The 288,358-nt window shown below is 41.4% G+C and overlaps 1 protein-coding gene and 1 long non-coding RNA gene across 22 annotated transcripts; both read left to right on the top strand.

The window, feature by feature from the left end:
- The first annotated feature begins 99,642 nt into the window (after positions 1–99,642).
- On the top strand, positions 99,643–107,985 carry LOC115653105. The gene is made up of 3 exons (XR_004000845.1): positions 99,643–99,685; positions 105,234–105,299; positions 107,754–107,985. It is a non-coding gene; the product is annotated as an uncharacterized LOC115653105 (long non-coding RNA).
- A 14,342-nt stretch (positions 107,986–122,327) lies between these two features.
- MPDZ (multiple PDZ domain crumbs cell polarity complex component) lies at positions 122,328–259,112 on the top strand. 21 transcript variants are annotated; one of them, XM_030566726.1, is made up of 49 exons: positions 122,328–122,457; positions 134,382–134,453; positions 135,142–135,308; positions 141,661–141,888; positions 143,283–143,422; positions 145,558–145,771; positions 148,714–148,842; positions 150,348–150,551; positions 153,745–153,859; positions 159,008–159,096; positions 160,645–160,840; positions 162,239–162,328; positions 165,035–165,114; positions 167,263–167,409; positions 169,155–169,319; positions 172,087–172,275; positions 174,613–174,822; positions 176,711–176,827; positions 185,247–185,408; positions 192,178–192,462; positions 193,834–193,960; positions 200,475–200,673; positions 203,963–204,004; positions 208,724–208,828; positions 210,247–210,342; positions 210,944–211,121; positions 214,964–215,074; positions 215,612–215,695; positions 218,690–218,782; positions 228,239–228,401; positions 233,741–233,937; positions 238,579–238,670; positions 238,984–239,074; positions 239,400–239,480; positions 240,888–240,980; positions 241,082–241,156; positions 242,894–243,083; positions 245,707–245,852; positions 246,271–246,354; positions 246,448–246,641; positions 247,094–247,241; positions 247,840–247,926; positions 250,152–250,248; positions 250,999–251,042; positions 253,306–253,428; positions 255,026–255,130; positions 255,475–255,587; positions 256,984–257,107; positions 258,003–259,112. In XM_030566726.1, exons 2-49 carry the CDS (start codon positions 134,438–134,440, stop codon positions 258,147–258,149), a joined length of 6,372 nt encoding a protein of 2,123 aa, XP_030422586.1. In that variant the 5' UTR covers positions 122,328–122,457; positions 134,382–134,437; the 3' UTR covers positions 258,150–259,112. The 21 variants fall into 21 exon arrangements, with proteins under 21 accessions (XP_030422586.1, XP_030422588.1, XP_030422589.1 ...); XM_030566728.1 differs by lacking the exon at positions 122,328–122,457 and adding an exon at positions 122,801–122,821; XM_030566729.1 differs by lacking the exon at positions 122,328–122,457 and adding an exon at positions 122,840–122,974 and having other exon boundaries at positions 210,250–210,342.
- Positions 259,113–288,358: the final 29,246 nt, after the last annotated feature.

Raw genomic sequence — 288,358 nt, 5'->3', positions numbered from 1 at the left:
AAGAAAGGGTAAATATCAACAGAGGGAAAATTGTTTTTTGTAGTGACTCATCCATTCCCAGTCTTCATTCAGGCCTAATTTGATGGTGTGAAGTTTGCAAATTAATTCCAGTTCTGCAGTTTCTCACTGGAGTCTGTTTTTGAAGTTTTTGTTGTTGTTGTTGAAGAATGGCCACTTTTAAGTCTGTTGTTCAGTGTCCAGGGAGATTGAAGTGCTCTCCTACTAGTTTTTGAATGTTACAATTCTTGATGTCTGATTTGTGTCCATTTATTCTTTTGTGTAGAGGTTGTGCAGTTTGTCCAATGTACATGGCAGAGGGGCATTGTTGGCACATATCACATTGGTAGATGTGCAGGTAAATGAGCCCCTCTGGTGTGGCTGATCTGGTTAGGTCCTATGAATAGATATGCAGACAGAGTTGGCAATGGGGGTTTGTTGTAGGGATTTCTGGGTTAGTGTTTCTGTTGCGTGGTTTGTAGTTGCTAGTGAGTATTTGCTTCCAGTTGGGGGCTGTATGTAAGCGAGGATTGGCCTGTCTCCCAAGGTCTGTGAGAGTGATGGATTGTCCTTCAGGATAGGTTGTAGATCCTAGATAATGCGCTGGAGAGGTTTTAGCTGGGGCCTATGTTATAACCTTATTCCCAGATTTGGACCTTAGCGTCCAAAATATGGGGGTTAGCATGAAAACCTCCAAGCTTAGTTACCAGCTTGGACCTGGTACTTGCTGCCACCACCCAAAAAATTAGAGTGTTTTGGGGCACTCTGGTCCCCCTGAAAAAACCTTCCCTGGGGACCCCAAGACCCAAATCCCTTGAGTCTCACAACAAAGGGAAATAATCCCTTTTCCCTTCCCCCCTCCAGATGCTCCTGGAGAGATACACAGACACAAGCTCTGTGAATCCAAACAGAGTAACTTGCCCTCTCCGTTTCCAATCCTGGAAACAAAAAGTACTTTCCTATTTCCCCAGAGGGAATGCAAAATCAGGCTAGCCAATACAACCCACACACAGCTCTCCCCCCTGATTTCTTCCTCCCACCAATTCCCTGGTGAGTACAGACTCAATTTCCCTGAAGTAAAGAAAAACTCCAACAGGTCTTAAAAGAAAGCTTTATATAAAAAAAGAAAGAAAAATACATACAAATGTTCTCTCTGTATTAAGATGATACAACACAGGGTCAATTGCTTAAAAGAATATTGAATAAACAGCCTTATTCAAAAAGAATACAAATTAAAGCACTCCAGCACTTATATTCATGTAAATACCAAAGAAAAGAAACCATATAACTTACTATCTGATCTCTTTGTCCTTACACTTAGAAACAGAAGATTAGAAAACAGAACTACTTCTCCAAAGCTCAGAGACAGCAGGCAGACAGACAAAAGACTCAGACACACAATTCCCTCCACTCAAAGTTGAAAAAATCCGGTTTCCTGATTGGTTCTCTGGTCAGGTGTTTCAGGTGAAAGAGACATTAACCCTTAGCTATCTGTTTATGACACGCCCCCCAAATTGCAGACAGTGGGGAAGCTCACTGGCGGCAATTTCCTTCTAGAACTTGAAATAACCAGGGTAATACAACACATGCACCTTTACATATACCACTAAGTATATAACTAACAGACTTCTACATTTTAAGAACACTTTTTAACTACTGGAATCTGGGAAACTCTCATGGGAGAGAGCATCAGCAACTTTGTTAGAAGCTCCTGTGATGTGTTGAATTTCAAAATCAAAATCTTGGAGAGCTAAACTCCAACGAAGAAGTTTCTTGTTGTTCCCCTTGGCAGTATGAAGCCACTTTAGTGCAGCATGGTCAGTTTGTAGTTTGAACCGCCGTCCCCAAACATATGGGCGTAGCTTTTCCAGGGCGTACACAATGGCATAGCATTCCTTTTCACTGACTGACCAGTGACTTTCCCTCTCAGACAGTTTCTTGCTGAGAAACACGACAGGATGGAAGTTGTGATCTGTTGCTTCCTGCATGAGCACTGCTCCTATACCACGCTCAGATGCATCCGTGGTTACTAGGAATGGCTTGTCAAAGTCCGGGGCCCTGAGCACAGGGTCAGACATGAGCGTTGCCTTAAGCTGGGTAAAGGCTTTTTGACACTCATCAGTCCACTTAACGGCATTTGGCTGGGTGTTTTTGGTCAGGTCGGTCAATGGGGCAGCGATTTGGCTGTAGTGTGGTACAAATCGCCTGTAGTATCCGGCCAAGCCTAAGAAGGATTGGACCTGCTTCTTTGACTTTGGGACAGGCCACTTTTGGATAGCATCCACCTTGGCCTGTAGGGGGTTTATGGTTCCTCAACCCACCTGGTGCCCCAGGTAAGTCACTCTGTTTTGGCCTATTTGACACTTTTTGGCCTTAACAGTTAGTCCTGCCTGCCTGATGCGCTCAAAGACCTTTTCCAGGTGGAGTAGGTGTTCGGGCCAGGAGTCGGAAAAAATGGCCACATCATCGAGGTAGGCAACTGCAAATTCTCCCAGTCCAGCTAGTAGACCATCTACCAGCCTCTGGAAGGTGGCGGGTGCATTTCGAAGGCCGAAAGGAAGGACATTGAATTCATACACCCCCGCATGGGTGACGAATGCTGACCTCTCCTTGGCAGGTTCATCTAGCGGTACTTGCCAGTACCCCTTGGTTAAGTCTATTGTAGAGATGAACTGGGCACGTCCCAACTTCTCCAATAGCTCATCGGTGCGTGGCATTGGATAGTTATCCGGACGAGTTACCGCATTTAGCTTACGGTAGTCCACGCAAAAGCGTATTTCCCCATCTGGTTTGGGTACCAGAACCACTGGAGATGCCCATGCACTGGTCGATGGGCAGATTATACCCATCTGTAGCATGTTTTGGATCTCCCGTTCTATAGCAGCTTGGGCATGAGGAGACACTCGGTAGGGTGGGGTTCTGATTGGGTGAGCATTACCTGTATCAATGGAGTGGTATGCCCGTTCAGTCCGTCCTGGGGTGGCTGAGAACAATGGGGCGAAGCTAGTGCACAGCTCTTTAATTTGTTGCCGCTGCAGACGTTCCAGGGTGGTTGAGAGGTTCACCTCTTCCACGCCACCGTCTTTTTTTCCGTCGTAGTAGACACCGTCAGGCCACTCAGCATCATCTCCCTGGACTGTAAACTGACAAACCTGTAAGTCTCTGGAATAGAAAGGCTTGAGAGAATTAACATGGTACACTTTAGGCTTTAGTGAGGAATTGGGAAATGCTATGAGGTAGTTTACAGCTCCCAGGCGCTCTTGGACCGTGAATGGCCCTTCCCATGATGCTTCCATCTTATGGGCCTGTTGCGCCTTCAAGACCATAACCTGGTCTCCTACCTTGAAGGAACGTTCTCTGGCATGTCTGTCATACCAGGCCTTTTGCTCTTCTTGAGCATCCTTTAGGTTCTCTCTAGCAAGGGCTAAAGAGCGTTGGAGGGTGCTTTGTAGGTTGCTTACAAAGTCCAGAATGTTAGTTCCTGGAGAAGGCGTAAACCCCTCCCATTGCTGCTTCACCAACTGTAATGGCCCCTTAACCTCGTGACCATACACAAGTTCAAATGGTGAAAACCCTAAACTGGGATGTGGTACAGCCCTGTAGGCAAACAGCAACTGCTGCAACACTAGATCCCAATTATTGGAGAATTCGTTGATGAATTTTCGTATCATGGCCCCCAAAGTTCCATTGAACCTTTCCACCAGGCCATTGGTTTGATGGTGGTACGGGGTGGCAACCAAGTGGTTCACCCCATGAGTTTCCCACAGTTTTTCCATGGTCCCTGCCAGGAAATTAGACCCTGAATCTGTAAGGATGTCAGAGGGCCAACCTACCCTGGCAAAGATGTCTGTTAGGGCCAGGCACACAGTGTTAGCCCTGGTGTTGCCTAGAGCTACTGCTTCTGGCCATCGGGTAGCAAAGTCCACTAAAGTCAGTACGTACTGCTTTCCTCTGGGCGTCTTTTTCGGGAAAGGGCCCAGAATATCCACAGCTACTCGCTGAAATGGGACCTCAATTATGGGGAGTGGCTGGAGAGGGGCCTTGACCTGGTCTTGAGGCTTACCCACTCTTTGGCATACCTCACAAGACCGGACATACTTGGCAACATCCTTGCCCATCCCCTCCCAGTGGAAGGACTTCCCCAACCGGTCCTTGGTTCTGTTCACCCCAGCATGGCCACTGGGATGATCATGGGCTAAGCTTAAGAGCTTCCCCCGGTACTTAGTTGGAACCACCAACTGTTTTTGCGGCTGCCATTCTTCCCGGTGTCCACCAGAAAGAATTTCCTTGTATAAAAGTCCTTGGTCTATAACAAACCGGGATCGATTAGAAGAGCTGAGAGGCGGTGGGGCGCTCCGTGCCGCCGCCCAAGCTTTCTGAAGGCTGTCATCTGCTTCCTGCTCAGTCTGGAACTGTTCCCTTGAGGCTGGGGTCACCAGTTCTTTCTCAGACTGTGGACTTGGGCTTGGTCCCTCTGGAAGCGATGTAGGTGATGGGGTTGTTTCCATTGCTGGTGAACCACTCTCCACTGGTGCACCTGAGGGTATTTCAGGCTCTGGCTGAGCCTTTTGGGTATGGCTGTATGTTGTTTCTGCCAGTTCTGGCTCACTGGCGCCCACTGGCGTTGAGTTTGAAGATGTGGTTGCACTTGCTGGTGCTGGTTGCTGTTCCAGTTTCGGGCCTGGGACTGGAGATGCTGTGGCTGTTTCAGTGGTAGGCATGGAATCCGGGTCCACTACCTCTGTCTGGGTCTCTGGTAACACAGACGGGGCCTCTGTGGATGGCTCAGGAACAGGAATGGATCTGGAAGCTTGCCTGGTTTGGCTACGGGTAACCATTCCCACTCTCTTGGCCCGCCTCACCTGGTTGGCCAAGTCTTCCCCCAGTAGCATGGGGATAGGATAATTGTCATATACGGCAAAAGTCCACATTCCTGACCAGCCTTTGTACTGGACAGGCAGTTGAGCAGTAGGCAAGTCTACAGCTTGTGACATGAAGGGGTAAATTGTAACTTTGGCCTTTGGGTTGATGAATTTGGGGTCAACGAAGGATTGGTGGATAGCTGACACTTGTGCCCCCGTGTCTCTCCACGCCGTAACCTTCTTTCTGCCCACTCTCAAATTTTCCCTTCGCTCCAAGGGTATTTGAGAGGCATCCAGGCCTGGGGATCTTTGGGGTGATGGTGGTGTAATGAATTGCACTCGCATGGTGTTCTTGGGACAGTTGGCCTTGATATGTCCCGGTTTATTACACTTAAAGCATCTTCCATCTGATGGGTCACTGGGCCGAGGTGAGTTACTGGAGACTGGTGAGGTGGAAGAGTAGGGTATCTGTGGCTTTACTTGGGTGGTATGTGGGGTCTTTGGCTGTCCTCGGTTGTAGGGTTTATGGTCTGTGTGCCCCCTGTGGTAATCGTTCCCCTTGACAGTAGCTTTCTTGCTTTCTGCCAGTTCCATCCATTTGGCTCCAATCTCCCCCGCCTCAGCGATATCTTTGGGATTTTTATCTTGTATGTACCGTGTGATGTCTTCAGGAACACCATCCAAGAACTGCTCCATTTGTATGAGGAGGTTCAGTTCTTCCAGGGTTTGAATGTTGTTTCCTGTTAACCAGGCCTCATAGTTTTTTGCAATGTAGTAGGCGTGTTTGGGAAATGACACCTCTGGTTTCCACTTTTGGGTTCTGAAACGCCGACGGGCATGATCTGGGGTTATCCCCATCCTGTATCTGGCCTTGGTTTGAAAAAGTTTATAGTCATTCATTTGCCGCTTAGGCATTTCAGCTGCCACCTCTGCTAATGGTCCACTGAGGTGTGGCCTTAATTCTACCATGTACTGGTCTTCGGGGATGCTGTACCCAAGACAGGCTCTTTCAAAATTTTCCAAGAAGGCCTCGGTGTCATCACCTGCCTTGTAGGTGGGAAATTTCCTGTGCTGTGGAGCAATAATTGGCGCCGGGTTGTTAGGGTTGGCTGGCACATGCAGCCCAGCTTTTGCCAAGTCCAGTTCATGTTTTCTCTGTTTTTCCTTTTCTTCATTCTCTTTTTGTTGTTTTTCCATTTCTTTTTGTTGTTTTTCCATTTCTTTTTGGTGTTTTTTCATTTCTTTTTGGTGTTTTTCCATGTCTCGGCGGTGGGCCGCCTCGTCTTCTGCTTGTTTCCTTCGGTAGGCCAACTCTTCTTCTTCTAGTTTTCTTTTGTGTGCTGCCTCTTGGGCTGCCTGTTCTCTTTGGAAGGCTGCCAGTTTCATGTTTTCTTCCTTTTCTTTTATCTCCATCTCTTTTTGTTTTATTTCTAGTTCCTGTTTGTGTTTTTCGATCTGTCGCCTGTGTTCAGCTTCTTTGAATTGGTCTTCGGCCTCCATTTTTGTCCTGGTAGACATGGTTCCTGTTTTCTTGTGTTGGGGTGCCCTCCGGTGTTTCTCTTTTGAACTGCAGGCTCTGTTGCCTCCTGAAGTCTGCCTAGCAACAGTGCCTTTAGCTAATCTTCAATGTTAAGTAAACCTGAAAAACCACTTTATTTGCATGCATATAAGTGCTGGTACTTGCCTCCTAATGGGAGGGCTATTGCATGACAAAAGACTGGTGATAGCCCTTAACGACTTCTTGCTTAACATGCAAGGCACACACTGCCAGAGAGAGCAGAAAAAAAAAATTCTCTCTGGTTCCCTTTTAAAACCAAACTGTTTCTCTCTGCTAAAAAGCCCTTAGCAGAGAAAAGAAAAATATAATATTCCTACTGGCTTCTGGATTCTGTCTATATCCCACCGCTAACACCATGTTATAACCTTATTCCCAGATTTGGACCTTAGCGTCCAAAATATGGGGGTTAGCATGAAAACCTCCAAGCTTAGTTACCAGCTTGGACCTGGTACTTGCTGCCACCACCCAAAAAATTAGAGTGTTTTGGGGCACTCTGGTCCCCCTGAAAAAACCTTCCCTGGGGACCCCAAGACCCAAATCCCTTGAGTCTCACAACAAAGGGAAATAATCCCTTTTCCCTTCCCCCCTCCAGATGCTCCTGGAGAGATACACAGACACAAGCTCTGTGAATCCAAACAGAGTAACTTGCCCTCTCCGTTTCCAATCCTGGAAACAAAAAGTACTTTCCTATTTCCCCAGAGGGAATGCAAAATCAGGCTAGCCAATACAACCCACACACAGCTCTCCCCCCTGATTTCTTCCTCCCACCAATTCCCTGGTGAGTACAGACTCAATTTCCCTGAAGTAAAGAAAAACTCCAACAGGTCTTAAAAGAAAGCTTTATATAAAAAAAGAAAGAAAAATACATACAAATGTTCTCTCTGTATTAAGATGATACAACACAGGGTCAATTGCTTAAAAGAATATTGAATAAACAGCCTTATTCAAAAAGAATACAAATTAAAGCACTCCAGCACTTATATTCATGTAAATACCAAAGAAAAGAAACCATATAACTTACTATCTGATCTCTTTGTCCTTACACTTAAAAACAGATTAGAAAACAGAACTACTTCTCCAAAGCTCAGAGACAGCAGGCAGACAGACAAAAGACTCAGATACACAATTCCCTCCACCCAAAGTTGAAAAAATCCGGTTTCCTGATTGGTTCTCTGGTCAGGTGTTTCAGGTGAAAGAGACATTAACCCTTAGCTATCTGTTTATGACAGCCTGTAGGTGATGATGGCTAGTGGCGTTCTGTTACTTTCTTTGTTGGGCCTGTCCTGTAGTAGGTGACTTCTGGGTACCCTTCTGGTTCTGTCAATCTTTCTTCACTTCCCCAGATGGGTGTTGCAGTTTTAAAAAAGCTTGCTAGAGATCCTGTATGTTTTTGTCTCTGTCTGAGGGATTGGAGCAAATGCGGTTGTGTCTTAAGGCCTGGCTGTAGACAATGGATTGTGTGATGTGGTCTGGATGAAAGCTGGAGGCATGAAGGTAAGTATAGTGGTCAGTAGGTTTCTGGTATAGGGTGGTGTTTATGTGACCATGGCTTATTTGCACTGTAGTGTCCAGGAATTGGATCTCAGGACTGTGGGTAAATACCACCATTTAGTTTCAATAACTACCTTTGGTCAGGAGTTTTCTAGGCATATATAGTATGGTGTATGTGCCAAAGTACTCATTTTCCACTATGTAAAATTATCTCTTTGGTTGCTTCAAGTCTAGTGCTCTTAAATTGTCTAAATGCATAGTTACATGATGCCAGGTGCCATGCTGAATGAGTCACTATTATTTATCAGATTAGACACATTTGTTGAAATTTCTAATGCATGTTTTAAGTGACAAGACATTAACAGCTCCATGGGAGCATTTTGCTTCATTGTGGTTCAAAAGATATACTTTTCTGACAGTTTTTCCCCTCTTGCTTTGCTGTTAAATTTTTTAAAAAATGAAGTCATTGTCATGTGACACAGGTAAATAATCCTGGGAGTCACTTTCTTCTAACATTGAACAAGAAATTTTATCTGAGAAAGGAAAGCAGTGTCATCCCCGAGGCTGCTTTTTCTTTGCTTCACTGTAGAGCTTCTGCCTAAGCCTTTCCTTGCCGCTGCCTGCCTGGCTTCCTGCTAGTTTTTAAAGAAACAGTACAAAGATCCTCACACCTCTCCTTCAGTTTTCCTCTACAAATAGGTTTTAGTGGAAATTAATATTTAAATTTAATATTTAAAACTTGCATTATCAAATTCTAAAACTGTGGACCACTGTTTAAAAGCTTTAGGACTCTGCTCAACAGGATTTTCTCCTTTCACAAAGGCTGTGGTGTGAGTACCATTGCTGCCAGTGTCATTTTTCTTCACTCAGGCCTGGCAGGTAATTCTTTGTGTTGTATCCTTGGGGGCAGCCGTTTTAGGAAGAAATCATTTGAGGCCAGACAGCAGACAGCTAACAAAACTACCATTTTATTTACAGACACAGAGCTCACCCAACTGGCCAAAGCTGGTTGGGCTATCCCCTAATAATCGAACTCAGTTGCCATAGGAACAAAAACATGACAACCAAATACACAACATATTCCTCCCCCCTAATAAGAACATCCCCTAAATAAAACACACACTAGACTAGAGAAGGAGGGTAGACTGCCTCCATTCCCGGCTAAACCCTGGGGATTATTTTGCCCCATAACCGTGGGTTCGCCCTAGCTTAAGATCCAGCCGATGAGGAGGCCTTCTGTCTCTAGGTGGATTATGGTGAACTTCTGGTGTTGTTGCACCCGAAAGTACCGTGGGCTCAGGGTCCGCAGCACAAACAGGTGAGGAGGTGGTGTCAGCTCGTGCTGGGCAAAGGGGTATCTCAGCTTGACATAACCTTATTCCCAGATTCTGGACCTTAGCGTCCAAAATATGGGGGTTAGCATGAAAACCTCCAAGCTTAGTTACCAGCTTGGACCTGGTACTGCTGCCACCACCCAAAAAATCAGAGTGTTTTGGGGCACTCTGGTCCCACTGAAAAACCTTCCCTGGGGACCCAAGACCCAAATCCCTTGAGTCTCACAACAAAGGGAAATAATCCTTTTTCCCTTCCCCCCTCCAGATGCTCCTGGAGAGATACCCAGACACAAGCTCTGTGAAACTACGCAGAGTGATTCCCCCTCTCCGTTCCCAATCCTGGAACAAAAGCACTTTCCTCTTCACCCAGAGGAAATGCCAAATCAGGCTAGCAATTTAACACACAGCTCTCCCCTTGATTTCTTCCTCCCACCAATTCCCTGGTGAGTACAGACTTAATTTCCCTGAAGTAAAGAAAAACTCCAACAGGTCTTAAAAGAAAACTTTATATAAAAAAGAAAGAAAAAATACAAATGTTCTCTCTGTATTAAGATGATACAACACAGGGTCAATTGCTTAAAAGAATATTGAATAAACAGCCTTATTCAAAAAGAATACAAATTAAAGCATTCCAGCACTTATATTCATGCAAATACCAAAGAAAAGAAACCATATAACTTACTATCTGATCTCTTTGTCCTTACTCTTAGAAACAGAAGACTAGAAAGTAGAAAGTACTTCTCCAAAGCTCAGAGAAGCAGGCAGGCAGACAAAAGACTCAGAGACACACTTCCCTCCACCCAAGGTTGAAAAAATCCGGTTTCCTGATTGGTTCTCTGGTCAGGTGTTTCAGGTGAAAGAGACATTAACCCTTAGCTATCTGTTTATGACACAGCTGCTGGCAGTAATGGAGGAGAACAGTCAGGAACAGGTGATTCGTGATTCGGTGTCTCACCAGAAGAGGTGAAGTCAGACCACTCAACTGCAGATGTGGCCTGAGGACTGGCATGTCCTGGCAACAGCTGATCTACATGTCGTCGCCAGGTAAGATTCTCTGAAGTCCGGACTGTGTAGGAAATAGGTCCTGTTTGAGTGATGAGTGTGGCAGGGACCCATTTAGCTCTGGAAGTATAATTCCATGCCAAAACTGGCTGTCCTGGGCTAAAGGTTCGGTCTTTTGCTCTGGGTGCCCATCTGATGACTTGATATTGCTGCTGATGTTGCACAGTTTGTCGGGGTTCAGAAGGTTTCAGCAGATCAAAGCAAGTGCACAGCTGTCAGCCCATCATTAGAAAGGCTGGGGATGCCTGGGTCGTACCATGAGGTGTGTTTCTGTAGGAAAGTAAGAAGGTATCCAGACGCTTTTGAATGGAGTGTTGTCCCCTTGCTGATTTCAAAGTGTGTTTCATTGTCTGCACAAATCTTTCAGCTAATCTGTTGGTGGATGGATGATAGGGTGCTGACGTGATGTGGTGTATCTCATTTGCCTTCATAAAATTTTGAAACTCCTGAGAGACAAACTGCGGTCCGTTGTCGCTCACAAGTTGTTCAGGCAGACCAAAACGACTAAAGAGTCCTCGTAGTTTTTGGATAGTACTCTCTGCAGTAGTGGACTGCAATATAGAGACTTCTGGCCATTTAGAATAGGCATCAACTGTCACCAAGAACATGCTTCCTTCAAGGGGGCCAGCGAAATCAATGTGAATACGTTGCTATGAGTTTTCAGGCCAGTCCCATGGGTGTAGGGGTGCCTACTGGGGTGCATTCCTCACACCCTGACATGACATACAAGCTTTTGCCTTCTCTTCAATAGCACTGTCCAATCCAGGCCACCAAAAATAGCTTTGTGCAATTTCCTTCATGCGCACTATTCCACAGTGACCTGAATGTAGCTGTTCTAACATCTGTGATCTCAGTGGTGGTGGAATAATGACATGTCTCCCCCACAACAAACAACCAGATGGACCGATAACTCCATCCTCCTGGACACGTAGGTAACAAGGTCGGGTGAGACTGGAGAGGGTCGAGATTTTCCATGCATCACCAGGTCCATAACTTGGGACAATACTGAGTCAACGTGAGTTGCCTTCTTTATCTGAGTAGCAGTGATGGGTGTATTCTCTACCTGTTCAAAGTAGAAGATTTCCTTTTGGGCACTATCTTGATGTTTGACAGGCAAAGGCAACCTTGAGAGGCCATCTGCATTGCCGTGCAGAGTGGATTTCCGATATTTGATTTCATATGTGTGTGCTGAAAGTAACAATGCCCAACATTGCATACGACTAGCAGCTAATGGGGGAATGCCTGTGTAGGGTCCAAAAATTGACGTTAGAGGTCGATGGTCTGTGAGAAGAGTAAACTTTCACCCAAACAGGTACTGATGAAACTTCCGAATTCCAAAAACAATTCCTAATGCCTCACGTTCGATTTGGGCGTAGTTAGTTTCTGCTTTGCTTAGAGTGCGTGAAGCAAAAGCAATAGGTCTCTCTTCTCCCGAAGGCATAATGTGTGACACAACTGCTCCCACTCCATAAGGGGAGGCATCGCAGGCCAGTTGTAGGGGTAAGGATGGATCAAAGTACATTAGAACTTCAGAATTTAGGAGTGCATCCTTAGCTTTGTTAAATGCAACATCACAGGCTTCAGTCCACTTCCAGGCCTTGTTCTGCCCAAGGAGCTCATGAAGTGGTTTTAGCAGTGTGGCTAACTGTGACATGAACTTTCCATAATAGTTCAGTAGTCCTAGAAACAAGCGCAGCTGGCTTACATTTCAAGGTGGGGGATCATCCACAATACCTTTAACTTTTGCAGGGGCCTTATGAAGACCTGCAGAATCAATGATGTGTCACAAATATTTAACAGAGGGCGTGAAGAATTCACACTTGTCTTTGCGAACTGGTAGGCCATACTCTTCCAGTCTTTGTAGGGTAGCCTCTAAATTCTTTAAGTGATCCTCTTCATTTCTTCCAGTGACCAGGATATCATCCAGATAGCACTGAACTCCTGACAAGCCACACAAGATCTGGTCCGTAGCCCTCTGGAACAGGGCAGGAGCAGATGTTATTCCAAAAGGTAGGCGACAGTATCGCTAAAGCCCCTTATGAGTCAACATCTCTTGGGACTTTTCATCAACGTGCATCTGTAAATATGCTTGACTCAGATCAATCTTACTGAACTTTTGTCCCCCAGCCAGGCCTGTGAAGAGGTCATCGATGCGAGGAAGCAGGTATTGCTCTGCACACAACACTGGGTTGACAATGACTTTAAAATCACAGCAAATCCGGAGAGAGCCATCTTTCTTCACTATTGGAACAATAGGAGTGGCCCATGAGCTATGGATAATTGGTATTAGGACTCCATTGGTGACCAGGCGCTCCAGGTCTGCTTCAACTTTTGGCCTGATGGCATATGGCACAGTTCGGGCTTTCAGATATTTTGGTGGACTGTCAGTTTTAATGTTCAATGTCACAGTGATTCCCTTCATACTTCCCAAATCATCTCCAAAAACAGCAGCATGTTTCCTTAGTATAGGGGTTAGACTGGTTTCTTCTTTAGTCATTCGGTGCACTTCTGCCTAGTTCAGTTGAATCTTCCCAAGCCAAGACCTACCCATTAAGGCTGGGTAGTTACCTCTCACCACAAACAGTGGCAATTTAGCAGCCTATCCATTGAGCTCCACCTTAACATCAATAGTGCCCAACATGGGCACAGCTTCTCCCGTATATGTCTTCAGAACAGTTTTTGTTGCCTTAAGCGGAAGATGCTGTAGCTTTTCTTTATACATAGTCTCGGAGACCAGCGAGATGGCTGCACCGGTGTCCAGTTCCATGCGTATAGGTTTGCCATCCAACAACGGGGTTACCCAGTATTCATGTGAGCCCACTGCCAAAGACAAAACATGCAGTGGCACTTCCTCTTGCGATGAGGTGTCACCTTGATCATCCTGAGTCTGCCCTAGGGTATGCAGGGTTCCTCTTTTTGTCGGCCAGACCACAAGCCTCTTTTCCTTTGGTTTACAGGCACACTCAATGTGTCCCTTTTTGCCACAGTGTCGACACACCAGGTCCTTACACCAGCATTCTGATGCCTGGTGACCCAGCTTACCACAGCAGTAACATTCTTGACTCTGCAGTTTTGTGGGTCGGTTCTTGTGATACTTTTTGCACCCTAGGGGATGCACCGATGTATTGCGCCTCCCTTGTATCCAGTTCCATGGAGACAGCAATATCAACAGCCTTCTGTAATGTAAGCTGAGCCTCTGTCAGTAGGCGCTTCCATATAGCTTCACTGTAGAGGCCACACACTAACCTGTCACGCAGGGCATCATTTAACATCTCTTTAAATTCACAGTGTTCTGCTAGCTTTTTTAAAATTGCTACAAATTGTACAACTGTTACATCTTCCTTTTGGTCTCTTTTGTGGAACCTATATCTTTCAGCAATTACCAGTGGTTTGGGGGAAAAATGGGACCCCAGGATTTCCACAATGTCACTGTAAGATTTAGTCTCAGGCTTAACAGGGTGTAGTAAGCTGCGTAGCAGGGACTAGGTTTTAGCCCTTACAACACTTAAGAATATTGGCATCTTCTTCGCTTCTGTAATGTCATTTGCAATAACAAAAAGCTCAAAACGCTCAGTATACACATGCCACTGCTCTATATTCTCATCAAAAGGTTCCAGTGGCCTGGTCAGAGTAGCCATGATTTTTAGTTTCACCTTCACAGCCAGTGCAAACAAACAGTTTTTTTTTATTTGTTTGTTCTTTACCTTGACTTCTACTTCCTTCTGTTACTGGAGCAGCGCCGGAACCCTATCTGTCGTCGCCACTTGTATCCTTGGGGCAGCCGGTTTAGGAAGAAATTACTTGAGGCCAGAGAGCAGACAGCTAACAAAACTACCATTTTATTTACAGACACAGAGCTCACCTAACCTGCCGAAGCTGGCTGGGCTATCCCCTAATAATCTAACTCAGTTGCCATAGGAACAAAAACCATGACAACCAAATACACAACACTTTGGATCAGTGATTGAAGAAAATCAAAATGAGGAGGAGGAAGCTCAGCAATACTAGTGGTGTATATAGTTATGGGTATTGATGTCATGTGACAAGGTGAAATTGCATCATCTTGTTTGATGGGACAGTACAGAGAATAGAATGGGGATAAGGGAATAAATGTATCTGAGGGGAGTCCGTGTCCACAAGCAGGCTCATAGCCAGATGAGCATGTCTGTACCTATATGCTTGGACACACATACAGATTGTGGCTTAGGAAAACATCCTGTGGACTCCCATCCCCTTCGCTCTGTGCTCTTGGCTTCCCAGAGTGGGGTGCAAGTGGGGGAGGGGGAGGACTGTCAGGGTCACTCTTTCACTCAGATTGTGCTTAAGAGAGAGGAAGCCAATGGTAAGGCCTTGCTTTCCTTGGTGGTGCCAGGGAGGAAGAGCTGGAGGCAGCAGTAAAAGAAGGAACAGATCCACCCCTAGGAAAACAAGGCAGGTAGAGGACTCCCATCTTGAAAAATTCTTAGTCTTCATTTAGATGTGGGTGCTGCTCCACCTACTGGTGGGAAGTCTTGAAGCTCCATAAACTCCTCATCCAGGCACAAACTCCTGCTGCTTGCATTTCACCAAGTTGTGAAGAGGAAGGAAGAGAGGGGGCCGAGGCGATCCCAAGGCCAGAAGAGGGAGGGGAGAGACCTTTTCTTATGCTTTCAGTAGGGCAGGGCTTACACTCTCTTACTCCCCTCCACCCCCCTTGCTTCAGTCCTTGCTCAACATCTCTAGCCTGCTGGGCTAGTGATGAACCAAAGGCTTCTTTGAGGTCACTTGCAGAGCTCTTAGGAAATTACTAGCTTAGCACCTTCATCTTGTTTATCTGGGGTCAATAGGCCTTCAAAGAAGAAAGAGGAGGAGTCGTGGGGCGGGGTGGGGACTTTAGTGGAAGTGCCAGGAATAGGAAAGCAAGAGCTGGGTACTTCCACTTTTATCAATGGGGGGAGGAAAGTCAGGTGTCTGAGGCTGAGAGAGAGAGAATGGGAGACAGATTGGTGACTGGGTTGAGTTGTTTGGAGCTGGATACAGAAGAGGACCCAGGAAAGAGGAGAGGGGAGGAGGGGACTCATAGACTCATAGACTCTAGGACTGGAAGGGACCTCGAGAGGTCATCGAGTCCAGTCCCCTGCCCTCATGGCAGGACCAAATACTGTCTAGACCATCCCTGATAGACATTTATCTAACCTACTCTTAAATATCTCCAGCGATGGAGATTCCACAACTTCCCTAGGCAATCTATTCCAGTGTTTAACTACCCTGACAGTTAGCAGGGACCAGAGATGTGAATGAGGCTGCTAAGTATGGAGCCAGTATGGAGTGGGTAAAGATGTGTTCTGGGTGAGGGGTTGGTCCGTGTTGGGAAAGCAGTCTCCAGAGTCAAGGGGAGACAAAGAATTAATTGGACTTGTGAAAGGGAAAGAGGTGTGTGTGTGTGTGTGTGTAGCAGAAACAGATAAGGGAGGAGGAAAAGGTAGATATGGTGTGTGAAGGGCAGAGAACTTGGAGAAGGGAAGTGGAAGAAGTGAAAAATAAAAGGGGAAGCTGAAGATGGGGTGTTAAATACTTTAGTATCATAATAATTACAGATGGATTAGTACAATTGAGGAACTGATGTCCATTCAGAAAAAGAAGCGTAAGTGCAGGGTAAGTGCTATCTGGAAATGTAGGAAGTGGTGGATCAGAGAATTCTAGATATCTTGTGCAATCTCAGTGGGGGTTTTATTGCAATATCACACCAGTTATACAGGTCTTTCTATTCATATAAAGCACACACTCATAACCACTGCTATTCACAACTGACTTCTTCTTGGAAGATGACAAAGAATTCATTGTAAAGGGCTTTATAAAGCGATTATAACAGGTGAAGAACTTAGGCATTCCTTTTTCATTATGTCTTAGGCACTTCTGGGAATAGGAAAGATGCTGAGCTGCTAACATGCCTGGCCAGTGCCGTGCAATTTTCAGCCTGACAGGCTAGTTGGACTTCAGCTAAGCAATCAAGAATAATGCCTTCATTGTCAAGCTAGAAGGAAAAGCCTGCAGCTGCTATATGTGTACGTAAATACATGGAAAATGGAGATTATATGCACCATGAAAACTGCTAGTTTATGTACCCTACCATTTTTAGTACAGTCACATCAAACTGCACATGGCGTGAAGAAGTGCAGGTTTCAATTTAGGTAATGCATATGCAGTTGGAGTGGAGCAGAGGACTATGACCATGACAATCTATCTCCTGTAGATTAATGTCTGGTGCAGGCAGGTTTGTCATAAACTATGGCTTAATATGGAGAACCTCTCAGTGTTTCCCTCATTTTCACTAATGCATTATGCTTGCGTCTAAGAGATTCACAGTAGATGTAGGGCTATTGCTTTTAAATGTTGCCTCTGACCCAGATAATGTCAAAACGTCTGAATGCATGCGATGCTCTTTTTAAAAAGAGCATCTCTAATGTAATGCAAATGCACATTGTGGGGAAATTCCAGCTGAGAAAATGAAGCCTTATATTTCTAAAACCATATACATGTCAATAGCCCATTATTCTCCAGTTTTAAATGTAATTGCAGCCCAGCTTGGAATGAATTCCTGAAATAATAAAATACACTGAGTAGCAGTTACTAAGTCTTCCAGTTATTTTATGCTCCCAAGAAAAGGAACAGGGATAGTGAGAGGAAACGGAGTGGTGGGAAGGCAGGAGATAAAAGTGAAAGTCATATCCTTTTCTTTAACATGTTATTGGAACACTCTGTGAAAAAAAATGCTGGGCTCCTAACAAGCATTACAACATCAGTGTATCTGAAGCATTTGTATAAACGTATCTCGGTCCAATTTTGTATGACAAATTATTTCCAGACAATTAAGAATATTTATAATTGTTTTCTTTGGTAGGCACTTCTATTTCCAAATTTCTTTTAAAGCTAATGTTTCCTATAAAGCCTGAGCAACTGTCATTTTGAAAGAATCCTTTCTTAATCATGTGAACTGCTGTTTGAAACCACTTTTTTTTGAGGGGGGAATAAATTTAGCGTGTGTGTAGTTCAGCCTTTATCACCAGGACTGGTACATTTTAAGTTATCATTATTTCATTGTGGATTCTTTTTTCCCAACTCATCTGTCTTGGGAGAACTCCAAGAAACAGCTCCCATGATTAAAAACAATGTAGATTAATATGGTGATGGTGCTGAGCTGCAGTATTTCTCTCTCCCCTCCCCCCTTATTTAGTATAAAAATCTGTGCTGCTCAGTAAGTGAAACCTAGATGGTTCGATTTCTGAGTTGTATTGCTAGCATGGAGACTATACAAATGGAGTTTCTGCGAAGGAAAATGTCAGCAGCCATTTAAAAAAGCAGATGGGAAGTTATTCAGTGAATTCCATAGTACAAAAATCTTTTGAATAGAAAACTCACTTTTAAAATAATGCTGTCTGCATACTCTGGGGTTCAGTAATCCATAGGGCTGTAATTTAGCTTTTTCACTGGAGGTGGGTTTTTCTGAGCACTGGATTACTGAAGTAGCAACCAATTTACCCCACTTTCAGCCAATGAAGGAGGTAACTGCTGACGCCATTCAGCATGCCTTGCTTTCCTTTGGTCTTTTTTTGCTTCATTCAAGAGGAAGTGGGGTCTTCCAACCCTACTTACAGAGGTGCTGTTAATTACCCAACCTCTTTTATCTTTATTTATGACCTAGCATAAGCATAAATTCCACCTCTTATCTGTTTCTCATCAAGCTAAATTTCTGTCACTGTTAGTAACCCTGAGGATAGTCAAAACTGTAAAATTAACTCCACTTCAGTCTTTGAAAGAAAACAAAAAAGATAAAAACAGTATCCTCAGGTCTTAAAGCCTGTGGTAGTTGATTAGTCCCTGCAGTAGGGAAAATTAAATTTTGTGGTTGAGACCCAGCATGCTTAGATGGTTTAATAATGCTATGGCCATCATCCAATGGCTCACAACCAAGAACTGAGGTACTTTCTGTTCTTTACTCCCTCATGCAACACCTGAAAATCCTGGGGCGAATCAAACAGCAAATTAAAGCTCAAAAAACCCTCACCTGCAAAACATGTATAAGAAACTCATTTTAATGTCTTCAGGCTGAAATCACTGGGACAAGAGCCCAAAAAGAATGACAAAGGTATCTTGGTAAGTTGTTAAAGCTCCTTTTTCAATTCTTTGTTGCTCCAACTGTGCTTGTATTTTAGTTTGTTTATTTCTGTTTCCAGTCCATATACCAGCCAGGAAAAGCCAAGTAGCTTACTACGAGTAATCAAATCACACAAAGCCAATCTGTGATTATGAATGAAGCCATAAATGAAGGACTGTTGCTGCTCAAATATAATTGTATATGGAGTTTCTTTCTGACAGCTGACCCCTCTCTAGCACTCTACATTGAAACTGGATTAGAGCTATTCTTAAGAATCGAGTACAAATACCGTGGAGATTTGCATTATCTTATATGATGGTGTGAGACAATGCACCAGGTTGTCACTGAGTTACTATTTGTAGCCATTGTTTGCCACGTGAAATATGGCTTTCAGTTACCAAAACCAGACGTGAAAATTGCAGTCTTTCTAAATTGAACTCAATATACTGCCCAGAAGATAATGAACATGACTTCAGTGGAGAGAGATGTTAAGAAAGAAGATTGGCTCTAGGTAGTAGATAGGGTTGTATGCAGGGAAAAAAAGCAACAATTGTTAGGTTTGAAATAGAAATACAGCTGTTAGAGAGGAATTATATTGCCATTCACAGTACTTGTGAGACAAATCTGAAAGTATCATTCGTATGCAGCACACTATCCAAAATCTGTGGTGTCAACAGTTTGACTTTTTAAGAATACCTCTACCGCGATATAACGCTGTCCTTGGGAGCCAAAAAAACTTACTGCGTTAAAGGTGAAATCGTGTTATATCAAACTTGCTTTGATCCGCCAGACTGCACATCCCCACCCCCCTGGAGCGCTGCTTTACCGCGTTATATCCGAATTTGTGTTATATCTGGTCGCGTTATATCAGGGTAGAGGTGTATGCTTTGTTGTCTTGTAAGAACACAGAATCTGGGAGACAAAAAGGAGGATGTTCTCATTCAGGCAGTTTTATAATCCCCTTTCAATATAGGACACTTTAAATGACTGTCCTGTCTTTTCCCTGAAAGCGTTTCCATGCTTTTTTAGAGATGGCACCGAACCCCAAATTTTACTATCCCTGCACTAGGTGGTAGGAATTGAAACCTGAATGCCTAGCTTAATTCTCCAAAATGTCCAACTTCTTATCTTTATAATGGGGCTGAACCATAACTCTGACTCTCCACAGCCCCCACCTTTGAAGTGTTCATAATCCTGGTCTGAATATGCATTTTGTGGCTTTCTATCTATTTGCATGCTTGTATGGCCCCCATCACTGCTCAATGCTTTACTTTCTTCACTGGCTTTAGCCTCACAACACTTTTATGAGGTAGCAGGGTACTATCATGGCAATTATATAGCAGGGAAACTGAGGCATAGGGAGACTAAGTGACTTGCCCAAGGTTGAACAGAAGTCTGTGGCAAAGCTTGGAAAAGGTCTCCTGAATCCCAGTCTGGTACCTTAACTACAAGGCCATCTTTCCTTCCCTTGGTAATGTTTGCATAGTCTTTTCAGTTTAATCTCCTTAGCTTAATATTGAAACCACTATCTAAGCAAGCAGCAAGTTTTCAATCTTCTTGAGGCATGTTTGTCCAGTTTAGGCAATATTCTCTTAATTTACCCAGTATCCTTTTCCTCATCTACTTTTGGACCTGATGAAAACCCTAGTTTTCCTGCCAGCCAGAACAGTTGATGTTAAATACACATTCAAGGGCATTTGTTAGTGCAGTCATTCCTCAAACTCTCAGACCTATTGTAATGTGTTTTCAGAAGGGTGATTTGCATTCAGCCTAGAATGATGTCCAGTACATGCCTGCAACTTAACATGTGCTTGTTATGAATGAAGTATATACAGAGCCTCTTAAAATTCACCCAACATAATTAGATACACTCTGGTTCATCTAAATGTTATCCAAAGGCTAAGTATCTGAAGCTTTAATTGAAAAAGTTCATTAACTTTAAATACAGATAAAGTTGTTGGTAAGATGAGGTTGGAGGGGGAAATCTTGGTGGAAATAGTAGATTGTCCATGAAGACCAAAAATAAATGTTTGAGTCTAAACCTATTAATCTTAAAGTTGACTGCATATTTATGCTACTTCTGAAATGAGTCTGAGTATTTAATTAAAAAAGGGAAACTTGTGCATGCATGTTAACTGAATTCTACTATTTGAGTGCATGTTGAGCAAACATTAAGTATTTAAAAGTAAAGGAGTCCAAAATAAAGCAGTTGTATGATATAAGAACACAGTGGACAGGTCTATGGTCAGGTCTATCTCCTAATTCTGTATGATGACCTGTTCACATATGGTGTAGTAAATAATAGCCCCTGTTGTTGTAGGTCCTACTGACAGATAACATACCATTACGTGAAGGTGCATAATGGATATGAAAGTCGTCATTGTAACCAATGGGAGTCAATATTGGGGGTTAAGTAATGCAGAAGGGCTAGATCCACAAAGAGACTTAGGTGCCTTGCCACCTAGTGAAATCCACAGTTAGGCACTTAGGATCTCTGTATAATATATGAGAAACTTAAGTGCCTAAGAATGGGATCCAAAAAAGCCAACATGTTGAGCGGGGAACTAGCTATGCTAATCAATAGCAGATGAGGCAGCGGAGAAGCGTGTGGCCTAACTCCTGCCCTTCTCAGGAGTTAAGCAACTCCCTCCAGGCTGAATTTAGATCCCAATGTCTGTTTGGGATTCTGAGCTATCAACCCTCACCTAGAGATAAGTGCCCAAACTGTGTTTTGGTTTTTTACAAGAAATTCTTGGTGGGGAGGGAAAGGAGTCCTCTCTGAAACATTTACCTGAATGATAGAGCACCCAGCCAGGAGATAGGAGTCCCAAGATCAATTTTTCCCTCTACCTGATGTGCAGAGGGGATTTGAACTTGGGTGTTCCACCTCTTTGGTGAGGGACTATGGGATCCCTTGAGGTGGAGATCTCTCTCTATCTCTCCTGTTGAATTTGTGCCACTATTATAAATTAAATATGAATTAGTCCACAGTGAGAGAGAGAGACTGACTCTACAGTTCAGTAGTTGGGGCACTTGCCTAAGAGGTGATAAACCTACATTGAAATCCCCTCTTAACATCAGGCATCTGAGGGTGGGAATTGAACCCAAGTGTCCCCAGCCTGGGGGAGTTCTGTAAGCACTAGGCTAAAGATTATAAAGGAAGGCTATTGTGTCCTCCCTGGCTGTTTTGTTTGAGTTCAGGTGTGCTCAGAACATGCCTACCGAATCAGGCCAGCAGGCAGGATAGATGGGGCAACACCTAGTTTGAAGATCATGCTGGCACTTAAGCATCAGACGCCTAGATTGAAATGGCTGCTCGCATACTCACTGGCAGAAACGTAAGCACCTAGGGAAATTTAATAGTAGAAACTTGGGTACCTAAGGATTTTAGCTGCCTACGGGGTTAGGTGGCAGCAGAGCAGGTGGTTTGAGGATCTCAGTGGTGCCTAAACATTGGACTTATGCTCCTCAGACCATTAGTGGACTTAGCCCCTAATTCCTAAAGAGAGACACCAAATACAGGACAACACATAGAGCTACCATATAACTAACTTGTGCTACAGTATGGTTAGTGCTAGCCAGTTCTATTAGCTGACTTTCAGAAATATTACCCCTCTCCACTACAATGAAATGCTTTAAAAAACAAAATATTTTAATACGTTTCTGTGTCTGTGTGTCCATGCGTCTGTGTGTGTTACAGATATAACAAGGAAACAAATGTTTAACTAAATTGTAGTGGAGCACTAGCCCTGCTATAGTTAATGTTCAGACCAGCTTGTACTAAAGTACTAACTGAGTGCTTTTGCTGGAAACTCTTGAGATCGCTCTTCTTTCCCTCCCCTAGTCTGTCAGGGCAAAATGGAGATGAGCATTAACCCACATTTTTACAGAGATGATTGTAGAGAAGGAAGGCAGGCACTCCACCCTAGGACCTCTCTCTCTTCTCAGATTTGTCGAATGCAGTTGAGAAGATAGTCACTCAGTAAGCAACTACTTCTATGTGCCCCACGGGAGTCAGATTGGGAGCACATGCAGTACAGATGAAATGTGGCAAAAATTAAGGAACACGTCTGTGGTTCTACTGAGCATGTGCATATATGGTTTCTATCTCTGCCAAATCTGGATGGGAATTTCACGAGAACAAAAGGTGCCTTTCAGATCTGAAGACTATCCCTCTGCAAACTTCAAATCCCTGAGCCATTTCAGCTGTTCAAAAAATAGTTTATTAACATTGCCAAAATGATCAATTTTTCACTAGTCTCAAATGGCTTCCATGAGTTTTGTGAGAATAGAGACTGTAGAAAAAAGCTGCAGTTCAATAAAATTCTGACTCCTTTAAATATACAGTCACTCTCATTGAAACAAAACAGAACAAATAAAATACCTCCAAAAGCTAGACATCAGAAATAGATTTCAGATACATGCTAGAAGCTGACCTGTAACTGTAATATATTGTACTGATTCTATTACAAAATGAAGGGTAGTTTCTAAGAGGTCCTCAACATTAACCAGCTTTTCTTAACCAAAAAAAAAAAGTTTTTCTTAGTAAATCAAACAAACACTAATTCAAAGCTAATAGAACAACAACATTTCTAGCTGTGACTCTCTGAAGCAACAAATGAAACGTCCTGCTGCTACCTCTTGTCAGTTTACTGCAAGTCTCACAATATTTGACATTTTACTTAAAGATCCAGCTCCTGAAGACAAGTCGATTCCATCAGAATCTCAGCATTTTTTTATTTTTAAACTACATTTCTGGCCCACCTGGTTGCAGAGATAAAACTTGAAAATGTGACATGAGAGCATGCTAAAGTCTCAAAAAAAGAAGTAAAATAATTAGGATTTTTAAGCCATACTTTAAATTCTGAGGTGTTTGGTTTTTTGTTTGTTTATTTTTTTAAATCTCATGATTTTGGAGGGCCCAATTCATGATTTATGAATGTTTAGGGTTGTCCATACTTTTATTCTTAATGTTTCCTTATTGTTATGGACTTCAGTCTCCAAGAAAATATTGTACCTTTTTATAAAGTCATACAATTTATGTATTACAAGTCCACGTCTTTTCAAAAATATTTTTCTGGTGATTCATATTTTGAGATTCTTAACAATTAAGGCTGTGCTAAAATTTAATACATTTTCAGAAGTGCTGACCATTTGTAACTTCCACCTATTTTAGTAGGAATTGCAGGTGGTCAATGCTTGTGCAAATCCAGCAGTTTATTTAAGTACTCAGATACCAAGTTTGGTGCTTAACTTTGGGACCGAAAGTGTTATCTACATGGCCCCACCGTTGAGACTATGGTGGGTGCAAACTGCAGCACTGTGGACAAATTAAATACCTTTAACTTAGTTCTTTTTAAAGAGACCTATGTTGATATGATTATGGTACCTTTTTAGTTTTCACTCACAGAATCCACCTGGGAGTTACAGTGCAGCACACTAGTGCACACTGCATTTTGTACCTCATAGTCCAAACTGCAAGGCCATGTAGACATAGCCTAAGTTTAAACATTTGGATCATGATTTCCAGTAGAGCTTGGGTGAATAGTGGAAAAAATTATTTGTATACACATTTATTAAATCTGACATGTACAAATTTGGTTGCACCAAATCACAATTTTTTTGTTTTTCCATGAATGATTTTTATTCATATGAATGTTTAGAGAAAAGAATAAAATAGGGTGGTGGTGTTTTTTTCATGAAGTCACTTGCTGAGTCTAATCTACATGCGTGCATGAAAATTACTTGGTTGGAATGTGGCAAAAAAACGAGTATTCTTAAATCTGGCATCCATATATGTAGCCAAATAGAGAGCTTTCATGAGCAAAAATGGACTGGAAAATATTTTAAATGTTCTAAAGTTTGCTTAATCTGTTTAAAGTATACTCTCACTTCTTCCTGAGAAATTCAATGCCTCAATACTTTATTCAGCCACAGCTCCTGCTTATGAAGCTTAAGTCCTCCAGTCAGGGATGAGAAACCATAACATGTGACTTAGGTGAACATTTGCACAGACTGAATACTGTATTCCCTATATCAACTACTTGCAGGAATGCTTGCTTTGAACAGATTGTGAATACCTTGAGGCCCAAACATTCATAAAAACACTTTGATCATTATTTGAACAATTACAAAATCATCATAATTGTGATCAATTTCAAGAGAAAAGAGCAAACTCTAACATATTGACACACTGGTTATTTTCAGCTACCTGAAGACTCACTGAAGCAGTGCTTGTCTTAGTAACTTTCCATTCTTTAATCTGTACACAAAGACATCACTTGGAGATAAACATCCAGTCCTCCTCTCTCTTGGAAGATGGTTTATTTCTTCAATTAAGATGCAGGTTGAAAAGGAACAGGGGTGTGATATTTACACCCCTTGAGGCAAATGTAACACAACACTTAGCAGTTTTGCCTAAAGGTAAAAGCTTTACCTAATCAGGCCAGGAATCACTCCACCTCTATCATATACTAGAGGCTTTAAGATCCAGAGTACACATCCTTTAAAAATAAAAAACAAAAAAAACCCCGCTGACTTTGGAAAACTTTCCCTTCAGCCAGTCAGTTATTCTGACAAGCTAGTAATTAGCACTAAAAAGCACATGGTTCTTTCTTTTTTGACAAATCTTTCAATCTTGACTGCTGAAAGCATTGCATGAGAGGGATTGATTTGTATAAATCATCAAAAAGTTATTTTTTGCAAATCACTTACATTTATTAATGCATGTACTTCAGACAGAATATTCCTGTTTTCCAAAGTAGCCTGTGGGAAGGTATTTTTGAAGGGCAGGGGATGGTTTGAAATTGCAAGGCATACTTATTTTACCAATTTTAAAGTGAGCACTGAGAAAATATCTATATACTGGGCCATAATCCATCTTAAAGTATGACTGAAGCACAGTGCTGTGTCTCAGTAGCAGCCCCACTGAGGGTGTAAATTACAAAGGCATTTATTAATGGTGGGTTTAAATTAGGCTAGTTGCAGATCTGTTATAAATCATGATGGCATGTGCTAAATTTGCATACTGTGCTCCACCTAGTTTAACCTCCTACAGGGGGTAATGACAGTGGAAAAGAAAGATGACCAGAGATGGAGGGAAAAGTGAAAGCAGGTTGCTGGCTCTGAGTGATTAAGTGGTATTAGATCTTGCTTGTGACTTCTCTCTATCATGAGTATTGAACAGCAAGGAAGTCGTCTTTGAAATTGTGCCAACGTCCTTTAGTTTAAATAACTTTTTCTCTCCCTAGTGTTTACCACAATAAATTTGGAGAGAGCAATCATACCCATATATGTTTGTTCAACCTAATACCAATAGCTGGTTAAAGAGATCCCTCCAGTAATCAGGATGTCCTAAACTATGCACTAGGGCTGTCAAGCAATTTTAAAAATTGTGCTTAATCACACTGTTAAATAATAGTAGAATATCATTTATTTAAATATTTTGGATGTTTTCTACATTTTTAGTGTATTTCAATTACAATACAAAATACAAAGTGTACAGAGCTCACTCTATATTTTTGCATTCATGCTTCAACCACCATTCCAGAGGACATGTGTCCATGCTGATGATGGGGTCTGCTCGATAACAGTCCAAAGCAGTGCAGGATGACGCATGTTCATTTTCATTATCTAAGTCAGATGCCACCAGCAGAAGGTTGATTTTCTTCTTTGATGGTTCAGGTTCCGTAGTTTCTGCATTGGAGTGTTGCTCTTTTAAGACTTCTGAAAGCATGCTTCGTACCTCTTCCCTCTCAAATTTTGGAAGGCACTTCAGATTCTTAAACCTTGGGTTAATGTTCTGTAGCTATTTTTAGAAATCTCACATTGGTACCTTCTTTGTATTTCGTCAAATCTGCAGTGAAAGTGTTCTTAAAATGAATAACGTGCTGGGTCATCATCTGAGACTGTTATAACATGGAATATGTGGCAGAAGGTGGGTAAAACAGAGCAGGGGACATTCAATTCTCCTCTAAGGAGTTCAGTCACAAATTTAATTAACACTTTTTTTTTAAATGAGTGTTATCAACATGGAAACATGTCATCTGGAATGGTGAACGAAGCATGAAGGGGCATATGAATGTTTAGCATATCTGGCACATAAATACCTTGCAATGCTGGCTACAGAAGTGTCATGCAAAAGCCTGTTCTCACTTTGTGATGACTTGTAAATAAGAAGAGGACAGCATTATCTCCTGTAAAATGTAAACAAACTTGTTTGTTTTAGTGATTGGCTGAACAAGAAGTAGGACTGAGTGGACTTTGTTTTGTTTTTGAGTGCGATCATGCAACCAAAAAAAATCTACTTTTGTAAATTGAACTTTCATGACAAAGAGATTGCACTACAGTATTTGTATGAGGTGAATTGAAATACTGTTTTATTATTTTATAGTGCAAATATTTTTAATAAAAATAATATATACTTCATATTCTGTGTTGTAATTGAAATCAATATATATGAAAATGTAGAAAAACATCCAAAATATTTCATAAATTTCAGTTGGTATTCTATTGTTTAACAGTGCAATTAACTCAACAAAATTAATTGTGGTTTAAAAAATGAATCATAATCGCAGTTGTAATCACGTGAGTTAACTGCGATTAATCGACAGCCCTACTATACATATATAATGATGGGTTCTAAATTAGCAGTTACCACTTGTGACAGAATGCAGGCTCACCTATTCACTCCCTGCATTCTGATCACTTAGATGCTACTTGCTTCCAGAGCAAGCCGAGTGGGGTAATTATCTAATTATGCGAGTGAGCTGGGTGGGATAACAATTCAGTTAGCCCAAGTCTAATAAAGAGGCATGGGAAGGACATGCCCGGGGGAGAGGAACAGGGCTAGCTGAGTCCAGTCACACAGAGGCCTTAGAGGAGGAAGACCTCGGGTCTTGAAGAGAGAGACAAAAGCACTGTATATATTGTAAACAAACTATTGCCTGGGGACTGTAATGATATTAGTGGACGGAACTTGAACTAAAAGGTCTGAGTGCACACCTAGTGGAATCTGTGCCGTTTCTGTGAGGCGTGAAGCCATACCCTGTTACACCACTTAAGAAGATCTTGAAATCCATTGTGAATAGTCTCTGAAAACTTCAGCTCAAAGTGCAGTACTGGTCAACAAAGGCTAACAATGTTAGGAAAGAGATAGAAAATATCATAGCTGTGATAGCGCCTTATCCAAAAGAATATAGTGGTACTGTAAAAGGTACAGAGAAGGGCAACAAAGATGATCAAGGGTATGGAACAGCTTCCATACAAGGAGATACTAAAAAGACTGTTCAGCTTAGAAAAGAGGAGACTAAGTGGGGGAGGGAAGAAATATGATAAAGGTCTGTAAAATGGTTTGGGGGTGAAAAGTGAATAGAAAAGTGTTGTTTACCCTTTCCAACAATGCAAAAAGCAGAGGTCACCCAATGTAATTAATAGGCAGAAGGTTTAATATTAACAAAAGGAAGCACTTTTGCACACAGTGTGCAACAAACCTGTAGAACTCATTGCCACAGGATGGCCAAAAGTATAACTGGATTCAAAGAAGAGCTGGCTAATTTCATGGAGGATAGGTCATTTAATGGCTGTTAGCCAAGATATTCAGGAATGTGACACTGAATCTTTACCAGGACATAGGAGGAGAAGAGAGGTGAATTCCCTGTTCTGTACACTCCCCTGAAGCTCTAATACTGACCACCATCAGAGACAGGATATTGATCTAGACAGACTATTGGGTTGACCTAGTGTGGTAGTTTTCATGTTCTTAAACCTTCCTCAGCAAATACTAATAAAAAGTGGAGGTGCTCTGAAAAGTGATTGTGAAAACAGTGCTGCTTTTTATTTTAGCAAATCCGCTCCATTTGAATTCAGTCACATCTGCCTGCTCACTTCATTGGCAACATAAGAATTTACTACTTTTTAACCTCTCATTAGTTTTCAAGTCAAATTTGTTCAGCTGGCAAGTACAAAAGGATGTTTTGGGGTTTGTTTGTTTGTTTGTTTGTTTTTGTTTAAAAAAGATGCTTTCATTTTTAGCTGTCACCTTTGCAAAATGTGAAAGACAAGCTGGATTCTTTCTGGCTTGCTTTATTCCAGTACCCATAATAAATAAAAGATTCTGCAACTGGTGCTCAGTTAGCAATTATATTGGTAATGAATAATAAGAAAAGAAACCAGTTCATTCTCCCATAGCTAGGTTGGCTCAACTGGAATAAAAGGAGGAAAACTCCTGAGTCATTTATGTCAGAAAACTAAAAATATGTGACTAAGTACAAACAAGGAGCTGTTCTGTGGGCACCATTTTTATAGTTACTTTTCTCACCATAAGTGCTGTTCAAGATGCAAATTAATGAGTGATTTATGGAGCAAAGTGGTAAATTAAACAAAACAAAAAGGACAGATGACCTATTGCTTGTTGAAATCAGTTGAGACTCTAGTCATTGAGCCAAACTATGATCTCTGATGCACATGCACAGGTCTAATAGGCTTCAGTGGGAGTTGCTTGTGTGTATCTGAAGTTAGAATAAGGCCTTCATGCTTCAGGGGTTGATAACAAATATAAACCAAGTGGTGATGAGTTCAACAAGTTGGTTTCAAATCAGTTATTCTTTTTTGCAGCCTGCTGCAGGAGCACATTTTAAAAATAAACCATATCTTTCTCTAATTACTATTTCTGAATGGAAACAGAAACACAGGATATGGGCACCAGAGTAGTAATAATAATAACTGATAGTCTCAGAAGACGAGAGAAAAATGGGAGAATGTAATATTGATCTGAGGGAGAGTGAGTCTGTTATACTTGATAACTTTGGATGGATCAACCTGGTTGGCTTTGAAAAAGAAAGGAAATCATGAGTGAGCCATTTAAGTGCATTGTGCTCCATGGTTCATGGAGAAAGGTAGTTCTGAATTTGTGGAGTCAGACTACTTTTAATGCTTTCTTAATCAAAACCAGCTGTTGGCTACATAGATTTAAATAGGTGAATACATTGCAAAAGTAAAATGTGAAAGGCAGAAATACAGTAGAGGAATTTTCTCTCTCCACTTCATTAGCTGCAGTACACTTTGTTGGCTATTCATACAGTATACAAAATATGATAAGTTGACCCTACAATAAGATGTCACTAGGAATGTTGTAGTAAGAAGCCCTTTTTTGATCCTGGCCATGTGCTCTGTGTATCATGAGCTCCCAGGTTAGTGCTGTTGGCACTCCAAACTCTAGGGTCTACAGACTTCCTAATCTGTGATGGGTTCCCAATAAACACTCACTTAATTAAAAATGATTCTTTATGAGGGTTGGCAGGAGATAAAGAATGCAACTACCCTAGGCACTACACTTGGATGTCAGTATGAATATAAAGAATATCTAAGTGATGCTTCTACAAGGTAGTCCAAAAGTACAAGATAGAACCCTCAGGGGTCTAGGATCCAAGTTCGCTCTTTAAGACATCCCTTTTTAGATAGGAGAGAGAGACACACACACACCAGAGCCTATGTCTGTGGTATTCAAAGTCTCTCCCAGTTATCATACTAGGGGCTTCTTTGTGTCTTCTTCCTACCATCTTGTTGTGCTGTTGGTCCAGCTGCAGTTTGGATTCTGCTCCTATGGACAGTTCCTCATCCTAGCATATTTGTGTAAGGTTCCTCCCACACCTTGTTCCCAGCCAAATATTGTAAACCTACTCAAATTCTCCCTGTCCCTCCAGCTCTCAAAAGAGCACTCACCCTCTCTCCCAAATATTCAAGAAAATTAGCCTTGTACCATGCCTGACAATGGGGATGAAGAATGTTGTAGCTAAGTCACTGGACTTGAACTCTAAAGACCCTGGGTTTTCCAGTTCTGCCATGGCCTATTTTGTGGCTTTTGGCAAGTCATTTAATCTACCTGGTGCTTCACTTTTTGGCATAATGCTTCCCTATTTAATAGCAGTGTTGAGGATAAAAGTAATGCAATGACTGAGGTGCTCAGCTACTGAAGTGATGAGGATTCTATAGGCACACAGACTAGAAACATTTGACTGTTCTACATGCACACATATGACTTCTAGAGTTCTGTGTAAATAGTATTTAGCTTTCCATTCTCCAGGGTATATATCCTGAGTTCTCTTCCTGGCTCTGCCACTGACTCTCACTCTCTGGCCTTGGTTAGGACAGATTTACTATTCTGACTGTTTCCCCAAAAGCATTATGACTTCTATTTTATACACTCCCCTCTTAGGGGTGTTGTGAAGTCCGTGCCATGCTCTGAACACACAAAATGCAATAATGATGCTAAATATTATTCAGTGTGTATGTAAGCAGCATGGCAAAATGTAACAGTATAAACCAGGGAACATTACAAATACTACAAACACAGCTAGAGCTAATAAATATAATCCTTAGGGCCAGATCCTGCATTCACTGAAGTCAGTGAGAAAAAGACTGAGAGAAAATGGCATTTAAATAAAATTGGGAATTACTAGCAATTAGACTGTATTTTCATGTCTATTGGCATTTTTTTTCCTGACTACCTTGCAATAGAAGCATTTTTTACAGACTACTGCTTTGTATCGGTCATCTATGTATGTATATTCAGGTCATTGCAAAAATAAAAAAAAAGTTCAGGCCATTGCATCATACACAATTTACAAAAAAACCAACCTCCTCCCCAACCCACAAGAAAGCCATTTTGCATGTTAGACAAAATTGTGCTGGGCATATGCCATTCCCCTGATCTTGACCACAAACTGAAACAGCAGCATCTATTACAAAAGGACGATTTGAAGGTACCCACCATCCTTCAGGAAGTTATTGGAAGCTGTAACCTTAGTTCAAAACATTCATTTCACTTTCAGTCTCAAACAATGCACTGGGATGAATGTCTCAATAACAATCACAGAAAACACTTATCTGCTTCCAAATACTCATGATCCATTTGGAAATATGAAAGCCACAAAAATTGAGTGTGCGTATTTATTTTGCAGAAGTACATGCTTTGTAATCAAAATATGTTTTTATCTACCTGATGAGATAAAGGGTTTTTTCTTTTCTTTTTTTGTAAAGGCAGCTACTATAGGTTTAAAATAAAATCACATCATAAACTCCATGTTATGTCATCTTCTCTCCTCCTAGAACTTCGGTTTTGTGGAAATAGTTGCAAGATCATTATCATGTCCTGGTTCTGATCTTTCACTAGTGTAAATCAGATGTAACTCCACTGAAGTCAATGGGTAGGGCTAGCTGACAATTTCATATTAACTTTTTTTTTTTTTGGCTGGACAACTGAGGTTATGCAAAAATATTTTGCATAAAGTGCCTTGTTTTTCCCCGTTTAGCTTTCAATTAAAAAATACAAAAAACCAAACTTTTTTGGCTGAAAATTTGTGGCTTCCTGAGGGAAAAAAAATATTTTGGGTGGTGGTGATGGTGGGGTGGGATGGTTGACAGTCAAAATTGTCCACTGAAAATTTTGACAAAAAAGAAAAATTCACATTTTCATCTAACTTTTTTTTTGGGGGGAGGAAAGCATTTTTGGACCAGCTCCATCAATGGAGCTAACAGCAATGGGAATTCAAATGAGGCCCCATATCAGTGTCCTCTTAACTGACATTTCTTATTATGTTAATGACATTGTCCTAGAAAATGGCTACTGACAAACTCTTCTATTCTTCTGGATTCTAGGCTTCTGTGTATTGGCATATAGCTTCAGTCCCATCTCAGAAATGGTGTGCTGAAAACACATGCACTCTCTCACAATTCCAAAGCATATTGGAATACACAGAACACAGCAGCAAACAGTCATACCCGTATCTTTTCAATGTCTTCTGTGGACATGCTGCTGCTATTACTTTGCCTCCAGCATTAGAACTAGTCAGTTATTATGAGCATGGCAGCTGTAGGATCCAGACGTACAGCCTCTGGAATGAATCTCTCCAGTGGTGTCAGTTGGCTATCACTTTCCCTTTCTTAGTTTTCTCAACAGTTCTGATGTGGTGGTGCTGTACATCACACCAGGTTTATCCACTTTCAGACAGTTTTCCTGTAACTGTGGTGAACTGACTCACTGTGACATGTTTTTGATGTGGGAAAGGAACAAATTACACACAAAAAGAGCCTGCTTCTCCTGTTGCTTATGCTTTAACTCTATTGACATGAATAGAGTCAGCCCTGATTTACTCCACTGAGAGCAAAATGTATTATAGCCTTTTAAGCCAGAAAGGCAAAGTGTTTTTTCCTTTGTTTGTGTATATCATTTTAGAATGTTTTAGGTCTAAATCGGCTTGTCAAATTTACTGTAGTTGCCATTGACCTAGATTCTGGTGTACTAGAACTGACTCGGGTGGCTAATAAAGTTTCTAGCCATTGTGTTATATTGTATATTGTGCACTTGTTTATAAAGTCCTCATTGTAGACTGTTTAGACAATGGTCCCATTGTTTGTGGTTTTGACCACAGAGCATCCAGGGTTTTCTATGGCTCCACTATTGAAGTCTTCAATCAACTCAATCAATTCAATCACTTGCAAAATAGGAATCAGTTGCACCAGATTCTGATATGTTTTGAAACAACAAACATAACTTTTAACTGAAATTCAATAGGAAGGTATACAATCTTTAGTTACTTTCAGTTAAAAGCAGAAGTGCTGTGAATGTTGTGAATGTTGTGTGATCTGCTCCGACTAGACGTACAGTTGAATTACTGTGTGAAATTTGACATGAAAGGACATAGCTAATCTTCACTATCTAAGTAGAAAGTCAAAAGTAAAATGAAAAGAGAAATGCAGGTATTGGTGTTTAGCTGTAAATATGTACCAGCTCCTAGATCTACAGGACTGGTTCCTTTCACTATGCACTGGCCAATTCTGCTTCCAAAGCAAGTGGTTTCTCAGTACAGTTGATAACTAAGATGAAAGAATGACTTATTCCTCTTCCATCACCTACTATAAAATGAATCAGATTGAGGATTAACTCAATTTAACAATCCCAAATGCATGGGGATAGTAGTCAGAGGAACTCTATGACAATACTTCAAAATCATGCCAAGGAAACCACACTTCTTACCTTTTGGCTTAAAGGAAAGGGCATCCCAGCACAGCTTGTTAGCCACTCGACATCATGTCCCTAGAATTGTTGCCCAGCTCTTGGAGCAAGGGTGCAATTTTGAACCTGATGTTTGCGGCAGGGATTCCAGCCTGGAACATGAATGTATAAGGCAATATGGATGTTTTATTGCTAGCCTATCTCTTGTCTAGATTAACTTTTTGAGACAAAACCAGAATAAGTTTTGATTCTTAAATCTAGCAAAGTACAGAGTGGAGGCCTATCACCAGGGAGTATACTCTTGCGAATACTTTTAAACATCTGTAAGAAAGATCAGCTGATCCGTCTTGGCACAGGAAGTTTTTATCTATGCAGACAACCCATGCATCACTGACCATGCCAAGATTTTGCCCAGATTGAAGCTATGCTGACATTAGAGCTGTCTAGGCTCTCAGTCCATTACACAAAGAATCAATTGCATGCCAATCCAGCCAAAATGCAAGTGAATCTCTTCCATCTTTGGAATCATGAGGCCAATAGACAACTCAGCATCATCTGGAATGGGATATTAATTACCTACCCCTGGAACCCTGTTTACCTTGGAGTGATTCTAGTCTGCATGCTCTCCTTCAAGGCACATGTGGAGAGGACAAAAGACAAAGCTAGTGCCTGGAACAGCATATTCAGGAAGACTGTAAATTCAAAATGTGGAACTAACCCAGCAACACTAAGAGCCATCACACTTGCACTTTGCTGTTTGACAGCTGAATTCCTGTGACCAGTGTGGGAACGATCAGTTCATGCAAAGAAGCTGACCCTGTGCTGAATGACAGCTGCTGCTACATCACATCGTCTAAAACCAACAAATGTGAAAGGCCTATATACACTTATGGGAATTGCTCCACTGGATATCAGGAGAGCAGTTACAAGTAAAATAGAATTATTATGACAGGTCAAAGATACCTAACATCCACTACATGGCCACACGGCAGCAGTTAGTTGCCTGAAATTTCAGAAAAACTTCCCAGCAGAAACAGAACAGGTTAAAAAAAAATCACTGACTGCTACATGGCTTGACATGTGGCGCCCAGGGCCATGCCTTGAAATACATCGACATTGCCAGATACCGTCACAAGGGTGCAGAGGAGGATTGGTCAATCTGGAGTGCTGTAAATTGCTTCCAACCAAGAACCGGCAGGTCAAAAGTCAATCTGCAGTAGTGGGGCTACCCCAGTGACCTAGACACGTGACTGAGATGGAACACAAACCATGGAATGTTTGTTGGTCAGCCCGCTCCTGAAGGAAACATGCAGAATGGAAGAGCTCGCTGGGGCTACAGTCTGGGACATGTCATGTGCCCGACACCTGAAAAACCTATGGTTGTGGTGCAAGGACATGAGAAGACCATGCTGAGTGTTACTGAGCAAGTCTGTTTTACCCTTTGTTGCCTCCATTTCTCCATCTGTAAAATGGCGGTGATATGTGCTTCCTTTTATTAGCTCTTTGAGATTTACTGATTAGAAGTGCTATGTAAGAGCTAAGTGATGAGATGTGATATATAATATAAAAATTTCCTTAACTGAACCATCCTGTAGCATATTTTAGCTAAAGTACAATGTGTTTAGAAACCTATGGACTGCTGGGAAGATAGTGGGTTCAGAAGATAAGAGCCTCACTTCTGCTCTGGCCTGTGTACACTGCATAAAAGCTCTGGAGTGGCATAAAGGAGTCCTAAAAGCCCTGCATCTGGCCGAGGCAGAATTCTTCCACTGCAGGCATTGTGGAGGCCAGCTGTACTGCAGTCTTCCAAGGGCTCCCTCACAAATCTTGGTGTAGGACGTGTGCTGGGGCATGGCCTCAGCACTCAGCGCTGTGGTCCATAGGACAACCCTGGCAGAATGTTGTAACTTGGGTTCCCAGGGCTGTCTTAATTGTTCTGGGGACCACTCTAGCCTCTGGAGCAGCCCAGAATTGAGGAGGGCACAAAAGTGACTTAAAGTCACCATAGCCCTTCTACTCCTGGTCTGACAGTTTGGCGCAGCACAGAATAATGCCTATGTATGTTGCTTTCTTCTAAAAAGTGCTGTAATAGTTTGCTAATAAAAGGACAGGGAACACTGATGCTTTTCTTTGACTAGGTCATCATTCATGTGACAGTGATAACTGTTCAACTTGACTTTAGGGCAGTGTCTCACTAATTCCCTAGGGCAGTGGTCCCCAACCTTTTCGTCTGGCAGGCGCCAGACAAAGGACAGTGGTGGCGGTCGAGCATCTGCTGAATTTCGGCAGCATTTCGGCAGCGACGCCTCTCAATGATGTCGCTTGTTGTCGGCAAGCGGAGTCATCGAGAGGCATCGCTGCTGAAATGCCACCGAATTTTGACGGATGCTCAACCGCCGGCCAGGACGTGGTCGCATTTAGATGCCCCCACAGGCACCATGGCGCCCGCAGGCACCCCGTTGGGAACCCCTGCCCTAGGGAAATATAACTACTGTTCTCTCCATCTCCTGTTGGTTGTTTTTATTGTTTGTTTGTTTGTTTTTTTTACTTTGTTGATCCAGTGTCTTTTGATTACGACCAAGTCCCCAAACTCAAAATTTGTGGAAAATTGGGAAGCAGATTTTGATGTCGACTTTTCAGGCTGGCAGCCACTTCTGAGTTTCACAGAAAGGTCCTTTTGTAGTCAGTGAAGAGCGCAAACATTACTATAGCTGTTAAGGAATGCATAATAAGAATTCTTTTAATTGTCCAATTATCTCTTGGGTTACAGCCCAACAGAAAGACCTGAGCAGTAAAATCAAATGGTTATGATTGTAGTTTTAAAAAAAATTTAAAAATCCCCATAAAATGTAATCTCCAGGAGTTCTCAATTCGCTGGGCAGGCCCAGAAGATAACAGTGGGTTCCCTTCTACCATACTCATGCCAGCATGCTGGGGGAAAGTTGGCTTTCCACTTGTTTAGAAAGTGAGGTGTGTGGAAGAACCTCACCAAACTTTTCCACTGACATTCCTCCCAAGCTGGTGAATGTGCACTGTTACATGCATTCTGGCAATATTGTATGTTTCAAAGGGAAAATGCACAGAATACAAAAGTAGAAAAAAGGATAATGAGAAATTCTGTTTTTACTTTTTTCCCTCATTAACAACATTTTTTTCTCTCTCTCTCTCTCTCTCTCTCTCCCCCTCTCTCTTTCTCTCTGCATTTTAAAATGACTAAGGGAGAAAATAGAGGTTAGATTTATTTTGCTGAGAATTAACCCTTCACTGCACCACATCCTTTGATAGTGCTCTTTAGCTCAAGATTACTTCCTCCAAAGCTTTTGTCTCTTGTCTTCAACTGCCCCACTTCCTTACTTTCAGGTCCCCAAATCTTTCTGATTCTGGTCCTTCCCTGTCTGTTTTCAAGGTTCTGTCTTCCCTCCTCTGTCTCTCTCTCTCTCAATCTCATTTCGTGTGACTCAGCCAAAGTGTGACACATCTTTGATAGATCCTCCCTCCCGCAGCAAATATTTCCTACCATTTCCACTGTGGAACCTCAGGAAACCTAGTCCTTTCTGCAGGGCCAGCTGCTGTTTTCCAATCTTTAACCCTGGGTAGTCATGAAAGATATAATAAAGAGGAGAGGAAAGGAGACTTCAAGGGGTTCAGATAACTTCAGATTAGTATCTGACATTTTGGGGGCTTATCCAAACTAATTCCAGGCTTTCAACTCTTTGAGTTTCACCAGCACTAATCCTGACTGTTCTTCTACTAGTACTGGATCAACACTTGTGATGCTATCTTCCTGCTCTTTCCTCCCTTTCACATTGCCCCTTGCACAACATGCTACAGCTTGGTTGTCGGGTTGTTCTACTGTTTTTAAGATAAGCCACCATAACCTTAGTTTTATGTCTTTATGAACAATCACATCCAATGGTATGACCATAAAGATCCCATAGCTCTTTGTCTAAGATGAAGGGTGGTATTTCTGGTTTTCTGGACTTGTTTTAATTTGTTTGGTTACTTTCCACCTATCTAAACTCTACATGCTTTTTTCCCATCAGTAATGGCATTCCTCTCGTCTGTGTACTGTACGTTGCTTAATGGTATTGCTGTGGCATTGGAAGCTGCTCTGTTCCATGCCAGCAGCGATTGTTATATGTTCTCCACTTGCCTTATAAAGGGTGGGGGGGAGGAGGGTGGGTAATGAGCCTTAAAAGTTCCTTAGAGGAAAAGTGCTCTAAAAATGCAACATAACTTTTAGATATATAAAGCAGGCTCAAGTCAAACCAGAACGCTCTGGGACACTGTTTTGGAACTTTTCTGGGGAGCCAGAAAGGTATTCCAAATAATGGGATAGTTCCAGAAGTGCATTCCAGCATTTACTTTATTGCAGCATGAGGGTCCTAAAAAGAGGAACTCTCCCGCTTCATTCCCCAGCCCTAGGGACCATAACCAGCTTTGACACCTTAGCTGCTTCAAGCAGCAGAGAGCAGAATTATGGCCAGAGGCCCTCGTCAGTTAATTCTCATAAGTTAAACTTAAGTTAAATTTTTCTGTACAGAGTTCTGCAAGATTAGTTTTCTGTGTCTTTTTAAATCTCTTTTCCCTGTAAAATTTCTACATCTGGAACAAAAGAGCCCCCTAGCTTCATTCTTTCCCTCTGAAAAAGATCATATCATGGTTATGTGTGGGGAAAGGCATGTTTGTAATAAGTGAAGAAAATGGTTGGGGTCAGCGAGGGCTGTCCGAGACAGTCCAGATGAAATTCAAACAGGGAATTGTGGTGGTGATTTTTGAGAAAGTTGGGTGATGGAACTTTCAAAATGAACAGTCTGTAATCTGGGTTTGGCTGAAGCATACCAGAAAGCTTAGGTCAGACCTGCAAGGTTCATTGCTCCTAAATCTATATGATAGGGAATTGTTGCCGGCTCACTCTTTTTTCCTGTTTACTGAAGCACTCTAACTACATGTTGTGGAGGAGACACAAACCTCTTTGGGATACTTCTGATTTTTTGTATATTTAATTCAATAAAAGAAACTATTTTAAAAAATGCATATGGTAGTAATTGTGTAGCAAAATGGTTTATATCTAGAAATAACTGGCAGACAAAGGAGGAAAAACTGGGAACAATCCAGTCTCCAAGAACATTCCCAAAGGACAATCTTTGCAACAATAGGAAGGATAATATAGTAGAATGAAAGGCATAAACCAGAGTTGCACTGTACTCTTTTTTTAAACTCTGTTATCACTTGTCCTAAGATCTAAATTATGTTTGAGATGTGTTTTATTTATAAGCATGAAAACGATTGACAGATTTAAATGAAGGGTAGGTATGTGTCAGATTCTTGGCAAACGGTTGATACTGCAGCTCTTGGGTGGTGTCAGGGAGAGAGAGAACACAGTCCTGAAAGGACCTCAGCACCACAAAAATTCCAACCATAATCTATTACCCCACGCTTGTTTGTTATGTCTATATAGCTCTTTTAAAATAAAAATAATCTACCCACATATACAGCATGCTATAGATTATCTAGCTTCACGTGTCTAGCTAAAAAGAGTTTGTGTGTTCTATTGTCTCTGTCACACAGATTGTGTTAATTATCTCTTTTTGGTGTTACAAGGTTTTTCCTTCCCCCTTTCCCTAAAGGCAGTTTTTTAGTGTTTTATTATTTTGTTTTGTTTTGTTTTAGGATCATGTTGCTGTTAAACTGAGTTAACAAATAAGAATAGTCAGACAAAATTGGTAGTGTGCTTAGGCAAATATTTGTGAGATGCTCGCTCTCAATATTTTTATTGCAAGAGGGGCTCCATTTTAGTTGTTGTAAGAGAGGGCCAGAGAATGGTGAGCGTGTCTGCAGATTTTCAAAAAGGCAGTTCTCTATGGGATACAATACACAGACAGTGAATACGCATGAGCACGCACACACACAACCCCAATGTAGATAAGTTTAAAATAATAATACGAATAATAAAAAAGAGCAAATAGCACTTTGCAGACACCTAACACAGAATAGTTTACCCTGGCATGAACTGTAGTCTAATGATGGAATAATAACATTTGGCACTGGCCAGAAGATACAATTCTGCAACAATGGCTGCACTGTAGCCTGTGTGGTTTATACAATTGCCTAGTGCTTTACTTGGGACAAAGAATTTTAAAACAGAGGCAAAGCAGAAAAAATAAATGAGCAGGTTCAAATTTACTGTAATATAAATATACATACACATTGTTGCAGATGTTATTCATTGGCAAATGCTGCCATATAATTATGCCGTGTGCTTCATAATATTTTAATGAGTTTTTTACTCTAAATAGCAACAAAATGGAACAAGAAGAAGCTATTTAGGAGGAAAAAGGTTCCCCGCCCCACCCTTGGGAAAAGCTCATAACAGGTTATGTAAAATGTCAAGTGAAAAAAAAAAAGTCTGATTCCAATAAAGTGGAATTGATTCTAATATGTGGATAGTTTCTGAAGCAATTTTTTAACCAGTTCATTTGTGCTAAAGGTTACAGCGTAATTCTAGTTGATTTTATTTAATTTTTGTATTCGGGGTGGAGAAGAGAGGGAAAAGCTCTTAAGTGGAATTGTTACGAGGATGCTATTAATATATTGTGCCAATTAAAATCTTGAAATAAATAACAAACTACTTAATATGTAATGTAAATGTCATGCTGATTTAAGCATTGTTATTTACAGATTGTATCTCTTTGGTGGATGGATGCCTAGGCAGTCAGTGGAGAGGTGTTTTGCTGTTTAACTTTGCCAGGATGAATTTCATTGAAAACCAACTGAAGTTGGATAACCACTCAGCGCTCAGAGTTTCATACAAATGGCCTGTGTTGGCATTAGCAGATTTTTTCTTTTAATTTCTCCCATAACTTGGCATATCCCTAGCTACCTGAGCAAAAACCCTAAAGCACGAAAATCCACTTGGATTTCATTCTAACATGCCACTAGTTATGGGTTCTTTACATAAAACCTTCTCTGCTTTCTCTTTAAAAAGATTAAGTATAGAGACTGTACTTTGTTTGGGCCCTGCTCCTGCTCCCATAGCAGCTAGTGGGACTTTTGCCCTACATTACAGTGGAGTAGGATTGGGCCTTTAACACAGATTAGTGAAATCAATTGACGGAAAACAGCAAGGTGTGTTCTTCAGGTCTGTATGTGCCAATTCTCTTGTCTTCTATTGATTTCAATGGTAAAACTCCCACTGATTTCTATAGGAGTAAATCAGGCCCCAAATAAAGTAAATTCTTCATATTTAGAGTTGCTTAGCTGGAAAGTACAGAAGGTTTTGTGCGAAGGACCCATATCTGGTATCATGATAGAATAAAATCCATGTGCATTGTTTTGGTACAAGATTGTGTTCTGGGGTCGAAGACCCTTGATTTTTCCCTTGGGAATCACATGCCCCATCAACAGAGCCACAGATCAGAGAGCTGTAGCATTTACTACATCAGGATCAGTCTGCCAAGTAATTTTTCTCATTTGTTTTTAAAAAGTACATAAAACTTCAGCAGATACTTGACAGATCAATGACATTCAGTCAAACCAAGCTATACAAATTCTACTCTGGTTTATCACTCCCTGAAATCTCATTGAAGTCACTAGAAAGATACACAATGTAGAAGAGGCCAGAATTTGGCCCTTCATCTTTACAAACTTCTATACAGTGGCTAATTAAGGATAAAATCCTGAGTTCTATTCCTTATCCAGAGCTGCACTGGGTGTAGGTACAGTCAGCTGTGTAGAAGTGCAGAGTAGCCATACAATAGCTAGGATACAGGCTGGATTGGCTAGCATTCCTTCTAGGCACATTCCCATTGAAACGTATGAGAGGGTATCCTGAGTGAATAGGAATTGGCTAATATAAGAGCCAAATTTTAAATTCACCTTTTAATCAAAGTAACCAATGAAATGGAGAGAGAGAAGAGGAGAGAAAAGCAAGGATGCAACACAACAGAAAGAACTGTAAAAGTAAGTGAAGAACGGCAATAAAGACTATTTTCAAACATGGTTCTGCCATCTCAGCTTTGTTTTCCCTAACCTATGTTGCTGTGCCACAGCACAATGCAAGGCTGGCCTGATCATGTGAGACTTTGTGTTATAATCTCCTAGTGCAGCATTCAGGTTTGATATCCAATACAAACAATCCAGAAATCAAGAGTCACTGTACTGATTTCAGAAGTCAGAAAGCCTGCAGATCAGTTTACCTTAGAGATATGCAGCCTGCTTCCCAAAAAAGGAAACCTCCTTTGAGTACTTTAAGCCTGTCCATTTAAAAACCATCATTAAAAACACAGGCATGCAGAATACTCCTGGACCAGTCTGCGTTGAGCTTGCAGATTCTTTGCAAACATTCTTTCTCCTTGCCACTATCTTGTGAACACACCAAACTTCTTCAGAAAGGCAATCTATGTGTAGAAAGAGTGATTAGAGGGCTGCAGTCATTTCCTATCCACTGGGACTAATTATTTATAGTGGTAAGTGTTTCAAAGGGCTGATTCCAATTCTACTCCAGTTAACCAGTAAATAAACAAACCAAAAACTTAACACTGTCTGGGTATTCTAATTCAGAATTAGACTTACCTACTTCAATACCTGCAACAGGACAGACTGGGTAGAAAGTACCCAATCAATTTTTCACAGAGCTCCCGTTGGGGGGTGTTCATATGCCATGAGAAGGTCCAGTAAGGATCATGAGCTAAATCCTGGGACACCTTACATGAGCACTCATAAGTAGGGCCCTACCAAGTTCACAGCCATGAAAAATGTGTTGTGGAATGTGAAATCTGGTTTCTCCCCATGAAATCTGGTCTCTTGTGTGCTTTTACCCTATACTATACTGATTTTCATGGTGGGAGACCAGCATTTCTCAAATTGGGGGTCCTGATCCAAAAGGAATTGCAGGGGGTCACAAGGTTATTTTAGGGGGGATTGTGATATTGCCACCCTTACTTCTATGCTGCCTTCACAGCTGGACGTCCGGAGAGCAGCAGCTGTTGACCAAGCACCCAGCTCTGAAGGCAGCACCCCGCCAGCAGCAGCGCAGAAGTAAGGGTAGCAGTACCACTTTGAAATGTTCCAAAACTTCTCAAACTTTGGAAAAGTTAGAGTGGCAAAATTAAAAAATGACATTGTATAATTCTGCCAATCTGGAATTTTTCTGAAGTTGGGAAGTTTTGGAACGTTGGGGGGGGAGGGAAGGAAGAAAGAGGGATGGGGGGGCACCACCTGGGATAGCGTTCCTTGTATTATACTCAGTGGCAAAGGTGGGGGGGGAGAGGTTTTTTGGTTTTTTTTAATTTGTAAAATTTTTGAAAATATATTTACAGCATTATGGAAAAATTTTTCCATTTTGAATCTTCTGAAATGGAAACAGCTTGAAAATTATGAAACTTTTTCCAGTATTTGCTTTTTTTAGCCCAGTTTCAATGCTGATACCAGTGGAGCTGCCTCCAGGGGAGCCCCTATTGACTGTTGTAAGCCTGTTGTTGCTGATAGCAGGGCTGAGTTTTTTGTTCAGTGTTTTCTTTATTTTCAAGTTTTAAGGAATATGAATATTTTTCACTTTTGGAAAGCTCCTATTCTCGCTCTTACATGATGATGCTCTTTACTGGCATATGTTTGAGATAGCGATGTTTATGCCCAGCCCCTTTTCCTATGAATTATACAAATGAGGGCCAACACCACCATTATACCATGCCAAACCTTTCTTTTAATGCAGTGCATTTTACAGAGAAGGATTATTAAGACTATTTAGATCTTAAAATGTTAGTTTTTCTTTTTTTCCATATCCCTCCCTATGGATCTCTGGATTGCCTTAGTGCTTTGAGTCCAACTCTACAGACAGAGTAAATTTTATTATAATTTTTTTGGAATGTCTACAGGCTTTTTGGAATAGCTTCTCATAAATCAGGATGTCACTTTCAGGACTGATATCTCATCAGAATCATTCTAGTGCTAGAAATTAATATTGTGCCAACAATAAAAGATGAATCTCTCAAAAATTATCAAAATCAGCTTTTTCATACCTGCGCCTATCCTGTGTATTATAGACTCATAGATTCATAGACTCTGGGACTAGAAGGGACCTCGAGAGGTCATTAGGTCCAGTCCCCTGCCCTCATGGCAGGACCAAATACTGTCTAGACCATCCCTGATAGACATTTATCTAGTCTGGGCTCTTTGAGAGCTAGCTAGTTAGTGCTGTGTTTCCTACTGGGAATCTGCTCTGTGCAACACTAATAGTGCTCCCATTTCTAGCACCATTGGATCAACAGATACTGGACATTAAACTTGTCACTGGTATGTGTGCATAGCGATTGATATAGAATTATATATCCTTTGCAGTATATTTGTGAAATGATATCCCCACTAAATTCCCTTTGGTGCTGTTTGTCCACTACCCAATGCAGAGCTGCCTGTTCCTCGCTGATATTCTGCTGAAGTAAATGAAATGTTAAGTGGTACCCTCTAGTTACAGTAGCACAGCCAGTGTGTTTTTGCCTTGAAGATTCCAGTGGTTAATAAAAATACATAGCCCTTCTAGCACATAGTTACTACATTATGCTATCAATGAGGGAATTGTCATCTTTCAGAACAAGATCTCCTTCTCAGATCTTGCCAAAAAGGCCTGGATCAAGACACCACAGTGCATTGGGGGAAAGTACAGTGAGAAAACCATTTTCAATCAGTCCTCTCTAGAGCATAGTGTTCCTGCTGTAATGTCTCTTGTGCTGTGATAGTTCTGTTGTGGCTCTGCAGTGGGAGAAAAGCATTATGAGCAGCAAACAATATTTTTCAGAGCAAGGACGATGTCTTTCTTCCTTTGTATTGTGCCCATTAGAATGGGGGCTAGTCTCCCTTAAGGCTTCTGAGTGCTACTGTAATATAAATATTAAACTGTAATAATAGATAAGAAAGGAGACTTTAAAGAAGGCTGGAGTAGAGTGAGGGCAATGGAACTCTACCAATTTTAACTATTTTCACCAGTATCCAGGTATGTCTACGCTGCAATTAAAAACAAAACAAAAACCCATAACACTAATTCTCAGAACCTGGGTCAATTGATTCTGGCTCCCCGGGATCAGGCTGCAGGGCTAAAAAATTGCAGTGCAGATGCTTAAGGTGGAGCCCAATTTCTGAATTCCTCCCCTCCCCTCCCCTGTAGGGTTTCAGAGTCTGGACTCCAGTCTAAACCTGAATGTCTACCCTGCAACTTGTAGCCCCGCAAGCCCAAGCCATCTGACCAGGGTCACCTATGGCCATGCCTCAATCTTTTATTGCAATGTGTAGACATACCCTTTGGTATATGGTATGTCTTTTTTTATTACATATTTCTTCTCATTTTCTGCCTCTAGTTGGCCAACAATTTATCGTGGCCTTTTCAAGGAAAAGTCCCACTCCCTCTTAAAGTGTTCTCCCAGTGTGGTGTTCCATACTCTTCCTCACACATACACGCACGCTTTTTGTTTTGGGTGTCTCTGAGGAGACAGATCGTCCTCCAAGATTCCACTACTATGTTGTCATTGGTTAATGTATGTTGCTCCAGCAGTAATTATACTCTTGGGATGGAGTAGAGGGTTTTTTTTAAAAAGGACTATAAAACCCCCATCAATCAGAAATGGGAAATTCACTGTGCTAGTCTGGGAGGCAAGGGTAGCAGGTGTCCAGCTCTCCCCGGCTTCCTCCATGGGGGACCCAGACCCCCACAAAATGCAGGAGGCACCTCTGGCCCTTGGGCAGACTTGTCTAGAGTCACTCAATCCCCCTCTACCCTGCTGCATCCCCCCAGAACCACCCCAAATCCTCCAGTGGCCACACAGGCAAGGCCTGGCCTGGTAGGCCAGATGCTAGTAGTTGCTGGATGATAGAGTAACTCTTCTTAAGAGTGCTAGAAATTTTCTTCCCTTCTCCTTTTATACTGCAAATCCTTATCTGCTTTAGGAACTGCTACCGCTGTTCTCCTACCCACATGCTCCTGAAAGAGAAAACGGGGGCAAAATCCTAGCTTGCAGGTGCTGTAAGTGATACGGCAGAGTACAGAACTCAGTTATGATGGTGATGTTATTAGAGGCATTGTCCACTTGCCTTCTTGGTTTTCCTCATAGTCTATAAAGATCCAGAATGTCTCCCTTTAGTCCATCTACTAATATCAATACAGGTAAACTGGTGGTGAGACCTTTCTCTGAATCATTTACTGTGAATACAACAATTCTTGGTCTTCTGCCCATTGACAAAGGCTGCATCCTCGTGAGAGAATACCACATACAGCAAAAATGTAAATGCATACACAAACATTGTTTTCCTGAAAACTATATGGGAAAATTTAGAATTCCTAGGGCCAAAATAATCCCTTGTCTAATTACACTTAAGAAAATGCAGAATACAGCAGTCAGTGGAATTACAGATGAATTTGGTCTGTTATTTTCTTACATGCCCATCTACAACATATTATCTGTTCTGTTGTGTCTGAATAGAACCATAGAATATTAGGGTTGGCAGGGACCTCAGGAGGTCATCTAGTCCAACCCCCTGCTCAAAGCAGCATCAATCCCCAACTAAATCATCTTTGCCAGAGCTTTGTCAAGCCTGACCTTAAAAACCTCTAAGGAAGGAGATTCCACCACCTCCCTAGGTAACCCATTCCAGTGCTTCACCACCCTTCTAATGAAAAAGTTTTTCCTAATATCCAACCTAAGCCTCCCTCACTGCAACTTGAGACCATTACTCCTTGTTCTGTCACCTGGTACCACTGAGAACAGTCTAGATCCATCCTCTTTGGAACCTCCTTTCAGGTAGTTGAAAGCAGTTATCAAATCCCCCTTAATTCTTCTCTTCTGCAGACTAAATAATCCCAGTTCCCTCAGCCTCTCAAGTCATGTGCTCCAGCCCCCTAATCATTTTTGTTGCCAAAAATATTCTCCAAATTATTCAGGGAAAGGATCTGTGGAAAGAAAAATATGGCCATGAGCACATAAAGTAATCAGCAGAACCAAGAACATCATAAAAAGTACCTTTAACAGTGTTTTTCTAATGTGGTATGGCAGAACTCTGAGAAACAAAACTGGCAGGTAAGAAATTCATCCTTTGTTTTGGCCTTGGTGTGTGTCTACAAACAATTCATTATAAACAGGCCGTCACTGAGGAAAAGACTCACGTTTGCTGTTCCGGATACAGGTTCAAATGTTAAGAATAAAATAAAAATCAATTAATCACAAATGGTTCCAAACAATGTTAAGCACAGTAATTACAAGATAAGCAATGGAGTAATTTTCACTTGACTGAGTGTGGGTGTGCAGAAGTAAATCTACAGTTTTCTGGCTGATGCAAGAATGGCTTACATCCTAATTAGAGTTTATTGATGCTAATTATTAAAATATATTTTAAAGCTGAAGTTAAAAACATGACCGTACTTGTATGGTATCTTGTAACTGTGTGTTGTGGTAAATTGTTGGGATTTTTTCTCAGAGAGAAAGTGGCTGAGTGAGGGTAAATAGCATGATCAAATTCTACCAAGTAGGTTATTGCTAATAAATCTCCTCAGCACCCTCCACCCAAAAAGTGAACCATTATTGGGCTATGGCACTGTGAACAAAGAGCTGATACAGAAGGGTCAATGTTATGTGAAATTATGAGAACATCCTCTTGAAAATGCTGACCACTCCATACAACAGGAATCCCAGAGCAAGGACACCCCTTGGGACATTCCCGGCCTCTGGGAAACAGAGCTTCGGGTTCATTTCAAAATGCTCATGTCAAGATATCATTCTCTCAAGATTTCACTATCCTAATTTCTGAAATAATTGCTTAACACACCGTTGTATTTAACAGCCTCCTGGAAATTTAACATTAAATCTGTTTCCTTGCCACCATTTTTTAACTCCATCCATGCTTTTTGTTATTACAGTCAGAATATTCCTGAATGTGTGACTGCTCACACTGACTATTTTATTTAAAGGCGGGAAAAATCCCTTTTAATTGTGATTACCGTGTGAGTCAATGCTAAGGTGTTTTGCTTTGTTTGATTTTCCTAAAAGACCATACCTGGATACAATGAATCCAATGGATTAGTACTCATGCAAAAGGTAGAGTAGATATGCAGGTGAGGTTTGCAATTTACCAACCTTGACAGTGTTGATGGCCCAGTCTAATAATACCATAGGTCAAGAACTGAAATCTTAAGAGCCTCCCGGAACTTCTCTGTCCTCAAGCTGGTGGGCAGAACATGCATGTAACACAAAATAAAAGGAGAACTAGTCTTCCATAAGAAGGAGATAGCTGCCTGTACACTAGCAACCTCTACTGGCTTCTACTAGGAGAAAGGTTAAGATCTGAGAGGGGGAGGAGGAGTGGGAGGCAAGTGGGGAGAGAGAGAGAGAAATTGGGATTTAGCCATGTGTAGTGCGTGTGCTCGCTCGTGCTCTCTCTCCCTTTCTCTCTCTGTATTAAAGAATTCCCAGGACTCTGTCACTACTTATGTTCTTTCTGATCATCCAAATGTGCCTACAAATCTGCTACAGCAGAGCAAGATCAACCTCAGTCATTGATGCCTTAACTATTTCTAGTCAAAGTGGGAATTCATTCATAAGCTGTTCATACTTTAATTCCCCACCTTAATGGGAAACTGACAAGAGTCAGACTTCTGCTTTGGGATAAAGAATATTAATAACTAAGTGTGCTCATTGTCCTGAAATGCTACCTATAGTGTGCACCTATACAATCTCTTGAGAGCAAGAAAGAATCCTGTTTTAGCCAAAGATGCAACGGATGAGCTCTTTACATGCTGCTATTTGTTTGCAGGAGCATCAAAATCAGCTTACCCAGTGCAAAATGCATCAGTGTGGGGAACCTGAATAATCATAAACATTACTAATCACTAACAATTGCATTTGTAATGCAGTACATACGTTTCCTTTAACACTTTCTTACTTTACTCCAAAGGTCTCCAAGCACTTCACAAGGATTAATATTACAGATGGACTTGAGCTATAAAATTCAGATTTGCATCTGGATCCAAACTTCATCACAGTTCAGGATGATTTGTATCAGTGGTTTTGATTCAGCCTATTACATGTAAAATACAAAGGTCCACAAGGTTTAGATTTGGACACTACTTCAGCAAAATTCATATTGGTCAGATACAAAGCTTTGGTTTGGGTTAATCTCTAACTGTTACATTTTCAAGACACCTGTATTGCAGGTAACTATCATTACATTTGTTTCCCAAATGCGCAAACAGGCACAAAGAATTTAAATGAATTTACCAAAGTCACACAGTGATTCAGCAGCAGAGATGGGACTAGAACCCAGGAATTCTTACTCCAGGTCCCTTGCTCTAACCACTACACTTTTCACCTTCAGAATATGAAACAATTCATGGTTAACTTAAGTCAGATATTAAAGGTCATTATGCTAGAAGCTGCTCCTTTGATTACCGAGGAAGGTGCATAACTATGCAAAGACGCACTAATTAAAATTTGGCAGTGAGGTGGGGTGGGATGAGGTGGAAAGTGTTGTCCTTGAAGACTTATTTCAAAGTCAGTGGGAAAAAAAATCACTTTCCCCTCCAATGCTTGTTTTCTGGAAAATAACTAAGCACTTATTTTAAAATAATAATAATAATAATAATAATATAACTTGGCTAGGCAGCCTCATAGTATATTAAAAATAATAATAAAAAAAGCTATGCGCATGCATCATCAATATCATCCCAGTGGCATTGCTTTGTGTGGTTAGTATTAAGATGCAAAGCTATTTTACATAAATAGGATGACAGCTTAACACAGTTGGGGGTGTTTTTATTGCCAATTTAACTAGTGTTAAATTAGTGGGTATTTAAGTGTCACTAAAACAATTTAGGGACCAATTCACAAAAGTATCAACTCCAGTAATATTTAAATGCAAATAAAAAATTGCACTTTAGTGTACTGTTCAATTCATCATTGTTTTCTAATCAACAGTGATGCCACTTTGTTAGTAAGCATCCTGGAAAGGATGCCAGTTGCCTCCAATTAAAATACATCACCTCGCTGAGAAGTGTCTTACAAAGTTAAGTAAGCAGTGCATTGCTCTATACATCTTCACAGCGCTGAGCTGCTTCAAGTCTGGTAGCAGTTAATGGAAGTTGAGGATGCTCAGTACCTTACAATGTTGGGTCCTGCTTTTTAAAAGTCTTCTGTGTTTCCAAATGTATATCTCAGATGGCTCACCTGGAGACCTTAAATTTACAATGTCATATTGATCTCCTAAACTTTTTTAATGAACATACTAATCCACTGAAACAGAAGAATTCTAATGCCAAACTGGGCTCTGTTTATAAATACCGCCACACAGTCATCAACCCGCAAAAGTATTGTTTCTTTGTTTTGTCCAACAGCAGGGATGAATTATTCATGAGGTCCAATTTCATATGCCTATTGTGTCTGCTGGTAAAGACACTGAATGCTGCAGCACCAGGAAAGCTCAGCACTTTGCCTGAAGTACAGCGCTGTGTGCCATCCAGGGGCTTAGTGCGTGCTTTCAGGTTAGTGGAGCAAGCACAGGAAGTTAACAGTGGCACCAGCTGTGGATGCAGCTGTTTTGCCCACCCTCTGTACTAGAGGAAATGTGCTGCAGGATCCTCTCCTCCCCCGGCGAATAGGGTGTGAATGAGAAAAAGTGGGAGATCAAAGAAAGATGAATGTTTCACAGTAAGTGCGGCTGTTCTTCTGCCCTTCTTTCCCCCAGCCCTTTGAAAACACACTGCAATCTCCAAACCATTCATGAGTCATTTCAGTCTGGTAATTTATGTATCAAGTTTTTGCTTGTGGAATTCAAAAATGATTTATTCTTTAGTTTATTGCTCTATTTACTTACCTAAAGGATGGATTGATGTGCCAGCATCCCTCAGGCAGCAGAGGCCCCCTGTTTCTGTTTTTTTAAAGGAAGTCAATTGCTAACAGACAGGAGTTTCACAAACACAGTAAATCAGACCTTCCTTATTGTTCTCTGTTTATAATGAGTTCCTTTTGGCCCATGTAAAGTACCTGTCACTGACTACCCATTGAAACAGAATCCTACACCAGACACATGGTTGACTGTGGCAGAAAGCCCTAGAATATAGGCAATAGTTTTAAGCCAAAATAGGCACCCTCTGCAAGCAGTTCTCTTGAACTGTGCTTTCCTGAAAGTAACAGAGCCATTCCACAACAAAGGGAGTTATTACAATTCCATCTGGCATCGTTTATCAGCAGATGAGAGATGTGCAGGCAGAGAAGTCCACAATTTGATTTACTAAAATGGAGATTTCAGTTTATCTGCTGCTTTGTGTGACTGTCCAACCCATTTCACTGGATATTCACTTCCAGAACTGATAGAGGTAATGACTGGGGGGCTAGCAAGGGGAAAGGATTCTCTGTCTTCATTTCTTTACAGTACCTCACTACTTATTCTGTCACTTTGTGGTGAATTATAATGTATGCTGAAGGAGCTCAGTTTGTCAAACCCTGGATAGAAATTTGTATACAAAACTCTTTAATGTGCCAGGGGTTTTGTATATCTACCTCTTGCTTTTCCCCACAAATAACAATAATTGTAGCACTTATGCAGCAGTTCTTAATCTTTAAAGAACTATATAAAGATGAACTAATTAATTCTCACCACTGCCTATAAAGCAGGTAGTTTTAATCTCCATTTTACAGATGGGACAAGTTAGGCACAAAGGTTAAGTGACTTGCCCAAAGCAACAGAAAAGTCAGCATCAGAGCCAGAATTGGCTCCCAGGAGTTCCTGGTTCTCAGATCATCTTTTGATGAACCCTAACCTTAAACAAGGCATCAGTGACCAGCATAGCTGATGGCATATACCAGAAATCCATGTTGTTTGGATTCAGTTCAGAGTCTAAACTAGCTGGTTTCCAGCAAATCAGAAAGGGCATTTGAGGGCTCCCAAAAGAACAACTGTTGTTCTACATCAGTCTCTTTGTTGTTAGTTTGGCACCTTGCAGCAAGGATAGATATCACACAAGTATGGAACTGAATATGCGAATGATGAGGTAATGATACTTCCATAGTAATTATGCCAATAAATGCATTAATATCAAGGCCTTTGATGTCATTATGCACCCTGCTCATGTGGATGCATATTTGAAGATTTCCCCTCCCCCATTAGTTGTTGAATAATTGTGCTCTGGAGGATCAGCTTTCTTTTTTTTTTTTTTAATTGATCCTTGTCTTATGATGGTAAAGAAAAATTTCAAAATCTCAACTGAGTGTATACCCCTGCCGTAATGCCTGCCTGAGTTTGCAGACAGCCCAAAGCAATAGTTTTGAGAGAACTTTGAACTGCCTCCATTATTCTCTTTATAGAGTTTTGATTCAAAAAGCTTAATAATGATGATTTAAATGTCAACACTGTTGATTGTTTCACTGCCTATTTAACAGAAACATTAATCCCACAAGCTAAATCAGTGTGGTTGGCTGTTGTAGCCCAGCAAAGGTTTGTTGTCAAGAGCTGCCGTGTGAGTAATGTGGAATTCAACTTCCGTCTTCCAGATATAGTCAGTTCATTTCCATCCCCCATCAAAAGAGGGCAGTAACTGGAGAAGAATCCCTACTAACAAACTCCACAACTGCCGCTTGAAAACCAAACTCCGTAAGTGCCAAAAGCCTCCTAAAACTCAGAAGTTAAAATCTCCAGCTTCCGTCTGACATTTTCTACCATAGTTTCACATTGCAGTATTAAAAAAATCAAAACTACAGCTACTGACAACTGGAAATGTCTTCTAGTATAAAACGGTCATTAACAAAAAATAAATAACATACGGAATACTGCACTGATTGTACTCTACTGTATTAGGAGGTGCTGTGAGGGGCAGAGGGCTTCCTGGGAAGAAGTGCTGCATAATTCCAGAGTTCCTGCTGCATCATTCTAGGGCTCTTGCCCACTAATTTAGGTCTTGTCTGCATAGGCCAAAAGGCCTCTGAGCATGCCCAGTGTGGACTGTATATTCCAAAGCCTGAAGAGTCTACATTCTGAGTTGTATAGTCATGTGGGTAATAAGTCTTAAGCATACATGGCCTCAGAAATTCTATCAAAACAAAGATGTGAGCATTATCCACTGAAAATTGATGCAGTACCAGCTAATCTCTAAATACGGTTTTAGATGTAGGATTACATTTTGGCAATGAAAGTCAAGTTTTAGATGACTTTAATATATCATTTTGGAGGCTTTAAGTTTAAGCAAATGCTATTTGGTATTAGTTCTGCTCCTGAGGTATTTTAAAGAATAATTTTCCAGATTTCTGAAGGATTACAAAGTGCTAAAGGGTAATGGATGATGTTTTAATTTGGGCTGCAGATCATAAAGAGCAATGAATGACTTCAGAAAGTTTTATATAGGCAGACTCCTATCACAGAAGTTTAAAAAGTCCTGAATTTGGTGAAGCAGCCATTATCTGTACTGGACATAAATTGAACAAAGAATTGGTAATTCAAATGAAGTAAAAACAACTGTTCAAATATCAACTGCACAAGGTAAAGTGGATCTGCACAGATTTATGGGTATAGATCAGTGATATTCAGATCTTAGTGGTTCAGGAGCTAAATTAGCAATCAACATTACCCCAAAGAACCATTGTCCTGAGAATTCATTGATTGTTACTATTTATATATAAATATTATTCCCACAGCAAAATGACCAAGTATTATTAGATTACCAACTACAATTGGTTAATAACATAGTAAGCCTCCTGATTGCTTAATAACTTAGATTGTTTAATATGTTTTAATATGTGCTGCAGAGAGCTGCAGGAGACACATTAAAGAGCCACTTGTGGCTCAGGAGCCTCAGTTTGAGTATCACTGGTATAGATTAAATATTAGGACAAATTCTAAGTATGTTGATAGCCAACAAGCCTGTAGGTAAATTGCTGCATAATTATTTAATAAACTGGCATTCAAACAGGCATCAATCAACCAGTTTTAAAATACTAGATTTAACTAAATTCGTTAGATCATCTTCAGATGCACAAGGAAGGGATAAAGGACAGACCAGCACAGAAGAGATGCTCCCTGAATGAAGCTTGCTGCTTCAGTGGCCCCTATGGACCATGCAGGGCTGTGAATCATGGCTGGCCACATTGCCTTCTGCCCTGACCTCAAATGCCCCCTACAGTTGGAGGTGCTGCCACCAGGGAATCCCCTAGGGTGTTTACACTCTGCTTTAATTGCCTATTTATGCCAGCCCAACAGAGCAGCCTTCACTTGGGCCCAGGTGCATTTCTTAGATAGCAAGTGCAGCCAGTTGTATTTCAGTTAAGATCCCTAAACAAAGCAGAAAGAAACTATGTCCAGATTGAAAGGCATGTTATCAATTGCAGTTGGTTGTCTATAAGTACATTAAGTAAACTGAGGAAGGAAAAATGTATGGTAGAAACTACTTATACATTTTTGAAAGTTTGTAAGGTGGGTTGTTTGTATTATTTTTATCTTTGTCTTTAAAACCCTTGGAATCCTATACAAGATGCTGATGCTGCAAAGATTTGGGGCAGATTTATAATTATTCTGCTGCAAAGGGGCCATAGCACAGATGCGCATCCTCCTCAGTGAATAGCACTTGTTCAAAAGGGAACTCTATGACAACCACAAATAAGGCTCCATCAGCTCTGTACTAGTTCTTAACCCAGGAGTGGGCAAACTTTTTGGCCTGTGGGCCAGAATGGGGTTTCAAAACTGGACGGAGGGCTAGGTAGGGAAGGCTATGCCTCCCCAAACAGCCTGGCCCCTGCCTCCTATCTGTCTCCTCCCACTTCCTGCCCCCTGACTGCCCCCCTCAGAACTCTCAACCCATCTAATCCCCCTGCTCCTTGTCCTCTAACTGCCCCCTCCCAGGACCCCCTGCCCCTAACCGTCCCCTGGGACCTCACCCTCTATCCAACCCCTCTGCTCCCAGTCCCCTGACTGCCCTGACCCCATCCACACCCCTGCCCCCTGACAGGCCCCCTGGGACCCCACGCCTATCCAACCGCTCCTGTTCCCCATCCCCTGACCACCACCCCCAACCTCTGCCTCATTTAACCAACCCCTGCTCCCTGTCCCCTGACTGCCCCCCGAGACCCCCCGTCCCTTATACACCTCCCTCCCCTGGCCCACTTACCAGGCTAAGCAGAGCATGCAGAGCAGCATGTCTGGCTGTCGCACCGGCCAGAGCCAGACACAGAGTGTGCAGCTCCCCTGCCTAGAACACTGCTCACGTGGTGGTGTGGCTCTGTGGGGGAGAGGGAGGACAGCGGAGGAGGGGCTGGGGCTAGCCTTCCCGGCCAGGAGCTCAGGGGCTGGGCAGGATGGTCCTGCGGGCCATAGTTTGCCCACCTCTGTCTTACCCCCTAGCAGGATCATGAGACAATATCAGGGAAGCACTGGAGTGCCTATGGGTTAAGCCTCTAACAATTCCAATGTGAAAGAGATGTTTCCAGAAGCCTGAGCAGCCCCAGCTGCGCTAATTATTCATGCCACTAATTGGTTGGAAAGAAGAAACAGCACCTATCTGCCTTCTGAGTACTTATTAAATGTTGCAATCACTGCTAAACCTGTTCATAGGGAATAGCCTTATCAGAAAGATGAAATTATCAGAGGAAAGATTCAAAGGTAGCACAAGAAGAGCACCATTGTGAATGACAAGTAGAGGATGTTCCAATAGCTTATGAATTTGGCAAAGCCATAGGGTATCCTATGAAGGTCAATTAAACATGCAAGCTTTCCTGTGAACATCATTTTCCATAGACCCATGCCACGCTATGCTCAGAGTAGTCTCCTAATACAAAATATCAATTTGATTTTCCTCAGATTAGCTCTCCTTTTGCAATGCAAATATTTTCAAGTGTACTAAACATGTTCTAGCACCTCAACATAGGCACTAAACTATTCGCATGCAAAATTACCCAGAGTAGGCAGGCTGGCATAAGCTTATGCTAATGCCATATGTGCTGAAGAATTTGAGCCAGAAAACAACTAGAATGTGAACACTATTTACAATTTAAATTTAATTTTGAATAATAATGTAAAAGAGATCTTAAATCTAAAGCTTCAGTTAAAATTAATGCTTTGCATAAAGCTAGTTCCCACCCCGAAGTCATATATTTAAAATTTTTCCTTTCAAAAAATAATTCAATTCAGGAACTCAGTGAACAAACTTCCAGTGCAGCTGTTTCTTTTCTATTCTCCCATGCTGTAGCTGCTTGTTTCTAATATGAAAACCACTATCCCAAAACAACGTGTGTTCCTTCTAAATGTTAGTGTTTGTGTCACTTTGTTATCGCCAACATACTGTGTGATGCAGACTGATCCAGAGGTTTATTAATTCAATATATAAACTGACATCACTCATATCAAACCCAATTTGCATGTATTGATACTGGGTCAAACACTGTTCTTGGTTATACCACTGTAAACTTGGAGTAACTCCATTGATTTTAGCTGAGTTACTCCTGTTTAACATTGGTATAACTGGGAATAGAATTAGGCTAATTTTATACCTCTGTTAAATACCAGCTACTTGTGAGTAGCATAATTCAATTCTGTGTTTCACAAGTATCCAGAAGTACTGCCATATGGCAAAAAGAAATGGTGTCACCTATTATTTAACGTATAAACAGCATGAGCTTGAATGGGTATCCCCATGATTAGGGATATTTAACTATATCTACTCAATTAGGGGGATCTAGTAGTGTCTATATATAGTGTCTGCATAGCGGGAATAGTTGTACTTTTCAGATAATCACTTTTTATGGCAATGGTAACAGGAAGAAATCTTTTGTCCATTCAGCTCTTTTACAGTTGAAAGAAATACATTTTAATTGCCTACCCTTAGATCCTTCAAAAAATTGAGTCCTTCAAATGTAGTTTCCAGCTCTGGAAGCAAAATAATTCCCTGTGTGTGTGTGTCTCCATGATCAACCTTAATTGAGGTTAACTGGCTGGTAAGCAGATCCACAGAGTGGCTGAGAAAGAAGAGTTATCAACACACAGCTTTTCTGCCCCTTCAGGAATAGAACTATGTAGTCTAGGGCTTAGTAGGGTATGTGAGCCTCATTCTGATCTCACTTAACATCAGTGTCAATGAGACACAACTTCATTGACTTCTGTGAAGTTACACCAGTGTAAATCTGGTTTAAGTAAGATTAGAAGCAAGTCCTGTGTGTCCATTTCAGTTTGAGATTTGTAACCAAGTTTAACATTCATTGGTTCTTTTTAAGGAAATAAAAAGAAATAGCATTAATTTTAGCAGTAGCATTATTTAAATTAAAAATTTACAAACTAGAAAACTACTTCCAAAGTCTAGATTTCCAGACAATCACAATAAAAGGTAATAGGTACAAAGAGCCAGATTCTCTGGTGGTATAAATTGGCATTGCTTCTTTTTGACTTCCCTTGAGTTACACTGATTTACATCAGCTGAGGATCTGACCAAAGATTTGTTTTGTTTTGAAAGGTAAATGATGACCAGATATGCTTAATCTTACTACAAGTCGGTCTTTGAATATGCCCTAAATTTTGGCTACTATATCTTAGTATCACCAAAAAAACAAACAAAAACCCCTCTAAATTAGTTGGTGTTTTACATTCTGGACCTAAGTAAAAGCTGCTTTAAGTCAGATCCTTTCTTCCTAAAAAAAAAACTTCTTTGATTTGTGTTCAGTCTTAGAAATGTTGAACCAATTCCTCAGAGCATGAATCCATTTCTGTGAGGGTTTAGTTATAAGAGCCAACATCTCTGCTGCCTGGACTTTCCAAAAAATGTCCCACAAACGTACTAGAAATTTGCGGTTATGTAGAAAGTTTTAATGGAAATTCTCCTCCACGTTTATGTGCCTATCCTTGCATATTAATACGATTACATTTAAAACAGTGGTTTGATTTCAAACATTGAATTAATTAAGCGGCAAAGAACCACGAAGTCAATTGGTATAGCAAAACAAATGCCAACATCTCCCTCTACTGGCTGTGGACGAGAAAAACAATAATTGTGGTTTTGAGAGAGCAAATCTTATCTTCAACCATGAGGCACTTTGAAAATAAAAAAAAATGTCAAAAAAACGGGTTCAAGTTTAGACTAAATTGTGTAGTGGATTCTTTTGACTCCACTAGCACCTAGGGCTATGATACCCTTGCATCTCACAAAGGCCAGGCAGTGCCAGTTGTAGTCTTTGCATTCTCTTGAGTGCAGTGACTGCTTACAGTTAGCACCCTCGGAGACCCTAGCCACTGCAAAGGGGATGGGGAGGATGTGGCACCAGGGTTGTCTCCTACTTAGCAGCCAGTAGAGCTGGTCTGCCGTGGAGGGGAGCATATGCTTCTACCTTTTGAGGGCTACACTGCAAGTGTACTCCACCTATGCTCTGGAAAGCATTGTCTTATAGAGGGACAGTGAGCTTTCCAGGAGTGTGTCTGTCTCAGCATGGGCTTGTGCCTTAAAGGTCATGGGGTTAGTTCACCATGGATATAATCCAAAAAGTTGGTTTCTTCTGTATAATAAAGTGTTCCCTCCTTATCTAAACCTTTTTGGCCTGGAGAACAGGCTTGGAATCTCATGGGCAAATCTATGCAAAGCTCTGACTGCATCACTCACCTCTACTTAGAACTGCTATCCTCAGAGCACTTGAAACAATGTATGACAGCCATATCCAGCCTCACTCATTTGAAGTGAGCTGTCTCCTCTTACATTTGGATTCATTTTCATGCAGCCATAAAGATTCACCGCATATATCAATGGAAAAAGTAATGTAACACTCCAAATTTTTCAAATCTCACTCATTTGAATGAGTGTGACTTGACTAGTCTGATGTGATAAAATAACATGAGGGATTTCAAAGATTTCACTTAAATGCACAATGAAATGAAACCTTTAAACGTTAGGAATGAAGATCTAAAATTGTGCCTCAAACTGAGAGATAATGGAGTTTTTCTTAGTGAATAGTCTGTCACTTTTAACCTCAAGGTAAGTGTATTTTACAGGAACACTTGCTTACATTGGTGGAGTCTTTTTATTTTTAGGGTGGAGGCAGGAGAATATTTGAGCAGGGTAACGTAAGGTTACAGAGACTCTCTCAGAATCTCCTGTTCCTTCTGCATCAGCTCAAGAGAAGAAATTTTCTTTAAATTGAATTCCAAGGGGCCTAATTTCCATTGTCCCCCTGTTGTCACAATAGCAGTTGTGCACAAACTACCTTTCCTTGCACCACTGTGAGAATTTAATCCTTATGAATAAGTAAATTTAGTTGCGACATTGGGAAGCCCTTTAAAGGCAATCTCGGCTAACCTCAGGGTAATCTTGGTTCTTCTAAAAAACATTGTATGACACATCCACTATAAAGATATGATTTACCACACAGGATATATCCCAAGAGTAACACAGAGCCTAAAGTAATGCCTTTAAAGAAGGTTGAATACAATGATCAAACTAGATGCAGCACAGCTGAACATGCTTGGTTACTACTGTACAAATTCAGGGAAGAAGAGAGAGCAGAAGGAAACAGAAGGTTAAAAAAATAAATTCACCCAACTGCTTCAAGAGAAATAAGAAGTAAAATGAAGCCAAGGGCCATTTGTGGATTTGATTTTCAACTCTTTGGTCAGAGACTCTGGTGATTTGAGCATCATTTTAAAAGCCTATTTTAGATGGTTAGGTAGACCAGATGGAAAAATAGTCATGCACATTGTAAAAGGATAGGTTCCCTGGACACTGGCTAATCCTAGTCTTCATTAGTTTTAAAGACAAGACAAAAATTTCAAACCTAGATTCCTAAAATTAGGCTCCTAAATTCATATTTGGATATCTAAATAGAAGTAGTCTGACTTTCAAAAGAGATAAGCAGCCATAAATTCAACTGAGGCCAGTGGTAACTAAAGATGAGCAGCATATTTGAAAATCAGACCTTTTTTTTAAATATGAATTTAGAACCTAAATTTAGGCATCCACATTTAAAAATTTCAGTCATAGGATTTTGAATTATTTAAATAACCCTATGTGACAGACGGGACCATACCTTCCAAAAGAGATTAGCACAATTTGTTGAGGCCACAGATCTAGTATATAGAAGCAATTTTATTGGAGCAGGCACATGTGGATAGGATTAATAATGACAATAGATTATAGCTGCTGTTGGTCACAAACTTTAGAAGGTATAATAGATTCAAAAGCCAATGTTTACAGAGAGGTAGATTTGTGTTAATGTATGTAAGGGAAGTAAGATATCTGTGAAATGCTAACTCTGAAGATATAGCAACTCTGATTCGCTATAATTGTAACATTGCTTTGACAAGTACAACTTTTCAATGACGATATTTAACTCAATGAGAGAAATTTGTGGTCAGCTGCATGTTTCATGTGAGGGAAGAAATTATAATCAGGTAACAAAGTACATGTCTATTACTATAGATTTAAGTTTTAAAGTATATTTTATTGACATGACTATTTAACTACAATGGGCCAACTTCTACTCTTGAATTCACATCATTCACACACTCAGCAGTGGGAACTGAGGACATTCAACACCTTGCAGGAGCGTTTAGCATCGGGCTTACAGTGATCAGTGCTTTATAAAAACTCACATCGATTAGATAGATGCTATGTGCAAATCCCATTGATTTTAGTGAGTGCCCCACACTTATCAGAGGGAAGAAAATAGTCCTGTATCATCATTCCTGGGATTTCTTTTCTTCCTTTTTCTGAAACATCTGTTACTTTGTCATTGTCAGAAACAGGAAATTGGTGTAGGTGGATGGCTGGTCTGATCCAATATGGGGATTTTTGTGTGCCTATATATTTGGGTGTAATATCTACATCAGAGTTGAGCAGTTAACATTATTTCAACACTACATATGGAATACATGTACAGTTGCTATAATCTTATTCATATACAGAACTTGGTGTTCTGGGGTTTGGTGTAGAGGTGGCTGAATGGTAGTTTAGTGTTCTGTGATATACAAGGGGTCAGATTGGCTTCTTCTGGCCTTAAACTCTCTGATCTTTGCTGTTTCTGAAGTATACTCTCTATAAGCAAGAAAATGCCTAAATACACTCATAACATGGACTAATGACTGTTGATTTTTTTTATTTTTATTTTTTTTTAAAAAAGAGAAAAGTTAACACATTTACACAGCTACTTGAAAGCTGGTAAATTATGTAATGCATTTGTTACCTGTATTCTCTTTGGGAAATATGAGTTGAGTGAATAGGCAGAGTAAGAAGGCACTACAGGAGCAGTAGCAACAGACATAAAGGGGTCTTAGGCAAAAACATTGGGCCCACAAATCAGGCTATGTCAACACTGGCTTGCATACTTGGTTACTGGACTGTGTACATTCTTGTGCATGCTCCCCATAATGTACTGAGTGTCCACATAAGCTGTGCAGAACACAGGTAAGATGCTGTGTACATGTGTATACCCATGTCCACGCTGCCACTGTTGTTGTGTGATGTTAGCACTACCATTTTGGACAATATACCAGGGTTCTGTGCATCACAGAGACACAGTGGACCACTTTTCTATGAGGTGTTGGTACTGTCTCCCACCATCACACATTTGCCGATGGTGGTGGTTGTTGGTGATTTCTTATTGTTCTCTGCCAAACTGGATTGAAGTCGTAGAGCAATAGGATGATCTACTGGTTCTACTGATCTGGTTCTACTTCTGCTCCTTGTTGTAGACAAATGTTTATAGAATGGAGTAAGCAACCAACAAGATCCTAGATGGAATTTGAGCAGAACTTTCCGACCCCTCGAAGGTGGTTGACCTTGAGAGTCAATGCCAACTCATTCAGCTCACGTGGTATGGGTATGGTGAATGCTGATATTGCCTGGTCTGACTTTGGGAGGCCATTGCTTCTGGTGCTGGAGAACCAGCACAGTATGATGGGATCACATCATTTTGGAAACCTGGGATGACCCACAGTGGCTCCTGAATGAGGAAACAGACCTTCATGGAGATATGTAAGGATCTTTCACCAAACCTCCAGGGTCAGAACACTCAATTCAAGGAAGCCATACCAATACCAAAGCGGGTGGCTATTGCCCTGTGGACTGCCCTGTGGAACCTGTGCACTGCTATAGATCTGTGCAAACCACTTTGGGGTTGGAAAGTCCACTGTCAGGGTTGTAGTTGTGCAGGTTTGCAAGGCAATTAACACTATCCTCCACCCACATGTGATTGTCCAAAGAAACGTTTCAGAAATAATAGCAGTATTTGAGAAGAGGGTGGTTCTGAACTGTGCAGGGGTCATTTATGGCACCCATATGTCACACTTTGATCACCATAAGGGGCAAGTGTGTATGTGAAGCAAAGAAGGCTACTGTTCACTTGTTCTGCAAGGCTTAATGGATGACGGAGGCAGATTCATGAATACAAATGTGGAAAATGCTGGAAAGATTCATGACACCTGGGTACTGAGGAGATCAGGATTACTTGAAGGGGAGAACTTTGTTCCCCAAAAGTGATATTTTTCTGTATAGTGTCTGTGCTGACTGTTATTTTGGGGGATCCTGCATATCCACTCCCAACTTGACTCCTGAAACTACCCCAGGACATTCCCTGGAAAAAAGGAATTCAATTACAAACTCAGTAGCTGCAGAATGGTTGTGGAATGCGCTTTTAGTAGGCTGAAATCTCGTTGGCAATGCTTATGCATCTGTCTGGATGCCAATGTGATGAATGCTGTTCATATAATCGTTGCCTGCTGCATACTCCATAATGTTTGTGAGGATTGGGGAGTGCTTCCATTCTGAGTGGGCTCAATCTGGCTTACAAACTCTATACAGACAGCCAGATCCCACCCACATACAAACTGATTGCTGGTTTCTAGCAAGCCAAGGAAATCAGGGCCATATGTGCACATCCTGGCATAACAGAGAGGCAGAGGATGACGTCTTCCTGTGTTGAGGGACATCTTCACATGCTGTACAGCTGCTGGAAAAGCACATGACAGAACACAGGCACATACTTGTAGGATTATATAGCTTTATGGGGGAGTTGTTCCCGTTTAGAAGATTGTCATTAGCCATTTGTTTGTGGCACAATTCACACATTAAAGACAATTTATACCAGAGCACTTCCACTGGATTAACTCTTTAGGGCTGGGTTTGTGCTGTGAAGGGTGGAGGTTGAGTTGTGATGAGATTATTGTACAATGTTTTTGTCTTCACTGTTCACACTTGTTTACAGACCTCTTATCTATAGGACTAAGTCTTTCTTAATGACCTTAACAGTTGCGTGAGGGGGCTGCATTTTTTAAAAAATTTATTTGTCTAACTGCCCATAGCAGCTGTTATGGCTAGAAACTGATCAAGGCTGGGGGGGGCATAGGGAGAGGAATGAGGGACCATTTGATCACCAAGCCATGGCAGATGCCTGTATTTTCTGTAAAAGCAGCAAAGAGTCCTGTGGCACCTTGTAGACTAACAGACATTTTGGAGCATGAGCTTTTGTGGATGAATACTCACTTCATCGGATGCATGTAGTGGAAATTTCCAGGGGCAGGTATATATATGCAAGCAAGAAGCAGGCTAGAGATAATGAGGTTAGTTCAATCAGGGAGGATGAGGCCCTCTTCTAGCAGTTGAGGTGTGAAAACCAAGGGAAGAGAAACTGGTTTCGTAGCTGGCAAGCTATTCACAGTCTTTAATCCTGCGCTGATGGTGTCAAATTTGCAGATGAACTGAAGCTCAGCAGTTTTTCTTTGAAGTTTGGTCCTGAAGTTTTTTTGCTGCAAGATGGCCACCTTAAGATCTGCTATTGTGTGGCCAGGGAGGTTGAAGTGTTCTTCTACAGGTTTTTGTATATTGCCATTCCTAATATCGGATTTGTGTCCATTTCTCCTTTTCCGTAGAGGCTGTCCAGTTTGGCCAATGTACATAGCAGAGGGGCATTGCTGGCATATGATAGAGTATATTACATTGGTGGACGTGCAGGTGAATGAACTGGTGATGGTATTTTCTGCATGTGAACTAAGCCATAAAAACATTTATCTACCCATTTTTCTGTGCTGTAGATCTCTAATGCATTGAGAGTGAGACATGCTTTCTGTAAGCATATAACATTAACTACACTTTCCCCATCCTTCCCATGTGTCCTTAGGACTTTGGATATTTCTGAACCTGGGATAAGTGTTGGTGTGGGACAGACAGAAAAGTGCTTTGCAATATGACACCAGCAGACAGTTACCCTATTCCAACTCATGCTGTGAAGCATGGGGCCCATTTCTGAATGTGAAAATCTTATGTTCATCACATCATTAGGAAGGGACGGTCCAGGCACCTCAGGGAAACAATTAAAATATTTTAGGGAAAAAAATGTCCACCAACATTATTTAAAACATGATGGGACTGAATCTGTGAACACTGCCCAAAAGTTAATGTCTCTGCCCAATCTCTTTGCCCTCCCCTGATTATGGGGGAGAGCTGGGAAAATTGGTTCTTGGGGACAACTAGGGCAGCTCCTGTGCAAGGTTTGAGGGGGGCACTTGGTGGAGATCAGGGACTCCTGCATGCTCAGTGTTCCCCTCCTGGGGGCAGGTCTCCCTCTGAGGTATTTTGGGTGCAGATGGAGGGCGTAGTTCCAGCAGTCCTGGTCACTCAGGGGGTTGGGTTGTTTGGCTCAGCAGCACTCTGGGTGGCAGCCAGAGGATGAGAAGGTGGTGGTTCATGGACAGGTGCAGTGGCTGTGGTAGCAGGCAATTCCTGAATTTGTTTGGCACCAGTTCTTTGAACATCTCCATTAGGGAATGCTTCCATTCCCAATGGTGTGCCTCCTGCTCCATGAACCAGTTCTTCAAAGTCTCTTCCTGCTCAAGAACGTGATCCTCCCATGCCCACAGGAATTCAAACTGTTCTTGGTTCTTCCTGCCCATCCCTACAAGCAGTTCTTCCAGGGTTCTTGTTCAACTGCCTCTGCTGTCTCTGGGATGATGTTCCTGCCCTCTTAGCAGAAAAGTTTCATTCCAAGGAGCCAAAGGTTCTGCCACTTCAAAGAGAGGAGTAGCATATATATTTTTTGCTCCTTTGGAAGAAGCTGAGATCTCCCCTGCATACTATAACTTTTCTGTAGAAAGCCACTGTCAATAACCTTAGTCCCAGATTTGGACCTTAGCGTCCAAAATATGGGGGTTAGCATGAAAACCTCCAAGCTTAGTCACCAGCTTGGACCTGGTACTTGCTGCCACCACTCAAAAAATTAGAGTGTTTTGGGGCACTCTGGTCCCCCTGAAAAACCTTCCCTGGGGACCCCAAGACCCAAATCCCTGGAGTCTCACAACAAAGGGAAATAATCCTTTCCCTTCCCCCTCCTCAGGTGCTCCTGGAGAGATACACAGACACAAGCTCTGTGAATCCAAACAGAGGGACTCCCCCTCTCCGTTCCCGGTCCTGGAAACAAAAAGGACTTTCCTATTCCCCCAGAGGGAATGCAAAATCAGGCTAGCCAATTCAACACACACCGATCTCCCCTGATTTCTTCCTCCCACCAATTCCCTGGTGAGTACAGACTCAATTTCCCTGAAGTAAAGAAAAACTCCAACAGGTCTTAAAAGAAAGCTTTATATAAAAAAGAAAGAAAAAATACAAATGGTCTCTCTGTATTAAGATGATACAATACAGGGTCAATTGCTTAAAAGAAATATGAATAAACAGCCTTATTCAAAAAGAATACAAATCAAAGCACTCCAGCACTTATATTCATGCAAATACCAAAGAAAAGAAACCATATAACTTACTATCTGATCTCTTTGTCCTTACACTTAGAAACAAAAGATTAGAAAACAGAACTACTTCTCCAAAGCTCAGAGAAAGCAGGCAGCCAGAAAACAAAGACCTCAGACACACAATTCCCTCCACCCAAAGTTGAAAAAATCCGGTTTCCTGATTGGTCCTCTGGTCAGGTGCTCCAGGTGAAAGAGACATTAACCCTTAGCTATCTGTTTATGACAGCCACAATTTAGCTACTTTTCAGTATTCCAGGAATGTGACTGTTAAGACTATCCTTGGTTCTCAGACAATGTTTGCAACCCATGAGAAAGGAGCAGATAAATATACTAATGTTTTTTAAAAATTATTATTTTCATAGTGTCTCAAGGCAGACTGAAGAGGGAAGGGCAGTTCCTTCCAAGGGCTAAGTTACCAGTTTTCAATTTCTTTTTAAAAGACTGCCCATCATTTGGAGAACATAGCAGTTTTCAAGGTACCGGAATAGAAAAGAGAGGTGGCTTTCCAATCATGTTGAGATCAGGCAGTATATTTCAGACAGATGTCAGCCCTCTACATATTGCTGAATAGAGGAGTTTGGTCAGCTATGAAGTTGAACCAAGCAGATTTGCACTGCTGTTGAACTTCAAGATCCATCTGGAGTTTCTGCTACATGAGGAATTTTCTGAAATGTGCTTATAAGATTGGGAGGCAATTTGACTGAAAATTGTCAATTAGCATACAGCATTTCTGTGCAAAGGAAGTTGAGAACCACAAAAACTACACACCCCAGCATCACCAGAAAGTGCCGGCCTAACAATGCTGAAATGGACCAGGGAAGAAGGAGACATACTACAACTTTATTTGGTTCCCTTACGTTTCAGATCAGCACCAGAGGTCCCTCACCTCTCTACTGCAAAGGGATGCTGTATAGTGTTTATGCAGCTGCCAGACCAAATCCTTCTCCCACCTCCATTTCCCCCCAACTTATGCAGCATGGCTCGGTGCAGGGAATGGCTAGACACCAGGGGACAGGAATTTGTAACAATTTTGCAATTTTCCAAGGGAGAAAAGACTGCTGTGACTAACTTTTCTTCAGACAACCCAACAGTTCCCATCCTTCCTGGACCTAACTGCCCTCCCCTCCACTTCAGCCATCCCCCACATTTTGAACAGCTCCTCTTTGAAAGGAGTTGGTAAGATCAAGAGGGTGGGTAGCAGAAGTGTTGAAACTATGTAATCTTCTAAGGGACAAAAGACAGCTGTCACTAACTTTAGATGAACAGCTCTAAGTTCTCTAAAAGCAGCAAAGAATCCTGTGGCACCTTATAGACTAACAGATGTTTTGGAGCATGAGCTTTCATGGGTGAATACCCACTTCGTCGGATGCATGCTCATGCATGCTCAAAACGTCTGTTAGTCTATAAGGTGCCACAGGATTCTTTGCTGCTTTTACAGATCCAGACTAACACGGCTACCCCTCTGATATCTAAGTTCTCTATTACTGTTCCGTCCCCAACCGGGACCTTTCTAACATGCACTCTCCTGTCCCCTGGGACTATCACTACCTGATTGTGCATTTCTCAGCCAGCAGACACAGACTTACAATGATTGCTCATTAATAATTTATTTTTAAGACATATGTGACAGTGCTTCTCATATTTTTCATAGTAATGTTATGATATGATTGTGTCACAATCGTAATGTATTTTATGCAAGATAGGTCATGTGAGGTATCATTGGAAAGATTATGATTTACTGAATAGGATTATCCTATTTGCATACATGTATCATTTTTGTAACCAAAGTTAGGAATATTGACTATACGTCTGTACTACAAAAGTGACAGAATACAATCAGTTTGGCTGACAAACTGGGAATTAGTCAAGGACCATTAGGGAGAACAATAGATCTTTGAAGATGCTAATCTCCCATCTTCCTGAGAATCTTTCCTGGGATGCTACAAACAGCCTCTGACTCGTGGCTGCTTTGACACTGCAGTGTCATGTGATCAAGTCATCTGGTACTGGACTCCATGATAGACTACCAGTATTTTTCTACTGGGGGTCAGGAAGACACATTGGAAAACAAAGGATTCCCACCACATGTAAAACCTATTTAAGGCAGGGGAGTGACATAATCAGTGTCCATTCTTCACTGAATCCCCAGCTAAGATGATTGCTGTGAACATCTAAAAACCTAAGGGCTTGTCGACATTGGCACTTTACGGTGTTGCAACTTTCTCGCTCAGGGGTGTGAAAAAACACACCCCTGAGTGCTGCAAGTTTCAACGCTGTAACATGACAGTGTAGACAGTTTATGTTGTGTCTTGGTCTGAGACCATTTTGGGGTGGAGTGGAGTAGAGGCAGGAATGCAGCATCAGAGTAAGAAAGGATATTGGCAGGGGAAGGTGGCGGTCCATTATAACTTACCAGCTTCAGGGTTCTCCCGCCACAGCTTGGGATACTCCTCATGTTCATCAGGGTCAGGGGACAGTTCCTCAATTGACTCCTCTGGGCAGAGGTGTAAAATCACATTCACCTCATTCTCCAGGGCATTCTCTACAGTCCTTGCTGCCTTTTGTCAGCAAGGTGCACAACTTTCCCTCCTGGCTTTTCAAGGTTTTATACACCTTGCAATGCTTTTATGGCTTTGGTGAACAAATGGAGTGTTGCCTTGAATTAGTGATGCAGGATTGCAGTCCAAAGGTTACAATTGTTTGTATAGGTTACTTCTATATCTGCCCACAGTGATATGAAGTCTTTTAGAATAATTCCTATTATTAAATAACTATATTGACATTTCACTTTGGCTTTGTCATAAACAGATAGCTAAGGGTTAATGTCTCTTTCACCTGAAGCACCTGACCAGAGGACCAATCAGGAAACCGGATTTTTTTCAACTCTGGGTGGAGGGAAGTTTGTGTCTAAGTCTTTGTCTGTCTGCCTGCTTTCTCTAAGCTTTGGAGACGTAGTTTCTGCTTTCTACTCTTCTGTTTCTAAGTGTAAGGACAAAGAGATCAGATAGTAAGTTATATGGTTTCTTTTCTTTGATATTTGCATGAATATAAGTGCTGGAGTGCTTTGATTTGTATTCTTTTTGAATAAGGCTGTTTATTCATATTTCTTTTAAGCAATTAACCCTGTATTTTGTCACCTTAATACAGAGAGACCATTTGTATGTATTTTTCTTTCTTTTTTATATAAAGCTTTCTTTTAAGACCTGTTGGAGTTTTTCTTTACTTCAGGGAAATTGAGTCTGTACTCACCAGGGAATTGGTGGGAGGAAGAAATCAGGGGGAGATCTGTGTGTGTTGGATTTGCTAGCCTGATTTTGCATTCCCTCTGGGTGAAGAGGAAAGTGCTTTTGTTTCCAGGACTGGAAACGGAGAGTGGGAGTCACTCTGTTTGGATTCACAGAGCTTGTGTCTGTGTATCTCTCCAGGAGCACCTGGAGGGGGGAAGGGAAAAAGGATTATTTCCCTTTGTTGTGAGACTCAAGGGATTTGGGTCTTGGGGTCCCCAGGGAAGGTTTTTCAGGGGGACCAGAGTGCCCCAAAACACTCTAATTTTTTGGGTGGTGGCCGCAAGTACCAGGTCCAAGCTGGTAGCTAAGCTTGGAGGTTTTCATGCTAACCCCCATATTTTGGACGCTAAGGTCCAAATCTGGGACTAAAGTTATGACAGGCTTAACCACTTGTAGCTTTTATTTGTGCACACCTTCCCATAACAGGTGTGTGGAGTTACCCAGGCAGTGCTCTTCTGGAAGTCCAATCCATCTAAGATGGCAGTTCTGACTGTGTAATGAAAGGGGAGGAAAGTGCTTTTCTCTTTGTAGTAGCCTGATATGTAAAATACACCCAGATATTTCAGAGATGGGCACTACAGAAGAAATGCACATGTTTGTAATCATTATAATCTGGAAGTTCTTAAGTAAACAAGTAAGCAAAACTCCCACTGACTTTTGGCTGAGTAACTGAATTGATACTTAGTGGGTCAAATCCTCAATAATAGCTAATGTTAGGAGGCTTTTTTTTATATGTGACAGCCATAAACTTTGCCTACAAATACCAATTTATCAACTTTCAGCCCTACATCAGAGAGTGCTACTCTTTATTTTTAATGTGCCCATCATCATGGTCTGTGAGCACAAATGCAAGACAAATAGGAGCAGAGGAGGAACTACAACCCTATGTGTAACTTATGAGGTGTTGCTCTTTTCATTCTTTTGGACTGTATAAAAATGCAGACTCAGGTTTCAAGTGAGTTTGTTAATATCATTCTCATCCACACTCCATGTGAATAATAGCCTAAAATCACTAAATGGTGCAATTACACTGAGTCAACAATCTGTACTGGGAAGCCACTGAAGGCATCCAGGGAGCCTGAAATAGTGTTTTCATGAGGGAAGAGGAGGGTGTTAAAGATTGTTTAACTTGTCCTTAATTGCTGCTTTGTTTAGTATAAAATTTAATTCTTGAGCACTATCCATCTGTCTGTCACCTGTATGAAAATAATCTAGAAAAATATTGGTTAGGATACACTGTTACAGCTTTGCAGTTTATATGATTCCCACACTTTACAGACTTACTACATAGTGTAGGAAGGTATAAATATTTTGGACTAAAACAGAGCAGAGTGTATTAATACCACTATTAGATACCATTCTTGCCTGGGTAGTATATAATCATTCAAGGCAGATACTCTCAATTTCCTCTCCACCCCTAGAATTGTTTACCAACATTTCTCTACCATGAATAGGGTAAGCCACTTATCGGATCCTGCTCCTTACCTATCTAAGTCATATTGATTTTTATTGCCCTGTCCCTTTGTATTGACTCCCCTACCACAGCTTCCCATTAAGATGAAATTTCATCACATTACTGCATGTTCCTTCCTCAAGGTTATTGCTATAAAAAGCTAAACGAATTCACCCGAATTCTCAGTTTGTAGCCTTTTTTCAGACAGATACCTCTTCTACAACAAGCTGCTTTCACTCACAACTACCATGTGCCTTTGATATGGAAACCAATTATTTTCTTCTCAAGTACTATACTTATTGATCTTGTAGATCAATCTTTTAGGAAATCACCTTTTTAGAAGCTTTCACCAAACAGAGAAATCATACCCATGTGTCCTCCATCAGCTCTTTCTTCTAGTTCCTTAAAACAATAAGGTGTCAAGTATGATCTCTCATTTATCAATCCTTTCTATTCCTCATTTTAAGACGACTGTATCATTTAGGTGTACTTTTACTCTGTCCCACACCAGTTCTTCCACAATGGCCTGTCTTAAAATTTCCCCACCCCATGTAGTTAAAGGTAGATTATGATAATTTGCATTTCTATAGCACCTTCCATCTCAGGATCCCAAAGAATTTTACAGACGTTGAGGAGTTAAGCTGTGCAACCGCCCTGTGAGATAGGTAAGTATAACTATCTCCATAAAGAAAGGACACACTGAGGTACTAAGAGATTTTGTGGAAGCCTGTGGTGAGAAGGGGCTAAAACCCAGATCTTCTGACTCACAGGACTGTGTTTCATGTAGTTAGTTCTATTTTTTTAATTACCCTGATCAGATGCTCTAAGTGTCTTTACAATAATTAAGATCTCAGAGGCTGATTCTGCCTCCCACTCTAGCCCTTGTCTGCTGCTCTGCCAACATATAGAGTTCATACACAATCTGCAAGTGGATAAGGGGGAATTACCCCAGCATGGGAACAAAATAGAGATAATGTAAGCAGCCTGACACTGTTTCCCCTGCAAGCCATAGCGCTGGGGATGGTGTATGGATGGGGCTGTCAGAGGGAGAGATTGTGCCCATAGAGTTGAGGGCAGTGGGGATTCTGGACTACTGAGCAGCCCTGGGGATACTCTAATGTATGCCAGGGATTACTTTGGCCCTGCGGCAGGGCAGAATCCAGAGGACAAAATGTTAGCATCACCTTTGCCCCCATTCCTTTTGCTGCACGTTTCAGGAGGCAAATGGATTTTAAACATGCAAAACAAAGAATAAAAACTTACCTCCTGAGCCTCTAAAAAGACTCTGTTGCGCTAATCTATATTAGCTACATGATTACCCTTCCCGGACTTAGGAGTGGCAGAGTGTGTAGCTCCTCCCCATCCTTTCCCTCATTGTTTTACTGCAATCAGTTGCACAGAGTACTTCGTATATTCTTGTAAAATCAGCTCTGCTGAGAGTCAGTGACTATGTTCTTCTTCTTCTTCTTTTTTTAAATTCCTTCTTTGGTCCACAGTAAAGCCTTTAACTTGAATATTTATGGTCAGAATTGCCTATTTCCCCTGTCCCCCCAACTCTATAGACTAGATGTTATTTTTAAAAGTAAAGCTCAGGTGAGGATAGGGTAATGGCTTAATCCCACAGCTACATTCTTAGGTTTGTTTTTGTTTTGTTTTTTTCTAAAGTGTCCAAACAATTGAATGAGGATAGCATGTCTAGAGACTGGAAAAAATAATTCAAGGTGACTCATTTTGTAAAAGGGTCAGAGGCAGAATTTATTGTTGGAATAAATCTATAGTGGGTATTTACTACCAAGCAGCTGAATGAAAGGAGAAAAATATGAATGACTAAACTAATAGAAATGGGAAAAGTATATGAAAAGAGCCAGCTGAGAATTTGCTCAACAGTGGGTTATTGCACCAGCCATTTCAGACCTGGAGATGGATTCAAATCCTGGTTCCTGCTTACGTGGCTATAAAGAATTCATAAACCTCATGCCACTATGGATAGGAATCGGGGACTAGACCTACCAGTCCTGAGGACTCTTGTGCCCAGTGTCCCATGGAGTGGAGTTTGCCCTCACTCATTTAGTGGGACTGAGGTTGCAGTCCTTGACAACAAATGAACTTTAGTTTTTTTCTTCTTGTGCTCCACAAAACCACCACGTTTCAGCACAGATGGAGGACTCATTAGTGGGGCAATGAGTGAAGAAGTTGGCATATTGCTGGTGTCCTATGGGCAACATGGACAGGTTGCTCTACTATTTCCTTTTCTAGGCTCTGGTATGTTGGAAAAAATGAAGCTCTTAAGCTTTCTTTTAGGAATCTTACTTTCCAGTACAAATCTCCCCTATTGATTCCATATACGCACCCTCTTTCACCTACCTCCACCCACTGTTTTCCTTTATTCTTTTCGGTCCTTTTCACTGATGTCACCATTGCATTCTCAGGTCTGACTTTCCACTCCCTCTCTTCCTTTGCAAGCCCTCCAAAAATCATGCTCAAAGTGAGACTCTGATGCAGTAATCTAATTTGGAATGTGCTATTTGATTTCAGCAGCTCAACAGGATCATCCATTTGCAGAACTACACACTCTCCTGCCAGCTTGGCAGGACAAATGTTAACCTCTTACTTCAAAGCCCAGTCTTTGCTGAATGCTGATTGTTTAACCATAAATCAATCCCTAAATGAAACTAACAGCATAATCCCATATGGAAACTCCTATAGAATATAGCAGGGTGAAATCAATAGACTTCTACTGACAGTTAATAGATATTGTTCTAAAAACCTATAGAATTTAACCAGAGAAAGGGAGTGTGGGCTTCCCTTCCTCTGCTAAAAGTGTAGAGGACCTCCTTTCTCTCCCTGGCTTGGGTAAACAGTACTCTTCCAACTGCTCCCCCTCTTGACCATTGCAGTGAGAACTCCCCTTTCTTGTTCCATCTATTTTAACAACTGCATTTAAGAGAGAACTTTTTTCAGTTATTTTGTAACCATCCTATACCATTCTTTAGCAGAGATATAATTCCTATAGGGTGGCTTTAAAAGGACCAACTGCTATGGGAAGATTATCATCTATTACATTCTACAGGACTTTTTTTCATAAAGGATTTCTGATCATTTATATACTCGCAGTTGTACATGCTTCTCCAACATGCACTGTGTTTTGCAGGACCCCACATCTGTAGTTCAAGTGGAAATACATTGAAAAAAGCTTTACAAATAAATATATGGCCCATAAAAAACAGAACTTGCTCCTACCAAGTCAACTCTTTCAGTTGTACTTATAGTTGATGCCACTTATAAATTGTACTAGCTGCTGTCTGTAGGCTCTCAGATTCCCTGAAAATAGTTTACTCTTAAATATTTTATGACCATTTGTTTCTTTAGGAGATTCAGCTCCCACTCATTCTTTGGGAAAAAGAAAATCTCTCCCAGCATCATTCATATTTAGGCCGCATGGTGTTTAGAAGACTTTTCAATAATCTTCTAAGCTGTATTTGGGGGCCAAGAAGAGATTGCAAAACTTACTGGAGTTCATGAACCATTTTCTCCTGGAACTGACTGAGTGTATGGGTTTTTTTTTTCTTTTTCTTTTTAAGTTAGATTCATTTTTTTTTAAATGATCTGTAGATAACATGCTATGTGCATATTATGGATAAACTAATACTCCAAAACCAAACCTAACTCAGATTTTGTCCTATGTATAGTGGATGCTTATATATAACATGTTTTTTCATTTGATTTTTCTCTCTCTGCTTCTTATCTCACAGTGTCTTTATGTTAGTTTTCACTCTGCTCATCCCTTACTCTATTTTTCATTTCTTTTAAAGGTTGAACTGTTTTCTTTTTTCCGTAATCTCTCCCAGTGGCAGGTAATACCAGCAGGAGCGGCACCAGGGTTTTTGGTGCCCTAGGTGGGGGTCCTTCCGGGCTCCCGGTCATTGGTGGCTATTCTGCGGCCGGGGGGTCCTTCCGTGCTCCTGATCTTTGGGGCACTTCAGCGGTGGGTCCCGTAGCGAGTGAAGGACCCGCCACAGAATTGCCGCTGAAGACCCGGAGCGTGGAAGGACCCCCCACCGCCAAATTGCCGCCAAGGGTGGCAAAATGCTGCCCCCCCAAATCCTGGTGCCCTAGGCGACCGCCTAGGTCACCTAAATGGAAGCGCCGGCCCTGAATACCAGTAATGTTTTACTTGAAGTCCAGCTTTCAAACCTGTGATGTGAAAATGGGTTCAAAATTAGGCAAATGCTCAGTGTATGTGTGACTTAGGAAGATGTTGGCCAGTGAAGCCGTGTTTTAAATATTTTTCTTGAAGTCTTGCCAGTGAAAACAATGTTGAGGTTTTATTTCTGTCTGTTGCTAAAGGAGAAGTGATATTTCTACTGTTCTTACCTTTTGGCCACTCCGGTCACCTTACTTCATTCTTATTAATGGTGCTGTGGTGCAGTTTTGTTGTTGTGAAACTACATGAAGCATAGATGGCTTTTGTCTATCAATTATAGACTAGAGCAGACCCATAAATCATGGTAAAACAAGGATTTTTCTGAAAATTGGCTATATGGACATGCACTAAGGCAACGGTGCGTTAGTATCTAGTATTTTCTGATATTCTACTGTGGACAAATATGATGCATGAAGGATAGTAATTGCTATGTGTAAATCAAGCATATTTCCATGTTAGCATCATAATCATTATTTACATACTTAGAGTGCTGCAGAACCCTGTATGAACTCTGCATTGCACACAATGTTATATGATTTACAAATGGTAAATGTACAGAACAGTAAAACAGCAGTACCTCCAGGCATGATTCCAGTCTCACTCATGCTGGTTTTTACATCATTGCAACCTCATTGTCGTCAATGAATTCCTCCTGATTTACAACAGTAAAGTAACATGATGATGAAATATAGAGCACAAAACCAACCATCATAATTGGGTACTAATTTAACACCTTTGAAGCAGTCTTAACAGAAAAACCAGAGATTGAATGGATCTGGAGTAGGTTTGATGCAAGACAACTTTGCTGCTGCTAACTGTTTTGTATCATGCTGATGGATAAATAAAGGACATCCTTCTTTAAGCCTATGAAATTTGTACCTTTCTTGAATATATAGTTCACTTAAAATCTCTGTCTAAACTTTCTAGCTACTCAAACCACATTCCCCAAACGTTGGAGTTAGATGAACATATTTCTGTTATATAACAGCATTAGGTTAATAATACAAAATGAAATATTACTGTGGGAAGATACAAGTGCAAAACCATGCATATATTTGGGGGTTTGGTGGTGCAAATGCAAAAAGAATCCTGTTACACACTTCATAGGCAACATTTCTACTGACTTTACAAGGTTTCTGATGACCTGGGATCCTAGTTTTCTGTGATTAAAAAAACCCTCAAAATTCTCTGATTTAAAAAAAAAACAATAAAAATCCATGTTTTTTCTGTGATTAAAATGAAAGGCTGAACTTCAGTTTTCCTAGCCACAATATACATAGGTTTCAGTTGAACACATTTTATTGATATATAGTAGAACCCTGTTTATCTGAGTCTCCATTATCTGGCTCCCTGTATGAACTGAATCACCAGCTGTAGGGGGCTCACTGCCCCCAGACCCTGCCACCGTCAGCCCCAGGCAACTGGTGGTTTGGTTAATATGGAGAGCTGGATAATGGATGCTCAGATAAATGTGGTTCTACCGTGCAGGTTTTTTTGTTTTTGTTTTTTTCAAAATGTAAAAATTGAAGTGTCTCTGTAAAAACATGCTACGTTTTTCTGTGGCAAATGGGTTTCTAAGAACCCTGATGATGACATACTCTTTCCAAATACACACTGTATCCAGCATCTTTTGTTTAGCTTAACAGCTACCTTCTTTATCTAGGGCAGACCTCACAGAAGTTTGTGCTCTTCTCCCTTACTCTGAAACCCTTTTTGTTTCTTCTAGAAATCTCCATCATTTGCAGGGCAGCCAATCCTGCTTGTACTGGCTGCTTCTTGTAAATGGATGAAGTAAAGATTTATCATCAGAACATGTGGAAATTAGAAAATGGACTAATGGAAACCATTAATGTCCTCTCAACAATCAGATGAATTGTAGATCAATACAGTATATTAATAGATTGGAAATGATTTAATATGGTATAAACTTCCAGTCTCAGACAGTCAATGAAAAGAGAGAGCAGCTCTCTACTATATATATATATTTGAAAAATACAAACTACTTTCTCATAACAAAGACATGGTTCCCATCTAGTATTTTGATATCTCTTGGAAGGGATAATATGAAAGAACTGTTCAGCATCCTATTATAAAACCCACCTCACTTTGTTTGATATGAAACAATATATCTCCTTATAAACACAAGGTTGCAGTACTATTTTTAACAATGAATAAATCTTTTGTCATGTATTCCACAGGTAAAATAATAATAATAATAAACCCCTTATAGCTTGCAGACAGTAATTGTTACTTTCATTAGTATCAATAGCTTCTTTGTTTGTAGTGCATGCATAACATTGTAAAAAAGAATGATTAAATATGATTGATATAATAGTTGTGGTCCCCACACACACTTTATATAAATCTCAAAGGAAACCTCAAAGAAGTTTTTAAAAAAAAACAACAACCTCCAAAGGAAAATTACTGCAAAAGTACTTTATGCTAAACTGGCATCAGGCATAAAAAAAAAAAAATGTCTGTAAGTGAATGATTCTTAAGCTTAAGGGACTAATTAAGATTTTAATGTGGTCTCATTCCTTGGAAAATATTAGAAGCCTTGTGATTTAAGAAACTTTACTTCACAGATAAGAATTTGTGGAGGTCAGCCAATATATAGCTTCCAGAACTGGGTTTTAATCACAATTCTTCAATTAGGTCCTACTGGATCACATTGTGTCATTACCTGTGGGAGCATTTATGAAAACAGAGAGGATGATTTGAACTACCACAATTCCCATAAATAAGGGATCAAAAGGTTAGACCATGGTAGTTCAGTGAAAAAAAGAGAAAACAAACTATCTCCATCAGGAGGACAGCACGTTCAGCCAGACTTCACAGATTTTATTTTTTCATTGTTGGCAGTCTTCCGACACCCTCTTTCACAGGGCTTGGTTTTAATGCCTTGCTGTATGCTGGGTGGGTCACTCTGATCAGAAAGAGAGTTTGGGACACACACCTACAAATATAACTTTCAAAATATAGCTTGTTAACTGTGGGAGTTCTAACTGATTTTAATAGGTTGCGTATAGTTTTCAATGGTATCCAGCAGAGGAAAATAGGCATGAATCTTGATGGCCTAATTTCTTTAAAGCGTGGGTTTAAAATGTCAGGAGTGGTGATGGAAGGTGGCCTAAATACCCCTTTCCATTAATTTTGACAGCACACACATAAATGAAAAGCAAGAAAAATTACAAAAAGCTGGTTCTTATTATTCAGATAGGAAAAATGAACGGGAGGAGGAGCCTGGCTGAAGGATTTGGTGTCACATCATTATGAATTTACTTCATAGTAATGTGAATTCTGTAAGTGCTCTATTGATGTTCAATTATACTTCAGTATTAGTTAAGTGTACCATTAAAGTCTTGTATTACTGACATAGGCAATATTTATTTAATTTAATTTTATGGCACATATTTCAAACAGGATAAGATGAAATATGGTCCAACATTCTCAGTGATCAGGAGGTTTATTAGCATTGTCAAGCAGACTGAGGACTGACAAACCAGTCCCATTAATGTATCAGAATCAAGTGACATTCTGAGACCTTGCAAATTAAGCAGGGGTGGAAGAACTGCCTGAACAGGCTTAATACTTGCTGTCCTCCAAAATGGTTATATCTGTGATCATGGGAAGGATGGTTTGATGTCAAGGACTGGGGAGGGAGGAGGAGGAAACTAAGGAGCTAAGGTTTCAAAATTGTTTTGATTTTAGGTTGCAGATGAGCATAATTCTGGTTTGAATAGAATGAATGAAATCAGAACTTGGAATAAATTGGTGGCCACACTCCAGCTCTTATCAGGTGTAATCTCACCACGCAGGCAGTCTCATCAGAGAGCTCAAGAAGTGAATGGTCTGAGTAAATGAAGAACACTCCCACCACTAGAGGTGGTCCCACCAATGGAAGGTTGAGACAGATTGGCGGAACCACATGGGAAAACCTGCACTGCTGCCTGTGCTTATAACTGTTCTGTGGAGAAACAGAGGACTGCAGTTTCCCAGGCTGTCAATCTGCTAACTTTGGCAGCAGTTAAAAAAGAAAATGCAAGGCAGATCATTGGATACAATCCTAGAGGTGGGAAGCTGAAGTTGTTTTGGCATCAGAGAGGGCACTAAGTGAGACCAAGCTGGGAATACTGCTGCGTGCAGTTTGATCACTGGTGAGACTGCAAATGTTCATCAGAAGACAAACAGAATGTTAGGATCCAGGCTGCATGATGTTCATATAACAGTATTACTTGTGACTGCAAGGCAGAATCACATTCTTCCTGTCAAACACAGATGTATGGATATGTTTTATGTATGCTTATTTAAAAAAAATGCAATATATATTTAATTAAAAAAATGAAGCAAGATTAGCCAGCCTTGGCTTCAATACGATAGGCAAAAATGAGACATGAAGGAATATTATTAAGGTAAATGAGATCCAGAATGGAAAAATATAAATTAATGCCAGTAAGTCTCATTTTATAGGAACCAATTTAAAATGTGGAGGTTAAAAAGGACCAGTCTACTGGCAACTCAGTCAGCATTTATTTTATACTAGAGTAAGTTGTGGGCTTAGTATTCAAATTCAGCTCTTTGAAAGGCAATCCAAGTCCTATATTTGGAAGCCCAAACAGTATCATAACTGGAAGTGAAATAGCAAACTCTCTAAGTCACACCTTTAGTTATCTGGCTGCAAGCTTGTGTATGGACACTCATTTCACAGTAAGAGTGGTCTCTTGTGCTATAACCCAAGCTGATTTTTTACCACCTTAAATTATGTTGAAGTAGGCTACTCTTAGTGTGAAATAAGAGGGTCCATACACAGACTGCACTGACATAACTAAATTGCTTGTAATTTACAGGGTTATTTATTTCAGTTTCAGTTTTTGTGTAGACAAGGCCTAGGTGAAATGAGCATTTAGACATCTAGATTTTTAAAGGTATTTAGGCACATAAAGAAGCAGATTGGTGCCTACTGTCAGAAGTGACTAGATGCCTTAGGCCAGGGGTTCTCAACCTTTTTCTTTCTGAGATTCCTTCCCCATCCACATGCTATAAAAATTCCACAGCCCACATTTGCCACAACAACTGTTTTTCTGCATATAAAAGCCAGGCTGACATTATGAGGTAGCAAGCAGGGCAATTGTCCGGTGCCCCATGCCACAGAGGGCCCTGTGAAGCTAAGATGCTCTGGTTTTGGCTTCAGCCTCAATTGGTGGGGCTCGGGACTCGGGCTTCAGCCCCATGCAGTGGGGCTTCAGCTTCTGCCCTGGGACCTCATGAGTCTAATGCTGGCCCTGCTTGGTGGACCCCTGGAACCTGCTCATGGCCCCTCAGGGGACCCCCAGACTACTGCCTTAGGCTGCTCTTTCTGTTTTGCTGTCCTTCTGTAGGTTAATTGCTTGTTCTTTTATTTGGTAGAGTCAGTTTTGCTTTCCTCTTCCTTCCTGCCCTCCTTGTATGTCCCCACTTGATGTCTCTTTGTCTCCAACTCCAACCCCTTCTCTCCACAGAGTGAGGAGTTTAAAAAAAAATCTTATTCTCAGGTCTCACTCCTTCCAGGTCACTGAAAGGGACTAGTATCACATGGTGGGTGGGAGTGATTTCTAGTGTCTCACATTGGGGTCTGGGGTGAGTCCCATTTGCTCTCTCACATCTGGGTCCCTTTCTTACATTCATTCTTCCTGAGTGAATAGGGCAGCAGGTGTATTTTCAGATTAGCTCCATGTTCCCAGGCAGATGGGGGAGAGCCATTTGGTAAGAGTAAAGATTCCTGTACCTCATCTCTGCCTAGGCCAAGCCTGGTAAGCTGAATACAGAACAGTACACTGCTGACAGAGAGAGAGTACTTGGAGTATGAAAGTGTAGCCAGTGGCATCAGCACAAACTGTGACAGATATTTTTTTGTAACCCTGAGCAATGTCAGGTGATTGGGAGCCAAGAAATGAAGTTCTTCCTCTTGCCAGCACTCCAGTGGGTCACACCTTTATTACAAGGAGAAAGTACCCTAAAATCAGGTAGCTCTGTACCCATTCAGATACCCTGGGGTATCTGAGATTTTTTTTAACTATTATTCTGTATCTGCGGTCAGCAGTGAAGGGCGAGACAGAGAGACCGAATCATAGTGAAATCATGTAATTTTTTCCAATAAATGAGCAAGATGTTGAGAGAGATGTTCATTTGGATTATTGCTAGTGATTATAAATATATCCCTGGGTACAGTACAGTATACAGATTCTGTTCTTTATTGCAATTGCACTGTGGCATCATACTGCATGCTTGCTGTGCAGATCCATAGAAAGTCCCATCCCTCTAATTATGTATCTGCTCGCAGAGAAGCAGCTGTTGGAAGTTGCCTTACCTGTGAGTCCCAAAATGTATGCATGTGGTTGTTTGTTTGTTTGTTTGTTGCATGCTGGGACAGTACAGCTGGTGCATAACAAACGGCGCATGGGAGTTTCCAGTCAGAAGCTATGTAGTGTGCTCAATCCCAATGTCAAGTTATGTGCCATGGAGTCTCTAGCCAGAGTCCTCATGTGTGCTCAAGTGCCATGTAAAGTTGTAGCAGAGCTGTCTGCTAAGTTTGTTATTGCCCGGTCCTAATGAATTGTTGATTTATTACATTCTCTTTTGTTTGGTCACACTGCTTTGTAGTCATAGGTGTCTTGACTGGACAGTCTTCTGGAAAACTCTGAACTGGGCTTTGACTACTTCAGGCTATCTAGAGGCACACGCAGGAACTTCCAGTAAGGAAGCAGAGTGGGGAAGGGGAAAATTCGATACAGGCATACATGGCATGGAAGTTTTTCTCACTTATAGACTCAATCTGTTTATTCTGTTTGGGAGGGGAGAGAAAGAGATTGAGACATTACTAATCTTTAAAAGCCTTAAATCATAAAACAGTTAAAATACAGCTAAAATATAATAAGGTATGTAGCACAGTGTCCAAAAAAAGAAAATCACTGCACCTAATAGAGGAGGAGGTGATGGTTTTAGGCAGTGACCCTTGAAACCTCAGGGATTTGTTTAATAGGATGAGTACATAGTCTTTAAAAGTCAGCACAGATTTTTGCCTCTTAACCACTCAAGTGTACACTGTTGCCCCCATTTTATGCCCTGGTGGGTCAAAAGTGAACATTAGGATGGATACACTATTCACTCAGGTGTCACTAATTAATCACATGTTGCTAATGAGGTACTGAGTACAAAGCTATGGGCCTTTTGAGCTTAATTTTAGTTCTTTGCCTTATTTTTTATTACAAGAATACTTTCATTAATGGCTACTGTTTTATGACTTCTTCCCCTTAATAAAATGTACTAGTATTTTATGTGAACATAGTAAAACCTGCTGGCAACATCACTCTGCTTCAAAGCTTATGGCAATTTGACAATCACTTGGTTTTTAGTGCTGATTTGAAACTTCTTGTTTTTGTCTTGATCATTTTTTATAGTAAGCTGCAAAGTGGCAAAAATTAGTAAACTTTTTTTTCAGTGCAAAATGTCGTCCGCAATAATTAGATTTTTGATATGTATAGTATGTTTAGAGAAATCAAAGAGGAAAACTGACAGACATAAGTCTGCTTGTTGCATGTCCATTATAAATTACAGAATATTATGAGGGTGCTGAATATTCTGGAGAAAATAATGAATTTTAGACAAAATAGAAGGGGTTCAGTGAACAGCGACAGAACTTATAATGCACTTGACTTATGATAAAATCTCCAAACTTATTTATTTAGACATTTATATTACATTACTATAGCATCTGAGCACCTAAAAAGCTAAATGTATATTTGGATTAGTTTGATAAGAACTGTGTTAGTAGCAGTGGAGAACATAAGTGTCTATAGATGTTTGAAGGAGAAAGGGGAATTTTTTCTGGTGTTGCTAGAGTGTATTACTAGAAGTAACAGGATCCAATTAAGAAAGTGAAAATTTAGACTGAACATCCAGTAAAACTTCCTGACACAGAGATCTACTAGAATGACTAAATAGGCCTTTTCTATGCCCATCTACAGATGGGGCTGATTTGCAAAGTTTGGATCTAGAGGCATTCTGAACTCCCCCAAAGAGCAGGAGATTGCAACTTGGGTTTTTCATTTGTTGAACCACAATATTTACATCTTTATCTGGGTCTGTATGTGCCCAAATCGAGGGCTTTACTTTATATTTTTTGAGCTGGTGTTTCAGGTTCCAGTACATCTCTGAGTAATCTGCAAGGGTCACATGATTGGAATGAGGGGTGTTCAATAACTGAGGGATTTAAGTCTGATTTATCTGTCATAAAAGTAGGGGTAAAATAAACTCACAATGTCTACTTCCTGCCTTTATTTATGTAACTCTTTACTTCAGCTAAGACAGGTGAAGAAACAAGAGAAATCTAAGATGGGAACAAAGCAGATGAGAGAGAGAAGAGTGAATTTATTTGAACTATCCTTTTCTCCTCAAACCTGTCCAGGTCCCTTGACCCAAACCCAAATATTATATCTGAGGTTTGGTTACAGACCTCCTGAGGAGGAAGACTGCTAGAGGGGAGTTTTCCCATGGAGTTCGGAGAAAGCAGGATCAGTTCCTGAGCCGGTAAAACTTGTCCAATAGGGTGTAAATCAGACACTAAATATATGAAACTCAGAAGGAATGTGACTAAATCTGATGATATATAAAGACAAAGAAACATGTTTTATTGCTGGGAAAGTACATGGGGGCAGGATGAGTTGCTTTATTTCCGTGAGAAGTTCATGTGTCTGGAGAATGTCTGTTAGGCAGAGAAAACAAAAAGGGGATGGCATTAGCCATGGGGACCTAACTGTGAGGCTTTGAAAGCACGGCAGGCTTTTGGAAAGGAAGGAAGTCTAAGTCAGAACCAAATTTAGGGTATTCAGCACAATTATCATCCAACTGATAAATGGGAGAACTGAGCAAGCACAAATACAATGGAAGGTATTTAAATGTGGATGGGTTTGAAAACAAATGCTTGATGAGGTTCATAAATTTTAAATGAACAGATGGAACTGAGAGTGAAACCAGCAGGGAGATAAGGCAGAGATTGCTGTAAGCAGGGGTGGAAAACAGGAAACTCCAGTTGGTGGGCTAAAGGGTTGGGATGAAGGAGCAGGGTTTGCCAAGATAAGAGCTGTAGCAGAGGCAGATATGGATGATCCTCAGGCTAAAAGGAAGAGCACAGGTCAGATAGATCAATTAAGTGAAAAATGACTCCTTGGAAGTGCTGGAAGAAGAATGAAGTGGGAAAAGACATTTCACTGCAAATACATTATTAGATTCCATATAGATATATTCAGTATTCTCTGGCATTATATAGTATGACATTGAAAGTTTTTATCATCAGTTTTGGTCCCTTCATGTGTCCTCAAATTTGAGGCCATCACATGCACAACCATTGACGCATCCATTATACAATGTACTTGTAAGATCTTTGGGGCAGGGACCATCATTTTGTTCTGTTTGTATAGCATCTAGCACAAAGGGGCGCTAGTCCATGAATGAGGCTCATAGGTGCTCCTGCAATACGTACTGTAAGTCAACATTTTTCTATCCACATTATACCATATACTGGAGATGAACAAAGTGATCACATTTTCTTTTGGTGAAATTTCACAATTTTAAAAGGCAAGTATATGCAGAGAAGGAACACACCAAATAGCCAACTTCCCACTTCAGGTGCCCTCTGTCCTGACTCATATTCTGATGGTTTCCTGCAATTTGGCTTTACTTCACACTATGCCTCAAATGGAAGAATTTGGGCCTGTTTATTGTATATGTGCAATAAACTAGTACAGTCATGATCATCTAAGCAATCAAGCTCTCTTCCTCTCAGGCTAAATGTTCTCACAGTTCTAGTGAATGGTGTGTATACGTCTCAGTAATTCTCTCCAGTAGCAATTGTAGTGTTGAGGAAGACCGTAGGCCTAATTATTAGAGGCACTGAGATCCCACAACTCCCATTGATTTTAACGGGAATAGTGAATGCTCAGAACCTCTGAAAATCAGACTCTGGGATCTTATCAAGTTTGTATTTGCTGCCCCCCTCCAACAGTGTCAAGAATTACCATGTAGTGAAAGCATCCATTCATTTTCCCTGCAGGAATCTATGATGCTATTGATATCTTTCAACCTTTGATGATGACATACCAGGCATGAAAGATTAATGCTACTGCCACTTCCAAACTCCCATTTGGAAGGGACAGTGTCAACTCAGACATCATACTTCATCTGAAAGTGCTTTATTTACTAATATTGCAAATAATTCCTAAGATTACTGGAAGTGAAAGAGGTTAGAGAGAAAATATTTTTCTATTTTTTTTTCAGTTTACTTTGTTCATTTGACACCATTTTGTGTATAGTCAGTTCCCTTATTATCTCTGTGTAGTGTCTAAGAATAGGTATTTTAATAGTCTGTGAGTTTTCTAGTGGTGCTCACTGTATTCTATGTTTTAGAAGCTGAAAAAAACCGATCAGAACAGCAGTTCGTATGTAGCTAGGCCTTGTATATTTGTGTAAATATGGCTATTTGGGATCCAACAGTGCCCATGTGATTTCTTCATATTATTTTGTTGTGTGAAGAGCAAAAGATACCACAAATATTTTTCCCTTTTGTTTTGTGAAAAAAACATTGGGGAAAAAACCCTGAAAAAGTGATTGTAAAACTAAATAAAAATGAAATCCTATAAATGATTTTAACTTGTTTTTTTTTTAAATTAGACTAGATTTGAAGTTGACTGTCTCTTTAAATGATGCATTTGGTTTAAAAGACAGACATTCTGTCTCATCCTAGGATAATCAGCACATATCTCTGATTTTTGTCACTTTGAAATATTTATAAGACTTGTCTTATTTACAGCCAGATAAAAGCACTTGTATATGAACTTGCAATAAGTTTTTATAACATTCAGTGACTATGAAGACTACTCCAGAGTGTTTGTTCTCTGTATTTCTCATCCACCCTCCTTACTCTTATTTAAAACTGAGTCTGAATGCAAATAAGGAATAACCTTACAGAGTCTGGCACAACAATTGATGTACTTGCTAACTTTTTCCTACTTAGCTCTTAGCAGAGAAAATTTAGTTTAAAGAGTTGCATTAGAGAAATATCATTTTTAGCTCTTGACTTGCTGTAATGTTTTTCTTTTCAGTAACTGAAAACTTTCCTTTCCCTTTGAAGCCCCATGAAGTCTTTGTATGATAATATTTTAGATAGTGACTATCACAAGTTCTTATGGGCAACTGAAGGAGCAACCAGGCAAGTGAAATAAACTATTGGTTTGCTTATAATATATTTTTATTTCATTTATCCTTGATTGTAGTAGTGAGTATTACATTCCTGCAGAACTCTCATTTTACTAGTATTTGGTAATTCAGTTTCATGCAAATAAAGTGAAATTTTGAAATATAAGCAACTAAACACCATTGAGTTTTCTAAAAACTTTTTCCGTAAATGTAGTGCTTATAAAAGCTGTAACCCAGGTCCTAGAGAATGAAGCCACAATTCCTCAAGAACATGCTTATTTTTAATATTGTGCGTATGTCTGCTCATATTCAGCAAAGGACATAAGCCAGTGCTTAAGTACCAAAGTTTCTTCAGTACTTTGCTAAATTGGTGTCTAAAGTCTTCTTTATATCCACAGAAAAATATTGCATAGATTCCTCACATTGTCACGTGAATGTGCTTACTTCCTGACCTGGAGTAGCTACTCATTCAGCCCTTGGCTTCTTGGCTGAAACTGCCCATGAAGGTGTCAATTAGTGCTAAAATGGTGTTGTTGTTTGTACAATGGATATCTATTGCCTGGAAGTGATTTGAGACCACCAGATTCATTTGCATAGGCCTGCAAACTGCCATCAGATGGAAACAATTTAAGTTGGTCAAATATTTAAAAAACCTAATTCACAAATATTGTCCTGAGTACAAGCATTGGCCTAAATTTTGAAAAGTGACCAGTAATTTTGGGTGCCCAATTGGGTGCCTAAAGGGGCTTCGTTTTCAGAGGTGAGGTGCTCAGCACTTTCTTTACTGATTCTTCAGTATATGCTTTAAAAAGAATTGTGTATTATTCTTTCAATGCATGCTGTAACTTCTATATTTGTGAGTGTAATATTAAGTTGTCTTTCCATGGTACTTCACTTGTCAAGTTTGCTGTGTCAGAAGTAAAGCTCTAATTCTGAAAACCACTAAAAAATGTAAGCAGATGCTTATGTGCATACTTAAACACTTGACTGTGTGCTTAATTATAAACTGATGCTTAGGTTCCATTGAAGTGAATAGGAATACTCACTTGATTAAAATTATGCATGTGCTCAAGTTATACCCTGAATCAGAGGCTAGGAACCGGAAAGGAAATGAGTCATTTTTGTGTATCCATCTCTATCTACTTAAGTATCAGAGGGGTAGCCGTGTTAGTCTGGATCTGTAAAAGCAGCAAAGAATCCTGTGGCACCTTATAGACTAACAGATGTTTTGGAGCATGAGCTTTCATGGGTGAATACCCGCTTTGTTGGATGCATCCGATGAAGTGGGTATTCATCCATGAAAGCTCATGCTCCAAAACGTCTGTTAGTCTATAAGGTGCCACAGGATTCTTTGCTGCTATCTACTTAAGGTGATCACTTTTAGAAGTGAAAATGACAGGAATAGCAAATTATAAATGTTTGTAAGCATTTAGGATGGTTAACTTTCATATTTAAAAAAAGAAGTAACATATCTTTTAGTCTTTTCAAATGTTCTACAGTATGATCATAAAGCAAAAACAGAATTTCTGATACAGATATCAAATACAGAGCTGAATTGGCTGAAATCATAGCAGTATTTATCCTGTTAGACCAATTTTCAAATGTTGGCATCTTAATGGTTATCGAGAACTTGCATCGAGACACTCTAAATAGCACTAGCCACAGGTGTTTAAAATGGTCATTATCATGCCTAAACGGAGGCCATCCAAATGTGAGATTTGGCCAGCCTGTTTAGGTACCCATGTTTGAAAATGAGGTTATTATAGATGTACATGAATATAGTACAAAAATATTGTCTGGAGTTTGTGGTTATATTTGAAAAGTACTATGGCTTTGTCTGAAGAAGTTAAAATGAAAGTTCTAGGTTAAAACACTGGACCTATTAAAGTCACTGGCAAAACTCCCATTGATTTTAATAGGTCCAGAATTTCACCTTTGATGTCATAAGTCAAATACAATTGCAACAGTTTTTTGTTATTTTCTTAAACTGTAAGGAAAGCATATTAGTATCTCTCTTACTACACCTTTTGGTCATTTTGAAATGCTTGCCTGGTGAAGGTTGAAGAGGAAGCACAGAAAAGAGATCCAACTTACAAAAGAGACCTGGCCAACACAACTATGGATCAAGGCTCTGTCTAGCACAGTCTGTACAAGAATGCTGGCCTGGTTCAGGCAGTGAGTCAGTGCAGTGAGGAGACAGAACAGTTGGGATTCTTCTATGAATATTGTAGCATACTGTAAAAGGTATGTGGTAGGTTGGTAGGGGGTTTACTCACACGGTTCGTCATTCCACTAGGACCTCTCAGTAGAATTATGCTATTGTATTACATGATTTCTTTCCTATTATGTTTATGAGATGTATCTTTATAAATTCACCAACTCCAGATGCTGTAACTGGATGGGATGGGGTGAAGGGGCAATAAGAAGGAAAATATTTCACAATAATACAGTCATCATTTTAACAGCATAGAGCCCTTGTTTTTCATTTCCATAGAATGAAGGAGGCGGAGGGCTTTCTCTTTACCTTCATTTTTAATTCCTTAACCACTGCCTCCTAATCATGAGGTATAATGATTCAGCTAGAGATACAGGCCTTGATCATGCAAGTAACTATCTAAGGGCTTAACTTTATGCTGTATGAGGAGTCCCACTGCCTGTAAGCAACTTGTGTAAAATTAAACCTGCATAAGTCTTTACAGCATTGGGGCCATAAGTTTCACCTGTGATGATAGTAATGAGACGTTTCTGTGGGCATATCCTTTCCTAACTCCCAACAAAAGATTCTGCATCTCAGCTGGCAGGGCTAGGTTCAGCAAATACTTCTTTCAGTGCTAGAGGACACCTTTTTAATTAGATAGAGTTCATCTTTCAAGACACTCTGTTCCAACAATATATTTTCATGTCTGAAAACCTCTTCTGTGAAGACATTAAGTTCTTTGGTTAAAAAAGAAAACATAATTAATTTTCTTTTGGCCAGACTCCTGAGATTCTATAGAATTACTTAAAATTTAGTGAACAGAATGCAGTAGTCACCCCTACCCTCCCCACACATTCATATTCCATCTTCTCTTGGGGTGAAGTTCTCACCCATGTAGAGGGCCCACACAAGACCCCTGCACCACTTATGTGTCACTTAACCTTTCAGAGGGGAGCTTAAGAAGCACATAGGTCCTGTTCAGGCATTCTGAAGCCATTCTGCAGAGCTCTTAATTTTGTGTCGGGGGTGAAAGAAAGAAATATGTAGTATTCATGACCTGGGGAGGTGGGACCTCCAGTTCTGCCACCTCCAACCTCTGATGGAAGGGTTGTTGGGGTTATGGAGATGTACTGCAGCCACTAGAGTGAAGCAGGAACAGCTAAACTTGGAGTTTAAAAATAAGGAAGGACTCAATTGTTACAGTCAATAAGGCAAACATTTACCACCAATATCAGAATGAGTTTATTTCATCATATGAACTCTTTTAGTGTGTGTGTGTGGTTTTTTTTTAAAAAGAATATTCCAGCTAGAATTAGTGTGGGAAGTAACAAATTTTAAGCTAATACTTCAAAGTAATTGTACAAGCAGAAATCTTGAATCTGAAAATGTGAATCTTTTGACTGGAAATCTGATTCCAAATAAGCCATTAACATGGACTCAGAGACAGTCCCCTTGGGTATTCTCATTTATCTTGTCACTGAGACAAGCTTGCCTTTGTGATAGATGGTCCTTATACCAAAAATCACAACAATATTCAGGTTACTCCCAGTCCCAGAAGACCAGTCACTTACTCCAGCTTAATTGTACCTTAGATTTCTTACCAAAGACAAGCTTGTAGTCAATCCTATAATAAATTAACTAAAGATTTATTAAGTAAGACAAATAAATGAGTTATTTACAAGTTTAAAGCAAGTAAACATACACACACAAATGAATTCCAGTCTTAGATTCCAAAAGGTACCATTATGCTGCTGTACTATACAAACTCTGCATGTCCTTTAGAACTAACCCAAGCCAAAGAGCTTGGAGATCCCTTGCTTATGCTTAGAAATATTGCCCTCTCCAAATTCCAAGTAGCATAGTAATCTAGTTCCTACTGATCAGGGATTTTTATTCCCTTCCCCAGAGTTCAAACTGATGGGACAAGTGTTGGCACCTGTCTCCTCTTCATAGGGATGTGTGAGAGGAGGCAATGAACAAAGTCTTTGTCCTTTGTTCAGTGGGCCTTTCTGTGTGCAGGATGAGCACTTCACATATTAATTAACATTTCTTTCCTTTTTGGTGAGTTATACAATTCTAGAGCTTTACAGTGCAAATACTCAATATAAATTTATATCATGGGCTACAGATGTTAAAAATGAGATCAATATATGCAGCATACTACTAGCATCTCATCAAGTCTAAACATATTTTTATCAACTTAACATCTATTTTAACAATGCTAATGCACAGGTGCGCCAGACTGGTTTCCAGCTATGCATCTGTCAGTGTTCAGTGTGGCCTAAGGGCCTTGACATGAGCTGGCATCTGGCCTCCCAGCATCACAACTTCATCACTAGAGCTGCCTCTTTCTCTGTATACCCGGATTTTAATCTCTTTTTGACACCCCAGGGTAGGTGGTGGTATTTAATGTCTATTTATTATCTACTATAATCCATGCAGGACAAGAACACCTTTATTCCAACTACTGATTCATGCCTTGTATTAAGTATAATAGTGACAAAACCAATGAATTAATGTTATATTTATGTGGATGCCACATATTCTTCCCTATGAATTCTATTACATGTTGTGTTTAACTATGCAGAAGATGCATATTTGATGATGACCAAGGCTGGCTTCAATCTCTGCCCGCTGGCAGGTAATGAGAGCTCTGTGGAGGTTGCACAATCAGTCCCTGTAGAGGAAAGAACTCCTCATATTGCTCAAAGGAAGCCAATTAAGAAGCAGTGCAGATGGATTCCAAAGTTAATTGCAACCCATTCTCCTCGGCTGGCAGAATGATGGCTCTGATGTGGATAGAGGGGATTTAAATCAGGGTGGGAAGGGAAGAGCCTCAGGTTTGCAAGTAGCTTCTTTGGGGTGAGAAACAAGTGAACTAATGGAAATTTAAGATAAAGAAATAACCTATTAAATGACTTTTGGGGTTTTAGTCCCTCTGCTCTCATTGAAGCCAATGGGAGCTAGAGGGAAAACATTGCATAACATTTTGAAAATCACCCCCAAAGTGTGGTTTGTAAGTGAGACATCATCAGTAATTCATTTGATATGCATCCTTATAGCGATGATTGCGTGCTGTCCCTCCAACATTCACAACATGAACATTATGGAACAATAAAGTACCCAGGGCAGTCTCGCTAGCAGCAGAAATTAGGCATTTCTGCTGCATTGGGTGGAGCGAGTGGGCAAAAGGGATTAGAGTGTGTATGGTGGAAGAGTGCTTCTCACTATGGGGTCCATCTTCACAGGGGTTCTGAATGCAACATTATCCAGTGGGTAGGTTGGGATATAGTACAGGTGAACTGAGGAACATCAGGGCCAGAGGATCAGGTGATGCCTGGATCCTACAGTTCTATGCCCTACTGCTGCCACTTTGTATGGAAGGATTGTTGGGACTGTGGAGATGCACTGCAGTCACTGGACTGAAGTAGTTTCCACAGAGAAGTTTTGCAGCTGCTCTGTGGCCTTGGTGATGGTATGATTCTTTCCCCTGTGGTATCTCTGTTAAGATATGAGGGCTTGGTAAAAATCATCACAGCTGTGAAATTAAAATCCAGGTTCAGAATCTTTATTCCCCTTTGCACTGTAAAGTTAGAGGTATTCAGATTGCACATGTGGTGGGCAGGGAAGCAAGAGGTTGGGCTCATCTCTTACATAATTCTGTATAATTAATAATTATCATTGTATTTTATTATTATGGATGTGCATAAATGTGTTATGAGACAATGAGATGAGTCTCCTTCCAGAACAGAACACTGAGAACACTTGCAAGAGGAGGCAGCTTCCTCAGGTGGGTAAGACCAATAGCATCAACTTCTTCACAATTGTAGGTTTCATTTACAAGCAAGCAAATGCATCAGGAAGCTTCAGCTTACAAACCCTTTAAATGCAGCTATTGTGGAGCTGCCTAGTCTTCTGCAAACATATGTTTACCAGATTACCCTCCAAACACAGTCAACTGTTACACCAAATGTATCCCTGACTAAGGGAGACTCAGGGGTGCACAGCAGTGAATGAACTCTGTTAGTGAACTGTAGAGATGCTGTGGGGTTAGACCTTCCAGTCTTGCATCTGCCATGCCCAGAGGAATCTGAGGCTGTGGGAAGATGCTGTAAATGGTCCACAAGGGGGCACTAGTCCAGCTGAGTCACTACGTGCCCCAAACTGAAGAAATAGAGGTAGCCCAGAGCAGTGGACTAGACTCTTTGCTAGGATACTCCTGCCAGTGTTTCTTCACACAGGGCCCTGCGCTGTAACCTGGTGGAAAGGGAGGGTCTGAGTCCTTATGGATGTGTGCTAAGGGGGCCAAGGTACCTCTGCCAGGGAAGCAAGGGGCTAGAAGTCAGATGCACCAACCACCAGGCTGCCCAGCCCTCCAAGCACCCTATTACAGGAACATAGATTGGCATGTTTTCAGAGTTTCACTGAAGAAGGGTGGTCTCTAGGAGCTGTAAAGGAATGTATCTGTCACCCCCAGCTTTTTGGCCAAAGTTATTCCTTTGTCTAGGTGTGTATATTTATACATTGCCTTTAAGGAGAACAGGATCAGAACCACACTCTACCAATCTCAATCCAGGGGGTCTTTGTAATATGACTGCCAGTAACTGGGGAACCAGTTATTTGAGTTTTTGTTTGTTTGTTTGTTTGTTTTTAATAAAGAATAGCAGCAATAACTAATAACTTTCAGTCACCTCCAAGTGTTGGCAGAATTCTCTTGCTAATTAGATTAAGCTTGGAAGCGAAGAGATCACTGTTGTGGAAATAGTGTTTGCATTTCTGCATCTAAAAAACAGGACACCCTGATGTTAGTTCCTTAGAAACTTTCCAGGCTTCTGGAGGTGATGAGTCTATCTGCAGGAACACAGTAATTTCAACACTACATGGAGTGAATGCCTTAAAAATTCCTAACAAAAATTCCTAGCCTTTTTTATGTTGGCTGCTCCCTCTCTCAAAGAAAGTCAGACTATTAGTTCTGTTTTACCAATATGGCATGAATGTTAATTACAGGATTATCTTGGCCATTCCAGGACATGTAGCCAGCTGGGCTCACTACTCTGTGTGGTAATAAACACTATGCACATTTCCTGTTTCCTGATCTCACACTGGGTATTTATATATATATAGAGAGAGAGATTTGATGGTTGATTTCAAGGTTTATCACTCTTTCCCCATTCATTTCCTGCTTTCCTCCTCTCCAAAGCACACTCCTTCCTGAAATATATCAAAGTAAATTACATTTCTGGGGGGGGGGGAAACTTTTATTTCTGGACAGGTAACACCCACCAGAAGCAGTTAACTTTGGAGACTTGAGATTTGAAAATAAAGATTTTTCACAGAACCCCTGGCTCTCACTACCAGTTGTGCATGTTGTTGCCTGACCCTTTTTAAGATCGATATTGTTTCGATTAATGACCAATAGATCTGACTACAATAAGATTCTTCCCCCTAAATTAGACTACACTGAATTCACACTGTGAAGTTCAACATCTTGTGGGGGGTCTTGGAGTGAATAACAAGGACACTCACACTGAGGGCAAAATAAAACCTTAGGTACCTTTTATTAAAATAATAGCAAAAGCTTCAAAAGATCCAAGCTCCATAACAAGATAAAGATAATACAGGCGTGGGGTAATTTGTGGTATCCTTCTATGCATAAGCATTTAGAAATGCATACTCACACTCTTAGTTGAGCACCAGCCCTGTCTCTGACTCTTCCCTAACTTGGGTGATTGAAAGTTTACCACTCTTAATTAGTTTTGCCTAGAGCCAAATCATTTACCATGCTGCCGTAAGCAGTGTGTCTATATGTAAATGAAAAGCAATGTCATATCATAGCATCAAAGACCCATCTAGTCCATCATCTCTGCCAGTGCACTACATTTCCCCTGTTTGTTCTTATTTCATGGTCCAGTACATATATGATGGCTTTATTGCCCACATGATAATGCCTTTGGCATTAACTGATGCATTGTAACTTTATTCTATTAGCTGCTTTATTCTCATAAGGTCTGCATATTAATTGTATTTTACTATTTTAAGCACAGACCTCTCATTTTAGCTTTCTGCCTTGGTCAGGTAATGCCTTAAAATGGTTTCTCTTTTCTTATGTGATTTTCAGTAAGTTTAGTGGCGTGCACAAGTGGTTTTATATATATATATATTTGTCTGTTACAGCTATCCCCTATTCCATTTTGTTTCTTACAGCTGTCCCGATACTCCATTTTGTTTTTGTTCTCCTCCTGTGGCCGCCCTGCCCTGGCTGTTAAGTTGTTTACCAGGGCCACTGCTCTTATCAAAGGGAGGGTCCCTTAAGTTGTTTAACAAAAGCCATTGCCCTTCTCAAAGGGATGGCCACTTGTGCTGCGTGCTAAATGGGACCACTGCCCTGTTCAAAGGGTTAGTCCTGTTATCACCTCGTTGAACCTGGGCTTGGTGTAGGGCAGGCAATGTCCAGAGCTGCAAGACCTATTGTGTTTTTAAGATCCTGGGCATGAGTCATAGGCCTCATGTGCTTTTGAGTCACCTATTGCACAGGACTCTGCCCAGACATGTTTCTGTGCTCACCTGCCTGGTTTTTCCCTGTGCCTCCTCCCTTGTGACAGAGGGAGCCTATCAGGATAACTGGCGGGAAACTGCCTGAGTTTGCCTTTAAAAACAGACATTTTTGAAACCAACATCAGAAAGGTTCCTGCATTGCTGCCTGGTCTGATCAGCCACAGGTTCTGGGGTGTCCTTTCTCCCGTTTTATTTTTGAGCGTATCCCCGTTTTTTGAACCCCCCCCCACGAAGAACGAATTACTGCCTGAGAGATCTCCTGATTATTGAGACTGTACTGAGCCTTCTGATGTTCTTGCTGCTTCTGCCTTTGCTGCTGCCTTGGGGACTGGTAAGAATCCCTCTGTGAAACTTTCCCTGCTTTTATTTTATTACTTTAGCTGCTGGCTCTGTTTCCATAGCACACAGACTCAAGCTAAACCTTGGTCTGTGTCTTAAAACCTCTCAAACTCAGGGGCGCTTTGCTGCTAAAAATAAGTTTGTGCCGCTGCTAAGCTCTGCTCCTGTGGGCTTTGCCTCTGGGCTCCCTGCTTTCAGCTGTATCTCTTGGCTTCAGCCACCATCCCTTGGCTTCCTTGGGAGCTATATCCTGGGCACATACCACTCTGCCCTCTGTGACTTCCCCATAGCATAAGGTGCACCATAGGTTTTGGTTTTTTTAGTTTAATAAGTCATAGTTTGTTAAGACTGTAGAGTTTGTTAAGATTGTAGATTGTTAAGATTGTAAGTTCACCTTATAGTTTACTCTTTTGTTGCTCCGTATAGTTGCTTGTTATAGTTTTGCTTAGAATTGTGATATTTGTTGTTTTGCCTAGTCGTTGGTTAAGATAGATAAGGTTTTTGCTGCTTGAATTCATCTCCCCGCTGTCCCGATCTCTCCCTGAACTTTCCCGTGTCCGTTTTTCCCCGCTCCAATCTCCCCCTCTGTGTACTTCTCCGTGTCTATAGATAAGGTTTTTGCTGCTTAAATTCGTCTCCCCGCTGTCCCGATGTCTCCCTGAACTTTCCCGTGTCTGTTTTTCCCCTGCTCCAATCTCCCCCTCTGTGTGCTTCTCCGTGTCTCCCTGTTATAACCCTTTGCTGCTTTTTTCCCGCATCTGCACTCTCTCCGAACTCCCCAAACCCCTTGCTGCTTCTCCCCCTGTGAAACTTCCCAAACTCTTTGCCGCTTTTTTTTCCCTTTGTTTTTGGTGTCCGCTTGTTGCGTAAACCTCTCTCTAGCCCTTCTCCGCTGCCCCTCCCCTACCGAAGATCACCATCACGTTGCTCCATTGTCCTTACCTTGCAGGGCTTCAGAGTCACTCTGCTGCTTCCAGCCGCACTCTCCTCTCATCAGTTGCCACTAATCGTTCACTACCCTCCCCCCTCCTGTTCCTTGACAGATTATCTGCTATCCTAGCCTCACAAATTGTCATTACTTTTCTTTTATACCGTTACATTGCATAAATTCACTTATATTCACATTTTACTTGTAATTATAACACCCCATTGGTTGCTTCCACTTTTCTAATATACTTTGTATTTGCATTGATACCATTGTGTTACATTGTGTATAAGGCCACCAACCACTTAATACATTCTATCTAAAATTGTTGACCATTTTATATAGAAGCTACCATTTTATTTTGCATTTCTTTTGATACGCTTATTGACTGTACTGTATCCCATTGTGCTGAACCCCACTTACTGTACCCCACTGTTAGAACTCCCTACACTGTTCAATAAGAAGAACCCCCCCATCGTCTATTGTAAACACCCTATACACCCCATCCCATTGTATTTCATTGTTAAATTCCCACCACTTCCTTTTTCCTTTAATAAAGAAATTAATTGGCACCCCACCTGTGTGGTAATTGCTCCCCAAGATCTCATATACCTGCTGGCAGGGACAATATTAATGCTTGTGAAAGATGAGTTTGATGGCACTCTAACCTGAAGTCCTCTGATTCCCTAGGGAGCAGTTCCAATATGGTTAGGAGCCAGACAACTCACACTAGGTTACTGGCACTTTCCTGGAGGAATAATGCTCAGAATGAGGAAATAGTGTTCTTGCCTAGAACATCTTAAGTTCCCTGCTGAGAAAGCCCTTGAAAATGCCATTTGTATCAGAGGTGGGTTTTTGTTTGTTTGTTTTTAATCCTGTCTATGAGAATTGGACTAGGATCATTTCACTTGGGCCATTGGAGAGCTATCTGACTTTCATTCATTGGCTTACTCTGGATTCAAATTTAGTTACCTAGAGATAAGTCTCTTATACCATAAGCATTCCTGGCTTTTTATATCTTTATTAACACAAACTTAAAAAAACCCCAAAAAACTAACTGCATACTCGTGATACTCAATGTTTCTGCTCACACGGTACAGACACTCCTGAACCAGCCTTTTAGGGGTAGTTTTTCAAGGAGAGATATAGGCTCCTATTGAGCTAATGGCTCCTATTAACTTTAATGGGTATCATGGCAAAATCCCACACAAAAAGCATCAAATATTTAGGGAGAAGCCTGTCAAAATAAACACCCCAGATAATTAAATCTAGTGGTAACGATAATTTGTTCAAAAGATTTTGCTTTTTTTCTGTTGGCAAATTGCTCATGAACAGGTTGATCTCAATCAGAGTTAGGGGTGCTCAGCACCTTGCAGCACCATATACATCCCAAATTGTTGGGATTTCCCCATCATCACTTGTAAGACGTGCTGCATGCCAACTAGAAATAGTTTTTCAGGTTACGAAGTTCTGCAGATGCCAACAAAAATTATGATACTATATTAAAAAAAGAGATCAATAAAGTGACATGAACAGTTTCGAAAAACTCTTACTTAACTCTTTCTAAGAAACTTGATTATATAGTTCTAGTAGATTACAGCTGGGACAATGCCAGCCATTGTAGATCCAAGAAAGGTGAAAATCTCTCAAAATTAAACTGAAATTAATGTGGCCAAAACTCAGTTGAATGTCCAAATAAAACTCCTCTGTAACTGAATTGGATGCCAATAAATGGGTCAACTTTAAACCAAGGAACTTGAAATATAACACAAGCCAAGTGCTAGTTTACTATATTTCATGGCAAGAGGGATTCTTTTTTCCAACTGAGGACATTAGAGGACACTTTTCTATGTTAAAAAAGTTGTTGTCTGATTTTTGCCTTTTTATAAGCTATTTGCTTTATTATTGACTTTTCAGTGAGACAAAAAAGGCCGATATAAAGATCTCAGTCCAAATTCTCCTAAAATAGGGATAGTTATTCTGGATTTACACCAGTGTAACTGAGAAAGGGATTTGGTTCTTCATATGAAATTTACTGTGAGTGCTCAACATTGCCCTCCTTTTGATTTTTGCCTTTTTTACTATGGAAATAGGTTGGTGATATATGAGAATTTACCACTACACTTGAAACCTCTCCGCATCCATTTTCAACCCTTAACTATGCCATTGCAACCCTATCAAGGTAGGTGTGTGGTTGTATGTAAGCAAAGGTAGTGCTAGCCCATTGGGGGACCTAAGTAGGAATATTTGGCCCCTACACAAACACACACACATAAAACATACTTAAAAAGTGAATTGGGTGTCCCCATGAGCTACCTGGGACCATAAGCAGTAGCTTAATCTACTTATGCCTAGCTCTGAATCTGTATGTAGGCAACATTTTATAGAATTAATACCAGTAAAATATTTGGTTTTTTAATACAGACATGAATCTAATATAAAATAATTTTAAAATAGAAAAAGCTTTTAATTGTGCATGTGCCTTAAGTACCTCCTGCATAGAATCTCCTTTTCTTAGGTCTTTGACCATTGACAAAAAAAAAATCTGAGAAAGATTTCTCCCTGGTGTCATTCCACTGATACGCCAGGGATAAATTTGCACCCTTCTATTTCATTGTATTTCCTTTCCAAGACCTTTGAGACATGTCTTCTGTGAGTCATGTTCAAAGTTGGAAGGTGGCCCACTATCCTAAGGGCTCTACTGAGCATTCAGTTTAGTCAGCAGAAAGGAGAGGGCACTCCAGGGCTGATTGATGAGAGCTGTCCTGTATGTGAGCAGCCTGCAGAGAGTCTCCCATACAGCTTCATGAAAAAAGTTTTAAAAAATGCAGAACTTTGGAGGAAGGGTCTGGTTGCCTACAGTCAGACAGAAAAGGGCTGTTTGTGCAGTGCTGGAACTCAGCTGGCAGGAATAGGGAAGGGTGCTGCTTTCAGCGAGCCTCACCTCTGTACTATGGTGGCCTCTTGAGTTACCGGGGTTCAACTCTGGCAGAATCCCAGCACTGTCTAGTGTGCCAGTAGAGAAACTTAGTTTAAAAATAAAATGAGGAGTTTTGTCAGCAGTGTGCATGTGGTAGGCTAGTAGATTTTGATTTAAAAAAAATGTATAATCTCAATTGGTATAATTGGCTGAGGATTTGTGTAATTAACATTAATAGTGCTAACTAAACATAGGTATTGGGAGGTCTGAAAGAGAGTGGAAGGGGAAGATGAGAGGAATTGATCTGAAGGGTTTTCAAAAGGGGAGTGAGGTGGACAAGGAAGAGAAGAAATAAGTTTGACAGAGAAACTACTAGGGACGCAAGGTGGGTGAGGTAATATCTCGTTGTATTACTTCACCCAACTTGTCTCTCTAATAACCTGGGATGGATATGGCTAGAATAACACTGCACACAGAGAAACTACTGTCATTTATGTCTCAGAATGCTTAAAAAAGGGGAGGGTGGAGGGAATAAGCAGCCATATGGAAATGCAGAAAAAGAAGAGGAAGAGTATTGGGCACAGAAAAGAGAGGAAAGATGAATGCTTTTAGTAAAATGAAATGCAAATGTACATTGAATAGATATAGTAGAAAAACTGACTAACGTAAGCAAACCTAGAAGAAGGCAGAGAATAAGTTATACCACAATGTACCTGGTCTGCAACTGACTTGTTGTGTAACCATGGACAAAACACCTACATGCTCTATGGCTTAGTTTACCCATCTATAATATGGTGTTGATAAAAAGAAGAGTGAATTTCAATGGAGGAAAGAAAAAGGGGAGAAAGAAAGAACATACTATCTTTTAAAAATTGTGCCACTGAAGTTTGATACTGAAAGCTGCATGTGCACTAAAAGCACTCAGAAATACATCTGCAGAGGTCAAGATTCATGATTGTGTAAGAAGGTGGGGGTTGAGGATGGTTTAGGAGACCCAACTAGAGTTGGGAAGTGGGTCAGGGGCCCTAGGTTCCTATGTATGAAGTCCCCTGCTTCAATAGGGAAAGGCTGATATTTTTATTTAAATTAAAATGCTTTCATATATGTTTCTTGTGATGATGATGTGATATTTGTACATATGTATTTGTTTGCATCTGACGGGAAATATGCCAAAGTGTTGGAGGCCCTGTGATTTTATTAATTTATTATTAGAACAAAACTTACCATCGAATCTCAGATAAATATCAATTGGCTTCCATGTTTCAATATAAAACGTTTGCTTTTAAATGTCTTAAAGTCTTCTGCAATCAATTGCATTTGGTATTTCAGAATTTGCCTGGGGAACATCCTGGATCCTGCACTTAAAAAATGTCCCTACTCTCCCTTAAACGAAATTCTCTCTGCTGGTTAGTCTAATTGTTTTCATGCATGTCAGATCTAACACTATTTTATATAATTTATGCCTGTGTAATAAAATAGGGTGCGAAAGTGGTTTCTCATATTTCTTTCTCTTCCTCATTCTCAGGAATTGTCCTTTGCAATGTTGTGTTTAAGGAATCTTCAGAGATGAAAACCTTTGGGTTTGTTGTTTGCATTATCAACTGAAATGGAAACCCCAAATCAGGGTAATTATTCCAGAATAAAGAAGTGTCCACAGGGAGCCAGCATAGCTCTAGCAGAATAGTTATTCTGCTAGAGCTGTGCTGGTCAATTTTCCCATCTAGAGAAGCTCTAAAAGTGGAGTGCTCAAGAAGAGATGAAAGGCTTGATTCTTGCAAACCCTTTGTGCAGACCTAGCATCTATCCTAAATACACTAGCCAGCAAAGACTTCTTGGGGATGCTTATGACTTCATGTTCCTGAGCACTGGCATCCATAATAGGGAGATGCAACTACATACTCTCATCTGTGGGACAGCCATTTGCTCCTATGTTGTGTACATAAAAGTCCCACAGCTTTCCAATTTCTGGACCTATGCTGATCTCATTGATGTCCCATGGATTTGGAACTGAGACATAATGTAAAAGGGAAAACTTTGTTATCTGGTGCTGCTCTTTAAGTTATGCAAAACTGGGATGCTGTCATTCTTAAAATCATATAGGTCTCCAAAATGCACACTGTCCACACAGAAGTGGAGGTATCCTTAAAAGTAGATGGGACTATCTGTCCAAAGCATTCTGATCCTGGAATTTCATTCAGCCCATTGTAGAGTTAAAGGTGAAATTTGCATTGTGGTTAGGATTCTGAACAATCCCTAAATTCAGGTGTATATATTCTGGTGTGTACAGATCATCTGTGGTTTTGGTTCTACCCCATCTCTATATAAAAACCTCATTTTCCTCAAAATGTAGTGAAGACTTTTCTCTCTTCCCCTGTTAAAAAAAAAAAAAAAAAAAAAAAAAAAAAAGGTAAGTGTAATCACTTTTGTAATGTTTAGATAGTTATGGTAATGCTCTTTCTCTTGTGGCAGTGTTCTATGAAAAATGCAGTCAGTTCTACCAGGTACATGAACTCTATAATCTGTGCTTCAGTCAGCTCTCCCAGCTTCATTTTTCACTGCATGCCTGGTAAGCATTAGCAGTCAAGCTAATAACATTTCTCCATTGGCCCAAAGAGAGATGAATTTCTATTACTTTTCTAACACAAAACATGCTATTTAATCCCAGGCATTTAGAAATGCTCTTAGCCTCTTACCTGGTGCCAAGTTGCTGGGATGCTGCCAGAGGACTCCAAAAGTAGTGCTGCCAATGTGCCAGCCCATGGCACAGAAACGTTGGCTGTCACTAGCTAATCTTTCCCACTCTTGCAAGAACTAGCATCGATCAACTGGATACCTGCTAGCACATAGAGAAGAGGGTGCAACAGGCAGAATCACCAGCATTTGTTTGCTGCTCGTGCCTTCATAACATGACCCATTTTCTTCTGCTGCTGCCACTTGGTGCCTCCTGCTTGGGATGGTGAAACGATTGCCTCTGATACAAGCTGCTGTCCCTTCTGAGCCCTGCCACTGATATGCTGCTGCTGCCATTGCTGCTCCTTACTTCCGGTGCTGCAAAGAGCCGACAAGCATAGGCTGCTTCAGATGCCCCATTTGTAGGGTCTCTTACAACCCTGGATGTCTAAGATCCTGTCCAATGAGATGGATGACCTTGTGGTTCTCCAGGCTGAGGCTGTTTCTGCTGCTGCAGCATTGCCATGCCACCTTGCTTTTTTCTACAGTGTGTGTATTAGCATACAACACAGAGATCAAGAAACCTCTCTTGTCAGCTCAACACAGAGATCAAGAAACCTCTCTTGTCAGCTCAATTCTCTCCACTCCCAGATGATCCAGCAGAAATTTTCTCAGGGCTTGAAGCCTATGCCAGAAGATCCTGGACATCCTCATAGGGTACCAACATGAGGGGAAGTGGACTTTATGTATGAGTATTGGCTCTCCATGGAGGCTGATATACCGATTTCTCTTCTTGATGAGGCTGTAACACATTGGATCTACCTTTCTGTGCCAAGTGGTACACCCCAGTGGACCCTTTCTTGTACAATGACAGTAGCATTATCTCACATACTATAACCCTGTCAGTAGTGGATTTCCCTCCTGCTGTGGCCAAATGGTATTCTAGTCCCTATCTCTGTTACTGTGCTTATTTAGACTGAGGTCAGACATCTGTCACTATTACCACCCAGACAGACTTTACTACTAATGCTAGTATCGATGAGATGTAGGGTAACCATCATGAAATATGATGACAATATCTGCTACATTTTTTTAAAGATAGCCATTGGCCTCTATTTAGTGCACCTGCAAATGTGTACACACAATCACTTGCACATACAAGTTTAAACATATGATAGAATTTGAACAAAGGATTCAACCTGCATGTGCAATTCAAACACAAATAGGTTTTACACATGTAAAGAATGTAATTGGTGAGCACAAATTAATAGTGTGCAAAAGCTCATCTCAAAGTTTTCCCAAGGCAATTTTATTCAGCTCCTTGAATTCCAAATATCTTCAGAGCTCCCAGTCAAGATATTCCTTCAGATCATGTCAGGCAAATCATGAGAGCCAGAGAAATTGGACTTCGCTCCCTCAGCAGTATCCTCCTATCTTGCCCCTAAACAGAATAAGTAGTTAGTATTATCTGGATCCCTGGAAGCAGTTTGCAGTGAGGAGGATGAAAAGTTTTAAACAAGTTGCATGTGTTGGTGAGTAATGTCACCACCTAAAAATCTTCTGTCTTTTGACAGTAGGCTGCATGTCAGAGGGTGAGCTGGGTCTTTAAGGGGGTTGGGGCTCAGCCTCACTTGTGTCAGATTTAATCTGCCTCCCAGGAGATAGGGATAGGAGAATGCAGAGTCCAGAGATCAGGTGGCAGTCACATGACAATATATAAGGGAAGACAGTAACTTGGTCAACTCTGGTGTGGAAGACTGTTTGTGTTTCCATTAGATTTCATTATATGCCACAAGGGGTGAAGTCTGTGATCTAATTGGAAGGATAAGCCACCTCAGTGTCAGCAAAGCGCTGAGAACTCCTGTTCAAAAGGACACAAGGTCCATCTACCAGTCTGGGGAAGGCAGCACAAGAGGGAAGCAATTCTGGCAGATCTTTGGGTGTAAGAATCCATTACATAGTCCCACATAGGCTAGTAAGATTCAGAAGCAACAGTTTTACTTTTCTGTGTGGTTTTCTATGCTACTTTCTTTGGGAACTTGACTAATTCCCACCCTAATTCTATGACCCCAAAAATAAATCCATCCCAGATATGTGCATAGATTCATATAGTTTAAGACCAGTGGGGACCATTTGACCTTCTAATCTGCCCTCCTATATATTACAGCCCATTAATTTCACTCAGTTACTCCTGTATTGAGCCCAAACACTTGTTTGACTACAGCATATCTTCCAGAAAGGCTTCCTGTCTTGATCCGAAGAGATGGAGAATCCACCACTTACCTTGGTAGTTTATTCCAATAGTTAATCACACTCATTGTTAAACTTGTGCTATATATCCAATTTGAATTTGTCTAGTTTCAGCTTCCAGTCACTGGTCCTTTTCTCCACTATATTAAAGAGCCAGTTAATATCCATTATTTTCTCCCCATTAAGGTACTTACACACTATGATCTAGTCACCTCTCAATCTCTTTGATTAAACTAATCAGATTTATTTTCTTAAATCTCTGTGTAACGCATTATCTCCAGCTCTCAAATCATTTTTGTGGTTCTTTTCTGCACCCTCTTCCATTTTTCAAAATCCTTTTAAAAATGTGGATAACAGAACTGTACTCAGTATCCATCTCATCAATGCTATCTATAGAAGTAAAATTCATCCCTGTATGCCTACTCACCTGTTTATACAGCCAAGAATTGTATTAGCCCTTTGTGCCACAGCATTGCTGTGGGAGCTCACCTTGAATTGCTTGTCCATTATGATCCCTAAATCCTTTTCAGACTCGATGCTTTTCAGAATTCAGTGCCCCACTCTGTATTTATGGCCTGCAGTCCTTGCTCAGGAATGTACCACAGCATACATACCTTTGCCTGGTAGTTTTCACCTGCACCTCTCTCTAAAATGAATCTGGATATCACAGAGGCTGTTTCCCTTATGTAGGTTGCAGGTAATCTGGTCTGTCTGGTAACTGCTCCAGAGGCTTTTCTTTCTAGACAGTGAGGCTTTGTATTTCTTCAAAGGGACTTGTCCTTCCCACATGGTATCCGTTCCTGTCTCTGTTGTTCAAGGTGCTGGAGTACTTAAATCAGGACCTTTGCTGAGTTCCTGATTAATGAACCTCAGGCCTTAGATACATGGCATTCCACTTCCTTTCAGGAGTATGTTAGGTGTAATCCCTGCTCTAATATGGCCCATCCCCATGGGTTGCCTCAAGGTCTCTGGTACCTGTTTTCATCTTGTTTTTTCCACCCCCCAGTGCCATCCATATGTCCTGGAAGCTTATCTCCTTCATCTTTTCTTACTGGATCATGGGCGTGGCACTACACATTGGCCATTAAAGTAAGCCTTTGGTAAATGCTATCGTTTCCAAATTAACTTCTTGTTAGGCAGATCCAGCTCACCTAGTCCAGGTATTAGGGAACTAAATGTGATCAGGGCATACCCATTGTCCACAACCTCTGCAACTGCCATACTGTACTGGATGCAATTACTGTACATAGACCTCTACTTCGATATAACGTTGTCCTCGGGAGCCCAAAAAACTTATTGTGTTATAGGTGAAACCGTGTTATATCGAACCTGATTTGATCCGCCGGAGCATTCAGCCCTGCCTCCTCAGAACACTGCTTTACCACGTTATATCTGAATTTGTTTTATATCAAATGGCGTTATATCGGGGTAGAGGTGTATTAATGATAATGATCCAGTAATGCCCACTAGAGTGACATACAAATGGACTATCCTGAGGAGATTGTTTGCAGCTGTGGACAGGTTATTAGTATGGTCTGAACTCTCACTATGTTAAGTTTAGAAGAGAGATAAACTTGCCAGCGTAGATGGGGACAGGAAAGAGTGATCCATCATGAGCTCAAGTGTTCCATGTGCTCTTTTGGCAACTGTGCTAAAGCATACCATTTGATTATCCTGGCCTCTTTTGTGACTGATGTGCCTTTCTCTGACATCTCTGAAATCTATCTCCTCAACATAATGACTTGGCTTGAGGCATGGCTGGGCCTTGTTGAGGTCAGAGATACCAATTAAGGATCAGAATAGTGGTATCTGTGGTGAGTGCTGTTGGAACAAAGAGGGAGATCATACAATTAGGGCTAATAAGGTCTCTACTTCTGAATTCAGAACTCCTGTGTTGTGAGTTTATGACGTTTAGGGAGCTGAAGCAAATATCTATAATTTTTGTTTAACTTGACATTGTATGTGGCTGAGCTTCTTCTAATATGGCTGTTTAATAGTTCACACGCTCGTATGTGGTTTTCTTCCCCTCCACAGTTCTCATTCTTCATGACCATCATGGACCCCGGTTCATGGAGTGAGAATGTTTTAGTCTGCCAAGAGGTGAGTTCAGGGTTTTGTTACTGTTTCAATAGTTAATGACATCACTGACACCTAAATCAGTGCAAAGAATGCAGCTGTGTTCTGCATTAGATGTTAAGGATGCTAGGGAGGCATTCAGATAGCAGGTGTAATGGTGGTTATATAAGTACCTGAGATAGACTGTGACTCTGTACATAGTAATATCTGTCTCTGTTTTTACTCATGCCTTACTTGGGCAAAATGCTCAATGGAGTCCTTAAAAATTAATGTTCTACATGCAGTGGCTAAAACAGTGCATTGTAAAAAAATCCCTTATGTTAAGTTCTACACAATAACGGACAGTATTGGAACCATGTATATTTTAGTTTGTTTTTATGAGAGAGGGACTCAAGTTGCAACATTTGGCTCAGGAGTCAGCTTTCAAGCACGGCACAGCCTGCAGGTGTTGGGATCAGGGATTCAGCCCATTTTAAGTGGAAGGGACTTGTGTAATTGGATCTGTGGGTGGATTTCAAACATCCCTGAAGTTAAGGGTTGTTGAGACCCAGGGTTTGGGTCCAGGCCTATGATTCACACCATACTTGTATGTGAATGCCATACAGCTTCTATAGGTATGTTACAGATTAACTTCTGCTAAGTTATTGCTCTCTCTAGGAGCTCTGGCCCTGGTTAGCTATGCAAGGGCAAAAATAAATCTTCCCCTTCCTTGCATAATTATGTGGAAGCAAGCCACTCACAACAGCAATTATTAAGCTCCCTGTGCTTTGTGGAGTGTAGAGACTGGTTGCTCCTCCTTCCCCTGGAGTAGGATGTTGTAAAGGGGGTGGAGGAGGTAAGGCCATGGCCATATATTGTGGGGAGGCAATTTGGTTCACTGTAATGAATGGAGCAGAATGCATTCCCTTTGTGACTAAAGAGAAGCCTTTAAGGTACAGTGATGGTGGTGTGGATCTGCACTACCCCTTACCCAGACTTGGCTTAAAAGTCATTACTTACCCCTGAGTTTTGTCAAACCTTTAGCTCCCTGACTGGAAAAATAGAAGGTTCTCCCACTCCATCTCACTCTGGGTGGATCAAATTCTGAAGGCTTTACTCATTCTTTATCTCAGGCTTTGCTCAGTCCTTACTCAGACACCCTCCCTTTGAAGTAAGTGGGAGATGGTTTAAAGACTGAACAAAATCCAAGTTTAAAGACCTCTCGATTCGGTCTTGTGACTTGATAGCTGAATAGGTCAGTCATACTCAAAGTCATTTCTTGTGTCTTACAAAAGATAATGTTGTTTTTCAACATTTCATAGCTGCACTTTCTAATTTTTTCATAACGAATAAGTCAAATATGTTTTGCATCTGTTGTGCATTACCAAATTTACAGCTAAATGATTTTGAGACTAGCTTGAGAATTATGGTCATTCCCTGCGCTTTCAGCCAGGCTTATATTTATATTTAGGCTGTTTATGTTTTTTCTGTATTTGAAGGATTAAGGGTTCTAGTCAAACTGAGTACTTCTCAACAGGGGGAGCTACACGATATTGAGCAAAACTTCTGAAATAACCACACACAATATGTCTAGACAAATGTCATTCAAATTCAGTTAGGTATATTTGGCAGATCATCTCAAGCCTCAACTAGTTATTTGACCTAAAACAAATTCCACTATAACTAACCAGTGTTAGCTCATGATCCTACTCATTGTCTGAATAAATTTCCTACATACAACACTAAATAAGGAAACCACTTTCCACAGTCTAGTAATTGAGTTCCATGACTGTGGTGACACCTACTGGTACAATAATATTTATAACTATTACACATACTATTTGAGACAAAATATGACCAACTTGTTAAGCTTGGTATACAGAAAATATTACTCCTTACGAATCACTTATTTTTAAAAAATAACTTGTTAATATAATTAACATTTTGTTCTAAATGAAATGTACTGTCAAACAATTTTATTACTTGAAAAGATTTTACATTAAACATACCACTGCAGTATTGCATATCTTTTAGCAAAGTGGAAAAGAAATGTATGTTCTTAGTTCTGTAGAGTAATTGTCGTTAACTTCACTTAGGCTAGCAAAAGAAAATGCAATGATACTGTAGCCAAGGGTATGTCTAAACAAGGATAAAAGACTCGCAGCCCAAGCTCCGTGAGCCCAAGTCAGCTGAACTGGGCCAGCTGCAGCTATGCTGCAAGTCTTTTATCCCTGTGTAGATGTATCCTTAGGGTTCAGGCAAAATGAGGTCATTCTGTGTTAAATTTATCTGTCCCCTCTGTCATCAGCTTTAAATGGTGATGATTGTCAGATCCCCACCTGACAGAAAATTGCTTAAAGGTGTGGCCAGCATAACTCAATGTCTGATTTGACATACTAGGTCATTTGAAGCCCTCATTCCATCAGCCCCAGTCAATGTAGTATGTAATTTTGTGATTGCCTTTAACTGCTAATAATTCATTTAAATTTTTGCCCTCAGAAAAGTACAATGGTAAAAGAAGCTCTTCTGGAGAAAACTATATTTGCTGAAGATAGCTGAAGATGGGCCGCGGAAGGAAAGGCATTAAGTGCAGCCAAATGGTGTGGCTCTGCAGTGCTTGGTAATCAGGCAGCACATGGGGCCTCCTATGCAATTCTGCAAAACTCTGTCTATTGCTGAGGCAGTCTCCATGGTGATCCATGGAACGGGAGCATGTGAGAGAGTGGGGTTACATTATAGATTGGCTAGGGAAGTGGCAGGGCTGGGCTTGGTGGGTCTGCAAAACGCAGGATCTACTGGTCACAAACCCTGTGTGTAGGGGAGGTCTAGGTCCTGATTCAGCAAGGTACTTCCTAAGCACATTTCTTTATTAAAGCACAATGTTAGTCCCAATGAAGTTAAAGGGACCACTCGCACACTTAAGTACCTTGCTGAAGTGGGACCCTAGTGAGCCATAGCTGATGTGTCTTCTTCTCACTGGCTGTGAACATGCCCGACACCCTGACTTTTGATCTGAAGGGAGAAGTACTTCCTCCTACTTCATCATTGATCCCCTGAACTGTTATATTTGGATGCAGATTGAGGGAGGAGATTTTTAATTCTTAGCTGGCCAAATACATTGGGATATCAGTGGAGTTACAGCAGGGTTGAATTTGGCCCAAACATTCCCAGGAGGAGATTGGTGGCTTTTGTTTTAGTTTTTTTAAAAAGTCTAGTCTGCAGACTCCTAACATCTAACTTTCATCCTAGTTTACAGAGAAATACATCTACTTTTGTGCTACCTTTTAAAAAATGTTTCATTACTAGATTTCATATGGAACATGAAACCAAATATTTAAAGTTAGTAATGTTCTCTTTCATTTTAGTTGAGAATCTCCAGACTGTAAAACAATATTCTTAATCTTCTCCAGAAAGGGGAGGCATGGAGAAGCAAGACTAAGAAATTAGATTCCTTTCTGATGTAATGAAGAAAGATATGTTGATGTGCTCCTAAGGTACTTATAATGTGAATGTGGGGCTCTTGGACTTAACATCCCTTTTAAAATGAAATAAGTTGTGGGACCTCTATAGTAGCAATGGCTTGATTTTGTTTATTATCTTCATAAAATTTCCCTCAAAGAAGTAATACAAAAAAGTCAACATAACATACTAGGGACCCTTGTTAAACTGAACAGAGCTACCTTTAAAATGGATGATTTATGCTTGTCTTGGAACTAAACAAGACTTACTCTGGACATATACTCCTTTACTGTAGGTATGTTAGGAATTTTTGGTCTCAGCTTTTGGATTTTAACAAAACAAGACCATAAATTTAAACTATGGAATCATAATAATGAAATCAGTGGTCCTGACAAATGATTATGAACTTAATTTGAAAAAATGAAACAAAGACCTAATGTCTTGCTTATTATTTTTTGCTTAAAATCATATTTTGCATGTCTGAGAATTTCAAAGCACTTAGAAACATTAATGAATTAAGCATCCAAATAAACCTATGTAGTAGACATGCATTATTCCCATTTTAAAGTTAAGACCCAGGGAGATTAAATAACTTGCTTAAATTCACAAACCAAATTGGGGAAGTTAGGGCTAGAACTCAGATTTCCTGAGTACTAGTCCTGTGCTTTAATCTAAACGTATTTGTTTGTTTGTACCCTTTTTTTCCTTATTTTTTTCATAAATCCAGTAAGTATTTGAAGTTATTTGAAGAATAAAAATCTTAGATTTAAGGGTGCAAATACATCATTAATTTAAAATATTATTGAAATGTTCAAAATTCAAATGTTTGAAATTGAGGAAACTCAGAATTAAGTTTGCCACAAAAAACTTTAAATTTGAGCTTGCATTCTTTCAAACACTGGAAATCTTTCAGCTGATTTCAGTAGGTCTTTGGATTTGGCACAATATGAGGATACTGGTAACTCCTAAGTGCTATGACAACTTTAGAAGTGGTTCATATCATTAACTACAAATGAGAATGTAATACACTGCAGTAGTACATATGATAATTTAATTCAGTGACTAATATTTCAGCATATGAGGTCAACTGGTATATTGTTAAGTAGTAACGGTGACTATTGGGCCTACCTGTGAAGGACAGCATCTTAGTGACATGGAGAGAGAGAAAATGGAGGAGGTAGCTACAGTGGGACTCCTAGTCTGTATTTATACATTCAGAGAGTAAGGCCTGAAGGGATCATTATATCATCTAGCCTGACTTCCTGTACATCACAGGCCATTACATTTCACGCAGGCCATTAAATTTCACTCCTGTATTGAGCCCTATAACTTGTGTCTGGCTAAAACATATCTTCCAGAAAGGGATCCAGTCTTGAAGACATCAAGAGATGGAGAATCCACAACTTTCCTTGATAGTTTGTTCCCATGTTAATCACCCTCACTGTTTATTTCTGTTTTGAATTTGTCTGATTTCACCTTTATCCACTGGAAATATAAAATATATTAAAGTGTTTTATCTTATTCTATCATTTTAAATAACAGCACTGATAAACACAGAAATTGATGTCTCGGTCAGTGTATTAGTTTAATTAGTCTTAATTACTCCAGGGTCTGCTCTTATTGATAAAAGGTGCTCTGTAAATATAAATCATTATTAGTACTAGTTCCTCTCCTCTGATGTTGTTGAAAGAGACTTCAGATGATTTGATTTGAGTAAGTCACACATTGATGTGGCTTTATCTGTCTCTAGATTTGGGGTCAAGTCCAGTATTGGTGACTTCCACTGACTTTGATGGGAGTTTGTTACTCATAGGGTGACCAGATGTCCCGACTTTATAGGGACAGTCCCGATTTTAGGGTCTTTTTCTTATATAGGCTCCTATTATTTCCCACCTCGTCCAGATTTTTCACATTTGCTGTCTGGTCACCCTAGTTACTCATGCCAGGGCTGAATTTGATATGTGTTTACTGTCTGAGTCAAAAATGTAGAGAAGACAGCATATTCAGTCAGCCTCACTCTTTACAAACAATGACTGTGACAACTATTTCTGCACCTGGCATCAGGTAAACTATTAAATCCAATACTGATCATCTATTTTGTGTATCCCATCTTCACTCTTCAGTTAGAAATGTTACCAATATTTTATCATATTGTAATTTAACAATGGTAAATGTCAATAGCTTCCACACGCTGCAAGGGTTTCTCCCCAGTGAATTAGTGAAATGTTAATGTTACATTTACTGCTAGGTAATAATAGCTCTGACTTTGAAGAGGCAGGATAAACCCTATGCTATGTCTGAGCCATGCTGGATGCCTGATTAAATAGAGAAGCTAATCTGGACTGGCTGCCTTTCCCGTTTTATGATTCTATAATAGATGTAGTGAATTCCAGTGATGAGTGTTTGCCTGTAGTGCATGCCTTTTCTTATCTGACAGTGCTGGTAAATGTAATCCTTAAATTTCTTAGTGTTTCTGGGGTGTTCAGTTGATGTATTCACAATTTTGAAGAGAAATTAAGACTCTTTCTGAGAATTGTTCCAGATCCTAGTTTACTGAGCCATCTGCCAAATTAATTTGAAGTATCTATCTTTTTTTTGTTTGTTTTGTTTGAGCTTCTATGCTGAAAGTCTATCCAATTTATTATTTTTCTCATTGGAGAAACACTTACTGAGCTTTAACAGATGTTCAAATTCTTTAATTTCTAGAGTTTGCAAGTCCCCCCGGTCTTAATGAGTTCCTTCAGTACTCTGGGTTACAAGACTTTTATGTTCTCACAGAAAATTTGATTTCTCAAATCTCCCATCAAGAGTGAAAAATTACTTACCCCCTGTGACTAATGCTGGTTTTTATGGAAGACCCTCTTGTAAGCAATGCATAAGTGTTATTACCATACTTAGTACTTGCTTCTCAAGCTGACTGCTGATGCCTAGAAGAAGTTAGTGACATCTGAAAGTGAGTAGACAAAACTGACACATGAAGTTTTTCTCCAGATGTATTTGTTGCAGGGCTGGGAGAGATAAAGATCCTGTATCTGATTCAAAACAGAGTAAGCAAAGTTACTCTCCACATACCACCAACAGAGCCTCAACTGCCATGGATGCTGGTTTGCAAATTAAAGATATTTCTTGGTTTTCCTTTATAAATTAGAACTAGATCCAAATCATTTTTTTTCCAAACACTGGGGGCGTTGTTTGCATTAGGTAATCCAGTGTGAGACTGGACTCTCCAGCTGGACTCTCAGGACATCAAGCCTTGGCGGTTGCACAGGAACAGACCAAATGGTGAACGATTGCTACAGCCAACTGTCTAGCTAAGTGTAGAAGAATAAGAAGAAGAATTTGAGATGACTACAGATATGGACCCAAGACATACGGACCAGATCTGGCTGTGGATTCAGATTTTAGATTTGGCAGTTCCAGTTTGTGCCTGTCTCTATTTTTAGTAAAAGTTGAATAGGAACTAATTCTGCTGTCACTTACACTAGCGTAGTCACTGACTTGTACCAGTGTAATTGGGATCAGAACATGGCCCACAGTTATTTCAGTGTGGAACAATGAACTGTCACATTATTATAGCCTGTGGGACAAATACCTCAGAATAGGCACAGCACAGAAGGTGGAGTCCAGGGGACGTGCAGGAAAAAGATCTTGGGTTGGCTGCGGGCTTCTGCAGTCCCTGCTCTAACTTATGGCAGCCTTCTCTAGGCTATCCATAGGCTGTGCCACAGCCTGGAGCGGTCCAGAATTGCCATAACGCTCAGCACTATAGATATTCAACCTCTGCCCTAACATGCTTCTTCCTGGCACTACCTTGGCACATCGCTTATGCTGAGGGCTCTGATGGGGGCCAGACAGCAAACCTACACTGCTCTTGCACTGGGGGACTTCTGCAGCTGCTGCAGCACCTGTACAACCCTTATATGCCAGCAGAGTCACCTACAGGGTGTGGGTTGGGGGCTAGAATTAGGTACCACACGTTAAAGAAACTCCTATCTTATTGCAATATAGGGTTATATCTCTCAAGAGCTAAGATCTGTCTGTATTTTCTACCTTTTAGCATTCTTTCTCTCCCCATGCGTTTAGTGACATTAATTTTTCAACTTTTTAATACTATTTTGCAATTTAGACCTGCAAAATCAATAAAATCAAAGTTCCCAAAATGATGTAGGTGGCAGAAGCAGCAGCCCCCCAACAGAAGGTTTATTTTCTAGAACAGATTTTTTATTATTTTCTCTCAGCTTATAAATTATATAACGTTAAAATATTAGTAACATCAGCTTAAAAATTCATCACGTTGCAATTCTTAAATTCATGTTCTCTTCATTTTTTTTTCTTTTTTGTTACTACGAGGACAAACCTAAAAGCAAGCATTTGATGGAGGTGGGGGAAATCATAGCTCAACTGAGGCTTTCTTTTCATAGCACATTGAGAAGCTTACTGGCTGTAGATTTGATTATTGACTGAGGCCAGAAAATTGAAAAGATGTTTTATGATAGACCCATAACTCTATGCTTTGCTCTCAGTGATGTAGGGACTTTTACAGGCACTGATTGGTGAATAGAGTCAAAAATTGAGAGCTGCTAGTTATTGGCATTGCTAGTGCTGAAACATAGCTAGCTAACACTTCTCCTGTCTTCTCCACCTGCACCTGTATCCAAACAGAGAACCTGACCATGGATACCTCTACCCAGATCCTGATGTGGATTTGCAGAGACTGTTGTCTGCATTTCCCACTCTCAGAAAGCCAGGCTGGGGGACAGTCCACTGTGAAAGGTACCTGCTGGTGGAATCTCTCAGGAAGCAGGTGGGAAAGTCTACAGTAGGAGGTGGCTAGACTGAGGAGCATCCGTGCCCATGAGGAATTCATAGAGAGTATTCATATGGAGATGTCCAAGGCTGAGGAAGCTATCTGTCTAGTAAGGACTGTTGTCATGCCACCAGGGGAGGAGGATATGACTCTGTCACAGGGAAGACACTGGCTGCCTGTTACTTCTGGTAGCAGGCAGTGCTCCACTCTTAGTTCCAACCCTCCTACCATAGTGATGAAGAACTGTTATGCTGTCCTGGCAATGATCAACGAGGAATCACCCCCAAAAGTGGAGGAGGAGAAGCCATGTACCCCCAAGGATCACAGCCACTACTCCCAGGAGGAAACATAGGGTAATGGTGGTTAGTGACCCTCTTCTGAGGGGGACGGAGGCACCCATCTGCTGCCTGACATGGCATCCTGTGAGATATGCTGCCTGCCAGGGGCCCATATCTGAGACTTTATGGAGGGATTTTTAAGGATCATCCAGCACTCTGATTACTACCACATGCTACTCATCCATGTGGGTAATAATAACACTGCCAGGTATGACCCTGAGCAGATCAGAAGTGACTACAAGGCTCTGGGAGTAAGGTTGAAGGAGTTGGGGGTTCAGTGGTGGTCTCTTCGATCCTTCTGATCAGAGGTAGGGGGGCCCAAGCAGACAGATGCATCCTGGAAGTGAATGCCTGGCTGTGAAGATGGTGTCACCAGGAGGTCTTCGGATACCTTGACCATGAGATGCTGTTCCAGGAAGAACTGGTAAGCAGAGATGGGGTCCACCTATCAAGGAAGAGGAAGAGCATCTTTGGATATAGACTGGCTAACCTAGTGAGGTGGGCTTTAAACTAGGTTTGATGGGAACAGGTGATAAAAGCCCACAGGTAAGTCCAAAACATAGAGACCTGGGAGAAGGTTCAGAATTTGGGGAGTGAATGTGCCATTATAGCAGGGATAAGGGAGAGACAAGAGAGAATGTAGTGGAAAATCAAATTTGTATCATAGATGTCTGTATACTAATGTGAGATAGGGAATAAGGAAGAACTTGAAATATTAGTTAATAAACTATGACATAGTTGGCATCAGAGACTTGAATATTGCCATAGGAGGGTACAGCGTGCTCAGGAAAGACAGTAAGAGGGGGGAAAGGGAGCAGGTGTTGCCTTATATGTTAAAAATGTGTACACTTGGACTGAGGTTAAGATGGAAATAGGAGACAGACTTGTTGAAAGTCTCTGGGTAAGGATAAAAGGGGTAAAAACAAGGGTGATGTCATGGTAGGGGTCTACTATAGACCACCTAACCGGGAAGAAGAGGTGGATGAGATTATTTTAAGCAACTAACAAAATCATCCAAAGCACAGGACTTGGTGGTGATGGGAGACTTCAACTATCCAGGGCACAGACTATCCAACAAATTATTGTATTTCTGTAGTATATTTCGTTTTTATTTTTTTAAAGTACAATTTCTAGCATGTATTGAGCATTGTAGGGACTGATAAACTCTACTCTGTTACACACATGTAAATCCTCAGCAACTCTGTTGACTTCAGTGGGGTTACTGTAGCTTCACACCAATATTACTTAATGGATAATTTCTTATCCACAAGAGAATTTGCTTATCAAAAGTCAAACCATGTAGCATATTCAATAGAAGGGCGGATCTATTGAAACAACTCACTGCTGATTATATTTCCTGTAATGTCAGGGACTGAGGAATTTTTTTTGTTGTTTTTTTTGCAACAGACTTACATTGACTTGTAGTCTGTGATTCACTATAACTCTCAGATCCTTTTCTGCAGTACTCCTTCCCAGGCAGTCATTTCCCATTTTGTATTTGTGTAATTGATTATTCTTTCCTAAGTGTACTATCTTGCATTTGTTGTTGTTAAATTTCATCATATTTATTTCATATCATTTCTCCAGTTTGTCAAGATCACTTTGAATTTTAATCCTGTCCTCCAAAGCACTTGCAACACCTCCCACAAAAGTTGTCCACAAACTTTATAAGTGTACTCTATATCAGTGCTTCTCAAAGTCAGGCTGCCGCTTGTTCAGGGAAAGCCCTGGCGGTCCAGGCCAGTTCGTTTACCTGCCGCATCCGCAGGTTCGGCCGATCGTGGCTCCCACTGGCTATGGTTCGCCACTCCAGGCCAATGGAGGCTGCAGGAAGCAGCAGCCAGCACATCCCTCAGCCCACACCGCTTCCAGCAGCTCCCATTGGCCTGCAGCGGTGAACTGCAGCCAGTGGGAGTTGCGATCAGCTGAACCTGCGGACACGGCAGGCAAACAAACTGACCAGGCCAGCCAGGGGCCTTCCGAACTTTGAGAAGCACTGCTCTATCTATATGCCACTATCCACAACATTTTATGAAAATCTTGAATAGAACGAAGCCCAGGTCAGATGCCTATGGGATCCCATTTGATATGCCTTTTCAGCTTGACACTGAACCATTGATAACTACTCTGAATACACTTTTCCAACTAGGTGCGAACCCACCTTATAGTAGATTTGTCTAGGATATGTTTATCTAGTTTGAGAAGGTCATTGAGACGGTATCAAAAGGCTTTCAGAAGTTGAGATATCACTTCTTAAATTCTGTGGCTATTCATTGCCTGCTCTACCAACTTGGAGTCCTGTTGCTGCTCTTTGCTTGGAACTGGAAATCATACTCCAAGAAATGGAAACTGCTTTTTTAAAATGTGTGATAGGGTGTCAGCATTCTGTGGCATGATGCATATATGTTAGTGAATGGAGAGTCAATTGACCACATGCGTTTTAGTGAAGCTATGACAAAAAGGTCATACCAGGAAATCCAAACCAAACAGTTCACCCCCAATTTTGGGGGTAGAGGGAAGCAGGCATAAAGTGAAGAGAGAGCATTTATAACTAAAAGAAGGCTGAGGTCCCATATTTATGTACTGTATAATCACAGATCAATCACATTCCTGACTGAACATCAGAAGCCTTGATTTATTAAATGTTGCCTTTTTTATTAAATAAGTTATTTGACTAGCTGCTTTTGTATCACACATGGAGGTGGTGATATCCATGTGATTAACTGTAGCTATACACGGCGGACTGCTTCCCCTTTAGTCCCACTAATCCATCTTCAGAGAGTTTATTCTAAAAATAAATCAATTTGCTGTAGAAATGTCCTTGCAAATATGGTTCCCCTCCCGTGCAAATACATTTTTGGTTTAGCATGGACTCTTCTCAGCTGAATGTATCCTCCTGAGTGATGAGATGACAGAGAATGGAGACAAAGGAATACAATGTCACTTAACCACATGACACCATGTTAACATCCAGGACAACATAACATGCCACAGAATTGGTCAGCTCCCCTTCTTTTTATTTTAATTCCACAGTCTCCCTCATCTAGCCGCTATCCATTTTTCTAATTGAAACTTTATTAAAAAGACATCTTGTCTCTTTAAATCCTGGAACAACTATTGTATTGATGAGTCTCCCATGTCACATTACATCTGGACTGGATTCCTTGCAGCATTTCTGAAAAAGTGTCTTTAAACTTAGTGGTCTGCAGCTGGGATCTGTGGAAATCTGTGGGCACCTTACAGAAAGTACAACAGTTCTTAAAATAGCCTTAATCTGACCAAACCAGACTCTTCTTGTAGGTATTCTGCATCTGAATAATCTATGATAAGGTTAATATGCTTTGTCACTTATTTGGCTACACTATTCTACCAAGAGCCAGGCCTATGGTTTTAAACCATCATGTTTGTATGTAAATAAATGCCCCTTTAATTTGCTGTAATTTCAAATATTTTATTCTGTAGTTATAAATAATTAACATACCTTTTATGAGATTTTTGATTCTGTTCTACCTTAGGGCATATTCTACCCTTCAAGCAATGAGTAAACACCAATAGGAATAACAGTTAGACTATGTCTCCAGGGGAGACAATCTTCCTCCCTCCTCACCCTCCCAAATGTAAATCTATGCAATATTCTTTCCAAAATATATGTTCCAATAAATCAAACTAATATTCCGTACTTGCCAGTACAATAATACAAAAATGGAATGAATCCCAAATATCAACCTTGACAGAGTTCCTAATTTTAACTTTACATAATAACATGAAAGGTGTTACCATCAGCTGCACTGCTGTCTGTTTTGCCTTCCGATTTTGAAGCATTATTTTTATGCTGAAAATGTAGGGTAACATTATGTTTTATGTGAATGTATGTTTCTAAACTGAAGGTTGTACTATCATTGTTTCCAAACCTTTCAAATGGTGGGGAAAACCCTTTTGGATGGGGCAATACTCTGTAATTTAGGGAAACTCACATGGCTTATGAAACTATTTAGTGTTTTTTTTAATATATATAATTAGTTATGTATTGTTTTTCTGGATAAAATTTGAACATATTTTGAGTTTAATGTCCTTGATTTGGAGGGAAAAAATACAATGGCTCAAATTTATATTTTCTTCTGTACTGTTACAACAAAAAGAGAAGACCTGAAAAAATAAATACATTGTTGCATACAGCCACCAGCAAATCCTTTCTTTCTGAGGAAGGGTTGGATTGGGGAGATATCATTGTTCTCGAAGGAATCTGAATGAATCATTTTAGTCTTCTGCCCTCTGTTGTAGGACCTCATCTAAAAAGGAAAAACAGAATAAACCAGCTAATTACTCAGGCATCAGATTGCTTATCAACTGTCTTTCTAGCCACTCCCCATGACTGTCACATAGATCCATTAGTAAATTGATCTATGTAATTTATTTCTGCATAATTTCCTTTACAAAGGCTTAAGAGAACCAGTACTACTGTGACATTTTTTGTTATACCAGTATAAACTTCTAATCTAGACATGTTGAAGTGGTGTGAAGTAGATCTTGCAGCACACAAACTCCTGCTACAGAGAGTGTACTTAAATTGGTGTAGTTATGCCAGTGCAAGTTAATATAAGCAAGGGCTAAGAGAGTACATTTAATGAAATGTAGTAGATGTAACCTGACTACATTGAGACATGGCAAAAGCTGAATTGTAAATGTCATTTACTTAAAAAGATTTTAAAACATATATCCACTTCAACTGCACAGTATACTTGGAAGTTGTCATACAGTAGATATTGTTATATACCTAACATGGATAATTACCTTGTGGGCCTAATTCTGGCCTGCCTTATGTTTCCTGTAAGTCTACTGACTTCATTGTCTTTGACTTGAGGGATGTCATGGAGTGTAAACCAGACTAGAACTTGACCTTACTGAACTAATGTTTTTCCAGTAAGCACTTCAAGTCACTTTGATCTAGGTTAAAAAACAAGCTCTAATTGCATCCCCTAGGAACACAGGAATTGACATATTATATGATATCTGTGGTCCACTCAGTCCAATATCCTGTCTTCAACAGATGCCAGCACCAGTAGCTTCAGAGGAGAGTACCAGAATTCCACCGTAGGCAGATGTGGGATAATCTACCCCCAACCAAAGTCTCATCCTCCTAACAGCATGTTTTCTTTTTTTTAACCAAAGCTGCACATTGACCAGAGGCCTTAATTGAGCTGTTTACAATGAACTCAGATTGCTTTCCTGAGTTGATACAGTTAATTTAAAACATTAGAAGGTGTCTGAGTAGTTCACATCTTTCCCCCCAATGAAAACGATGTAGAATCTACCTAGCGGTGCAAGTAGGGCAGTCCCGTATGCCATACCAGTAAGATATTTATAGACACAGGAGAAGTTGAACGGGGGCCACTGAGTGGTCCCACGCCGGCAGCTCTTCCAGTGTGGCTGTAGCGCCCCCAGCCTTTCCACACAGTTGCATCTCCTGTCTGGGGTCTGTACAGCAGCCCCCCAGGAGCACAGGGCTGGGGTTGGTACAGCCACGCCGGAGGAGCTGCCAGCAGGGGCTGCCTGGTGGCACCACATTCTGCTCCTTTCACTGCTCTGGTTCCCGGGAGACCCCTGCAATTCAGAAGTCTCCAGCACGGCGGGAGGAGGACAGAGCCTCTCTCACCCTGGTAATGTGGGAAGGATCATGGGGAGGGGAAGGGGAGAATGCAGGGCATGAGGAGTCACATGGGGTCATGTGAGGAGGTCATGTGCCCCCTCCCCCCCTTTAGCTGGTGCAGTGTACTGAATGAATTGTAATGAATTCTACTTGTACTACCATGTCTACCAACCACCTTCGAAACTGGCATGCAGAGGTCACTAACTGATTCTCATGGTCACCACATTCCCAACTGTCTGTCTGTTCCAATGATCTAACTCCTATCACCACAGCCTGTTTTTCGGTCAACTTTAACATTCCCAGGAGTGATGTCATCAGTGTATGAAGAAGCGTCAGCCTCCTTTATATAAGTTAGAAGGTATACCCTAGCTGAGGGTGGCATTCCTCCATTCCACCTGTGTGCCCTTTTAGCATGGGCCTGGCTTCTTCCACTTTCCCAACTTCATTCTGTATTTTCTGCTGAAAACTTTTTTTTAAACTCTCTCTTGTTGTTAACCCCTAAGCTTTGCTACACAACATAATATAGCATGTGCCACCACATCTCATATTTGCAATGAATTGATAAGGGTTCCTAATAGGGAAAAAAAATTCCTAGACTAAGAATTAAAAACAAAAAAGTCTCCACCCATCAGTATGTTCTTAAATAAAGTGTCCGAAGGCCTGAACACCCAGAGTTCCATTTATTTAATTTGTAATATTGTCTGAAGGATTTTGGCATTTTCCTGATGAGACTAAGAGACCTAAGACTTCTGGCCCTGCTTAATTTGGGGTCGTTACCCCTTAATTTCTGTGCAAGGACAACTACACTCCCCAGAGCACAAGTAACATTCTCAGTTAGCACCATCTGAGCTGCAAGTGACTCCAAATTTTCTATGGAGGTGGTGTCCTTACCCCCTTTCGCCTACTGATCAGTGGAGCCGGGTAGCTGCAGAGAGGAGTGCATGCTGCATCGTATAAGTGATGGTACAGTGGGTGTCAAAGAGCTCCAGGAAGCATTCTGCTTCACAAGGCACTGGGTATCCTGGCCACGGTACTTTGCAACTCTTTCACTGCGCCAATATGGAGCAGTCACTAACACACGTAGTCTGGTGCTGTGTTTCTGTTCTTCTGCAGGTTATTTTATGTGAGTAATTTTACAGCTAGTAATTGTACAAACAAACAAGCTCTAATTTACTTTTTCAGTTTTGGGCTGTTACAAAAAAAGTGTGTGCAAACTTCAGAATTACTGGGGAACTTACAGAAGCCCAGTATAGTACAGAACTGTCACTGTGACATATAACCCTGCTATTTAATTAAAAAAATCAGTGGACAAACTGGAACATGATGGACTGAGAGACAAAATAGAACTTTCCAGGTTGTAAATTAGTTTAATACCATAGCGGTATTTGTAGGATCTCTGTTCAGATATAGTCCAGTACAATCCCATTTAGCTAAAGGACAATGTTCTTTACCATATTTGAGATGAAGAACACAATGGTGTCTTTTATTGACCTAATGTGACGATGTTTACAATTCAGTTACATTTTGACAAAGTAAACCAAATCAAAACAAAAACAAGCAAGTCAACACATGGTACCAGGCCCCAGTCAACTGCAACATGAGGTATTCAGCAGGGTGAGCTTGCCTTCTTTCTGGTGCTAAGGATGCTATCACAACAGGGCTGCCTGAGTAAACAGGGAACAAGAGGCGATTTCTTGGCAATATAAAGGAAAATAATGACCCTACTGATAGTTACTAAATAAAAAAGTACATCGGATAGGAAGCAAAATGCTCAGCAAACATAAGAAAAAAAGCATTAGCATTCCTTTTTGTGCTGAAAATAAATTGCACTGTCATTGCTCTTATTCCACTTACATATTTGTTGTATTTTACTCTAGGGATACTTGTGTATATATATCTGAAGGGAGAACAGTAATCTCCATCTGTGTTTTTTTGGATATTATTTCAAATTAAAATAAAAGCTTAAATCCCTCCCAACACCTCCCCTTTCTTTTAGCCCTACAATCCTATTTAATAACAAAAACAATACATTTTAAGGAAGTTTTCTCTCTTCTTCCCTTCTCTGTTCAAACCCTGAACAAAATATCCCTTTCCCTGTACAAACAGCAGGATGCTTGGTTCCCTTATTTACTTTGTACAGTATAATACAGCTATCCTGCTCCTATTTTTTCTCCTCTGTAAGAAAAATCTCTTCCCATTCAGTCAGTTTTAGAAAACAGTAATAAGAAAACTGTAGCATACAAGTCGGGGAGGGGTTATTTATGCAGTCTGTCCTGAATTCATAAAAGTGTTGCCTGAAGAAGAGATACAAGATTAGACCCAAATGTACTAGTGATCAAACCTGTTTGATGGTGGAACAGTTTCTCAAAGAAGTAGGGGAAACAATCGCTGGTGCTATTTTGTCTATTTTTTTTCAATTTCCTTTATATATTTTATAGCACTTGGTATAGTCACTTGCAATATTCCCATGTGCACAGTTATTTTTTGTGCTTTTCTCACAGTGAGGGGGAAAAAACATTACCAAAAAAAAAAAAAAAAAGAAAGAAAGAAAGAAAAAGAAAATGTGACCGCAAAACCACAGTAACTGGCAGGAGAGGAGGCAGCTCAGGGCCAGGTCTAGTATCTGAAACAACAAATAACTTCTACAAAATGATTGGATTGCAAGTTGATGTCCCTTTAAAATTAGAGTGAAAAGAGAACTAGCTAAACGGCTATAGCGAATAACGCTTAAAAGCCGTGTGGGGCAGACCAACTTGGACCGAGTTTTAAAAAGGCCACTAGAGCCCCAATCCTGCGCAAAACCGCGTGCGTTACTCTACTGACTGGAGTAACCCTCTGTGTGTTTGCGGGATCGGGGCCTGAATTTGCAACCTCCAGCGGGACGGCACTACGCAGCGTCCTGGATGAGCACAGCTCTGCATGCTGTCTCCACAAACTGCATGCAGGTGTGAGGTACCGTTGTGTATGTGTCTGTGTGTGTAATGTGTTACAGGAGCCATCCTTTCCCTCCCCTCTACAAGACATGCTTGTGGCATGCGAATGCGGAGGCCGCCACTTTGCAAATGTGCCTGGAGCAGAGCAGCTCCGAGCCCCCGCTGCCTCTTCCCTCAGCAGGCAGGGCAGACGCAGCACAGAGCAGCGAGGGCAGCAAGTGGGGCCCCTCCTGTTGCTGGCTGCTGTTGTCATGGTTCCTCCTTTGCAGCCGGTTCCTACTCCCACTTCTGCGGGGCTCGGCTTAACAGCGTCTGCTAGCTGGGAGGGAAGGGGGCGGCTCGCCGTCTAGCCGCCTGATGGTTGGGCAGGATTAAGTTTCAGGGTAGCCTCTGCGTGTTTATCCTGCACCTCCTCTCAGGGCCGTTACTTGCGGGCGGGGGGGCAGGAAGGGCTGCAGAGCCAGCAAACAAGGGCTGCCAGTGGTCTCCCCCCCCTCCCCCGGCTCGGCTGCGGGGTGCCTGGAGCAGCAAGCCGGGTAAGCTGCGAGCGGCGGGGCTGCCCCGGAGGGCAGCGCTCGCTCCGCCCGGGGAACGTTCTGCGGCCGCCGCGGGAGACGCCCCGGGTCTCTGTGTCCCCCCCTTCCCGCGGCGGCCCCCTTCGGTGTCACTGTGAAAGGATGGGGGAGGGTCGGGCATGTTCCCCTCTCACCCCAAAGAGGGGATTTACCCATAACCCCCCCGGGAAGTTCCCCTGTGCGGGGAGGGGGCTGGGGTCGTGGCCCCGGGGTTTTGCTAGGCCGAGGGGAGGGCGCCACAAGGCCTTGCGCGGAGCGGGGGAAGCAGCCGCCGCCGCCGCCGGTGGGGGTGGGGGTCTGAGCCTGTTGCTTCTTTCTTGCGCTGTAGTGCGGATGGCTGGCGGGCAGCGCCCGGGCCAGGCTGCTGCAGCGGGGCACGCTCGCCGGCTGGCGTCCGCTAGACCCGGGGCTGTGGGAAAGCGCGGAGGAGGGAGGGCACCTTGGGAATGATGCTCTACCGCCAATGTTTAGCTGGCTCGGCTCTTAAGGGCGGCGGTGGATACTGGTCACTGCTGCTCCATGGCCGGCCTGGGCCACGAGAGATTCAGCTCTAAACAAAAGCCACCTCTCCGCTGGGTATTGCAAGTAGCTTCTGGCGTGGGTATTTTGTAACCCCTCCGAGCTGACCGGAGGGCCCCCCCCCCCGCTCGCCTTGTGGGGTCTGCACGCACAAACCCTATTTTTAATTTGGTAGTTTGCAAACGATCTTGTGTTTAGTCAGAGGCCCCCCACCTTATTCAACATAATAAAGTCTGAGCTCCAGTTTAAGGGTGGCCTCGAACGTGTTGCACGCCTGAAGTAGACAGAAGGTGAGAATGCAGGTTATGAGGAGCACCCTCTGTCCACACCACCAGTCCTACAGAATTTGCAAGGTGTTCTAGGTCTGCTGGGAAGAAGAACTGCATGTATGGTGAATCTGTAAAATCTTTTGCATTGAGTTGTAGGGAGTGTATCCCAAGCTCAAATCCTTTCCCAACTTCTTGTGATTATTTGTCTTTGAACCACTTGGCTGAAAAAGAAGACCCCCTCTCCATCCCCTATTCCCCAGTTTAGTGTGGGCAGGCAGAATGTTTGTATGGGAGATTCCATGAAAGCTGAAGTTGAAGAACTTGATGTAGCTACTAATAAGAATGCAGAACTATGTGTAGCCTATCTTGTGATAAATAAACTACATTTAGTGTTGGGAATTTCAGGAATTTTGCTTTTGAAAAAATATTTATTTTAATCAACATGTTTGTATTCTGCTGGGAAAATGTCTAAATAAGGGCCAAATTCTGCCCTCAGATAGCCATGTTTACCTAGTGGGAATTGTGCAAGTATCAGAGGATAGAATTTGGTCTTGTGTCTGGATAACTTTATTTTATTTTATTTATGTTTACTTAGATGTATATGCTTTTAAACACTTGAGAAGATGAAACTAATCACATAGGTGTGGAATAAACTATAATACCTTTTGAGGGAAAGGTAACATTGTTTGTACTCTGTTTCATATTTACATTTCATGAGATAGATGCATTAGTTTCTGACTGGTGTTGTGATGTATTTCCCCTCCAGATTTAAAAATAATACCTCATACTGCACTAAGGATGTTTGGCCCATATCACCTGCTGCCTGTTGAAAAGAAAACATTAGTTTTGCTGGGATTTCTTATAAAGTAAGAGGAACGTGAGAGAGAAGAACAGCAACCCCTTCTATGAAGTTTTGCTTGAGCACTGATTGCCAATTAGGGTCTATTATTATTTATTATTGTATTACCTGGGGTCCTTAGTCATGGACCAGGACCCCAAGGTTCTAGATGCTGTACAAACAGAATGAAAAGACAGTCCCTGCCCTGGAGATATTGCAATCTAAGTAATATCTGTAAGGGTCCAATCCTGCTCCCATTGAAATCAGCGGCAAAATGTCCATTGATTTAATTTTTAGCAGGACGAGACCCGTTGCATTACTATATCACTCACTTCTCAAATGGACAAATTGTCGGGGGTGTTGGGGGAATCAAAACTAAAAGAGAAAAAGTGGGAGAATGTTACTTTAGAATAATGATTTGCTTTGCATTTGAAAACAAGAATGGGCACAATATAGCAAAGAAAACGTAGTATAGTTTTTAAATGTTTAATTAAACAAATAATATATTTAAGAAAGTGAGCTTCCACTTCCTATTTAGCTTCAGCATGAATGTATTTGTTGTTAAATGTCTGAGTTGACATATTATATGTCGTGAAAGCTTTCCTGATTAGCCAACAATTTATGTGAAGGGAAACTGGGAAAAAGTGTCAGTCACTAAGAGAAGGAAACCTTGGATGTCTTTGTTAGCAGGATAGAGAAAACTATGCCATTTGTAGTTTTTTAGTTTAATGTGCCTAAGAAAATAAAATTATGAAATAATTCTAACAGGTCAGACATATTCTGTTAGTGTTAAAACATATTTATTTGGAGAATTAGATATCTGTTGTGTGTGACTGTCATTTTTATTTTACGGCTGTCTGGGGTAGTTGATGTTAAGTTGCTATAGCTGCCATGCTTATTTTTGTATGGCGAAATGGTACAAAATGCATACTGGAGTAGTTTATATAGTGAAAATGACTTATTTATATAATAGCCCAGACATGGTCAGATAAATAATAAATATCATAGAGAGATATTTTGAAGAGTTTTTCTTTTCTTTCAGCATCCTAGTTGTATTTAGAGAGAGAAAACATGCATCCACAGCTACCTACCTACTCTGGTCTTCCTAAATTGATTTTTTTCTCTTGCTGATTATCCATTTTGGTACCATGCTAATGCTTTCCCTTTTCGCTAGCAGAGAAATGGGCCTATAATCAGTTACTTATGTCACTGGCTTTTATGAATATGCTCCTAGAACCTTACACTGCAGCCTACTATTGAGTAGATTTTTTTCTGAATACATTCTTCCTGCTTTGGGATAAAATCTGCCCTTAGCCATCTAATTGATACCAGCACGAGGAGACAAGAAAAAGCTTTGCCTTAATGCTAGTACATACGCCTTATTTTTATTCTTTGTGTGTCTTTGAAATCTGCAGAACAAAGTTCAATGGAACTTTTTACAGCTTATCAATTTATAGACCAGTTTGAATATTTTATTGTAGAATAAATCTCCTCGCACACAGGCCCCATTTTAATCATCAGATTTAAAACCATCTGAAGGCTTTCAGGATCATCCAATCCATGCTCCAAAAAAGTAAAATAGAAAATACAGTACTTACCCAATAGATTATGATTTCTGTGAAATTTACAAGGGCCGAATAAATCAGCTGCTTAAGTGACTTTTACTAGCATCCTACTGAGGTACCTGAAGTCAGCAGGCTACCATCTTTAATGAATATGACCTCATTAATTTAATATTCATGGCAATGATATTTTTATTTCACTCATTGGGACTCCTACTGAGATCATATTGTAAGATTTAATTTTGTTCCTTTTCTACATCTGTCTATACATTTATGTATAAATATATGCCCTCTACTATCTTGGAAAGAAACTTTGGGGCTGTTTTGGCTGGTAGTTGAGAAATAAGTGACCCAAAAAGAATTAAGGTGCTAAATTGGTGGAATTCTCATTGTTACTTGGAGCAGGTCTTTCCATTGAAAATATTAGCATAGTCAGAAGAAACTTGTTACATATTCCAATATGACATTGTAAAAATATGCTGAATTTAATAATCTTTTAGTACAGAAGACATTGTTTTATATTTTCATGTCCTTCAGTTGTAAGAAAAACACTGAATCTTTGAGAGACCTTTTTTTGAACTGTTGCTTACTGTGCTGGGAACTATCCAATATCCTGTAAAATATGTAGATGTTTTAGGAGTCCTAGAGTAAATGGTTCAATTTATAAATGTTTAAGAGTGTAAACATGTTTGGATTTGAAATACTAATTCCCAAAGTATATTTGTTGAAAAGCTTGCCTTGTTTTACAACTTGTGATTAGCTTTATAATTGGTTGAAGTGACACAGATATGTACAGTAATTCCATCCACGTAATACAAGTTTACATTTCATATAAATGCTATTTTTAAAAAATGGTTTACCAAAATATAATGTAACTTATGAAAAATTCAGTTCTCCTAATAGATTTCCATTTTATAATGCTGCCTGCAGTCAATAATAATTAAAATAATTCTGAATAAATGGAATCAGGTGCATTTGTCAGTAGGAAAAAAAATCTTAAACATGTTTAAAATTTTGAATTGTACTAAAAATATACTTAATTAAAAATTACGTGTTAGTAAATAGAATACTTGCATGTACTTGTCTTATCACAGAACAGATTGTAATATTAAGAACAGGTGTATAGATAACTTCTTCATACAATGTTGTGCAAAGTTCCAATTACACAGCAATGTGATTTATACAAAAGTGTTAACAAAATAAAACTTACAAAAATAAACTAAATAAAACTAGAAGCTAATTTCAATGTTCAAATTCTTTTTTCATCCATCCCTCAAGAATATTTAACATGACTTTTAGCTAAGTAAAAATATTTTTATTCACTGTCATAATTAGTATGTTCAATGTATGTATTATATTTTGTGCATCTTTTTTCATCTTGGTTCATACAAAATTATACTAAATTTACAGAGATTGGGAATAAAGCTTTTCATACTGAATTATTTACAGTCTTAATATGACCTACAGTGGTTTGTGAGCTGTCTGTTTTTTAAATACTTAATTGCATTTTTACTTTAAGGGTTTCAAAATCCTCTTTTATTGGTTTAACTTTTAAAATTTAGATTTCAGGCTTCTTGGGCCTGTCAGTTACATACTTCTTAGTCAGGGGAAATTTGCTTGGTTCATGAACTGTGTAGAAAAGTGCAAATTGCTTTTGCTTATATTAAATTCTCAGTGCAAATTGCTTTTGCTTGTATTAAATCAGTCCTCCTCCCATCATGCAGAAAGGTGTGCTCTAGACTCTGCTGGCTGAGGGAACGTGGTTAATCTCAGTCTGGAACATGGATGTCCTGTCAGTAAAACTTTGTATATCGCTCCTGTGTTTCTACTTACGTCTTTGTCTCTGCACCTCCCCATTTATCCATTCCCATTCCCAGTCTCTCCAAGCACCACCAGCAGAAGGTTGTGATTTGTGCATTTCACAGTGATAGTGATACAGTCCATGAAATTCTTGTCTGTTTCACTTGACTTTTGTCGGCACTCCTAGGAAAGCTCTTCAGGCAGTAGCATAGCCATGATTCTCCATGGAGGTGAAAATAAGAATATAGCAGGGTTCTGCCAGAAAAGTGGGTTTTTCTTTATCCATTGCCCAAATTAACCTACCTATATACATTAGAAACAAAATAACATGATCAAAACAAAACAACATTTGTATGCCCTGTGAGAGCCCAGAGTTCAATGTTTGCCTCCTGCTCGGGGTTGCAGCCAGTGGTGGCAGTGAGGCTAGGTGACAACAAGCTTACCTTTGGGGATTGCAAGCTGAAGTGGCAGGGGGACTTGGCAGTAGATAGTAGCATCCCCAACTTGTGGGTTGCAGTTTGTACTCAGTGCCACTGACAATGACAACACGATAGCATCTGAGTGGCAGCCAGACAATGGGGGGGGAGGGCAGGGAGAGACAGGACAAGGATGAAAAAAGGCGTACTGAGCAGGCCAAATTCAAGTGTAAATGTAGATGTAACATTTTAAAATGTTGGTCTTAGTACATATAAAATGTGTGTCCTGAATATTCTTTTTGTTTAATTGAAGCAGATTTCTGTTTAGTTCTCTAAGCCTTATAGCCAACATTTGGGCCTGGATATCAGTCTTAATATATCCTGAAAATGCTACCGGTACAGTAATGGCTGTAGGATAAAGCCTATTATGATGCTTTCTATTTTTGACATTGTGTGTTTGCTAATCCAGCGCTATAAGCATTACTTTCCAAGGTATTTATCTTAAAAAGGATTTGTGAAATACTAGATGCAGTATCAATCAGTGAGGCAGGATGAAGCACTCTCTTGGAAATTATATGATCAAATATAAAATAACTCATTAGATGTGGGCCAGTTTTTATTTTTGGTGAAGCTTTTGATGGTTGAGTTAAATGATTTCACTGCTGTAGTTAAAGGGGTACTGTCAACATAAAGCTCACGGCTAGATTCAAGAAGGCCCTACTCCTGCTCCCGTTGATGTCAGTGGTGCAGGATCGTGCAGTAAGGGTTCAAAGCTGCGACATGTTGAACACTTCTTGCCAATCGCTCTGCAAAATTGGCCCTAAAGTTGAAATAAGGAGGTGTTACTTGCATTCTGCTCCAACAAAGGAGGATTCAATCCGGAGGAGGGCAAGTGCATTGCTGCTGCTGCCTCCCATTGAGTTTATTCTGGAGGGGGTCCAGCTTTAGCTTTTATGTCTAGTATGTAGGAGGTTGGTGGATGGGACGCACTGAATCTGCCCTCACCGAGTCTCTTTCTAGTCCGTATCACCTACGTTTTGTTGCTCTTTGGGTCCCCTGTTGACCTTCCCCGGGAGAAGGGAAAAGGTGCTGCCACTTTTGCCATCTCCTTGTCCTCCCTGTGGCCTGTGCCATCATAAACCCTGGTGTGAATTTAACCTCATATTTAAATAATCATGATGATTATCATTTCCTCTACTGCTTAAAGGATAACTAATGATTATTAAATCATTGCTTAAATTAGAACATATATTTTAAATGTGCAGTTCACTTTTTATGGCTTGTACAATGATAACAGAGAGCAGTTTCACTTCTCTTTCCAGTTATTGAGGGAATCTAGACCAGAAGTGGGCAAACTACAGCCCGTGGGTGGCCCGCGGAATCCTCCTCCCAGGGCCCTGAGCTCCTGCCCGGGGAGGCTTGCCCTGGCCCCTCTTCCGCTGTTCCCCCTCCCCGACAGCCTCAGCTTGCCCTGCTGCTGGTGCAATGCTCTGGGTGGCAGGACTGTGAGCTCTTGCCAGGCAGCGCAGCTGCAGAGCTGCAGCATGACCTGGTGCTCTGTGCTGTGCGGTGGCTGGCTCCATCTGGGCGGCGTGGCTGCCTGTCCTGCTGTTCTAAGCGGCGCGGTGTGGCTGCCTGTCCTGCTGCTCTAGGCGGCGTGGCTGTAGCACCGCCAGCCACCAGTGCTCCAGGCAGCGCGGTAATGGGGGGGAGGAAGCGGGGCAGCTGGATAAAGGGGAGGGGAGTTTGGGGTGATGGTTAGAGCGGTCAGAGGGCGAGGAACGGGTTGAATGAGGGCAAGGGTTCCCAGGGGGCAGTCAGGAAGGAGAAAGGGGGTGGATGGGCTGGTGGGGGGCAGTCAGGGGCAGCGGTTCCGGGGGTGATCAGGGGTCAGGGAGAAGGGGTGGTTGGATGGGGCAGGGGTCCTGAGGGGAGGGCAGTCAGGAATGAGAGGTGTCCAATTAACATTGCTATAGTTGTGCATATTAGCATAGGCATTACAATATTCATGAAGCCTGTGCATAGAATGGTTAGAAATGGTGTTCAGCTCTAATAGAAGCAGAGTAGTAGAATCAACATCAAGTTAAGATAGTAAACTCTTGAAAACACAGTCCATGCCCTAATCAGATGTCTGTAAAAAAGCTGGATTGGGGCCTCTAGGTGCTACTTTAATACAAATAACTAATCAGAGTAGCCTATTGAAAATGAGAAGATCAAAAAGAAAATGCACCTTATTTTCAGTCTTCTAAGAGTGTAATGCAAAGAATACACTGACTCCTGCCCTCAGATATACAGGTGTAATTCAGCTATGCCTCCATATCTGAAGGTAGAATTTGTCCCAATGAGCAGAGAGTAAAATACCAGGAAACTCTTAAAATAAAAGTTTTTTGGTTTTTTTTAAGTGAGCCAAGAGCTTTTGTTGTAACTGCTCATGGTGTTTATATGGTTAAATACAGAGCCAGACCAAGGCATAGTAGTGAAAGCCATTATGATTGAGAAGCTATCTCTGTCCACCTCCCCCCCCCAATAAATAAAACCCAGGCAAGCTTCTCATCTTGTATGTATCAGCTTCACATATCAATATACCTATAAAGAACAATCTGCTTCTAACCCATTAACATACTCATCCTTCAACATGTAAAATTACAGGACTGCTCCCATACTAGTTCCTCCACCTCTCACTCATCAATACTTTCTGTTCTATCTGGAAGAGAATTCACTCACAGGAGGGTCACCCCAATTTAGACAGAATTTATTATTGCTGGATCGGCTCCTGGCAACGAGTCATTCTGAGCAACTTTACATGTTCATGGACTGTTCTAGTGCACAGGAGCTTTGGGATTGTGGATGCCTTTTCATGTCCCTCCTGAGCTATGCTGTGTGCTCTTTGGCTGCAGATGCGGAATGGGAACTTACTCCCTATTTGTTTTCAAAATGGGACCTGGCTGGGCTTGAAGGAAACATAATTGGTATGAATGGATTACAATGGCGAGAGAACTGCAGACTCATCCATCAAATTATAGAAACCTCTCTAAGCCCAAATATGGGCTTTGAATAAAGGATTTGATTTGATAAACTTAGGTATTTGCGTACTGGACAGACTAATTTGGGGAAGCCAGTCCCTCTTCAATATGTAAAACCACCTCATCTGTCCAGTCTCTTATAAAATATAGCGATATGTAATATTATGGAAGCTGATCCAGGGAAACCATGGCCTCCTTCAGTTTTAGGCTTATTGAGATTTGATAGGCATGTGTGAGCATCGGCTATGCCAGATGAAATGAGAGAACAAATTCATTAGAGCTTGTAGTGTCTGTTACTGCTCTGTGTGTCAGTATGGAGTGTGTCATGTGATAAGGTTACTTTTCATTCAGTCACTTGGAGAATCTGAATAACAAGCTTGATCTGAAGTGATGAATTGCCATGAAAAAGACAATTCTAACTGTGAATCAGTGAAAGCATCCAAAAATAAAATGGTGTGAAATATTCAGACTTGTTGGAACTAAAGAGATTTTTGCACATAAACTGTATTTAAATCCAGTAGATATTGGGTTTCTCTACTAACTCAAAGCACAGTCCATGTTTATCAGCTGCTCTTCATTGTTCATGACATGTTCAAATGAATCTGGGCAGGTAGATCTTTTCTCAGTTTCTATGCAGGGAATAATTCCTCTTACATTGTTCCCAAACTGCATGATTAATTGCCCTGTGGAGTTGTTCTCCTAATCCTGCCCCCATGGCTTCATCTGTGCCCCACCACACAGAATTTTTAAATGACCAGGTCCATCATGTCTCCCACCTCTCTGGTCTCCTTGACAATACACTTCTTATAAACACCTGTAGACCACAGTTCTTTGCACTTTGATGTGTTAACCAGATTTAAGTTAGGATGCAATATATTGGATATATATCACACAGGAACATAATATTGTTACAGATGTGGGAGTAATATTCATGTGATAAGTATCAGAGAGGTAGCCGTGTTAGTCTGGATCTGTAAAAAGCAACAATGAGTCCTGTGGCACCTTAAAGACTAACAGATGTATTGGAGCATAAGCTTTCGTGGGTGAATAGTGCATGCATCTTACAAAGTGGGTATTCACCCACCAAAGCTTATGCTCCAATACATCTGTTAGTCATTAAGGTGCCACAGGACTCATTGCTTCATCCATGTGATAGATACATTTTATCATGCATTTGCCTGCACTCAGCCCACTAATCCATCTTTCTGGCACTCAAATGCTCCAGACTTTTGAGCAACTTCAGAACGGCACCATTTTCTTAATTAAATGAAAATATTAAATAAATATTTCCTCCCCATATGGAATTCCTCACCCCCTCCACCCAAATCTCTGCTGCAAATAAAATTGAATCTGTTTGAGAGCCAAGATAGCAAAATTCAATCCTGTGTCAGTGATGGATTTAAAATCCAATAACAGATTTCAGAGTAGCAGCCGTTTTAGTTTGTATCCGCAAAAAGAACAGGAGTACTTGGGGCACCTTAGAGACTAATACATTTAAACATATTTAAAATCCAATGTCTCTTGATACTGTAGAGCTTGAGATGAGAGTTATTCTATTCTAGTCCTGCAGGGCTGCAAGATATTACATTTTAAACATAGTTTTCTATTTAAAAAAAATCTAGGTAAGGTAATTTTATGAATTTTTTGTGTGGCTCCTTTTGAGATCTTGTATAGTTGACTTCATGGTAGGTGAAGCTCCTGACTTTTTAGGTGGACGGATCTGAAAAAAAAATAGACCCAATCATAATTTTTAAATCTTTCTAAAACATTTGTAAAATGGTCTGTAAAATATATCACACATACAAAATACGTGCTGGTGTATTGTTGTATAAAGGTTTTAATACAGGGGTTGGCAACCTCTGGCATGTGATTCACCAGGGTAAGCACCCTGGTGGGCTGGACCAGTTTGTTTACCTGCCATGTTGGCAGGTTTGGCCGATCACGGCTCCCACTTGCTGTGGTTTGCTGTCCTAGGCCAATAGGGGCTGTGGGAAGCAGTGTGGGCCGAGGGATGTGCTGTCCGCAGCTTCCCACCTCCCCCATTGGCCTGGAGCGGCGAACTGCGGCCAGTGGGAGCCATGATCGGCCAAACCTGCCGATGCGGCAGGTAAACAAACTGGCCCAGCCTGCCAGGGTGCTTACCCTGTCGAGCCGCGTGCCAGAGGTTGCCGGTTCCTGTTTTAATGGAAGTAATTTTGGATGACATGCATAGCTTCACTACTTATGAGTAATTTGAAACATCTCAAAGTTGTGCTTATAAAGACCTTTACACCAGCACATATTCAGTATTAGTACACAATAATCATGGAGTTAACAAGATACATACTAGTGTTTATCTTTTCATCCCTTTTGGAGTTTTTTTTTTTGTTCTATCCTGTCTTATGTCCTTTGTTTGTACATTGTCAGTTTAGACTGCAACCTCTTGACTATGAAGTGCTATCAGATTTTTGATGCTGTGTAAATAATTGTACTTATTCTTTTGAAACTCATAGTTTTGCTTTGTTATGGTGCAAAATCATGGATTCTAACAATTGGAACTCAAAACTCCAAAACACAAATTGTGCATATGACACGTGCAGATTGATGTTGCAGGAAGTATGTCACGTGCTCATGCAAACAGAGCCATCAAGTTTTGTACAGTGTCACTTGGAAACTAAACTTACCACTTCTGGTTAAAATAGTACACTACACCTAGCACATCAGTAGGCAAAAATACCATTGTTATGGAAATTTAGAAACATTATGAATAATCCTAAAAATAGTTTCCATACTTAGTTTTCCGGTTCAGAAGTGACTTTTGGAATATAATCAGCTGCTAGCTTATTTTAATTGTTGGAAGAGTGATTGTGTTGATTGTTTTCCAAGAACTTCAGTGTTTTAAGATTTGATTCTTAAAATTCTCTTAATGTGATCATTTTTTTTCTACTTCTGTTATTTTTAGGGAAGTATATTAGCTGCCATTTGCAATTTTGGGATAGAAACTAAGCAGTGGAAAACATGCTGGAAGCAATAGGTGAGGTTTTATAATACCACTATATGTTTGTGGCCAAACTAGGTTTATATGATAGATGTGAACTTAAGACATTACTGTATAAGATAATTGAGCTACATTGTGTCAAACATAGCTCCTGTACATAGAAATGTCTGATGATGTTTTAGATTCTTGTGTTCATGCATGTATTTTGAAGTGCACGTCATTTTCTAGGTTATGTTCATTATTCCTGATGAGCTATTTATTAGCATTGTCCGTTTCAGTTTCATATTTAATAATAGAGCTAGATGGAAAATCATGTACCTCTTTTGTGAAAATTAAAACAAAAAAATCCATAATATCTCTACTTAATGGTGTTTGTGTTACAACAGTTGATTGAAAGCTCACTAGCTGTGATTCCTGCACCTAAGTTTACATGAACAATTTTTCACATGTAGGATCCAATTCTGCATGGCCATGTACCACTACTATTGGCTTCTGCCCTTCCATTGATGTCCATGGGAATTGCACCCACATAGTTGAGGGCAGAATTGGTCTTTTTTTAAATTGTTTTTTAATGTTCAATGTTTTTCACTTAAAGTTAAAATTTGTAAAATATCACCCATCTCTAATTTTAGCTGGTGAGAAAATGATGTTGTTTATATAGTCTTTGCCAGCTGCATGTGAGCTTTTGAAATCTGCTACTGACTGGTAATGAATATCATTGCAGATACACATCGGGCCCTGCAGGCAGTGGAGCGCCTACAGGTGAAACTGCGGGAACGAGGTGACTTAGCAAACGACGAGAAGTTGAGCTTGCTAAAATCAGTGCTGCAGAGCCCTCTCTTCAACCAGATCCTGAACCTTCAGACTTCTGTCCACCAGTTGAGAGATCAGGTAGGACAGTAGTATCTTGGGGAGAAGAGGAAAGATAAAATGTTGTAAAAGCTTATGTTTATCTGATTGCTGCTTGTGATAAATTAACAAAATGCATGTTGAACAGTAAAATTAACTAAAATTGAAGGGCTGACCCAAAGTCCATTAAAATCAAGGGAAAGACTCCCATTGATTTCAGTAGACTTTGGCCCAAGTCCTGAAGCTCATGTATATGTATAGATGTTTCTAGCTGTTTGCCTGTAGCTTATTGCTCTGTACTGTAGGAAAATGATGATAACATGTGGAAAGTTGTCAGAAGGCTGACTACTACCACAACTCAAAAAAGAAGGAAAAGGATACAGTCATGATAAATTATTATAGGATTAGGGACAGATCCTTAGCTTCTATAGCACGATTTACTTCCACAGAACTACTCCTATTTACATCAGATGACATTTCAGCAGCAACGCTTCTTGATGACGCTGCTTCTCGGCGGCATTTTGGCGGCTGGTCATCCGGTGCCTGCCACACTCTTCTGTGAAAATGAATGTGCTATTGCAACAGAAAGGTTGGGGACCACTGTTCTAGACCGTTTGGTTTTGGTCTGCTGGTTTGTTTATTCTGGTGTTGATGTTGTGCACTGCCTTTTAGGATGTTGCTTAGGTGCCCTATAGCTATTTTAATTGAAATAAACGATTTTTGTTGGTTATTTTGAGATTCTTACAATGCAGAGTTAGGAGATGGAATAGGAAAAATACTTTCTCTCACTAAGAAAAAGCACGGATTCAGTTCAGTTCCTAATAACATCATGCCTTCAGCACTCATTTGCATATAAGTGTACTAAAGCAACCAGGATGCGCCCCCTCTCCACCCAGCAGTCTCTCTCTTTACTGAATGTTTGCTTTCTGATGGTACAGAGCAAGCTCGGTGTTTGAAGATAAGGGAGCAACAGAAAAGACAAATAGAAATTCTGCCTTGTGGTTTGTTGAACTTCTCAAGTTTTAAATTATTTGATTTAATTTTTTCACCATGTAAAAATATTCTAAACATATTAATCACCCAGCAATGGCAATCCGCTCTTTTCCTTTCTGTCTTTCACTCTGTGCATCCTCTCCTCCCCCCATCTTAAGAGCTCAAGGCACTGCTAATGAGAAAAATCCCTTCCTTGGCTGGACTGCATTCCTCAGATTTTTCTCCCTTGGAAATATTGCCATTTTACATAGGATTCAGGAATGGAAAAATAACCCCTGCAATGCAGACATATACTAGCTTGCCCACAGTGGTCAGGTGATCAGTGCTGTAAAGTCTATACAGCAAAGGAATTAAACACAGGCACCTGGAAATTAATTTTTTTTTGCCTGTGAAAAGTCATGTGATGAGCAAGTGAAATCCCTGCAAAGCATTACACCAAAAAAAGCGCTCACGGTTACTGTTTTGTTGTCTTTCCACTACAGTAGTAACTGTTGGTCCTGGAGTCTGTTATGTGATCCAAAATATTCCACATGTTCGTAAAACCAAATTTACTGTGACCTAAAAACTCTCCATGTGACTCAGTGAGGTATTAGTGGCAGGGGCAGTCAGCATGGCTCATTTGGAACAGTGCTGCTGGGGTTTGGGGTTGTGGGGACGGGACTCCAGGGATTCAGAACTAACACTAAAAATTAAGGCTGCTATGTAGGTAATGCTGCTAGCCTCCATTGAACGGCATGTTCATTTTTAAAGAGCTGTGGTGGGTGGTGGTGGGATTTGGGGCCAGTCCTAAGGCCTTTTTTTTTTTTTGAGTGCTCTGTAACCCCCTGCAGAAAAAAATGAAGAGAAAACATTACAAAGAGAGCTTTGCAGAGTTAGCCTCTCACTTCAACTTTTTCAGGATGCTTGGACCCTTTATGATTATTATGCATGCTTACAACCATCTTGATTATTTTAGGAGACACAAATACCAGATTAAATACTGTATTGAGGTCTGTGTGGTCTTGGAGTGACACCTGCTGAGCCTGACACACACAAACACTTAAGTTTTAAACAAACTAATTTTGAGAGACCTAAAAATGCTGAGTTGTTTCTTTAAATGCTGATGTACCAAAGATATGACTGGAATAGGATTTTTTTTTTATTAAAAACATTTTGAACAACCAAATGAAAGTAGTATTTGATTGCATTGAGAATCTAACTATGCAACTGTAACATAAGTTTTATCACACTGTGTGGTGTCAGTGAATTTTCTTTTTGTCTAATGCCAAATTATGTCAATATTGCAGATGTTACATAGAGTAAAGCAAAGCCAATCAAGGCAAATTAGCATAAGCCAAATTATAGAACAAAGTAATATTCCTTCTTACAGTACTTACATAATCACAGGGCTATAAAGCTACTTTATGATGGAGTTATAATGGTTTTATTACTGCCAAGCAGTGCAATTTATATGTTGTGAAAAATATTTCTTAAAACCACAAAAGCCTCATTTTTGTAGGACTTCCATTTGTGGTTAAATGTCACCCGGGAATGACCTCTGTCTGTGTGATTAGGAGTAGTGTGCACCAGTGGTTCTCAACCGTGTCTATACTGTGACCCTTACCAAAAAAATAAAAACAAAAAACAAACAAAAAATCAGGATCCCCTTCCTATTTAGCCACAGAGAAAGGGAGTATGGTCTTGACCTTCCTTGTTTGCGGTTCCCCTTGGTGTTAACATCCTGCAGGGGAAGAACTCATATCATATACCAAGCGACACTACTATATAGCAAAATGGCTTTGCATAGTATCAATACTTTTAAAAAACCCATTGTTTAAGTGTGTGTGTGTGTGGAGAGAGAGAGAGATTATGTTTTGAATATATGTGAAAAACTTTACTTTTTCAGCCTTCCCCCCCCCAAGTTATGATCAGGAGTCAGAAGCCACTTTGTCTGACATAGTCTTCTCACATTAAGCTAATCCTCATTGAACATTCAACTAATTTCTTTAATTAGATTTAAAGATAAAGATCATTAAAGTGGAGTGCCACCATCAATTACAGTAGAAGAGCTAGTATTCAATAATGCATCATAGCTGTGCTGTAGTCAGTGTTTTGCTGAAAGATTTTTTAAGAAAAGAAGTCTTCCTGTGAGTGTAGATTTAAGAGCATCTATGATTTTAGTCTTTTCATATAGTGTATGCAAGGGGCATGTCAGTATTCCTACTGCTTTTCTCACCTTGTGCTTTCATTTTTGGACACAGTAAAGGATTTTTTTTTCTTACTGAGCTCCTTGCCCTTCCAGCAAAGTAAGTGATTTATTCCGTAACAAGGAGGAGAAACAATACCATGATCCTGTAGAAGAGCTGCTGTTCTTAAAAAGGTCAGACCCAAGGAGTCACTGTGGTTCACTCCAGCTGGGATGCTGGTACATCTGACAGATATGGAAAGTTCTAGATGCAGCACAGGCATTGCTGTCGCGCTCTTTGTGAGATTGAGAGCTCTTTTCAGAGGCAGCTGTTCCTAAAGAGCATGGTGAGAGGACAGGGATGAGGCCAGTGGGACTATGACTGCGGGGATTTGCTGGTCAGGGATGATGATAAAAGGGCATAGTAGTTGCATGGCTGCAGCTAGCTGTGCTGGTGCTCTGCATGTTAGGAAGGTAGTATACTATCCTTCCTCACCTATAGGATGATCTTCTATGTAAGACATCTCTATTTAGCTTTGTTCAGGTGGTTCAAAATCTGTCTCTTCATCAGCATTATTTTCAGACTTTCTGTGCTTTTCTGACTTCGTTTTGGAGGGTGATTTTACACATCTCATCAAAGGGGGTGGCTTGAGAACCACACAGACTGGTCAGACTTCCGTGGATATCAGGGAAAGGGAAAAATGGGGGCACTAAGACAGCATTTCCCTTACTCCATATGAACAGGGTAAAATCTCCCCTGGGAGGGAGGGTCCCTGCCAGCCATGTGCTGTGTAAGAGACACCTTGGCATTCTGATATTAAGTGAAGAATAATGGCCCCCAAATACAAGTCTGAGGATAAAATATTTCATATGCTTCTATTTGATTGTTTTCATAAGTAAAACAATTATAACACACATTTCTATAAACAGCTCCGCATGGTGCCTGCTGGCGTTTGCAGGTTTGGGTCCATGTGTTGTGACCTCAGGTTGCACATCTAAAACTTTTTGGGCATGATTTTCATTTACACTCAGGCCACTTCACACCTGCTCTCGGAGTGTAAAGGGGCTGTAATATGGGAGTGAATTAATACACCTGCTTTAAGGGTGCTTTATGGGATTATGAGTGTGTAAAATGGCCTTTTTGTAAATGAGAATCAGGCCCTTTAACATGTACTATGTAAGAAACATGACTGTTGTTGATATTTGAAGATGGAGTGAACAGAGAGGGATATAGAGCAAATAAAATGTTTACTAGCCTTCAGACTGTCAAGTTATATCACTTGATCCCTATTGTGCAGCTAACACAATCCGAGCAGGTCATCCCTTCATGTCATTATACTGTATTTGGCAGTGAGCAAGGATTGGGTTTTGAATTCAGATTCCAAGGGCCAGATTTTTAAATACTGGCCTCCAGTTGTGTGGATGTAAATTGCACAGGCAAATAATTTTGGATATAGTTTTCTGCATATAATTATGGGCCCTTTTAGAATGTTAAATTTCTGACGTGAGGGTGCAGTCAGGTATACAAATGTCTGAATTAGGGATTGTAACAGGGCATAGCAGGACCCCCTTAGTCCTGCTTCTGCTCTGCTCCAAAAACCACTCGGAGACCTTCTGGCTCAGCCCGTGTTTTGAGGAGTAGAAAAGAATCAGATGATTCATCATTAACGGAGATAATGGAATATGCACAGAGTTGACATTTTGTGACAGAAAGAAGAGTCATAGAATCATAGGCAATTTTCAGCCCTTATGTCTGTCAGGTATTCTTGTCCATCTTCCTGTCAATGCAGGATTGTGTCCTACAGTATATTTTTTAAGTGTTCTGTCCAGCCCTGTCCACTTCTAAATAACTCAAGCAAAGAGACTGTATCATTAACCTGAGGATAACTACTTCACAGTCTGAGTGTGTGTTCAGTCTACATTTTCCTTGAAATGAGAATGAATAGAATGAAATACTCTTCTGCTGTATTTGAATATGTTGGAGGATGTTTACCAGAGTGGCATTTGCAGGTAATGTGAAAGTTTAAAGCTGAGGAAGGAGATAAGTGACGGAACAAAATAATGATTATAGAATGGCAGAAATAATAGTAAGATGATTTGATTAATTTCATTACCCAGTGTAAGTACAGTAGTTAGGGCAGCGATATTGGAGTTAATAGAATAAGATTAAGTTAAGAAAATGATTTTAAAAATACCCCCAGGAATTTTGAGATTTTCTATTGATATTTCAAACTTTGATGACAACTTTAAAGATAAAGAAGGAAAACTTCAATCTGTTGTTTTATCTCATTTTTTCTTTGGCATTATAGGACATGATGCAAGCATTTTGGTACAGTGTTTGCTGTTGTAAACGGCAAATAAGTCCATAATTACTAGTCACAGTGCAGGAGGGAGAGCAGGTATTCCAGAGCTTCTGTGCGTGGACAGGCAAGAGTGGGGAACAGAGTCTTGACACCCTGCCTTCAAAGTGCCAGTCAGCACAGCTCTACTTGTGCATTTAAAAAAAAAAAAAAGGTAATCTGCTACTGTCCAAGGGCAAGCAGGGAAAGGATTGTGATCCTCTGAGTTAGTTTATTCTCCGGTGTGCTCTAGGGGCAGCATGATGCACAAGCCCTTTTTCTCAGGGCAGATAGTAGAAATATAAACTAGGGCTGAAAGATTTTCAAAGTAGTCTAGGGGATTTAGACACATCATCTGTTAGTTTTAAATTTAAATCCTTGAGCTGACGGAGAGGTTAATAGAGAGTGACAGTCTTACCATATGGTCACACAAAAGACCAGACCAGAACTCTCAGTGAGACTTCTAATTCTGTCATCATCGCTGAGGTTTCTCTCCCTAAGATAAATCCTGATTTTTTTAAACAGGGTTAAGTTGAGTTTAAAAGACTCTTTATGGTGATGACATCTCTGTTCAAATTTGTCCTGAATTACCACAATGCTAGAACAGTTCTGTCTATTTACACTAGAAGGAACAAATACATTTTATATAGCATACAGATGATGCTTGCAAATTTTTTCCATGACTTTTTACTCATGATTTTATGGTTCACAACTTTATATCAATTAACATACTGTGTGTATGAGGAAAAAGTGTGTCATTTTAAAAAAAATCTAAGATAACTTTTGTGTTCTTTTTGTCATGGCAAGAAGATCTGTTAATCATGATGCTGTTTATCCATAATGATTGTTTTGCCACACTGTAAGACTAAAATTCTATAATGTTGTGAATCATCTTCAGGTAAATGTCGCACCATCCATACTTTCGGCTGGCGAATTCCCACAGCTTCCCCATCATGGTGCTAGTGTGGGTTCCTTGCCACATAACGAATCCTATTTATTGGCTCAGCAGAATGGCAGCCCTGCTAATGTGCTAGAAGCATCTGTGAGATCCGTTACTCCTCAGATTAATGGGAAATCCTCCAGCTCCAGTGATGAGTTGGAGCAGCTAATCAGAACTATGTCACAGGTAAAACAACATGCCTGCAAATAGTTAAATTTTCCATTGATGTGTTTTATGACTTTTATGGTAACCACAAATAGTGGATCATTGCAATTGTTGAATGAATTCAAAATATTTTTATTTTTATCCTTCTGTTTAAAGAGAAATGAATTACAGTCTTTAAAAGCAAACAACCCCCTCCCCATTTAAACTATTTTGCTGGGTGAAACAAAATATTTCTAGCCTTTTTATTTGAGAAGCACTTGAAGTTTTAGAATAAACATGGAAATATTCTCAACAAAATAGCATTGGTACTGTGCTATTTATTATTTACCACATGGTTAACTACACTTCTCTTAATGGAGCAATATTCTTCACAGCAGATCTGCATTCCGGTATTCCTCTCTCACCATATGTGAAGAACTGCCATTCCATATATGAAAGAGTGTGGATTATCAGAGTCTGTATCAGTTTTGTGGCTCTCACAGTGGAATTCTGCTGTTAATGGGCTTTTAAAGGATTAATAAAGTATATAATAGATTCAGGAATTAGATGTGAAAAAGACCTATTAAGCCATCTAGTCCACCTCTCTGCCATTATAGTGGGCCAAAATCTGCCTTGACTTACTACTCCTTTGACTTTAGTCAGGTTGTACAAAGGGACAGTTAAAATTTGGCCAGGAAGTTCTTTCAGTGCATTTCCAGTTTACTTTTAAGAGACTCAGCAGAGAGGTTTTCCATCACTTCCCTTGAGAGATTTTTTCCCAGTCTAATAGACAATACCGTCAGGAAGTTTCTCCTGAAAGCTTAAATGTTCTCTTTCTGAATTTCATTCCGTTATACCTAGTTATACTCCGTAATTACTCTTCCTCCTTCAAATATGTATTGATATTTAAGGTTTCCCTTTAGTCACCACTCAGCCAAGCTATATGTATCTAGCTCTTTTCAGCCTTTTTCCTCCAGGCTATAACAACTTTCTTGCTCTTCTCTGAAATCCTTCTATCAGCTTCTGTATAGCTCAGAGATACCAGAATTTAAGGTGACCAGACATCCTGATAAAATCAAGACTGTCCCAATATTTGGGTGTTTTTCCCGTGTCCCGACTGATCTTTGATCGGGGACACAGTTTGTCCCGATATTTTCCTCGCCAGCAGCACTGTTGTGTATTTTTTTTTTTTTTTGCTCCACCAGCAGACACCTCTCCCCCCCAAAATGTGTCCCGATATTTTCTTCATCTCATCTGGTTACCCTACCAGAACTGGATGCAGCATTCCGTAGTTTTCCTGTATGTTCTAATAAGTTATTCATTTATTGACTTGAGCAAAGTCTACTCTGGTTGTAAGAGTTTATTAAAATGGTTCATTAATGCTGCTTTTCAATATATTTAATGTTTGTACCTTTTTGTTTATTTTGCTTGAACAGGGTCGCCTCATCGAGACCTTAGAGCTGGTTAAACCTCCAAGTGGTGGGCTGGGCTTTAGTGTTGTGGGATTGAAGAGTGAAAACAGAGGGGAACTGGGAATATTTGTGCAGGAGATCCAAGAAGGAAGCGTGGCTTATAGGTGAGATCATTGGTACTGAATAATGACATTATAATTTAACTTAGTCTTTGGCGTCCTTGTTTGTGCTTGTCATTATTCACAGTACCAGCACTCATTCTCTCTTACTCTTAGGCCCAAGACATTTGAACTGTGCTTTTCAATTGAGAATTAAGATTTGCATTAATAAAATTTCAGTCATAAATGTAATCCTAGTATCATATTACTGCTTTGGTAATTAGATCCCTGTATAATCATTGATGTAGTATTTTTAAAATTTATTCTACCAGATGAAAGAGTTGATTCTGATCTCAGTACCCTGGTACAACTCCTGTTTGTGTTACTGGGGAATATTGTATACCTTTTGAAGATAGAATAGTCCCCTCAGTTCTTAAAAAATAGTTTCAAAGATGTATGTTTGAGCCAATTGTTTTTGACCAAGATTCTGACACCCTTACTTTAAGTGGTAATGTACTGTAGGAGTATCTCCACTGGAGTTACCAGTGCTGTTTGCAGAGTAAGATTCTGTAGAGCAACAGTAAGGGGATCAGAATGCCATTACAAACAGTGCTTAACCTAATATGCTTACACTTTAAAAAAAAAAAAAAAAAAAAGAAGGAATTAACCAAATATAGCCAGAAAATGTTACCTGGAACTCACCAATAATTATTGTTTGTGAAAATATCCTTTACACCTTAATCTTGATCCCACAAGCCAGGCTTGAACAAAGAACTGTTGGGCTTAGGAGCTACATAGGAAAGCCCCTACTCCTAGAGACTATTAGCAGGTGTAGGAGAATTGATCCACTCTGCTTTCCCCCTCCAGCCCCAGATGGTTTGTTACCCAGTGGATTTGCACTGTGCATGAACCCACTGGCTGTGCCCCTGCCTAAGTTTACCTCTCTGTGGCCATGGGAAGTGCCTGTGGATATCCTCTGGTATATGCAGCAGTTCCCTGCATGGAATCTCCCTGCTCACCTCTCTGGGCAACAGATTAGTATTTAAACTACTTTTGGTCTCAATGCAGCCATTCAGATGAGTGCAGTATATGGACCCTAGAGTTAAACTCAGCAACATATGGTTTGCTGTTCATTGCAGCAATCTTTTCTAGACTGTTTAAGGCCCACCTTCAAATTACTTTTCCATGCAAGTGGTCTGAGTTGCGCTAATCAAATGGATAAGCTGAAACATGTTTTTATTGAATCAACTCCTTAATGATTTGTGAAGTGAAAACAAGTACTATGTCAGTTTTAGGATCAATTTAGTGGGGTACAGAACTGTTCAATTGTAAATTAGAGAGTCCCTGAAGCAATAAATCATACAGAGGATTTCAGTTCCCAGTAAAATATTCCGGACTGGGGCTAGAGGACATTTCTTCCTGGTCACTTCTAAGTACTTTGGCCCCTTTTCCAGGCCAAGCAACCAAAGAAGTATGTGATATGGATAAACCAATTTTCGACTTGATGTGTGTTTCACAGAACATTGTCATGTATATATTTTGAAAAAGAGCCTTTGCTTGTTTGAATCTTTCTGAAGCAGTAAAGGTTAAGAGTAACTCATCTGTAGATTTCATACACATTTTTTTGAAGTAGGTCTGGGAAAGGGCTCACTGTGTGACTGTAGATCAGTACTTCCTTTGCCACAAAATGATTTATTTTATAATTTATTTAGGTGTTTCATTTAAAAGGGATCTGTTTTATCATATGTTCTCTCCCTCTTGCTGAAAAGAAAATTGGTTTTTCCTAGGATCTTGATGAAAGTATGTTCCAGTACATGGTTCGATGAATATTCAGAACTTGCACATTGAACAAAGTAGTAGAGCACTTGGTCTGTTAAGCAAGCTCAAAGTCAAGAATAAACATAAGTTCCCAGGCTATGGATGGGAGCAGCTCAGATCTAATATGCTTAGTCTCGGATGGGGGTGCAGGGAGAAGGGAGCTAGCTAGGGGGTAGGAGAGAGTGGCAGTGGGATTAACTTCAAAGGGAGCTGATCTCCTGAGTGCCATAATAGCACCTTGTAGCAAAACTGCAGGGAAAGATTAAGTAGTGGGGAAAATAGAAAACAGGATAAAAATACTGGAAAATTGTCAAAATACTATGTCTGTAGCAACATTTTTTTTTCTTGTGTGGTTTTTTGTTTTGTTTATACAATTGTGACAGAGATGGAAGGCTGAAAGAAGCAGATCAAATCCTTGCTATTAATGGACAAGCCCTAGATCAGACAATTACACATCAACAGGCTATCAGCATCCTGCAGAAGGCAAAAGATAATGTCCAACTAGTTGTGGCCAGGGGTTCCTTGCCTCAGCTGATCAGTCCTGTAGTTTCTCGATCTCCATCTGCTGCTAGCACAGTCTCTGCCCATTCCAACCCGGTGAGTACCTCCCAAATGTAAGGAGGTATGTAAGGAGGTGTCTATGTTTGCAATTTCAGGTGCATATAGGCTTACAATATCCTGTACTACGTAACCCATTTATTATTTTTTTCCCCCGCTCCTGACTTCTTCCTCCCAAAATAGGCCAGTTGGGCTGTACCTTTCCTCCTGTAAATACTGGAAACATTTCAGGATTGTCCAGGGGGCTCTGGGGCTTGGTCATGGCTTTTCTTCCCATGTGCCAAATTCTCTGTCTTCAAAGAGGCAAATAGAGCACTTCTGCTTTATCCATTGCAATCCCAGCTTTTAAAGCTTTTTGGGAAGCAGCAGAAAATGGAATCTCCTCCTGTGATCTTCTCTCCTTTTAGGGAACAGAAACTTGTGGGGCTTGCAATCTGATCTGTACTAGCAACCAAGCTTATTCTCCCTGTTTATGCTCTCATTCTTATAGGCAGAGAAGGCCAAATGGAGCATGCAGAAGGCCAAGGTGTGGGAAGGGAGGCACAGTCCAAATGTCTCAGATTGGGGGAGACATTTATCATGATTACAGGGCTATAGCTGCACCTCTGTCTCCTTTTCTGGTCTCTCTGAGTGCACCCTCTCAGGTGTCAGGTCTGTACCAGGGAGGAAATACACAGTTCTCCAACTCTTAGACTGGACTACAGTACCTTGTGTAACAACAGCTCTTACCCTGCAGTTCCAACTGACTATGAACTCTTCTTTTCGGCAGTCTGTGCCCAGTGGTGTATGTTGTGACCAGAGAGCCTTCTTAAAACCAACTATTGTTTGTTTTTACAAGGAAAAAAGCATCAAAAGAGTCTTTAAAAAAATCTGCATGGATGTCTGTCTTACCCAAGGCTTACTGTCCCTCAGTTGTACCCCCAGAAAGTTTAGCTTTTTCAGATGTGCCAAGCAGTTTCCTGTCTCTCAATCTGGTTTCCCCAAATTCACCTCTCTTGAAAGTGTGTTCATTTTGAAACTTGCCACAGGTCTGCTGATCTCCTCTGTGCGTGGACCTTTTCCTGTTCTGGTGCTGTCTCTTAATCTTAAAGCTTTTGCGGAGAAGTGGCTTATCTTGAGCCTACTTGGTTTTTCTTTACAGTGAACACCCCAATAAGCAGGTCAACGTACAGCATAGGGCAGTGGTTTTCAAACCTATTCTGCAACCCAGTTCTGGGTTGCAACCCACGAAAGGACTGAGTCATGGTGGCTCTGGTCAGCACCACTGACTGGGCCATTAGAAGTCCTGTCAGTGATGCTTCCTGGCTAAGGCAGGCTAGTCCCTACCTGTTCTGTCACCGCGCTGTGCCTAGAAGCGGCCAGCAGAAGGTCCGGCTCCTAGGCGGAGGGAGCAAGGGGTTAGGAAGCCTGTCTTTGCACCCCAGCTGCGCTGCTGACCGGGAGGTCCCTGAGGTAAGCCTATGCCCCAGCCCTGAGCCCCTTCCTGCACCCCAAACCCCTCATCTCTGGCCCCACCCGAAAGCCTGAACCCCCAGCCCAGAGCCCTGACCCTTCCAGCACCCCAATTCCCTGCCACAGGCATGAGCCCCCCCTCCTGCACCCCAAACCCCTCATCCCCACCCACACTCCCAGCCCAGAGCCCTGACTCCCTCCTGCACCCCAGTCCCCTGCCTCAACCCTCCCACACCCTGAACCCCTCATTCCTGGCCCCACCCTGCAGCTGTCACCCCTACACCCCAAACCTCTGCCCCCGCCCTGAGCCCCTCCCACACCTCAAAGCCATCATTCCCAGCTCTGTTGGGTTGCGGGCATCAATAATTTTCTTCAACTGGTCACCAGAAAAGAAGTTTGAAAACCACTGGCATAGAATATCCATAAACCATTACAGAACAGCTCCCACTTCCATCACAACATCAAGCCCAGAAAGAAAACCATTGGCAACAAATATTCCATTCTCATCATATCAACCTCAGACTACCTGTTGTAGCCTGGGAACCTCCGCTTACCACTTAAGGGACAGTTCTGCATGTGCACAAAGCTGTTGACTTGATGTGGAATGTGAAATGAATGATAGCTGATTATTTGGATCTACACTGAAGAGGCTTTCGTCCTTTTCACTGGGCTGAAAATGCCTGATGCTGTGTGATGTAATCATAATGATTTACACCACTTAAACGAATAGTACTGTTCATGTCCTAATTTCTTTGAATAGGCACAGATTTTCTAACCCATGCTACTTTCATGGTGTAAAGGGAATAGAAAGCTTGTTGAATTTTCCTTGTTGAGGTAATCTCTGGCATGGAGGACTCCTCAGGCAGAATAAAATTGGCATAGCCAGTCATGCAGCCTCCCGGTGTAGCAACCCATTGGGATTGGGGTTTGGCTAGAGTGAGCTCTGCTTCAGCTATTTCTATTGGGTGAATGATCCCCTATGTAATCATAGCCAGTGTGTGTCATTTACAGCAGCTGCCAGGCTAGTCTCATCTATGCTGGGGATGGAATAGAACTGGAGTAGAACTCTTGCAGTTTCCCCCCTCAGTTGTAGCGGAGAATTGGGTCCATAGCCCCTTTTCAGTGCATGTATGTGACTACTGATGAGAGTGACTCATCTACATTATAGGAGACTGAGTCTCAGTCCAGTGAAACGCTAAATGCTTCCCCTAAGATATTAAGCACATTTTATCCCTTTTGACTGGGTTGGGAATTGAAGGCACTTACCACCTCCCAGTATCCCCAAGAATTTGATCTGTAAACAGATTCATGGAGAGGCTACATAGTGGAGAAATTCTACTTGCTAAATGCCCACCTTCCTTTCCAGTGGGCTAATAGTAACTGATACAGAGCAGCCTTTAGTTTTTCTTTCTTCCCTCTTTTCAAAAATATGTCATAGAAATACTGTGTAATTGCCTTGTGACAAGATTTAATAGCTGTGTTCTTACTTCGGTCATTTGCAAGCTTATTTACAAGTTTACTCCTTTTAGGTCCACTGGCAGCATGTGGAGACCATTGAGTTGGTGAATGATGGATCAGGTTTGGGATTTGGGATAGTGGGAGGAAAGTCAACAGGAGTGATAGTTAAAACCATCCTCCCAGGAGGAGTAGCTGATCAGGTAAACTCCCCCCTAACAATTTCTTCTTTACTGTTTAGTGTGGGGTAAATTTATCATGTAAATCTGCCATAATAATGTTAAGTGACAGTTTTCTTCCTTGTAGGCTGGAAGAAAAAGATGATGCTAGTAATGTATATGAGCAATTTTGTCCTTATTAATGATCATGTATAGAATGTGGAATCTGCACATACAAACCCAAAAGTGGAATCTGGTGTTCAGTCACTCTCCTAAATCTATTACTTTGCACCACTCCTATTGTGTGCTGATAAGTATATCATTTCTAACTCTGAAATAAATAGCACAATAGTCTTTCACCTGTGCATCTAATCCAACCCGAGTTGGAAATGACCAATGGTTATTACCATCATAGTGACCTGTGTGAGATGAGTTTGGTGATCTCGCTCCATTTCCCAGGGTGGAGGTGTCTATAACACAAAACTACCACCAAGGGCACCCTTTTCAGCAGTTGTGGCAAAGAGCTCAAGGATTGAATGGGCTCAGAGACAGATTGTCCCTCTGACCTGTAGTCTCAGTAGGTCAGGACTGAGGCACTAAGGGAATGTCTACACTGCGATCGGAGGCGTGATTGCAGCATACGTAGACCTACCCAAGTTAGCTTTAATCTACTTAGTGCAATTACCAATAGCAGTGAAACCACAGCAATGTGGACTTCAGCATCGGCTAGCCTATGGTGCTGTGGCTTCACTGCTACTGGTTCTTATGCCAGCTAGATTAAAGCTATCTTGGGTAGGTATACACTTGCTGCAATCACATTTGCAGTTGTAGTATAGACATACTAAACACTGCTCGGTCTGTGGGTAGCTTGTGCTGCTGATGTCCGTGCTGCACGTGTTCTGTGGACCAACAGATGAATTCACTCCTCCAGTCTGTCAGTTTTAATACCTTTCATGGGTACTGAATTCACTTGAAATATTTTTACAGTTTAAAATAAAAGAAACAAGACATAAATGAATGTTTTAAAAACTATAAATAACTGTGATATCACAGTAACTGAGAAATATAATTTATTTTAAAAATATGGTTAATCCTGAGGGCCAGCTCTTAAATGAGAGGCCCAAGATCTGTACACACACAAATGCATGTTTGTGTGTGCACAAATGAAAGCTCAGAAAATTACTGAAATTACAGGTGCAAATCAGGCATTAGTGGGTGTACTAGGGGATTTTGAAACAAAATTCCCATCTTAGTATAAAATTGCTAAATGTGCAAGCCATTTACATAATTATACACAGTTTTGTACGCAGAACTCGGTCTCCACTTCTAAAAATATATTCCTGTACACATACCGCTGCACTTATATCACACATGGGCATAATCTTTTTCCTCTGCCCCACCAGGAATGTGTGGCATGACATTTAAAAACTACTTGCAGAGCACACATTTTAAATTGACCAATATGATCGTTTGTGTGAGGGAAGGGGGAAATGGCTGCTAGTGTTTTTTATGATAATTGTGACTGGTTGGCTGGTTACTTCCTCATCCAGCATGGAAGGTTATGCAGTGGAGACCACATCCTGAAGATTGGCGATACGGACCTGGCTGGAATGAGCAGCGAACAAGTGGCACAAGTGCTGAGACAGTGTGGAAATCGAGTGAAGCTGGTCATTGCAAGAGGTCCCATAGAGGAACCACCTCCACCAGCCGTCCCTCCATCAACCCCCGTACCAACTTCCATACCAGAGAAACAGGTACGTATAAAGAAATATCAGTAAAATGTGGCAACTGTCACTCTGTTACCGGTTGGATAATATTACATTTATATCAGGGGTTAGTGTTTTAATGACCAATAGCCATGTTTTCATCCTTTAGCTATGGAAAGCGGGATCTTACAAGCCCAGGGTGTAAGGAGCCTCATTGAAGTGAGTGGGAGTTGTGTGGATGGAGTTATTTCAGGATCCAGGCTTGAAGACGTGTGTGGTGGAAATAATTTTTAAGCATCCAGGTTGACTAGCCCATTAACTTGGACAGGCCTGTTAGTGGTGCTTTGGGACAGCTGACCAATCAATGTGTTGCAGCACCTCCCTGAACTTTGCAACCCTTTCTCTAGAGTGGGCCAGCTGGATCTGCAGTACTTTCCTCTGTCTGCCTCTCCGTCTCCTCCTCCCCAGGCACATCTCTTCATCCCCATATTGTCATCACCATCTGTCAGACAACTCCTCAATGTGCCAGCCAGCACACAGCTGCAGTTCCTTTCCTTGGTAACCTGACGCAGCTTCATGAGCTAGCCCAATGCCAGACAGTCACCCAGCTGCTACCTTTATTCCTCCTCTGATGTTCTGACACTCCCTCTTTCCTCCATTGTTCTATTTCTCTCTCTCGCCTGACTCCCCAAAATATACCCCGTCAACCAGTGTCTCCCCTCCATGATTTCTTCCTTTAAAATTCAGAAAAAAATGCTGAGGGAGAAAATGTTAACATAGGGAAAAAATGGAAAATACAAGAAGGTGAAAGCATTAGTAATCTAAGTGCAATTCATATGTCAAGTTCATTTATTCAAATGTTTCCTATCATGGGAATTACCACGTTTTCACGAAGCACACTATAGTAGGTATGTCACAATGAACTGTAACTTTAAAATAGGAAGCTGAAAATCTTTGTGTGTGTTTTTAACATAGCCTAGTTCAATGCAATGAGTAGCTACCCAACTTAAGTGTGGCAGTATCAGTCCCATAATGAGCACACAGAAATAGCCACATGTAAATAAGTGAATGAAACAAGAGAGAAGATTGTTTAAACTTTTAAGACTAAAATAGATCTTATTTATACCCCATAATAAATTTCTCATTTCAGCTTTTCTTACTATTTCTAGGAATATGTCTACTAATGTCAATGAATTTAAAACACTTCTTTAAGTTATATAGGCCATTTTGAGAAAATTCCCTTTACCTGTCTTAAAAAAAAAAATGAAAACAATCTCCCCTCGATTACTGATTTTATACCCATAGCTATTTCATGTTACAGAAAGAGGATAGAATAGGCAGATAACTTCTCCTGTTATATTATAGGCAGGCTTCTACATGCCCACTTGGTGGTCTTGAAATAGTTTGAGAGGAGATTACTATTTTCACAATGCCCAAAGATTGCGGGGGTAGGTGCGGGAGGAAGAGAAGTTAGCTCTTCTGACCCTTGTTTGCAAATCAGAATTGTCCCCCTTTTTAAAAAGGAAATGTCTCAATTCAGAGCATTTCAACAGAAGTTTCTTTGCGGTAAACATCAAATAGAGGAGGCATAACCACCCTGCATATATTATTTTACTGTAAAACAGTTCTTTTAGAAAAGCAGCTGATTCTCATGACATCATGTATCAGAAAATCGAGATTTATGTTGTTCTGGCTGTTACATGATGTGAAATGCTGGTATTGGAGATAGCAATCTTGAGGATGATATTATCCAGTGCTTCCATTACTACTACGGAAATAATGCCAAAATCTCACTTCTATTTTTTTAGCTCCCTCTTCCCCCCCGTGTTCTTTTTTTTTTCTTCTCCACCTTGTCCCTGGCAGGAGGTGTGTTGTCTTTGGGCAGCTGCCCTACGTCTGCACAATATCTCCCTTGCTGAATATAGAAACTCAGTTAATGATGCCGAAAGCTGCCGTAACTTATGTGTGGACATTTACCACCAATGTTTTGGAGACTGTCGCTGATGCAGTTCCCCCTCAGGCATCCGAGGCTCACTCTTAAATGCAGAATGGGAGGATGGGCCTTAACCGGGTAAGGCTTCAGCAGATGGGCTTCTACAGGACATCAAAAACACAGGGATGATGCCATGAAACTGGCATCCCTCTTCATGATTCTCAGGAGAGATTAGTACTTCTGGAAACTAATCAGCTAATGGAAATGGAAGGAATTATTGGGCTCTAATCATGGATTGTTATAATTTATGTGCTGTCCAAATAACCCTGTAATATGAAGGAGGTAGGTTTAGAGCTGCAGAATTAGATGCGTTGCTTGTGCTTGACTGTATTTTTAGATGGAGTTAATCAGATAAAGAAATGAGTCAGATCTTCACCTGCTGTATATCAGCATAGCTGTATTGGCTACAGTGGAGTTATGCTGGTTTACCCAAGCTGGTAATCTGGCCGCTGAACATTTATTTTAAACACTAGAAAAAAGTCAGTTCTGTGATGCCTCAAAGTGAAGTTTTCCAAGTTGTTGTTTTTTTAGTAAGACATGATTGACGTGGCCATTTAATGTGCATTCTCTTCTTGTAATCAAAGCACTTCCGTTAGCAATAAATAGATGAATTAATTACCAACAGCCTTTTCTGTCACAGAAGTTCAGAGGACTATAGTGTGTGTTAGTGGTGATTGTCATCATTTAAATAGCTGGAAGTATAATTGCCACCTTCTAAAATAGAAATTTCAAGTCTTTCTAAAAACAGGAAACATAATTGTTTCACTGGAAATAGATTCCATTATGTTTTAAACTTGGCATGTATAAGAAAAAAATAACTAAAATTACTGGCCATTTATTTGAAGAATTACGAGTTTGAAAAAACCTTTTTGTTTGTGGTTATTTTAAATTTAGCACAAGCCTTTGTGATCTGCTTAAAGTTGAGATTAAAGGAATGTCAGAACTGTTTGCATCCTGTGTTTAAGCATGTATTGTGATATTATTGTTCAAGACATATATTGCTCAGCTTATTAGAGCTTCTACTGTCATTTATTTGTGTGTGTGTGTGTTGAGAAGTGTCAGGATTCCAGTAACATTCTGGTGAGGAATGTTGTCTGTGTACAATATGGCTGTCTGTCTGAATATCAGGGTTGGAGCAGAAGAAAAGTTGCTACTTTGTCTTTGACATTTGTCTCTAATGTTTAACTTCATGTAATGCAGCTTCTTTTTTTAAAAAAGGTTTCCTTTTTCATTACACTCTCTTGTTAGGCAGAGACTTCTTTTGATATTGATGAAGATGGAGAGAAATTTGATGTAGAACTCACTAAAAACCTCCAAGGATTAGGAATAACTATTGCTGGTTACATTGGAGACAAAACCTCAGGTAACGTTAAAATAAATTCCTGAAGTTTTTGCTTTTATATCACTGCAGCATACAATAGCCTATATGCATTTCTAATTTGGTTTAGACATTTTGGTACATAAAGGGTAAAAAGATTCATTAAAAAACATGTTAAGGATTATTTTAGGAGTTGTAACTTCAGATAGAATAGGCTAGGATCAATCAGTCTTTCATCATGAAATTCTGTTTTAAGATTTTGTAGCAGTCTTGAAAATCACTCTTGGTTGAACCTTGATACGCATGTTTGAAAAATATTTCTTAAAATTGATACAGCCATTTTAAGGTATATGACTATTTTTTAAAAATATTTGTATTTTAAAGGGAATTTTGGAGACAGTAAATTGCAGGACTTTTATTTGCAGTATTGCAGGCAGTTCTAGCTGATGTTATTTTTAAATCAGTGAACCAATTTCTGCTTTTGTTTACATCAGTACAATATAGATGTCCACTATCTCCACTAATTTCAGTTAGGTTATTTGGTGCAACTCAAAGCAGAATCTGACCCACTGAGTTTTTTAGAAACAAATTTAATGTGCACATTTAGTAATTTATTTTACTAATATTTTCAACTACATTTTTGAGATAACTGATTGTAAAAATCTGTCATGCATCTATATGAGGCAAATTGATGCAGTACTCTTATTAAAACAGATTAATAAATTGCCCCATAATGATTTTCAAATAGCTGCTGCTGTGTTTTCTGTCCTGGTATATATTGAGAAAAACATAAAGAAATCGCATTTCGATAATATGAAATATTTGTTAGTACAGTAATCACTATCCTCATCCCTTTTGAAGGTTCTGAGTAGTAATGCAGACATCTTGACTAAATCTTATGGTCCACTGACCTATCAGATCAAAAAAAGCCTCAATTGCCATAGCAAGGAAGGAGCACAATTTCTGTATTCCCCTTCTCCTAGCTCCACCTACTATCACCTTTAAAAATACAAATGAAATTTAAAGTGTAGAACATGTTGTGGGTTTGATATCTGACTCACAAAAGCGAGGATGTATGTCTGAAATGTTGCTAATTGAATTACTCCGTTGCACCTTGGTATACTAGGAAATCTTACTGCCTAAGGGAATGACTGATTAACTTACTTATTCCTCCAACCAAAAACCATTGTTAAAGAATAGCCCTGGTTGCACAGAAGCACCAACACACCTTTAAAAAGTTGGGAGATCACGATCTGAGTCCTTGACTAGCCCTTGCAAGCTACATTGCATATTTGGTGTGGAGCTAACAGGCTCCTTTATCGTTGCGTGGTATGTTGAAGCAGCAGCACTTGGGAGACTTTTAGCTGTGTTGCCCTAGTACAAAGGCACTCAACTTCCCCCCTCCCCCAATCCCAGACCTTCTGCAAAGCTGTGGATCATTCTAACACACATAACCCAATGAAAAACCCTCTTTCCTCAATTTATCTATCCATGTTTAATACTCCAGCTTCCACAAAAGCTGTAATCAACTCCTTATGCCTCCCCAAGGCCTGCTCTTTCTTCCTACCTCCATGTTCCTGCTCACCATCCGATGTCCCTGCTTGCCTGCCAGTTATCCCTCAGAGCATACTCTCTATAACCTCCCTGGCCTTCCTGGCTCCTATGTTCTCTGTGAAGAGTGGAGCAGGTAACTAAGGGAGACAGGATGGCAGCATTGGAGAATAGAAGCAGCTGATAGATTGTGTGTGTGTGTGTGTGTGTGAGGTTTTGGAGTTGATGGAGACTGTCATTTAGATAGTGAATCCAAAGAATTATTGAGAAAAGCAGGAACATTTTTTAAATGCTCCTCTGCAAAATGCAGTAAGTGTTTTGCTAAAATGACAATTTAGGAAATTCATTTATCCTCTGATTTTAGTCTACAAATTTGGAGATTATAATTTTCAATCATGAAAGTGTGAAACACGTGGATTTTAGTCCCGCTTTGTGTATAGGGTTGCTAACTTCCTAATTCCAGAAAACCGAATGTCTTTGCCCCACCCACTGCTCTGCCCGTTTACCAAAGCCCCGCCCCTTCTCACTCCATCCCCGCTCGTCGCTTGCTGTCCCCCACCCTCTCTCACCTGCTCATTTTCACTGCCAGGACCAAAGAGGCATGTTAATCATTTTTACAGATGTATTATGCTAAGTTCAGGTTCATTTGTTACAGAATGCCAGAGCTGGCAGCAAGAAAGTCAAAAAGGGAATTAAAAAAAAAAGAAGAAATTTCACAAAGGTTTTCATAATTTTTTCCTTCCCCTCTTCCCATTTTTTGTAACCAGCTCCATGTTTTTTGTTCACTAAAGTTGCTGTAATTTTATGTGTGGAATTAGGGCCATACATTATCACAGTTGCAGTGGGCCCATTAAAGGCCCACTCCTGAAGTTCAAATACAAATCTATAGAGCACAACCACAGAAATGCACACCTGTCCGGATACCTATATAAATAAATCTGCAGAAACTGACTTCCACGCCTACCTGCAGATATACATGTGTATTCTTGTGTACACATCTAGCATGCACTGACACATATACTTCCACATTATTTAATATTACAATTGTTGTTTAGTGCCTAAAGACCCCATCTAAGATCAGGACTCCAGGGTGGTAGTTGCTGGGCATACACATAAAAAGAGAGAGTCTGCAACAAAGAGTTTATAATGTAGATAGACACATTCCTCCCCACCTTTATGATAAATTGGCTCTTCTGCAGTTACTAGTCAACAACATTCACTTTTAAAGAAATAATACATTTCTTTTAGAGTTCCCTTCTCTTGTTATGAAATGAATACATATATATATTTGATGTCTTCAATTTTTTTGTGCCCAAGCCAGCAAAAGGAATAAAAGTTAGAATTAGGCTGCAAATTGTATTCACACAGGTATACTCATGTGCAATACATGCACCTCCCTACACAAAGACACACAGTCTCTTACGCACATACAGTGCATGCATGCATACACTTGCCTACACAGAGATGCTTTTTCATACACTTTTCCAGGGGTGCCTAAATCACCCAGCTGGGAAGGGAGGAGAGTGGGCTGGAGGGGAAAAATATGTGTGTGTGTGGGAAATAGGATGGAGAGGGAAAGAGGCCAAGGGTGAGAACAGGATGGAGGTGAGAGGAGGCAGTGAAGGAAAGATGAGGGGATGTGGGGGGTATGTGGGGTGGATGGGGATGCAGCGGGGGGGCAGAAGACTACAGGTGCATGAGGATGTGGGGGACATAGGGGTGTATAGGAACATAATGGGAGTGCAGCAGTGTATGGAAGTGAATGGGGTGCAGGGCTGTGGGGCATGAGGGACATGGGGGTGGCAGCTTTGGGATGTGGAGAGGATGGGTGGGAGAGTGCTATAAAGGGTACAGGGCTGGGATGGGAGGTGTAGTGGGGCAGGACAGGATGGGATGAGAGGGATGCAGTGAGGGGGATGGAGATACAGGAGGTGGGACAGGGAGGGATGTAGCGAGGGGGATGGGGGGTGCGGTGGGGTGGGACGGGGAGGGATGCACAGACAGGGGATAGGGGTGCAGCAATATTCCCAGCACTTGGAGACAGGGAAACACATACCTGGAACTCCTGGGTGCCGGCGATGGGGTGACAGACAGACCCTGGTGTGCCGCAGGGCATGCACTGCAGCTTGAGCCCAGCCACATGAGGATCATGAGGTGAAGCGGGCCGGGCAGCAGCGGAAGAGGCATGCACCACATGACCCCTCAACAGCCACCTGCTGAGCACTTGTGAGTTGCGTTTGCGCTAATTCCTCCCCTGCCTTGACCCAGCCAATGGAAGCTGCACATGTGGGGCGGGGCAGCATGCAGACCACCCTGGCCACCCTTAAGGCTAGGGCTAGGAGCCGGACATACTGGCTGCTTCCCAACCAGGGAGCCACGTGGTGCAGCGGCTAGCAGGTCACCCTATTTGTGTGCAGTGCCCCTGTGCTATCTGTTGTCTGGTGTTTTGGGGGTGGGTTAAGACATGAATTCCAGCTATGCCAAGGCAGATTAGAAGTAGAGCTGGCTGAATTTTTTTTTGATGGAACAGTTTTCCATTGGAAAACACTGATTGGAGAGAATAGAAACATTCCACAGGAATGTGTCAATGCCACTGAAACTTTTGGTAGAAACCAGGCCTGCAGGCAGGCTGTCCACCTCTCTGGGCTGCTCAGCTGGCTTCCCAGACAGACAGCTCCCTGCCTCCTTGGGCAGCGGGCGGCTTGGACTCCCAGGCTCTGCAGCTCCTTGATAGCTCCGTCTGCAGTTCCTGTGGCTCACACGGTCCTCTGGCTCCATGGCTCATTGGGCTCAGTGGAACCAGGATTGGAAATTTCTGAAAAACTTTGTTTTGGTTCTTCTGAAACAGAATTTTTTGAAAATGTTCTTCCTACAGAAAATTTTGCATATCTGACTTTTCATTCCAAATTGGAATGAAATATTTTTTTGCAAATGCAAAATTTTCTTTGGAATGGAAACTCCTCTTCTTGCCCATTTCTAGTTACAATGCTGTCCTAATTTAGATAGGCAGCTTTTTCCATTTGTAATTTCTTCCCTCTGGAAAGCCTAGGGTGACCAGATGTCCTGATTTTATAGGGACAGTCACAATTTTTGGGTCTTTTTCTTATATATGCTCCTATTACACCCCCCCCCCGTCCTGATTTTTCACATTTGCTGTCTGGTCACCCTAGGAAAGCCAAGCACATATTTGTTCATTCAGACTTTTTAAAAATATAATAGAAAAGGAACCATGTAGCTTTGTCATATTTATAATAAATAAACCGGTGGATGTATGCAGGATGCATGCTAAATTTTCTTGCCTTTTGGGGTTAGGTCAGACCTGTAGCAAGGGTTCTGTGGAGTTTTATAGTCAGTTTTGTCAGCCATGGTTAGAATATTTGCTTACTGTAAAAAGGTCTAGTCCTGCTTTTGTGGAAGGAAATGGGGGTTTTGGATAGCTAAACACTTGGGATGAAAACACTGATAATTTTGTGAGAAGAATAATGGATGTATTATAATTAAAATCTACACTTCCTTTATGGCTTTTTCCTTACCTCACTTTGATACCACATTTTTTTTTTTAGGGGCAGGGGAAGGAAATATTGTTACAGAATTTGGACAACCTTTGGTATTAAATAACGTTTTTCTTTTTTAAAATCCCAGAACCTTCTGGTATTTTTGTGAAAAGCATTACGAAAGGCAGTGCTGTTGAACATGATGGTAGAATCCATATTGGCGATCAAATTATAGCTGTAAGTAAATACGGAGATAAGACTTATACAGCCAGCTCTGAGAATGTGAAGTTATTTGCATGAGAAAATCTCTCCTGTTACTGGGAGGGTTTTTGTTGTTGTTGTTGTTTTTGGTAGATTTGCTAGCATCATTTTAGAATACTTATTCAAACAGATAAAGATTGGGTGTGAAATGACATCTCGTTGATTTTGATTGAATATTTTGTCACACTATCTTTCCGGTCATGCTGGCTATATAAATAAGTGGGGATTTTTTCCCTCTTGTTTTGAAAGAAATCAATGACACTTTGTTTTCTCTTGGCAATAGAGAGTTCTTTATTTCTACAAAATACTTGCTTGTTCAGTAGTTCCAAGCAGACCTAATAAAATATGCCACTACAGTTCTTTAGCAGCACTGAGATGAAAGAGAATCTTTTAAAAAATACTGATATTAAGGGTGAAAGGCTGGAAGGTTTTTTTAAACTTCTCTGAAGGTTCTTCATAAGATGTATTGTGCAGGGGGATTCAGAATACAAATGCAGGAATCATTTTTGTCTTGAAGATGTCAGAACTGGCCTCTTAGCTATGTGCAAAGAAAGAGGAGAAGGAAATTACGGTATGTGCACGCGCACATGCATGCACACAATTAAAATAACTGAGTATGAAGTATGTATATTCTGTAGATAAGAATATACTAGGGTGAAGGGATATGATTTCACTGGTAAATTTTTGAAAGATAAAGATAGCAGACAGAGGAATAGTTTAGAGTGATTTAGGTCTTGGGGGGAAGAGGAAGAGTATATTACTAAGAGTTACGGAATAAATTTGAGAAAGAAAACTTAGGCTTGTTAGACCGTAGAAGAGTTTCACAGTGACAGTTGTGTAGGCCCCATTGCTCAGCCCTTTAAAAACTGTGGACTGGACAAAAAACGTAATGTAATCCTTGATTGGCTGGGGGATTGGATTTGATGGCCTAGAGTAAAACATCTTTTCCATATCTAATTTCTGTGAAGCTTTGATAAATAGCGAATAAACAGGGAAGAGGTTTTGAAGTTTTAAATATTGCTTATAACAGGAATATTCCTAGACGACTAAGAGATGTTTCCATTCTTTCCTTATCTCCTGCCCTAAGCCAGTAATCACAGAGGACTTTTGTTCTTGACTTTTTTTTTTTTTTTTTACATTCACTTTCTAGACTGTTGGCAGCCCTAGTGTGAACAAAGCTTCCGGAGGCCCACCAGCATTCTAAGTGCTTTGCTATGTAACCCTGCTCAGAGTAGGTCGACATGATAAAGGGCTAAGAATACTGGTTGCCACCAGGAGTCTGCTTTCACCATTGCTATTATGGCGGTAGTAGTAGTGGGCTATTATAGACACAGTGCCTGGTGTAGATCAGGCCACAGTGGCATTGGGTTTTTTTTCCCTCTGTCCTCCCCTTGTTTTGTGCTCAGATTAAACAAGCAGTGCCCTTGGCATTTTATTTTGCCTTGGAAAAAAATGTGATTTATTTTTTCTGACTATTTTTTCCGTGTAGTGGCTTGCTGGTTAATGAGATGTGTAATCCTTCAGGTGGATGGAACAAATCTTCAGGGTTTTACCAACCAACAAGCGGTAGAGGTTTTGCGGCACACAGGACAAACAGTTCGACTCACTTTGATCAGAAGAGGGTTTAAGCAGGAAAATCACATTCAGCCCCATGAGGACTTCACTGCTGCTGTTGAAAAAGACTTAATTTTCCAAACTATGGATAACAGCACAGCCAAAGGTAATTAAAACTGACTTTGCTGTAAGGTAGCTGGAAATATTTTTCTTCACATGATATGAACTGGACGTGTTGAGCCTAGTTAATTCCTAGTGTAACTCAATTGAGTTCAGTGCTGCTTCACGAGGGATGAATTCAGCCCGGTACATTTTAATCAGTTTTGAGAATCAGTGGCATTATTCATTACATTTCTAAAGCAGATTTTGAAATCTGTGCACTAGTCTCTGCTGATTTGCACTAAAGCTTTGGTCTTTCAAGTCCTTGCTTCGTGTGAAGCAGTGAGTGCAAAGTTGTGTCATGCTCAAGTGTGAGTGAAGCTACATACAAGGACAAGTAGGATTAGCAAAGATGTACCTTCTGCAGTGAACAGAGGTAAATCTCAAGGGTATAAGGGCAGAGGGTAGAAAAGGGGAGTGATGTGTAGGGAGAGAATGGGCATATCCTGGACAATTGATGTCTGTCTTGGACAGTGCTTCAGGTGTACCCAGGTCAGAAGTCCCTGTAAATAGTAAGGCTTGCCAGTGACTGAAATGCAGATTAGCAAGGTTTTAATGGAAGTACCTAACATTATTTCGTGTATTCACTTCTTGAGATGCATGTGTACTACCAGTAATTTGCTAATATTTTAGATGATGCAATTCCCCCATCACATAGGCTCTGTATGCATGTGAAGAATTCTTAAAACAGCTCATTTAATTCATTGATTATTATCAACAAAAATAGATCCCAACTCACAAGTTAAACCATAATCATCGCCTTCATGCAAAATCTTGAGAGAATAGAAGCCTTTTACACTGTGTCTTGTAGGTTAGCATTCCTCAGGCTCAGCTGAAGCCATAAAGAAAATAAATTGCATGACCAAGGGCCCTCCTCCTTACTGCCCAGAGACTTCCAAGCCTGGTGACTGCAGTTTAGTTAATCTCGATTTGCCATAGCGGCACATAAAGGGAGAAACAGTCTTTGAATTAGCCAGGGCCAAAAAGATATGTGACTATATAGATCAGTGTCAGCTCCTTGACCAAAAAAAAAAAAAAGAGTTGGTAGATTAATGTTAATGAGAGTTGCATGTTCTCAGAATCCAACAATCATGCCCTTATACCTCCAAGTAACAATAATGGATCTAGCAACTTATGGACATTTTCTTCTTTTATTGAAAACTGTTCATAAAAAACAACATTTAAAAGAAAACAAAACTTCTTCTTTTTAAATGCACCACATCCTGCAACCATTTCTTCAACACTGCAATACAGAGGCAGATCCTACAAGGCATTGAGACTCTCTTTCTCCGTGTTGCCCCCTGTGGTAGTTTGGTCACTTAGCACCTTACAGGATGGCATGGCAGAGATCTTGGTGAGCATTAAAATGCATAGAATGGCTGAGGATCTTCTTCTTCTTTTCCAGAACAGTGTGGAAGAGAGCAGGGATCTCCACCACTGCCGTGCAGTGCTGGTGTGGTACACACTGGAGAGGACAGTAAACAACAAGAATCAGGTTCTTAATATTCAATAGAATTTTTCCTGTGAAAATGCACTGGTATGTGCTTACATAAAAAACAATCATTTTGTACAGGTTCCCCAGTGTTAACTGCAGTACATGTCTCAGATTATACAAGTGGACAATGGAAGAGAGTTTCCAAAATCTGGTTGTATGAAAGCAAGTATTGTCATTGAGTGTAATTGTATATACTTAAGACTAAGATGAACATCTCAGTGTTTAAGGCAAAACGTGAGGCAGTTTTGCTTTGGCAAATAGCCTTTTAGTTTAGTAAACTAATTCCAGTTGGTCTTACTCGGTCAATTCTTTATTTTTCATGTTAAGCATTTTCATTCCAACCTTCTGTAACCATCCAACACTTGTAATTCTTGTGATAGACTTCCCTGTGATATATCTAGTAAACTGCCTTTATTTTGGAGGTCTCTATTCTCTGATAGTGTTTGAAATTGAGACACTTCTTGTTCATTGGAAAACTGTGATTTTCCTGTTCTCTTTCCTGAAACTCTTGTTTTCTATCTTCCATTCCTCCTGTCTCGTGAGCTGCTAGTCTCACTGATGTGCTATGGAAGGCTATATTATGTAATATCAAGCTCTTACAGTTTCTTGATTGGCATGTAACCGTTCTGTACATTCCATATCTAGGGAGCAGCTGAAAAATGCCATCCCAGCTAATTCTCTAATGTAACTTACTACTTTTCTGAGTTCTCTGTCAGTTGCTTTCCGTCTTTCTAGATAGATGATCAAATTTATTCATTTATTTATTTTTAAGAGGTTCCACTCAGATGCTTCATTCCCAACTGAGTCTTCTGATCTTGGGAAAATATTTTCAAACATAAGTACCAGTGGACATCTAAATAAATGGCCTTATTTTTATTTAAGTGCCTAAATATAGACTAGAGTTTTTAAAGTAGCCTGAGGGAATTAGAGAACCATTTCCCATTGAAAGTTGATGAGAGTTGAGAACTTAGCTCCCATTAGGCAACTAAAGCTGGGGTTTTGATATGAGCGTTTCATTAGCACCCATGTTTGGAGAATATGTTCTTAGTATTCTACTAACAATTCAATCTTTGTAGCTTTGGTTTGTAGCTTTTGCTTGGTCACTCTAGATTCTCATTGGTTTGTGTCAGTATCATCATGAGAATCCAACTCTCTATGTCTGTGTCTGTTAACTCTTTTATCTAAACACTGTTATTTCCCTTCCTAGAATTGAATCAATTTAAATGAGGAAAAAATGAACAATAGAAAGCTGCTATTTCTTTGTAGTTTTCAGTTGCATATAAACTTTAGATCATGTTAGAGTGACTGGAGTTTGCTGCCTTGCCTAGCACATGACTGTTTCTCACAGCATTCTCCTGTTTTGCCCCCTTCTTCTTTTCTAATAAAGCCTTTGTTGTTCCCATAACCTCTGATGTATGTGTTTTCTCTTTTTATGAAGAAAATTTGACTTAGGAATTTTATTCTTCCACTGCCCTCTAGGGACCACAGTTTGAAAAGCAGCCTCTAAATTTGTGCTCCCAATTCTGAGGGCTTGAAATGTGTGCGAATTGGGTACTTAGGCTCTTGTCATGTAAGCTGCTCTACGTGTGCACAGGTGCCCGCTCATAAGGAGCCGTTTGCAGTATCAGCACCTTAGGTATGTAAACATCAAACTGGCTCACACTCTCCGTGTGTGTGTGAGACTCAGACATTTGGGGCATGTTTATAACTTGTCCCTCCACAGTATGAGGTTGGATTGAGGCTACTTTTGAACATTTTGCCCCAGGAGTCATCCTTACGTCTTTTTCTGACCTATACTTCCAGCTCTTTGTTTGGATTTCATGTGTTTGGGAAAAACATATATTTAAAGCTTTATACTGTATCTTACTGCTGCCAGTTTTTATTTTACATCATCATGCAATAGTATAATTTAGATATACCTATGATATAATATAATTTTTATTAAACTGAAAGTGTAAGTCAGTATAATGGGTAAAAACAGCATTTAGAGCTACCACTGTTAGTCTTAGCCCACTTTTTTGAACTGTGAGGAGATGTTATAAAAAGGAAGAAGGTACTTGCAGTTTCTCCTTCAATAGAAATGGGGATGGCATGGTAGAAGGTAACCAGAGAGACCTCGAGGGTCTTAGTTATTCAGGAAAGTTAAATAAGTGAGGACTGCATTCTTTGGAAGAGAGGAGTTGAAAGAAGTTCCTTGAAGCATACATAGCACTGAATGGAATAAGGCTTAATAGGTGTTGAAGGCTATTTGTGCTAGTGTTAAATACAAAAAACAAAGAGACAAAAGTAAGCTAAGAAGATGTTTTTCTGAAGGAATTTTAGTATGCGGTCTCCACTCTGCAAATGTGTAATGTTTGAAATATACTACTAAGGGCAGCGATAGAAACAAATAGTATAAGTAGTATTAAAAATAATTTGACATGTATGTTACATAGACAAAATATTTGTGTGCTGCAGGTTCAACTCTAAAGTTGTAATAGCGCAAACTGTCTTTCCAGCCCTTTTTTCCATATTAAAATTGCTAATGTTCCTGTATGCTAAATCTAAAACTGGGGAGGAAACGCATGTTGCACTTTTAAATAATGTATGATAGTATTTTCAATATTATGGAATACTGTGCAAGTGTTGCCACAGTCCAGGTACTTTACTTACTATAGAAATAAGATTGTCAGGTTTTCACTGTAATAATCTCGATACAATTTCTAGATTTCCAGCTAACTTCCACAGGAGAAGCAGTATTGCAGAATAAATGGCAGAGAATTATGGGTACAAATTATGAGATAGTGGTATGTAACCCCTAATTATTACTATTAAGTGTTTTTTCTAGTGCTTACCTGTAACATTTACTGCATTCAATTTTGCATTTTAAACTCCCGACTCACAAAGTGTGGTTGTTTTTTTGTTTTTTTTTCATTTTAAATGCTGAATGTAAAGATTTAATTTTTCCTAAATACATTTTTATGCAGTAAGCCAGACAAGCAAAAATAAGCTCAGGCTTCTGAGCAAATTTACTATTTGCTGGAAAATGGATTTTTTGGGTGCTGAAACAATTCACAAATTTAGTGAATAATTTTGGCCAAATGCAAAAGAAAAATTCAGACGTGTCAAAATGCTTTGATATTTCTGAACAATCTATTTTACACATAATTTCAAAACAGCATTTTGGAAGTGAAACATCATTTCATTTTGAAAATATTGATTCAAATCAGCATTCCAGATGTTTTGTTCAACCCGAATAAAAGATTTTCATGTTGTTAAGAAAAAATGAAAATATGCAGTTTTGGTTCAAAACGAACCATATTTGTTTCAGATTTTTGATCAGCCACTGAACTGAACAGTCAGTTATTCACTCAACTCTACTTAGGACCCTCCATTCACTCTGTGTAATGAGTGAATTGTTTTGATTGGTATAATGATCAAACTACTGCATGAGTCATTTATAATAAACAATGAAAACAATCAGTGAAGGGACTGATTTTTCAAAATTGCTTGCCCACAAGTATACACTCTAAAATGTGTGCTCTATTGCAATGTAACTTTTTATGTACAGTGACTGCATTTGTACTGGCTAAAGGGGTAATTTTGTGTGATAATGACCAGGTACTTATGTAACTGCCCATTAGTACAAGCAGTTACACTATTTGTATATGCCAGGGGCAGGCAACCTATGGCAGGTGTGCCGAAGGTGACATGCGAGCTGATTTTCAGTGGCACTCACGCTGCCCGGGTCCTGGCCACTGGTCCAGGGGACGCTGCATTTTAATTTATGTTTAAATAAAGCTTCTTAAACATTTAAAAAACGTATATGTAAAGTAAATAACAATAGTTTAGTTATATATTATAGACTTATAGAAAGAGATCTTCTAAAAAAAATTACAATGTATTACTGGCACGCGAAACCCTAAATTAGAGTGAATAAATGAAGACTCGGCACACCACTTCTGAAAGGTTGCCAACCCCTGGTATATGCAGTAGTGAAAATAGTATGTACTGAATTTACGTGGAAAGATCCTCTCTTGTACACCCAGTGTAGGGGTAGCCAGAATTTCAGTTTCTTTGCTCAGGAAATTAAGAAGACTTTTCTCCTCTTTACTCCCTGGAAGTATGCAGCACCTCAGAGGAGCATGCAGGGCAGCAGGAGATTGGACCATGGCTCCAATCTCTCCACCCCCATTCACTGACTAGTACAGCTGGCAATCTACAAATGTAGTAAATTTAATTTTACAGAGCTCCAGTAGAGAAGTGTCTGTGTGGAACACCTAATTGTGAATCCATGTCTGTTGTGTAGAAGACCCGAGGGAGACAAGGTCGGTGAGGAAATATATTTTATTGGACCAGCTTTCAAGCTCCAACGAGTTGTCCTTTGCGTCTGGGGAGAGCTCTGTGGAGCTCGAAAGCTTGTCTCTTCATCAGCATAAGTTGGTTCAATAAAAGATATTACCTCACCCATCTCCTCTCTCTCTCTCTCTCTCTCTCATACATACATACATATCTATATCTATATCTATATCTATCTATCTCCTCGGATCAACACAGCTACAACAACACTGCAAGCGTAGAAGACATTCCTTTTAAAAAAACTGTATTAGCCTTTGCAGCTGCATAATTTCTGCTAGACTGAGCCCTTTGATTTTAGCCTTCATTCCATTTGTTTGGAGTTCCACCTGGATACCTTTCATCTATAGAGTAGTCTTTGCTACCACCAGTTGTAGTCCTCTAAGTAAAATGGGAAGTTACAGCTGGCTGCTTCCTTTCAGCTTCTGTGGTGATTCCGTCTTGTGTTTGATGTAAAACTAATGAGCAAAGATGCTCTTTCAAATGAGTGAACTTGTAGTTTAAAAGCAGAATATATCCGACAAGTTTAATATTTCCCTTTTAAAACTGTTTCTTTGTATGTGAATTTGACTGAAAAATAACTTTCTCAATCTTTTTAGGTGGCTGAAGTTAACAAATTTAGTGAAAGCAGTGGGTTAGGAATAAGCTTGGAAGCTGCAGTGGGACATCATTTCATCCGATCTGTTTTACCAGAAGGGCCAGTTGGACGATGTGGCAAGCTGTTCAGTGGAGATGAACTGCTGGAAGTAAGGGAGAATTAATACTTTATCTTTGCTCCTTTATATAGCAAGGTTCTGAAAAGGTGGCCTAATTTCTCATGTAGCATCTCTTGTAACATACAGTTCTTTAAATAAAATAAAATAATAAAAAAATGAGCAGATACTTGTTGAATTTTCAAAGATACAGTATGTAATGGGCCAAGAAGTGTACAAAAATTCTGGATTTCGTCAAAACATAATTTTAAAAAATTGACGTAAGTTTGGTTTTTACAAAGGCAAGAGAACAATAAGATTCATCTTGGTCCATACATAGTACTATTGTTCCTACCTAGCTCTGTTAATGTTCAATCTTTAGCTGCCATATCTTTGCTTTTCCTCTCCTGGGGGGGGGGGGGGGGGGGGCTTTCTCCAGAGAAGAGTCCCATTCAAGCTAAAACTTATGGTGGTTTATGATGTGAATACATGGTTTTTATGAAATGACCAAACTTATTACCCACTTTTGACTATTCCGTTTAAAGCTTATTTTGGATCTGAGCCTGCTCAATGAACTTTCGTAGAAGCAGGATTGGGTCCTATATTGATATATTTGTGCACAAATCAGAAAATCAAAGGAATTGAAGAGAAGAAATCCTTTAATTGGCTTTACACTGATGCTGGGAGCTTGGGTAACAAACAAGAGGAATCAGAATTGCTTGTCTATAAGCATCAATTTGATCTAGCTGGTATTACTGAGACCTGGTGGGATGATGTGCTTGACTAGAATATTAAAATCAATGGTTATAACCTATTTAGGAGGGAAACAAAACAAAAGTGGTTGGGGAGTGGCTCTCTATGTCAAAAATGGCATTACCTGTTTCTGAGTCACTGACAACTCAGAAGAAAATGATTTTGAATGCTTATGGATCAGCGTTCTAAGAGATAAAGCAAACTAATTGAGTCTTGCGACAGACCACAAAATCACCCTAGGGCAGTGTTTCCTAAACTTGGAATGCCGCTTGTGTAGGGAAAGTCCCTGGTGGGCTGGGCCGATTGACCTGGAGCAGCGAACCTCGGCCAGTTGGAGCCGCGATCAGCCAGACCTGCAGATGGGGCTGGGAAAGAAACTGCCCTTGCCAGGGGCTTTCCCTACACAAGCGGCATCCCAAGTTTGGGAAACACTGCCCTAGGGAATAGGATGACTAGCTCCTTAGGGGCCTGCGTATATAGGAAGAAAAGCTGTGAGATCATGGGGAACTTCAATCTGAATGACACATTAAAACATCCTTGCTATTTCTAAATATTATAGATGAGTTTCCTAACTTAAGAAGTGTTGTGTCCAACATTGAGGGAAGGGAGAGAATTCTATATTAGACTTCATCCCGATGATAAAGAATTATTGATTACGTAACTATAAATTAGTAGTAGCTTAGGTATAAGCGGTTGCGTCTCTCTCTCTCTCTCTCTCTCTGCCTCTCTCACCTGCTTCCCCCTGCTTGTTTTCTTTAAAAAGGGCCAGGTTCACAACCCATTGGAACAATCTACCAAGTATTGTGGTGAGTTCTCCATCACTGGCAATTTTAAAATCACAATTGCATGCTTTTCTAAAAGAGACTCTCTAGTTCAACTGGAATTATTTCAGGAAAGTTTTGTGCCCTCCGTTATATAGGAGGTCAGGCTAGATGATGGGCGTGGTCCTTGCTGGCCTTAGAATCTGTAAATCCAGCTAACAAGTTTATTCTGATTTTTATTCTTTGTATTTCTACTGAATATGTTTTTGTTCTGTTTTTCCTCAGGTGAATGAAATATCTTTGCTTGGGGAAAATCACAAGGATGTGGTAAATATTTTAAAAGAGCTGCCTATCAAAGTTACAATGGTCTGCTGCCGTCCCATTGCTCCACCCGTCAGTCAGTCAGAGTTGGACAATCTGACCCTCTCCGGGGTTCAGCTCACAGAAAAGGTACTACTGTTAATTTAAAAACAGCACTTCATTTATTTATTTTTATTATAAAATATACCTTATTATAAACCAACAAGATTTCATGTACAAAGATTTGAAAGACCATTATAGTTTTAAATTAGCGATGGAAAAGGACAAACTTTCCTTCCAACCTTATACTAACTTACCAGCTCCGATTAACGCAAAAGAAGTGATAGCTTTGCAACGTGCCTAAGGTTAAGATTTTGTTATGGGTGTTTTCAGTAAAAGGCAGGGACTGGTCATGGGCAATAAACAAAAATTAACAGAAGCCCATGATCCGTCTGTGACTTTTACTGAAAAATAGCCTGGGGGAAGCTAACAGTTGGAGCGCTGCCAGGGGTTGACCTCCAGCAGTTGTTCCAATCCTGCCGCTGCTCCTGCCCCTGCTGGGTGTGTGGGGGGGTGTTGACCCAACCATGGCTATTGCTTCAGTCCTGAAGCTGCTGCTCTGGCAGCCCTGGGCCAATCGCTGGCTAGCTGCTCTGTGGAGGCTGGCCACCACAGAAGAAGTCACGGGAGGTCCCAGAAAGTCATGGAATCTGTAACATCCATGACAGAATCGTACCCTTAATCATTCCCTAAGAGAAATGGATATAATCTCCATTTGATCCCTGTTGAAGGAAAATTCCAGAGTCAAGGTCTGAGAAACTCCATAGCAAGAATTTTTTAGTGAATTTGTAACTTTGAGGGTTGTAACCTATGACTGGAGAATTGCTACTATGGAACCTATTTTTAAGAAAGTGAGGAAAGATCCATGGAACTACGAGCCTTTTAGTTTGATCTCGGTTGTATGCAAGGTCTTGGAACAAAAGAAAGTAGTTAAGGACATAGATGTAAGCAGTAATTATGGTGTGGTTTTAGAAAAGGTAGATCTCCTTTTTTGAGAAGATAATTTATTTTTAGACAAAGGAAATGCAGTAGATCTAATCTGCCTGACTTTCAGTAAGGTATTTGATTTGGTTCCACATGTGAAATTATTAGTTAAATTGGAGAAGATGGGGATTAATATGAGAATTGAAAAGTAGATAAGGAACTGGTTAAAGGAGAGACTACAGTTGGTCATATTGAAAGGTGAACTGTCAGGCTGAAGGGATTTAACTAGTGGAGTTCCTCTGGGATTGGTCTTGGGGCCAATCTTATTTAACATTCTCATTCATGACCTTGGCACAAAAGGTGGGAGTGTGCTAATAAAATTCATGGATGACTCATAGACTCATAGGTCAGAAGGGACCAATCTGATCATCTAGTCTGACCTCCTGCACAAGGCAGGCCACAGAACCCCACCCATCCAATTTTATAACAACCCCTATCCCAGGACCAAGTTATTGAAATCCTCAAAATTGGTCTGAAGACCTCAAGCTGCAGAGAAACCCAAAGTTGGAAGTATTGCCAATATGGAGGAGGACCAAAATATCATACAAGATCTGGAGGACATTAAAAACTGGAATAATAGAACTGGGATAAAATTTAATAGTGCAAATTGAAAGTGATTGAAGAGGAGGAAGACCTGGATGTATTGGTCAATCGCAGGATGACTGAGTCAGCAGTATGATGTGGCCATGAAATAGGCTAATGCCACCTTAGGATGCATCAGGCAAGATATTTCCGATAGAGACAGGGAGATGTTAGTATCATTATAGAAGGCACTGATGAGACCTCATCTGGAAAACTGCAATTCTGGCCTTCCATGTTTAAGAAAGATGAATTCAAACTGGAACAGGTGCAGAGAAAGGCCACTAGGATGATCAGAGTAATAGAAAACTTAGCTTATGAGAGGAGCTTGGCTTTTTTAACCTAATCTATTGAAGGCTGAGGGGAGATGTGATTGCTCTCTGTAAATATATCAGAAAGATAAATACCAACGAAGGAGAGGAATTATTTTAGTTAAGCACCAGTATTGACACAAGAACAAATGGATATAAACTGGGTGTCGTCAAGTTTAGGCTTGAAATTAAAGGTTTCTAACCATTACAGGAGTGAAGTTTGTGTAATGTACGCCATCATGTGCCAGCAATGCCCCTTCGCTGTGTATGTCAGCCAAACTGGACAATCCCTCCATAAAAGGATAAATGGACACAAGTCAGATATTAGGAATGGTAGTATACAGAAACCTGTAGGAGAACACTTCAACCTCCCTGGATACACAATAGCAGATTTAAAGGTAGCCATCCTGCAGCAAAAAAAATTCAGGACCAGACTCCAAAGAGAAACTGCTGAACTTCAGTTCATTTGCAAATTTGACACCATCATCTTAGGATTAAACAAAGAATGAATGGCTAGCCAACTACAAAAGCAGTTTCTCCTCCCTGGGTGTTGACACCTCAACTACTCGAAGAGGGCCTCATCCTCCCTGTTTGTACGTACTAACCTCGTTATCTCTAGACTGATTCTTGCCTGCATATTTATACTTGCCTCTGGAAATTTCCACCACATGCATCTGATGAAGTGGATATTCACCCACGAAAGCTTATGCTTGAATACGTCTGTTAGTCTATAAGGTGCCACAGGACTCTTTGTAACTTTGATATTAAAACACTTGAGCAATGATGTTTAATCCTTCTGTATTAGATTATATACTTTTGTTTGTTACACTCCCTAGATATTCTGCACCATCAGTTAAAATGAAATACAACCTTTGAGCTTTTGTCTCTATTTTGGTGTGCATCACTTGGTACAGGTAATTCATGAATTTTTACATGTGCCACATTAATATTATGGGGTTGGTGGGTTTTCTTTGTCTTTCCAGCCTCATGTAGACCTTGGTGAAATCATTGGCTCCTCAGAGACAGAGGGTACTGGCTTGGAAATGGCTGATGTAGGTCAGAATATTGACGAGGTGCAAGGATCTCCTTTGGCAATGTGGGAAACAGAAATACAACACGTTGAGCTGGAGAAAGGGAGCATGGGACTTGGCTTTAGCATATTAGACTACCAGGTAACATCTATATTCCTTATTTTAACAGAAGAAGGTAAAATATTTTGTATTGAATGTAGAGCCCATCCATCTTATAAATATATATTTTATATCTGAGGTGAATGAAAACCAGACAATATTCTGATGTTAGAGTAACCTGGTAATAAAATTTTCATACTCCTCCTGGATCTAACTCAGACATCTCATTAACTATATTCTTCATTCCTCTTATTATATTAAGAGCACAGACTATCAGTCCAGCACAGATAGATAAATATTCACATACGGGGCTAGGTTTTAAAAAAGCACTGCTTCCTATTATTTGAGTGCAATGAGTTCAGTGTATTCAGGGGTTCTAACCAGGTGATTTGCACCTGCAGTTAAGTACTGAGCTGCACAAGTGTTCTGGTTTGCATCCAGAGTTCAACTGCAGTTGAAAATTATGCCCACACTTCATTTCTTCATTCTTCGAAAATACACCCCCACAGTATTTCTTCACATAGTGAGCAGTTAAGGAATTTAATAGCAATACATTGTCTAATAATGGTTCCATGTTCTGGAGATTATCAGATAAATGTACAGTTCATGTGATCATTTTGATATTTACTATGAACGTATTTCATATTTATTAGTTCTTTGAGATTTAATTAAATTGATACTGTTCTCATGTATAATACGGAAAAGTCATTCACAATATTTGTGCTTCTTTTCTCTCAAGAATATGAAGGATGAGCTAAATTTAAAGTTTATTTTATATTTGGAAGATGGTTTGTCTTTATTTCTAGCAAATTTTCAGTTAATTCTTAATATTGACTATAGTTACTGTTACATAAGCATGAGTTGTTTTCCCCTCCCATGCCCGATGAAGATGAGCGAGTGAATGAGGGTGGGGAGAGTGAGCAATGGAGAGAGGGGGGAATGGAGCGAGCGGGACGGGGCCTAGGAGAAGGAGCAGGGCAAGGGTTTTCGGTTTTGTTCGGTCAGAAAGTTAGCAGCCCTAATGTTGAATAATGGGATAACTGTAAGTAGATTCCTTGAAATGGGAGAAGATATTCAGTGTGACAGGTAAAATGCAGTCCCATCTCAGATAAATGTTCTTGGAGGAACTTGTGAAGGCTGCTTCCCACTCAAGTAATGTCTCCAGAGAGATTATACTCTATAAGACATTTATTATATGGTATTGTTTACCATTCTCATGGATCTCTACCTTATTATGTCATACTAATTCCCACGGGTTGTCCAGGATCTTGTCATTTCTTCATATTAACTCTCAAGAGTCACTTGTTTGCATATTTTCAGTTGTACAGTTTGTAGTGCTAAGCTAGCATCTTTTCCAATACTTAATATATTGGCATGGAAAGTTGCTACGGTATCTAAGTTGAAGTTGCTAAATGTGTTGATCTAGGTACCACTATGTGATTTAGGGTTTTAACCATTAAGCCTTTAGAATTAATAAAGCTTACATTGTATTATGTAATATCCTACTGTGCTTGCACAGCGGAAAGAAAGTAACATATTGTGGGAAATTAACGTCTGATGTTCTAACTATGTTCCTTGTGAGATTCTGTGCAGTATTATGCAAATGTATATAACTCTGATACTTTAGATGTTGTTATAGAGATTAAGTTCCTGTTCTTGGTCTTTGATTACAGTACGTTTAATTAAAATGTGTGTGTCAGGGAATGGGGATTATATTTTTAAAAGCTAACTTTACTCTTTTTTGTATTGCATTGTTTGTTTATAAAGTGCTTCATAAACTTACGTTACAATAGCATGTGTCGGTCTCTATTAAAATATCTGTCTCATGTACGTATAAGGGCTCCTCTCTTATTCTAAAGTCCCTTCATGACTGAGTGAGATCAGATACTACGAGCTGCAAGGAGACTCTAAATAAACCCTTTGGTCCATCAGAGCCCAGATGTGTTAACTTTCTAAGCCTTTATCCCCAGGCATTTGAACATGTGGAAGATTGAGGGCTGGAGAGATGTTGTTACCGTGGAAGGTGTTCGTTTTTAATTGCTGGCATGTAATTATTTGTTACTCTGGGAAGTACAGTCCATGATTCAGTAGCTTTACTGTGAAACTACATGATGTAAAAGCACTCAGCGCATGTGAGGGCTAATTATTTGTGCTTTTATGTATCAAAATAAATGACTAAATAATAATGAGGCCAAATCCAGAGGTCTTTTCTAAGTGTCCTTAGCCATTACTGAAGTATGCTCATGTTGAAGAGTCATCTGGAGTTTTCCTGAGTAAGGACTGAGTCGGGACCTCAGGAGCTGGCCCATACAGCTTGCTAACTTTTTATTAATTAAAAATAAGCATGTGAACTGGTTTCCTTACCTTGCTTTCAATTAGGACCCAGTGGACCCGGCAAACACAGTAATTGTAATCCGCTCGTTGGTTCCTGGTGGTGTTGCTGAACAAGACGGCAGGCTTCTTCCTGGAGATCGGCTGATGTTTGTCAATGATATCAACTTGGAAAATGGCAGCCTGGAGGAAGCTGTACAAGCACTGAAAGGAGCACCAGTAGGAGCAGTCATAATAGGAGTTGCCAAACCACTGCCTGTAAGGATTGGGCTCTAGATTTTCATATGTTGCTGGCCAATATCTTTGCTTAGTCTATGACTGCTTTTGTGCCACTCAGATGGCATAAAGTTGCCAAAAGGCATTTTAGCTGACTCACTGAATCTTCTCTTTGCCTGTGGGAAACCCTTGGGTGGTACAGAGCTGGTGTAGTACTTCTACAGCCCCTCACTCCTGCCCCCTATCTGTGGGGCATGGCTGGGGAAAAGGGAATGATTGGAGTATCCCAGCTACCAATGCAGACGCCTAGGGCTGTGGATAGTGAGGCATAACTTAGCATTGTCCTGAGGATGCTCTCAGATAGGAGGGTATGTAAAAATGGTTTAAAGCCAACCTTATATCACCTTTCCAGAACTATGCTGACTCTGGTGTTAGTCAGGACTTACGCTGAACCATATACCTATTTAATATCAAACATATTTAGATTATGCTCTTTATGTTAAAAAATGTGTACATTTTAGTTCATCCAGTGTAAACCTCATAGTTATACTGAAATGGTATAGTGTTTCAGCTAATTGGAGTGTGAGGATGTTGTGCAGTTACTAACCTATAACTGTATAGTTACCTGTTATTAATTCACTTCTGTGCACTGTGGCTGGGGGGGTCCTAATTCGAACAATGAATTCAAAACACTTTGCAAACATTAATTAAACTTCAAATGATCCTTCTTCGTTAAGTAAGATTACTCACATTTTAGAGAGAGAGAAATTAAAGCACTACTATGAGAATAAATAGCTTGCTCAAGACCACATAGAGAGAGACATGAATAGAAGCCAGAGCTCATAAAACCATATGCCCTTCCTCACTGACCAGGGAAACCTTTGGAATAATGCTTCTTTGAAAAACAACAGAGTAAAAGCAAAACATTGGGCCAGATTCTCCCCTAGTTTAAGTTGGAATCAGTGGAGCGACACCAATTTCCACCATCTGAGGATCTGGCCCATTTTATTTTTAAGACCGAGTAATTTTTTTTTCTCTCTGGAATGTTACATTCCCACAATCCTCTCCTGCACAGAATTCTCCTTGATTTCAGATTCTGGCTCTTAGCAGGTAACCCTGTAATAATAATAATTTGCAAGGAATATTTTTTCCATCGAAAGAGATATTTTTAACTTGTTTCCTGTAAGAAACATATGCAGATTAGAAAGAATGCTGCATGTTGCACAATAATGCAGAATTTTCAGAATTAATATCTTGTTTAAAGCATGAAAGAGGATGGGGCATGTTTAAATGTTACTTTTCTCTGGCTTTGTATAAAGCTTCAACTTTAAAATATTTAACACATTACACTTGCTGAGTTCCGCCACACTAGAAATAATATTTTGCTCTATGGGGGTGTTCGACAGATGCACCTAACAACAGCAGCAGCAAATTACATGGAAAAAAATTGAGTCATCTGTACCATGCCAACTTTTGTCGTCCTCTGGTGGCTGGCCTACATAGAGGATAAGAGCTCACTACTGCTACCAGCTAACAGTTACTCCTTTAGCTCCAGTAGTAGAGGCCTGTTGTTTCAGTGATTAAAATTTTGGGCTCTGTACCCCTGACTGGACCTCGTGATGACTGTTTTAGTAAATGCTTAATTATGGGCAAAATATACAGAAGGATCAGACTTATTTGTACGGTATGTTGAGAGTTCTTTGGACACTAATGGTGGATAGCCGAATGTTTCATTACTACAGCAGGTAAAACAACATGTAAAGATTAAAATATGTATAATTTTATTTTCCTCACACTATAATTGTGATTGAGATGATGTCACTTCTGTACTTGGTATTTATTTGCATTTCTAAAACTCCCTTAACATTACTGACTCTGCATGTCCTGTATACTGGCCACTCATCCAACTCAGAGCTTATTCTTTCTGCAGCTTTCACCAGAAGAGGGTTATATTTCTGCTAAGGAAGATTCCTTTTTCTGCACTGCCCAGTCACTTGAGGAGGAAGGGCCAGCTGATGCAGCCCTCTTCCATGCTGAGCTGGCTCTGGTTAGTGGGCACAACTTATTAAGATTTCTCTTAAAACCCTTTTAACATTGTTTTTTTGTCTTGTCCAAATGTAATGAAAAGTCTTTTTCATCACTTTGCTTATGATTTTTTTTTTGAAGTGTTTAGCCATACTTCACATGTGACCTATCATGATCTCGCCAGATATCCAGATGCTGTAAACTGGCATAGATCCATTGAAATCGATAGAGCTCCACCAGTCTGCACCAGCTGAGTATCTGGCTGGAATGTTTTAGCTACTGGAAAATAAGAAAATACTTGGCTGCGATTTTTTCAAAGCCAGCTAAGAGATTTGTATGCCTAAAAGAGAACTGGATATTAAAAGAGAATTGGATAAATTCATAGTGGTGAAGTCCATAAATGGCTATTAGGCAGGATGGGTAAAGAATGGTGTCCCCAGCCTCTGTTTGTCAGAGGATGGAGATGGATGGCAGGAGAGAGATCACTTGATCATTGCCTGTTAGGTTCACTCCCTCTGGGGCACCTGGCATTGGCCACTGTCGGTAGACAGATACTGGGCTAGATGGACCTTTGGTCTGACCCAGTACGGCCGTTCTTATGTAGTTCCAATTGTAACGATGGGCACTGGGCATTCAGACTTCATAGGTGGCTTTGAAAAACTTTGCCCTTTCTACATAAGCTTTTATTTAATTACATAGTAGAAACTTCTATTTACCAACATGTGATAATGTGGATGTCTCTTTTTTTTTTTTAATAATTTGAAAAGTCGGTGGAACTCTGTTTTGCCTTTAAATGACATTCTTGCTGTTCAGCTTTCTTTAAAAGTTGTTTCCGTTTCTTTTTTTAATAGCTATGTTTACACTATAACATTGTTTTAGTGATGGCAAGATTTGAGTATAAAAACTATGGATTTTCAGAGTGCAAGCAACTTGCATGCACTGTAGATACTTTTATGCATCCCCAAAAACTGCCAATAGGAGTCCAGATTTTTAATGTACTGTTCTCTGTATTTGCGCAGACCTGGGTCCTGAACTTGCATGGTGCTGAGCACTTATTAAGAAATATTGAATACCTTCGGCTCTCATTGAAGTCATATTTTGATGTAGATACGAGTTGAGAAGTTTAAGTTAAATTTATAAACAATTGTCAGCATCCTTAAAGGGGATGTTTCATACAGAAAAAGTGTTGAGTAGGAAAATTAACTCCGTCCACATGTTTTATCATAGCTTTATCTTAGCTTGTTTGTGAATTACAAAAGTGCTTTTTTCTAACAATGTCGTTAAATCCCATTGTCCATATCCTTTTCCTGTTCAGTCTTGCCTTGCTGTCATGGTACAGTATTTATAATATCATAGTTATTTTCCTGACAAGATTATGACCTTATTGATACATCAAAGAGAAACTAGGTAGTGGGTGAGAAATTTTCTTTCAAGCTAGTTTGCTTGAGTAAGGATTGAGTAAAAACTGAGCTCAGAATTTGGCCCACAGATTTTGCCCATGCAGCTCAGCTGCTCACATTTCAAGGATGTTGATTAATTTGGGAGGGTTCAGAGAAGAGTCTGGAGAATGAATAAAGGATTAGGAAAAACATGAGTTACAGTGATCGATTGAGCTCTTTGAGTCTATCAGTTTAGTTTAACAAAGAGAAGGTTAAGGGGTAACTTGATTATAGTCTTGAGTATCTACATGGGGAACAAATATTTAATAATGGGCTCTTCAGTCTAGCAGAGAAAGGTAAGTCATGATCCAATGGCTAAAAGGTGAAGCAAGATAAATTCAGACAGGAAATAAGAAGGAAATTTCTGGCTTGTCAAAGTCCGGGGCCCTGAGCACAGGGTCAGACATGAGCGTCGTCTTAAGTTGGGTAAAGGCCTTTTGACACTCATCAGTCCACTTAACTGCATTTGGCTGGGTCTTTTTGGTCAGGTCAGTCAGTGGGGCAGCGATTTGGCTGTACTGTGGTACAAATCGCCTGTAGTACCCGGCCAAGCCTAAGAAGGATTGGACCCGTTTCTTTGACTTTGGGACAGGTCACTTTTGGATAGCATCCACCTTGGCCTGTAGGGGGTTTATGGTTCCTCGACCCACCTGGTGTCCCAGGTAAATTACTCCGTTTTGGCCTATTTGACACTTTTTGGCCTTAACAGTCCGGCCTGCCTGATGCGCTCAAAGACCTTTTCCAGGTGTTCAAGGTGTTCGGGCAAGGAGTTAGAAAAAATGGCCACATCTTCGAGGTAGGCAACTGCATATTCGCCCAGTCCTGCTAGTAGACCATCTACTAGCCTCTGGAAGGTGGCAGGTGCATTTCGCAGCCCGAAAGGAAGGACATTAAATTCATACACCCCCGCATGGGTGACGAATGCTGACCTTTCCTTGGCAGGTTCATCTAGCAGTACTTGCCAGTACCCTTTGGTTAAGTCTATTGTAGAGATGAACTGGGCACGTCCCAACCTCTCCAATAGCTCATCGGTGCATGGCATTGGATAGTTGTCCGGATGAGTTACCGCATTTAGCTTACGGTAGTCCACGCAAAAGCGTATTTCCCCATCTGGTTTGGGTACCAGAACCACTGGAGATGCCCATGCACTGGTAGATGAGCGGATTATACCCACCTGTAGCATGTTCTGGATCTCCCGTTCTATAGCAGCTTGGGCATGAGGAGACACTCGGTAGGGTGGTGTTCTAATGGGGTGAGCATTACCTGTGTCAATGGAGTGGTATGCCCGTTCAGTCTGTCCTGGGGTGGCTGAGAACAATGGGGCAAAGCTAGTGCACAGCTCCTTGATTTGTTGCCGCTGCAGATGTTCCAGGGTGGTTGAGAGGTTCACCTCTTCCACGCCACTGTCTTTTTTCCCTTCGTAGTAGACACCTTCAGGCCACTCAGCATCATCTCCCTGGACTGTAAACTGACAAACCTGTAAGTCTCTGGAATAGAAAGACTTGAGAGAATTAACATGGTACACTCTGGGTTTTAGAGAGGAATTGGGAAATGCTATGAGGTAGTTAACAGCTCCCAGGCGCTCTTGGACCGTGAATGGCCCTTCCCATGATGCTTCCATCTTATGGGCCTGTTGCACCTTCAAGACCATAACCTGGTCTCCTACCTTGAAGGAACGTTCTCTGGTATGTTTGTCATACCAGGCCCTTTGCTCTTCCTGAACACTTTTTAGGTTTTCTTTAGCAAGCGCTAAAGAGTGTCGGAGGGTGCTTTGTAGGTTGCTTACAAAGTCCAGAATGTTAGTCCCTCCTGTTGCTGCTTCACCAGCTGTAATGGCCCCTTAACCTCATGGCCATACACAAATTCAAATGGTGAAAACCCTAAACTGGGATGTGGTACAGCCCTGTAGGCAAAAAGCAACTGCTGCAACACTAGGTCCCAATTATTGGAGTGTTCGTTGACGAATTTATGTATCATGGCCCCCAAAGTTCCATTAAACCTTTCCACTAGGCCATTGGTTTGATGGTGGTATGGGGTGGCAACCAAGTGGTTCACCCCATGCGTTTCCCACAGCTCTTTCATGGTCCCCGCCAGGAAATTTGTCCCCGAATCTGTAAGGATATCAGAGGGCCAACCTACCCTGGCAAAAATGTCAGTTAGGGCCTGGCACACAGCTTTAGCCCTGGTGTTGCTTAGAGCTACTGCTTCCGGCCATCGGGTAGCAAAGTCCATGAAAGTCAGTACGTACTGCTTTCCTCTGGGTGTCTTTTTTGGGAAGGGACCCAGAATATCCACAGCTACTCGCTGAAATGGGACCTCAATTATGGGGAGTGGCTGGAGAGGGGCCTTGACCTGGTCTTGGGGCTTTCCCACTCTTTGGCATACCTCACAAGACCGGACATACTTGGCAACATCCTTGCCCACCCCCTTCCAGTGGAAGGACTTCCCCAACCGGTCCTTGGTTCTGTTCACCCCAGCATGGCCACTGGGATGATCATGGGCTAAGCTTAAGAGCTTTTCTCGGTACTTAGTTGGAACCACCAACTTTTTGCAGATGCCAGTCTTCCTGGTGTCCACCAGAAAGAGTCTCCTTCTTTAAAAGTCCTTGTTCTACAACAAACCGGGATCGATTAGAAGAGCTGAGAGGCGGTGGGGTGCTCCGTGCCGCTGCCTAAGCTTTCTGAAGGCTGTCATCTGCTTCCTGCCCAGTCTGGAACTGTTCCCTTGAAGCTGGAGACACCAGTTCTTCCTTAGACTGCGGACTTGGGCTTGGTCCCTCTGGAAGCGATGTAGGTGATGGGGTTGTTTCCGTTGCTGGTGAGCCGCTCTCCGCTGGTGCACCAGGGGGTATTTCAGGCTCTAGCTGAGCCTCTTGGGTGTGGTTGTCTGCTGCTTCTGCCAGTTCAGGCTTGCTGGCACCCTCTGGCGTTGGGGTTGAAGATGGATTTGCAAGCACTGTCATCAGTGCTGGCACCGGTTCTGGTGCTGGCTGCTTTTCCAGTTCCTGGTCTGGGACTGGAAGCACTGTGGCTGTTTCCATTGTTGGCATGGGATCTGGGTCCACTACCTCTGTCTGGGTCTCTTGTAACACAGACGAGGCTTCAGTGGACAGCTCAGGAACAGGAATGGGTCTGGAAGCTTGCCTGGTTTGGCTATGTGTAACCATTCCCACTCTCTTGGCCTGCTTCACTTGGTTGGCCAAATCTTCCCCCAGTAGCATGGGGATGGAATAATTGTCATAGACTGCAAAAGTCCACATTCCTGACCAGCCTTTGTACTGGACAGGCAGTTCAGCTGTAGGCAAGTCTACAGCTTGTGACATGAAGGGGTAAATTGTCACTTGGGCCTTTGGGTTGATGAATTTGGGGTCTACGAAGGATTGGTGGATAGCTGACACTTGTGCCCCCGTGTCTCTCCACGCAGTAACCTTCGTTCTGCCCACTCTCAAAGTTTCCCTTCGCTCCAAGGGTATTTGAGAGGCATCTGGGCCTGGGGATCTTTGGTGTGATGGTAGTGTAATGAACTGCACTTGGTTGGGGTCCTTTGGGCAGTTGGCCTTTATATGTCCCAGTTCATTACACTTAAAGCATCTTCCAGCTGACTGGTCACTGGGTCGAGGTGGGTTACTGGAGACTGGTGAGGTGGAAGAATAGGGCGTCTGTGGCTTTACTTGGGTTGTAGGTGGGGTCTTTGGCTGCCCTCGGTTGTAGGGTTTATGGTCGGTGTGCCCCCTGGGGTATTCGCTCCCCTTGTCAGTAGCTTTTTTGCTTTCTGCCACTTCCATCCATTTGGCTCCAATCTTCCCCGCCTCAGTGAGATTTTTGGGTTTTCCATCTTGTATGTACCGTGTTATGTCCTCAGGAACACCATCCAAGAACTGCTCCATTTGTATGAGGAGGTGCAGTTCGTCTAAGGATTTAACATTGTTTCCTGATATCCAGGCCTCATAATTTTTCCCAACGTAGTAGGCGTGTCTGGGAAATGACACATCTGGTTTCCACTTTTGGGTTCTGAAACGCCGACGGGCATGATCCGGGGTTATCCCCATTCTGAATCTGGCCTTGGTTTGAAACAGTTTATAATCGTTCATTCTGTCCTTTGGCATTTCAGTCGCCACTTCTGCTAAGGGTCCACTGAGCTGTGACCTCAGCTCTACCATGTACTGGTCTTCAGGCATGCTGTACCCAAGGCAGGCTCTTTCAAAATTTTCTAAGAAGGCCTCAGTGTCATCACCCGCCTTGTAGGTGGGAAATTTCTTGTGATGTGGAACAATCATTGGCGAAGGGTTTTTATGATTGGCTGTGTTCTTTTGCTTAGCCTTTTCTAATTCCAGGGCCTGCCGGTGGGCTTCCCTCTGGAGTTCCAGCTGTTTTTGGTGGTCTGTATCTTTGGCTGCTTGCTCTTTTTTGTAGGCTGCCTTTCTTTCTCTTCCTTTCAGCTCCATCTCTTTTTGTTTTATTTCTAGTTCCTGTATTTTTTCCATATCTCGCTTGTGCTGTGCGTCTTTGATTTGTTCCTCTGCCTTCATTTTTGCCTTAGAAATCATGGTTCCTGTTTTCTTGTGTTGGGGTGCCCTCTGGTGTTTATTGTTGGAACTTCTGGCTCTCTGTTGCCTCCTGGTGTCTGCCTAGCAACAGTGCCTTTTTTTTCTTCCTCTAGCCAATCTTTTAAATGTAAAGTAAACCAGAAAAACCACTTTATTTGCATGTGTATTGTGCTGGGTACTTGACTCTCAATCGGAGTGCTATAGTTTAACAAAAGACCCTTTGTCAGCCTTAATAGTTCCTTGCTTAATATCAAGTATCAGAGGGTAGCCGTGTTAGTCTGGATCTGTAAAAGCAGCAAAGAATCCTGTGGCACCTTATAGACTAACAGACGTTTTGGAGCATGAGCTTTCGTGGGTGAATACCCACTTCCTCAGATGCAAGCCAAACTGCAACCAGAGAACAGAAAAAAAAATTCTCTCTGGTTCTTTTTAAAACCACCCTTTCTCTCTGCATAAAAGCCTAGCAGAGAGAAAAAAAAATATTCCTACTGGCTTCTGGATCTTATCTTTCCACACCGCTGCCAGCCGTGTCATAACTGTCCTATTCAGATCTGACCCTTAGAGTTCAGAACATGAGAAGCTAGCATGAAACCTCCAAACTTAATTACCAGCTTGGATTTGATATCGCTGCCACCAGCCAGAATTCCAGTGTCTGGCTTACTCTGGTTTCCCCAAAACCTTCCCTGGGGAACCCCAAGACTCAGATGCCCTGAGTCTCACCACAAAGAAAAATAACCCACTTCCCTTCCCCCTCTTTACCTCCTCCCAGATTTCCCCGCCCTGGGTACTCTAGGAGATTCCCTGCTTCAAGTCCTTGAAACACCACACCGAGAAATCAAATATTTCTCTCCCCTCACCCAGAGGTTATGCAAATTCAGGCTTAGTAAATCTAACACAAAGAGATTCTCTCTTCACCCTGTCTTCTTCCTCACACCAATTCCCTGGTGAGCTGCAGACTCAATCCCCTTGAGCCCCCACAAAAAAAAAATAAATCCAACAGGTCTTAAAAAGAAAGCTTTATATAAAAAGAAAGAAAAAGACATAAAATTGGTCTCTGTATCAAGGTGACAAAATACAGGGTCAATTGCTGAAAAGAAAAAATGAATAAACAGCCTTATCCAAAAAGAATACAATTTAACACATTCCAGCAACTACACACATGTAAATACAAAAAAAAAACAATATAAACCTATTGTCTTACTATCCTTGTACTTACAACTTGGAAACAGAAGATTAGAAAGCCTGGAGATTCCTGTGGTCACTCTTAGAGCCCAGAAAGAGAACAGACCAAAAACAAAGGACTCACACCCAAAACTTCCCTCCATCCAGATTTGAAAAAGTCTTGTTTCCTGATTGGTCCTCTGGTCAGGTGTTGTTTGTTACCCCTTTCCAGGTGAAAGAGACATTAACCCTTAGCTATCTGTTTATGATACTGACACTGAGAGTAATTAACAGTTGGAACAATTTACCAAGTGTCAAAATGGATTCTCCCTGACTGACAATTGTTTAATGAAGATTGAATGTTTTTCTTAAAGATCTGCTGTAGTAATTATTTGGAAGAAGTTCTATGGTCTATATTGTACTGGAGGTCAGAAGATCACAGAGGCCCTTTCTGGACTTGGAATGTGAAAAATGTTTGAAAATAATGCTGATATATTAATAACAATACAAAAAATGAAATAATTACAAGATTTAAATTTTCAAAATTGGGTGTCTAAATTGTATCTGTGAAATGGGAATTTGCTTGTGCAGTTACAAATTCAAGACTCGGAGACTGCAAAGTATATTCAGTTTCTTGTTTTCCATTTACAAATATAGGGCCAAATCCTGAAGTGCTTATTCACTTTACTCAATCCTTATTCAGGCAGTTTGGACTTCAGTCTAAATTTTCCTGCATATGGACTGAAGGTAAAATTCTCCAAAACACCTAAGTGACTTAGCTTCTTAAGATGCATTTTCAAAGATGACCTAGGATCTTAGGTGCCTGCATCTCCTTGGTAGTCTATTTAAACAAGCTATAGGGGGAGGGAAATTAATTTGTCCCTAAAATGTGGCAGTAAGTGAAGATTCCCATTTTTGTAGCATTTATTCATCCAGGAAAACAAAAAAAAGTCTTGGGGATTTGTTGACGGCATGGGATAAAGCAGCATTTTTCCACTATTTAATATCAGTGGTTGTGGCCATTAGCCCATCTCTGTTCTGAAGTATTTGCAAAAACTCAGAGCCAAGTTTGGCTCTCAGATACACCTGTGCAACCTTTATTCAGTTTTGGGTTACATAGGTGTAACTGCATGTGGAATTTGACCCACTGTGTATAGAAGATTTTGTATAAAACAGAGAAACAGTAAAATATTAAGCAAAGTACCAACAAGGATTTAGCCACACATGTGTAAGTATTTGGGGCTTATGTGGTCTGAAGATAGCAGATAGCCTGATTAAATTGCCTTTGTTATTAGGTGGACTCAAGTGAGGCAGATCTAGTGGATGAATCCACCTTTGAATCACAGTATACTTCAGATTATGATGACACCTTCCAGGCTTCTGTGTTAGCTCTGCACGGCAGTAGCTGTAGTGATGGTCTGAACTATAGCCTCTCTCTACCGTCATCAACTCCCAAGGTAAAAAGAAAATATAATTGTATTGATGACAGACTTTGATTATAAGTATAAAAAACTCAATGTTTATGTCTAGCTGCTGTATTAAATATAGAGGTATTATGTTGCCACAGTTCCATCTGCTCATAGGTTCGTTATCAGATTAAAGTGCAATTTCATTTAGGTAATGTTGATTGGATACCTTTCAGACTTGTATATCAGAGAGAGGAGAAAGAAGGTTCAAAGCTTTGGTTGTATTTTGTATCACCAGAAAGTTAACTTATTTGGAGACAATTTGTACCATCAAATTTGTGCTGAGTAGTCTTGCTACAAAAATGTAAATTGTTATTAAATTTCAGAGCATATTAAAGACTGGCTACATAAATGGTTGTACACAGAAAAATTGCATTCTAACAGGTACAATAGTTTAGGCATGAAAGCAAAAGTTAGTCTCATTTTCAGCATATCTTTATCACAGTTTAGTTAGAATTATGTTAATTTACTATGTTTCTGAGACAATGATGCTGTAATTAATTGCTGATTGAGATTCCATTAGCAGTTAAACTCAATCAGCAAAGAACAAGTTGCTAAGAAATATAAAAATGATTTTTTAATTTTTGTGCCATTCACATACCCATGTTGAATTGCTTTTGATAGTGCCTTTTTTGTTTCTCTCAGTAATTACTTTTTCTCGTTTTCTTGGCAAATTAGTAATTTTTTTTTTAGCCAAGACTTTTCCAGTGTTTCTTCAAGTATTCAAGGTAGACTTGTCATCATCTTTGCAGGCGACACCATGTAGTTTGCTTGGATGGTTTGCAGTGTGGAATCTTGAACAGAGCAGCTGCTGCATTTTCCTCCACACCTGAGATTCAGTGGCTGGCTTTATCCCTTCTGGAATGTGTTCAGCCTTTACTATCCATGGGACTGAAAGCTGAGTTCATCTCCTAATAGAATCTCCTAATCCACAACAGAGTGTACCTTTGCTCTGCCAATGGGACAGATTGCATTGTTTAATTTAGTAATTGTTACTTAAAGGGATTATGCACTATGCATGCTGAGAAACATACATTTTACAGGACAAAGGACGGTTGTACAGACTACACGGTGCTGAGGCTCCCTGAAGTCTTCATTTTTTTCAGCATTTTTTTAAAGTTCGTATTTGTTGGAGCTTTTAAAATTTATAGGTTTGATTCTCCACTGCCTGGTTCCTTGTGCAGATATTTGCATCAGTGCACAGTGGGTGTAAAATGTTAATGTTTTAATCTGGTTGCACTTTCAACTCTGCAAAAGTGTAAACAACTACACATGGTGAAAGGCAGTGGAGAAACTAGTGTCAACAAGGAGACATGAAACAAGTGGCTGATGCAGTACAACTCGAAGTGTGTGCTATAGGCATTATGAGAAACACAGTGAAACTGGATGTGTCTAGCCATTTGGAAGGTGGATCTCATATGATAGATCACTGGAATACAGGCTGTGGAATGCTTTATTGTTTTCAAAATAACTGAAGAAAAATGTTGTAAATCAAAATAATCTGATGCATTTTCCTCAGCTAAATAAAATATAGGTAGCAAAGTTTAAAGCGTTGGCCACTCTAACAGAGTAACAAAAAATGTGGGGACTGGCACCAGTTTAATTCATTTGTAGTTGCATATACACTAAAATATAGAACTTGAAGTTTTTCAGGCAGCAGAAATAGCATCATCAGGAGACTAAACATGAACAAACCGTGTCTGATGTAGTTTTCTCATCTTTGTACCATGAAATGAGCCATATCTGTACCATGCATTGAAGTCAGTGACAGTCTAAAGGAAGTTGCTTCTTTTCTCCTGAAGACCATGTGAATTCTCAGTTTGTGTGTTAAGACTTAAAGCATTCTCTTGCAGTTTGTGTGTATGTGTGTGTATATATAGGAGAATACCTGAACTGAAATATGATAGCTACACTCTACCACCTAGCCAGTGCCCACCCATATGTCCATGCATGGCTATGCTTTTCAGTGTACTAGTATTCAATGCAGTAGATACACAGAAGGGAGAAAAAGATAGATATGCACAAAGAAACTATTTCAGAAGACAGCCTGCACTGGATATTCATCAAAACAGGCCCACATTTGAATATTCCATCTAAGTTGCATTTGAAGAGATAAAAGCCTAAATCCTTCTAATCACCATAGTGCAATAAAAATAAAATCACCTCCTACCATTTACAGAACACAACACAGGAACCCTAATCTATTTAGTCATCATTAGCATGCTTGAAAGACGGATGCTATTCCCACCTTTAACACTATATTTACTCTTAAAGGGATTGATCCAACTCCCATTGAAATAAATGAAAAAAACGTGTCACTGACAATGAGAACTGATGCCTTCACATCTGCTGTACTGCTTGTGCATTTGCTCATACTTGATGATGGGACTGGAAGCAAGCAGAACATCTAAAAAGCCAGTGAAAATAAATTTTAATGCCTTCTGATGTAAAATGTCACAAAACACTGCTGCTTGTTGTGCACTCTGAGTTCTAAAGGTGTGCCTTATAGAAGATGAGTGAGAGAGGAATAGGGGATATTGTGTGAGCAGTGTAGGAGAATTAATGGAGGGGAGAGTTCTTGTAACAGTAATGAAGGAAAGAGAAATTGCACACTATTTCTGATGTTGAAAGAAAATGCTTTAATGTCTTTGTTTAACAGTAGTGAGTAGCCTGCATTTTCAAAAATTTGCTTTGGGCACCCTAGAGCCCTTTGAATCCCGGCAGTTGGCTGGGATTTAAAGGGCTCAGAGGGTCCCACGGCTGCGGGCACTCCAGAGCCCTTTGAATCCCGGCCGCGGCCGCTGATTGCCCCCTCCCCAGACCCCTGCCCCTAATTGCCCCCCAGGACCGCCACTCCTTATCTAAGCAGCACTGGTCCTTGTCCCCTGATACCCCTCTCCCGGGACTCCTGCCCTAATTGCCCCCCAGCACCCCATCCCCTATCTAAATGCTGCTGCTCCTTGTTCCCCGATTGCCCCCTCCCGAGACCCCTGCCTCTAACTGCCCCTTGGGACCCCAGCCCCTATCTAAGCCTCCCTTCTCCTTGTCCCCAACTGCCCCTTCCTGAGACCTTCTCCAACTCCCCCCCCCCCAGGACTCCACCCCCTACCTGTCCCCTGATAACTCCCTGGGACTCCCATGCCTATCCAACTACTGCCTGTCCCCTTACTGCCCCCCTGAACCTCCGCCCCATCCAACCCCCCCTGCTCCCTGTCCCTTGACTGCCCCCCAGAACTCCCTACCCCTTCTCCAACCCCCAGCCCCCTTACCGTGCCACTCAGACCAGTGTGTCTGGCTCTGTGCAGCTCCAGACACATTGCTGCCATGCTCCCCTGCGGAGCCCACAGCCACCTCTCCACACCCCCAGCACCTGCCTTCCAGATTTGAACACCTCAAAATTCAGGAGCACTCAAGCTCAGTTTGGGCAGCTGTTACTTCATTTCTCCCAAATCAAATATAGTGATCCACTGTAACTTGCTGTAGAAAAAGTAGGATAAAATGGAGCAAGAAATGCTTCCCAGTGGTTATTAGAACTGGAATTGCTATTTTCAACAGGCATTGCCTTTTTGTTTGTTTAAAAGGAAGACAGTGATATTGCATTGGCAAATTCCCCATAGAAAGAAAGAGTGGAACAAAAGAATAATAAAGGCACTTCAACTTTTCCTCATTTATGGAGGACAGTTTTATAATATGCATCCAGATATCCTCCAATCACACAAGCTGAAAATTGTTCCACTTTACTGCAGCTCTGTAACCATATGGGAACCAGTTCTGTCGGTGTTTTGTGCACATCCAAAATTCCTACTGAATGACCTGCCCTGGGAGCAAGTTACCAGTGACCCAGGGCTGCGGCGGCAGGAGGTGTGTGGGGGGCACTGGTGAGGGGGAGACCAGAGCTGGGGCAGCAGCGAGGTGGGGGGAGGGCACTGGTGGGGAGGAAAGGGGGAAGCCCAGCGCTGGGGCTGCAGGGGGTGTGTGTGGGTGGGTGGGGGGAGAGCCCAGGACTGGGGCAGCAGGGGGGTAGAGAGGGGAGCCCAGGGCTGGGATGGGGGGACAGCCAAATTTTTTTTGCTTGGGACAGCAAAAAACCTAGAGCCGGCCCTGCCGGGTTCTCCCAGCCGCCGGAGCCCCGGGCCCTTTAATTTGACCCGAGGACTCCCAGCCACCTCTTCAGCTGGGAGCCCCTGGTTGATTTAAAATAAAGTATCACCTCCCCACCCCCAATCTTTCTTTTTGGCCCACAGCTGTTTTGGTGGGGCGGTGCTGGGGAAGGAGAGTTTGTTTCTGCAGGGCTGGGCGGCCCTGGGGCAGGGTGTTTCTGCAGGGCCGGGAGGTTTTGGCCCTCAGCTGTTTTCTTTGGAGTATTGTGGCCCTCGCCGCTTTACGAGTTGTGCAGGCCTGCTTTAAGGTGTCATAAACTGTGCATCCAAAAATCAAGACACCCAAAACCACTAGTCAAGTTTAAAAATTTAGCCAATCTTGTATAAAAAGATGTACTGTGGTAATGCAGCCCAGGTCACTGAAATTTGGAATAAATGCTGCTTGACCTCTCTTTTAAATAAAAATGTGGATTATTAAAGAAAGCTTGGCAAACTTGAAAACATCCACACTTGTTTATTCAGCATTGGGTCTTCTGGTCTTTTATATGCCCCGTCCACCTATTGCAAGTATGCCTTGTTGCATGATAAGCGTATAAATATTGATGTAAAAAGTCTCTAAAGCTATGCCAGTTTATGCCAGCTGAGGATCTGGCCTGTAAATATTTTCTGCCATAACTATTTTAATAGTAGAAAAGATGCCACAAAAGAAGACATTTTTTATAAAAGAAAATCTTGTTATAGTAAAATGACTGTCAGTGATCTGTGAAGACACTGTATTGTATTTGATAATAAGTAGTTCTTAACAGAGTTCTATAAGTTTTAGCTTCAGTTTAACATATTTAGCCTAAAATATGCATTTTAACAATACTATATATAGCACCCTACCAAATTCACAGTCCATTTTAGTCAATTTCACAGTCGTAGGAATTTAAAAGTCTTAAATGTCATGTTTTGAGCTATTTAAATCTGAAATTGCATGGAGTTGGAGTTCTGTAGGGGTCCTGACCCAAAAAAGAGTTGGGGTGGGAGGGATGCAAGGTTATTGTAGGGAGTGTTATGGTAGTGCTACTCTTATTCCGCTGCTGCTGCTGGTGGCAGTGCTGTCTTCAGAACCGGGCAGCAGGAGAACAGAAGCTGCTGGCCAGGAGCCCAGATCTGCAGACAGAGCCGCTGCTGGCAGCAGCACAGAATTAAGGACGGCATGGTAAGTAATTGCCACCCTTACCTCTGTGCAGCTGCCTGCAGAGCTGGTCCCTCAGTCAGCAGCTGCCACTGTCTGGCCGCCCAGCTCTGAAGGCCACATTGCATAAGTAAGGGTGGCATGGTATGATACTTCTGTGCTGCTGCTGGCTGGCGCTGCCTTCAGAGCTGGGCACCTGGCCAACAGCTACCACACTCTGGCTGCCCAGCTCTGACAGCAGTGCAAAAGTAAGAATGGCAATAGAGTAACTCCTTGTTTAACGTTGTACTGATGTTCCTGAACAATACTACTTTAAGTGAAATGATGTTAAGCGAAGCCAATTAATGTAAATGGAGGGGGGGGGTTAAGTTCCAGGGAATTTTTTTTTCACCACACACACACGCACACACACAGGGTTTTAAGCAATTTAATACTGTACACAGCAATGATTGTGATGCTTGGTTGAGGTGGTGAAGTAAGAGGGTGGGATATTTCCCAGGGAATGCCTTACTGCTAAATGATGAACTAGTACTCGGCTAAGCCCTCAAGGGTTAACACATTGTTAATGTAGCCTCACACTCTACAAGGCAGCATGAATGAAGGGAGGGAAGACAGCATGGCAGAGAGAGACAGACACACACCTTGTTTGTGAGAGATGCATATTGCCCCTTTAAGTACGCTGACCGCACTCTAAGAACATTGCCTTTTTAGATAGATCAGCAAGTTGAGACAGCTGCCAGCAAGCCCCCTCTGTCCTGTCCCCTGTCATGTCCTGCCACTCCCCCCCTCCACTCTGTGTATGGGGTAAAGGAGCAAGGGGAAGGAGGACACCTTGACATTAACATCCCTTCTCCCCTCACCCCCTGTACAGCAAGCAGGAGGCTCCTGGGAGCAGCTCCAAGGCAGAGGGCAGGAGCAGCACATTGGCAGTGGCGGGAGGGACAACAGAATTGCTGGCAATTGCTAGCCTGCTGGGTGGCTGCCACACAGGGAACTTAGGGGAGCGGGGAGCTGATTTGGGGGCAGCCAGTCCACCCTCGTTCCAAGCCCCCATCAGCTAGGTCCAATGGCTGCTCTTTCTGCAAGCAGTGGACAAAGCAGACGGCTTCCAAACGACATTATAAGGGAGCATTGCACAACGTTAAACAAGCATGTTCCTTAATTGATCAGCAGCGTAACAACGAAACAACGTTAACCGGGATGACTTTAAGTGAGGAGTTACTGTACCTAAAATAATCTTGCAATCCCTTAGAATAACCTTGCAACCCTGCTGCAACTGCCTTTTGGGTCAGGACCCCTAGTTTGAGTGCCCCGAAAATCTGTGTAGCATAGAGTAAAAGAACACAAAACACCAGATTTCATATGGAGAGACCAGATTTCACAGTCTGATGCATTTTTTTATGACCGTTAATTTGGTAGGCCCTAACTATATAAGATCATGAATTTTTTTTCATTCACTATTCCTGATTCTGTTTAACAGGGTGTTGGTGAAGATTCCTCAAATGCCTCAATTGATTTCCGACCATCCAACAAGACTTTATATAACATAGAGCTAATCCAGGGAGGGGGAGAGAACCAATCCTTAGAGGACATGAGCATGGTACCAGCTGGTGGTGTTTCCAGAAAGGATCCTCTGCCTTCAGATGTTTCTGAGAAACTCGCTGAATATGAAAATATAACTGCTTGGATGGAACCTCAGATGTCAGCCGAAGTTGCACAAAATACAAACTCTGCTATCCCAGTGCACCCTGACCTTACTGGAAAAGTAAAGATCCTGTTGTATGGCTTTTATACAGAGAGTATTTATTTACATTCCATGGTCATTGTTAAAAATCAACATTTGCTCACAGCCCCTTCCTGGCGAACATAAAGTTATTTCTAGGAGTCAACTATGGTATCTCATAACTGGATTAGGCACAAACCAGAGTAAGGACTACCAATCCAGAGCAAGGACTACCAACCCAGGAGTAGCCCTGTCAGGTGGTGTGGCTCAGAGACACATCCCTGGAGGGCCGTCCTGATGCATATGCAAAGTATGCAGCCGCGTAGGGCACCAGGAAATTTGGGGCACTAAATTTCCTGGTGCCCTGCACAGCTGTGTGCTGCTCCAGCCCCTGCCCCACTTCTTCCCCATGGCCCCTGCCCCTGCTCTGCCCTAGCCCCGCCTCATCCCACCCCTGCTCCGCCCCAGCCCCGACCCACTCCACCCCTTCCTGCTCTTCCCCAGCCCCATCCACACTCCCCTGAGGACTGCATCAGGGCCTTGCCTGCACTCACCGGTGGCGGGAAGTGTAGTGACCCAGCCCTAGCTGCCAGTGAGTGTGGGCGGGCGTTCCTCCCTGCCCCCCAAACCCACTCCTCCCCCTGTGGAGGCCTGGGTCCCCCCACACCTCTCTCCTCCGGGGGGGCTGCATAGGGTCCCAGAATAGCTAGGGACAGCCCTGCATCCCTGAGTCACAGTTCTTCCTCTGTGTCCTCCTTGCTCTGGGGGAATGGAGGAGCTAGTAAAGGAATTCATTGCTGGCCTATAGCTTCAATAAATCACTACCATGGAGGCTGAGCAAATAGGGGAACTGGAGCCAAGGCTCAGTGTGATTTTACTTTAAAAAAAAAAAAGATAAATTGCAATTTCTTATTAAATTAGCTGTTATCAGACATGCCAAACTCACGAAAAAACACAGAAATTGGGCTTGGTTTTGGCTTAATTGGCTTGTTAGCTGCTTGTTGGCTAGTTTTTGGCTTGTTGCTTGTTATTGCTTGTTGATTCTTTTTTTGATTGATTCTCGACAAGTAGGGGCAAAGGGGAAGCAGGAGCAAGGGGAGGAGAGAGTCAGGGGTGCACAGTGGGTCCACCACAGTCCCAGACTGCACACTGGGAAGTGGGATCTAGTCACATAGAGTTTTGGGGTTCTTAGAGATTGGCTTGTTTTGGCCTTGTTTTGAAATGGGATTTGCTTGATTTTTGGCTTATTGTGAAAGTCCTGGTGCTTATTTACCACCTGATAGTTGGCAGCTGTGGTGGTTGTTCTTAAAGCTTGGCTTATTGTCAAGTATTTATGATTTTTACATCCTATGAAGTTCAGTCATATTTTGAACTTGCTGTTTCGAATTGAAATGTTGTTTTTCTTTGTATTAGGATCCAGTGTATTTAATGGAAAAGAGCTACCTGACATCTACTACTGAGGGAAGTTCCACAATCCAGAATATACCCGAAAACATGCATGAGAAGACTATCACTATTGCAAAAGGCAATTCAAGTCTAGGTAGAGTATCTGATCATTGGTCTGATTGCCCTTTCTTGGCTAATATTTCCCCACCTGTATGGTCTTCACAGTTTTCAGCCTACTCCAGTTACTGCTAAAAATCTTCACTGTAGTATAGTAGGTGTACACTTCCTTTTACACTCTGTCCTCTCCTGGTCTCAGTTCATTGTGAGTTGTGAAAGCTGACGTTGCCTCATCAGTCAGTCCAACGCCAATAATAAAATAAAAATCAACAATCAAAAAAGCAAAGTGCTTGATAGTCCAACCAAATATATTTCCTTCTGATAAATCAAAAAAGGGAGGAACTTCTACACTGAACTGTTTTGTCAAAAAATCTAATACTTTTAATATTTTTTTCTTAGTTACCATCAGCATTTATATTAACTGATTTAGATGGAATAAAATAAAGCTAAGGTCATGACTGAAACTTGAGGAAAATGAGACTAAGCAGTTTGTATAATCAGCTATCAGAGGGCTGAGGAGTTCTGCACTGGAGCATGAAAAGGACTGTCAAAGGACTGTGGGCCAGATTTTCAAGGGTATTTAGGCACCTAAGCATAGAGTTGGGTATCTAGTGGGATTTTCAACAGGGCCGAAGCAGGCTGAACTCCTAACTCCTATTGATTTCACATGACTTCTGTTTTCATCTTTAGGTGTCTAAATATATTTGAAAAAGTTGCCCTTTGTCTCTTTAATGGATAGTGCTTTGAGTTCAAAGACTCAATAATTGTTAGACGGTATTCCAGACTTTATGGTCTTATGTTTAACTGGGATGTGTAACTTCCTGAGCCTACTGACTGCACCTCCAGTATGACTAAACAGTATGACTAAACAGGCCCCGTTGTCAAGTTGAAAAATTTTGGGCTAGATTGTACCCTGCCCTTCAGAGGCCCTGCAGTGGGGAATGGACAGTAATAGCTCCCTGCTCCATTTGGTATGTCCTGTATAAGGGCCGTCTCAGCCCCGGTACCTGGCTATGCAGGGACTACGACCAACATGGCCATTACCTGGAAACAACTCAGCAGAAAAGAGGTGGAGATTCATCCCCCTCCTCCTCCCGCCCCAGGCATTGGCCAACAAAGCTGGCTGCCTGCATGGAGAGGGATATAGGCTGCCCCCTTAAAGGTTGTGGTAAATTACTCCCTTTACAGTGCATCTAGTCCAGGGGTGGGCAAACTTTTTGGCCCGAGGACCACATCGGCTTTGCAAAACTGTATGGAGGGCCAGGTAGGGAAGGCTGTGTCTCCCTAAACAGCCTGGTCCCTGCACCCTATCCTCTCCCTTCCACTTCCCACCCCCTGACTGCCTCCCTCAGAATCCCTGACCCATCCAACCCCTCCTGCTCCTCATCCCCTGACCGGCCTCTCCTGGGACCCCCGCCCCTAACCACCCTCCTGGACCCCATTCCCTATCCAACCCCCCTCTGCTCCCTGTCCCCTGACTGCCCCACCCCCTATCTATACCCCCACCCCCTGACAGGCTCCCCAGGACTCTCATGCCTATCCACCTCCTCCCTCTTCCCCGTCCCCTGACTGCCCTGACCCCTATCCATACCCCTGCCCCTAACTGCCCCCCAGGACCACACCCCCTATCTAACCCGTCCTGCTCCCTGACCCCCTATCCACACCTATCCACACTCTCAGCCCCTGACAGTCCCCCGCCCCCCAGGATCCCCACACCTATCCAACCCTCCCTGTTCCCCGTCCCCTGACCTCCCCTCCCTCGAACTGCCCCCTGTGCACCGGGACCCCCTGCCGCATATCCAGTCTCCACCCCCTTATGATGCTCAGAGCAGCAGGAGCTCACAGCCCCACCAGAGCCAGCCATGCTGCCCGCGATGCCCAGCAGGAGCAGTGGACCAGAGCACTGGCGGCGTGGCATGCTGTGGCTGCGAGGGGACAGTGTGGGAGTGGCCAAGGGCTCAGGGGCCGGGCAGGATGATCCTGCCCCATAGTTTTCCCACCTCTGATCTAGTCAATCGCAGGAGGCACTGCGCCACTCTGAGACAGAATCCCTCATGGTGTTCCCCACGGGGCAGTGCAGCTCTGGACTGCCCCCAAAGTAGGGCACAATGTAGCCCTGTGTAGCCATTTCCTTCTAGTTCTCTAAATAGCTAATAGCCATGTATTGATGATTGAAGCATGTAGGGGGAGTCCTGGCCTGCCATCTTTCTGCTCAGTTGCTCCCAGGAGAGGTGTATCTTGACAGCTACCCCAGTGCCCCTTCAAATGCAGATGGTATGATCCTTGATATCCCTTACCCAAGGTGTGCAAAGATGGGTGGGGAGCTATTACTTTCCCTGCTCCCCACCATATAGCTGGAGGACACAATGTAGTCCGAAGTCCAGCCTTTGCCGAGAATAACTAAGCACTGGATACTGTCCACATGTACTGTAGGTGCAGTGAGTAGGGTCAGTAAATTGCATGTCAGTGAAACATAAACATAAGAACACCCAATTATATATTTATATGTAGTCCAAAGTTAAATTGCAAAAAGCTGGAATTACTTAGTAGTAGTATGTGTGATACAATGTGAAAATAAAAGAATCTAGCTTTTGGCTGTCCCATCCCCTTGCAATCCCATCTTGTTCTGGACCCCTGTGCTGCTGAGGCCTGGCCAACGTTTGCACACATGGCTGCACTGCTTTTAACTTTCACTTTTAGTAAAGGAGCTAAATCAAGGGCTGTGTAATAGTGTTGAAAGCTGCAGCTGTGTCAATTATTTCAGTTGAGAACTGGCATTTTGTTTCTTTAAATGGCATCGGTCATGGCTTCAAACTCAGACACAACACTGTTAGCTTGTGGTTTAATTAAAAAAACACTGTTGGGAGAACTGAACGCATCAGATATAATGAAAAGTAAGGTGTCATTACTCTGTGTGAAAAGTAAGGTGTCATTACTCAGTGAAAGCTGTCGGTGCACCAGCAGCGGCATTTAATTTTTTTTCGTTGCTTGTACTTCTGAAGTCATGGTTGTGACATCCGACATGCAAGTATTGATGTGATCTCATAGGTAATGGGCCAAATTTGTCGTTGGTGTGATTGTATTGATTACAGTGGCGCTGTGCCCATTTACCCAAGGGAGGAACTGTGCTCATACTCTAGAGACATATTTTGGTTGGCACCCTGGAAATGAGTAATGCCCACAGAGGGGAGCGCACACATGCTGCCTGTGTTCTGGCTGAGTGCAACTCAGCATAGAACTACATGTGCATTCTGTCTCTCTACTAAGAATAACCCGTGCAAGTGGATCTCCCCAAAGATTATTGCTGAATGAGGGAGTGTATGAGAATAAACATATGGATGATGCCCCCAGACCATAGCCTGTGCTGGCCGTCTGTCATGTGTGCAGCATTTGCTTTGGACATAACTAACCTACAAGGCAGAATAAAGGTAGCTGACTTCTGTCATGTACTCCAACTACTAGCCATGGGGTAGAAGAATTTATGAAAATCTAAAGCATCCTTTCCTCTGGGTGATTTAGATTAAAATACATGTTCACTGAGACAATCAAAGAACCTGCCCAGAGCTCAAATTACCTGCCAAAGGTGAGTCCTCTTCCCCAAATAACCTTGTGTCCTTCCATCTGTTTCATTGTTAAATGCCCTGGAAAAGGGATGGGCTTTGCAGTGTGCCTGGGAGGTTAATAAATTTGGGCCCTGGCATGCCAAAGCAAGGAGGAGGATTCCAGAGTTCAGGGCAGTGCCCTGCTTTCAGCAGCCCCCTGCTTCAACTCAGGAGGCTCCAGCTCAGTAGCTCCACTGATCTCAACTGCAAATGGGGGGAGAGAGGTGGTTTCATGTAATCAGGAGCCACTAATAAGAGCTTTATAATTTCTGGCATGAATCCATGCATAGGACAAGCCCGAATTTGGTCTATTGTTACTTGTTTCTTTAAATCATTACAACATTTCCCCCCTCTCAAAATGCATTTCTCACTTCTTATTTGGGAGTGTGAAAGAACCTTTATGGTCGTGCCTATAGGTGCCCAGTTTTGTTTGCCTCACCTTTTACGCCTGTTTTCAAAAGCCTTAGGGCTGTAAGCAGGCTGAGTATAACCTTAATGAGTGTTCCAATGTCTTGATGTGCTGGGCAAAATTTTCAGACTTTGGGTGCTGGCTCCTATATCTACATTTAGGCCCCCCGGTTTGCTTTGCAGAAGTAATGAGTTCCTAAAGCCGGTGGGAGCAGTGGGTAGTCAGAACTGTAAAAATCAGGTCCTTTTAATTTAGGAGGCTAAATATGGATTTAAGAGCCTAACTTTAGGTGCTTATATTTGAAATATTTGGCCTTGGTGTTAACTGGCACACTTTATGGCAGTCTTACTAGAGAGAATAAAGACAGAATTGGTTAAGGAGATAGTATTAACCTCCCATCCCTAGAGGTTCATTGGCAGTGCTAAGTAGGAAAGATTGATCTGCTGTCCTGCAGGTACCTTTCGTTTGCCTATTCTGTGGTTTATTAGAGAAAGACAGCTCGGGGGAATGACAATCAGGTACTTTTCATGAGCACTAAATGTCCTCGAAAATAAAAAATAGAAAAACTCGTATTTAAAAAATACCCAAACACACAAACATACTTGAAATCCTTCAGTGAGTATGAGTCAGAATCAAACAAAATAGTGAGCAGCATCTGTCTTTCCTACTTCCTGTAGTGAAAGGAAGATGGAAACAAGGATTGACTGTACCTGTAGGCTCATAAGGTACTGCTGTGACCTAGCTAAAGTGTATATAACTGACATAGGATCTCTCTCTCAACAGCACACACTCTCACCTAAATCATAAGGCACTTCTGTACTTGATCCAGTGCCCATTGAAATCAGTGGGAAGATGCCCATGAACTTCAATGGACATTGGAGCAGGCATTCTGTACGCACCAAGAATATACGGCTCAGTGTTAGGTGTACTGACTTTTCTGTTCCTATTTATTGATCCTGACATTGTTTCAAACCTCAGGGTTTATTTTTGTTTTTCATTTTAAACTCTTCTCTAATATAATTAAAATAAATAAAATTACCTTTAACATTGTGTTATCAAAAATCTAAGACTGATCCATCTGATCATGTTTAGAAGCAATTTATATGATATCCTTATCGATAAACTAGGCAAATACAATTTAGATGGGGCTACTATAAAGTGGGTGCATAACTGGCTGGATAACCGTACTCAGAGAGTAGTTATTAATGGCTCCCAATCCTGCTGGAAAGGTATAACAAGTGGGGTTCCGCAGAGGTCTGTTTTGGGACTGGCTCTGTTCAATATCTTCATCAACGACTTAGATGTTGGCATAGAAAGTACGCTTATTAAGTTTGCAGACGACACCAAACGGAGGGATTGCAAGTGCTTTGGAGGACAGGGTCAAAATTCAAAATGATCTGGACAAATTGGAGAAATGGTCTGAGGTAAACCGGATGAAGTTCAATAAAGACAAATGCAAAGTGCTCGACTTAGGAAGGAACAGTCAGTTTCACAGATACAGAATGGGAAGAGACTGTCTAGGAAGGAGTATGGCAGAAAGAGATCTAGAGGTCAGAGTGGACCACAAGCTAAATATGAGTCAACAGTGTGATACTGTTGCAAAAAAAGCAAACGTGATTCTGGGATGCATTAACAGGTGTGTTGTAAACAAGACATGAGAAGTCATTCTTCCGCTCTACTCTGCGCTGGTTAGGCCTCAACTGGAGTATTGTGTCCAGTTCTGGGCACTGCATTTCAAGAAAGATGTGGAGAAATTGGAGAGCGTCCAGAGAAGAGCAACAAGAATGATTAAAGGTCTTGAGAACATGACCTATGAAGGAAGGCTGAAAGAATTGGGTTTGTTTAGTTTGGAAAAGAGAAGACTGAGAGGGGACATGATAGCAGTTTTTAGGTATCTAAAAGGGTGTCATCAGGAGGAGGGAGAAAACTTGTTCACCTTAGCCTCTAATGATAGAACAAGAAGCAATGGGCTTAAACTGCAGCAAGGGAGATTTAGGTTGGACATTAGGAAAACTGTCAGGGTAGTTAAACACTGGAATAAATTGCCTAGGGAGGTTGTGGAATCTCCATCTCTGGAGATATTTAAGAGTAGGTTAGATAAATGTCTATCAGGGATGGTCTAGACAGTATTTGGTCATGCCATGAGGGCAGGGGACTGAACTCGATGACCTCTCGAGGTCCCTTCCAGTCCTAGAGTCTATGAATCTATATCTCTTTCACTCTAGCTTTTTAAATTTTTCTTTCTCTCTATTTTAAATACCACTGCACTCACATTTTTTGTTTGGTAAGAAACTTCAAAAATGAATGTCTTTATGTAGGGGCTGTGACTGCTGTTCCTGCCCACGGGCTGGAATAGCATCTTTGGGCCTGTAGAGTGCATTGAATCCTATTCAGCAGACCCAGATTTAGGGGGTGGAATTCTCTTCTCTTGCATCTGCACACCCCGTTAGTGCTCAGTGCAGGTGGAGTGTCTTTCACCGTATACACTGTGTTCCTTATTTATATACACTATAATTTGCTCCATGCTTGTCTTATAACAGGGATGACAGTAAGTTCCAATAAAGATGGCTCGGGAATGTTAGTCCGCAGCATCATCCATGGTGGTTCCATAAGTCGTGATGGACGAATCGGTGTGGGAGATTGTATTCTGTCCATTAATGAAGAGACAACCACTAATTTAACCAATGTGCAGGCCCGGGCTATGCTGAGGAGACATTCACTCATTGGACCTGATATAAAGTAGGTAAAGCTAGGGTAAGCATTGTGGTGGGAAGGGACTAGCAGTCAAGAAATATAGTGCAAGTCAATATTCTAAACAAGACAGGTTTGGGGGCGGGGGGAGTTTTTTCCTCCTGGAAATTAAAGTCATCTTTAAATTGGGGCTTTATATGATTGAAAGTTGAAATCATTTGTGAAAGGTTTTTGTGTGTTTCATCATCATTGCTCTGCCTGTCTTTATTCGAGAACAAGGTAATCAAAACCTTTTAAGAGCAACTTTCTCAAATCAGGCTCATTCAAGTCCCAACGTTTCTATTTCTATCAAGAAAATAATAAGACTTTAGTTGGGGCTTTGTGATTCTGAAATGTGAATTGTTCTTGCCATGGCATAAGTGATTTTGTTTGCAGAATATCTTTATAATGAGCTCATCTTTGCTGGTTGCCAAACAGAAAGTATGACACATGATATTAATGCAGAAAAAGAACATTGAAAGGATAATTTTCAGTACATCTATGACAAATGGCAGAAATACAGTACATCCTGTGAAGTCTTTTCCAGTTTTCTGTTGGTATGTAAAAAGGAGCTACTATTGTAATAATAGCACACCAAAGAATGGACTTTTTAGTGTTTGCATGATTTAATACAGGGCTTGAAAAATCCACTTGCATGTGGCGAGTAAGTAGTCGCCCCCCCTCTCCTCCCCTCCCCGGTATATTTTGTCAACTTCAAAATCTAAGCTTTTATTTAAAATGAAATTGTGTGTAGCTCTTGTGGTTTTGGAGATAACCCTCCAAACATGAACCATCTGTAAAGGGATTCAGTGATGTCTTCCTGAGTCTGCAGAGACCAAGCTCCCGAACCTGTGCTGCTACTGCTCAGAGCTTTGCCAAGCTGATCAGCCTTGTTAGTTTTCTGAACCCCCAGTGAAATTGACAAACATCAGATCAGTTTCACTTCCATTCCCGTGTGGGGAGGAGGGGAAGAAAAGGCATTGTCTGTACTACAGAAGTACACTGGTTGAAGTGAATTGATTTAAAACTCAGTCTAGCAGAGTCAGTGCAAACCCCTAGTATTGATACTTAAAACCATGTTAATCTTTGCTTATATTGAATAAACTACTGTGCTGCAAATAGCTTATGAAGACAGTACTTTGAAGTTGTGGCTTGTCCTCTGAAGCCCACCACCCTCCCAAGGCTTCAGAGCCTGAGCCCCGCAATATCTACACCTCTATTTTTAGCATGGTTGTGCGGTCCCCCCAAGCTCATGTCTGTCAACCTGTGCATTTCCTTTGCTATCATCAGCATTGCTCTGCCTGTCTTTAATCGAGAACCAGGTAATCCCTTATGAAGAGCAACTGGAAGGCTCATGGCCACAGGTTGTGTAGACAAGCATAGCAGCCCCAGTAGCAGTAATTGGAGATATTCATGGGGGGCGGGGAAAGGGAGAGAGATTTAAGAGTTTTGAGAGGGTTAGAGTAGAAGAGCCCCCCAGCTCCACCCCCGCACACACTCCAGTCACGATCAGAAGGGGAGAGAAGGGGTAGAGCAGTGTATCCCTCCCACCCACCCTTGCATCAGAAAGATGAGACCAAAGATAGACTGCTTCTTTCCACAGCAACCAAAGAGAACTGGGAGCATCACTACCATTTGATAAGAAAGAGGGACCCAAGCATGGTCAAGGAGAGCTGCCTGCTGGGAGCCCAGACACACCCCTCTTTCCCAGCATGATGCTGGAGAAGAGTTTGCTTCTGATCTTCGTGTTGTCCTTGAATAGTGCAGGCTGCCCATTTTTGTATGAATCTTTGGCTAGTACATTTAATCCAGTGATTGTTAGGCGTCTAAATAAAAATTATGGGTAAATAGGTCTGTGAGCGAGTGTGGGAGTAGAGGAGAGAGAAAGATTGATGAGATTAGAAAAGAGAAATTGACATGAAGATTTTGAGGGGAGAAGTGGAAAAGGAGAGAAGAACAGAAAATATGAGGGGGTAGAGAACACGTATGAAAGGGAAGAGAGAGAGAAGGAAAAGAGGAAACAGTTACTTAAGACAATGCAGGAAAATATACATCAGGATCTGTGGTAAGAAAGAAAATATGGTGTAAAGGGATAAAGGGAAATGAAGATATAAATAAGGCAAAAGATATGGAAATACACATTTTGAGTGAGCAAAGGGTTGACAATGTGTTGCAATTAAATACAGCACATAAGTTTATTGCTTTAAATTGCAAAGGGCATGGCTTGGGGCAGCTGTGGCTGTGGGTATAGCTATACCAGGATTTTTTACCCTGGTTAGTTCTTTGCAGTGTGAGAGGAGTGGACTTCAACTTGTATAAGTACCATTGATACAGGTTTTTGAGAATGTATTTGATAGGCTTTTAACTGGTAAATGTAGATGTTAAATGAAAAATTGATGATGTAGTCAGTGGAGACTTGATGGCTGTAGCAGTGTTCAGAAAATCTCAAAGAAATAGGGCATTTGTCATTATAATTCTGGATATGTCAAGTTTTCATTTGACATCTACAGTTATCAGTTAAAAGTCTGCTTAATAAAACTTCACAAGTTGAAACCTGCTCCCTCCACTGCAAAGAAATAACAAAATAAAAGGCCAGATGCTGCTGTGACTTCACTGGGAGTCTTGCAGGAGCAAGAACTGCAACATTTGGCTCAAATGACTCTGGTTTTGCTCTTGCTCTCGTTGCCCTCTTTTATGGGGAATATGGTTTGTTGAAAACCCACCCAAAACATTTGTACTGTGCACCTATTGCAGACCGCAACTTTGTTTTATTTTTATGCAAGGATATTTGAGCTTCAGGAGTTCAAGACCAGCCAGTTTGAATTCCAGGTTTCATTATTTTTTTGTGGAAAACCAGATGTGTGGCCTTGCCAGGATGCATTCTGTTTCACTTCTCACTCCACCTTGCCAGAGGCTCTTATATTTCTGCAATAATAGCCAGGGTTTTTTGCTCAGCAGCAGCTGCTAGTAACATCTGCCAGATAATTATTGAGTTGAATCAAAATTCACCTGCCTTAACGTAAAGTGTGTGGATGAATTCCTGATCAAGGAATAAAAGATTGATTGCAGTTCCATTTTTCCATGCTTGTTAATAATCACTGCTATAGACACCAATAAAGAGCAGATGCTTTCCGGGGGAGGTGTAGATGGAATGTTGAAGGGGTAAAAATAAATAAAATAAAGAAATAGAAGCTCACACTTTTAACTACATATGTATGCAACTCACATTCAGCATGAGACACTGACATTTGTTAACACCATTGTAAAAAGATGCTGCATCGTATGCTTCACATTCTAGATCTTCTCCAGCACCTGCTGATGATCAGGCCCCCTTTTATGTGTGAGTATCGGTGATTCAAAAGCTCATTATGACTCTATGTTGCAACTTTTCTGTGAATCATTTCATGCTTTTGTAACATCCAAAATGTCAGGGATGTATCCAGATATAGGTACAGTAAATATTTATATGGCTTTTAAGCATGCAGATTGGAGCATACTTCCTCAGACTGTATTAAAAACACTGGTTTCTGAAAAATTGCTGATTTTTGTTTTATTTCAGTCGTATTATCCATGTAGAATGTATCAAAATAGCTTGTGAGTAAGGAGACAATCATTGGAATTGATACATATGTGGATGTACTGATATCTGGATTAATCTCATTGTCATATTTTCTTTGGCACTAATGTTCTATTTTCTCCACATGTAACAAAAAGGTTTGGTATAGTGTTAAAGTAAACTGTATGTTAACTACAGTAACTTGTCCTGAACGCTTTCATACTTCATTACTCAGTTTGTTTCCTCTGTTAGTGTTTAAAAGTTTTTGTGTGGCTGTTTGACCAAGCATGCAGTGAATGTTCCTTTTGTACTGCATGCGGTGTTGTGTTTATGAAATGTTTTCATATCTACACCATTTGATGTTTCCATTGTCATTGCTTTCTTTGCAAAGTGTATGTTCATTTTTATTTTATTTTATTTTTTACATCTCATCAGAAAGGCAATAGCAACATTTTCAATATAAAACTGACTGTTAAAAAGGAGAGGAAGTTGTTAAACTTTGACATTTTAACCTCTTACAGATCAGAAATACAATGCAACTATAATTCACTCATTTACCCTTTTTTTTTCTCTGATTTGTATGTCCACCCTATTTCCCCACTCCCCTCCCCCCAGCAGTTTGTTTCACTTCTCCATCCTTCTTTCTGACCACATTTTGGAGTAAAATTTAAAGCTGGTGTCAGTTTCTCCTATAGACGAGCCTTTTCAATGTTGGAGTGGAACACTTATCTTTATTTCTATCTCTCAGCACTAAGAACCACAGTGACACAGTGCCTGGGAACCCTCATAGTCCTGGGCCCCTGGTCGTCAGTGATTTGATCATGCAAAGTACTGAGCAATTCCTCAAGGCACTGAGTGCCCCCAGCTCTCACTGAAGATGGCAGTCAACATCTTTCAGAGACTAGCAAAGAAAGCAGCCCCAATAAAAGAGGGCTTTTAACAGAGCTTTGCTTTGTTAGGTCATTGTGCTATATGCTCTCATGCAGAGCCTCACTCCCTACAATTTTGGTTATTCCACTAGATCTAATTCTATAATTTCATTTGAGTAACCTAGTGTAAATATAGAGAGGGAGGGAGAATTCTAAATGGTGCTAACATTACAGTGGAACCTAGTTAATTGCAGGTATGACTGGGGAGCTGATTACAGATGGCTGAATTTTGGAAATTGTTGACTTGCTAATCGCAATAACCTCTCCACGCAGAATGTAACTTCATCTATGACAAGTATAACTTAGTTTTTTATCCATGCTGATACTTTCTGGTGTACTAGCAGATAATCTGTAGTGTATATTATAAAATAACTGAAGCCTTTATAATCGGCTACATAAAAAAGAAACTCACAAATGGACACCCCTATCGAATCTTAGCTGAGAAGTGAGAAGAGAGAGGCAGGTTTTGTGTACAAATGATAGGGTGTGTGGATTAGGGCAATTTAAATTAACAAGGTTGTACTGTATTTATTTAAGTGCATTCAAATTACATGTTTGCTTTGATATGTTTATTGTAGACAGAGAACTGATAAAACTTGAGCTGTTGGGCCCAATTCTTCCTTCAGACACATAATAGCTCCCACTGATTTATATCAGTAGAATTTGTTTGTGCCTATCTCAGGGCAAAATATGGACCATATTGTTTTATATAAAACATTATAATGGAATTAATTAGGAAGTCCAGCTTGCCTTGTTCACATTTGCAAACATAATAGTGAAGATAAGAGACTTCTGTGGATGTGATCCCTTGAAACAATATATTGTTGTTTTTTTCTTTTTAATCTGGTCTTTTAGGTCTTGATTCTTGGGTGTGGAAGACTCCAGGGGAGACAAAGGTGGCTTTACATCACCATAGCAATCTTGTGATCCTGGGAGTCAGACCACCTCCCAACACAATGTAGAGCAGCCTCAGAGTGAGGCTCTAAATAACACACTAGCAGAGACTGTTTATGGTCCTGAATTCTTTATAGCAGATACCTTTTAAAAATATTTTATCATTGTTTGCCTTTTGTGTCTGCATTTATATTTAAGGTGAAATTTGATTCATTTGAGTGAAGGGTGGAAATAACTAGACCAATAGATGCTTTTCTCTTGTTTAAATGACATTTTAATGTTTTCATGGCTTTTATAATGGCAGTAATTCTTATGAGCTAGACTGCAAAAGTAGTAGTTGTGTGGCTGTGTCAGAGCAGCTCCAACTCTTTGTTCCCATTTACGACACTCACATCTGGGAGATGAGGTTGTGTGACAAGGGAGGTTATTTTAAAATGTGGAGAAACAAAGGGAACTTTGCAAAGTAGTTTTATGAAAAGTTTGATGTGGTCTCTTTTTTCCTATTTCAGAACATAGATCTGATAATATAAATGTGTTGTACTATTGTATGTCCTATTAGTGATGTCAAAGAATTCTAGAAATCTGTTCGCTATGGAAAAAACATGGAATTTGTGAGAATCTTTAATTTTTACATTTTGTGAAAAAAATAAAAACATATATGGTAGAACCCCATTTATCTGAGCCTCCATATTTGTGTTTCTGTGTATTAACTGCTACCAGCTGCCGGGGGCTGACAGCAGCTCAGGCTTGGGCGGCCAGCACCCACCACGTCAGCAGTGGGCGGCTGGTGATTCAGTTAATATGGAGAGCCGGATAATGGAGGCTCGGATAAACAGGGTTCTGTTGTCTATGAATAAAATATTGTGTTCAACTGATAACGGTATATATTGTGACTAGGGAAATGAAAATTCAGCATTTTATTTTAATCGTGGGAAAATGGAGATTTTTATGTTGATTATTATCGGAGAATTTTGTTGTTTTTTAATTACATAAAACTAGTGATGTCCTACTCTTGAGGAAATGCAAGTAGAAAGCTGTGGCATTGCTCTGAATGTTTTGTATTGGCATTTTGTGTTTCAGAACTGAAAAGCACTCGGTAATTGGCACAAATGTTTGAATGGGGGCATTTTCATGATGGCCCAGGCACAAAAAGCTATAGATCTTAGGAAATAAAACCAAACAATGTGGGGGGTGGGAAAACCTGGAATTTCAGCCAAAGGGGAACGATTTTATTGGAGAGGATTGTGTAGAAGAGGCATTATTTCTCCCTCCCTCAGTGGAAGCCCCTTGTGTATTTTTGAGACACTTTGATTGTATGGTGGGGAGTGGTGCATGCCTTGTTGGGGACAGTGGAAGGGGCTTTTCTTTGCTATCCATTTCATACCCCAAAGCTGTAGGCTGACAGCATTGTTTTATGTAAGTTCCTTCTATGTGCTCTTCCCTTTGCTCCATTATCATGTGCAGTTGAAAATCAATGGGAGCACAAGATAAGGGATACTTCTGTGGAGTAGTGAAAAGGAATTGGGCTTCTGTGCAAATATCCCAGCCCTATACAGATACACTGAGTGTTGCAGGATTTCCTTCCTCGTGGATCTCAGGATCTCTCTGCATTTACTAGGCTTTGTCTCCATGCCCATTCTGTGAGGGAATAAATTGCCTTGCCTTTTCCACAACCAGATGATCAGCAGGATAGACCTCCGTTTAAAATTAGTAAGTTTTCTTCCAGTGTAGGACAAGATCTGGACCAAAAGATTTTTGTTTTCTAGAACTTATAAGAGTTTTGGGGAAAAAATGGTGGAAAATCCCACTATTTTCCCCCCACTAAACAGTAGGAACAAGAGACTGATCCCCTGGTTATCTAGGTTCTTGTCATATTCTTGGGAACTGTTCTCAAATACTCAGCTGTAGAGAATGTTCTATCAGCATCATTCTCCTGTTTGACTATATTGGAATAATCCATGCTTTTAATTGGTAAGAATGCTGAAGGGCTTTTTGGACTGCTTTTCCCCCCATGAAGATGCCATTGTTATTAGCATTGGCTGTAAAACAAGGGACCGATATCCTTTTCCTGCACCTCCTTCCCCTCTACTGTTTTGCTGATGATGTGTCATTCAGGCTCACCCTCATAGCTGTCATTCCATCTGCCTGCTATTCTTTCTGTTTGTTAGAGTGTTTTCACAGGAACTGTGGAGAACAAAAATCAGTTTCCAAACCTTGATGGAAATCATAAAAGCTACTGTAAAATGTGTGCAAACAAGCTTTCCTGCTAGCATTTGGAATAGTAGCACTGCTGCACACCAGTCATGTTCTTCAGTGTGTTGATGCCGAGGGCTTTTAGTTGTAAACCAGCCCTTCAGCAAGACAATCTTTGCCACAAGTGAACTGTACAATATCCAGTATTAGAAATGAAAAATGGTGTGATGAGCACCAGTTAGCTTGGTGAAGTGGACAGGAGCTAACGTGACTACAGATGCATAGTAATATGGCTGCTTAATTAGAGATATATGGTTTGCATAGTTGCAAATCATCCTTCCTGGGTACCTGGGCTATCCGTTTCACATCAATTGATACTTGAGATGGTCTGAAAAGGCTATCATTCAGCCTTTCCTTGTTACCTCAGGCATGACCCATGACTTCTGTTTTGCTTTTGTGTGTTTTTTGTTTTGTGTTTTTATTGCAGGATTACATATGTGCCAGCGGAACATTTGGAAGAGTACAAAGCCAGTTTGGGACAACAACCAGAGGACACAATACCACTCAATCTCTTTTCTGCACATACTGTAAGGTGAATCAATATGTTATCCTATTATCCAACTGTAAGGGCCTTTTGCTTTAACTCCTCCCATGCATAGACATCAGTATTGCAGACTTCTGCTCATAGAGAAATTTTTTTTATGGGAAGCCAAAATATCAAGATTCTTTCTTTATCATTATGGAAAAGCAGTGGCAAGTAGATTTTTGTGCCTGGCTAGCAGTTTTCCATTACATTTTTGAAAGACTAATATATATATGTCTGAAAAGAGGTGAGTATACACCATTTAAAATCCTATTCTAATTAACTTCATCCCTTTTTAGGCCTCTCACTGAATAAGATGATGATGTGTATGTAAATATTGGTTGGGAATACTCTTTATTAATTAAATAGTTTTTTAAAGCAGCAGCATACTGAAAAAAATACTGATACTTCAACATTATCAGATTTGTGAGACCATGGGAATATTCTGTGAAATCAAGCTGTTAAAGAGGATGGGGGAGGTTGAGAAAAATGTTTAAATATTATGTCTTATCAGCTGTACTTTTTCCAAAATTTGAAAATGACATTTCTGTTCCATCTAGAATGTATGTTGCAACCATTAGTGAATTTCCAGTCACAGAACAAACTGTTCTCAGCATTCTCTTAGGCCTCAGAAAATCATTAGAATTATTGGCCAGGATTTTCAAAAGTGACTAACAATATGGCATACCTCCATTTCAGCTTGAGACACTTTAAAGAAACCTCATTTTCAGAGAGAAGGAGGGTGCAGATCACCTTCAGAGTGTTTCAAGTTGGGCAACAAAATAACTAATGACTTTTGAAAATCATAGCTGTCCTTTTTTTTTTCCGCTTTGGAAACAAAACTTCAGTTTGTTTAAATTTTGGCTCCACTCCCATATAGAAATGCAGAATATTCTGTTCAATGGTTGTCACTGGTAAAAGTTTAATTGAAGAGCATGGAAAGGGAATTCCTAAACACAAGATATATTATATCAGAAGCTTATTGGGACGGTGGTGACTCTAGATGGTTCACAGCTGTACCATAAGAATTTTAAATCTTTCTTACAATATAAGCAGCAAAGAATCCTGTGGCACTTTATAGACTAACAGACGTTTTGGAGCATGAGCTTTCGTGGGTGAATACCCACTTCCTCATGCTCCAAAACGTCTGTTAGTCTATAAGGTGCCACAGGATTCTTTGCTGCTTTTACAGATCCAGACTAACACGGCTACCCTCTGATACTTTACAATATAAGGGGAACACTCAGAAGTGTGCTAGATACTAAAGCACTTTTCTACTCATTATTTTCACATGTAAAAGCACGGCTACCTCCACGCTCTGTAGAAATTCTAATTCTGGCAGTTTGATTCATCTGGTGTTCATTGCATAATGTCACCTGTGAATTTATTAGGATTTTAAAAGTAGTTTATCTGCTCTTATTTATTAGCAGAGAAATTCCAGAACTACCTGAACGTGAAGAGGGGGAGGGAGAAGAAAGTGAACTTCAGAATGCATCTTATAGTCACTGGAACCAGCCCAGACGGTGAGTATGGATTCCCAGTTGAATGACACTCTCTCAGAAACGCTGGTGTGTTGAAATTAGAACTACAGTGGATCCTTTCTATACTGTAAAGTAAATAAGGAAGCAATCAAAATAGTGTTGTGTTATATCTGTGCATTGCACAAATAGAGCGTATTTATTTTTACTGCAGTCAGCCTAAATCCCTGTGATCCAACTTGTGTGCTGAGTGCCTGGGAAGATTAGTTTTAAATTTAATTTGCACTGATCAGCCTAAGCCAGGGGACTACAAAATTAACTCTTTACATAAATGAGTGGGATGGTATCCAAGCTCTTGGAGGTATCCTTACAATTATATGTTACTCTTGCTGTAGCTCACATAGGAGATAAGAGGGTTAGCTAGAAGCCCAAAATAAATGGAGGGCAGTAGACAAAGGTTAAACACTAAATAGACTTGTTGGTCATTCCCAACCCACTGTCATAGAAAGGCATGAAAACATCTAAGGAAGAATTTTTACTCAGAAATGTTCCATAGAATTGTACAAATGACAGGCCTTTGGAATTTGTAGATGAGAGGCTGTGATGTAAATACAGTGCATTCCTTTTTGTTTTTTTGTCATGATAGGGTTGAGCTTTGGAGAGAACCTAGCAAGTCGTTGGGAATCAGCATCGTTGGTGGACGAGGGATGGGGAGTCGGCTGAGCAACGGTGAAGTGATGAGGGGAATCTTTATTAAACACATTCTGGAAGACAGCCCCGCTGGCAAAAATGGAACCTTAAAAACTGGAGATAGAATAGTGGAGGTACCATGCAAACTTATAATATGCTTTAATTTTTCCCATGTATATACATCAACCTTGCAAATGTCTGCTTGTGGACATAATTTTGTTATGGCGAAGAGATCATGATTTTTTTTTCTCATCAGTCATCATGGTACAAGGCCAGCAACTAGATTTTGTGCCTACAAACACAAGGCCTATGTGGCGTACAGTTGTCAGTCACTTTTTTTATTTAGGTATTTCTGAATATAAAACCCCCAGCACCACAAAGGAATATAGGTAGCAGTATGATTATTGCACCTCCCCAATGTCTCCATTACTATATAATAACTGGAGATATACCAATCTCCTGGAACTGGAAGGGACCTTGAAAGGTCATTGAGTCCAGCCCCCTGCCTTCACTAGCAGGATCAAGTACTGATTTTTTCCCCAGATCCCTAAGTGGCTCTCTCAAGGATTGAACTCACAACCCTGGGTTTAGCAGGCCAATGCTCAAACCACTGAGCTATCCATCCCCTGTCAGCACTATTGGTAGCCCTTTTTTTTTTTACCATGTGGTATACCAAATGTAGTTACTGCCTTATAATCATAGTCCTATCGTGTGTGTTTTACATGCAAAGGGCCTCAGGCTTACATAATGCCTCAAATGTATAGAGTCTTCAGAGTAACACGGGGATGCACAAGGTCCTGGATACTGTCCTTCAGAACAGGTGATTCAGGAGGAAGATTACCATGTTTCATGCAGCCGCATAGGGTAGTTAAAGAGATGGCCCTAGACAGAAGGAGAATTGCAAATAGGCGTCCCACTTACCTGCATGTTAGTGCCTGTCTAGATCCTGTCTTTCATCTTCACTTATGCTCCACGTCCGGGTAGGAGTACATAGAGCTCAGCTTAGCTGCTAATAGAGAGGTGGTTAGAGCCAAATTTGTGGGGCACATAGAGAAACTTTTCCACTCCTGCAGCTAGGTTAAGGGGAGACTTCTTTCTTCTGATCACTGATCCCCTTTTTGCCATCTCTGCAGGGATGTCACTTGTACCTTCACCCCACCCTGGTTCAGCTTTGGAGCAAAGTTGGCAGCCAAACTGTTCTTCAGTTAGCTGTCAGTTAATACCCCACCCTGTATCTTCGGTTGTCAGGAAATGGAGTATTCTTTATGATGTCTAGTATTCCCTGGACCCTGGCTGCCATTCACTAAGTTCATGGCAACCCACATGGCAGAGACTGTGATTCTGCCTCTGGGGTAGCGTGGTTCTAGGTGGGTAATGTTACAACTGGAATGATATGGCTGCTATTGTTACCCAGGACAAAGTATAGGACATAGATGCAGAGCATCAGAATAGATTCTACAATGAGCAACCAGAGAGGTCTGCAGAGCTTCCATTGGCCAACAGGTATGAAGGTGGAATTTGGGCTGGAAAGGACCCATTTATAACATATTGTATAAATACGCACTTACATAATAAAAAGATACAGCTTCACCTAGGCACTCAGATGACCTCCTATCTAAACACCAGTGCAGAGCTCTATTAGGTGTTGGTGTTATATAATAGCACAAATAGCCTTGTATTCAGAAATGCCTGGCGTTGGCCTAAATGTTTTGATCTGTCTCTGATATATGAAGACATTGGTTAATAACAAGGATGAGAACTGCTTTTACTTCGCAGAATGGCTAGAAATGTCATTAATGGTCAATAAAAGTGAGTAATTGGGTTTAATGAGCATATGGACTGTTCCAGAAAATGAAACTTGCAGAAGTGTATATGGGGGAATACACATGTTAACTAGTTAACCACAGATACAGTGTGTGTTCGTGTGACCATGTATGTCTGGACGTGTACATATAGTTTCCCTTTCCCATACTGTAACATAACCTGGTTCTGCTCTCTAGTTGGCAGCTGCCGCTGTTTTTGTCATTGGAAGTGATAGAGTTATAACAATACTATCTTTTTCCTAATAGATTTAGAATCTGCTATCTTAAATTGTTTTCCTTCTTTTCTTTATTTTACATTGGATGGTTAAATCTCAGATAAGCTATGAAATTAAAGAGGCAGAAGTAACTCTCACTATATGGCTTCTTATGCAAGTACTACTAACAAATAACTCTTGTATGTTGGCTTTTAGCTATTATTGTAGTCATTATGAATATGCTTTTCTAATGCTAACCTCACCATAACATGGATTTTTCTTGGATACTTTTTTTTAATAAACACATCAGTACATGTTATACAGAGAGCGAAAGAGAGAGTATGTTACATCTCAAAGAAAATTGTTCTTAGCCATCCTTTGTAAATACTTTGTTTAGGGAGGAAGAAAATTGTTCAACTCTGAACTAAAACTAGTTTCGAGGGGCGGGGGAATGTAACAAGGAAAAATTATCTAACATTAAAAAAAAATACTTTGCACTTATATAATGCTCCTCCTCCACCAGGGATCTTCAAGTGCTTTGTAAGTATCATATAATTAAACCTCACATTGGCTCAATGAGGTAGGTTTAAACAGCACTGATTCTGAGCCATAACTCACTTGAAGCAGTTGTTGGCAAACTCTATCATTGCTTTCATATTATTACATAGTCTAAAACTGTGGCTTTTGGGACAAAATATCGACATGGAACTTGAATCAAGCAGATTAATAGCCTGTTTTAAAATCCTTTAGAATATTGAAAGCCTGAATTATGTGGCTGGGATTTCAAAAGAGCCTAAGGGAGATAGACACCAAAATTCCCAGAGTTAAAAGTGGGTATCTGTGTCCTTTTGGACTTGTCTAATGTAGCAACACAAAGGCCTTGTCTACACTGGCAAGTTACTTCACAGTAAAGCATCTTTCTGCGGTGTAATTCCTGAGGTGTAGACACTATCAAGCCACTTAGTGCACAGAAGCTCCTCAGCTGCAGCATTGCAAAAAAAAACCCACCTTGACAAGAGTCATAAGTCTTAAAGCGCAGAGATTCCAGCACTGTATTGGCAGTGTAAAGACACTACAGCGCAGAAAGCAATCAATTGGCTTCCAGAAGTGTCCCATAATCCCTCAGGTGGCTGCTCTGTTCGTTGTTTTGAACTCAGCTGCCCTGGACACATGCGCCCCTTCCCTTTCAAAGCTCCATTTCTAACAGCCATTGCATGCTGTGCTGATCTGGTCTGGGACACAAAACAAACCATTAATATGGAATGCTCCTGCTGTTGAACACAGAGGCAGGTGTGTGTGAGAGAGAGAGATTGCTGTGCAGAGTGCTGAAAAGCAGCTGGCAATATGGTAGAATGCCCATGGAACAATGGGATTGGGAAACCTGCATCATGTGACGCTGTGACTGCCCCATAAGGCATTGCAAACCTTCCCAAAGCACCCTGCGGCCAGTTGCAGAGTAGGATAGCTACCACAGTGCACTGCTCTCTTCGCCGTTGCAAGAGCTGCCAATGTGGATGCGCTCCACCATCACAAGGAGCACAGTGTGGACACGCAACAGCGGTTTATTAATTCCAGCGCTTTAATAAAAGTGGTATAACTTGTTGCTCAGAAACTTGCCAGTGTGGACACACCCTAAGTTAATATGCACTGTGGAACTTTGAGTGTGCACCAGCAGGGTCTACGTGGACCAGTTAGTGCATAGCATGTTAGTACATTTTAGCATTCACATTGCTGTGCCATGTAGATAAGCTCTTAGATGCCTTTTGAAAATCCAGTCTGTACATTGTTGAAGCCTAAGGACCTGATTCAACATATGTTGAGGTCAACAGCGACCATTCTGTTGAGTGTAGAGGCCTTTGGCTCAGGCTATAATAGAGGATCTAAAATCAAAATCGTAGAATTTGCTTCATTATACTTTAAGCTTTGTGTAATGTTAAGCTGAGGTCTTCCAATTTTCAGGTGGATGGAATTGACCTCAGAGACGCAAGCCATGAACAAGCTGTGGAAGTCATACGGAAGGCAGGCAACCCTGTAGTCTTTATGGTACAGAGCATTATAAACAGACCAAGGGTAAGCATCTTAAATGTGAAAAAGAGACAATAAATAGTGATCGTTTAAATAAATGTCCAAGCTGATATTATTTTTGGGGTGAGGGAGAGAGATGTAATCCTGCAGGTTCCATCTCAAACAGATCATTATAGGAACAAAGGTTTGATTTTTTTTTTTTAATATCATTTCCGTTTAGAATGAAATTGATTTGGAATTTACCTACAGTATGCTCACTTCAAAGTATTTTGAAAAGCCTCCAAAATTGTTTGTTGAGGAGAAGGGAAGGAGCTTATCTAAAAACAGTCTTAGAGTTTGATATTGTGTCTAAGTGCATGCAAAATATATGGCAACAATTGTTATATTAAGTGAGCATTAGTGAAAGGACCTAGAAGTAAACAAAGAGAATTTTTCCTTCATTAAGCTGCATGGACAATGCAAACACAAGCTAATAAGTTTTAAAATAGTAGCTTGCATAACCTGAAACTAAACTTCCTCATTGTAGATTCTATGTAATCTGCATGTTTATTTACTAGTTGTCTCATAACTTTTGTTTCCCAGCCAGAATCTCTCAATAGCTCTTCATCAACCTCTGCTCTCAGTGGGCAGAAACCTACTAACCCATTTTATCATCAGTCATCTCAGGTAACGTTGCATGGAATAGCTTTCCTGAATGTTGGCTATTGATACTCAGGCTGCTAAAATGAGGATTGTGCATTTGCTGTGATATGGGCAAGATTGATGTTGTTTAATGAATGTTTAGGATGAGAGTGATGCTTTTACTTCACAGATGACTTTTTGTGTGTATATGAGTGTTACTTCAGGAATTTTTAAAATTACAATTTTCCCTGTTGTTTCTCTACCCCCTGACTAGCTTTGCTGTATTTTAAAATAGATTGTTTATTAAAATATCCATACTTTTGTATGTAAAGCAAGGCACTGCACGTGCTTTTCACTGTACACATGCTTTGTGATATAATTTTTAAAACAACACTTTTTACTATCTTAATGTTTTGGAACTTATATCTGTACATATAGTAAGAACCTACGAGGGAATTTCCAGTCTTCGTTCATGTGTACTCATCCAGACAGCTAGCTGCATGCAGACAATAACAATCTTTAATATGGTGTGACAACACATCTACTAAAAATGACTGTTTCAAGAGAGTCAGATTTTTTCATCAAGATACTGTACATGGAGATTAGAGTGTGGCCCAGATAATATGAATGGGCTGTGGTGTCTGCTGGAAACAAATTTAGTAGTTCTCCATGAAAGCAGTTATGGGCCACATCTGTGATGCATAATGATTCTGCTCTGGTTATTTTTAAGAATTACCGATTGAGATGAGTGTATCTCCAGCCACATTGCAGGGCTTCACCCTTATGCATTTTTTAATGCTTTGTTTGCTCAAGTAACTAAATACTTTTTATGATAATGGTTCCTTCTGTTGTGCTATGTAGATGTGTGCTTTCTTGCACAATGGTATTGTTGACAACAGTCTTTTTTTTAGATTACATGAAATGGAAGGTAATTCTCTAAACAGCATCTTGATTTATCCTTTGCACTGCCTCAATAACTTGAACACAGTGGCATGGGATTGAAGTCAGGGCAGCCAGTATCTTTTAGTTGACAAATCATTATGTCAGAAATATCCGAGGCACAAATATGAATGGTTGGGATTGACTTTCTGTGTTAATAGTGGAGCTTAATTATTTAAGCTCAAAATATGTGTTATGCTAATTTTATTTATATAACACTCCGTCAAGATAGTTTAAACTCTTAATGCAGGTGGGAAATCTGATTGTTACATAGGAACATTAATTTCACAAATACTACCCAGAAGACATTGCATGTGTAAATGGAAATTCTTCTTATAGGGAAAATGTTCTCTGTCAAGTTTGAGTGGCATTGTCACAATGGATCCCTTGTCTTAACATCGCTCTGCCTTTCAAACAGTAAAATACTGTAGATCCAAGAAATGTTACATTGGCAAATTAGATTAATGTTATTTGGTAAACTGATGCCTGAATATGAATACTGAATTTTCTAATTCTGTGGTGTTTTGTTTTTTTTTAATAGCAAATGTTTTAGCTGGTTCAGAGATTTCTTTACACAGCAAGATGAAGGGCTTTTCTGTACAGAGCAGCAGTACACACCATTAGTGCATCAGAGGGGGTAGGGAACCTTTAGTGTGCACCCAGCAGGTTCTATAAGTCACACCCCATAAGGTTCATTACTCCACTGTGCAGACAGGCCCAGGAAATAGTGATTTTTGATATATATTTCCCCCCTGAAAATTCTCCTGCTGTTTTTTTATTATTTTTTCTTTATCAGTGCTAAAGTTTGCACTTTTCCTTTTACCCATTATTTAAGCATGTCTTGATTATATAACTGTGGTACAAGAGGCGTTCCTTTCTAAGCACTGTGCTGCCTGTTTTCCAACAGTGTTAGGCTCATAGCTGCAAATAATTTTGGCCAGCATAGCAGCCGGTTCCCTTGTAGAACTTATTTGCATGAATTTAGGACACTCCTATCTACTACAGAACATCAGAGTGGTTGCCTCTTTCTTTTAAGTGAGCACGTTTGTTTCAAAACAGTTCTGATCTTGCAATACAGTACGAGAACTGCATCAGTGGCATAAAACAAAGGTTAAAAATGTTGATGGTAAGTGAGAAGAGGAAAGTAACTAGTATTGTCTCAGGAAAAGCCAGCTAATTCTTATTTTGTTAAGCCATAAACCCAATAAAGTTTACTAAAAAAAGTGGTCCTTCTCACTTAGCTGCACATATTTAATGACAGTATGCTATAAGATCCTGTATTACTAAAACTTAATTACTTCTGCAAAATATCCTGCTGCCCATTTATTAGTATGCTGTTGTTTACTTGTCAAAATAAAAGCACAAACTAAATTTTGCGCTACCTTTTCCACAAATTGTTCTTATGTTTGTTCTTTTCCTGATTTGCAGAATTTGTATCCAGGTCATAAATGCGAATTAGTGACATTCTAATATAGATCCATTGAATCATTTGGCTATCGTCAGATAATAATGAAAGAAGGCAAATTTTTCATCTTCTCACTCATGAAATTTTAAGACACTAAGTATGTGTATGAATGTGCTTTTATGCTATGTATACCAATTCTGAATTCCTTATTTAGCAAAAAAGCTGCCGTTTATATCAGTGGGAGTTTTATCTAAGTAAGGACCATGAGGATTGGATCAAAAGACTATAGGGGGAGATTTCTGGAGGTACCAATGGCACTTATGTGCCTAATTCCTGTTGGCTTTCAGTGGGAGTTGGGTGCCTGACTGCTGTTTGTGCCTTTAGAAATCCTCACTATATATAATAGTGGAAATACTAGCTTCATACTTCCTATAGAATGAGGAAAGAAGACCATAACATATGGGGAGGATAAAACTGGTAGACTGTTCTTCTACTCATCATTTAATGTCACCAATGTGTATGAAGCGAATGTAAATGTACAGCCTTGCCTGCCTTCGCCTACAGATGTCTTTTAGCATAGCATGTGAAATGGGCATTGTTTAACACAAGAAACTGTGTGGTCTATTCTATAAGCCACAAGGTTTTATTTTAAACCTCCCTTCTTTGTTGTTTAGTTCCTTTTGTTTTCTTTTTAGCTGCCTTTCAAGCAGCACAACCTTTTCTATGGGCCTGCTACCATCAGCAGCACTAATCCATTTGCTGATTCTCCTCAGTTCAACACTAACAAGGTTGGATGACATCTGATTGTCTTTATTGGTTCACCGAACGTTATTTATGTGCTTCTGCGTCACTTGTGTGTCCTTCTGTGTTTGTGTTTTTACCACATTTGGGTAAAATACTGTGCTGGTGAGGATAGAAGTTCTCCATGATAAATAAGAATGTGTAGAAGTATTGTACAAATGCCAGCTATGTAATCATAAGATCTAAGACTGATATTTTCAGAGCCCCCTAGAGGAGTTTGGTAGTTTCGAAAACCTCAGCCTAATATTGAAATGGCTTTTCTCAATGGCAGAGGTATTTTATCATCATTTGTTTGTATGTCGGTCCTTTCTCTGCATGTGTGTGGTTAGGGGTTTCCTACTTTATTTTTGCCATGAACAATGTGTCAGTACCTCACATTGTAAGATGGTGACAACTTTTTTGGAAATTCTTGCACTGTACCACCAGCAGGGTGCCAACACTTTTTGGAAATCTAGAAAAGTTAGATTCTTCTCTTCATGATTGGTGCTAATGCAAGTTATGCATGTGAAGGGAGAGACTAGACCTCTAACGCATCCCTAATTAAAGACGAAATCCTATCTGCATGTACATGCACACAGCTCTGATTTTGCACAGTCACTTATCGCTCCTCATGCATCTGGGGAATGAATTCAGTTATAAATCTGTGCTTCCTCAATTTTTGTATTTTTCCCTTAATCTCATAACAATCTCAAAATGTATAAAGAGCGTGGACTGGCTATATAACTGTATATGTATGTTTTTGAAAACTGTGCCCACACTTACAGTTCTGAAGTAAGAAGAATAGAAGTGTAACAGAGGTAATTGCTTATAATTTCTAAATAAGCAGTTGTTACAAAAAAAATCATGTTGCACATAATTACATGCAAAAACTTACATTCTTGCAAATATTAGAAAAGTGAAAACCACCCCTATCTGAACCCTACTCCCACGGCATCTTTTTGCTTTTTCTGCCAGATTTTTGTGAAGAAAATTATGAAGGCCCTGATTCAGTAAGATACTTGCTGAATCAGGAGTTAATTAGGTCATGTAAACAGTTTTCTCCATTTTAAAATAAAATGTGTGAATTTACTGCAGTTTACAAAATACACCTGTCATTTAAAAATATGTATACATTAGTTCACATTGCTAATGCTACATATTGTCGAAGGTACTGTAGTATATGGATTGCTGTTTTCTGTTACTGTTAGGGTTGCCTTCCATTGTTCCCCAACTAACCCTTTTGCCCCCACACCGTTTAAGGTTTGTCTCTATGTGAAAGTTACAGTAACTTGTGATTGTGTGTCGCATCCTTTTTGTGCTGTGTTTTGTTGATGCCTGTTTGTACGTGGCATGTGGTAATTTCGGAAAGTACCGATCTTCCTTCCAGATCGGTCTGCAACATTGAAAGTGATACTGCTGTCCATTCACTGCCATTATAAATACATGCTTGTTGTGACTAGAGCTACATGGGTAGCCAAAAGGCTCCATGTGTTGTCAGATGTTTGCATTTCGGTATGTTATGAGTCAAAATATTTTTTACCTTTTGTATAGGGCCCAATTCAGAGAACAAAGGTCTTGTATGTAAATAAAAGGGCCAAATTCTGTCCTCAGAGATGCATGCATACCTTCAAATGACTTTGGAAGAAAGAATTTGGTCCTGTACATTTTTAATTGTTGTTAGGACTTTGATTTACTCTGCTTGCAGAGAAGACTTCAAGCTTTTATCTGCTTGCATATCAGCATTTGCTTCAAATTAAAACAGAGTTTATACATGTACATATAGTGAGACATAAGGAAACGTTCCTTGTTCATCAATATATGGCACTTTGTACTTTCTTTTAATGATAAATTCACTGGAATTGATTCGTACATACAGAGGTACACCCATCCTTCCAGAGCTACTAGATAGCAAACCATCTTATTGTTGTCTTGATCATTGTCTTCAGTACTGCAACATTTTAGGCACTTCCATTGCTCACAAAGAACAAGACTAAAATGATGCATTACTCTGAGTTAGTAATTGTAAACTACATTGAATCAGTCGGTTCTTCTTCGAGTGATTGCTCATATCCATTCCAGTTAGGTGTACGCGCCGCGCGTGCACATTCGTCGGAAAACTTTTACCCTAGCAACTCAGTGGGCCGGCAGGTCGCCCCCTAGAGTGGCGCCACCATGGCGCTTGATATATACTCCTGCCGGCCCACCCGCTCCTCAGTTCCTTCTTACCGCCCGTGTCGGTCGTTGGAACAGTGGAGCGTGGCTTAGCTGACCTCCACTTCCCTAGCTACTCGTATTTCTCGTATATAGTTACGCAGTTATAACCCTTTTATATATATATTTGTATAGTTATACGTGTTTTCTTTGCTAACATGGTTAGTTTAGTTAGCGGGGTTCAGGAAGTAGCCCCTTCCATGAGCCCAGTGCCGGAGCCCATGCATGGCTCACCGGGTTTTAAAATGGGCCCGGCCTGCCAGAAGCCGCGGCCGAAGGGAGATCTACATGACTCCTGTTTGAAGTGCCTCAGGGAATCACACTTGACAGCTAAGTGCCCCATTTGCAAGGCTTTTAAGCCGAGAACAAAAAGGTGCGGGACTTTCACTTACCCCTCCACCTTGGGTGCCGAGCGATGTTCAAGCGGCGGGCAGAAGCGCCTCCTCGGCACCGGACCCCGCCGGTACTACCAAGGCCTTTCGGCACCGGCCGTCGCCGGCACCGATGTCGACTCGGCACCGCTCCCTTCTTCCGAGGTCGAGAAAGCCTACGATTCCTGCTGGTGCCTGGCGGCTCCCCGGCACGCGCCGTGGTTGAGCCCCCTGCTCCCGCTGCTTCCGTGCCACCTGCATCGCAGCCAGAGAGCTCGCCTAAGTTGCATTACCCGGCACCGACACCTGCAGAGGCACCGATGACATCGGCACCGTCGATTCCAGTCCCCCAGGGCCACTGAATCCGGTGCCTGGCAGCTCCCCGGCTCACGCCGTGTTAGAGCTTACTGCTCCTGCTGCTTCTGTGCCAACTGCACCGCAGCTAGAGAGCTCGTCTAAGATGGTTCGCCCGGCACCGACGACGTCGGCACCGTCGATCCCGGTCCCACGAGGGCCGTAGAATCCGGTGCCTGACGGCTCCCCGGCACGCGCCGTGGTTGAGCTACTGCTCCTGCTGCTTCCGTGCCAGCGGCACCGCAGCCAGAGAGCTCGTCTAAGTCGGATCGCCCGGCGCCGACACCTGCTACGGCACCGATGACGTCGACACCGTCGATCCCGGTCCCACGAGGGCCGTAGAATCCGGTGCCTGACGGCTCCCCGGCACGCGCCGTGGTTGAGCTACTGCTCCTGCTGCTTCCGTGCCAGCGGCACCGCAGCCAGAGGGCTCGTCTAAGTCGGATCGCCCGGCACCGACACCTGCTGCGGTACCGATGACGTCGGCACCGTCGATCCCGGTCCCACAAGGGCCGTAGAATCCGGTGCCTGACGGCTCCCCGGCACGTGCCGTGGTTGAGCTACTGCTCCTGCTGCTTCCGTGCCAACAGCACCGCAGCCAGAGAGCTCGTCTAAGTCGGATCGCCTGGCACTGACACCTGCTACGGCACCGACGACGTCGGCACCGTCGATCCCGGTCCCACAAGGGCCGTAGAATCCGGTGCCTGATGGCTCCCCGGCACGCGCCGTGGTTGAGCTACTGCTCCGGCTGCTTCCGTGCCAACGGCACCGCAGCCAGAGGGCTAGTCTAAGTCGGATTGCCCGGCACCGACGCCTCTGAGGCACCGACAACGTCGGCACCGTCGATTCCAGTCCCACAAGGGCTATCGAATCCGGTGCCCAACGGCTCCCCAGCACGCGCCGTGGTTGAGCGTATTGCTCCCGCTGCTTCCGTGCTGACGACACCGCAGCCAGACAGCTTATCTAACTCGGATCGCCCGGCACCAATACCTACCGAAGCTCTGATGACCTCAGTACCGTTGATCCCGGTCCCACGAGGGCCGTCAAATCCGGTGCCTGACAGCTCCCCAGTATGCACTGTGGTTGAGCCTGCTGTTCCCTTCACGCCGGAGACGTTACCAACGGCGAGGGCTCTCAGTGCCATGACAGAGTCAATGCTGCCTGACCCCGGCACCGCCGGTGCGGGTAATACAGTCTCTTCAGGTGACTGTCCTCTGTCAGCACAGCAGAGCGGCACCGTTCATGATCACGGTCCCGCAGACACTCCAAGTCCTGTCGGCACGCCGGACACCACTGGCAGTCCCGGTGCTGTTTTCCTCGGTACTGGTCGCACTCGCTGCACCGGGCGGTATCCCGTTCGCCGACCCGCTATCGGCACCGTTCCGACTCCTGGCACCGTGGCAGGTACCTTGACTCCTGTAGCCTTTCACCGAGCCTCGAGATCTCGGTCGACCTCCCGACACCGTTCTGGTTGCGGATCTGGATCTCGTTCCAGGTACCGATACGCCTCCTGGTGCCGGCCCCCGGTGCCGAGTTGGGCAAGGTCCGAATGAGTCAGAGACTCTGCCTGTGCCTTCTTTTAGTACCTCCATGGCCGTCCGGACACGCATCCGTGTCATCCCATATGCGCAGATTTTATGCTCAGGACCACGATCCTGATATGATGGCCAGCGGGCGCCAGCCCCGAAGCAGAAAGAGGCTTGGCGAATGAACCTGCTTGGCCGCCAGGTGTACTCTGCAGGGGCCCTGCAACAAGCCTTGCTTAGCTGCGATAATTATAGCACCTGGGTGAAGGAGTTTCTCCCTCAAAACTCCCACCAGGAGTTCGCTGCCGTCTTGGAGGACGGGGGAAAGAAGGTTCCCAGAGCGTCCCTCCAGGCCTCGTTGGACGCAGCAGACTCTACGGCCAGCACTCTGGCCTTGGGTGTCACCATGAGGTGCATTTCATGGCTTCAGGTTTTAAACCTCCGGCCGGAGCTGCAGTATGCCATTCAGGATTTACCCTTTGTTGGTAAAGGCATCTTCGCGGCAGAGACAGCCCCAGACTGCGAAGCCTGATGGACAATAGGGTCCTAATGCGTCTCAGCATGTATACGCCAGCGACCAAACGCAGGCCTTTCTGGCCCCAGCCGCCATACTCTGTGCCTAGCCAGAGGCAGAACTCTGGCAAACGGCAAGGCCAAGGTGGTCGCAGACGAACGTCAGGACCCCTAAAGAGCCATAGTCAAGGTCCCTCGCAATTACCACTGGGGCCAAAGACGGACCTTCCAAGGTTCACCTGAGGGCGGTGTACCAGTTGCAGGACGGGATCCCGATCCCGCTTTCTCCTGGCATGGCCCCAGTTACTTTCAGATCGCTGGGTCCTGCGCACGATGGAGCATAGGTACCACCTTTAATTTGCTCCAGCCCTGTCCCCCTTCAGTGGACGAAAGGGGCAAGGGGTTTTACTCCCGTTATGCCCTAGTCCCCCACTCGAACACAGGTCTCAGACCTTCCTGGTCCTGCACGGACTCAACCGGTTTAGGATAAGGTTGAAGTTCTGCATGGTATCCCTGGGAACCATTATTCCATCCTTGCCTCCTGGGGGCTACTATGCCGCCCTGGATATGAAGGACGCGTACTTTCGCAATGCCATCTTCCCTCCGCACGGGAGATGCCTCCGCTTTATAGCCAACGGTCAATACTCCCGGTTTACGGCCATAGTCGCCGCCTACCGTCGCTGATGTCGGATATGCCTTTTTCCGTATCTGGACGATTCGCTTATCCGAGGAGACTCTGAGACACAAACCACTCAGCACGTGGGCATCGTCACGGTCTTATTCACAGGTCAAGGCCTGCTGTTTACTATAGAGCAATCCACTCTGGTTCCCACGCAGAGGTTGGGCTTCCTAGGGGCTATCCTGGTCTCCTACCTAGCCGGAGCCTGCTTATCACAACTGCGGTTTTAGACGATGGCAACAATCATCTGAGGTCTGAAGGCTTTCCCAACGACCTCAGCTCGTTCTTGTCTCAGTCTCCTGGGTCCATGGTTGCCCGCAAGTTTGTAACCAAACACGCCAAGCTCCGCCTCCGTCCTCTCCAAGTCCGGCCCACCTCGGCGTACCGCTTGGACAGGGAGCCAATGGTCATGGTAGTCACCGTTCCCTCGAACGCCTTAGGCTCCCTAGAGTGGTGGCTAACTCCCTCCTTGGTGTGGACAGGGAGGCGGTTTCATCCGCCCCAGCCCTCACTGCCCCTGACGGCGGACGCATCATCTCTCTGCTCGAGTGCTCATGGTCACCTCCGAGCTTAAGGCCTTTGGTCTTCTAGGGAGCTGGCATTCCTCATCAATGCCCCAAAAATGAGAGTAGTCCGCCTGGCATGCCAGGGGTTCCAGCGGCAGCTGCGAGGCCGTTGTATCTCGGTGTTTACAGCCAACACAACGGCCAGGTGCTTCATAAGTATTCAGGGGGGACATAATCCTCCCCCCTTTTTTGTCAGGAGGCCATCCATTTCCGGGTCTTTTGCATGGCCCACTCGATGGAGCTGGCGACGTCCTTTCTCCCAGGCGTTCGGAACGTCTTAACTCTTTGACTCAGCAGGTCTTTCCTGTCTTACCAGTGATCACTCTGCCCCATGTGAGGCGTCCCGCTTTCCGGAAGTGGAGATGTTTCCTCACACAGACCTGTTCGCTCACCGCGAGAGCAGGAAATGCCAGGTGTTCTGCTCCTTCCAAGGTCTCTCCTCGGAATCGATCTTGGACGCATTCCTGATGCCGTGGAAAGGCCGACTGCATCATGCCTTCCCACTGTTCCCACTGGTTCATTAGGTCCTGCTCAAACTCCGCAGGGGCAGAGCGCGCATCATCATGATCACTCCAGAGTGGTCCAGGCAGCACTGACATACCACGTTGCTCGGCCTGTCAACCCAGACCTCATCTCTCAGGGCAACGACAGGCTTCGTCACTCGGACCTGCAGCCTCTTCGCCTCACGGTGGCTGCTGCGTACCTGAGTCGGGGTGACAGGCAGCCTTCCACCTGGTCAACGTACCGGGCCAGGTGGAAGCGTTTCTTTTACAGCTGCAATACGCTCGATCTTGCTCCTGCTGAGGTCTTGATCCCCTCTATTTGGCCTGCCTCTGGCTTTCAGCGGCAGGACCTGGCGGTATCATCGCTGAGGATACACTCAGCAGCCATCTCTACCTTCCAGCAGGCTGAGATGAACGTTCAGTGTTCTCACGCTCTATGGGTTCGAGGTCCCTCAAGGGCTTAGAGCGCTTGCACCCTCGGGTGCGCCGCCCAGCCCCGACCTGGGACCTCAACCTAGTCTTGGCCAGACGGGTCTCTGAGATCAGAGCTCTTACGGGGGTTCCGCCGTACACTAGGTTTCACAAAGACAAGGTGCAGTTATGACCGCACCCGGCTTTCCTCCCTAAGGTGGTTTTGGCCTTTCATGTTACCCACAGCTCAACGCAATGGGCACAACCGTTGCACTCCTTGGACATCTGTGGAGTGCTCGCATTATATTGTGCTGACATAACCATTTCCTAAGGTGCCCCAGCTCTGTCCCGGTAGCGGGCCAAAGGGAGGGCTTGCTTGTTTTCCTCTCAGAGGATCTCATCTGGGGTGATGGCGGACATCCCCACTTGTTATGATTTGGCTCATATTTCCCCAAGCCACATCACCGTGCATTCTACCAGGGCTCAGGCTTCATCTGCCGCCTTGCTGGCTCGTGTTTCTACCCACGAGATCTGTCGCGAAGCTCCATTGTTCCTCGGTCCCTACCTTTGCTTCGCAGTATGCCCTGGTTCAGCAGTCAAGAGAGGCTGTAGCCTCTGGCTCAGCAGTTTTATTCTGCCACATTTCACTCCGACCCCACCGCCTTTGTAAGGCTTGGGATTCACCTAACTGGAATGGATATGAGCAATCACTCGAAGAAGAAAAGACGGTTACTCACCTTTGTAACTGTTGTTCTTCGAGATGTGTTGCTCATATCCATTCCACACCCGCCCTCCTTCCCCACTGTCGGAGTAGCCGGCAAGAAGGAACTGAGGAGCGGGTGGGCCGGCAGGAGTATATATCAAGCGCCATGGTGGCGCCACTCTAGGGGGCGACCTGCCGGCCCACTGAGTTGCTAGGGTAAAAGTTTTCCGACGAATGTGCACGCGCGGCGCGTACACCTAACTGGAATGGATATGAGCAACACATCTCGAAGAACAACAGTTACAAAGGTGAGTAACCGTCTTTTCATATCCTTCCCTAATCTTTGTGTACACCCCCCCCCCCACACACACACAAACACCTGCATTAATTTAAGGTTATATGGCCTCCAGTGAATATATAGGAAGTGCTTATTGAGTTTCTGGAACTCCTCTACCCTCACCTTGAGGTAACATTCTGCTACTTACTTTTTTCAGTTAGGAATATGCATTTTAAGCATAAAAGTACAGCATGAATGCTAATATGTGCTTTTGCTGCCACCCGACACCGATTCTGAAGTTTAGGAACTGTTTTGCAATAAGTGTGGTTTATGAAACATCACCTTCCCTGTGCACATCAGTGTTTGAGTTTTTCAGAGAGTGCTCCCACAATTTAGATTATAGTAAGTATCTGACTGTATAATGAGAGTTTTGCCAGACTAAGGAGTTGAGGGTATGACCATGATTTACAGTAGTAATTTGCGTGCATATACACCTCTACCTCGATATAACGTTGTCCTCGGCAGCCAAAAAATCTTACTGCGTTATAGGTGAAACCGCGTTATATCGAACTTGCTTTGATCCACCGGAGTGCACAGCTCCACCTCCCTGCAGCACTGCTTTCCGCGTTATATCCGAATTCGTGTTATATCAGGTCGCGTTATATCGAGGTAGAGGAGTAGTTTTGTTTTAATTTTTTTAATCGAAATGAATCACAAGACCAAGAGTTGTTCCCCCCCTCCCCTTACGCCAATTCTTTCTCCTTTGTGACATGACTGTTCATAGGTTGTATAGAAGACAAGTAAAGGACTTGGAAGAAGGTATTCTTGTGTTCTTCGCACTTGTTTTGTTTTTTTAAATAGGCCTTTCTACCAACATTTCAACTAAATATTCTTTTTACAAGATTCTTCAATACTACCTTAACTCCTTTCCTCCATCTTTCCCATTTGTATATATACAAAATCATAGCAGAAGAAATTGTTTAGTGACTTAGTTTTTTTTTTTAGACATAAAATAGAAAATCTGTGCAAATTGGATATAGAAAATATTCAATTCAGTTTTCACACAAGGTTGTTTCTCAGGCAAAGAGCAACACACAAAACTTCACTGAATTGGGCTTTTAATGTCAGTTCTGTTCGCTTAAAAATACATTAGTCCTTCTTGCCTAGTGTTCTTTACATCTCTGATATCCTGATGCCTCTGTATGCTATGTGCTTTGTTGAGAATTCCTGGTGCTTGGTATTTAAATTTCAAAGCTATAGTCATTGCCATTTTTATATTTTCATGTACTAGATTGCCCTGCTCTAGAGTCTGCATATATTTAGCCACAGCATTTTTCTTGTTCTCCACAGGCGTCCAGTCAGTCAGATTCAGAACCAGAAAAGACTTCATTTAGTAACTTGCCTCTGCCCCCTCCTTCAGCATTTTCAGAAATGAACTGTGAAATTGCACAGTCATCTTCCAGCAAAACTGAAGAGGATGTGGAAGATGATGATGAGTTTGGTTACAGCTGGAGTAAGTTTACTTTTTGTGCTATTTGAAATGCTCAGCATTGAAATAGTAATGATGTGGAGTAGGTTGGGGTGCAAGTTGAACTCCTTCATTTTCATCTATCTGGGTATAAAATGTTATTTTCAGCTTTTAACTTTTGCTTGGACAGTCGCACATTCTTGAAACACAAAATCATGTGCCCTTGTTTTGTGCATTCAGTTTCGATGCTGGTCCTGGTAAATGTAGGTTCTACCTTGCACATAATGAACTGCAATAACAGTTTTAATGTAGTATATGTCACCCATTGTAATTGCATATACAGTTCTGTTATCTGAATGTAATCTCACTTGCAGTTAAAATATAGATGTGCGTGGGCAGACAGGGGGTCTAGTGCTTTTAGAAAAAATCTTCGGGGGGAGGGGGGAAACCAAACACTCCTAGAAATGTGGGAATGGAAGGGACCTCGAGAGGTTGCCTAGTCTGTTCCCCCACATTGAGTGAATACCAAGTATACCTAGACCATCTGTAATGGGGGGCACTCACATCTTGACTGCCCGCTGATACTTCGGACCTTTTCCTGCTCCTGGACACCTATTGTAGGTTGTTGACTTTGCTAGGCAGGTCTTCAGTGACTCAGCGCTCCAGCTAGGTCACAGAGTCAAAATGGATGAACCCCTTCTCACGTAGCAGAGTTCAACAAAATGTCAGCCCTCACCAGTGTCTTCAGCCTTTTAAGTCCTGCTCTTCACTCGGTCTTCTAACCAAGCCTTGTTCCCTTTTCAGGCCTTAGGTCACTTTCTCAGTGGCTGGTGGGGAAACTTGGGCTGGTTGACTACTCTGGGTCCCAACCTATGGACCCTATAAACAGCAGCCACTTACTGCTTCCTTGGTTGGTTGCTGCGATGTTCCCTGGGCCTCTTCCCATCTGGTCTCTTCTTTTACCTCTGTTCCAGACCTTAAGGCTAGAGCTCCTATCAAATGCAGCCCAAGGAACTCTTTTGACCAGAGTGGAGTAGAGCCCTGCATGGGATTTTCTTTTATCCCACTCCCGCTATTATGGCAGCGGTCCTGTGGGATTCCAGTCCTGCTGCAGGGCTCTAGAGTGGGGCACTTTCCTTGCCTCTCTGGTTCTAGCCAGGGACTGACCTGTTCAGACCTTGCCGCTTCTTTTATCTGAGCCTGCTGGGCTCTCATTGGCTGCTTCTGTGCAGCCTTTCTAGGCAGGCCTGGAGGACCCATCTTCACTGCTCCTTCCAGAGGTGGGTGTAGCAGGACCTCAGGGGTCATGAAGGGCCAGGCACACCTTGTCAGACTATCTGTGAGAGGTGTTTGTCTAACCTGATCGTGAGAACATCCAGTGATGAGGATTCCAGACCCTCCCTTAGAAGCCTATTTCCAGTGATTAACTACCCTTATAGTTAGAATGTTTTCCTAATACCTTACCTCTATCTTCCTTGCTACAAATTAAGGCAATTACTCTCTTACATGTCCTTACTTGGACATGGAGAGCAATTTATCACCGTCCTCTTTGTAACAGCCCTCAACATATTTGAAGACTGTTGTCAGCTCCCCCCTCAAAATGTTCCATTCTTTTCAACCTTTCCTTGTAAGTCAGGTTTTCTAAATCTTCTGTCATTTTTGTTGTTCTCTGGACAAACTTCAGTTTGTTCACAACTTTCCTAAAGTATGGTGCCCAGAACTGATTACAGTATTCCAGCTGAGGCCTCATCAGTGCCAATTAGTGGGACAATTACCTCCTGTGTCTTACATATGACACCCTAAAATATAAGCCTTTTTTGCAACTGTATTACATTGTTGTTATATTCATTTTGTGATCCACTATAACTAGGGCCCTAATTAGCAGTCCATTTTGGTCAATTTCATAGTTGTAGGATTTTTAAAATAATAAATTTAATTATTTCAGCTATTTAAATCTGAAATTTCTTGGTCTTGTAATTGTGGGGGTCCTTGCCCCGAAAGGAGTTGTGTGTGGGGGGGTGAATCGCAAGGTTATTGTAGGGGGGATTGTGGTACAACGACCCTTACTTCTGCGCTGCTGCTGGTGGCAGTGCTGCCTTCAGAGCTGGGCAGCTGGAGGAGGGCAGCTTCTGGCTGGGAGTCCAGCTCTGAAGGCAGAGCTGCTGCCGGCAGCAGCACAGAAATAAGGATGGGCTGGTATGGTATTGCCATCCTTACTTCTGTGCTGCTACAGGCTTGCCCCCCCACCCCCCTGCAAATCTCTTTTCGCTCAGAACCCGTAATTTGAGAAACCATGGTCTCCCCTGTGAAATCTGTATAGTATAGGGTAAAAGCACACAAAAGACCAGATTTCACAGTCCATGATGTGTTTTCCTGGCGTGAATTTGGTAGGGCCCTAACTATAATCTCAGATCTTTTTCAGTAGTACCTAGCCAGTTATTCCCCATTTTGTATTTGTGCATTTGATTTTTCCTTCCTAAATGAAGTTCTTCGCTCGTCTTTATTGAATTTCATCTTGTTGATTTCAGACTACTTCTCCAGTTTGTCATGGTAATTTTGAATTTTAATCCTGTCCTCAAAAATGCTTGTGATCCCTCAAGGCTTGGCATCATCCACAGATTTTATGTGCATACGATCCACCCTATTATCAAAGTCATAAGTGAAAATTTTGAGCAGTACTGGTTTCAGGACAGACCCCTGCGAGACCCCTAGCAATATCCTCCCATTATTAATTATGCTTTGATATGGTCTTTCAACCAGTTATGAATGTATCTTTGTAGTAATTTCATTTAGATCAGATTTCCCTAGTTTGCTTATATGAGTGTCATTTGGGACTGTCAAAAGCCTTACTAAAATCAAGATGTATCACATCTACAGCTTCACCCCCATCCACTTGGCTAGTAACCCTGTTAAAGATGGAAATGATATTGGTTTGGTTTGGCAAGATTTGTTCTTGACAATTCCATGTTGGTTGTTACTTATTACCCTATTATCCTGTACATATGTACAAATTGTTTAATAATTTGTTCCAGAATCTTTCCAGGTATCAAAGTTAGATGGGTTGGTTTATAATTCCCTGGTCCCCCTTTGTTTCCCTTTTAAAAGATAGGTACTGTGTTTGCTCTTCTCCCGTCCTCTGGGACCTCACCTGGCCTCCATGAGTTTTCAAAGATAGTTGTTCCAAGATTGCTTCAGCTAGTACCTTAAGCATCCTAGGGTGAATTTCATCAGGTCCTGCTGACTTGAATACATCTAACTTACCTAAATATTTTTAACCTGTTCTTTTCTCATCCAGGCTTGTGTTCTTTCTCCTTTATTGTTAATATTAATTGCATTAAATATCTGGCGATAATTAACCTTTTTAGTAAAGACTGAAGCAAATTAGGCAGTAAGCAACTTAGCCATCTTGATGTCATCCATTATTAGCTCTTCTTCCCCACTCAGTAGTGGACATGCATTTTCCTTCCTCTTTCTCTTGTTTTTAATGCTTTTATAGGCCATCTTTTTGCCTTTGATGTCTATACATTTTGTGTTTTAGCCTTGCTGATTTTGTCCCTGCATCCTTGTGCTGTTCTTTTGGAAAAATTGCTAAGGATGAATACGTTTCCACTTTTTCTGGATTCCTTTTTTATTTTCAGATTGTTAAAGAACTTCTGATGTTGACCTTGTACTGTTCTTCCTGTCTTTCCTTCATATTGGAAAAGGTTGCTCTTGTGTTTTTAATGTTGTCTCTGAGAAACTGTCAGCTCTCCTCAACTCCTTTTTGCCTTAGTTTTTCTTCCCCTGAATTTTACCTATCAGTTCTCTGAATTTGTTCAAATCCTTGTACTGCTACGCTCATGCTTTAGACTCATGAATTCTATTATTCCATGTTCACTTTCACCCAGATTGGCTTCCAGCTTCAGATTCGCAGCTAATTAATCCCTGTTGATAAGAAACAAGTCTAACATGGTTGCCCTCTGGTTACGTCCGCCACTTACTGCAACAAGAAGTTGTCCCCGGTATGCTCTAAGAATGTACTGAATGTTTTTGCTTTTGCTGGATTACTTTTCAAACAGATATTTCTTTAGTTACATTCCTCCATTATTACAGGGCTTGTGTTTTGGATATTTCTCTTGGTAGTTCTAGAAATCTTTCATCCATCTCCTTCTGATTTGGTGGTCTGTAGTGGACCCCCACCATGATGTTTCCTATTTTTCACCATTTATGCTGATCTGCTCAGTCATACCTGTCAGTATCATTAATTCTCACATTAGTGAGCAGCATGGGATAATTGTCAGAGGGACAGATGAGCCTTGGCAGCCTTTCCACAAAGTCTCAGACATAGGCTCCAGTCAGGCAGCACATTTCCTGGGACATCAGGTCAGAAGACGGATGCCTCCATCCCCCTCAAAAGGAAGTCCCTGACCATTAGCCCCCTTTATCTCCTTCTCTTGGGTGTGGTGGCCATGAACCTCCCAGCCTTGGGATGAGTTGGCTGCTCTTCCTCAGCCACTGTGCCCTGCTCATCTCCTGTTTTCTGTACAGCATATCACTTCTTGACCTCAATGGAAGTAGGACCTTGGAGTGAGGTGGAGCACTTTCTGCTGCCCAAGCTGGCTAGCAGCCAATCTTCTCCCCCCAGAGCAGCTGGTTCTCCTTCTTCCCCTGGTGGTGCTGTATTCTGTTCCAGCTGGCTACATTATCCATCCTGGACGTCTTCATGTACATCCCGTCAGTATGTCCTTGTGCTTCTGGCAAATGAGCCACACCTCCTGCAGCTCTCTTACCTGCTTCCTGAGTGACGCCACCAAGAGTTTCCTCTTGTACTGGGAGTGTTTCTCCCTTCCTGGCTTTCTTCAGCAAGGATGTGCAGGTTGCATTCCCAGCAAGTCAAGACCATGAGCTGAGTGGAAGCATACAGGATCAGGATGCCTGGCTGGGCAGGGACTCCGCAGGTACAGGCCAAGGAAGAGGTAGCAGTGGTGTTAGCAGTGCAGTGTTTTCCTGCCACTGAAGATTCTTTCTTGCAGAGTACCTACAAGTTAAGGGGTTTGTTGAGGAGCTCAACTGGCTAACTCCCATAGTCTCCCAGCTGCCTTTGTCTCACCAGCCATGTGTCCATGTGAAAGATGTTTTATTTATTGGTATCGGGGAAGAAACCCAGAGAAAATAATTTAAAATGTTCATTTTAAACCCAGCCCCCAAGCAACTGGGAAGCATTGTTACAAGTGACATTAGTTTTAGCTGAAAAAGGGAGTAGTTTGTGCTGCTTCAGGGATGCAGGGATTCTGTTGTTGGATAATGCCTGTTGCGCACTAAAGCTGATTAGCTGAATGACTTGTAAAGGGTTCTAATATGAATTCAAGCCCTTCTCCCCCAACCTTTTTTCCCCTTACGTTTAGAAAAGATCACACAGCGTTATGGAAATCTACCAGGGGACCTGCACATGATAGAGCTGGAAAAAGGAAGGACTGGTTTGGGACTTAGCCTTGCTGGCAACAAAGACCGGTCCAGGATGAGTGTCTTCATAGTGGGAATTGATCCAAATGGGGCAGCTGGAAAAGATGGAAGGTTACAGATTGCAGATGAGTTACTAGAGGTAAGTTTCTAGCAGTTGTACTTAAAAGTGAACATGTTGACTATAGAGGCAGTAGAGTGGTAGTTTCTTGGTGCAATATATAGCCTTGAGTTAACTATATAGCCTTGTAATACCAAAATTATTTCTTTGAAATCACATTTTCATTCTGGCATGTGCCTAATGGTTGAGGTTTGGAGGCTTTTTTCTTCAGTCAGACCACTGCTGCATAACATTTTATATACAGTACGTAAAGAACGCAGCTTTGGCATCATGGAGCAGGGTGGGTAGGAGGAATTAGTTTTTGAACTAAGAAAAATACTGTGTCATACTGTGATAGTCCTTCTGAGGTTCTCCCACTAGATTCTGTGGACTGCTGCAGGCCATTGTTGTTACAGCTCTGTCTATATTGTTTATACATCCGTCACATGAAATGAAAGGGAAAAAAGAAATCTGGAACAGCTGTATTTGTATCTTGGGCTTTAATGATTTAATAATCTATTTAGGCTGCTTACACATGGTGTCAAGGTTCCTTCCCCACTCTGAATTTTAGGGTACAGATGTGGGGACCTGCATGGACTCTTCTAAGCTTAATTACTAGCTTAGATTTGGTATCGCCGCCACCGCCCCCAAGTACCACCCTTTTCCCTGGATAGTCTTGAGAGACTTCACCAATTCCCTGGTGAGTCCAGATCCAATCCCCTTGGATCTAAAAACAAGGAGAAATCAATCAGGTATTAAGAAAAGACTTTTAATTAAAGAAAAGAAAGGTAAAAGAAAACCCTCTGGGAGAGATTAGCATACCAGCTACTCTCACAGACAACAGATTTAAAACACAGACGATGTTCCCCTGGGCACAAATTTAGTTACACAAAAAAATTTGATTCTACCTCTAATTGCATAAGACAGGTTATAAAGAAATAAACGTAAACCTATTTATTCCTTTCTTAACTTACTACTCTGATAAGAGGCTGGTTCCATGATCTTTTTCACTCCGGATGAAACTGAAACTCTAAACAAAGGAAAAACTTCCCTCCTTCCTTTTGAAACATCTTGTTCCCCCATCGGTTCCTCTGGTCAGGTGTTAGCTAGGCTAGGTGAACTTTTTAACCCTTTACAGGTAAAAGAGGCATTAACCCTTAACCATCTGTTTATGACACATGGTATCCAGTGATGTCAGGACCCTTGTTGCACAGACGGGATCCTCATTCTAAACCACTGTTGGTTTTTTTGTCTAACGTGTAAAGCTTTTTTTTTTTAAATACTGTCTCAGTTCAATAGATGGCACTTGCAGCAGTTGCTGTCTTATAACTTTTGCGCTCCTTTTCCTTTTGGTGTAGGGTGACATTCTGCCTGTTGCACAGAACTGGCAAGGCCATCTCCACCACTTCAGCTGTGTGGTGGGGCTATGCAAAGGGGAATGCCAGTGGAAAGGAGATGTGGGGGCAGGGAGGCACAGCAACTCCTGAGAGGCACTGTGCCAGTTCCAAATAGGCTGATGCAGAAACACGCGCTTTCAGACCAGCGGAAAAGCTATGGGATCTGTCATGGTATAATTCCCCACTCTGAACCTTAGCGTCCAAAAGATGGGGTACCAGCATGAATTCCTCTAAGCTCAATTACCAGCTTAGAACCTGTAGCGCTGCCACCAACCAGGAATTCCAATGCCTGGTACACTCTGGTCCCCCCAAAACCTTGCCCGGGGACCCCCACAACCCAGACCCTCTGGATCTTAACACAAGGAAAGTAAACCCTTTCCCTCACCGTTGCCTCTCCCAGGCTTCCCCTCCCTGGGTTACCCTGGAAGATCACTGTGATTCAAATCTTAAAACAGAGAGGAAAATGCACCTTCCCCCCTCCTTCTCTCTTCCCCTTCCAGATCCTCCCTGAGAGAGACAGTAATCCTAACACAGAGAGAAATTAGCTTCTCTCTCCCCCTTCCCTCCTTTCTCCCCACCAATTCCCTGGTGAATCCAGACCCCGTCCCCTGTGGTCTCACACCAGAATAAAAAAAACAATCAGGTTCTTAAACAAGAAACTTTTAATTAAAGAGAGAAAAACAGTAAAAATTGTCTTTGTAAATTTAAAATGGAATATGTTACAGGGTCTTTCAGCTATAGACGGGAATACCCTCCCAGCCTAAGTATTCAAGTACAAATTAAAATCCTTTCAGCAAAATACCAATTTGAACTCCTTCCAGCCAAATACACATTTGCAAATAAAGAAAACAACCATAAGCCTAACTTGCTTTATCTACCTAGTACTCACTATTCTGAACTTATAAGAACCTGTATCGAAGAGATTGGAGAGAAATCTGGTTGCACATCTGATCCCTCTGAGCCCGCAGAGTGAACAACAACCAAAAACTAACAGCACACACACAAACTTCCCTCCCTCAAGATTTGAAAGTATCCTGTCCTCTGATCGGTCCTCTGGTCAGGTGACAGCCAGGCTCACTGTTTTTGTTAACCCTTTCCAGGCAAAAGAGATATGAAGCACTTTTGTTCTATTAAATCTTACTTATCTGTTTATGATAGGATCCGTGACTGTGGGGATCCGCTGAGATGAGGGTATTCACATACTGGCTGCCGAGGCCCAGTTTTCACTACAAAGGACTTTTTTCAAATCAACCAAAATGTCTTTTCATATAGAGCTTGATCATGCAGGATCAACTTTCATTGACCCTCAAACCAGCGCCCAGAACTGTACAAACAAAGGTTTCCACCCTAAGGCACTGAGAGCTGGTTCCATTCATTCATTCATTCATTCATTGCAGCGCTAAATGGACACTGAGGGCTCTCTGCCACGCCGATCTTGTGAATGCCAAGACTATAACAGGGTTCAAAAAAGAACTAGATAAATTCATGGAAGATAGTTCCATAAATGGCTAGTAGCCAAGATGGGCAGGATGGTGTCCCTAGCCTCTGTTTGTCAGAAGCTGTGAATGGGCAACGTGGGATGAATCACTTGATGATTACCTGTTCCATTTATTTCCTCTGAAGCACCTGGCATTGGCCACTGTCGGAAGACAGAATACTGGCCTAGGTGGACCTTTGTTCTGACCCAGTACGACCATTCTTATGATTGTCTCACTCCTTTTGCTCCTCCAGAGCCTTCCTGCTAACCACCACCACCCCTGTCCTCCCCTCACACTTCCCTTTGTACCTGTCTTCCATGCTACTTCTGTGTTTGTAATTCCTTCCTTCTCCTCATGCCTCCATACTCTCCTTCAAATCCTTCCTTTAAAATGCTTCTACAGTTCTCTCTCCAAGTGCTCACCACAGCTTTTGTGATTACGCCGGCAAGTGTTGCTTGTAAACCGCATTGTCTGAGTAAATGAGTGCCTGATTGTGCAAAAACAGGAGTAACTTTCCTGACATGAAAATTCCCTTCAGTTTCAATAAGACTTGTCCTAAACAGATGGTTAAAGGTTAATGTCTCTTTTACCTGTAAAGGGTTAAAAAGTTCACCTAGCCTAGCTAACACCTGACCAGAGGAACCGATGGGGGAACAAGATGTTTCAAAAGGAAGGAGGGAAGTTTTTCCTTTGTTGAGAGTTTCATTTCAGCTGGAGTGAAAAAGATCAAGGAACCAGCCTCTTATCAGAGTAATAAGTTTAGAAAGGAATAAATAGGTTTATGTTTATTTCTTTGTAACCTGTCTTATGCAATTAGAGGTAGAATCAAATTTTTTTGTGTAACTAAATTTGTGCCCAGGGGAACATCGTCTGTGTTTTAAATCTGTTGTCTGTGATAGTAGCTGGTATGCTAATCTCTCCCAGAGGGTTTTCTTTTACCTTTCTTTTCTTTAATTAAAAGCCTTTTTCTTAATACCTGATTGATTTCTCCTTTTTTTAAGATCCAAGGGGATTGGATCTGGACTCACCAGGGAATTGGTGAAGGAGTCTCTCAAGGCTACCCAGGGAGGAGAAGGCTTGGGGGGGAAAGGGAGTGATCCAGACACTGAAAATTCTGGATGGTGGCAGCGATACCAGATCTAAGCTAGTAATTAAGCTTAGAAGTGTCCATGCAGGTCCCCGCATCTGTATCCTAAAGTTCAGAGTGGGGAAGGAACCTTGACAAGACTACTCAAGCAAGTAATCACACACACACACACACACACACACACACACACACACACACACACACACACACACACACACACACACACACACACACACACACACACGGTTAGAGGATCCAACTCTCAGTGCCTTAGGGTGGGAACCCTTGTTTGTTCAGTTCTGGGCACTGTTTTGAGAGTCAATGAATAATGATAACTTTCTTGTTGGATAAAGGCAGTTCATTTACTTGTACTTACAACTGGTAGCCTTTTCCTATGACTCGGTTCTGTCTGCTGCTAGTGAGTCATGAAGTGATCAATGGCAAATGGAAATAAATGATATGCCTAAAGGCAAGCCATTGTAACCTAGAGAAGGACATTTTTCAGCACACTGAGAGAGTCTAGAGCCAAACCAGCATTGGGAGGAATGTGATGAACTAGAGGAGTAAAAACAGAGTGTTGTATATTGCAGAGTAAATTTTTAAAATGATGTTTAAGAGGTGATGGTGAAAGAAGATAAGTGTTTGTAGTAGGTCACTTAAGCTGGTGGAAATTTAGGGAAATTAACATTCTGAGCCATATTTACCATTCTCCTTCATCTAGATCAATGGACAAATTCTCTATGGAAGAACTCACCAGAATGCTTCCTCAATAATCAAATGTGCACCATCTAAAGTGAAAATCATCTTTATCAGGTAAGCAGTGTTTAAAGTGTCTTTCCTACAGTAATCTTTAACATGTTTAAAAATGAATTTTTTCACAAGCTGTTTTTATACAAAAAAATTAAGTCTTCCCAATATCACAGTTTTGTCACAGAAGTACATCACCAAAATTACCTGGGTAAGTCCAACATTTGGACTTTACAGGTTATGTATTTTCTTTTTTGTGTTTTGATCTGCATCTTGACTGCCAAAAATAAAACAAAATAAGAAATGAAGGTAGTAAAATTAAACTTGTGAATAGAACTATGGTGATTCTTCAACACGTATGTGCTTTAATATATTGCAGAAATAAAGATGCAGTGAATCAGATGGCTGTTTGCCCTGGGAAATCAATAGAACCTTCCCTTTCCCCTTCAGGGACTCCTCAAAATCAAGAGGTAATCTAAACATTGTGTGAGTCTATTTGAGCTTTCAGGAGGAAAAATACTCTAATATTTCTTATATTTTACAGCAGAAAAAGTCCTAGTGGAAAACCTGATGGGGTTTTAGCATAGCAGTTGAACATTTTGGTCCTGATGCTGCTGTCAGTTTACACCGATGTAAATGAGGCGTAGCTACAGGAAAGTCATTGAAATTATACCAATGTAAAATTAGCTTGAGGGGGAGTCAGACCCACCATATGTTTGTTCAGTTTTTAAGGGTACACCAAATGCCTGTTTTTAAAATACAGTTGTGCATTGCTAAATTGTCTTCCTCTCTCAGGGCCAACCAAGTGCTACAAATCCTGTTACGGCTATAGACTTAAATACATATAAAAATATTCAGCATGTGGAACTCCCTAAGGTAAATTTATATTTTGACTAAATTTATATCAGTGCAAGCTTATTGTTGCAGGATTTCTCTTCTGTGATTGTGTCCCCCTGGAAACGGAGGGACTGTTCCTCCCCTTGGAGGGTGAGACGGACCACTGGCAATTTTATTCTATTTGCAGGTGGTTCCCAAAACTCTCCTTAAAGCAGCAGTTGGGCCCAGAAACTCCTCAGCATCTCAGCTAGGCGCTCCTCCCACGTAGTTGAAATTTAGCACATCCCATAGCTACATTTCTCAGGAATAATGCACTGCTTGTCTCATGGCTGCAAAGTTTTCAGTAAACAGCAGCAAGGGCCCAGCACAGACACTTCTGGAGATTTTGGAGGTCTCGTGCGATCAAGAAAAGGTAGGCAAGAGAGTCAGGAGACAGATGTAGGAAGACCAGCTATGTTGCACTGGAAAACTAAGCGTGGTGAAACCTCCATGGTACATTTTGGGGTTGCGCCATCTCTGTCCTTCTGTGAACTAGTTTGACGTAAACAAAACTGTTTGGATTGAGAGCACGGAGCAAAGTTTGGTTAGGACTTACCTGTGACTGTCCAGGTGAAATCATTGACTAAATTGTTCCAAGTAACTTAATTAGCAGACTGCAAGCACCAAATCCCAAGGACAGTGTATCCAGGAATAATATATACTTTGCTACCAGAAATCATGCATCTTCTGGGAGAAAGGAGCAATGTGGTCTCTGAATATGCACCTGCTAGAGGAGGGAAGGAAAATGTTTGTTGCTTTTTTTATAAACTCATAAAAGCTAGCTGCATGCACTAGACTTTAAGCTCTGAGAGTTGAAAGTTGCTGTTTAGTCTATATGCACCATTGCCATCTAGTCTTTTCCATCTAACTGGGAATAGATATTACAGATAACAGAATCCAAATAGTAATTTGTTTGTGGGTGAGGAAGCCAGGGAAAATTCACCCCACCCCCACAAAACATTAAACATTTTCACTGAAAGAGAATGTATTTTTCCCTTTTCTACATTTCCCACTCTTCTATATGTTTTCCTGTGGTCTGCAGTATCATTTGTTTAACCATGGTATGCCACCCTATTTTCATCATTTCACAGCTTCAAAACTTTTGGTGTGGCTTCCTCCCATTTAAGAATTGCTCAAATGAATCACTGTTAAAATCCATTAAAATTTAGAATGTCACAAGTTAGAATTCAAAGCATTTCAAGCTTATTTAGATTCTCTTACCCATTCATGGGTTAGAGAAAGTGAGTCCTTTCCAAATAAGTCTTTAATATTTATTTCAAGCTTTGAGACTTCATGAAACATCAAACTTCTATGACATCTACAAACTTCAGTAGGTTCACATGAATATGTGTAGTTCAACTTTGATAAATGTAGCACCTTATTGACTGTACATTCCTATTCCCACAGGATCAAGGGGGATTGGGTATTGCCATCAGTGAAGAAGACACACTTAATGGAGTGGTTATTAAAAGCTTAACAGATCATGGTGCAGCCGCAAAGGTGAGAATTATAAATGACGACACATTTGGGAAAGAGGATAGTAAACCATTGAGGAAGAAAAATCCTACATTAATCTTTTTTTGGTCAATTTTATTTCCCAGGATGGACGGATCAGAGTTGGGGATCAGATCCTTGCAGTGGATGATGAAGCTGTTGTGGGCTATCCTATAGAAAAGGTACTTTAGGAATAAAAGGACAATAGCAGTTATAGGAAACAAATCCAGACTCGTCCTCTAAAGTTGCAGAGCAACCTGTGCAGGAAATCTTGTGTGGTTCTACTGTGACTGAGCTATGCAGTGTGGATTGTAGCCTGAGGATGATGGTCTGTTAGTAGTGCAACCACATGCATTAACACTGATGTATTCTACATTAGCATGTCATTCTCTTTGGGAAAGCATAATTCCTGACAGCAAATCATTAAACTGTGGTGACACTCTGGGAGGTGACTGTAAAAATGGTATTGTGGGGTTCTGAGTTCGTTTGCTCTGTGGCTTCCAGATAAAATTTTACTCAATTGGCGATTTTTTCCCCCCTAATTTCCAGCTCTGCAAACTCAACCTGGTCTCTGTAAGGAGTCAACCTGGGCTCTTTCTGGCTCTTTGTTACCACAAATAGTCACTTTGCAATTCTAACTGAGTTAGCACATTCTGTTTGATACAGCACAGCTGGAATAGAATCCATCTCTCTCTCCCAGAGCTGTATTGGCTCTGCAGAATTAACAGGCAGTAACATTCATTGTTGTCTGTAGAGAAAGCAGATGTGGTATGGGGTATAGAACAGATCTGTTGCCTAAGGTGTCAATTTTACAAAGTCACTGTTCCAATTTGAAATCTACTTTAAAGGCATGATCCTGGGAGGTGCTAAGCACCATCCACTCTCACTGAAGTAATTTCTAAGTCAGTGAGATTTGAAGGATGCTCTATATGTGTGTCCGGATCATGACCTAGGGAAGTTGGGACCACAGGTCAGAGCAGGATCAAACCTAAGGCTGAGTATCAGTTCCAGGTTGGGGTTGACACCAAAGATCAGAGTCTGAGTCAGGTTTCAGGGATCTGGTCAGGAGGCGAGATCCAAATTAAGCCGAGATTGAAGCCTGGAGTTCAAAAACAGGGAGCAGGAATGGTCATAGCAGCTACAGGAGAGCTGCACTGTTACCTGGATGCTTCCTGGGATTCCTCTTGGGGTTATACAGGGCAAGGAGCCAATCAGGAGCCATGAGGCTGCTTCTTGTCAGACCCCTTGAGGAGGGACTTTCTGTGGTCTTATGTCCTCGGTGGATTGTGGGTAATTGAGCATGAGCTGGTCATAGCTGACACAGTATGGCAGCATGGAGGTGTCTGCTGCCTGGCCTGCATTCGAGACTCGCTGGCCTTACAACCAGGCCCTATGTTTGCCCCTACCTTGCTTTCCTCTCCAACATCCCCTCCCTCTGCTCCATAATTGAAATATTAGTTGTACCATGTTTCCCACCCCCTAAACCAAACATTTAATCAAAGACATTGGATGGTCTGCTCCTATTCCTAATGAAATCAGTTTTGACATTTACTTCAGTGGGAGCAATATTGGGCTCTGCACCAACATTAGTACTTACCCCTAGTTTTCTGATTTTGTTCTAATAACTATCAGTGTACAATGTAGCATCCAGGAAAGCTAACATGGATTGTGTGCCATAGCCTCAGTAGAAATTGACATAGTTTCACTGAAGTCAGTTGAACTAATCTAATTTAGACCAGCTAATGATCTGGCCCACAATAATTAACTATGTTGCAACTCATAATCCAAAACATCAATCTTCTTCATTCCCGGCTCCAAGAACAACAGGTATGTGTGACTTTTTGCTCCTTATCATGGAGCAATTGCTATGACTGGTGTTACGGTTGGATCATTCGCTGTTTTCTTTATTATTCAATAAGTTTATCAGTCTGCTGAAGACATCCAAGACCACAGTGAAGCTCACAATCAACTCAGTTGAACATGATAGTCAAACATCTCTTCAAGCACCCACACCCCCACTTTGCAGTGCTACCCCAGGCGAGCGGAAGAACATCCAGCAGTCGCTGATGATTCCGTCTTCTGGGTCTCCAGAACCAGAGACAATTAAAAGTAAGAACCCTATTGTTGTCTCCAGTCTTAACAGTGGGCTAAGTGATAAAAAATGAAGAGCATCGTGAATATCTTCAAAGAGCTTTTCTTCACTTTCTTGCACCTCTGCTCCCAGACCAGTCACAATTGCATCCTTGCGCTTTTCTGAGTGCAGAAGTTGCTTCCTTCTAGCACTCTACATTTGGTGACCAACCTAAATGGAGCAGGAAAGCAACAGAGCTATGACCTTACTCTGTCTCCACACTGCCCAGGTTTAGAGGGAGGAGGACAGAGAAAAGTATCTGGCTCCCGTCCTAAGGGATTGTGCAGGAGCTCCGTTTCCCCCTGCATGTTAGGGAATGGTTGGATACTCTTGTTCTTCCTGGGGCAGTGGACGTTGCAGCACCATCAGCCTAGGCCAGGATCTGAGTGAAACAATCTGGCCCTACTTGCGTACAGTGAAGATGGGTGCATATGTTGATATAAACATTTATTTATTTTTCTAGTTTTTCTCTAGCTGCTTGAGTGGAACCTCTGAAAATCGGGTCCCTTTTATTTATTTAGGATTTAGGTGCCTATCTTTAGACAACCAAGTTTGAAAACTTTGGTTAAAAACTTGGTTGTGGGAACTCCAGCACATCAGTGGTATAAGTGAAAATAAAATCCAGAAGCTCTCATCCCTAATCCCCTTCTCTGGTCATAGGTGTTTGTCTATCAGAGATTGTCTAGGTCAGAGGTCGGCAACCTATGGCATGCACACGAGCTGATTTTGCCTGGCACACAGCTGCCGGCTGGGGTCCCGGCCGCCGACCCTGCTCAGCCTGCTGAGTGAACGGAACCCCAGGCCGGCAGCTGGGACTCCAGACCGGCGGCAGGCGCACCCTCCAGCTCCTCCCTCACCGCACTCGGGCTCTGCAGCTCCCAGGAGTGTGAGCCACCGGGGCGCGGGGCCCTGAGCCTGCTGCGGGAGGGGTGGCGGCTCACACTCCCGGGAGCCGCAGAGCCCGAGCACGGTGAAGAGGGAGCCAGGGGGCGCACAGGGACCACCTCCTGCATGCATCCATTGCCGGAGCCCCCCTGGGGGGGGCACCAGCCCGGACAGGCGTGCCCCCCAGCTCTCCGCCTACTGCGCTCGAGTTATGCGACTCCCGAAAGTGTGAACCACCGCTGCCCCTCTTGCAGCTCCCCCCCTCCCGCTGCCTCAGCACTCCACATGGAGTTTTGCCTCCACGTGGAGCTAATTTCTGACCAGCATGGGTATGGTAAGGGGAGTCCCAGGGGGCAGTCAGGAAGCAGGGGGAAGGTTGGGTGGGTCAGGAGTTCTGGGGGTCCTGTAGGGGGCGGGAAGTGGTTGGATGGGCTGTTGGAGTCCTGGGGGTCTGTCTGGGGGTGGGGGTGTGGATAAGAGTTGGAGCAGTCAGGGGACAGGTAGGGGGTAGGGTCGTAGGGTGGCAGTTAGGAGGGGGCAGCTGGGACAAGGAGCAGGGAGGCTTAGGTAGGGGATGGGGTTCTGGGGGGCAGTGAGGCAGGGGTCCCAGGAGGGGGCAGTCACGGGACAAGGAGTGGGGACCTGGCAAAGCCAGTGAGTGAATTCGGGGCAGGGGCCACTGGCGTCGGGTGTTGAGGGGAGGGCTCGTGTGGGGGCTATGCGCCCTCCAGGGGAGTTCAGGGGGCATGGAGGGGGGAACCTGGTCTGGGGAGCAGCCCCTGGGCAGGCTGACCCCTGGGGTCTATAAAGGCTCGTTGGGATTTGCCCCTCAATGAACCGGTGTGTGCATGGGGCGGGGCACGCAAGGTGGAAGTTTTGCCTAGGGCACAAAACATCCTTGCACCGGCCCTGCCCCAGGGGTGCATGCACCCCAGGTTAAGAACTGCTGCACTAAACTGAGAAGATCTGCACTTTAATTTAAATGTAAATGAAGCTTCTTAAACATTTTTAAAAACTTGTTTACTTTACATACAACAATAGTTTATAGACTTATAGAAAGAGAGACCTTCTAAAAATGTTAAAATGTATTACCGGCATGCAAAATCTTAAATTGGAGTGAATAAATGAAGATTCAGCACACCACTTCTGAAAGGTTGCTGACCCCTGGTCTACATATAATCCTGCCTCACCATAGGGAGTTGGACTAGATGACCTCTTGAGGTCCCTTCCAGCCCTACACTTCCATGACTCAGCAACACTACCTCCCTAATACATTTTTCAAAGCAAAAAGGAAAGCCAGGAAATCCACCCAATGACCCTAATTGATCAGGTACATCAACATGTACGAGAGCAGGGTGTGTCCTGGCAGTGAAGAAATAAGGCCACGTGCAATATACACATCTTTGTTCACAGTCTCAACAAACTGAGTATTATGGACCTGGTGATGGTTGCGCACCAAGATTAGGAGTTGTGATTTTAACCAGAGCACAGCTCTTCTTTCGGAGTAAGGGGAGGGCCAGAAGTTTGTATAATTTTATTTCTTGGGAGTATTTTTAAAATCAGATGAGTAATCAGAGTAGGTTGAATTTTGGGTCCATTTGCAACTATTCTTGTAAGGCTGTCAACAATCTCTCAAAATGTTATTTTAAAGGTTTTTTTTTCCCCCAGTTATTGTGGCCACTCACTTTAACCAACCAGTTTAATTGCTGTGTTTAGATACAAGCAGGTCCTCAACTCCAGCCACGTTAGCTTCTGACCCAGCTACTTGTCCCATCATCCCAGGATGTGAAACAACCATTGATATCTCCAAGGGACGCACTGGACTTGGATTGAGCATTGTTGGGGGAGCAGACACTTTACTGGTTCGTAAAAATCAGTGATACTTCATAATGAGATGACAGTACCAGTTTTAAGTCCCTAATAGAAAACGTTTCTCTGAAGGTGAATATATTATTTCAACAAGTGACTGGAGACAATATCTGTCTGAGATTTGCTGCACTGAACTGATTTAAGCTTGAACCACAAATATTTTTGTAATCACACTTTTTAAAGCAGAAGAAAGTGACTTATTTAAAGATCTTTTGCCTTTAGAAATGAGAACCTGAGTTCTCTTATAGCCTGCTTAGTTTGATTACTTAGTTTGCTGTTGTCTGTTTACAGTCCTGTCTTCTCGTACTAGGATTTTTCAAAAGCTTTCTCCAGAGCCAAAGCTTGGACCAGTTGCAGTGCATACAAGAAGTGTTCTCCAGCGTGCAATATACTTTTATTATTAATCCACAGGGAGCTATTATTATCCATGAAGTATATGAAGAAGGAGCGGCATCCAAAGATGGAAGGCTCTGGGCGGGAGATCAGATTTTAGAGGTGCAGTCTTGTGCATATCACTTTTAAATGCTCATGAACTCTTCAGTCATTTAACTCATGAAAATACTCAATCAGCATGTGGTTACATTCCAGGTGAATGGAATTGACCTCCGGAATGCCACGCATGATGAAGCAATAAATGTTCTCAGACAGACACCCCAAAAAGTCCGTCTCACTGTCTACAGGGATGAGGCCCAGTACAAGGAGGAAGATATGTATGATGTTCTCAATATAGAGCTGCAAAAGAAGCCAGGCAAAGGCCTCGGATTAAGTATTGTTGGGAAAAGGTATGAAGTCAATGGAACTACACTGATGGACCCTAGCTCGAGACCTAACCCTTGGACCACAGAGCCAGCTCCAGGATTAGAGGAATGAAAAGATGAACCCTCCCTCCCCAAACTTTACTCCTCCACCATAGATAAATTGTCTCTCGCAGTAAATCTGCTCGTTACCAGCATGTTGTCAAACAGTGTCAGTTGTTTCTTTTTTAAATAAAACAAAAATAGAAGGTGATTATAATTTTACGGTGGACCCATTTGGCCCCCTTTCTGTGGGATTACTCAGGAAGTAAGGTACTACTCAATGTAAGGGTGGAATGGTGGGATCTAGTCCACATTTACTAACCAGAAATTCTAGGAAACAGTTTCTCAGTTCTAAGCAAAAGTCTTATTACAATATGGATAGTGAAATGGTACAAATAGTGACAAGCTTGAAGCAGAATACAATTGTGTGTTTGCAGAAATGATACAGGGGTGTTTGTGTCAGACATCGTCAAAGGAGGAATAGCAGATACAGATGGGAGACTAATGCAGGGAGACCAGATCTTAACAGTAAATGGAGAAGATGTTCGAAATGCTAACCAGGAAGCTGTTGCTGCTTTGTTAAAGGTAACTGTAAAAACAGAGTTGGAGACAAGCTGCAGAGTTTAGATCTGGAGCCAAACTGTCTTGAAGTTCAGGTTGGATCCAGGGCTCAAATTCAGACCATCATAGAGCTGGAGGAGGTAGTGAAGAACTTTGGAGCCAGATCTGAACTTTCCCAACTATAAAGATGTACAGATTTGGTGTTTTACCGTATGCACATTTCTAGGTCAAATTAGTAATGTTGGTGGCACACAGATTCATATATCTTAAATATAGAAGATCATCTAGTTTGACTTCCTAAATAATGCAGGCCACAGAACCTCACCCAGTAATTTCTGTCTCAAGCTCGTAACTTCTGACTGAACTATAGCATATTTTTTAGAAAAACATCCCATCCTGTTTTATTTCACGGTATATAATTGATATACTAGCCCATTCTGGCTCTGATCCTGCAATGAGCTTCACCTGTGCAATGCTCATTGCAGGATTGGGGCCTGTGTTTGTACACTTTCCATAAGTCTTATTATTTCCCTCATCAGTAACTAATATATGCCTTTAATATTAGTACGTTAATGGGTCCTTTCACAGTTGGAAACTGCATTATCAATTTCCTGTTCTTCAGTGTTCATTAGGTATTGTAAGACTAGAAGTTGGAAGAATAAAAGCAGGTCCATTCCATTCTGAGAGGAGACCATCCCAGAGCAGCCAGGTTTGTAACCGTGAAGCTGTTTAGTTTGGAAGAAATCAACTGTGTTTAAATAATTCCCTTTATTTGCTTTTATTGATTTTTACAGTGGCAAAGATTAGTGAACCCAGGATGAGTTAAAAAAAAACAACAGCTTTTATGTACTTCACAGCTTTTTCATAGCCACGTCATATGTTAACTTTAGCATATTATCTGTTTAAGGCATCATACAGCCAAAAATTATCCCGTGGTTAAAGTTTACCTCTTTGCTGCATTGCCTGATCATGATTTTAGGGCCCTCTCCTAGGAGGTGCAGAGAGCTCTAACTCCCACTGAAATCAGTGAGAATTGGAAGGTGCTCATATTCTTGCTGGGTCAGGCCCCTAACTCAAGAATTCCTCTCCTGATCTATATTATTGTCCATTAGGTATTTTATTCAGCTTTCTACCACACTGCTCTGATATACCTACAGAAGGCTGCAAACCAGTGAAAAGGTTGAGAAAACAACAGAGTTTTAAATGGTTAATAGAGCCAGTCAGAAAACGGAAATGTTGGTCTCTGTCCAGCTTTTCCAATCAGCTCTACTGATTAATTCTAACATAACAAAAAAGTGTTTGATCTTCGTCTGTTTCCATATCTGATGCCTTTTCTACACTGTGGAGATAGACATGCAGCTAGACACTGCAGTGAAAAACAGGCTGCATCCACATTGCTGTGTGTTGCTATACAGGGCAGTGAAAGGCTCTGGCAGAGGGGAGGCAGGGAGGAAAGGTTCTGACTACGAGCAGGTCCCAGTGCCTTTCCCCTCTGCCTCCCCCACCAGAGTATTTCACTGCTGTTGCAGCCTTTCCCTATTGTGGGGAGGGGCTGAGATTAACGGGACATTACACTGCTAAAAATAGTAGCGTAGAGGTGAGAAGCACTGCTTGGGCATGTAGTGAGCCATGTAGGGTATATACTCTAAGGTTCTAACATGTCTAAGCAGTGCTTTGTCATCTACACGTCTATTCATACCAATACTGGGGCAGAATGGAGGGGTAGGGGCATAGCTTGAATGTGTCCTTAATACTAAACAGTTCAGATTGTACTGCTATGGTGATGTGCCTGTGTTTTCATTATAAACTTTATTTTTCAAAGACTCAGAATTTTTATGAAGATTTCTCTGACTAAACAGTAGGCTTACAGACCATCAAGGCCTCTGCCTAAAATGTTCATCATCAAAGACCATCAAGGACCTGAGCCTAAAAAACTCAGATCAGATTAGTTAGGAGTGAGGTGAAGATTGCAGGATTTGACCTGGATGCATTTTTCAGTAGGAGTTAGGATTGAGTAAAGACTGCAGTACTGGGTCCTCCTTAAATATATATGGATCTTCAGAATTTGGCTAAGGTGAAAATACAGAATCAAGCTGTAACCCAGGCCGTTAAGCCAGTAGAAATATATAAAGAGTAATTTTTACTTGAAAAATCTATAAAGCCATTGTAGTCTAATAATGACACAAAATAATACAACATCAGTCACCTTGTCCCCTCTGATATATATACACACGCAGCTGATGTCAGAGTTCTAATGGGAGATGCGCATACACAGCTGAGAGGATAGTCTGGCCTCAAACTTTATTTATATAGCATCTGAATTAACAAGTGAGTACAGACAATGGAAAAAATGTGTTTTCATTGTAAATGTAAACTGAGTAGAGAAATTCAAATCACAAGAATTACAGAGCAGATTTTAAGACAAAGAAGATATGGGGAGGAAAAAGTGTTTTTATAGTTGTGGCTGATGATGTGATTACAGACGGTGAATGCAAATGGATGGTGTGGATTGAATCATATGTTAGGAATGGAATCATATGTTAGGGTTCACCTATCTTCTTTGTCAATGTTCTATACTCTGTCCTTCACTTTTTAACTTTTTGTTAGAAGATTGTCATCAGTTACACCCATAAAACTCCAGCAAAATCATAGGAAGTTCCATGAGTTAATCTGAGGGCAGAATTTGGGCTCCTAGAAGCAATCTTTTGAAAGGTTGTGGAAGGTTTTAGCTATGCAACCACAAACCTTCAACTAAGAGAGCCCTCCAGAATGCTCTGAGGATATAGAGGAGTTATTGTTAGTCTCACAGTACATCATTTCTTGCTAGGCATAAGAGGAAAGGAGTAAAATAGTGCTGGAGCTCGTAATTTTATTTTCTGGCAAGTTAGAAGTTTGAAGACTATGGTATAATCCCAATGTGATGTTATATTTTAGGTCAGTGAAGGAAGTGGCAGCCTGTCATCATTCAGTTTCCCACCTTCTGGTTCCAACCCATCCGAGGGCTTTGAAAGTGATCTTAAGAAGAATGCCAGTAAGATTCATTTGGTGCCTTTAATATTTTATATCTAAAACTTCTCCCCATTATCCTGTCTGAATCAGTAGCTGAGATATCTTTTGTTTCTCTGAAGTGCTAGATATTGTTTTGAACTGTAGGCATAAAAGCAGTCCCTTTGTAATTCAAGTCTAAAATGCAGAGAGGGCAACTATTGGAAAAAAAACCCACAAAACAACACATAGGTATCATTTTATATCCCTTTATAAGCGTAACGGTGGCAGCTTGTCATACCCTATGTTGTATTGTAAGAATGCAAGTTGTTAAATCAGAGACTCTCATAAAATGTAAGTAAATCTTCCATTAAAGTGTCTCATGCATCCCGCATGTGAATCTGTGGACAGAATCAGATTTTGTATCATTATACCAGGAAAGATGAGTAACAATTTTCTCATGTTTAAATTACAAGAAAGTCATTATTTTGCCCTGAATTTGTCTTGTTAATTGCTCAGATTGAATAAACCTGGCAGTCTTTTTTCCAGAATATATGTATTATTCAGAAAATGAATGATTGAGTATCTTTTTTTAATTTTATGTAAAATACACCTATTCCTTCCCATCTCAGAAGTAGTTCAGTCTTGTTAATGTAATGAGAGCAGATGTCCAGGCATGTTACTATAAGAAAAGAGCAAAAGCTAAAATCATTATAACTCTTTTTATGGCTATAATGGAGAGCTTCCTTTAAAATCTTACCCAACCGTTTATTTATTTATTTTTATCATTTCACAGAATCATCTGAAATACAAGGATTAAGAACGGTTGAAATAAAAAAGGTAAGTCGTACTGTAAAAATGTACCGGGAACTGGAACCCCTGAGCAGCTATAAATTAGTGTGTTTACACCCACTGGGGATCTGGCCCTAGATTTTTACCTATTGGAGAGAGGCAGTTCTATGTCCCGAGACTTGTGAAAGATATTTTAGGTTTTCATTAACATACGTCTAGTTTTGTGAGTCAATCCATTTTATAGAACAAACACACTAATGGCAGTTTTACATCCAGCCCCTAGGTTTTCCAGCTGCTGTGGGGATGTAACACACAGATCCCTGTAATATCAGTCTGAGTCAAGCATCTAGATTCCTGTAACCTACTTTGAAAATTTAAGGGACAAAGAATTAGCAAAAGTTTGGGCCATATTTTTATTTTAGTCACACTGAGTTAAATCCAGAGTAAATGGAGTTTAGGATGTACAGTCTCAGTTTTTATCATATTTTTCTTATTGAATCATTTTCAGTTAGTTATTGTATAAGTACATCCTATTTTTAACTGTACTGTATATTTAATAAAATAATCAGTATATAGATTCTGAGATCAGTTTCTCACACTAGTTTTATACTTGTGCAGTTCTATTGACTTCCTGATTTATATGCAAATATCAGCAAAATCAAGCTCTTTTATTTTCCCAGTATTATTTATTCTTACAATTGGCTTGAGATTCAGGGTGTTTCATTGTATGGATTTGTTTTAGTTACTTTATTCTCTCTGTCCCTTCTATAAATAGCTTTTTATACTGTGCTGAAATGTTATTTTGAACTTTCTAAAGCCATTACTGCTGTGTGTATCATACAGCAGCAATACACTAGGAGGAGTATTAGTCCTCTTTCTGTGTTTGCAGTGTGACAAAAATAGTGTACATCACCATAGCTAGCCTGATTACTTACAGAGACAAAATCAGTAGATCCTCTTAAAGCGCAGGCTTATAAGGGGGGCAGTTTCAAATCATGGCCGCTATTTGAGTGCGGTGACAGAATCTGCATGCTCAAAACCCTGTTTGTTCATATAAATTGAATTCAGATAGATTTTGCTCATGTCACTGGTGTGTGCAATTGATAGGCCTGGTTATAAAATCAGGAGCAAGACCCCTAAAGTCAGTAGAATTACATGGGTGTAAAAACAATGTAAGAAGGGAGGGGGAAATCAGGCTGTAGTGTGAAACCAATTTCATGCAAATGCGATACATACACATGTAATTTGCACCACACAAATGGCAGCTAGATTGAGTCCTGTCTGATTTTTAGGTTGAGATTCTTGATTCCTTCTGTGTGGACAAGTTTGCTCTTTTTTTTCATCTCTTTTCTTTCCCCTGGGAGATCAACATTGTGCAAGGGGAGTTAAATTTTTACATGGCTTCCTCACTGCTTGTGTCATTGTTATAAAAGCTTTGGGTGAGTCTACAAGCCAACACTCCTGCCCTACCCCACAGTATCACCTTTAATAAGCCTCATTATTGGCTACGCTTCACAGTCAGTGGTGCCAGGGAGCCTTATTCTGGTCAGTGGTTATCAGAGACTTCATTCTGCAACTTCAGCGATAAGGGCTTTATATAATAAAAAATCACAACAGAATAGCCAGTCTGATGACACAGAGGTGTGAGCTCAAAATGCTTGCCAGACAATCTACAGGGCAATAGTGAAGGTGGAAGGAACAGAGATTCCCATCTTCTTGGCTAGAGTAAAAAATTCTCAGTGCTAATGAACCAAAACCATTCAATTCATTGTTCCTTCTCCCATTACTGTCTTCCATTCTCCCCTCACTGTACCCTGTTCCTTGCTTACTAGCATCTATAGACGATCTATGTTTCAACTTTATTTTTCCTTTTTTTCTCCATGAGAAACTATTGTCTTCAAAAAAAGGCGCTTTCTCTTCTCTCAGTGAAGTTTCTTGTGACACTATGTGAAAGACCGTATGTGAAGACAAACTGACATGCTTTGAGGAATTTGCAATGGTGGAATGAAAGTGAAGAGGGGTGGGAGTGCCATATCCCCTCCCTGTACATTAACCTGGAGGAATTAGGGCTGAGTTCTTTATAAGTGAATAGTTATTTTACATTCCTCAATTTTAGGGTGCCTGTTTTAAGACGCCAAAAAGGGGCCTGACTTTGAGGGTGGGTGTTCAGCGTTGTGTGATAATCAGGCCCCTTTAAGAGGTCTCAAGTTGAGTACCCAAAATCACTAGTCGGTCTTGAAAATCTGGGCCTAAAGGTAATTGTGTATTTTCTCTCAGGCAATATCTTAATCTATTTTCCTTACTGTAACAGGGTCCTGCAGATTCCCTAGGAGTGAGCATTGCTGGAGGAGTAGGCAGTCCCCTGGGAGATGTTCCCATATTTATTGCCATGATGCATCCAAATGGAGTTGCAGCTCAAACTCAGAAACTCAGGGTAAGTTAATTGCTAAGAAAGGAGGTTGGTAAAAAAGCTTAATCTGATGGTGCTAAATAAATTACTCTGGCTTGATCACAGAGTAGAGCCACATGGTGTATTCACTAGCAGTTCAGGCCATGCCAGGAATGTCTGCCATTCAGATCAAGAGTACAATAGTTTTAGATGGTAGAATTCTTTTCATGAACATTAGCAATTTGGGAGAAAACCTTAAAGCAACCTTGGAACATGGAGCCAGCATGGCTTTTAGATACCAAAGTGAAGAGCTTGGTCAAGAAAGTTAATAGAGAAGTGTTATTTATCCTTTCACACAATACAAAAACCAGTGATCACTCAATGAAATTAATAGGCAGTTGGTTCAATACAAACAAGAGGAAATACTTTTTCACACCACACACAACTAACCTGTGGAAGTAATTGCCATGGGGTGTTGTGATTGCCAAACATATAACTGGGTTCAAAAAGAGCTGGATAAATTCATGGAGGATAGGTCCATCAATGGCTATTAGCTAAGATGGTCAAAAATGCAACCCCACCTCTGACTACCAGAAGTGAAGAGGGGAAAATGGGTGGATCACTCTATAATTGCATTGTTCTGTACACTCCCCATGAAGCTCTGGTACAGGCCACTGTCAGAGATAGGATACTGGGCAAGATGAACCATGAGCTATCCCATATGGCAGCTCTTACGTTCTTATGTGTAGATAAATAGATCCCACATCTGTCCTGATTATTGACACAACAGTCAGCAGCCTTCTCAATGCCTGCAGTTATGTGATTTATTTTACTTCCTTCTGTTAGTTGCTTTTCCTGCAGCACATTCAACTTTCCCGTCTCATTGTGTAGGCTTTTCTTGTTTTATACACCCACTGAGTGCAAAATTGGTATGAATGAGTGCATTACCACTTGCAGCCATTTATGTCTGGTTTTAAGACTAGTTTGCATCACCACTGAATGTGGCCCATGTATTCCCCTGGGAGTTGCACTGGATTATTCCAGGCCGCATTTGAACCTGAGAGACCTGATGATAATATGCTACATTGGTCTGTCTTCCCAGAATTTGTAAATGTTTGACTATCGTCTACTGATTGAAATATCAGAGGTGTGTATGTGTTGACTTCTAATGTCTAATTACAACTATAATACTGACATCTCTATATGTATGTGATTGTATTATTCACTAGTAGATTCAGATCTTAGAGGATATAAAGCTCAATAACTACTACAGAATCAGGGCTGTTTCACCAGTTATCACTAGAGAATTATGACTTGCACTGGAAACGAAGGGCCAGATTCTCAGGTGGCATAAATTGCTGAAGCTTTATTGAATTCACTAGAGCTGCCTTGATTTAAACCAGCTGAAGATCTGGGCCAAAGACTTTATTGTATCCAAGAACAAGAATGTGCTGTAGACAGGTGATAAATATTTCCTTGATGCTATATATTTTTTGCAAATCCTACTAGCTAGATCCAGTTCTCAATTCAAGTAATCTTCATGGAAAGGGTACCATGTTATTTTGTGTTGAAAAGATGGCATGTAGATCTCAGTGACATAGCTTCTTATTAATGTCTAGCTCTTTAATTTTTTCTTCTGTAGGTTGGGGATAGGATTGTTAATATTTGTGGAACATCCACTGAGGGCATGACACACTCCCAAGCTGTCAGCCTACTGAAAAATGCTTCAGGCACTGTTGAACTGCAGGTAAGGAGTTTCTCTGCACTGATGTTCAGAACGCACTTTGCAGTTTTGATTTTGAGGCTGAAAAACCAAGAGTAACACACAACTGCTGAGCTCTGAGGAAAATTTAGCCAGAGAATATAGAGGGTTGGAAGGTTATGTTGTGCAGTTTTCACATCCTCGCCATATTTTGCTTCAAAGTTAACATTTATTCTTATTTTAGCTGAAAGGAAGAAGGATTTTTGCAACAAATGAGGCTTGTTTTGGTCATTTCACCTTTGTAAATACTGTGGTGTTAATCACTGTGTGCTCAGTTGTCCGAGCATCACCTTCCTCATTTCAGTGCTATCTACAACGTGTCCTCTTAGGTGGTGGCCGGAGGGGATGTAAGTGTCGTAACCGGTCAGCAACAGGATCCACCAGCTTCCAGCCTTTCATTTGCAGGACTAACCTCAAGCAGCATCTTTCAGGATGATTTAGGGTAAGTGCGTATATTATCCTTGATGGATCCTTTCTAACTGAGTTACCATAAGGCCCACTGGCTGGGACTGCACCTGAAAACTGAAGTGTCCTGCTAACTTAGTCATGACTGTCACACGAAGCATAGAACTGGGCTCCATAGGCCACATAGGACATTCTGGTTCATTTCAGGGTACAATTCATTATGCTGGTTTTGACCCATAAGGCTATGGTTTGATTTGATTTCAGCATTGCAGAGGCTGCTTCATTCCTTGTGTTGTACTTGAGATCAGCTGAAGTACTTAAGCTAATTGCCCCCATGCTTAAATGGCAGGGCATTTTAAGTATGGATCTGCTGACTCTCTGAAACTCACTTTCCCTGCCAGTCTATCAGAGCCTGAGTTTGTTGACTTGTCAGATAAGCTGCCCATTTACTGCCTGAGAGAGAGTTTTGGGGGCATCATATATTTTGATAGGTCACCTGATTTCCTAGGGCCAACACAACCTCCATGGTGGTTGGGGGGTTTTTTGTTCTTGGGGCGGGGTGTTGGGGTCTAATTTTATACCTAATTGTACCTGGAATTCATTGCTGACACAAATATTAGTAGCTATTTAAATACATGCTATATGTGCGCAAGTAGGTAGTTGGATGCCTATCTGCTAACATTTCCATCCTGAGTGCGAAAATGTGGGCACAGTTCTTTGTGGTTCAAAAATTAAATTATTTCAAGGCAGACCATCACTAAAAATTGGCCCCCAAACTTCTAGGTATACATTGTATATTATATTCTACTGGGGGTGGTGAAAAACGTGATTGAAATTGTAAGTTCGGTAGCTCTTATAGTCTCTCAAAACATTGCAAATTTATAAAAATATAAGACCAAACAACAGAAGGGAACAGGAATGACTAAACCAGGCCTAGGAATTGGTTGGGGGCTATTTTTGATTTTCTCTTATATATGAGTTTTTTGGGAGAAGGAAGATTTTTTAAAAATAATGTTGTAGTTTTTGTGGGGTTTATTCTGTTTCTCTCTGAGCTCCAGGATATTGATACTTACTTATCCATAGATAACAAGCATATCCATAGGTAATAAGCATCAGTAGTGGACTATTCAAACGATTATGCAGTGTATTAAATGACAGAATGAATAAACTTCTGCAGACAGAAGGTAAAGTACCATGGAGAATTTATGAAAGGAAACTAAATAAGTAACCAGCTTATGGCATTAAGCAGGATTTCAGTGGTTGACGTGAACTGAAATATTCACCGCAAGATACTTAAAATCCTGTCTAGAGTTCTCAGCAAAGGAAAGTTTATTTGTTACTGTTGAAAGGTGAAGAGCCTCTTTGCTGAACAATCCACGTACTGAACTAGACGTTCACAAAAGAAACAGGATAACTTCTTTTCTCTGTTGTAGGCCCCCTCAGTATAAGACCATTACTCTAGACCGAGGACAGGACGGTCTAGGCTTTAGTATTGTGGGAGGATATGGCAGTCCTCATGGAGATTTACCCATCTACGTTAAGACAGTATTTGCAAAGGTAAGTGCATAGGTGTAAAACTACTCGAACAATTCAGTGCTCAGCAGCTGATTTATTAATATATGGCCTGGTGAGAAGCCAGTGAGTTCTGAACAGTTTATCTTATTGCTTGTCTTCTCCAAGCAGGAATGCAGGTACCATTTAAAATTGTGTCTGCAGTTTGAGGCTTTAAGGAAACTGGGCTCTATTTTCTGAATTCCCAATTTGCTCACATCAAACATTTGGATTTGAGGATGTAATTTAGTTGTCCATTTTGGACAATTGGCCCCTCATTGTTTAGATTGCATTCTCTTCAAGCAGTGCTTGGGATTAGTTTGAATTATTTGCTATGAATATTGGAATCAAATATAGGCCAGAACCACTGGATCCAAACCTTAACTTTGGAGCAGTTCAGATCTTGATCTACAAAGTGTATAGCAGGCCTGAGTCAGAAAACCAAGTGGGAAAACCTCCAGACTTTGAAGTTTAGGTTCAGACCTGGATTTGATTACTAATTTCAATTGTTGAGAACTTGGCCAGCCAAACCAAGATGGCTGAAGGAGTTTAAAAATTCCACAGCTCTGACTTATAGAATGTATGCAGTACATCATTCCCATGCTGTAAATTTCATTCCATTCATAAGGTGATGAGGACTTTCATTACTCCATCTGGTTAGTTTGCACAGTGGAAACTTTATGCAAAAACCTATGGGCAGATAGAACCAGTACCTACTAAAGACAAAATGATTTCTAGTAATGAAAACTGATCAGCTTAGCCTTTGTCAAGCAGAAAAGTTTAACGTGTGCTGTATATTGAACCCATTGTACTAGGACCCTCTTTAGATTTCTCTGTGAACAGCTATAAAACCAGGAGTTTCAGAAATGCATGTCTGCAGTTACATGCTGTTTAATTTCAGGGTGCAGCAGCAGAGGACGGACGGCTGAAGAGAGGGGATCAGATCATTGCTGTCAACGGGCAGAGCTTAGAAGGGGTGACTCATGAAGAAGCAGTTGCTCTTCTAAAAAGGACAAAAGGGACTGTCACTCTGACTGTTCTCTCATGAACGGGCTGTCCAAATAATAGGATCAACAAGATTCCATTATCTACATTCCACGTAGCAAAGAGAATGGAAATGTTTATGTAGCCTTCTTGCTATTCCAGCTTTACCAGACTGTTATATCACTGAAGAAAAATAACACTTAATCATATTTTTGAACACAATAGAAGTATTTGTCTTACTGTCGAATCACTGGGATGGGCTTATGTAGTCTCTGGCAAAGACTTAAGCGTTTTTATTATTATTGTAATGAATACAGGTGTCCCACCAGAACATGAAAGTTTGCTTTAGTAACCGCATTGCAAAGCTGGAATGTTTTTTGCAAAGAGGCTTTGAATATTTGAGATGGGTGTGGGCGGGAGAATGTGTGCGCTAAATAGTCAAGGGGGGAGGAGATAACTGAGACTATTTAAATAGCAGAAATAAAGTCACAGGAGGAACAACAGTTTAACAAAAGAAGATAGATGGAAAAATTAGTTAGAAAGTCAGTGCTGCTAATTACATGCTCCAGAAGCAAAATAATGGGGGGGGTATAATGGAGGGTTGGGGATATTTTTGCTGCTCGGGGGTTGAAAAATCCACTTGCAGGAAACTTTCCCTGGTGAATGAGGGAGCCCTGCTGTATCTGCAATATCACAAGGATTTAGGCTTTAGTGAAGTTCCTAAGCTTGGTGGGTATAAAGATAATGTTCCCGATGTGAACAGTAAAATGGACTCTGCCCTCTTCCTGAGTTTGCAGACCGGCAGCTCCAGTGTCATAGTCACTGCCGCGCAGAGCTTCTTGAAGCAGCAGCACAAATTAACCACTATGGATAGCTTCCATGTCACTAGTCAGAGCCCGGTGGAAAATAGTGAAATGGGTGAGGTTTCATGCTGCGGCTATTGCTCTAAGCCAGTGGTGAGCAACCTGTGGCCCATTACGGTAATCTGATTGCAGGCCATGAGACATTTTGCTGACGTTGACTGTCCCCAGACATGGCCCCCTGCAGCTCCTAGTGGGCGGGAACAGCAAACTGCAGCCACCGAGAGCTGCAATGACCGTCCGCAGGCACGGCCCAATGTCAGCAAAATGTCTCACAGCCTGCAATCAGATTACCGTGATGGGCCTCATGTAGCGCGCAGGCCACAGGCTGCCCAGCACTGCTCTAAGTAGAAGCAGAAACTGAAGACATTCAGAGAGGAGGAGGACCCAAAAAAAGAGAGAGAGGAGGGGTAGAATAATAAAGAACCCCCCAGTATAGAGAAGTCCAAGAGTAGGGCAAATGGTAGAGGTTCCTCTTCATCTTCACCCTAGTCAGAAGCATGCAGGAGCTGAAAGGATGCGCAGCTGCTGGAAGGACTTCTAAATTATTGAACACTTACAAGCCAGGCACTGATATGTAAGATGGAGCCCTGTAAAGCTCAAGGAACAACTCTCCTAGCTTCTCACTATAAAGTGTTATCCCTGGACCTTGTGAACTCCTTGTCAGTTTCCCCCCTTTTGCCTAGTACTGTATGTATCTGTTTGGTGAAGCCTCATCTGTGATTTACCTTGTCACTAAATACAATATGTCTTTTTGAAAACCTTTAGAGAGGAAGAAATGTCAAAGATCATGTGAGCACTGGCGTTCTTCTAGGCTAGAGTGCTGCCCACAGTGTACTTTCATATAGCTGCAAGACTCTGCATATTGACAAGCAAAAACCTAGAGCAGCCGGAGCACCATGTCAGTTGTTTATAATATTTAATTATTGAGTTCTGAAGTGGGGGCACATTCAAACTGCGCTAGAGAAATATGCAAAAAAGCCACCATTCATTCATCTGAGTGAAAAACAGCAGGGTTAGGAATGTTTGAGAGATACTACTTGTGAATTGATAGATAAATAAATATAAGTGGATTAACTAAAAAAAAAACCCTCTTTTTCAATAATTATTTTAGATGTTACAGTACAATAGGCTAAGAAAAACAGATGGTGCCAGTACTTGAGGCAACTGTTGATGCATCATTCCCAGTATAGGTGTGAAATGCCCATGTTAGAGTATGAAAAGTCTCTTCAAATATTATCTATATTTGTAACAGAAGTAGTGTACAGAATTTTATTATTGCCTTCGTGTCTAAATGCAGGATTTAAGAGAATAAATATGAAGCTGTAAGAGGTGAATTAATAAAGTTGCAGGTGTATTTGTGGTTGCTTTGTGATGAAGTTGTTTTTTTCCATTATTAAAGGGTTGGTATTAGGCCCACAATTTAGTTTTTGTAAAATAACATCAGATTTAACAAAACCAGGATTAATGATGTAAATGAATCAAGAATTCTTTTAACTTTTCCACTAAAAACTATATTTAAATGTGTTTTTGCATAGCTGCATCCCAAACACAGCAATACTGTCTTCCAACTAATTCATGAGACCCAGACATCAAAACTGATTAGAACAAAGGTTCTCAAACTGTGGTCCGTGGACCACCAGTGGTCTGCTAGCTCCCTTCAGGTGGTCCATGGATAGTTCCCTCTACGATGCATGCTTGGGCGGCTGCACACAAGAGAAGGAAGGGCCACCCATCTAATTAATGGAGTTGCACAGGTGTGGCTCCACTAATCAGGTGCCTGGACCCTGGAGAAGATGCACATGTAAGGTGAGGTGGTGACCTTGTGGGGACTAGGGGGTAGGTGGGAGGGGGCAGTGGGATGAGAAGCGGGGGGGGGGGGGGGGGGGGATTTGGGTCGTGCAAGGCTGCGGTGGCCAGAGGGGGCACATCCATCACATTAGAAAGATAAGACTACTGATATTAAAATATGAGTTGTGTGCTTTCATTTGTAGAACAAAAAAGTTTTAATTATTGGTTTTTTTTTATATATATAGTGCTCTTATCCAAAGAGCTTTACAATAGTTAGCTAATGGTACAAACAACATTTGGAAAGATCATTAAGTGGTCTGCTGAGCCCCTCAGCAATTTTCAGGTGGTCTGCAAAAAAAAGTTTGAGAACCACTGGACTACAAATAAATGTGAAGTCACAAGTAATTTTTCTCCAAGTTGTCAGATGGAAAAATCAGTGAAAATAAAATTAGATTAGGGAGATGGGACTTGCCAGAACAGTGATCCAGCTTGACTAGTATTCTGTCTTTGACAGTGGCCAGTACTGCTTCCTCAGAGAAAAACACAAGATACCACATAGTGGACAAGTATGAAATAACTTATGCTTCAGTGTATATACCAACCACTGATGGCAAGGGGCTGATTACCCTTCCAAACTATATTTTCTCTTTCATCATTGTGTAGTTATCTAATGTAATTGGACTCCATGCTGCAAGGTGCTGAGCCCTCTGGCCCTGATTCTGCAAAGCACTAGTTTCCCAGTTACTTCGATGGCTCTACTCCTGTGCTTAAAGTTAAGTACGTGCTTAAGTGCTTTGGAGAATTGACATCAGAAGGAGGGCTCAACATTTTAGAGGGCCAAGCTCATTATCCGTACAGATGTCTCATCCTGTAGTTGAATCCTGCTAAGTGCTTGACTTTTAATAAGATAGCACAGTATTAGTAAAAGAGACGTGTGAAAAATGTGGGTCTGGATTGAACACAGCTCACATGGAGGGGAGCAAATTTCTCTCCCCAGCAGTGATAGTGCTGTTTTGCAGGAGGCTCTCTTTCCATCAGGGTCTCTAAGGTGCCACAAGTACTCCTGTTCTTTTTGCAGATACAGACTAACACAGCTGCTACTCTGAAACCCATCAGGGAAAGGAGACTTTAATTTGTGGCTGGGGTTTCACAGCAGCCCAGATCGGTGCTTCATCCAGTGGGGTTGAGATTATTCATCCTCTCTAGGAATCTGGCCATAAAAACAAGAACATGAGCTGTATATTACATGGCAAAAATTGCACCTGCTTAATGGGCCTGTTTGTTCTGCTCTTCAGTGGCAAAGGGGCACGTACTGTTGCAGGAACAGAGCACAATGGTTAAATATTCAGCAATGATTAACCAAACTGTTACATTTTGCAAATCCAATATTTTCCCAAGCTATAAAATGTAATCCACGTTACACAGGTTTTTTTTTTTTTTCCTTTCCACTGATTTGTAAAAAACAAAACCCAACTTTCTGTAGAATGGCTAAGCTATTTATCAGATATTTCTCATCTATGGCACATACGATGCTGGTGGGAAGAGATGAAGACTTACTTTTACAAATGTTACTAAAGAGGTTGCATGCATAGACCACTTTAGTGCATAAACGCCTTTAAAATTACATTATATGTACTTTTTATTTTGTTCCTTTCCAACTACTGGATCAGGGATCTGCCATGGCACCTTTACAGATCTCAAACTTTTGGAGTTACTGGGTGTTCGTGGTCACTATAGTAAGGTTGATGTAAGCATGTAACAATATCCTATTGCTTTTAGCAAAACTTCCACTTACTGATGGTGGACACATTGTAATAATGTCCCTGGTGAATGGAATATGACCTCATTTCTACTGCAGAACTAGGACATGCTTCACTTTACATTGTTCTCATTTCCCCACCCTCAGCATTTTTTTCACTGTGGAAAATGCTTCCACAATGGTCTCGATATGTTATTCCTGACAGAAACATAATTTGAAACTATACGTAAAAAATGAATACTGTTCCCCTAATAATTCTGAATAGCAATTAAATAGAAAGGCTATGAGCTTAGACCGTGCAAACCCTGAAAACGTTGTTTGCATCTCAGATTAAAGATACTGGCCCTCTCTAATATCCTTTATTTATTTTAGCTTGACTTACTGTTTATCACCAGCATTGTCATACAAGAAAATTATTGTATTAAAATATAGTGGCAAAATGTATTTACAAGAAAGAAACCCACCTAATCTTCTCCTTTGAGACACATTTTAGAAAACAACCTTTATCAATAAAATCTGTGAGACGCAATGGAGGTATTAGCTCAGGAATAGTGAGTTCTGTACAAAAGATTTTTTTTAAAGGCCATGAATGTGTGAATCAGATTACTTATCAATATAACTACTCTTAACTGAGTGCTATACCAGAGGTTTTAGTATCTGATTGTATTTGCCTGCAGCAGAATTAGCAGCTGCACTGCTAAAAGCAGGTGAGGACCAGTTTCAATTTCAGTGCTCAGACAGTAAATGTCTGACTTGTTACCCAATTATTTAAGAATGCATTCTGATTGGACAAAACTGTGTTTGTTTGGAAACTTTTTTTCATCTCTCTCTCTCTCTCTCTCTCTCTCTCTCCCTCTCCCCCCCCATCTTGGCAGACTTAACCAGCCCTATACCTGCAGCATATGAAAATAGTCTACTGGCTAATGGGATAGCCCAACACAGCTATTGTCATACACATTTTTGTCTATTCATGGTGCTTTTGTACACCTCACTTGGGAAATGGGTTAAAATCTAGAACTTATTCCGTGGAAGGAAGCATGTCATGGGATGGGAGTCGGTCTGAGTTCTAATTCTGGCTCTGCCAGACAGCTGGTTCGCCCCTGAATAAATCATTTGGTCTCCACTTCTGCCCACACACAACTGAGATAAAGGAAATTTGTCTCATGTTAGGAACTTTCTGTTTGCACTCAAAGTGCAGGCTTAGTACTAAACTCAAATAGTAAATACAGTCATTTTCAAACAGCTGATGAAGTGAGGAAAATGAATGAGGTCTACAATATTGTATGCAGGTTTTATGTAATGACCTAGAGTGTTTTTTCCACCAGAAAAAAAACTAAACTAAACATCTAGTACTTTGCATGGAACCCATAACAAACAGGTACATTAGCCATGAGGTTTCTGTGATACTGCAACAAGCCTATCCATCACACATTAACATATTTCATTTGGTATGATGCTTTAATTGTTCATATTAAAACAGTTGGCTTTCTTTGGTTTACAGTTCTTCTAAATCTCTGATATTTCTGGAAAGATTAATAATAGTGTGTGGAACGGAACAGGAGCTGGGGGTAAAAATGTAACCAGTGCTTGGGATGTACAGTAGATGTACTGACAATCACTGATTCTTGTGTGTGATTCATCTACCCATATTTATTTTCCTCTGAATCATCCCAAATTTCATGGTCCTTTCTCTACCTTTTCTTATTGACCAGGTTCTGTAGCACAGCCTGTGGGCCAGATTTTTCAGCCTGTACTTAACTATGCCTTGGTTTTTGGCAACTGCAGGTTTGGGAGTACAAATGAGGCTTTGTTTTATATGAATTAGACACCTAATTAGCTGCCTAGATGTCAAGATGATATAAGTGCCCATACATAATTTTTGCAATGAACTTGTATCTGCAAGTATTGACTCTCAAGAACCACTAGAATCAGAGGATACTGATCCCTGTCACCGAGTAAGGATGATATTAACCTCTGTAACTGTGACCCAGGTCAAGTGCTTGAGGTAGAGCATCCAGTTCATGATGCATCATCCTTCCGTCTAGTTATGACTCCCAAGTATTTCCAGCAGATAAAATGGAAACTGGGTTTTTAAAATCTGATACTTTAACTCAAACATAAAGAATCTGTACAGGCCCAAAGAAATATTGTTTGAATGAAATTATTCTGAGGATTAAAGTGAGGCTAGTTTTAAATATGTACTAATTTTCATTGCCAGTTGTGTTACCTGCAACAAACAAGAATAATATAACCCTTTCGATTAGCTTTCTGCCGAGGAATTCCACCACATTGGGCTATCATACTGGCTGTGTCAGTTTTTGTAGCTTGGACTTGAACTAGGGGACATGACATGCATTAGTGGAGTAAAATTAAGGTTGTGCAGAGCTAGGCAGATGGGTCATACTTACTTACTATGAATGCTACAAAGCTTTAAATATATTAGTAAAACCTCATTCGAAGCACCGTGTGTTCACTCGGGCCCAGATTCACAATGGTTCTAGGTTCCCAACAGGTTTCTGTGTTGCTCTAGCTAATTTCAGGTGGGGAAGCTGTGCGCTCTACTCCCTCTCTGTTGATTTGTTTTCCCCAAAAGCCAACTGTAGGGACTCCAGCATGGCTAGAGCACAGCCCATGTACTTCTCCTTTTCATGTACAACAATCCAATCATGTCCTTTCCTTTGTCAGTCATTGATGCACTTTTACGATTGACAGAGGCTAGAGCCAAGTCTGGATCTGTTTTATAGGTAGATTATGATCCTATCGCAGATAGGGGCAAGCGGTCAACCATATTGTTTGGAAACAGGTATGCAGCCTAAAAAGTTTGAAAACTAGTGCCCCAACTAACATGTTAACTGTTTTTCCTCTTTGACCACTAGATAGCACTAGAGAATCAAGGTAACTTGTGAGTGGTGTAGGAGCTGAAAGTTTATTTTAAAGGGGGGGGGGGGAAACAAACCAAAAAACCAACCACCAGGACTGCCTTGCTTAGTGCTTTAACTCTGCCCAGTGGTCTAATGGAACCTAGTCAGTCAGTGTGAGTTTATTTCACCTGATCCTAGGTTTAAAACTTCCATATAACCACATCTCCAATGAAACAAAATGAAATTAGACAAACAGAGATAACTACATCCTCTAGTCCGCTTCTAAGGCCTGCTCCAAAGCCCACTGAAAGCAATGGCCTTCAAAAGCGAATGCTTTGGAGGTTTAAACAATAATGACGACAACAACAAACAACCCCACAATCAAAACATAACATATGGTTGGCCTTTGTTCTTGAAATGAGTTCTAGAAATAACTAAACAAAAAATATCAATTATGCTTGTCAATTTCTAAAGCTTCACCCTAGCCCTTATAAAATTCTCTGATACTCTTTTCTGAAAAGCTAAATTCAACCATGGTGACACAGATGAGGTTACATAATAGAATAACTGACTTTACTATTGAAAAAAACCAGGAAGCACTGCTAGTGACTGATGGTTTTAATCTAATGTTTTTAAAAGGGAAAGCAATAATGATATATTTAGTCACTAAAAGACCATCTAAATCAATCCAATCATCTCTGGACACATGCATCAGGAAAAAAAACAAAAAGTTCACAGATGTTTGAATCATCAGCTATTTGTACTATGTATATATAGTACGAATAGCTGACGATTCAAACATCTGTATGCCTGCCTGCATGTATACAGCCCATCTTTTTCAATTGGCTTGCATCCTCACACAGTAGAATCTAGTGTTTTATCTGTGCATTCTATATGCAGAGTTTATGGCAGTCTGCAAGAATATACATACGCTGGAGAGTAATAGCCCACATAGTGATAAGAAATGTGAACCAAACTCTGTTAGTCCCTGAAAAATACGTGACCGGATACATTTTCAAAGCATTGTACTGTAAGTACTCACAAATTCTGTTGTTATTCATTAACAGGCGTTGTATATAATTCCCACATGGTACTTTGAAAATTTACCTCTACAGTTAATGGCATGAACATGAAATGTTCCAGTTTGGAAGTGATTGATGAGAGCGAGATGCAGTTAAACCTCCCATATGCTTATCACCAAGGACAGCCTTGTAATCAAGATGGTCATCAATCTCTAGTGTTTTGCTGATAAAATTAGATTAAACAGATTAACATCCAAGCATATGCAATTATTCCAGAGGCTAATTTGCTGTAGGCATGCTTCATTTCCTTGACATTGGCCTTCAGCAACAGTACGTTAGCTGTTGCTGATGAAGATTTTGAGAGACTTATGAGTCAACGCTGTTTAAACATGAAGAATTTCAGCCATTGAGCTTTTTCTTCCAGAAAGAACAACCTGTTATCAGATGATGCAGTGGGAAGTCTTGAGATTAGCTTGCAAACACAACCCATCCAGAGTATCACTGCTTGACAGTTTTCTGTAGAAATTCAACTTTTCCTTTCAGTGACTGAAGGAAGAGTGTTTAAACATGATAAGGGATTGAGCAGTCCTAAGGATTGATCATCTATTTCTCCACAGTTAAAGTTGAATGAAAGCACCCTCTTGCCAATTTCTTCCATTCTGTCTTGAAGGGGCAAACTTTCTATGGTAATGAGTCAATTAAGTCTATGCTAACTTGGAGCGGAGAAAGGGCTGCAAATCATGCTTGTAGCCAGTGGCAAGCACTCTTGTTTAATAGACAGCTAGTCACAGCAGGCAGACTAGCAAAACAGTTAAATGCAGACTAGAAGACAGGCTAAAAATCAGCATGCACCTCAACTGCATCACAGCAACCCTCAGTCCCCCACTTGGTGGACTTATTCGTTTATTGCACATATAAAACTATACTAATCATGTCCTGGCCATACAGTTATACTGCACTCTGAAATGCAGCTAGTTTTACAGAGAGGTTGTGCTGTGATTCATTTCCTTCCAGATGCCAATGGCGGGGAAGCTGTTTGGTAGCTAAGAATATTGAAAACAAGTTCCAGCAAAACTGATCTTTATCAGACCTTGTTGAAAAGGCTGTATTTATTAATTGAGTGGTAAAACAGGCTGAGAACAATCCTTTACGTAACCCAGATTAAAATTTAACCAAAGGAAAGTGGTACAGACTGACATTGTTTTTACACCCATTTTTAATGCATAATAGGGTAGGGAAACGGTCCAAGCTATTTTTTTAAAACATAGTTATAATAAAATGACATGAGCCTGACTTTTCTGCAACTTCTCTGCTGGCCTGCGTTTGGGAGGCAATCACGTATAAGAGATGCATTATGTAATTCAGTAATGTCATATGAAAGACAGCGCTTGATTATGGGACCTGCTGCCACCAACTAATAGTCTAGTCTCCTGTGTTCTGAAATACTATCTTCTAATTTGGCTATTGGATTCAGTGTATGAGGGCTTGGTGGTATGGTGGCTTATGATATACAGGATGATGAGCTGATGTGATCTGATAGTCATTTCTGGCCTTAAATTCTCTGACTTTAAAAGGAATGTTTCTTCCTCAATGTTTGTTTCTGTTTGTTTTGTTTTTGTGATGCTCCCGCTCCAAAAGTGAAGGTCATTATTAAACTGAAGTTAGGGAGAATTGCAGCTAACAATATAAGGGACTTGGACAAAATTAGAACTCCTTATCTCGGTGTCAAACAGAGAGCAGTAATGTGCATAGCCAGTTCATCACCATATTCAATAATTATAACTAATGGGCTTTTACATTTAAGGTCTATTTTTTTTAAACAAAATGTCTTATTGGCTTCCAGTCTGTACAAAGAAATTGTAGTAGCATTACAAATAATATTAGTAGGAATAGAAAAAAAAAGCTATTAAGTTTTTCCTCTTAAACTGGTGTAAATCCGGTGTGTGTCTATTAAAATCAGTGGACGTAACATAGTTTAAAAGAGAAGAAAATCTAGTCCTTTAACATTTTTTTCAGTTTTATTGTATTTCTTAGCTACTGTGAAATCCAAAATAAGGACCAATCCAAATAAGTAACCTCAAAATTTAAATAAAAGTTTCTCCAAGGCTTCCATTCCATTTATGTTTGACCTTTCTTTAAAAGGACACCAACACTTAAAAGCCTTTATTTAAAATACAGAAAAACTGTTCTTAAGGTCTAAGAGTACATAAATTCCTATTGTGTGCCAAACTCTGATGTCATTTACACTGGTGTAACTACAGATTAACTCTACTGAAGACAATGGAGTTACTCCAGAGGTATAATTGCGTAACTGAGACATGAATTCAGCATACTACCTCTGGCCTTTCCCTCTGAGTACAGACACCTTTCCACTGGCATCAGTCCAGCTTTTAGTGAGGCTTCGCCTACATACAAGATTGCTTTTAAAAACTCATCACGTGACACACTTTGCTCACTTCACTTTTCAACACAAGAATGAACTAGAAATCAGAATTCTGAGAACACTCCTGACTAAATCCTTGGCCTTGACAACGTTTACAAGAGGCCACTGCTGGTTGAGGTTTTACGGTCAGTGTTGAGCCACACAGTCAGGGGTGCAGAAATCGTGAGCATCAGAAAACAAGGTGATTCAGGGCCTGATAGCCCCACTTAGTGCCCTTGAGAAGCAGAGAAAAAAAATCAGCAGTAAAAACCAGACGAAAATTAAACAAACTGACAAACTTGTTTCCTTTGTCTACAGTTCTCTTTAGTAAGTCAGGCCCCTTCCTCAAAAAGTGAACAAGGGCCACAGCTGCCCAAGTGAGTGAGGCTATTTCTTTCTCATGCCCTAAGCTTTTCCATTGCACTCAGAGTGAAGCCACACTGAAAATTGGGGGGCGGGGAGGGAGAATGAAGAAAAGAAAGATGGGAAATAGTGATGCTCTCTCTTTATGTTGTAAAGGCAGGGCCATTGCGTGGGCCAGGCTCATTCACTAGCTCAAGATTACGAGAATGCCAACTACAAAACAAGGACTTCAGGGTTTGGCCAGGGACAGTGGTGGTAAGCCATCTTTATACATTTAAAAATGAATGAATGGTCATTAAACATAATCCCCAGTCCCATGTAGGTGAGGTCTTAAATTTCTTTGTGCCTAAATTGTGAGTTCTGATTCAGTTGTATCAACTCTTAAGTATGATAAAGACAGGCTATGTATTGATAAATGGAGGCTGGAATTAATGTAATCTGTAGACAAACTGCTAATGGACCATAACTAGATGGAACGATGACTTGAGCATACACAAATACACAAAACTGTGTGTCAGTGATGGATGGATTGTATAATGGGCAGAGCAAAGCATTAATCAACTGAAAAGATTATGGGAAAAATTCTGCTCTCTCTTGCATGTGTGGGTTGGGGACAGGCTGGCGGGGGGCGGGGGGAAGGCTTCATACACCCACCCATCCCATTCCCAGGGCTCACAACCCTAGTGTGTCAGCTGACTTGGTGACCTGGCATTGGCATCTCACCCATATCCCTTCCTCTCCCTATGCAGGTGCTGCAGGTGGCAGCAGGTACTCTGGAGAACTTCACTTCAGAGTAGCAATGAGGAGTTCTGCAGAGCACATTTCCCTGTGGCATCCTGAGCTATCCTGTCCTGCACAGGTAAAAAGAAAAAAACCCTCCCAAATCCACTAGACTAAGAGCTCCACTCCTTTCCCTAGCATCTTTCACTCAGAAAAAAATCAGAATTTAGCATTTGGATTCCTAAACCAAGCTAAAATTAAAGTTAGGCCAAACTAGTTATCAAAAGTTCAAGCACAGAGTGGGGTTAGCTAGCTTCCTTTATTTTCTCTACTACACTGCATATGCCCTTTGCAGAGTGCAGTCCCCCATGCAGTGCAGTGCAGAGTCTAGGCATGTTGTGAGACACAGACAAGAGGCCAGGCTAATTGTGGCTAGGCAGCAAATATTCTGTAAGGTGGCAGATATTTAAAAACAAGCACATTTCTAAAGTGGAATGTTTCATATGGAATACTCACATTTCATTTTCTAGACTTCCAGGATTTTTGTGCAGTCTGGGAAGGTGTATCTGAGTTTCAGCTTCAAAATGTTCATTTTCCCCTCAGCCTGTATAATTATTGTCTCTCCCCCTCCACATCTTTCAAAATACTATAATTAGGAGTTTGACAGATAATCCATAGAATTAGAGTTAAAGCAAATATAATATGCAGCTGCCTTTGCATTAAGCAACTAAATGAAATAACATAGTTTTGAAGCAGATCTGTAGAGCATAAATTTACCTCATGGCAAAACTGACTATGTAACACACCCTGCGCCATCTGCTCACTAAAAGCTTCCAGTGCTCACATTATAAATATCCCCTGGAACTACTGTTACAGACAATAAACCAGCAATCAGTGATAGTTCAAGTGCTGTAAGAAATGCTCAATTTGCTGGATCACATTCTTGGCTCTTTCTAGGGATGGCCATATCAATTGTCTATGTTGTGACAGGTTGGATCACAGAAACCCCTTGAAAAAGTAGCAAAGAATCCTGTGGCACCTTATAGACTAACAGACGTTTTGGAGCATGAGCTTTCGTGGGTGAATACCCACTTCCTCAGATGCATGTACATGCATCTGAGGAAGTGGGTATTCACCCACGAAAGCTCATGCTCCAAAACGTCTGTTAGTCTATAAGGTGCCACAGGATTCTTTGCTGCTTTTACAGATCCAGACTAACACGGCTACCCTCTGATACCAGAAACCCCTTGGGAGCTGAAACGTGATGTGCCAAGACTACTTTTACCCCTGCTTTCCCTGCCAGATCAGGACTCCAGCACCCTGTCTTGCTGAGCCAGACACTCTGGTCTCCTCCCACACAGATCCAGGGTCTGAATTACTTGCCCTAGAGCTGCAAGTTTACCTGAAAGCAGCTCACAGACGTGTGCTTGTCTTTATCACCCAGATGCCCAACTCCCAATGGAGTCTACGCCCAAATAAATTCGTTTTACCCTGTATAAAGCTTATGCAGGATAAACTGATAAATTGTTCACTCTCTATAACACTGATAGAGAGAGATGCACAGTTGTTTGCTCCCCCAAATATTAACACATACTCTGAGTTAACTAATAAGTAAGAAATGATTTTATTAAATACAGAAAGTAGGATTTAAGTGGTTCCAAGTATTAACAGACAGAACAAAGTAAGTCACCAAGCAAAATAAAATAAAACGTGCAAATCTATGTCTAATAAAACTGAATACAGATAAGAGCCTCACCAGTTCCAGAATGCTTCCTTTTACAGGCTAATCTCCTTTTAGCCTGGGTCCAGCAATCACTCACATCCCTGTAGTTACTGTCCTTTGTTCCAGTTTCTTTCAAGTATCCTGGCGGGTGGAGAGGCTCCCTCTTTAGCCAGCTGAAGACAAAATGGATGGGTCTTCTAGGGGTTTAAATAGACTTTCTCTTGTGGGTGGAGACCCCTTCTCACTCCTACGCAAAGTCCAGCTCCAAGATGGAGTTTAGGAGTCACCTGGGCAAGTCACATGTCCATGCATGACTCACAGTTTTTACAGGTAGCATCCATTGTTTACATGCTACCTTGAACGTCCTCAAGTAGACGTCCTATGTGGATTGGAGCATTCCAGGATCCATTGTCTTTTAAGTATTTCTTGATTAGGTACTTAATTTCAACATTCCTTTCTCCAGGAACTGATCAAATGCTCTACTACGGTTATTTAGAAATCAAGCCAGTACACAGTCAACATTCATAACATCGAATACAAAAATGATACATACATGCAAGTAGGATTAATACAATCAGTAGACCATAACCTTTACAGAGATATGTTACATGGCATATGTAGCATAAAACACACTCTAAGCTTATTTCCATAGAGCCATGGGCAGTACTGTCACATATGTTACATCCAAAGGTACATATTTTAGGCCAAAGTGTGTGATGTAAATCCTGTCAAACACCCTGAAGCATCAAGGCTACAAACATAGCACATTAGAAAAAAGCTGGTGGAAAGATCTGTCAGGTTTATTATGACATAAATGAGCATGCCACGTTCAGAAACTAGGGAAAAAAAGTTGACATAATTTTTATTTAACCAAAACAAACAAGAAGTAACGTTAATCCAGCCTCTTGTGCGGATATATTATGAAACCATCTTTAATTACATGATCACATATTATTTCCCCATCAGCTCCTAGTCCCAGGCTTCATGTCCAGCCTGTCCTAGTCTCCACCACCCACCCCAGTCCACTTACCAGGAGGATGCTTTTCCCAGTCCCCTCCACTACCCTTGCCCCCTCCGTCTGGCTCGTGTGCTTCTGCATTTGAGACAGGTGACTTCCTATTTGGGATGCCTGGGTTCTAGCAGAGAGATCATTAAGAGCATTGAAAAGAGCCTCCCTGCTTTCGGTGTCTGTGCCTGGCCCCACAGTGGCCCTCAGCAGCAGGAAGCAACAATTGCAAAGAAAGTGCTGCTCAGCTCCCTATTGCCAGGTTGAAGCATGCCCAGTACAGATGCAATCTTTGGAGAATTTAGCTGCCAAACTCTAACAAGTCTCTTCTGAGCACGTATAAATGGAGATTTTTTGAAGGGCTTATAATTTGGCCAGAGGTAGGCATGGGAACTGCAAAAGACATATTAGTTACAGGTATCAGAGATATCTCTGAAACCTACTAACTGCCCATCTCCAAATTTCAAGTCTTGTCTCCAAAGTAGGGTGGCACTGGATCATTTAAGCATATGCTTAAGCATATGCATAACTTTAAACACTGGAATTTAAGCATGTGCTTAACAGCTTATCTGAACATGGAAGCTTTCTTGAATCAGGGGCCTTTAAAGAAAGGAACCTCCTTCCTTTTGATATTGACATATAATGCTCCATATGGTCTGGGTTCTGGTTACCTAAGAGACTGAGTCTGTCCCCATGCCTTGCTCTGGCAATTGTAAAAGCACCTTGGGCAAACTCACAGAGTCTCTTGATTTATTTATTGTGATATATCATAAATATGAATTCTAAAGTGACTCTCCTGGCTTTTTGACATAAATTAAAATGACAATCGAATAAAGAGAATCAGTAGCAGTTCCTGCCCCATCCCCCTCACCAAGATCAGAGGAAACAATTCTAAACAGAATAATTAAGTTCAAAGAACATTCCCTTCTCCCCCAAATCTTAGCTCTGACAGTACCCTGACAGTCAACATATTCAGGATATTTTGAACCAAGATGCGGGGAAAGGGTCTAAAAATGAGGTCAGTTTATGGCTAACACCCTTCATTCCATACAACCTGCTTCAGAAAAACCCTCCATATATTTTGGCCCAATCTCAAACCAAGATCTATTGACACAGTGCAGCCAAGAGGATATGAGCACCATCATTGCTAGGAGGCACTGGACATGGATTGGCCATGTGCTTCTGATGGAAACTGATTCCATCACCAGAGTAAGAATAAGATGGACACCTGAAGGCAAATGAAAATGAGGCCGCCAGAAAACAACCTGGTGAAGAACTGTGGAAGCTGAGCTGAAAAACCTGGGGCATGGCTGGGGAATCATTGTAAAACTTACCAGAAACAGACTGGAGGAGAGGAAGTTTGTTGCTGCCTTAGACGCCAGAGGCATAATGGGAACATAATGACGATGACCCTTTTGGGAGCTCCTTCTCCTTTATACCAGGAGACACCAGTTGCAGGGCATCTGCAAGTTCTAGCTGTAGTAAAATGACCTGGGGACAGAGATGTGATCTCTGAGGCAGACAGGACCCAGTATTAGTTAGGGCTTTATAGGTCAAAATCAGCACCTTAAACTCTATGCAGAAATCTATAGGCAGCCAGTTCCAGAGTAATGGGGAGGCAATATAATTAAAAAAGTGAGGAAGGAATTTTCCCCCTGTTGAAACTGGCAGTGAGTGACCTTGGAGGGCTTTTGACTTTCTCTGCAGCATGTAGGTGCAGGTCATTTGACAGGATTATCTGATTATATCTCACTATTATTTCTTTGCCGCTGCAGTGGCCTGAGGCACTGGTGCACCCAAGTCCTTCCTATTCTCTGCCTAACACAATAGTTTAGTCTCCCCTGGGCTGTAATAGTATGGTCTCATTCTGACTGTTGGCTTAGTGTGTGGGTGGTGTTGGTGACTGTGCTATGTAGGAGTTCAGAGTAGATGACTTTGTGGTCCCTTCTGTCCTTAAACATTATGATGGCAGGGAGTGGGGAGGCTGCACTGGAGAATGTTAGAATGATTAAAAAAGATATAAGACCTGAATAGGAGTTTTTACTTTCTAGACAAAAAGAAAAGGATTGTGCTTGGAAATGTTACAGGGAATGTTGTGGTTATAAACCAGTGAACCAGGAAGTACCAAGGGAATTTATTAGGATTTTTTTAAAAAAAATTAGTTAAAATGTATTGTTTTCTGTGCTAAACATTCCTCAGAGTCAATAGTGGGAAGAGCTAGCATAGAAAAGGACCTTTAACCAATGTTCCTGAGTTACAAAATGCTATTTACAAGGTAGCGGATATTTCAAGTAGTATGCTTCAGACTAATCTTAGGGCATTTGGTTTCACTTCCTAACCCAACAATAACTTTTACACTGTGACTCAGGTCGGGTTTAACTAGAGCAGAATTACAGATATGCAAGTGCAACAGCATCCATGCTAGCTGCTCATCTAGGGTGCACACATCTTCTATCCACTAATCACATGCTGTGAAATTCTACTCACATCTTGCTAGCATCTTCAGGTATTCAGTGCAAGGTTTTTAATGTTTCTCAGCTTGGATATTAATTTCAGCTATCAGGCAACCACACACAGGGCCCGATTCTGCTCTGCTACACTAGTGTAAATCTTGGCCTTCCTTCCTGCAGCACTTATCTTCTCAGATGCATTTGAAAATCTATACAAAGCTGCTTCTCTATAAGTCTTAGAATAGAGATAGTGTAAATATATATATCATTCATCTAATAGTGCTTTAGCCTCTTTGTATGATCTCATACCTAAAAATTGCATTCAATTCTGGAACCTCACTACAAGAAAAATGTCAACAAACTGGAGAAACAGCAAAGAATCCTGTGGCACCTTATAGACTAACAGGTTTTGTAGCATGAGCTTTCGTGGGTGAATACCCCCTTCTTCAGATGCATGTGGTGGAAATATCCAGGGGCAGGTATATATATGCTAGCAAGCAAGCTAGAGATAACGAGGTCAGTTCAATCAGGGAGGATGAGGCCCTGTTCTAGTAGTTGAGGTGTGAAAACCAAGAGAGGAGAAACTGGTTCTGTAGTTGGCAAGCCATTCACAGTCTTTGTTCAATCCTGAGCTGATGGTGTCAAATTTGCAGATGAACTGAAGCTCAGCAGTTTCTCTTTGAAGTCTGGTCCTGAAGTTTTTTTGCTGCAGCATGGCCACCTTAAGATCTGCTATAGTGTGGCCAGGGAGGTTGAAGTGCTCTCCTACAGGTTTTTATATATTGGCATTCCTAATGTCTGATTTGTGTCCATTTATCCTTTTCTGTAGAGACTGTCCAGTTTGGCCGATGTACACAGCAGAGGGGCATTGCTGGCATATGATGGCGTATATTACATTGGTGGATGTGCAGGTGAATGAACCAGTGATGGTGTGGCTGATCTGGTTAGGTCCTGTGATGGTGTTGCTGGTGTAGATATGTGGGCAGAGTTGGCATCGAGGTTTGTTGCATGGATTGGTTCCTGAGCTAGAGTTACTATGGTGCGGTGTGCAGTTACTGGTGAGAATATGTTTCAGGTTGGCAGGTTGTCTGTGGGCAAGGACTGGCCTGCCACCCAAGGCCTGTGAAGGTGTGGGATCATTGTCCAGGATGGGTTGTAGATCCTTAATGATGCGTTGGAGGGGTTTTAGCTGGGGGCTGTATGTGATGGCCAGTGGAGTCCTGTTGGTATCTTTCTTGGGTTTGTCTTGCAGTAGGAGGCTTCTGGGTACACGTCTGGCTCTGTTGATCTGTTTCCTTATTTCCTCTTGCGGGTATTGTAGTTTTGAGAATGCTTGGTGGAGATTTTGTTGGTGTTGGTCTCTGTCTGAGGGGTTAGAGCAGATGTGGTTGTACCTCAGTGCTTGGCTGTAGACAATGGATCCTGTGATGTGTCCGGGATGGAAGCTGGAGGCATGAAGGTAGGCATAGCGGTCGGTAGGTTTTCGATATAGGGTGGTGTTAATGTGACCATCACTTATTTGCACCGTGGTGTCAAGAAAGTGGACCTCCCATGTAGATTGGTCCAGGCTGAGGTTGATGGTGGGGTGGAAGCTGTTGAAATCATGGTGGAATTTTTCCAGATTCTCCTTCCCGTGGGTCCAGATGATGAAGATGTCATCAATGTAGCATAGGTAGAGAAGGGGCGTGAGTGGACGAGAGCTGAGGAAGCGTTGTTCCAGGTCAGCCATAAAGATATTGGCATATTGTGGGGCCATGCGGGTGCCCATAGCAGTGCCACTGATCTGGAGATATATATTGTCATCAAATTTGAAATAGTTGTGTGTAAGTATAAAGGCACAGAGCTCAGCAGCCAGTTGTGCTGTGGCATCATCAGGGATAGTGTTCCTGACAGCTTGTATTCCATCTGTGTGTGGGATGTTTGTGTAGAGAGCCTCTACATCCATGGTGGGTAGGATGGTGTTTTCTGGGAGGTGACCAATGCATTGTAGTTTCCTCAGGAAATCAGTGGTGTCACAGAGATAGCTGGGAGTGCTGGTGGCATAGGGTCTGAGTAGAGAGTCCATATATCCAGACAGTCCTTCGGTGAGAGTGCCAATGCCTGAGATGATGGGCCGTCCAGGATTTCCGGGTTTGTGGATCTTGGGTAGTAGATAGAATAACCCTGGTTGGGGCTCTAGGGGTATGTTGATTTCTTCTGGTGTTAGTGTAGGGAGTGTCCTGAGTAGATGCTGTAGTTTCTTAGTGTATTCCTCAGTGGGATCTGAGGGAAGTTGCCTGTAGAATTTGGTATTGGAAACTGGAGGAAATTCAGAGCACAATTAAAAAAAAAGGATTAGGGGGATAGAAAAAGTTAGGAGTAAAGACTAAAGAACCAATATAATTGAACTTGACTAAGTGGGGCCAACAGGAAATAATGATGGTTTGGAAGCATTTGAAAGAAGAAAATGCCCAAAAGGGAGAAAGGAGTGGGGTAGGAACTTCTGTCTAAGAGTTATAGTGTGAAATTCAGACGAGAATTATTTAAACTGAATATCTAGGAAATTTTTCCTAACAGAGAGACCTATTAGAGGCTGGAATAATCTCAAAAGGCAAGTGGTAGAAATTATTTTAAAACTAGGCCTGATAAAGCCGAGTGGGGGGGGGGGGAGAGGGGGAGAACCTCTTGGGAAAAATCTTGCACTGGCAAAGGAAAAACTAGACCTAATAGATCTTTTCCACTTCTAATTTCTATCAGCGTAACAAACACCTACACTACGTGGAAAAAACAACATTGATTTTAGCAATGGATAGAGACATTTTAAAAACAAGCTATAATTTGTATCTCAGGGGGTTTTATGTACCATTAGACAGCCACTGTCAAAGAGCAAATCAAAGTGGGATTTATCTCCCAGGCTCTGCTCTCTGGTTTGGTTTTGTTATTACTGACATTGGAGCCATACTGCAGTGCAAGAGGGCCAGTTCACACATGCTAATCCTTGCCTTGCTAGTCCTCCCATAGCCTACCACCTTCCATTTCAGGTAAACATACCCACCTGCATACTAGGTGGATTCCAGTCTTTCTGCTTCTATGAGAATTGTTTTACTTCACAGCTTGTGCTAATCGTTATCTTTCACCTCCATGCTGCACAATGCCCTCATTGGGGTCCCCAGGCAGCACAAAACTTCAACTCAAAGCGTGTGTCTACACTGCAGCCAGGAGCGTACCTCACAGCTCAGGTAGAGCTCTACTAAAGCTAGCACGCTAAAAATAGCTGTGAGGATATTGAGGCATGGGTGGTGGCTCAGGCTAGCCACCTGAGCTTGGACTGAGGGAATCGGGCAGGCTTGTACTGGGGTAGCTAGCTTGTACCACTGCCTGTGTTACAATGGCTACACTGCTATTTTTAGTACCCTAGCTCAAGTAGACCTAGCACGTGTCTGTCTGCCTGGGCTAGGAGGCACTCTCCTGTGAATGGAACCAGACAGTCATGTGCTAGCACTACTCAAGCTACTGCACTCAAAAAAAACTGTGTGAGCCTCTCAACACAGGCAGCAGCACGAGCTGCCTGACTACAAGCCAGCCTGAACCCCTGGGCCCAAGCTAGCAAGACTCGAGTACAGAAGAAAGACTGGGGTGAAATCCTGACCCCACTGAACACAAGGTCTCTCAAAATGTTTGAAACACTGTAAACATTTGGAGAGTGACAGAATAATGAACAGGAGAAGGGAGTGAGAAAGAAAGCAGTACTGTCAAGGGGGGCAAAGCCCCACATATCTTCAGGAAGAGAGACAGAGACAGGAAGGCAGAAGCTGCAGAGGAAAAGAGTCTCACGCCCTAAGTGATGATATGGCTTTATGCGACAAGCAGGCAGCAATAGACAAATTCCAGGACCAGAAATGTGAGTTTAAAGAAAGTCATGGTCAATGGAGCTGGTTAGGCTAGATCCATGAAGGTTTTAAAAATGAGGATTCATTTTTAAAGCAGCATAGTGGCTTAGGACATTTTTGTCCAGTGCAGTAAAGACTGACAAGATTTTTCCATCCACATATTTATTTCAGACAGGATGAAAGTCCTTCCCCATTCTAAAAAATCATGTTATATAAATTCACAGATTTCTGACCTCATTTGGTCTGTGTTGCACAAGTTCTCCTGTGTAATGGATAACTTCACTGCCTTGACAAAAACTATTTGAGCTGTTAGCTAATGCTTTACTAATGTAACATACTTTTGGGAAAGATGTGTCATAGAAGGATCTCTGACTTTCAGACGAGAGAACACCTTTGTCCTGATCAGGTGTCCACCAACAGCCACTCTCTCTCAAATGCCAGTCTTAGTGCTTTTGAAACTACCAGCCAGGCCACAAAATAGAGAAGTATTTCAGATCTGTCACGTTGCCTTACTATGAACTACAGGAAAACTAGTTGTTACTTTGCTGGGATAGATATATTTGGTGCAGTCAACTAACTATAAGCTACTTAATAAGGCTGCTCTACGTTCTGAGGCTAATGCAGATTGAAGCCGTTTAGTTAGTGCCTGGAATAGGCAGGGAGAGTCCTGCCCACACACTGCTGCAATGAATGACTTCTCTAGCTGCCTGTGCAGACAAAGACTAAATTTAAGATTCAGGTTTAGCAGTAAAGGCTCTTGTGGCTGTACAGCACTGAAATATTTATCCTTCACCACGTTGCCTTGCCAATGCACTTTAACTCTAACCTGGATGGTGAGAAGGGGTATTGGCATCCCCGAGTATTCCAAAATCATTAGACAAGCCTAAACCAAATGAAACCCATGAGATATTTTTAATAATATATTTTCAGTTAATTGTATTTGTCTCCTCATTTCTTAGCCTGTAGTATACACATCATGTTTTCAAGCTTTTCACTGCAATCAAGAGGGCTAAACATTTACTCTTTTTAAAACGAAAGTTGAGATTCTCTCATAACCACATGACTCCAAGGGTTGGGGCTTTATGCAAAACAGTGAGACCTGTGATAAAATGTGAGTTGGCACTGCTGAGAAGGTACCGGTAATTAATTTTTCTGTGTTCATTTCTGTGTTGTTTGGATTCTTTGCTGAGACTCTCAGGAAGAAATCTGAAAGTAGTTTGAAAAGAAGATTGTCCAAATTTCCCATCAGTAGCTGCCAGCTGACATTTATACATTTCAGCAGAAATCCTCCTAAAAGTAGCTTCAGAAGTTTCATCATTTTTTCCAAAATACATTTCGGAGAACAGCTTTGGCAGATAGTGGCAAACTGTTTACTCTCTGTCACTTTGTACACATGGAGTCAAATTCAACCCAGATGCAATTCCACAATGAAGCCATCATATTTGGCTCACATCTACGCTGATGTAAAAACATTGTCAGATACCTATTTCTGAAGCCATGCAGCTAATAGGTTAAACTTTAAGACGTCTTCAGGCTTCATCATACTAACATTGCGTAGAAGAAATGAACCAAGCAGTACCAACTCTGAGCCCTGCACAATACTCAAAGGGGACCAGGTCCTAAGCACCCATACCTGACATCACCTGGGGTTTGGTTCATTCACAGCCTTTCTCACTTATTTTATTTGAATGTATTGGCTTTTCCATATCAGAGCACCTCACATACTTTAATTACTTTAGCCTCACTCTACCATTGTGAGGTAGGGAAGTGGTTTTATCCCCATTTTACTGGTGAGGAACTGAAACACAGAGAAACTAAGTGACTGGCTGAGCTTACTGGTGGTGCCTCCTACTGGTAAGGTCTCCCCTCACCGACAGTTACCCCAGTGCTCTAGTGGTCCACTTTTCAGTAGGTAGCAACTCAACCCTCCAGCCAGGGTCATTAATTGAATTCCCCCTCTTCAGGTGTAACAGAGTACAACACAGTACATATAGTCCAAGGTCCCCACAATAGAAAGAGTTTTCTGCCTAATTCCAGGCCCCTAGGGATAGCACACCCTTGACTCAAGGTGAGGGTAGAGAGGTTGTGAGCCATATATCAAAGGAGAAAGAAGGGATTATGCCACTCCTCAAAAAGTGTGGTTGTTAAGGGAGTCCAAGTCCTCCCTCTCCACCAGGCTCTGATGCAGGGCCCTATGAAAGGCAGCAATATCAAATACCCTGGAGATCTTTGAAGTTGCCTTCCTGGGCCACTTCCTACCACTCCCTCACCCACAAGGCCTTACAGGTACATCTACACTGCAAAAATAAACAGAAAAAAACCAAAACCAAAAAAGGCATCAGAGAGTCTCAGAGCCCAGGCTAACTGACTCGGGCTCATCCTACAGAGCTAAAAATAGCAGTGTAGCCATTTCTGCTCAGGTTGGGGCTTAAGCTCTGAGACCCACCCCCACTTGCTGGGTTTCAGGCCCTGACAAGGAACATCACCACTGTTATTTTTAGCCTTGTTGTGCAAGACCCATGATCCTGAGTCAATTGACCTGGGCTCTGAGACTCACTGCCGCTGGTGGTGGTGGTGGCTTTTTATTTTGCAGTGTAGACATAGCCAAAGTCCTTCACGTAAAGTCCAACAGAAAACACTTAAAACACATGCATAGGCTTCAGTGGAACTACTCACTTGTCTGAAGGGAAGCATGTGCTTAAATATTTTGCTCTATTAGCTAGAGTGTTCAGCACCTTGCAGAATTGAGCCCATAATGCTGGCAGAGCAGCTCGGTGTTGCTGTGTGTACTGGGATGTGATGCAGATAGGATATGTTCTAAATAAGAAGGGTGGTTAGTGGGTTTTAAAAACCCTGGAAAGGAATAGGGAGCTAAAAGCAAAAAGCAAATGGTGACTGGATGCGGTCTGAGGGAAAATGACTAAAGTAATAAAAACAGAGAAAACTGTAAATAAGATTAAGTAAAGTTCAAGGGCTAGGTGGGAGTATAATAGGGGTTAAGGAAAAACAGGACAATATTGTATCCCATGCTCACCCCTGCGCTGTTTTCTGTATATTGCCTCGACAGATGTAAACTCTTCAGAACAGGGACCGCTCTAACTGTGTCAGGAATGCAGCTAGTTTGGGCTGCCATATAAGCAACTATGTATTAGGATAGGATTTTTTTAGCTTAGACTTTTGCTTTCTTAACAATAAATCATCACTAAGAGGAGCACACAACACAATATACTGCTGGACCTATTTTTAAATATATGGTACACAAAGGACCCTTAATATTTCTCAGTCAACAGGACTGACCAGTTATATGTATCAATTTATGTAGAGGTTCATGCAGTATTTCATTCTGAGGAAGTGAGGCTGGTGGAATATTGAGAATGGAAAGACATGCCAATAGAATTTATATGCTGGGAATAAAACTTTGTGAGCTGTGCCGTCGATGAAAATTTGGTTATGTACAACATCTTCTCAACAGCTATTAATCAAAATGACTGCATATTACATAGCAGCTTCCAATACAGGCAAACTGTCTGCACGTAAACTACAGTACTATACAAAAAGCATAGCAAAAGTCACTCACATTTTTTCATTGTGCTGTCCATCCTTTTGACTGGGGGCAGATGTCAAGAGTCTTTCTTGCTCTCTCTCAACTCCAGTACACTGAAACACTGTCCTCTTAGAACATTCTTGCTTTATCCCTGCCTGTTAAGTCTAAGCCTGCAAAAGTACTCAGTGTCCTGAACTCTCACTGACTTTAATGTGTGTTCTGGGTGTGCTGCACCTGCAGGCCTATGTTCTAGATATGGCACATTCTGTCACCTCCAGACCTAGTACCTCTGAACTTCATATTTTGAAAACATGGATCCAGGACATGGGATCTTCTCATCTCCAAAAGTCTCAAAACAGTGATACTGTATACCCCAGTCTGTCTCGCCATGAGTGTATATTGATTTTAACCAAGAAAAGCTTCCAGATTACATGGCAAAAAAAACTTCATTAATGCAGAGTTTTATGGTGATAGTTTCTGCCCTTCCAGAATGATGAGCTCAGCAAAACGCAAACTTCTGAAACCCAGGAAATACAGACTAAAGGTAAATGCTTGTGAAATCTTAACTCTTCCCCACTGCAGCTGGCATTAGCCACTGGGAATTATCTGCATGAACTCCAGGTGCATTCACTGTTAGGTGTATCTGTGTTGAATAGTGGAGGGATTAGTTGAAACAGCTTGTAAGAGCCATGACTGTGAGATGAAGAGATCTAGGGATGAGTTTGAGGAGTGTCATAGAGCTGTGATAGGGACATAAAGCAACCTGGACCTGTGTCCCCCATATCTGTCCTCTTAAAAGGAAAGAGGCTTGAAATCATCTAATTATAACACTTAAGCTCTTATACACAGTATTTCATCCATACATTTTAACCAGTTTTAATTAGAGCTGGCGTCAAGCAGCCATGGGGAAAGCAGAAATTCAGCTCTTCTGCAACACCCTGCCTCCAACTCCCTATGGCAAGAGCCCCTCCCCCCCAAAATGTACAGCTCCCTGCACAACCCTGCAGGCTGAGAGGAGCAAGTGGTGAGCAGAGGGAAGACAACAGGCTGGAGGGGTCTTGGGACACAGTGCAAGTGGAGCAGAGCGGGGCCCCTTCTGAGCATGGCCCCAGCTCCATGGTGCCACTGTAAACCCAGCACTGGGTCACGATACCACTCACTGAAATTTAGCCCATCTGTCCAGAGGAGTGGCTGGATCAAATTTCAGTGGCGTTGTGACCACACAACCAGATATCCAAACCACTCCAGAAGCAGCCTCACAGATTTAGTACAGGACCACTCCTTAAAAGTGGCTGAGCTGTGGCCTCCAAGACTCTTTGAACTTTGAGCAAAAATAATTTTCGGGGGCGAGATGAGAGCATTTCCCCCCAGCCCCGTCGCTTCCTATCTGGTGTACTGATAGGAGCTGCACTGCAGACAGTGTGTGAGAAGCAGAGACAGAGTGACCACAACAGACTGCTTACAATCTCTGTTAGCATGGGTCCCAAGTATTCTGCACTCTCGCTTACCACTTGAGTAGTATAATTTAGGGCCTGATCCTGGGGTAAGGCCATTGACTGCCATGGAGTTACTCCCAGTTTACATCAATGTTAATCAGTCCCTTAATCAACTCATCAGCTTTATACCACCTTTAATCTCTGCTTCTGAATCAGAGCTTGAGCTCAGAAGAGTGCTGAAATTCACAGGAAATTCACTTTCTGAAAAGCTTGGCATTCAGAAGGAAGTCATTATTAAAGCTTAGAGCAAGTCTGCACTACAAGATTAAGTCAACCTAATTTACATTAACATACAGTCACCACAATAATTAAATTGCTTTTGCATGTCCACACTACACTTCTTGTGTTGGCGGTGCACACCTTCACCAGGAACGCTTGCACAGATGTAACTGTCAGTATAGGGTATTTTGGGACAGCTTCTGAAAGGAAGCAACAGTCAATGTTAACAACGCAGTGTCTACACTGACATTGCGTTGACCCAAACTACATCAACCTGAGCGCTATGCCTCTCACGGCGGCAGAGTTATTAAGTCGGTATATTGAGAGCTACATTTTAGTGTAGATGCTTACAGACTTAGGTCAACATAAGAAGCTTACGTCAACCTAACTCTGTAGGCCTCAGAGGAACTGCTAAAATATTACTGTCTCCAATTTTGAAATAATTCTTAATACTTATGTTAGGGCTTTTCTGTAACCACTGTAAATATATTTGCAAGCTAGTCTTCTAACATATGATACATCATATTATCCTTATATAGCATAGATATAAATTCTAACCATTTAATATTTTCCTATATTCAGAGCGCTGAAGGCCAGAAAGACCATTAGATCATATACTCTGACCTCCTGTATATAGCCCAGTTATTTCTATACTGAGCCCAATAATGTCCCTGTTAGATAATGGGGTCTCATTTTAATGGATTGTTAGAACTTGCTGTTTTACTATCATAGGCACATCCATGACTTGGCCATAGCAACATGGGTAGATGGACCCTAAAGGCCATATGGTTGAGCACTAAAGAGAATCCTCTCCATTCCTCTTTAGCAAGGCAAAACTTTGAGGATGGGAGAATATTAATGGCTGTAGAATATAAATGACCATCTCCCAGGAGAGAGAGTCAGAGTTAAAAATCCGCGAATTTGTTGTCATCATCCTGATAGCCTGACCTGGAGAAAGAGCACAACAGTCCAGCTATTTATGTAAGGAGTATTTCTATTTAAAACCTCAAACGCTTTTTATGAAAAAAAAAAGACATTTGCTTTCTCACACTTGCTTTCTCTCTTTCTGGTTCCTTTCCTTTGAAACGAAATAGTCCTTATTAGGACATGATAAACTATGTATTATCTAAGCCTGTCCAAACCTCATAGATTTAGAACAGCTGGAGTTACTTAAACACTTCCTGGTGCTGTTCTTGAAACTTGATGATTTACAGTTAGTGATTTACAACTTTTATTTAGTTTTATCATGCTTTGCTTTTCCAGCTCTTTATTTCATTTGTAACAGTTCTGTAATAATGTAATTATGTCACTTGTCACAGTTATCTCATGATAAAAGCTGGTAAATATGTTGCATGTCAGATGTTCTCAGGAGAGGAGAATGTTGAGAACCAAAAGATTTGGGCTCAGAATTAATAGTCCAGAATTCCTGGATTCATTCTGGTTTGATGCTAATTTTAATTGGTAGGGATGCCTAGAGGTCTGTTCTTAACATCACTCTTGAATTTTTCTGTCCCATCCCACCACACAGGCAAATCCAAAAGCAGAAGTGGCCCAAAGCCATGAAATTTAGAGCTAGATTTCAAACCCTTCACCAATGTTCAAGGGTGCTTGGACTAGGGTAGTACTTCATGCCTATAGATTGAACACATAAATATCTAAGTGTTGTATTCTCCATTAGAAACTTCAAACCAAGCAGAGTGGCCTGACAATGCTGAGAAACCGGATTCTAGTTTTATTAGTTAATATAAACCAACATGTTGATTGGCATGGTAGGACTGTATACAAGCAATCACTCCTAGTCCCCCTGAAGTCAGTGGCAAATTTTCACTTAAGGGTATAGGATTATATGTTTAGCAAGGCATGTAGTAGTCCCTGTAATTAGGGGGTGACACAATGGAGAGCTGATTACAGACTGATCTTCATTTCCTGGCTCTAGTCACATGACATGGGATCAGGATTATATGAAATAACTGTGGTCTCATGACTAGGGTCAGAAAAGAGGTTAGTTTCATTTCTCTTTTATTGTTGAACGGCACAGAGATGGACATAGTAGAAATGCCTAAAAAGAAAGATAGATGTGTATAAGTATGGAAATATTTTTCTAGCTGATCTAAATTTATTTCCCACAGGTATCAACAAACTTATTGAAGTTGATGGATCTTGAAAGGACAAATGTTAAACAAATAAGTGCCAAAATTAACAACAAAAAAATCGTACTACACAAACATATAAATAGAGGGCTGTTTTTTTTTTAGACAGGGTGTGTAACCACTAGTTGCATATTTTAGCTTTAGGGCATCACAATTTATTTCCAACAAATTAACATGGAAGTCTATGCATGCCTGTCTATGAAATACGCTTTTTATTGTATTTTCTGCTTAATACAACACCTTGTTTGCTTTTTCAAAAGTCACTTTAGTTTCTCTCACATACATTCAAGCACATGGATGTCAACTGCATAGCTCATTTTATAATTCTTTATAAAGAAAGTGTGTTATGATAGGCTGGTATTTCTTGGAAGAAAAGTGAAGATCTCCATTTAAATTTTACTGAATTGCTTAAAATTTGAAGGGGCTAGGATCTAGCATTCTGGATCAGTTCTATTTTACAGTGATGGTGGCAAACAGAAGAACATGGCTCTGGCTAGGAATCTCTACAAAATTCAAGGGACTTTAGGTACAGATCTGGCCCTATTTAATCATTTTATAAATACTGTGGTGTAATTGTGTTGGTGTGGATGAGTTGGTTAGTATAAACCTTAAATATACACATGTTCTTTTTGTTAAGTACTTTTCTTTTTTAAGATACTAACTACTAAGCTTTAAACAAAATACAATACATTCAGTTCAGATCAAAAGAAAAAGTCATATTGGTTATTGCAAGCTAGGTTTGCGAAAGAAAATTAAGTAAAAGAAAGAAATAGAGCTAGATCCTCAGCTGGTATAAGTCACCATGGCTCCAGTGACTTGAAGATCTTGCCAAATATTTAACTTTAGCTATTCTGTTTAGAAAAAATCTTCAGACATTGCAGTTGTGGATTCATATTACTTATTCATTTACTGCAGCACCCACAGCATTCCAGGCACTTTCCAAAAATTCAAGAACAGTGTTTGGGTTAAGGAGCTCATAATCCAAGGACAGACAATAGACAAAGGTTGCAGGAAAAGGAACATGAACAATAGCCAAATTCCATATAAATGATATACAACATGATTCATTGTAAGTAACGCTACAGACCACCACCATTGATTTCATTTGGATGCAGTTATGCCACAGATAACTTGGCCCATGCTATTTCCATCTGTTTGCTTATTATATAGAATATATAAAGCATCACTCAGAGGTTGCATCAACATGCCGTAGACAAATCATACTGGAATGAGGGGTTAACCCCCACCCCTCAAATAATTTTACATCAGATATATTTGGGAAGCAGAAGCTGTGTTGTTAAGTCACAGAACGGTACATTTCCATAACACTAGCCATAGTTTGCTGTTCTTGACCTTATCCTCTAAGATACCAATTTCTCTAGGGCAATAAATACAGATTAACTAGGTATTTTGCTTTGAACCTGGCATTTGACTTAAATGAAACTACGATTAAAAAATGTAATCACCAAATCCAGTATTTCTTATTTAATCTCTGTTGTCAGATAATTGGCTACCATTTTCTCTGTTGTTGATTTAACATGACTTCTGATACAACAGAGGTAGGGTGGGATTTTCAAAAGCACCCAATCTAAGTGATTTAGGAGCACAGGTCTCATGGGAAGTCAATGGACTTTGTGCTTCTAATTCGTGTCAGCATTTTTGAAAATCCCACCCTAAATTCAGACTAATTCTTCTCAATTCTCTTACACATTTTATACCACTTGAGGAATGGTGGTTTACAAGACACTTAAGGCCTCAATTATTTGTTTATTTTCCTCATTGACATGGGATACATCCTGGTGATACATAAAATACTATGTACTGAGTGCAGTTTAGTAACCTAAAATCCAGGGGATACATAAAGACTTTGAAGTACCTGGGTAATTCTTTGCCTTTCTTCATGCAGATGTAATAATTAGGTGTGGTGCAAGAACTCAGAAAGAGAGAGCTATGTGAGAAAAGATCTGGCTTGTTGCAAAGGCAAGTTACATTTTTCATCACAGTGCTGAAGAACATAG

This window comes from Gopherus evgoodei, chromosome 6 (assembly GCF_007399415.2).
Source record: "Gopherus evgoodei ecotype Sinaloan lineage chromosome 6, rGopEvg1_v1.p, whole genome shotgun sequence".
Taxonomy (NCBI): domain Eukaryota; kingdom Metazoa; phylum Chordata; order Testudines; family Testudinidae; genus Gopherus; species Gopherus evgoodei.
The sequence above is the reverse complement of the archived record's forward strand: the minus strand, read 5'-3'. Positions and strand labels throughout refer to the sequence as shown.

Coding starts and splice junctions, on each gene's coding strand:
- MPDZ (XM_030566726.1), top strand. Junction 143,423..145,557: donor GAAGGAAGCGTGGCTTATAG/GTGAGATCATTG, acceptor CAATTGTGACAG/AGATGGAAGGCTGAAAGAAG. Junction 172,276..174,612: donor TTAGCATATTAGACTACCAG/GTAACATCTATA, acceptor GCTTTCAATTAG/GACCCAGTGGACCCGGCAAA.